At 40.5% G+C, this 230,653-nt stretch overlaps 39 protein-coding genes and 1 non-coding gene across 62 annotated transcripts; 22 read left to right on the top strand and 18 right to left on the bottom strand.

Annotated features, from left to right (window-relative positions):
- The first annotated feature begins 20,173 nt into the window (after positions 1-20,173).
- LOC108595175 (serine protease inhibitor 42Dd) lies at positions 20,174-22,055 on the top strand. The gene is made up of 5 exons (XM_017980352.1): positions 20,174-20,221; positions 20,287-20,951; positions 21,011-21,262; positions 21,342-21,486; positions 21,548-22,055. Exons 1-5 carry the CDS (start codon positions 20,206-20,208, stop codon positions 21,670-21,672), a joined length of 1,203 nt encoding a protein of 400 aa, XP_017835841.1. The 5' UTR covers positions 20,174-20,205; the 3' UTR covers positions 21,673-22,055.
- Positions 22,056-52,266: 30,211 nt separating this feature from the next.
- Positions 52,267-54,395, bottom strand: LOC108595557 (glutamate transporter polyphemus). 2 transcript variants are annotated; one of them, XM_017980816.1, is made up of 7 exons: positions 54,271-54,395; positions 54,128-54,193; positions 53,641-53,791; positions 53,078-53,560; positions 52,848-53,026; positions 52,627-52,799; positions 52,267-52,563 (listed from the first exon to the last, which is right to left on the bottom strand). In XM_017980816.1, exons 1-7 carry the CDS (start codon positions 54,318-54,320, stop codon positions 52,298-52,300), a joined length of 1,368 nt encoding a protein of 455 aa, XP_017836305.1. In that variant the 5' UTR covers positions 54,321-54,395; the 3' UTR covers positions 52,267-52,297. The 2 variants fall into 2 exon arrangements, with proteins under 2 accessions (XP_017836305.1, XP_017836306.1); XM_017980817.1 differs by lacking the exon at positions 54,271-54,395 and having other exon boundaries at positions 53,078-53,574.
- A 2,413-nt stretch (positions 54,396-56,808) lies between these two features.
- LOC108595725 (DNA-directed RNA polymerases I, II, and III subunit RPABC1) lies at positions 56,809-57,541 on the top strand. Its single transcript, XM_017981007.1, has one exon. The coding sequence runs from the start codon at positions 56,881-56,883 to the stop codon at positions 57,511-57,513; it is 633 nt and encodes a 210-aa protein (XP_017836496.1). The 5' UTR covers positions 56,809-56,880; the 3' UTR covers positions 57,514-57,541.
- Positions 57,542-57,655: 114 nt separating this feature from the next.
- On the top strand, positions 57,656-59,224 carry LOC108595398. Its single transcript, XM_017980624.2, has 3 exons — positions 57,656-58,662; positions 58,722-58,855; positions 58,916-59,224. Exons 1-3 carry the CDS (start codon positions 57,731-57,733, stop codon positions 59,110-59,112), a joined length of 1,263 nt encoding a protein of 420 aa, XP_017836113.1. The 5' UTR covers positions 57,656-57,730; the 3' UTR covers positions 59,113-59,224.
- A 644-nt stretch (positions 59,225-59,868) lies between these two features.
- Positions 59,869-62,178, top strand: LOC108596584 (achi). 3 transcript variants are annotated; one of them, XM_017982510.2, is made up of 8 exons: positions 59,870-60,122; positions 60,185-60,616; positions 60,692-60,711; positions 60,773-60,918; positions 60,972-61,355; positions 61,439-61,540; positions 61,600-61,823; positions 61,888-62,178. In XM_017982510.2, the coding sequence occupies exons 1-8, from the start codon at positions 60,008-60,010 to the stop codon at positions 62,016-62,018; spliced, it is 1,554 nt and encodes a 517-aa protein (XP_017837999.1). In that variant the 5' UTR covers positions 59,870-60,007; the 3' UTR covers positions 62,019-62,178. The 3 variants fall into 3 exon arrangements, with proteins under 3 accessions (XP_017838000.1, XP_017837999.1, XP_017837998.1); XM_017982509.2 differs by having other exon boundaries at positions 59,871-60,122; positions 60,185-60,711; positions 61,888-62,177; XM_017982511.2 differs by lacking the exon at positions 60,972-61,355 and having other exon boundaries at positions 59,869-60,122; positions 60,185-60,711.
- A 95-nt stretch (positions 62,179-62,273) lies between these two features.
- LOC108596583 (probable beta-hexosaminidase fdl) lies at positions 62,274-72,679 on the top strand. Of its 3 annotated transcripts, none has more exons than XM_017982508.2 (6): positions 62,274-62,457; positions 69,458-69,640; positions 69,699-70,258; positions 70,720-71,455; positions 71,512-71,830; positions 71,888-72,679. In XM_017982508.2, the coding sequence occupies exons 2-6, from the start codon at positions 69,468-69,470 to the stop codon at positions 72,140-72,142; spliced, it is 2,043 nt and encodes a 680-aa protein (XP_017837997.1). In that variant the 5' UTR covers positions 62,274-62,457; positions 69,458-69,467; the 3' UTR covers positions 72,143-72,679. The 3 variants fall into 3 exon arrangements, with proteins under 3 accessions (XP_017837997.1, XP_017837995.1, XP_017837994.1); XM_017982506.2 differs by having other exon boundaries at positions 62,274-62,588; XM_017982505.2 differs by lacking the exon at positions 62,274-62,457 and adding an exon at positions 68,814-68,910.
- Positions 63,286-67,139, bottom strand: LOC108596585 (dendritic arbor reduction protein 1). Its single transcript, XM_017982512.1, has 3 exons — positions 66,731-67,139; positions 65,988-66,159; positions 63,286-64,635 (listed from the first exon to the last, which is right to left on the bottom strand). The coding sequence occupies exons 1-3, from the start codon at positions 67,096-67,098 to the stop codon at positions 63,715-63,717; spliced, it is 1,461 nt and encodes a 486-aa protein (XP_017838001.1). The 5' UTR covers positions 67,099-67,139; the 3' UTR covers positions 63,286-63,714.
- A 288-nt stretch (positions 72,680-72,967) lies between the features above and the next one.
- On the bottom strand, positions 72,968-80,312 carry LOC108596586 (diuretic hormone receptor). Of its 6 annotated transcripts, none has more exons than XR_001915054.1 (13): positions 79,999-80,312; positions 75,980-76,456; positions 75,387-75,504; positions 75,114-75,315; positions 74,963-75,059; positions 74,814-74,907; positions 74,594-74,757; positions 74,421-74,531; positions 74,117-74,302; positions 73,922-74,046; positions 73,733-73,774; positions 73,499-73,604; positions 73,341-73,432 (listed from the first exon to the last, which is right to left on the bottom strand). XR_001915054.1 is itself a non-coding variant. In XM_017982513.1 (12 exons), the coding sequence occupies exons 2-12, from the start codon at positions 76,175-76,177 to the stop codon at positions 73,336-73,338; spliced, it is 1,434 nt and encodes a 477-aa protein (XP_017838002.1). In that variant the 5' UTR covers positions 76,178-76,456; positions 79,999-80,312; the 3' UTR covers positions 72,968-73,335. The 6 variants fall into 6 exon arrangements, 2 of the variants coding, with proteins under 2 accessions (XP_017838002.1, XP_017838003.1); XR_001915056.1 differs by having other exon boundaries at positions 73,345-73,432; positions 73,502-73,604; XR_001915055.1 differs by having other exon boundaries at positions 73,347-73,432; positions 73,494-73,604.
- Positions 80,313-81,001: 689 nt separating this feature from the next.
- LOC108595608 (neprilysin-4) lies at positions 81,002-83,127 on the bottom strand. Its single transcript, XM_017980874.1, has 3 exons — positions 83,121-83,127; positions 82,533-83,027; positions 81,002-82,479 (listed from the first exon to the last, which is right to left on the bottom strand). The coding sequence occupies exons 2-3, from the start codon at positions 83,010-83,012 to the stop codon at positions 81,160-81,162; spliced, it is 1,800 nt and encodes a 599-aa protein (XP_017836363.1). The 5' UTR covers positions 83,013-83,027; positions 83,121-83,127; the 3' UTR covers positions 81,002-81,159.
- Positions 83,128-83,294: 167 nt separating this feature from the next.
- On the bottom strand, positions 83,295-86,027 carry LOC108595045 (25S rRNA (cytosine-C(5))-methyltransferase nop2). The gene is made up of 3 exons (XM_017980186.2): positions 85,860-86,027; positions 84,948-85,798; positions 83,295-84,897 (listed from the first exon to the last, which is right to left on the bottom strand). Exons 1-3 carry the CDS (start codon positions 85,954-85,956, stop codon positions 83,335-83,337), a joined length of 2,511 nt encoding a protein of 836 aa, XP_017835675.1. The 5' UTR covers positions 85,957-86,027; the 3' UTR covers positions 83,295-83,334.
- A 306-nt stretch (positions 86,028-86,333) lies between these two features.
- On the top strand, positions 86,334-88,300 carry LOC108597571 (diacylglycerol kinase epsilon). Its single transcript, XM_017984182.1, has 4 exons — positions 86,334-86,587; positions 86,643-87,653; positions 87,715-88,032; positions 88,092-88,300. Exons 1-4 carry the CDS (start codon positions 86,423-86,425, stop codon positions 88,212-88,214), a joined length of 1,617 nt encoding a protein of 538 aa, XP_017839671.1. The 5' UTR covers positions 86,334-86,422; the 3' UTR covers positions 88,215-88,300.
- A 102-nt stretch (positions 88,301-88,402) lies between these two features.
- Positions 88,403-89,578, bottom strand: LOC108597572 (nascent polypeptide-associated complex subunit alpha). Its single transcript, XM_017984183.1, has 2 exons — positions 89,488-89,578; positions 88,403-89,255 (listed from the first exon to the last, which is right to left on the bottom strand). Exon 2 carries the CDS (start codon positions 89,246-89,248, stop codon positions 88,589-88,591), a length of 660 nt encoding a protein of 219 aa, XP_017839672.1. The 5' UTR covers positions 89,249-89,255; positions 89,488-89,578; the 3' UTR covers positions 88,403-88,588.
- A 354-nt stretch (positions 89,579-89,932) lies between these two features.
- Positions 89,933-90,564, top strand: LOC108595704 (gametocyte-specific factor 1 homolog). The gene is made up of 2 exons (XM_017980988.2): positions 89,933-90,155; positions 90,212-90,564. Exons 1-2 carry the CDS (start codon positions 89,997-89,999, stop codon positions 90,497-90,499), a joined length of 447 nt encoding a protein of 148 aa, XP_017836477.1. The 5' UTR covers positions 89,933-89,996; the 3' UTR covers positions 90,500-90,564.
- A 1,317-nt stretch (positions 90,565-91,881) lies between these two features.
- LOC108597268 (ion transport peptide) lies at positions 91,882-110,216 on the top strand. Of its 8 annotated transcripts, XM_033293345.1 has the most exons (4): positions 96,944-97,026; positions 98,871-99,163; positions 107,525-107,742; positions 108,227-108,393. In XM_033293345.1, the coding sequence occupies exons 2-4, from the start codon at positions 99,143-99,145 to the stop codon at positions 108,369-108,371; spliced, it is 384 nt and encodes a 127-aa protein (XP_033149236.1). In that variant the 5' UTR covers positions 96,944-97,026; positions 98,871-99,142; the 3' UTR covers positions 108,372-108,393. The 8 variants fall into 8 exon arrangements, 7 of the variants coding, with proteins under 7 accessions (XP_033149238.1, XP_017839215.1, XP_033149236.1 ...); XM_033293347.1 differs by lacking the exons at positions 96,944-97,026; positions 98,871-99,163 and adding an exon at positions 91,882-91,972 and having other exon boundaries at positions 108,227-108,394; XM_017983726.2 differs by lacking the exons at positions 96,944-97,026; positions 98,871-99,163 and adding an exon at positions 94,954-95,035 and having other exon boundaries at positions 108,227-108,395.
- Positions 110,160-113,024, bottom strand: LOC108597267 (inorganic pyrophosphatase). Its single transcript, XM_017983725.1, has 6 exons — positions 112,811-113,024; positions 112,327-112,445; positions 111,871-112,266; positions 111,661-111,815; positions 111,490-111,599; positions 110,160-111,229 (listed from the first exon to the last, which is right to left on the bottom strand). The coding sequence occupies exons 1-6, from the start codon at positions 113,013-113,015 to the stop codon at positions 111,198-111,200; spliced, it is 1,017 nt and encodes a 338-aa protein (XP_017839214.1). The 5' UTR covers positions 113,016-113,024; the 3' UTR covers positions 110,160-111,197.
- Positions 113,025-113,409: 385 nt separating this feature from the next.
- Positions 113,410-116,827, top strand: LOC108597681 (E3 ubiquitin-protein ligase ZNF598). The gene is made up of 7 exons (XM_017984355.2): positions 113,410-113,937; positions 114,003-114,142; positions 114,200-114,511; positions 114,566-114,817; positions 114,878-116,114; positions 116,173-116,370; positions 116,441-116,827. The coding sequence occupies exons 1-7, from the start codon at positions 113,653-113,655 to the stop codon at positions 116,648-116,650; spliced, it is 2,634 nt and encodes an 877-aa protein (XP_017839844.1). The 5' UTR covers positions 113,410-113,652; the 3' UTR covers positions 116,651-116,827.
- Positions 116,828-117,123: 296 nt separating this feature from the next.
- Positions 117,124-119,278, top strand: LOC108595387 (unconventional prefoldin RPB5 interactor-like protein). Its single transcript, XM_017980613.2, has 3 exons — positions 117,124-117,179; positions 117,236-117,534; positions 117,590-119,278. The coding sequence occupies exons 1-3, from the start codon at positions 117,147-117,149 to the stop codon at positions 119,268-119,270; spliced, it is 2,013 nt and encodes a 670-aa protein (XP_017836102.1). The 5' UTR covers positions 117,124-117,146; the 3' UTR covers positions 119,271-119,278.
- A 211-nt stretch (positions 119,279-119,489) lies between these two features.
- LOC108595084 (RNA polymerase II subunit A C-terminal domain phosphatase) lies at positions 119,490-122,860 on the bottom strand. Its single transcript, XM_017980235.2, has 7 exons — positions 122,451-122,860; positions 122,212-122,305; positions 121,716-122,152; positions 121,478-121,659; positions 120,291-121,418; positions 120,007-120,228; positions 119,490-119,946 (listed from the first exon to the last, which is right to left on the bottom strand). Exons 1-7 carry the CDS (start codon positions 122,786-122,788, stop codon positions 119,813-119,815), a joined length of 2,535 nt encoding a protein of 844 aa, XP_017835724.1. The 5' UTR covers positions 122,789-122,860; the 3' UTR covers positions 119,490-119,812.
- A 106-nt stretch (positions 122,861-122,966) lies between these two features.
- LOC108596273 (peptidylprolyl isomerase domain and WD repeat-containing protein 1) lies at positions 122,967-125,508 on the top strand. 2 transcript variants are annotated; one of them, XM_017981841.1, is made up of 9 exons: positions 122,967-123,167; positions 123,237-123,624; positions 123,681-123,913; positions 123,967-124,483; positions 124,536-124,654; positions 124,735-124,740; positions 124,800-124,920; positions 124,986-125,205; positions 125,263-125,508. In XM_017981841.1, exons 1-9 carry the CDS (start codon positions 123,011-123,013, stop codon positions 125,407-125,409), a joined length of 1,908 nt encoding a protein of 635 aa, XP_017837330.1. In that variant the 5' UTR covers positions 122,967-123,010; the 3' UTR covers positions 125,410-125,508. The 2 variants fall into 2 exon arrangements, with proteins under 2 accessions (XP_017837330.1, XP_017837331.1); XM_017981842.1 differs by lacking the exon at positions 124,735-124,740.
- Positions 125,509-125,616: 108 nt separating this feature from the next.
- On the top strand, positions 125,617-128,502 carry LOC108596274 (steroidogenic acute regulatory protein-like). 2 transcript variants are annotated; one of them, XM_017981844.2, is made up of 10 exons: positions 125,617-125,728; positions 126,091-126,269; positions 126,329-126,477; positions 126,539-126,697; positions 126,758-126,811; positions 126,865-126,997; positions 127,054-127,187; positions 127,360-127,617; positions 127,679-128,341; positions 128,399-128,502. In XM_017981844.2, exons 2-10 carry the CDS (start codon positions 126,158-126,160, stop codon positions 128,477-128,479), a joined length of 1,743 nt encoding a protein of 580 aa, XP_017837333.1. In that variant the 5' UTR covers positions 125,617-125,728; positions 126,091-126,157; the 3' UTR covers positions 128,480-128,502. The 2 variants fall into 2 exon arrangements, with proteins under 2 accessions (XP_017837333.1, XP_017837332.1); XM_017981843.2 differs by having other exon boundaries at positions 125,618-125,728; positions 127,051-127,187.
- Positions 128,503-128,838: 336 nt separating this feature from the next.
- Positions 128,839-129,237, bottom strand: LOC108596282 (neuropeptide SIFamide; the record flags this gene model as incomplete). The annotated part of the gene is made up of 2 exons (XM_017981854.2): positions 128,839-128,943; positions 129,006-129,237. Coding segments are annotated over 2 exons (321 nt in total), but the record flags the coding sequence as incomplete, so codon positions are not given.
- Positions 129,238-129,322: 85 nt separating this feature from the next.
- On the bottom strand, positions 129,323-130,688 carry LOC108596278 (testis-expressed protein 9). The gene has a single exon (XM_017981850.1). The coding sequence runs from the start codon at positions 130,561-130,563 to the stop codon at positions 129,409-129,411; it is 1,155 nt and encodes a 384-aa protein (XP_017837339.1). The 5' UTR covers positions 130,564-130,688; the 3' UTR covers positions 129,323-129,408.
- Positions 130,689-132,476: 1,788 nt separating this feature from the next.
- Positions 132,477-148,589, top strand: LOC108596277. Its single transcript, XM_017981849.1, has 9 exons — positions 132,477-132,580; positions 133,023-133,294; positions 139,953-140,012; positions 140,595-140,643; positions 143,531-143,744; positions 143,801-143,867; positions 146,740-147,212; positions 147,272-147,587; positions 147,644-148,589. The coding sequence occupies exons 3-9, from the start codon at positions 139,968-139,970 to the stop codon at positions 147,839-147,841; spliced, it is 1,362 nt and encodes a 453-aa protein (XP_017837338.1). The 5' UTR covers positions 132,477-132,580; positions 133,023-133,294; positions 139,953-139,967; the 3' UTR covers positions 147,842-148,589.
- Positions 140,665-142,604, bottom strand: LOC108596275. 2 transcript variants are annotated; one of them, XM_017981847.1, is made up of 5 exons: positions 142,172-142,604; positions 142,006-142,115; positions 141,252-141,894; positions 140,993-141,192; positions 140,665-140,941 (listed from the first exon to the last, which is right to left on the bottom strand). In XM_017981847.1, exons 1-5 carry the CDS (start codon positions 142,532-142,534, stop codon positions 140,680-140,682), a joined length of 1,578 nt encoding a protein of 525 aa, XP_017837336.1. In that variant the 5' UTR covers positions 142,535-142,604; the 3' UTR covers positions 140,665-140,679. The 2 variants fall into 2 exon arrangements, with proteins under 2 accessions (XP_017837336.1, XP_017837334.1); XM_017981845.1 differs by having other exon boundaries at positions 141,252-141,909; positions 142,172-142,603.
- Positions 148,590-148,661: 72 nt separating the features above from the next.
- Positions 148,662-149,851, top strand: LOC108596279. Its single transcript, XM_017981852.1, has 2 exons — positions 148,662-149,603; positions 149,660-149,851. Exons 1-2 carry the CDS (start codon positions 148,834-148,836, stop codon positions 149,829-149,831), a joined length of 942 nt encoding a protein of 313 aa, XP_017837341.1. The 5' UTR covers positions 148,662-148,833; the 3' UTR covers positions 149,832-149,851.
- Positions 149,841-150,560, bottom strand: LOC108596280 (putative ATP synthase subunit f, mitochondrial). Its single transcript, XM_017981853.1, has 3 exons — positions 150,482-150,560; positions 150,339-150,421; positions 149,841-150,230 (listed from the first exon to the last, which is right to left on the bottom strand). Exons 2-3 carry the CDS (start codon positions 150,415-150,417, stop codon positions 149,986-149,988), a joined length of 324 nt encoding a protein of 107 aa, XP_017837342.1. The 5' UTR covers positions 150,418-150,421; positions 150,482-150,560; the 3' UTR covers positions 149,841-149,985.
- A 118-nt stretch (positions 150,561-150,678) lies between these two features.
- On the top strand, positions 150,679-152,871 carry LOC108596276. Its single transcript, XM_017981848.1, has 3 exons — positions 150,679-151,223; positions 151,284-151,824; positions 151,885-152,871. Exons 1-3 carry the CDS (start codon positions 150,895-150,897, stop codon positions 152,395-152,397), a joined length of 1,383 nt encoding a protein of 460 aa, XP_017837337.1. The 5' UTR covers positions 150,679-150,894; the 3' UTR covers positions 152,398-152,871.
- A 488-nt stretch (positions 152,872-153,359) lies between these two features.
- On the top strand, positions 153,360-154,374 carry LOC108595656 (neurocalcin homolog). Of its 3 annotated transcripts, XM_017980933.1 has the most exons (4): positions 153,649-153,765; positions 153,834-153,865; positions 153,918-154,025; positions 154,083-154,374. In XM_017980933.1, exons 1-4 carry the CDS (start codon positions 153,741-153,743, stop codon positions 154,254-154,256), a joined length of 339 nt encoding a protein of 112 aa, XP_017836422.1. In that variant the 5' UTR covers positions 153,649-153,740; the 3' UTR covers positions 154,257-154,374. The 3 variants fall into 3 exon arrangements, with proteins under 3 accessions (XP_017836421.1, XP_017836420.1, XP_017836422.1); XM_017980932.2 differs by having other exon boundaries at positions 153,360-153,865; positions 153,910-154,025; positions 154,083-154,206; XM_017980931.2 differs by having other exon boundaries at positions 153,361-153,865.
- A 471-nt stretch (positions 154,375-154,845) lies between these two features.
- LOC108594671 (tyrosine-protein kinase receptor torso) lies at positions 154,846-158,378 on the top strand. The gene is made up of 11 exons (XM_017979812.1): positions 154,846-155,016; positions 155,076-155,315; positions 155,366-155,603; positions 155,664-155,746; positions 155,800-155,968; positions 156,027-156,864; positions 156,921-157,353; positions 157,409-157,503; positions 157,565-157,687; positions 157,741-157,878; positions 157,935-158,378. Exons 1-11 carry the CDS (start codon positions 154,846-154,848, stop codon positions 158,155-158,157), a joined length of 2,751 nt encoding a protein of 916 aa, XP_017835301.1. The 3' UTR covers positions 158,158-158,378.
- Positions 158,379-159,529: 1,151 nt separating this feature from the next.
- Positions 159,530-163,485, bottom strand: LOC108596942 (ubiquinone biosynthesis protein COQ9, mitochondrial). Its single transcript, XM_017983180.1, has 4 exons — positions 163,382-163,485; positions 159,975-160,663; positions 159,708-159,917; positions 159,530-159,654 (listed from the first exon to the last, which is right to left on the bottom strand). Exons 1-4 carry the CDS (start codon positions 163,440-163,442, stop codon positions 159,616-159,618), a joined length of 999 nt encoding a protein of 332 aa, XP_017838669.1. The 5' UTR covers positions 163,443-163,485; the 3' UTR covers positions 159,530-159,615.
- Positions 161,094-163,214, bottom strand: LOC108596940. The gene has a single exon (XM_017983178.1). The coding sequence runs from the start codon at positions 163,131-163,133 to the stop codon at positions 161,136-161,138; it is 1,998 nt and encodes a 665-aa protein (XP_017838667.1). The 5' UTR covers positions 163,134-163,214; the 3' UTR covers positions 161,094-161,135.
- Positions 163,486-163,727: 242 nt separating the features above from the next.
- Positions 163,728-166,277, top strand: LOC108596941 (peptide-N(4)-(N-acetyl-beta-glucosaminyl)asparagine amidase). The gene is made up of 7 exons (XM_017983179.2): positions 163,728-164,156; positions 164,212-164,339; positions 164,397-165,232; positions 165,290-165,374; positions 165,437-165,533; positions 165,602-165,712; positions 165,770-166,277. Exons 1-7 carry the CDS (start codon positions 163,808-163,810, stop codon positions 166,057-166,059), a joined length of 1,896 nt encoding a protein of 631 aa, XP_017838668.1. The 5' UTR covers positions 163,728-163,807; the 3' UTR covers positions 166,060-166,277.
- Positions 166,278-166,426: 149 nt separating this feature from the next.
- On the bottom strand, positions 166,427-183,539 carry LOC108597210 (midasin). The gene is made up of 12 exons (XM_017983648.1): positions 183,423-183,539; positions 183,141-183,358; positions 182,109-183,087; positions 176,726-182,053; positions 176,508-176,667; positions 174,641-176,448; positions 168,389-174,523; positions 168,203-168,329; positions 167,674-168,145; positions 167,514-167,619; positions 166,772-167,455; positions 166,427-166,710 (listed from the first exon to the last, which is right to left on the bottom strand). Exons 1-12 carry the CDS (start codon positions 183,537-183,539, stop codon positions 166,531-166,533), a joined length of 16,314 nt encoding a protein of 5,437 aa, XP_017839137.1. The 3' UTR covers positions 166,427-166,530.
- Positions 183,540-184,076: 537 nt separating this feature from the next.
- LOC108594670 (protein cutoff) lies at positions 184,077-185,283 on the top strand. The gene is made up of 4 exons (XM_017979811.1): positions 184,077-184,527; positions 184,580-184,718; positions 184,774-184,987; positions 185,047-185,283. Exons 1-4 carry the CDS (start codon positions 184,077-184,079, stop codon positions 185,269-185,271), a joined length of 1,029 nt encoding a protein of 342 aa, XP_017835300.1. The 3' UTR covers positions 185,272-185,283.
- A 1-nt stretch (position 185,284) lies between these two features.
- LOC108596065 (protein disulfide-isomerase A3) lies at positions 185,285-187,941 on the bottom strand. Its single transcript, XM_017981460.1, has 5 exons — positions 187,676-187,941; positions 187,011-187,098; positions 186,596-186,948; positions 186,344-186,457; positions 185,285-186,284 (listed from the first exon to the last, which is right to left on the bottom strand). Exons 1-5 carry the CDS (start codon positions 187,822-187,824, stop codon positions 185,519-185,521), a joined length of 1,470 nt encoding a protein of 489 aa, XP_017836949.1. The 5' UTR covers positions 187,825-187,941; the 3' UTR covers positions 185,285-185,518.
- A 627-nt stretch (positions 187,942-188,568) lies between these two features.
- On the top strand, positions 188,569-191,815 carry LOC108596066 (elongation factor 1-alpha 1). Its single transcript, XM_017981461.1, has 2 exons — positions 188,569-188,662; positions 190,237-191,815. Exon 2 carries the CDS (start codon positions 190,254-190,256, stop codon positions 191,643-191,645), a length of 1,392 nt encoding a protein of 463 aa, XP_017836950.1. The 5' UTR covers positions 188,569-188,662; positions 190,237-190,253; the 3' UTR covers positions 191,646-191,815.
- On the top strand, positions 189,601-189,675 carry LOC117134732. Its single transcript, XR_004458809.1, has one exon. It is a non-coding gene; the product is annotated as a small nucleolar RNA snR61/Z1/Z11 (small nucleolar RNA).
- A 203-nt stretch (positions 191,816-192,018) lies between the features above and the next one.
- LOC108596064 (microcephalin) lies at positions 192,019-199,671 on the bottom strand. Its single transcript, XM_017981459.1, has 9 exons — positions 199,476-199,671; positions 199,117-199,423; positions 198,831-199,052; positions 198,579-198,771; positions 195,182-195,301; positions 195,024-195,115; positions 193,612-194,959; positions 193,100-193,318; positions 192,019-193,035 (listed from the first exon to the last, which is right to left on the bottom strand). Exons 1-9 carry the CDS (start codon positions 199,501-199,503, stop codon positions 192,631-192,633), a joined length of 2,934 nt encoding a protein of 977 aa, XP_017836948.1. The 5' UTR covers positions 199,504-199,671; the 3' UTR covers positions 192,019-192,630.
- On the top strand, positions 195,837-197,773 carry LOC108596069 (zinc transporter ZIP11). The gene has a single exon (XM_017981463.2). It carries the CDS (start codon positions 196,238-196,240, stop codon positions 197,267-197,269), a length of 1,032 nt encoding a protein of 343 aa, XP_017836952.1. The 5' UTR covers positions 195,837-196,237; the 3' UTR covers positions 197,270-197,773.
- Positions 199,672-200,030: 359 nt separating the features above from the next.
- LOC108596068 lies at positions 200,031-207,562 on the bottom strand. Its single transcript, XM_017981462.1, has 6 exons — positions 207,244-207,562; positions 201,926-202,080; positions 201,706-201,863; positions 200,994-201,639; positions 200,555-200,936; positions 200,031-200,489 (listed from the first exon to the last, which is right to left on the bottom strand). The coding sequence occupies exons 2-6, from the start codon at positions 202,031-202,033 to the stop codon at positions 200,485-200,487; spliced, it is 1,299 nt and encodes a 432-aa protein (XP_017836951.1). The 5' UTR covers positions 202,034-202,080; positions 207,244-207,562; the 3' UTR covers positions 200,031-200,484.
- Between the last annotated feature and the right edge of the window lie 23,091 nt (positions 207,563-230,653).

Raw genomic sequence — 230,653 nt, 5'->3', positions numbered from 1 at the left:
TGTACGAATTTTTAAGCAACGCTGAATGTGAGTCTACTATACAGAAGAAGAAATCCCATACAAACATATACATACATACATACATACTTATTATTATTATTGTCTACAGAGCTAACAACAATTGCTTGAGAAAATTCGAAAATGAAAATGTCTAAGTTTGTTTTAAGTTTGCGTGAACTGCTTGCAAATTTAATTTGGTTAGTGATTTCGGTTTTTTGACATACAATGCTATATATATATGTATATGTATGTGTATACATGTGAAGTGAAGTGTAAACATTTTATATAGTTGAATAAGCGCATGTTTTGTTTATAAACATTTAGCTTAGTCAAATCAAATAGTTTAATGTTATATAAATTTAAAGCAAAGAAAAAACCCACAAAAAAAAAAAAACAAACACTAAACTAAATATAAATGTATGTGCGTGTGAAAGTTGTGTATTCAAATTAAATTTACAATGCAAAAATTAATAATAATTAATGCAACCGCATGCTAAGCAGCATTAGTTAAGGTACTACGTCTATGTTTAAGTGGAAAGCTAACGGGACGGGACGGGACGGGACGAATAGTCTTTGATTTTGCGCACAACAAGCGTTAAAACTGTAAACAAATGAGAAGTGAGATAAACAGATAGGAATAGGGCATAGGACGAGAGAATGTGCGAATGTTTTAGATCAGCAGCAAAGGGTGATTTACATAGAACTTTTTATAAATGTCTTTGTTTAATTTGTTGTAACAAGAAATATATATATAGATATATAAAGAAAGACTTGGCAAAAACACACATATATAAATTAATTAATGAACTAAATGCATAAACTAAACTTAAGCAGCGTTAGCAAACATATATCAAAATTCTCAAGTTTTGGCACAACTGAAACGAAAACAAAAATACATTTATGCAATGAATAATAATAGCAATTGTTAAGTAACTAATTGCTAGTTTTAAAGCTTCAAGTGTGGCAAACATAACAAACACAATAAACTAGCAATAAACCCGCGCAACCCAAACTCAAACCCAAAGTACTATATTTATCAGTGTTTCTTACAATTTCAAATACTCATGTGCATTTTTTGTATGGATGTGTAACTGTTTTGATTTCTCGCAAAACCAAACAAAGTGTATATACAAGTCGAGTAGGCATTACAGGCTAACAACAAAACGTGAATTGCTTTAAATTATTTATTTTGTGAAACGTGGTTTAATTTTAGGTGCATAACAACAATTTTTAGTAGAATTTAATTCAATTTAGTATACTTTTGCCTAAATGTTTGTTGTTGCATTTGCAAACACCAAACAACATGCACATAAAAAATAACAAAAAAAAAATCGAAAAAAAAATTATTAAATTTTATTAGCATCATTATGGCTTGTTTGTTGCGGCTTTTTGTGCATCATCAAAAATATTAAGAAAATACTAATATAAAATTTATATGGTAAATATCAAAGGCTAAGAACAATTTTAGAAAGCATTAGCAATTAACTGAGTTTACACGTACTAAATATTTGCATAAACCAAACCTTATGCTGCTTTTATGGCTTAATTAATTTCGATTCATAAAAAACGAATTTATGCATTTCTTTATATTTATCAGATATATCAGAACGATATTCATTGCTTTATATGCGGTACGTGTGAACTGAGCTTAGGAAAAAACGAACGTAAACATAATTATTAACAAAATTAATGGGTTAACCAAGGCTCATTGAAAATCGCAATCTCATATTTAGCATTAATTAATTATACAAAACGAAGAAAAGAAAAAAACACACAACATATAAATTAAATAAAAACAATTACAAACATGCAAAAGCAAAACGAAAAACACACACACACACAAAACATTATTAAACAAATTTTTATTTTTATTCTTATATAAGCATATAAAACAACAAAAAAAAAAATCAAAAAAACCAAACAAAAAAAACCAATGGCATTTTCAACGTATGACAATTATTATTGTACGTAATTAAATATTTTGATGAGAATTTCTGTAAAAAAAAACCAACATTGATTATATAAAATCGAAAATTGAAATGCATTTTATTTGTCTGGGCAAAAGAAATGGAAATGTTTGGGTCGGCAAAAGAAAACATACACATACTAATATTTACTTTGGAGCGGAAGAGCAAACACATGCACACACATATGTATGTGTATAGTATATGCTTTTATTTTGTGATTACAGGCTGCGTTGTATAAATTTTTCACAACATTTGGCCGGCAACGCTGCCAGTTGACCCCAAACAGTAAAAATGGAATGCAAACAACTAAAGGGCACATAAATCGCTTTATAATGGTTAAATGCTAACCAAGTATGCATAATTATGTAGCAGAAATATGATGGATGCATGCAAATTAAAGTTGAAGAGCCAACAGTTTAAATTTTACGATGAGAACAAAGTGCTGCGCTCAATTTGCATTTGGGCAGTTTCAGTAAAAATGTTGAAGAAAGCGCGCAATTGAACACGCTAAGCAGTCCACGCATCGAACGATTAGCACTGCTTAGAGCGTAGGTGAGAGCGAAAGCAGTTTAGCTTTAAATAAGAGCCGACAGTTTACAGTTAACGCTCGCTATGATGCTGAGAACAAAGCGCTGCGCTCAATATGCATTTGGGCAGCTTGAGTAAAGAGAGCGCGCAACAAGCGAAGCAGTAAACACATCGAACGATTATCACTGCTTAGAGCGTGAGTGCATAGGTGAGAGTGAAAGCAGTGCAGAGCAGTTAACGCATCGCACGATTAGCACTGCTTAGAGCGTGAGAGCGAAAGCAGTGCGGTTTTAAATAAGCGACAGCTTATTCATTATTCGTCAGTTGACGATCGGAGTTCGAGCAGTGCGTAGTGCTGTGGAAATTTTTGCTAATCAGCAATGCTTGCCAATTAACGCTTAATGTCGTTTGCTTTATTAAATTGCTTAACTTGCTGAAGCTAAATGCTTATGGAACTAATAACAAATTGTTTTGCTGTGTGTACATGCAGACTTAATCAAGCGCAAGCGAGACAGCTATATAAATCTTGTTAATGCAAAGCAATAAAGTGCTGTCAAATCAAGGCATGCACAAACATGTTAGCGAAATATGCAGAGTGTTGATTGTAGCAACTGCCAGAACACACACACAACACACACACGCACACACTAACTGTTATATAAGACAGCATACAAGGCAAACAACTAGGCAAGTGACAATGACATCCAAGTACAGTTACCGCTAGCTTTGCAACATTTTGGGGCGTGCGTACATATAAACACAACAAGCAGCGCTAAATTACACACACACACACACACATGCATGTATGTGTTAAATGCATTTAAGTTGCAGTTTAAGCCGCAGCTAAAGCAGCTTCAACAACTTTAGTGTTATCTGGCTTACATTTTTATATAAAACATACAATTTATGACTATAAAGGAGTCACTGCAACAAAGTTATGTGTCTGTGTGTGTGTGTGTGTGTGTCTGTGGGTTAGGCTTATTGTCGCCATTGCAGTTTGTCGAAGCGTAATTGATAACGCATTGCAATTGCTCGGAGTCAATTTGCTAATGTGTGCCTACCAAAGATGAATAGATATGGCAGCAACAGCAACAGCAGCAGCAGCAACAAAAAATGGCAACCAAAAACAAAACTGCAAGCTTGCCACACCAGAACAGTTATTGCGCATTGTCAGTGCAGGGATTTAAAACCAACAGACAAGCGACAGGCAATACCAACAACAACAACAGCAGCAACAACAACAGCAGCAACTCGCATAGTTAACAGGCAACAGACAAAACAACGTCTGGACCAGCGCACACTCATTTGCACTAAAAGCGGCATAAATATAAACAGGCCACTTAGCTAAAGGAAAGAAGCCAGCACTAACAGCGACACACAGCGAAAGAGACAGCAACATAGAGTGGGAGCGAGAGCGAGAGGTAAGTGAAACTGCATTTTGTTGTGGGCGGTTGTGGGTTGTGGTGGGTTACGTTACGTTACGTTACGTTACGTTGTATGCGTAACTGCGGCTACAAATGAATTGCATGCAGCCAAACGTGTGCCCAACTTAACGGTAATTTAAATGTTAATGCATTGCAGCAACTCACTCTATAACAACACTAATACTAACTACGATTGCAATTGATGCTGCTACTTGTTTGTCGCTGTTGTTGACAACAAGAGAAGCGAGCGAACGAACACAGACGGTTGCAATTTCAACACATCACTTGTTCATATTAACTGCTGATGGCTGTCGGGTAACTTTTTTTTTATTAAATTCAAACTAAAGTTAAAGCTTATGCATTGCATAATTTTTATTGCTTAAAATCTGCATAGTCTAACAATTAAATTTTGTTATCTAATAAGCATCAATTACTTACTACGTATACGCAAAAATTATTGCGGCATCTTTCAGTGGTTCAGTTTAATTTTCAATTTATTGCTTACAAATATTTGTGTTTAATTGTCGCGCTTGTTGCTTATTTTGCTACAAAATAAATAGAAATAAATTGCAGCGACATCTTTAACCTGCGCGGAGGCGTTGGCTACTATTTGATTTGACACCTGTAATTGGTTTTGGTGTCATTTTCTTAGAATTCGTTGTGCACGCTTCTTGTGAAAATCGAACCGTGCTTATTTATATTGCAAACAACAAATAATTCAAGTAATTTTGTTGTCGTTGTAATGGCTTAAATAAGCTCTTTTGCTTAAAATGATTGATTATTGGGATTATGTTCAATTATTTTGCATGCTCAAATACAATAATTTGTACTTATAATCATTTAATAAAGAATGCTTATGATTAGTAATAATTATTTAATAGTCAAGCTTGCATATTTTTCTATTAAGTCGAGTCTACACCTTTTGCTTATAACTTGTCTGATTGCAGCAAACAATGAACTCGTGGCTAATTGCCTTGTTTGTATGTGTGTGTCTGTGTGCTTTGTGTTAATTTAAGCGTTAGCCAAGTTAAGCCAGCAGGAGCAGCAACAATGGAAAGCTGAAGCAAGTTGAGCATAATATGTACTCTTTGCATTAGCTAAGCCACTGCTAAGCCTTTATCCTTATTTTCTCTCTCTCTCTCTCTGTCTCTTTGCCAAATCTACCTAGCCTAGCTACACTTTTCAAGTGTTTTATACACTATTACAGCTCTCGCATTTCTTTTGCCATAAAGCTTGCTACTTTGCTAGCTTATACGCTGCTCAGGCTGGGTCGCTCCTTTATTTTATTTTATATATATATATATAGTAGCTGCTATGTGTATTTTGTTGTTGCTGCTTTTAGGCTGCTGCATATTTTGTTTATTGCTTGTTTTGTGCCTTGTTTGAACTGGTTTAAAATTTCTTGGCAGCTGCAGCAGTAGCAACAGCCATAGCCTAGGCCAATGTCCAAACAAGAGGCCAGCGCTCGAGCCCTGGCAGTGGCGCCTTGGCAACTTGCAGCTCATAACTTTGTTACACACAATTAACAATTTGATGCCTTGCCAAGCTCACTCTTTGTCTCCTCTTTACGCTCTGTGGGTGTATGTGTGTGAGTGTCTGTGTGTGTGGCTGTGGCGTTTAAATTGTTATTGCGGTTGCCAACGACAACACATGAGCTTTTAAGTGGTTCGGCGCTTAATTGAAAAGCGCAGTGTAAAAATAAATTTCGACACGTGAACTTGCCGCACACATTAAATTAACATAATTGCCAGAGACAAAATCTTGTAACTAATACGGGCAACTGACCTTCATCACTCAGTCTCGGTCTCTCGCTGGCAACTGTTGGCCAAGCGCTGGTCTCATGACGCAGGACGAAGCAACACACACACACACACACGGACACACGGGCACAGATTACTATGTGCCAAAGGTATTTTGAGTGTTGTCTGCAAGCGATTTGAAAAATTTATTTGAAAATATTTGTGCCAAGCGTAGCAGCAGAGCGGCAGGCTCTTCACTTTGCAACGACGAGCGAGCAGTCGCCCCATTGGCATGGCATGAAAAATAGCTCTGTGTGGCTCTTTCAGTAACAGGATGTGCTGCTGCCAAAAACATTTTTAATAATTTAGCACACATATTTTCACATCTTTGGCAGCATTCTGTTTGAAGACCTTGCTGAAGGTATTTTAACCCTGCAACCAAGCTGTCGATGTGGCAGCTTCTCTCTCTCTCTACATCTCTCTCACTCTCTTGGGCTGTGATATCATGCTGACGTTGGCAGTGTTGAGTAATGCGAGCACGATTTTTGACAGCAGCATCGACATTATTTAAACAAAAAATGCCAACTTTCAATGCTTTGATGTGTAAAGTCGTTCGCTGCCTGCTGCCTTATGAAATATGAGCAACTTAGTCAACACTTCAGGCTCAATATTTCACCACACACACACGAACAGAGCACACACACGTATATAAATTCCCTGGGCACACAAATTAGTGGCATATAGTCTCGCTGAATGCCAACAGAGAAGCGCTTTAACTATGCCTTTGATGTTGTACTTATGTACACGCGTCCGTAACTGTAACTGTATGTGTGTGTGTATGTGTCTGTGTGCGTGCGTAACTGTAATTGTGTATAATTGCGTACATACAACTTTACGCTACAGGACAAACTCAACTCGTCAGGCTTTGTGGCAACATCAGCTTTTCCTACGCTTTAATTGAATTTTAATTCCAATTGTAAACTCAAGCGCTCGCTGCTCAGCTCTCAGCTGCTGCTGCTGCTGCCGTTCTAAACCCTTTTCGCTCAGGCGCACACACATCTGTTTAAAACATATTGTTAAATTGATTTCCCACAGCGCACATGCGGCAATTGTTATACTCTCTATACGCTTTGAGCGATATGAGTGAATAAATCAGCTCAAAATCAATATTCGATGACGAAATATTCGCAATTCCAAATACAAAATATTTAGGACTTAACACAATTTAGCTAAAAATTGGGTTTATATTTTGAAAATAAATAATTATGCATTGGAACTTATCTTAGAATTTTTTAATTAATCTTAAACTAAATTAAATTAATATTTTTAGAAAAATTCAGCATAACTTGTTTATGAATAACATCAAAATAAATATAAACATTTTGGTTACTAAAAAATTAAATAACTTTTCAATGTAGTAAACCAATTATAACAATTTACAATTATAAACTTGTCTAACCAACAATTGGCATTAAAATGTACAGCTTAAAAATATTTAGCTTGATTTTCTAACATTTTTTAAACTCACAACTTTTGCCTGCCACAATTCCAATAAGTCACAAATCAATATATTGCGACTTTATTAAAGTCTCAAGTGCCACTCAAAAGTTTCTGCTATGTCTGTGCGTCTATAAAATTTATAAAAAATATTTATTTAATTTAAAAAAGTAATTGCTCTGGCTATAATAAACAAATAGGCAGAGCAAAGCTAATAATTTCAGCTGCTGCTTTTGGCACTCAAAGCAGCAGCCTAAACTTTTATTTTATTAAAAATTTTCTTTTGGCAAATAAAATTCGTAAAAGTTCTGCACACGTTTGCTGTGTGTTTCAAGTTGTTTATTTATTTACAAAAAGAAATGCATTTAGCAGATAGATAGATGTTTGCTGCTGCTGCTGCTGCTGCATTTGGAAAAAAGAGAATTTGCTGTTGAAATTAAATTTTGTAGCAACTTTCACTTGAGCGCTGTGCAAACTAAATAATGTTGCAGCAACGAGGCATGCCGCATGCTAGTCAACTAGTCAATACAAATATAAAGCGCCAGGTGTGCGCATACATACATACATGTGTATGTGACTGTGTGTGTGTGTGCACACATTTAAATAAACAGCAGTCAGCGTCAGTTTGTATTTCCATTTTTTACTTGCACATAGTTTAACTTTTGCTCGAACTGTAATAGAAGTACATGACATGGCTAGGAAAGGGGGTGTAGGTGTGCGTGTATGTGTGTGTGTGTGTGCTGTTGGCCATATGATAACGTTACTGAAGAACCCTTTTTGCGGCAACTTTTGTCTGTACGCCTGTCTGTCTGTCTCTGCTCTGCTCTGCTCTATCGTCATGCCAAAATAGGCAAGTTCACTGAGGCAAAGCAATTGCACAAATGGCCAATTCTATTCGTAAGTAAAATTTTCGTTTCGTTTCGTTTCGTTCGTAACGTTAGCAGCAGCAGCAGCGAGTTGAGTTGAGAGTTGAGTTTGAGCGGGTTTACGTTTTGGGCTTTTGGCAGTTGCTCGAGTGCAGGATAACATGCCATGCATGAGGGTTAGAAACTAACTAAAAACACCTACACTAGTACAACAGCCCAACAGCTACTACTTCAAATATTGCTGCTCTGTATCTGTGTGTGTGTGTGTGTTTGTATTAGCTTGTGTGCGTGCCTTGTCTGCTGGTGTGTAACGAAGCACAGAATGAAATAAAATATGTATGTAACACACAATGTGCAGTGCCAAAAAGTTTAAAGTGCTAAGCAACACTGATAAATACAAAAAGATAACTCGCACAACAGAGAGTTCAGCAAATGCAATCTTTAGCCCCACCCCGCACCCCGCACCCTTCAAAAATACTAGTACACATGTAGAGTTTATATAAGATTAAACGCAAATGAATTATGTTGAAGCCACAACAACAAGTGTAAGAGGTCAAGATTACGAGAGCCTGCACTTTGACATGACATTTGCCAAGCGAATCAGCTCTGATTGTTCAGTAGGTGAGTTTGCCAAATAGAAATCAAGGCCCAAAGACACTACTTTGGATTCCAATAACTTGGACATGCCCATTGAAGCTGAGCTCAAGCTATGGCAGTAGCGCATATTTATTAAGCTATATTAACTTTTAAGTCTGTATGATATATTAAAAAAATTTCTTGAAGTTCTTGCGCTTACAAACAATTGAAAATTAATGTTATTAGTTTTCAAATACATAATGTTAAAATATTAGCATCAAACACAACTTTAGCTTAGTAATAAATTATTATTTAACAAATTTCTTATACCAATTGAAAAGTTAAGCAAATCTTTTAGCCTTTTTCAATGGAAATGGCGCATATTTACTGAGAAATATTAATTATTTTGTTTATACTATATTTTTGTAAAGAAATCGTAAATCAAATTAGCTTTGTTTAATATTTAATTCCATGTTATTTATTTATTTACAAGATTAATACAAACTAATATAATAACTAAAAGTGATGGCTAGCTACTAAGTCCATCGACTCGACAGTTAACTAGATGCTGCTTATTATTTTTTTATAGTCCAATGTATATAGTATAGTATATATATATAGTATGAACCAATTTCCAAGCCATATACCTAATATAACCAAAAGCAGCCTTGACCTTGCTTTAGGATCAGCACTGCTGCACTCTGTATTATAAAGTTTGATTTTAAAGCATATCCCCAGAGATTTCTATAACTCCCTTGATTTCGACAATAGACAGACAATCCTAAAATAAATTGCATGTGGCATATGCGTTTGAAAGTGAATCGATATGCTATTTAAATTGGCGTATAATTGCATGCAAAACTTATCGATCTGGATGCTATATGCTGGCGCTGGGTCGCATCGGATGTCAGAGTGCATAAATATAAAATCATTTGCCATTAGTTGGCCATAACGCTGATTGCATTTTTATGCAGTGTATAAATTTATTGCACTGCCCAGTGCCCAGTGTATGCCAGTTGCAATTAAAAGCTTGCTCAATGTGTAGTGATGTTGACTCATTCGATTAACTATAACCTGCTGGACATGGCTGCAAACTCCATATGGCAGCGGCGGCGACGGCGGCGGCCTACGAGGGACTTACTGCTGTTGTGGAGCTGGAGCTGGAGCTGGAGAAGTCAACGGCAATGACACTTAAACACATGCGTAGCAAACTGCTTTATGCTTAATTAAGTATTATCCTTGTTGCACACAATCGCCAGCGTTGGAGTCGCCAAGGTGCGGCGGGGGCAGTAGCTGGGTGCAGCGGCAGCAGCAGCAGCAGCAGCAGCAGTGTTTGCTTAATAGCATGGTCAGTAAATTTAATTAACTTCCCTTAAGGATACATGCAACATATAATAAAAAGCACTGCACAAGCGAGACTGAGCGAGAGTGAGAGCGAGAGAGAGAAAACAAAAATGTCACACAAAAAGTAACTTCAGATGGATGTCCCCAATGTTCTGGCTACAGTTCAGTTCAGACTGCTACTTTAGCTTCAATGCTGCTGCTGTGTGTCGCCTCCATCTTTAGCTTCAAGTTGCACAGGGATTACAAACACACGCACACACACACACACACATGCACGCCGACATGTCAGTGTGTGTTGTATCACATGGACAGAAGTTGACTGGCTTTCAGGTCTGGCTGGCTGGCTGGCTGGCTGCATGGCTCGCCTTTTCGTTGTCCTTTGAGATGTTGTGCAAACAAGCAGCTTAATGTCAGTAGACAAAAGACAAACATAAACACACGCCGTACACACACATACGTACGTAGGGCGCAAAAATTAACTTCATTTTGATGAGCATATGTTGCACAGACTGACCGAGGCCCCGTGCCGCCCCAAGCTGAAAGACAACAAACCCAAAGAATGACAAAAAAGATTCGCAAACAGATCTACCATAAAACTATTTCAAATCTTAAGCTCTCTCATTCTTTAGTTTGTGTGTGCCAGCTGCAGCATTCAAATGCACTTCGATCTGCATATTGTGTGTGTGTGTGTGAGCGCGTTTTATAATTCATGCCACATGCCACATGCCGCTGCTCTGTATGCAGCACACAACGAGCTGCAGAGCTGCTAGTCTCTAGCTCGGTTTAGTTTAGGGATTTGTCTGCCTGACCTGCGGCATTGCCATAACAAATGATGCTGCTGCTGCTGCTCTCGCTCGTGCTCCGTGATGTCAGCCAAACGTTTTCGCCCCGAAAAATTCATCTATTCGACTGCGGACAATACGCAAAATTATGCTCAGCTCATAAAGCTCATGAAGAGTGCGCAAAAATCAAACCAAATTCGCTGTGTGTGCAAGCGGGAGACACTAAAGTTGCCACTGGGTTGGGTTCGGTTGGGGGTGAAGTGAAACCTTGGGCAAGATTTGCGGCTGCATTGTTTATGGTTTGTGTCCACGCTAAGCGCAGTTTCATTTTTTTGATTAATGACATTTATTTGTGTTTGTTCTTGCAAACAACAGCAATTGTTTAATAAAATGTATTCAAAATTAATTATCGAATATTAAGCATATTGAGTGTTTTCCAAATAAAACTGCTGCATCTTTTTAATGTAGTATGCATGAATTATATTTAGCAATTTAATGCTATAAATAAATATAAATATCTTAATAATAAAGCAATTAGTTTCTGTAGCAAATGTTTTGCGAAAAAATATTCAAAATGATTTCAAAGTTTGTTGTTTTAAGAAAATATATTTAAAGGCACAATCTAGCGGCAATATTTACATTTAATTAGTTTATATACATGCATATGTTTAATATTATGATGCTTAAAAAATGTAATTAAAACTGCAATAGATATTAACATATAGATAATTATTAAATATATAAAGTGTTTCTAGCTTATGCTTAAAGTTTAATGTGAAACTCTAGCTTAAGAATTATAATAAATATTTTCATAATCATGTGTCTTTAAGCACAGTATTTAATATAAATTCTAAATATCTTGCTAGTAACATATTTGCAATATTTATTTTAAGTTCTATAGTATTTTAATTATATTAAATTATTGTGGGCCAAAACACAGCTTCAAATTATGTGAATAAATTTCCAATAATGTGATGTGAACAAATCTCACTTTTAGTTATAATTTCAGCTTAAAATTGAGCTTAACCTAGCAGCTTGAGCATAAATAATAAGCTAACTCTGTCTGTCTGTTCGTCTGTGGCAATTAAAGCAAACATATGGGCTTGCTAGCTATAATCATCTGTATAATAATCACAGCTTATGCGCTTATATATTTATATGCAGGCCAGCAGCAGCAGCAGCAGCATCAGCCTTTGTGTGCTATTATAGCAGCAGTCTTGTTAATATATGTATCAGTTAGTGTCTGCAGTTAACACTTAGTACGCTCATCAGACGCCTGCACACTTGCAACAACAACACCAACGAGAGCAGCAACAACAAGCAGCACACAAAGCTATGGCTAAGGTAACGTAAACTTTGAGTTGACTGCCAGTAAAAGCCATTTAAAACTACGTGCTTGGATTGTAACCGCCGTAGTGTCCGTCCTGGACAGTAGTCCGCAGCATTATTGAGCGCCAACGCCAACCAACGCTACGTGTGACTTAAAGTTGCCCAAACACATATATATATATATAGTTATATATATTTGGCCCGCTGGCGAAACTTAAAGCCAGCACTCGGGGCACTCGGGACACTATCTCAAAGCTTGTTTGTCACTTGGCGCAATCTGTTCTGGGGGCGCACAGGTAGCAAAGTGTATAGTCTGATAAGGCAGCACATAAATTGCTCATAAACGCAAAGCCTAATATAAAAATTTCAGCAAATCGTGACTGGCAAACATAAAACGCTTGCACTAAAACTAAAAATTGCATATGGCAAGTCTATTCTATTTTTTATATGTTTACACGCTTTGACACTTGAGGGAGCTGCTGGCATTAAAATTTCGTAATATAACTTGCACTTTTGTAAGCCGTTCGTTCGGCTCAGTCTTAGTTTGGAATTGACATTTTTACTGATTACCATTGATTTTTTTTTTTTTTTTGCCTAAGCCTTGAACTCTTCAACTTGTAGCACTGCGTTTTCTTTTTTCGTATTTTCTCTGCTCTCAAAAAACAATTTAATGTGACAGTCATCAAGCGAAGTATTTTCGCACGAAAAAGTTTGGCCCAAACTATGGAAAATATGTCAAATTAAAAGCTGCCTGCAATTTGTATTTAAATTAAAATTGTTGTTATTTAATTAAAATTGTTTGCTAAACTGGTTTAGTTATAGTTGCGCCTTAAAAATTAAATGCAGCAGCAGCAGCAGCAACAGACTGAAATCTGCTTTGTAACCAAAGAGACGATTGTTAATTAAGTCCTTTGCTCTGGCTTTGATGCATTTTGTCAAGGGTCGCGAACTGAGAGTGTCTTGGGCAAAAGCAAAATGCATTAAAATGATGTTGCTGCTGCTTTTGTTGTTACATAATTCAGCAGGACATGCACTGACAATAAAATTTAGTGCTGAGCGCGCATAATAAAGTCAGCTGTGTGGTATAATAAAGCGCAAGTTGCTGTTGCCTTTGACTTTGACTCGAACTCGGAGTCGGACTTGGCCACGTTAACGCTGCCGCCCTGCCATGCCAGCTGGCCATAAGCAAAAGGCTAAAAAGCAAAATCATGCGGCCGTGGCAGTAATGAAAAGCTTGCCAAGTGCTGAGAGCTCGTCCCGTAGAGCGAGAGGGCGAGTGTGTAAGAGCGAGAGCGCGTATCTCTGCTTTGCTAGATTGTAAAACTGTAAGTTGGCATTAAGTTGCAAGCATAATGAAATTATTTCTCGGGGCTCGGCGACGCATCGCTGCCACTTTGCCACTTTTGCCGTTGTTGTTGCCGCTGCTGCTGTTGCTGCTGTTGTTGCTGCTGCTCTTGCTAAGCAGCGCGTCGGCACATAAATACTTCAGGCTTAATTGTCCTTTTGGGTGTAATTTCAAACGCACAGCAGCAGCAGCAGCAACAGTGGCAACAACAATGACCATGGCAACGCATAGCATGAGAATGGAATGGAAATGACGATGACAGCTTAAGCTGAAGCTTTAGCTTTAAAAGCTTGGCTTGTACGCTCTTCTTCTTCTGCTGCTGCTGCTGCTGCCTCTGCTTACACGACTCTTTCCATTTGCGGACGCGGACGCAGTTGCTCGGACTACCCTTATCATGTTATCTATTGCTTGGGTGTCGCTTTTTCCTTGCCCCATTACTCTCCACTCCTACCCTACCTCCCTCCCGCTCACCCCTTCGCTGCCACAATGCCTGTCATCTTTGCGCTTGACGCAACTGTTGCAATTTAATCTTGCTTGAGTGACAACTTGGTTAACAAAAAGAAACAATCCACAAATTAACACAAGTTGCATAATTCAACTGCGCAATGTACAACTTTCAACTTTAAGCTCAGGCTACATTCCATGTATCCATTAAATTAGGCAACAGCCTATGTACTTAGGATATGTCTATAATAAATTCCATTCAGACATGACCCTCCTAAATATTAAAATGAATTTTAAGCTAAGGGTTTTTTTCTTAGAATCTGCAACAAATTTTGAAGCTGCTTCAACATTTTTAATATATCACAACTCCAGCTTTGCTTGCTTCTTAATAAGTTTAAAGTAAATTATAATTAAACACATTTTTTACATAAATATTATACATTTTTTTAAGCAACAAGTTAGTGGTTGGATCGAGTCCATGCATTGATTTTGAATTTATTATTCTTTTCGCAAAATATCAGGCCTACGCAAAATTATAATTTTAGTTTTAACTTCGGTGCAAATTATTAGACTTTTCTATACAATAATAAATAGTTTTATATAGAAAGAACAAAATCACAGGCTGAACACTTAGATATTTTTGCTTTACCATATTTTAAATTGTATTTCTTTATTATATTTCTCGTCGAGCATATTTAAATTATTAATTTTCTGCACTCTTTGCTCACTCTCTGTGTCTTGTTTGCTTTGTGAGTTCTTTTTGTTGGCGTTTACTTAATTATGACATCACTTAACATTGAGTCTGTAGGTTGCGTGCTGCTGCATGCAACTGAAAAATGTTGCAATATAAAATATAAATAAGTTAGGGGCGCCAAGCCGCTTAAAAGTTAGCAAACTAACAGCATGACTGCAACAAAGGCTCAACTTTTGCACTAAAGGATGCTGCTGAAGCAAAGTTGCTTATATATATATTTTTTTCTTATATTCAATGGTTAATTAAGCAGCAAGCGCAATAGTAGCTTGGTATGTTTTTCTTTTTTATAATATTGTTAAAAAATAATAAAGCAAATGTTGCAAAGTTCAAGTTGCTGGGCGCGCAACATTTTAAGAATTGGAATAATTATGAAACTTTGGTAATTATTGTTGACGGCAACAGTTAACACTTAGCAGTTAAAGTCAGTAATCTCAGTTGCCAACTGACGCTTGTGTGTGTGTGTGTGTTGGTGTGCAGTTAACAGTTAGCTAAGCAACACTTCCGTCTAAGCGGTTGGTCGTCGTCGAGCGGTTGGGCACTTGCCACATTTCCACGCTGCTTGCCACATGTTGTCGCCGTTGTCAATATTTACAGTTGAGCACATTTCCGGCTTTGTAGACCTGTACTTCCGTCAATGGCCACAGAGCTGGCATAAACTTGCAGCAAATTTCCTGGCTTTAATTTAAGGCCTGACAGTTGACGCCTGCTCCGAGGGCCAGCCCAGCTACAGCTTCAGCTCTGCTTTGCATATGAGCTGAGCTGAGCTGAGTCGAGTCGAGTCGAGTGGAGTGTGTGTGTTTAGTTTAGCCAACGTTTTGTGGCCATCGAAGCTTTTAAAATATTTAAGCCAAATATTGTGTACATGACTGCCAAATGGGAGAGAAGTTGAACAGAACACAACATTGTCCAATTACCAGAAACCAGTTTTGGGGCTGTTGCTGTTTTACTCTTTTCTTTTCTTTTCTTTGCTGCCCCTTTTTTCTCGCTCTTGCCCTCGGATGTTACTGCTGAGCAGAGAGGTTAGTCTGTTGGTCAAGTCGCCACACTAATGAATAAATCAACTACAAGCACACATACACACACACACACACGCATATGTGTGCTTGTGTATGTGTGTGTGTGTACATATGTAAAGCAGGCGAAAGGCAAAAGCGACTTAGCCAAGCTATACTAATGAACTGCTCTGCTGTTGCTGCTGCTGCTCGCACGTGCGTCCATGTTGCAAGCACTAGCTGTAGCTGTATTTGTATTTTGTAGCTTCATCAGTAGCAGCAGCAGCAGCAGCAAAAACTTCCCACAAATCAATTATGTGTTTAGCACAAGCGACAGCGTCGACACAGACTCTTTTAATTATGCCTCAAAATGTTGCCAGTTACCATGACAATCAAAGGTTATTTAATGCCCCCAACTAAAGCACACACACACACATACACGCATACAATTACAACAATTTACAGTTATAGTTGGCAAGCATGTGATGGCTCAACTCAACTCAATTTAACAACATTTTGAGTGGCAAAGTTGAGAGCCGCCCACGCCCAAAAACCCAATTAGCAGCCCCAACTTGGCGCCTACCTTTAGTTTTAGTTTAGTGCCATGCAAATTAAACTAGACACTCGTGCGTAGCTGACAAGATCGCAAAGGCCTAACATTTATATATAAACTGTATATATATATGTATGCGCCATATCTGTGCATATCTAAATTGTAAAAGGTTTTGACACAAAAGTGTGACTGCTGCTTAGTTCTCGTTACACTCACACTTACTTTGGATTAAGTCCTGTGACTGTCATGTTGATTTGCAAGCGTGTCCTCCATGCATATATGTGTGTGTGTGTGTGTGTGTTGTGGTAGGCAACGTCTGCGGTTGCAATGCTGTTGAAAGTTTGGTTAGTGCCAGGCACAAAGTTGACTGATGGCTTTAAATTTCTGCATGTCTCTGCCTCACACACACGCACACGCATACACCCACCCACTACATATGTGTATATGTATGCGTATGTGGCTGCTGTGTGTTTGCTTTTGACCGTTGTACAACCGAAAATATTGCCAGTGTCCCAATTGATTTGTGTTAATGATTTGTCATTGACACTGTTGACCAAACTGTTACGCATTCACTCCCTTCATGCTGCACCCTTCACCACCTTCACCCCCTCTTAAGCGCTTTTGTTTAAAAGTGTTGCCAACAGGCGTTTGCTTGCAAACTCAAGTTGACTCTCAAGCATGCTTCAAGGCTAAAGTGTCAGAGCGCTGTTGGTAGCTTCTGTTTGTCTTGCTCCTTCGTCTGCGCTGCTATATTGATATTTCTCAAGAAATCAACACACGATTCTCAAATAGCAGTCAATAATACATACACGCACACTAACACACACACGCACACACATATTGCCAAATCCATCTACTCTAACTTTTGTCAGCATTTGCAGCGGAAATGAAAAATCAAATCGAAGAAAGACACAGGAAATGTAGACCCGTTCCTATTGCAATTTGTATGTATGTGTGTGCCTTTGTGTATGTGTGTGTGCTGTTTAAATTTTTGAAGGTCTAAAGGTTTGCAAGCTCGCCTGCTGGCATGTTAATGACACTCACTTGTGGTCTCTTGTGGTCGCCACAGCGCTGTCATTAACAGATCTAAAATGATATATGCGTGTCCTTAAAGCTCCTTCAGTCAATTCGCCAGGGATGCACTCGCTAAAAGCTACAAATTTAACGAATTTCAATTGAAAATTTACAAGCAATTTGTCATTTTAGCTTTAAAAATGAAACAATTGTCAATTGGTTTGAAGTTAAAATTGAATTTTTATAATATTTTCAAGCTTTGATTTGTTATAATGAAAACTAAAAAATTATAATACTTTAATCTATGTACAAGAATGTGCATATATTCTAAAAGAAACTACTGAATTTTAATTTGATTAATTTTAGTATACACTGCAATATATTTATGTAAATATTTGCCAACATATAATACACAGTTTTAATGAACTTTAATTGCTTGTCTAGCTTTGAGGCTTGAGTTTTAATTTTAAAAATATAATTTATCTTGAAATCTATGTAAGGTTTCGTAGAAGTTGAAAATAAATATTAACTACACATTAATTAAAATGACTATAATTTCTAAAGAATCTATTTCGGTTAGCCTCAATTTTAGTTACGCTTAAGCTGGGCTTTGATGTTTAAGTTAAAAACCTTTCTTAACCGGAAATTTGAAATTAAATTCTAAGCACACACTTGCAGCCTTAGAAATTCAACTTGATTTGTCTGAGTTAAGTCCTTTCAAAGTTGAGCAACACAGAATGGGAGATAGAGAGACCTTCAATTGGGCTGAGTTAAAGCCCCACAAAGTTGGCAATTTCGAACAATATCTGCGCATTGTTCTCAGCTCAGAGAAGTGTTGTGTGGTCCTTGGGCAGCAAATTACCCTTCATATGTGAAGAAGCCTACAAATCAAGTGTCCGTGTTCGTGTTCGTGTGTGTGGAAATTCGTTTGCTGGCAGAGCATTCGAAGTTCCGGTTGCAATCACACGTCATTTTTCAGTGTCTTGGGCAACGAAAGTGCGCAACTGTTGCAATAATTTATTGAAATCATTTACCACAAATCAGACAATTCCCGTGCCATGTAGCTTAGTGTGTGTGTGTGTGTGTGTGTGTGGAGGTAGCTAATTAAATGATGAATGCGTCTGATAGCAGCTCTCAGGGTATTGGGCATGGTACTTAGTTGATTAGTTGACAGACACCTTTAGGTATTTGTTGCGTGTGTGGCAAGCAGTTGTGGCAATTCCCAGCAGCAGCTGCTTGGATTGAACACTGAATGATTTAATTAATAAATAAATAAGTGTGTTACATGCAATTGCAACCAAAACCAAATCAAGCCAAGCCATGCTTTGCTTGTTTAATTAATTAGTAAACTAACAGTTTGAGTTCAATTCATTCTCTCTGTTCACTTTAAGTGCAAACCAAACTTGCTTTAAGCCTGTTTGCTTATCCCTTTTGAGAGCATCCATTGGGCCATTATGCAAACGATTTATTCATAGTATTCACCCAATTTTGTCATAAAGATGTAACAGGCCATGATGCTCTAACCATATGATTGCTGGTTTAGAAATTTGCTCAATGAGCGTCGTTTATGTTTTCTCTCCAGCGGACGTGGACACAACACAAAATATGCTTTTGGGTCGCCGGCACACACACACAAAGGATATATATATCCTTTATTATAGCTTAGATAGCAAAGCAAAGCTTTAGTGATATTTTTTTTCATATGAATTTGGCACGCAACTTAAATATTTATTTTTATACTTTAATTTTGATGCACTTGTGACTTGATTAAGCAAATGCTCATTACAGCACAATTCTTTTGTATTTGTTGTTAAATCAATTAAAGTGCAACGCTGCTCGCTGTTCGTAACGTTTAACACTTAAATGGTGCAATCAATCGTAAAATTTCGTTCAATTCCGCAAAGCCAACTCAATGAGAAATTGCATAATTGAGCACATGTGTATGTGTGTGTGTGCTGGTGTGTGAGTGTGTGCTATGTGACGTCAAAGGTGTGCCAAATGAAATTGAAATATAAATACAAACGCACAAGCTGACTCAATCATGTGCAAAATTTTGTGCAAAACGACGCGTAAATGCAGATTCAGGATCCAGAACGACTCGACTGACTGTCAACTGCGCCCAGTCCGCACAGTCAGCCCAACAGCCCAGCAACCCAGCCGTAGCAAAGGTGAGTTGAGCTCCTCTGAGTTACACACACACACACACACACATAGACAAGGGCGCTGATTCTTGTGGGCGTGTGGGTAAAACAAAACGCTGCAGACTGGAAACAATAGACGTTTACACTCTCTACTCAGCGTTAAATTTTCAGTTAAACACACTTTGCATATAAACAGCAAAAAAAATCTAATGTTCGTACAATAATCGCGCATAATGTTGAGTAAACTTAGGCAAATATACGACAACGACTATTGCTATTACTCTTGACACTACTATAGCCAATACTATTGTCACTAATATTACAACTACATTTGCTATAAATATTGCTAGTACTATTGGAACTACTAACTTTGCAATAATTGGTCTATTACAAACACTGATTAATTTTACTTCATCATCTAAAAAATTGGGCGCGTCTGCTCCTATTTTAAGAGAGTCATGAGAGCTCCACTGTTTCTTTAAGATTAGCATTATGATATTCTAATAACTACTAAATTGAGCATACTCCTAATACTAATGCTACTATTAATTCTACTACTAACACTGCTGCTCTTGTTTGTTAGCAAGCTGTTGCTTAAACTTTGCATATGTTGTTTATAATTAAATAATTACTATAATCATCACATATGGAGATCTCATATCTATCAGCTTTTGTTTTGTTCTTGAACTTCATATTTTCTCACGCTTATGACGATTAGCTCATTTAAATTATTAAACGTGGCTATAAATAATTATTTTTCAGAATTTAGCTGCTTAGCTGGAACTACAAAACCGGTTGGCATACGCTACAGCTTCCACTCCCTCACTGGCGCTGCCTCTCCACTATAAATCAAAAGAATTTGCTGCCCACACTCATTACTCAAACGCTGATCGCAGCAGTCGCAAGCAAAATGCGGCGCCTGCTAAGTAAATAACTTTAGCTTCGACATTGACTGCCAATCAAAATCTTAATATATTTGTCTAATTTACAGTTACACTCTGTGCGTATGCGTGGCTTTTAAACATGGCTGCTGCTGGCACCGTACTACCGCCCTTGAGTGCCACGCCCATGGTGTTTGCGCGTAACTTCTTTCGCGCACTCAACGAAGCGGATGAGGCCCAGGTTACCAATCTAATCAACTCGCCAGCTGCAGCACGCAGCGGCTTGACGCTGATCTTTATGGCAGCTGGCGGCAAGAGTGCGGATGAGCTGCGTCAGGGTTTGCTGCTGGGCGCGGGCAAGAAGCTGGACATAGCCAAGCAGCACGCAGACTTCTGGAGCAAGGAGTGCACCTGCAGCGACAAGGGCGTGGCGCTGCGTTTGGCCAACGGACTCTATGTGCAGCATGATCAGCAGCTGCAGCCGCAGTTCAATGTGCAGTCCCAGGAGTTTTTCAATGCCACAGCGCAGGCTTTGAACTTTACCGATGCTGAGGCTGCAATGCGACAGGTGAACAATTGGCTGGAGCTGCAAACATTTCACACAGTGCGTGATCTGCTTAGTCCGGCAGTTTTTCATGCCGAGTCGAGCGTTATACTGGTCAACTCGCTGTACTTTCGCGCCAAGTGGGCCAACGGCTTCAGTCTGGAGCGCACTGCGCTGGGCGACTTTTGGATTAATGAAGCGCAACGCATGCAGCTGAACATGATGCGTCAGGTAAGCAAACTTTAAGCTCAACAAGCAGCAAATTGAATCTTATATTTTAATTGCGGCAGGTGGGGCAGTTTCGTTATGGCGAATCAAAGAAGCTGCAGGCGCAGATTTTACAGCTGCCCTTTGAGGAGTCGGACATGTATATGCTGTTCATAGTGCCGCAGTCTATTACGGGCCTGGCTGCGCTGGAGGAAAAGCTGGCGGGCTTTGATATGAATGAAGTGGCAGCCAGGTCAATTATGCAGGAAGTGGACATCACGGTGCCCAAGTTTAAGCTCGAAAGCGACATTGACTTGAAAGTGCCGCTGCAAAAGGTGAAACTACTACGGCCAATTGGCACTTAAATTGCAACTCCACGCTCTCTCACTCTCACTCTCCCTCTCTTTCTGGTAGTTGGGCATCAAGCGCATCTTTGAGCGTGGCAACGCGGACTTGAGTGCTCTATTTGCTCCAGGCTCATCACAATTGCTTACTGAAGCCCGCCAAAAGGTTTTTCTGTCTGTGAACGAAGCGGGCTGCGACGCAGATGCCAGCACACGTAAGTTTACCGACCGAGTGTTAGCATAACGATTATTAAGCATACGCACTGTGTCTTGCAGCATTAAAGGCAGCTGCTGCCAGCGTCAATCCGGAGCGCAAATACTTTAAGGCCGATCGTCCATTTGTGTTTGCCATACGTAGCAATAAGAACGTGTTTTTCGTGGGACACTTTGTCAAGCCATAATTAAGCAAAAAGGTCGCTGTAATTTACAGAGAAAGCAACAGACACACACAACAGCAAAACAAAAACAACAACAAGAGAAACAAAAACAAAAAATAAATCCATGCAACGCACATAAAAATAAAAAGCAATTGCAAGCCGAGCTATCAATGACAGCAGCCAGGGAAATTGCAAACAAATGGCAATAGCCATAGCCATAGCCCATGAACATCAAATTATTGCTGTACAAATGTATACAATGCACACAGCTGTATACACACACACCCACACACTCACACCCACACACTCACACAGAAGCATGGCGAGAAAGGCAGAAAGCTAGAGAGCGAGAGACAGTTGCAATTACAATAAAAACAACACGGCAGCTGAAAACATAAACACAAAAACAAGCAAATTGCTTTGTTCAGGCCACAGCAGTGACTATAAAAATACTCTGCATGCCATAAGCAACAAGTAGAGAGCGGCAGTAACTTAAGTTAATAACTTTATATATTATTTTGCATATGCAAACAAAATGGCAGCACTCGATCTGCATAAGCTGGGATGACAGTTGCAGCAGTGCTATCGATCAATAGCGTTGCCACTTAGTATGTGCACACACTTAATTACGTTTTATTAACATATGTTGAAATTTTTATGCATATTTGAAGTTTTCTATAATTTATTGCTCACTTTTAGCAGCGCAGGGTAGTGCGCTGCGTTTAAAGCAAAACAAACAAGGCACAACAACAGTTGTGGCTTCGATAGATCATTGCGCATGTAAAACAAGCAAACTGGCTGCACAACTGTGACAGTGATAGTGACAGTGCTCGTAACTGTGACTGCGAAGCTGTAAGCTGTGAACAATAAAGTGTGGGCGTGCGTTCTATGGGAGGGGTGGGGTGGTGACAGTCGGTCTGTTGGGGTGTCTGTTGCCTTTTGCAAAACTAAATGAAAAGTTAAAAGCTGCACTGGCTTGGGCGCTCCAATGCCATTTTACTGCTGCTGCCATACAACTTGTTGGCCAATTTTAAATATAACTGCTGCTACTGACAGTAATCAAGATTGCATAGACATAGCCAACAACAACAACAACAACAACAGCAGCAACCAACAAAACACAAAACGCCATTTGCTGCGCGCGTATAACAATTGAAAAAAATAAGTAATTTCTCAACTATAGCGCACAAGCTAAATACAAATACAAATATATCTATATATATATATATACAGTCAGCTGAAGTTCGCGTTCGGCAAACTTTTGCCGTCCAATTGATGATTGCCATTGCCATGGCCAGTGCTATTGCAATTGCTATTGCTTTTGCTATTCAGCAAGTCTCAGAAAGTCTCGGCATCTGCTATTGATGGCCACTGCCGACGCCGCCGCTGTTGAGTTTGCTAGAAAATGTGTTTATCTTACGGTTTGGCTCTCGCTGCTCTGTGTGTGTGTTTTTGGGGTTAAAAATCTTTTAGTTATGCCTGCTGGCAACAGAACGTCAAAACGGATGTGCAGCTGCACGAACTTTAGGCCATAGCACCGACCAGATCGACCGACCGACCACTCGCACTGCCATTAAGTTAGGACTAGAGGGCTAGGGCTATGGCTAGGGCTGGCTGTAAACAGTTTTTGTAATGAAATTACTTATTTCATTGACTGCAAATGCAAATTGTTACAAATTGCTAGTGCACAAAAAGTGCATTTAAATTTAAATAAAAACGTTGCAAATTAATGCAATTGCTTGCCCAAACATAAAAGGTGAATTTTAAATAGTTTCGTTTCATTTCATTCAGTTTAGTCTAGTTTGGCGTGTAATTGATTGTATCGAATAGCGTGCGATTGTGTGATATTATTTACAATTTACAATTGCAGTGGTTGTAGTTTAAATGCTATTAAACTAAATGACCCTAAGCGTTTTGCCGCCGCCAGCAAACATTACACACTGCGTATACATAATATTGCTTGTTAGTTAAATTACACATATTTTTTGCGTGCGCATTATGGCAATCAATTTACAGTTAATAAATTTACAAACAAAAACTAGCTGTTAATTTAAAAACCAATCACACACAGATGTTTCCAACAAAAAACAACTCATGGCAAACGCCCAAAGGCCACACACAACACACACACACAGTGCGTATGAACAATTTAATATTCATTGCTTTTCTACACATTTAATATCTCTACATGACTACAATTCCTATATGAGAATGTGCCTGCGCGCAGTTGATACACAAATTCTTGTGGTTACTTGGCCAAGAAATGTGGATAGAGTCGCATTATTCACAGCGGCTTAAAGCATAGCCAGACTGGAGTTGGGCTACTTATCGCTTGGCTGCAGCTTAACGACTGGTTAATCCATCACATGATGATGAGCATGCCGAGCATAGTTTGTCGGACTGTGGGCAACATTTTGCGGCTGCTGCTGCTGCTGCTGGTGCTGGCCCGATAATAAGCCGTCAGGCAAGTAAAAGGACAGGACAGGACAGGTTTTCATACGCCACGTTGCACGCCTGTAAAAACTGCAAGCTTAAGCACAAAAAAAAAAAGCACAAAAAGTAGAAAACAAAAGACGAGCAGACGCAGAAAATTTTTAACAAGCGCTGATTTAAAAACCATTTGTCAGCGGCCACGACAACAACAACAACAGGGTCAGTGATATTATTCAAATTATCTTTAAGATATACTTTTTCTTTCTTCCGCGTTTTCTTTTTTGTTATCAGGTGTCAGGCAGCAGCCACAAGAAGTGGCCTTGAGGCAATCAATGTGCTTGGGTTTTCATACTTTTAACGCGTCGCCCACAAAAATATATGCAAGCTGAAATTTTTCGTCTGTAGCAACTGCTGCTGCTGCTGCTGCTTCTATTTTGGTGCTTGTCTGGAAAGCTGCTGTTGTTGCCACTGCCACTGCCACTTGCCACTGCCTGATGACAATTGTAAATCCCATCTATTATAAGTGCTGCTTGCTACTTGCTGCCTTGCTGCTTGCCACTTGGCAGTCGAGCATTGACATTTGGCTAATGGCAAAAATGTCACCAAAATGCAGACAGATAGGACAGAGAGACAGACAAACAGCTGCTATGACAGCAGCTCACAGCTTTGCCAAACGACATTCGAGTAGCTCTAAGCAACATCTTGGACATAAGTATATACCTACGATAGTCTGTGGAAAACAAACGTTATTGTGCACACACACAGACAAAACAGAAAGACAAACACTTTTGTTTTTCTCAGCAATACGCTAGCGGCTTAGATGTGTACACCTGATAAATTACAAAATGTTGATATGAAATCTAATAGTTTGTTTATTTTAAATGCGCAACAAGGCGGCAATAAATAAATTCATTGCAATCGATAGACAGCTATCGATAACACACACTTGCTAACAGCAGCAGCAGTTCAATTTCAATTCAATTGCATGGCAAGTGCTTTTGGATTTATTTAAAATAAATATTTATACTAAGCCAGCTTTAGATAAGCACACAATTGACTTTAGTATCAGTAGGAATTTATACATAACTCATACATTAATAGACTTTATCTTTTGGCAGTTGAGTTCAACATAAATCAAACACATTTTGATGCATTGTGTATAATTTTTGGCAGCACAAACCAAACTCCGACTCACACTCACTCAATGTCGGCTGATTGTGGCAGCTGCTTTAAGCCAGGCTGCTTAATCAAAACCAACACTTGATTAATAACACGCACACACACGAGCTCAACAGCCACACAGTAAATTGGCTATTTCGCTATAAATGTTTATAGGCAAGCGCGCACAGGCTTAAACTAACAAATAGCATAAGAAACTTTAATACACAGCCAGTCTAGCTAGCTAACCTAGCTAATGCATTTTGTTATACTTATTTTAGCAAACATTTTATTTATGTGCTTGCTTAACAAAAATAATGTTGCCAACAACAAGCAAAGTTACTTTAGTTTCGTCGTATCTGTAGCTGTTACTCCAAGCTGTTTTAAGTTAGATAAGAGGGGCCAAACAAATGCTGTCTCAAAACTGCTGGCCATTTTTTATGACAGCCCACCCCCCAGCCCGAGCACCCCCTCTAAAGCACACCTTGCCCCAAAAGCTAGTCTGCCTTGCTTTATGCTAAATAATTCTGTTGACGAATGATTTCAAGTTTTAGCCACTTTTTGTTGCCTACCTATCCAGCTCAGCAGCCCTAGGGACATGTCTGACTTGCTTTTTTCTGCTTCTGTGTGTGTGTGTGTGTGGCATGTGGGGCTGTAGCTAATGAAGTGTCACTGCTTTAAAGCATGTAATACGTTTTTATGACTCGCTGAGATTTTTTGGCAAAACGATTTGTGACGTGTATTTTATTACGCATATTCCACTTTGAAGTGCGAGAGATTTTTTAGACAAATACCTTAAGCTGCGATAGCAACTGAGACAAATGTGCCTACGAGTGCGAGAGTTCGAGTTCTCTGTCTGTCTGTCTTGGCAGTTAAATTTCTTATGTTTGAAATTGTGCGCTGCAAAGTATGCTATAATATAATTTTAAAGTGCAAGAAATTCAACACTCGATTTTGTGTTGGCAAAATAAAACGGCAAAAAGCTACTTTTAACAAGGTGTTAACATTTTTTATTTTATCTCTCTTGCTCAATGGCTGGCCCCTTTTGTCTTTTGGCTTTTAGCCTGGGCATCATCATTAAACTCTTTGGTAATACTATGTGCATGTTAGCACTGTTGACCACTATGGCGCTAACTTTGCGGTTAAAGCACACACACACACACACACACAGAGAGACACAAACAAACGTATGTGTATGTGTGTAACCAATGCAAATTTTTAGTTCTGTTCGTTCGCTCGTTGGTTTTTTAGGAGCAGCGCAGAAGCTGAACAGTTTGTCTAATTGTAATCCGAGTTGTAAGTCGTTTAAAACAGACAACGACAACGAGAACGACAACGACGAAGAGTACTCAAATTAATTACCCTCGGAAGTTGCTTGGTTAACAACGCGCAGCGAAACGGAATAGCACACGGATATGCCAGAGACCCAGACCCGGACACGAACATTGGACATGGAATACGGACACAAAACCAAAGCCAAAGCCCAAACGCCGTTAGAGATCCACATGCAACTCGTACAACTCTCACTGCACGCGTTCTCTCTCTCTCTCTCTGTCTCTCTCTTTGCCTCTCTCTCTCTGTGTCGCTGTGTCGCTGTGTGTGAACTTTTGGTAGTGTCATCAGCAACGCGTTGGCGTTAACGTTGGCATCCAGCTCTCCTGGTGTGCACACAATGTAACATTGTGTTGGGCCAAGGCATAGATACGCAGTGCCCTCCACTCCACTCCACTCTACTCCAAGTCTCCAGTACTTGTGGCCGCAGTGCTATGAAATTTTGGACCGCAATGTCTTTTTGTTTGCCTGCAACTCTCTCTTTCTCTCTCTCTCTCTGTGTGTGTGTGTGTGTGTATGATGTGCAAATGAATGCAGCGGAAATGAAATGAATTCGTTAGAGGCCAAAATGAAAAAAGGAATTTAAACAAAAAAAAGAAGCGAAAAATCACAGTGTGCAACGTTCAACGAGCTTCCGAACAGTGCAAACTGTTTGCAATTAATGAGCGCCAGCCGCAATGAAATGAAAAACTGCATAAAGTTCTGCATATAAAACAGCAAAAAACAAACACAAAAAAAAAAGGAACGTACTGCAAACTCTGTTAAATAAGCTGCTAAATTGCTCATGCTGGCCTGTCGCTTGTGGGCAGCAGCGGTAGTTAAAGTAAATATCTATGCATGCGCTTTATTTGCATTTACCTCGGCTAGGCAATATCATGTGAAATATTTGGCAGCAATACTTCACAAATATTTGATACACACATACATATGATGCCAATCAAATTTACAAGTAGTCGAACCAGGGCAGGGGTTAATGGGTTGGCTGCTGCCATAGACAATATTAAGTCAGACTAGCTTTATTTACATATATATTTTATTAAATTGATTTGGATATTTTCGATTGCAATAGATATTTATTATTGAAATAGATTGACAAAAAAATGCTGTTGGACCAGCAGTGCTTAATAATCTTATTGATTCAATTTAAAAGAGTTGATTTATTTAGTATTCAGTTCTATGCACAAAATGTGCTTAAATTTGTGTCAAATATCTAAAGAATAGCAAAGCATATAGTGCGTCTATATTTAATATTTCTATTATGTTGTTTTTTATTTTCAATTTTAAGCATTTGCTTAACAATAAAGTTGCTTATATATTTTTACAACTAATTTAAACTACTACTAAGTAGCTTGTAGTAATAACTCTATGTCTTGCATCTAAGTAATGGCCTCCTACATGTTGCGACGCGTTGAAATTGCGTGCTACTTAGCCAAGTCAGTAAATCTTGGCAAGCAGCTTAAAAGTCAATGCAATAAAGCTAAACATAATAAAGCGCAAACTTAATAAGTGTATTTAAGTATGTGTGTGTGTGTGTGCAAGTTTTAAAGCTGCAAACACATTATACGCTAGAGTGTATCCATGAGCTGCTGATGATTTGCATTTTGAATGGCAAAGCGTATGCGTATACTTAATGTGTTAATGCAGCAGCAGGCAGGCAACAAATTCGGGAAATTCCTATTGCAGAGCAAGCAACACTAGAGTGGGTACTTGTAGTTTTAATGGTTGTCAAAATTTGTTGCCTACTCTGGCTTTTGACTTAAGCTGCTGTCAAATCTACACTTGCCCCCAAATACATATGCAATAGCTTACATTCAATTATGCAAAAGTTGCTTGTCTGAAGAACTTCATCTACAGCACACACACACACACATACTCAGTTGCATGTGCATTTTTTATGGCTTGAGTGTGTGTGTGTGTTTGTGCACACTCAAGCTGCAAAAGGAGCGTTCCGTTCGTTGTCATTACCTTGCTGCACATAGAAGAGCCGAGCCGAGAAAAGTTTGCTATTAGAGGAGGAAACATTATGAAAAGCAGCTAGACTGCGAAATGCGTTTTACGTTTTTGGAAATTTTGCCTGTAATATGCATGTTGCCTGCGAATGTCAAGTTCTTTATGCGCCTTCGTCTACTTTTTATTTGACAGCTGTACATGGGAAACGATAATTTCACACATATTTGCAAACAGCTCGCTCTATCGTTCGCTCACTCTATGCGCATAGTAATCATAATTTTATCACGCGCGTCTGCGTTGCGTTGACGTTGATTAAGTAGTGCTTAAAGTTTGCCCCTGGCAAACGCCAAAACGCATAATAAAGCTGCTAGTAGTCATAGTCATCGTCGTCGTCGTCGTCGTCGTAGTTGTGGTGCAAAAAGTTTTAGCAACAGACTTGAGTTAGCTCAGCTAAGAGGGTAGGACTTAAGACTCTAATAAGCAAGCGGGGGCAAGTGCTAATAAAGCGCGCATTAAAACAAATTTAATGGTCAATGACAGCGAATAGTGAGAAGCAGCAAATAGTTTGCACACACACACACACTGCCAAACATAAGTATTGCAACATACAAATTGGCAGTGAAGCGAAGCCATCGAAGGTGCCATGGATATTAGTCACTATCAATGGCTTTATCTTGCCAACGATGGTATAAAATTACTTTGCTGTAATACTAAACATTACTATTTTTATATATTTTGAATTTTTTCTTAGTCTTTGATATTTATTTATTAAACTAAAGTGCACTCAATTCACTTTACCCTTTTCACTTTACCTCACATTAAATCAATAATTATACATGCATTCAAATTAAAATAAAAACTGCAGCTCGGTTTGGTTATGCATAAAAAATTAATTAAAAATTTAAAAACCACATTTTTTATTTTCTGCATTCAAATTAAAAAAGTCATCATCTTTTCGTACTTATCAGGCACTCCGCTTTGACTAAAGTTGTGTGCGCGCTGCTGTTTTCATTTCATTTCAGGACGCAATACTTATGCCGTAGACTGTACATGCATTGGAGCTAGTCTGACTGTCTGTCGTCATGTACTTGAAGTCCGCGTCAACTGTTCCAACTTTTAATTGAACTTTAGTGAGTTTGAACTGGCAAAAAGCCGCGGCCCAGCATGTTTGTTAACTGGCTTAAAATGGAAATGAAAAGTCGAGTCGCGGAGCCGCGTAACAAAAGCTACCAGGTATATTACTTTAATGGAATAATTAAGCATGTTTGCAGCTGCTTTGGCAGCCAGTGTGTACATATCCAGCTTGGTCACAGCCCAACGGCCCGACCGCTCGATGAAGCCAAAAGTTCATTTTCTTAGCGGGCATTGTGTAAGTGCAAGAAGTTTTGTTGCCAAATGTGCGATATATATATATATATATAGAGGAGAGTATAGAAGCATTGGCATTCAATATGCATGGAGAGCGCTAACCGCAGCGTGTGTAAACTTGCCATCCTTAGCATCCTGAGCAGCGCAGCGCAACGCTCTGCTCATAATCTTATTGAATGACAAATAATTGAGGTTAGTTTAGGCATTGAACCTGTCTCACCCCGAAGTGCGAGAAAAATGTCAATCACGTGCCACGGCATCGAGCGTTGATGATGAGCTGCCCAACGGCAATTGTAAGTCAGCATATCTGCCAGGACTTCATCCCCACCAGCACCCCTCATCGCCACCCCGTAAGCCGCATGCCTTACGTGCTCTGCTGGCGTCGCTGGCGCTGGCGCTGCAGCTGCCAGTTTTTCAATACAAAAGGCGCACAATTTTCAAAAGAAAAACTTTTGTGACGGCAGCGCCAAAGTTTTGCCTTCGACACCGCAACGAGAATTGTGTTTAACCAGCAACGTACAAAACATAGGCAACCAAAGCACATTATGGAGCAAGCTGAGAGCTGAGAGCTGCGAGCTGAGAGCTGAGCTGATGCTGTAAGGGAGCTGAAAGGGAGACATAGCATGGCACTTCCTGCTGACTGTTAATCCATAGTCCATAGCAACACTTGACTAGTGATAGTTCTAGGCGTACGTGTGTAACGTTTCAATTTAGCTTCGTGCTCTCTCTTTCTCTCTCTGATGCATTTCTGCGCTCTGGTCTGCTCTTCCAATACGCGTGCACAGCAAAAATTGAATTTATTATCATTGTACTCTGATTGTGTGAGAGTGTGAGCAAGCACACACTGCAGCTGGCTAAGGATACAAACCAAGATCTTCGATTGTTGCAAATATATATTAGCCAAAGTATAAAGCTAATGCTGACAATAGTTTAAGATTGGCTGCAATTGCAAAAATTTACGACCCGGCACTTAATGATGTACGAAAGGGTCTTCAAATTTAGTCAAATGAGTTTAAAGCTTAAGTATATACAAATATATATTCTTCATCGATCTAACGAACTGAGTGGATGTAGCCAATCAGCAATTATAAGAACTACGTACATAGATAATTTTATTTATTTTTATAAGCAACGAAAAGTTGGAAGTTAATATGTGGTTATAAAAGTTTAAATTTGTCATCAAATGTTATACGAAGCTCTTAGCCTTGTTGCTTGATTGCTACTTATTTGCTTTGTCTTTTGTATGTTAAGCTAACGACTTTCTTTAAACTTACTCTACTACATTAGTGCTACCAGCATCTCCTGAGTTGCTTAAAATTATGTAAAATTGCCTGTAAAAATGCTAAATCAATTAATATGCAACCTTTTTTTGTTTTGGCTAATCACATGAGTTAATGTATATAGTTGGCTGGATTTAATTGGTGCGTATATTTCAATATCAATATCAAAGCCAGCAAGATAAAGATAGCAAGAGCAGTGTGTGATCAGCTGCTTATCTGCTTTTACACAAAAGCCAAAGAGGTCGCCAATGTAATTTAAACAGTGTCGCCATCTAGGTTGCGCTCTCAGTTGTCAAAGCGCTCTGAGTGGATAAACGTATGCATGAAAGCAGCTCAGCCGACTTTGGCAAGCAAGCAAGACAGAGACATAAATAGCTGAGTAAGTTCAGCTGCTTATCTGCTTTTACACATGCGCGCATACAAAAGTCAAAGAGGCCGCCAATCTAATTTAAGACAGCGCCGCCATCTTGGTTTTTACGCTCTCAGAAGTCAAAGCTCTGAGCGAATTAAAATATGCATGCAAGCAGCGCAGTCGACTTTGGCAAGCAAGGAAGACAGAGACAGCTGTATGTGATCAGCTGCTTATCTGCTTTTACACATGCGCACTTAAAAATGTCTAGCAGGCCGCCAATCAGTGCTCCCAGAATTTTCCAAGCAATTAAAACTGCTAAAAATGATGTAGAAGTTGTCAGAAAAATAGCTAAATCAATAAATATGGTTTATCAAATGAGTTATGAGATAAGTACATTTACCGATTTGAAGTCAAAAAAAAAAAATAGGTTGTCAAAAGTAAGCAACTGTCTTAAGTACAAGTTTAGCAACTTAATTGCTAAACTGGCAGCACTAAGCAACACACTTTACTAATACATACATATGTACCAGCCTTCATTTTGTCGACTACGCACAACTCTTCTCATTTTGAGTGCAACTTCAATTTATCTGCAGCCCGTCTACGAAACTCAATTACGAATTAATTAAATTTAAATGCGATTTAAAATGTCAGCAACCACACAGAAAAGTTCAAATGGAAAACTAATGATATAGTTAAAGCACTGTTGAACATTTAATACGTACACTAATTAAAATATATATATATATATATTCGTTCGCTTTTTTCTTTTGCATCCTTTTGTGTCATCAAAATCGAGCAAGTTTTCTGCTGATTTGCCATTGCCAGCAATTACAGCTGCAAAGTGTTGTCTACCAAACCGCCAACAGCCACAGCCCAGCAGCCGCACCACGCCCCCCGCTGGACAGAAACTTGGAAGCAAAAGTTGTGTGTGCACATTGGGGGCTTGGACTAAAAGTCGTTAAAGCTTCATTTCCGGCGCAGCCATGCATGTAAACCGAGCATTGACCAGCAGCAGCATCAGCAGCAGCAGCGTTAAGTCAGCCACCCAACCCACGCAACCAGCCAACCAACCCACCCACCCACAGCATCATGTGCCTGATGAGCGTTCATTGTCTAATGCGCTGCAACACTTTGGCGCTGCTTAAAGCGCATAATTTAAGTAATTTAAAAAATAATGCCAAGCCATAAATGAAAGCACACAGCGAAAGCTAAAAATAGATATATAGAAATTAATAAATATCTAAAACAGCTATAATAGCTTAAGGCCAGTGCTTATGCCGAAAAGTATTTAAGCTTGCGCAATTTCTTGCAGTGTATGGCGGCAGCTTTAAGGCAACTGTATGTGATTACGGCCAACACTTTCATTAAAATTATTATGCCAGCAAATGCTTTTTGCTGTTTTGCAATTGTTTACACTCTTTTGCACGGCAAACCTAAAGTTACACACATACAGACAGACCGAGAGACAGACAGAGAGACAGACGTACGCACATTTACAACAAGCATCAACTCTCATATGTAAGCATTAAGACTGCCAGCAATGCGTTTCCTCTGCCGACGCTGCTGCTGCCGCTGCTGGTGATGTTGTTGCTGTTTGCCAAAGGCGCACAATCTGTATGCAGTTGGAGGCTATAGAGGTGTGTTCCAGGGCTTGCTGGTTAACAACGCTGTTTGTGCTGCGGTGCAGCGTGTGCTGATTGCTTGGCAATGCCAACGGCAAAAGCAACAGCAACAGCAGCCGAAGCGACCGAAGGGGAAGCGACTGCGAAGAGCAATGTGCAATGTGCTCGAAATGAAAACATTAAAAATTTAATTGCGATAATACAAGCGCATAAAATGTTAATGGAGTGCATGTAATCTGACACACAGCGAGCGAGACAAACAGCGAGCGAGAGTTGAAGTACGCACAAAACTGTGGCAATGCAAAATAGCCAAAAGGAGCGACGACGGCAGCAGCAGCAGCAGCACCAGCAGCAGCTGTAATGAAGCATAAAAGAAATTAAAATGTGGCTCCCTAGGCGGCTGCTTCAACTCTAAAGCAAAGCAGAGCAGCGTACTGCTGCTGCCAAAATAAAAGCAAAACAACAGCAGCAGCAGCAGCTAAACAGTTAACTTGCTCAGGTACGTACTACTCTGCAGGTGACAAGCGCTAAAGTATGGCTAAATTCAACTTGACAATGTCTCTACCAGTCTCGCTCTCTCTCTCTCTCTCTCTTTCTATTTTGCTTTGTCTCACTCTCGCTGTTATTGGCAAAACAAAAACAGGAAGTGCTTTGCTTTGCTCTTAAGCACTTCCTTTTGCGCCACCCCCACTCCACCCACCCCCACCTCACACTCCATTCCGCATTGTTAGTCCAACGCCCATTGCAACCGAATGCCAAAGTTATTGATGCAAAGCCTTTGCTCTTACGTATTTCATTTTATTTTATTTTTTGCCTGTCATGTTGCTGCTTTTGCGGCGGCTGCTGCTCCTTCTGCCGCTGCTGCTGCTGCAATCAAGTGTGCCTTTTGGCAAGTAATCATATTGAAGTCTTGATATGCATAATGCGTAAAGTTTGCCAACATATTTAACTTGTATAATGAGTGTGCAAATAATTTATAATCATTTGTAGCGCTCAGTACACACTTCGGGGCAATACAGTTAAAAATTATGATAATGTATCAATAGCATTTTTGTAGCATACTTATCAGCGCACAGCTCTTTTTGTTCCACCAAATCAACAATTTGCTGTATCTAACAGCAAACAAAATGTTTTTGTGTTAGCTTAGCCATCAGTAGTTTAGCTTGTCAGCTATATACATAAATATATTTTACTATGTAAACTGCCAACTTAATTTGCCATATGCTGCATTTGTTGCTATTGCTGTTGCCTTTTACTGTTGTTGCCATTGCCGTTGCCGCTGCTGTTGTTGTTTCTAGCTGGGGCCACCTTTTTAAAATGCAAAACACAACTTTCGGTTAACAATACTAATCCGGCAATTTATGCAGGGGATTTCGACAGCTGGACCACAGCTGCTTAAACAAACTTAGTGGCTTGAGGCTGGAATGGCGGGCGAACGGACAACAACAACAACAATTTGTGTCTGAACGCAAGCGGAACAACAAAATGCGACACATACATATACAACTATGGTAAATATAGCGTTGGGTAGCGTTGAATGATGCTCAATTATAGCAAGAACAACAAAAGTAGCTACTTATAGAAGTTTTGCATGCAAGCATTTGCCAACAGATAAACGCTCTAGTATTATTATTTTTTTTTGTTAGAAACTTTTTGATGCCGCCTGCGCCTCGCTCTTTGGCATCTCGAAAACAATTCATTATAGCATTAGAAAGTAATTCGAACAGAAATTTTTACTCGTGGACCGTTGCACAGCACAAAGTTTGCTCAAGCAAACCAGCGCCAACGTTTGTAATGTGGCCCCAGCATTGTCTATAGCCTCATAAATATGTATGTGACTCGCTATATGTATGTGTGTGTGTGCGAATGGCTATGTCCAGCTGTATATGTGTGTGTGTGCGTTTTGGGCTGCTGTGCACCTCAACATAAAATTTAAGGCGATTAAAATGTCAAACACGACAAAGCGTGCGCTACTAAAAATGCCAAACAACAATCACAAACGCACACACACACACACACACACATATATATATAGACTGTAAGTACAGGGCTGCAATATACATAAGCCCTGACCTTACGCAAAAAAGTAAATGCTACGCTGACAGCTGTTGTGCCATATTTTCTAGCGAAATAATTTCAATTTGTTTACTTTAATGTAAATTTGCATTTCTTTAAATTTCTTGCTGCATAATTTATGCAACATTTGTGGTAATTTATGCTTCGTTTTGTTTATAAATCAATGCATACATTTAAGCGCAGCCCCCAGAGTTAGCTTAGCCCTTGCATGTAAATAATTATTTTTCGTAAATGGCTGCTGTTTGCTTCGAGTGTTAACTGCTCAGCTGCTAACAAATTCAACTTACAAACAGCTACACACACACGCACACACACACACACATGTACATGTATCTGTTCATCTATCAGTTAGCTGGTGCTATGTGGCACTGCGGTTTTGTCGCGGAAAATTGCGAGCGCAAAAAAAAAAAAAAGAGAAAGAAATTGCGCAAAATTGTGTGAAAGCGTATAAAGTTGCCACTTTCACACATAACTCATAACTTTGGTGGCGAAAACTTTCGCTCAGACTGTGGGGTGTGTGTTGTTTAGGATTCAAGAGTTGCAAGTGCTGGGAATATAAGCCTTACATTGGCGTCTATTTCAAACGCTTATGTAGACTATTTATATCTACAAGACTGCTCATGGAGCAGTCTAGGGTCTAGGGCCTGGGGTCTGAGGGTTGCAGGTTTTTTCCCCGAGTTTTGACAGCATATATAAAAGACCATAAAACAAAAGTTTTTGCTTTAACTTTCAGCAGCAGCAGCAGCAGCAGCAACTTTAACGCCTACACACACATGCATGCCTGCATTATACGTATGTGTGTGCACAGTGCCAACTATAAACTCTTTGCGGCATTAGAAACGTGTAACAAAACACAGATTTCACATTTTTATTTTTCTTGTTTTTTTTTTCTGCTAGCCAAGTATTTTTTTGCAGCGCTGAAAAAAGTTGGCTGCGGTTTTTTGTGTGTGCCAAACAAACGTCAGCAACAGCAGCAGCAGCGGCAAAGCTTAGGGGAGCAAACAGCAGGACGGCGACGGCGGCAGCGGCAGCAGCAGCGACTGGCAAGTGTAGAGACATTCTTGGGGAATGCCAAGCTCATGAATTATGAAAATTTTTGAAACGCGGCTGCGACAACAAAAACAGCAAAAACAACAGCGCACACAAAAAAAAGTTTGCAAACGCAACTTTGTGGCGACCCTACGTTTATATACATATTAGCTGAAGCTATACACTAGCCTACAAGGGTTAGAAACAAAAAAAAGTTCAAGCTAAACAATAATTGATTATATTATAGCAGCAAGCAAACATGTTTTTATAGCTGCTTTTACTTACTTTATATATTTTTATTTTAAAGTGTTTTTTGTTGCTGCGTGTAGTCGCGTTGCTGCTTTTTGTGCTGCTTTTATTATTGTTGGCATTTTAAATTAACTGGCAAATGACGAGTTTCAATTGCAAAAAAGGCAAATGTATGCCTACTCATAATTTGGAGCACACACACACACACACACACATACGCCTGCATGTTTATAGCAATCAGCTTTGTCGCTTGACATAAATCATTGCTTACTTATGGGCGTTGCTTTAAGACTGCTGCAAATTATTTGCAAGCCAATCAAGCTTTTGTGTCTGCGGCACTTGCCACACCTTTTAAGCTGCCTGTGCTGCAAGCAGCAAGCAAATGTTGTGCCACAACTCACAAAGAAAACGGAGGAAAACAAACATTCAATTATGCTGCGCTTAAAGCAGAAACTTGCAGCTTGTCTTCATCGTCGTGACGGCATTGCCATCATCATCAACTCGCCGTCAGCATTTGCAATTGCAGCTAATAATAATAACAGCTCATGAGCACTGACGTTTGACAAATGTCTAAAAGGCGCCGCACTGCATTCCCAACTGGCAGGCAGGCAACCAAACCAAACCGAGCCCCAACCCAACCCAACCCCACTCACGCCTCTAAACGTAGCTAACGTCGGTAGCCTTCACATTCAAAACCATTAGCATGCAAATGCACTTGCAACGAACTTAGAGCACAGACATTACTTCTTGTTAACGACGGACAGTCAGACAGACGGACAGATAGACAGCCAACAATACATACAAATAGGCTGCAGTTGGAGCTAAGCTTGCGTAAAGCTGTTTATGTGGCAGTTGCTATGCTTGAGAAGTCAAGGACACGATTAAAATGTGTGCAGCTCCCGCTCTCTCTCACTCTTGCTGCTTGAGTTATAGTTGCTTACCAACTATATATATATATATATTCTATATATACACACACTTGAGTAAAAAAGTTCACATGCATATAAATTTCATGCGGCTAAAAAAACCGCAAGCAAACACAAGCAACAGTAGCTAATTAATTTTAATAAATTGGCCGCAGACGAACACACACACACGCACACACACACACACACTTAAGATTTTGTAGCAACGCCTGCTTTTGTCTGCTGTCTAAACCGAAAGTTAAATAAATTCACTGCCGTCAAATTAACACACACACACACACATGCACGCAAAGCTGTTGTAATATGCCTTATGCCTGGTGCTGTGCTATAAAAACGCAAGCCACGCCCCTTTCTGTGCCGACTTCTCGAACCACTGCAACTGACAATACGTCGCATATGAATATTTATGTATGCGAAATTGATGCCGCTACAATTACCGCTAACGCTAACACACACACACACGCGCACACAGACAGACACACACACACATAGCAACAGCTACTACCAATAAAATACAGCTACTGCCAATTTACGGTACTTTTGCCGTAGAGTTTTCTGCCGGCGTATAAATTATTGACAGCTTGTAAATTTTTGCGGCTTGTCGCTGTGTGTGTGTGGTGTGTGTGACTGTGTGTGTCCCACTAAATCTGGCTGCCATTTTATATGCAAACAAATGCTTATAAATTGTTAAAGTAGCTACCGAAAATTTTCAGCCATAAACTTAACATAATTTAAAGCTAAAACTTCTATCTGCTGTGCAGAGTTAACAACAAGCTAAGTTTAAGCTCCCAAATGTAATAGACTCAACGCTAAGCGCTAAAGCGTGCATGTGACTAAGAGAGAAATGGAGAGAGAGCTGGAGAGAAAGCGTGAAAGTGCTCGTCACTAGTGGCGTTAATTTTTGTGCACTTTTACACAGAGCTGCTCAAAATTTGTTGTAACCTTTTTTCATTTTTTTCCGCTGCTGCTGCTGCTGCAGCTTCCGTTTTTAGCGCACTTAATTCCATTTGCTGCACACACACACACTAACACACACACACGTATGGCGAGTGCGAGCAGGCGGATGATAGTCGCTATTAAGGACACATTAGCCAGAACACTCATGGCATTATGTATGTATTTATGTGACCAAGGCGACAATGCTCTGGCTTGCATGCTAATGACACAGGAAGGGTGAACACACACACGCACACACACACACGCACACACAATTGCATTAGTTGGCAAATAAAAAGTATTCAATCTGCATATTTACACGCATGCATGCACATATATTTATACACTCTCGCTCGCTATCTCTCGCTCCCACTCACTCTCTCCCTCACTCTTTTACTCTTAGGCTGACCTCTTGCTTTGCCTGATTGTTATCTATCACTGTCCAAGCCGGCAGACACTTGTAACAGTTGTGGAAAACGCCTGCAGCTTTTTGCAATATCTGCTGCCACACACACACACTCATATATGTGTGCATTGCATGCAAACAAAAAGCATAGCATACTTTTCAGCTGGCAATATGACTACAACTTGCTGCTGCTTTATTACAAGCCACGTGTATTGCAGTTTATACACATTTTTTTCGCATTACTTATTTTGCCAGCCGGCACAAGTGCGTATAACAGTATAACAACGCTATAGTATACACAGACATGCTGATTATATTAATGAATTTGCCAACCGCAGCGCACATAACTTCTCAAGCTGCGCTCTTATTTTATGCGAATGAAGAGCACAGCAGTCGGCGCTTTGTTTTAAGAGCAATGTCTGCGCTTGCTCAATCTAAAAGTTGTAGCACACAAATTGCTCTTGTATAACAGTTCAAAACAAGACACAGCATCAAATGTTCTCTTAAAGGCCGACAAGCTATTTAATTAAGCAGGAAGTTCTGCAATTTTCTTTATAACTTTATTGAAAATTGTGTCTGTTTTGTTTACTATTTTGAGTTTATTAAAATTACAACAATTGACATTTAAAGTTTTGCATATTAGTATATTTTTGTTTGACGTCAAGCTTATGATTTCATTTTGCAATTAATTTCTAAAAATTTCAATTGATGCAAAAGTTAATAAAATGCAAAATTCATCGTTTAACTGAACGCTCACACATCCTTAAAATCAGAGTAGATCAATATATCTCAAATATAAAAGAAAAGTTTTGAAATTATCTAACTCCGCTAGCTGATTTAAAGATTTAACCACAACTTTATGCATATATATTAAAAGCAAACAAATATCTATTCGTTTCATCTTTCAACTTCTTACAGGCTTCTGTACTTCACTTGTCAAAGCTAAAAATCTTGCACAAATCTTTCAACTTTTATTCATTTGCTATTTTATTATTCTTTCTCTGCAGCAACTTATGCGAGTTCATTATGTGTTTCAACATTTCATAATTTAAAGATTTTTAAAGTAAGTCTGAGCGGTTTATATTGCAAACTTGAAGCAACCCATCAACTGCTCTTGAGCTGTCTTATGATTTACAAAAGTTAAAGAAGCAATAAACAAACCGGACGTAATAAACAACAAACACTCACACTCACACACACACACGCACAACACTTACACACTTAAGGCGAAAGGCAAAAGGAGGCTGAAGGCAGGCGGGACTTTTGGTTTGTCTATGAGCATGCAGAACAATGTTTTCATTATGTGGCCAAAGCCTGCGTGCGTATGAGTGTGTGAGTGCGAGTGCGTGCTTGTGTGTGTGTGTGCATGTCTGTATATGTGTGTGAGTGTTAACGACAGCTAAATAAAGGAATATACTTGATGAGCACTCGAGATCACGTACGCGTGAGAAATGTACGTGTTACCCAAAGTCGAACCCCCAGCAACCTTTTGCGAAAGCTAAAAAGCCAATGCTAGCAGTACAAAAGGAAAAACTCAAGAAAAAACTGTCAACTGAGCAGCGGTTGTTACCCAGGCAAAAAGAAAACAGCCAAGCAGACATTGCCGAGCCAACAGCAGCAACCAATATGAGATGCGCTGTCAAGAAGGTAAATTAATAAGCTCGCTACAGAAAAATGACATTTATGCTATTATTATGCAAATAGAAAAACGAAACCAAAAATAATGCTCCCTCTAGCGTCGAGGGATTTGTTAAGTTTAGCATTTGCCATAAGCTAAAATTAGTTGTCAAGTGCAGCAATTTATAATAAAGCGAGCAGCAGCAACTAATTAAAATATAAACATATTCATACTTTAAGCTTGCAATCTCTGTCTATAAATGTCTTGCAGCATTCAACTTGATGCCCCATTGCAGGAAATGCCCCAAAACTGTTATTGAGTCGCATGCTCTGCTAAAATGAACAATAACAATGTGAGCAAAGTCATTAGCAAAGCAAATATTTGCATAGTTAATTAGTTTTAATTGCAGCCAAGCCCCAGAGCAGCACAAATTATTAAATGCCGAGCCTGAGCGCAAAAAACTGCAATTTAAGACAGTGCGCAATGCATAGAAAAAAAAGCTCAACTAAATAATAAACAAACAAAAAGAAGCAAGCATAATATTAACTACATTTGCCATTGTAAATGAAGTTGTATGGCACACAAATGAAATAACTGCGGGACAAAAAAGTTGAAGCTGAAAATAGCAAATAATAGTGACATGACGAAATACAATCATAATCATTGCATAAGGCAAGACCCGCAACAGCAACAGCAATAGCAACAAGAATAAACTTTTGCCATAAACAATGGAGCGCAAGAAGGGCAAAAGCTGCAATACAAACAGCACGAAGACGCAGTGTATAAGCAACAGAGCAAGTAACAAGCAGCATAATAGAAGAAGACACACATACATGTTGCTGCTGTCGCTGCGAATGCTGCTGCTGCTGCTGCTGTAAGAAAGAAAAACTATGCAAGCCAAGTTGGAGGATAGAGTGAGCTGGCATGCGACAGCAACAGCAGAAATAATAACGGCATATAAATGAAGTAACAAACATTGTTTTCCTTTTGACATAACTCATTAACCAGCAGCAGCAGCAGCAGCAGCAACAGCAGAAAGAGCAACAGCAGCCACAAGACGAATTAGACTGCAAGGCAGACAAAAAAGTGGCCGAGATGAGGTCGCATGCCAATGCCTGACAGCAATGGAAATTAATAACTGCTAGCATGTCCAGCAGGCTGCAACTCTTTAAGCGTGAATTCCTCTGAAGCAGCCACTGCGACAACGACTAGCTAAAATTTCTTAATTAAAACAATAAGCAGCCAAAGGACTCACTCACACACACTTATGCGATAGAGCTAGAGCCTCGGCCACAAATGTTCGTAATTATTTTGCCAGTATATGCTGATGCAACTGCCGCTGCTGTCGCTGCTGCTGCTGCTGCTGCTCAGCTGGCGTGGCAAATCTATCCACAGCAACGCGAACCGAAACCACAATGCGTCAACCTCAACGGCGACGCCAGCGGCGACTGATGTTGCCAGCGTAGCGTTCTGCTGTCAGCAATGTTGCTCAACTGACAACAGCAACACCAACGACAACCCAACCGACAACAACAACAACAACAGCTGAGTCTACACTTGTAAATGAAGAAATTCCGCTGTCGCTGCTTGTCTTCAGACTCAGAGTGCGAGAGGGACGCTGTCAACTATGCGGCGACGGCGACGACGACGACGGCGACGGCAACGTCGACGGTGCTATGACTAATGATTGAAATTTCAAGCTCCATATGGAGCTTGGCAAGCGCTTTTGGCAGTTTAACAGTTGATTTGCCAGCAATGAAATGGCACAAAAACAAAATAACAACAAAAATAACGCACGCAGCCATAGCTAATTAAGCCACACACGCATACAAACACACCAAACCCACACACACACACACACAGAAACACACGCATGCATGTAAATTGACAATCGGCAATTGGCAATTGGTCGTCGCTACGTGATTTGGCGTAAAACGAGACACGGCACCACGCACGTTAGGCGTATGGGCGTGGCGTTACGTTCGTAATCGTTTTACAAGTGCGTATCAACATGCATACGCCCCGTACGCCCCCATTACCCAACTCCCTACTCCCTTTTTTTCTTCTGCGCTGCGTGAGCTGCTCAGCGTTATTTGCGGCCATTTTTTTGTCGTTTTTAATCTACACTTGAACGCCTGCTTGGCATGCGGCCGTATTTGCGCAACGTGATGAGATTTTGCGGTTGCCAACGCCAAAGCCAAAGCCAAAGCTAAAGCAAAAGCCAAATCCAATACTTTTCTATACATATTTACATTTGCCTCAGCCTTTACTTATCGATCTTAGGCTCTTGCGCTTGACTCTACAATCTGTTTGTATATGTGTGTGTGTGTATATTTGCCATGAATTGATTTTGTTTTTTTTTTTTATTTTTTCATTCACTTTTTTCTCTTTTTATTGCGTGTGTGTCACACGCAACAGCTGTTGAGCTCAACAAAATAAAAAAAAAGAGGTATTTGCCTTACGAGTCAAAGCAAAAATTTGTTTAGTTTACGCTGCTGCTACAAGATGCTTTAAGCTTGATTTTTCTCATTTGATGTCAGTTTGAAATACCTATGCAAGGCAAAGAGACTTTTTGTCACACAATTCAGCTTAAGCTTGTGTTCTAATACTTATTTAATACGTCTTAAGCATAAGCGCTTAACTGCCAATTCAGCTGATCCATGAAACAGAAAGTGTTTAACTTTAAAATTAAAATTGTTGCAGCATATGACTTTTTGTTAAAAGCCAAGCCACTGTGCTAATGATGCACTTATGCAATTCTTGGTTCAATTAAGAGCATTGTCCATTTAATGTTTTGTTAGACTCGTGAGAGTCGACACTCTTGACAGGAGTTACATCAATAGAAAGTTGTTGCGATGTTCAGACTTTGAAAGGCTCAAACTTAGCGCAAAAAAATTGGATGGTATTGCTTTACACGAATTTATGTAGGCGTAGCAATAAGAATTAAGATATGTTTAAGACATATGCTTCAAAAAAATTAATTGGCCATGTTATAAACAAAAAAGTAAAAAAAACAAGCCAAATTTCTTTGAAATATCACACTTTGATCAGCCGTAACTCAGCAAAATGGCGTCCGATTTCAAAGTTTTATGGCTCGTTAGACTTGTAAGATGCATCTAAGCAAAACTGCATTCAAATTTAGAAGTTTTAAATTTTTCGATATTTTGGCAAAAATCGTGATGTAACCCCTGTAAATATTTGCAAAATCAGCCCGTCTCATATCTACATTTCTAACTGAGAGGCTATTCTCAGCCAAAAAAAAATCGCACAGAATGTTTCAGGCTAATTTACTCAGAGATACTAAATAAAACATATCTTTGTTTCGAAAGTAAAAAATTGTTTTCAAATACTTTGGCAAGAACCCAATGCTGAAGAGTAACTTTTTGTTTAATTTCAACTGCGAAGCTATAAATCAGCTAAAAAAAATCCGATTCAAATGCTTTATACGTCTATATGTTGGCGTGAAAAGCACATAAAATGAGTATAAGATTGTATGATATAAAAAATATTTGGCGAAGTTATGAACAAAATGGTAAACTCGAGACAAATTCTTGTGAAATATCGCACTTTGATAAGCCGTAATTCTAGCGAAATGTCGTCCGAATTCGAGTTTTATTGCCTTGTTTAGTACCGTGATAATCATAAGAATAAAAACTGCATTCCAACCTGGAAAGTCTACATTTTCGATCATTTTGGCAAATAATCGGATGTTAACCCCTGTAAATTTTTGCCAAAAATGAAGCCGTCTTCATTTCTTTTCTAACTTTGACAACTTATATCTCAGCCAAAAAAAATCGCACAGAAGTTTTTTAAGCCTAATTTACTCATGAGATACTAAATAAACATGTGCTGTTGTGTTCAAAAAATTGTTTTTGAAATAGTTATGGCAATAAAACCAATTCTGAAGAGTTAATTTTAAGCTTTCCGAAGCTATAACTCACAAAAAACACATCCTATTGGCATGTTTTTTACCATTTTATGTGGGCGTGGCATTAACGATTACAATAAGCATAAATATGATTTAAAATTTATTCGGCGAAGTTAAGAACAAAATAGTAAACAAAATAGAAAAATTTTTCTGAAATATCGCATTTAGATAAGGCGCAACTCAGCGAAATGGTTGCATATTTGTACACCAATATCCAAGGTTTGTTTGTTTCGTACATCAACGACCAAAGGTTCTTTGTTTGTACATCAACAACCATTGGTTGCTTGTTTTGTACATCAACAATCAAAGGTTAATTGTTTTGTACATCAGCAACCATTGGTTGCTTGTTTTGTACAATCAGCAACACGTTAATAACAATACATTTATTTTAATATTTATGTACAACAAATCTTTGTTTGTTTAATGTACAACGCATAAATAATGTTAATAAGATCGTATTATGAAACGAGCTAAGTTGAAGTTGAATGTAACAGTTCAATTTGAATTGGGTAAAATTTATGTCTGTATAAAAATTGTACATCAAAAATGAAAAAAACAAAGAATACTATCTGTGTATCTCGGTTTTATCTCAATTCAAATCTAACGTTCAGAATTCAAAATGAATTTAGTTCTTAAATTAAACAATATTGGCATGTACATATTAATTAAATACACAATAGCTAAATGACAGCACTATTAAGAACCTTTTACTAAGCGATGCACAAACATAGGTGTGTTGCACATTGCAATTACAAGTGTTTCACATTGTCTGTACACAACCACCTAAAGGTTGTATCACGTTGATATGTACATAAACGTTATGTCACGTAACGTTGTAAGCACATAAAACAACAAAAGTGCTCTTTTGCCTTTTTAGCGTAAAGTTGTTTGTCTATTAGTCCAACTTTGTTACTTGTTTGTATATCACATCTTGTTTGCTTGTTTTGAATACATCATCAACCAAAGGTTGTTTGCTTTGTACATCAGCAACCAATGGTTGTTTTGTTTTGTACATCAACAACCATTGGTTGCTTGTTTTGTACACTCAACAAACCATTGTCTTTGTTTTACATCAACAACCATTGTTGCTGTTGTACATCAACAATCAAAGGTTAATTGTTTTGTACATCAGCAACCATTGGTTGCTTGTTTTGTACAATCAGCAACACGTTAATAACAATACATTTATTTTAATATTTATGTACAACAAATCTTTGTTTGTTTAATGTACAACGCATAAATAATGTTAATAAGATCGTATTATGAAACGAGCTAAGTTGAAGTTGAATGTAACAGTTCAATTTGAATTGGGTAAAATTTATGTCTGTATGATAGGTAAGTATAGAGGATAGACAGAGTAAGTAAGGTAAGTAAATACTTACTTATTTATTCTCATTGTCAAACAGCGGCGAACGCCGTTCTCAACTGGAGGAACAAATAGTTACATCAAAAACAAAAGATTGTTACATCAATATCAAACGGTTGCAGTGCTTAAGCTTTAAAACGCTGAAACTCAATGAAATTGTGTCCGATTTTAAAGCTTAATGGCTTATTAAACTCGTGATACACATCTTAATAAAAATGCATTGAAATTTAAGTTACTAAACACTAATTTGAGGAAGGTATGAACAAAATAGTAAACAAGCAAGACAAATTTTTGTGAAATATCGCTGCCGATTGCTGCTCTCGCCGCTTACAAGCTGCCAAACGATTTCGGCATTTTTATGCCTTGTTAGAACTATGAGATGCATCTAAGCAAAACTGCATTCAACTTGGAAAGTCTACGATTTTCGAAATTTTGGCAAAAAACATTTTTGCCAAAAATAATGCCGTCTTCATTTCTTATCTACTTCTAAGCTTGAAAAGCCTGTACTCAGTAGAAAAAAAAATCGGACTGTAATGGTTGGCTTCAATTTAATCATAAATTGTAAATAAACATATGTTGTTAAGTTTGATCAATAAAAAAATTGGTTTGGCAAAGTTAAAGCAATAAAACCAATGATGCAGAGTTACTTTTTATGTAATTTCAAGCTTTGCGAAGCTATAACTCAGCCATAAAAAATCGATTCTAAATGATTTATACGTCTTTATATTGACGTGGAAAGCACAATTAAAATAAGTATATAAATTATTTACCCATGTTATGAACAAAACAATATGAACAAGTTGACTAATTTCAAACTTTAAAAGTACTGGCGGTAGATCATCGCGAACAACATCTCTTTTAAATTCAGATTATCAAGCTTTAACTCGGCTGAATATTAATCAAACCAATTTTAATTCATACTCATTTTAATTGTGTGCCGCTGAGCAAAATAAATATATATAAAACAATGAAATCCAATATGATTAAGCTGACTTGCAACATTTCAAAGTTTGTGATATTGCGAAATTTGTCGCTGTTCCATAAAATTCTGTGCATAACTTTTTATTTTTCTGCTGCTTACAAACGAACAAATAACATTGGACTGCAATTTTACGTTACAGTTATAACTTTAAGAGATTGTATCGCTGGCAAATGAAGTTATGTAGCAACAATTGATGTAATAAAGTCGATTGAAATCAAATCAATTTGTTGCCCCGTTTGCTGCTGACTGTGGAAATTTAGCCACTTGGCTGACAGCCGCTGCTGCTGCTAGGTGCCTAACAATTGTAGTCATAGGTAGACTACGCTGCATATTGAAAATTACGCTAATAGTGTATTGAGCAAGAGGCAGCGCAGGTGTAAAAAAAAAAGCCGCAACCATTCTTATCAGCAAACTCCCACTTGTCTGACGTTTTTTCAAGTGCGTTTTTGCACGGCGGCAATTATTTTGCTCAATACTCGCACTTGACTTTAAATTGTCGACCACCTGCACTACACACAGTCGCGCTCGCTATCGCTCTCGCTCTCTCTTTCGCTTGCTTTCTCCCTCTCTTTCTGTGCTCTCTATGAGGCTGTTGCCCTTGCCTTTTTTAATTTGTCGCCCATGCCAATTGTTAAGTAAAAGTGGCTAATTTGAAATTCTTTTGAGCAAAGTGCGCACTTTTTTTTTACAAACAAGCGCCACGCCCACTGCCCGCTGCCCGCTAAGAAACTGTTAACTGGGAAATGTTTGTCGCTGTCGCGGCTGTCGCTGTTGCAGCCATCATTGAGCCTTTGTCTTTGTGACACGCGGCATGAAATTGAATTTTGGTTTGCACCAGCAGCAGCAGCCGTCGACTGGCAACAGAATCCTGCCAATTGGTTCAGGCCGCAGTGCCTGGCCTTTTGTTAACACCAGCGACAGTCTGCTAAGAGAGTGGGCGAGAGTGCGAGCGAAAGGGAGAGAGAGAGAGAGAGCAGCGCTCATAAGCATTTGCCTTCAATTATGGTTTACGGGCAAACGCCGACAATTTGACACTCATGCAGCGTAATTCGAAATGAATGAAAATTCTTTATAAATACTCCAACTACCCCGTTTTGCTGTTGTTGTTGCTGTTGTTGTAGTTGCTTTCGCCGCTTGAATTTCAATTTGCATAAGTCCTTGTCTTGCCGCGACTCCTTTGTCTAACTTTTATCTTAACTTTGCGACTGCTTTTTGTCTCTCCACATTTTTTTCTGTGTCGTCAGCATCGCTGGGGCTCGTAAAAAACTTGAGTTGTTTTTGTGGTTAAATGTAAATTTTATTGAATTTAACTACTTCATGTTTTTTCGCTCTTATTTTTTTTTGAGATATTGCATAATTATAGTCTAAGCTATGGAGCTAATGGAGCGCTAAGCCACTTTGACAAGAAACACATTTTTGGCATACACTTTGTTAAATTAAATATGCAGCTGGGTGGCCAAGAGCTGTGCCACAAGTGGCGTCTGTCACTCTGTTGTTTGCATAACAAAGCGTATGCTATAGTTGGCAGGCATTGCAGCCATTTATTGTAAAGTGCTATTGCGATAAGCAGTTCTCAGTCAGATTTCAATCATTAATAAATCAATTAAAATAAATTGGAATTTTGTGCGCTGATGTTGAACGTCCATTTCATGTGCTGCTTTTTATTTTTTGTGTATTCCTGAAGTAAACTCAATAATGAATCTGGTTCCATGCCATTTAATGCAATTAAGCAAAGCCTCTTTTTTTACGTACCTATTAAAAAAATGGCTACAGAGAGCATATTAATTCGATATACAAGCGCTGCTTTATACCTTCATTGCTGCCTTGTTGCCGGCTGCTGTTGTAATTATTGATTGCTGCTGATTTGAATCAAACAAATTAAAAAACACGCCAGCCGCCGAAAGATAACTGACAACTTCGTTATGCATTTTTTATTTATGGGCGGCAACACATGCTTGGGGCGGCGAAAGAGTTCAGAGCTTAAAGACGCGTATTTTATAAACAGCCAATGTAAAGAATTATTATGTTTTGTTGCACAAACAGCTGGCAGCAGGCAGCAGGCAGCGTGGTAGTAGTACACAGTACACTTGCCGCTCGAATTTTGCAACATGAAACTACTTTCAGTGCCTTACAAGACAGGCGTGTCAAAAGTTGTGCGCCGGCTGTCGAGTTGCCTGAAATATGGCAGGACTAAGAGCAGCGCACACAAACAAGCAAAGGCGACATAGGATATTTTGAGACGGCAGGCAAGACGTAGAACGAGCTGAACTGACATGTCCTGGCGCAGGATGCGTAGCACACACACACACACACATGTGCATTGCAGGCATTAAAAGCTTTGCTAATCGCATTGCTGTCGATTTTGTTTTATGATCGACATTAAGCCAAAAAGTAACTAAGTAGTTAAACACATATTTGGTTTTATTTAATGTGTTCATTAGCAAGCTAGAAATTTGTATATTTAGTTAGCGCAGGCGATCAAAACTACTCAAAATTTAGCATATTAAATATCGATAAAATAAACTTTTACCTCAGCTTCAACTTTTATGCACTAAGTACTGCGCCAAGTAAACTTGACAAAGTTCAAGTCCTGCAGCCAATATCAGATCAAAGCTAAAAACTAATATACTATTTAGTTTAAAATTTTTTACCATAACACACACACACTCACTCATACGTATACGTATACGTAATCTGCTTGTAGACTGTTTGCTTTTGGTCGGCATTAACTGCCGGCGCATAACTTTTCCAATTTGCTTTTGGCAATTATTGATATAAGCCCAGCGGCAAAGAGCACTTCAAAGTCCTGGCAGCAGCATTTCTCGCTCGCACTGCAGCGCTCATTAGCTGTCTCTTTCTAACGCTTATGCATTTAAGCAAGTGCCTCAATCGAAGCATATTTTCTTGCATTTTGCGCATATTTGTGCAACATTCTCAAAATTCTTGCAACAAAAGTTTTGTTATTATTGCCGTTGCGCTCAAAATCTCGAGACTCGAGTAGTATTCGACTATTCGTAAGTTTGAGTGTTGTTGTTGTTTTTGTGTTTGGGAGGGTTCAGTTCAGTGCCGACTGCTACTACTTTGATTACTTTTGCAGTTGCTGTTGCAATTAGTTTGTTGTTCATTAGAAGCAGTCAGCGTAAGAGATAGAGACAGAGCTGGAGAGAGAGTGTGCCTTCGCCTAGCCTTTGCCTTCCAAGTTGATTGGAATTCACACACTTAATTAGTTGCATGCCCAGTTAATTTGCTTTTTGTGTTTCAGCTGATGCTGCTGCTGTTGCTGCTTGCTTGCCTGCCTGCCAATTGGCATTTGTTTTTGGCTTGCTGATTGTGCTACAAAGTATCTTAAAGATACATGCTGGCCTGCGCTTAAGCTGTAGTTTTAGTTAAACGCTTTAGTTTAGTTTCTTGCGGCCTAAACTGCTGCATGGCTAAAGCCGCAAAACAAATGTTGCATATGTTATTGCCACAAACATTTGCATTTGTCTGCTCATATTTCTAGTGGTAGCTTTGGCATCCATTGCAAATCTGCGCATATTTGTTGCACAAATACCAGTTTACTCTTTTTTTTTTGCTTTTGCGGCACATGTTGTCCAGTTGGCTATACCCTATTAATGGCATTGTAAGCAAGAAGCAACAGCTAAGCTGCAAAAAGAGTTAAGCAATTGAAAAGCTGTTCAATTGCAACAGCAACAATTGCATAGCTTAATGCAATTTAAATATTCTAATTGAAATGCATTTATAAACATTTAGGCAGCCTTGCATTTAATAGTTTTCATAAATAAATTGATGGGTATGCCGGCGAGCTATAACTGCAGCATCAACGTTTAACTATTCACTATTTTTTGTTTGTCTTAGCTTTGCTTACAATGCGGCTTAGCCAAAGGCACTGAATGATTCGTTGACAGAGCGACAGCAACCAGAGAGCGATTGAGTGTGTGTGTGTGTGTGTGTGTGTGTGTGAGTGAGCGTACTATTGGCCTGCATACATTACAGCACGGCTCGTCAATCCTGGTCATGGCCTCCTTGGAGTCCTTAGTCCAATTCAAACGTATGTGACTTTGAGCTTGCTGGCTACGTAAATTCTCAAGTAAATTTCATTCAATCGCAAAATAAATAAATAAATAAATAGTTGACTTTATCTTTTGCAATCGTAGCTTGTGTGTCGTTACAATTTACTGCAATACTTTGCAATTTCATTTCTAAGACTTTACTCTTGCAGTTAAAAGTTATAAAATGAATCGAGCAAAAGAACACAAATCAAATTAATTTAATATAGGAAATGAATTTTAGATGAAAGCGAGCAAACTGCTGTAAGGAAATCGAGTCGAGAGTTAAAAAATGATTGCTAGCAAATAATTATGAAACATTTCATATGTGCACAATATAGTCTAGACGCTAAGCTCAAATCCACAGCTGTGCTATGTTTTGATAATGACACTGACATGATATTTTACTGACAAGCAATGTTTTCTTTTTTTTTTTTTGTTTGGGGGGTAGCAAAGTCCACCATATTATACTTATACCAAAAATTATTTGTAGCAGAGCCGGCCGTAAGCAAAATTTTCATTTCCTGACCACAGCCGATGTTATCCACGACCCCGTCTAGCCTCGCCAGCCACCTCCTTGGCACTCACTCTCCCTCGCTCAGTCTCTCCCTCTCCCTCCCTCTCTCTCTCTCTCTCCCACCCTTAACGACTCATATGTTGTGGCGCCCGTTTCGCTGATTTCAAGTGAACGTGGGCTCGACAAACGTTTTCTAAATTAAGTTTTAAGCAACATGTCTGGGAAAAATCATGCCTGAGGACAACAGCCCTGGACTTGGTTTGGTTTGGTTTGGTTTGCGCTGTCGTTGGCAGTTGCAGGCATTTTCTGCACTGTTTTCTTTTTCTTCTCTTCGTCGTTGTTGTTGTTGTTGTATTTTCTATTTGAAGAATGGAAATTGTGTTTTGTGTGTTTACTGCAGTTGCTTGAGGAGCTGGCGCTGCTGCTGCTGCTGCGAGTATTTTGCCCCAGCATGTTTTCTTTTTGTTTTCTTTACGTTTTCCTCTTACTCATTTTTATTTCATTTTATTTTATTTTATTTACTTTTTATTGTATTTTGCTTGCCGTGCTATTTGCACTGCCGCAGTCAACAGTCGGCGTCATTGTCGGCAGTTGCTTTTCCTGTGCCTATTTATATATACATATATATCTATATATATATACATATATATATATGTATATATTTGCAGTTCCTTGCAAGGACTAGGACAACAGTAGGCGTCCCGTGCATACGTATTTGTAGTCGTATTTGTATTTGTCTTTTAGTTTATTGTGCTGAGTTTCGGGGGGCTGCGGGGAGAGGCCACAAGCAGTAGCTAACAACTTTGCCAGCCAAGTTTTGTATTTGGTCGCTCTGTCTCAGTCGCTCGCTGCTCCATTGAGGCAAGGAATTCAATTTGAGAACCGCAAAAGGACTTTTGCGCAATTGTTGTGGCCGACTCCACAGACTGTCTGACTGATTTTACAATTTGATTACAGCCTCAATTCATTTCGAAAATGATTTGCCAAAATGGCGAGCGCGCGCGCGCCTCTCTCTAATTAATATTGGCAAACAAACGCGAGTCGGAGCTACAGCTTGTGTTACTTGCTTAATTTATTGCTTTATAGTTTTAATTGTGCCACGAAAGTCATCAACCATCTGTTGTATGGCCACAGTGCAGCCCACAACGCCCGACACGATGCCCACAATTATTAGCAAAATATCACGTATAAGTTTCCAACGCAAGCGGCCATAGCCCGACTCATAGTTGAGGAACATATCAATCAGAGCGGGGCACAACAGATTCAAATTGGCCAAAGAAAAGGCGCCCTCCAACTCAGTGAGCGCAGCCAAATTGGGCACCAAAACAGCCACAATGCCTGCAGAAAGTTAAATAGAAAATTAAGTGCGCCTGCAAGTAGGCAACAGAATTAAATTGTTACCAGTGCATAGTAAAAAAGTAATGCGCACTATGCACTCTATACAAAAATGACGCTTCTTCTGCAAAGCGCCCAGACCATAATCACTGAATATAACTGTAACAACCACAAAACCATTCAAAGGATAACTCAGAAATATGCCCAAGGCAATGGCGGCTTTGATTATCTGCGAAAGTCTAAAGCAGGCATATCATACTATAGTCGAGTTTAGAGCTGCAACTTACATTTCATCTTGCGGTATGTTCAAGGTAATGCTGGCCTCAACACGCTCGCCAAAGCGCCAATAGCCCATAATGCCAAAGAATAGATTTGAGATGAGTATAAAAATCACAGCCAAGTTCAAGACGCCAAAAAATCCAAGATAGTCCTGCGGATGCGCCATGTTCGCTTCCACAACAAGCATCTGGCATTAATATTTAGAATAATTATATTTTAAATATGCCGCTTAACTTACCGAGCCCACAGCTGTTAGCGAAAATGCTGCAATGCCAAAGAACATGATCCAGTCTGTGGGCGGCTTGAATAGATCACGATCCTGTGGATTTGGCAGCCCTCTAAACACATAGTACATAATGCTGGCAAAGCCCATATAAAGCAGAAAGTTGGATACAATATTCAACGGCACCAGGTACTTTAGACGCCTTATCATGAATATGGGCAACTGCAGCACGCAAACGCCGATCACATAGTAGCGTTCATTGTACTTTGGTGTTATATAGACGTCGCCAATTTCCTTCAGATTCTTGGAAACGAACACAATGTAAACGCAGCAGAGACCGAATTGGCCAATGATTAGCACACAGCTAGTGGAGAATCCGGCTGTGTAGGCAAAGCAGTGCAGGCACTTGGGTCCCAGTTCGTAGGCAATTTGCACAGCCTCCGGCATGGATACCTGGGGCACATGTATGCGTCGACAGCATTCGGTCATGCCCGTTATCTGTGCGGTGAAAGCTAAATGCAAATAATGCCAATTGGAACCGTGTACAGGGCACAGCACAGGGCTAAAGGACTACACACCAGTAAATGTATGCAATAGGTGAGCAGTATCATTAACAGCATAGAGAGCAATACGCCAGACACAATGCCCGAGTAGCGTATAGCCAGTGGCATGGCCAGTATACCAGTGCCAATCACGCATTTCAGCAGCGACACAAAGGCATCAAAGTTGCTGTGTGGCAATAAAGGCGGCACAAGAAATAACGATAAAGCGTTTGAAGAATGCGAGTCGCAAGTTAAATCGACTGCTAAATACACTTTGCCAAAGCGAGCAATAGCTTAAAATGAATTGTCTAATGTGATTGCTGACAACAAGTTTACGCTGCGTATACATAACATAAGTCGATGCAAACGCACAGCTGAACGGACAAACAGACCAACAACTAAATTTCAATAAATAGTGCAACTCAACGTTGTGCACAACTTGCAGTTAACTATTTTTACTTTCGCTCGTTGGCAAAGTGCATCAAAAGTACAAAAAGGCAACTCTTCTACGCTTTGTACTTACTTCAATGGAACCTCAACAGTGCGTTTCTCATAGGGATTGTAGTAATAGAACGATGAACGCGATGCACTGTTAGTTTGTAATTTTGAAAGCAACTGCAACTAGTTAAGGGCATGCTTATTATTAAGTGCATGGCATATACTCACACCTGAGCCAGCTCGACTTGTCGCGATTCTGATTCCTGTGGCTGTGCCATTAAATTTCGTCTTTTTAATAAAGGCAGCTGAATTTTTAGTCCAAATCTTACTGGCAATTTTGACAACAAACTCAAATTAGCTTGCTTATATTTTCAATACACTTTGTGCTTATAAGCAGCAGCAGCAGCAGCAGTCTAAATTCATTTACAAAATGGCTGCACATGCGCTGCGGCCATTTTCATAATAAGCTAAAATTATTGTTACGTTGCGCTGAGCAAAGCAATTGGCAAGTACAGTGGTAAAAGTACACAAGCGCTTTAATGACTTTGCATGATTAAAAATAATTAAATTTGCTAAATTGTAGCTGCATTGCTGTTTGCATTATTATCTTATATATATTTTATTTAGCTTCAATTGCTGCTGTCAAGTCGCCACTGTGCTCTGTGTCCCAAAGCTCTCGCTGCGAGCGGCAGCTGCTGAGTTCGCGTGGCGAAACGATTGTCAAGCCAGAATGTGCACTTCCGCGTCCGTTTTAGTTGTATGAACTTTACAGTAAATTGAATTAAAATTTATTGTGAAAGCTGCAGAAATTCCAAAACGCAGCAGCGCAGGCGGCAGCAGCAGCAGTAGCTACAAGAAGTTCTCTCCTAGGCAACATCAGTGCAAATCCAATACAAATAAAATTAAGTAAAAATGCACCCACACACACACACACACAGCGAGAGAGACAAACACTTACACTTACATATGTATTGTATATGCTTGGCATGTGCAAGCGGGTGGCAAGTTGATCGGGGGTTAGCACAGAAATATGCAAATGTGATATTGTCGCTGGCGACATTTACAACAATTACAATAACAACGAAAGAAAACGACGGCCGGCGCAGGCAGCGGCCATGAGCGTAAGTATGTGTGTGTGTATATGTGTGGGAACAGCAACTAACTGCGTGCGACATGTGACACGATATTCAAATAAAGGCTACTGCTACCCAGGAATATAAAAAAAAAGAGAGCTATAGTATATGCTGAGGGGCTGTGGTAGGTAGGTAGTTGGGTAGGCGTGGCATTTTATAGCATATATTTTGCATAAAAAGGGAAATATGCAGCAACGCGAGCAGCAGAGCAAGAAAACGAGCACAGAAATCAAATAAAACAAATTTGGAATTTTACAACAGAGACGAGCAGTTGAATTGCTTATACACACAAACATAAGTATGCACATGTGTACAATGTACAAATGTGTGACTGTATGTGTCTCTATGTGTGTGTGTGTGTGTAAGGAGTCATACCAAAAGACACACAGCTGACTGGGTAGTCTCTGTAGTAGTCTAAAAGCTGTTTCTTAAACTCCCCAAGCCTGGGTGTGCGTGATTCTGTTAGCAAGCATATGTATGTGTATGTGTATGTGTGTGTGTATGTCCGTGTGTGTGTGTGCGCTCCTTTTTTTTGCGTTGAAAACAAACAGACTGACATTCAATTTAAATTTCTATACAAATAATTTCATGGCAATGTCAAATTTGAATGGAATGGCATGGCATGAAGAAGAAGCAGAGAGCAGTAGTGTGTGCTGCTGCTGCTGCACATTGAAATAAATGTGTGTGATGAGATTCGTATAATGTTTGTTTTTGCGCGCTCGCTCAATTATCTAGCTATTGTATCTAATTCAATTTCAATAAGCGTTTCTCATTTAAACAGCTTTGCAAATTTTTATAAAGCACTTGTATAAATTTAAATTTTTTGATTAATTTTCACTGTTGTCTTATGGTTAGATAAATTCAGTGCACGCAATTCTCCGCCCCCAAGCTCATCCACGTTGCCAGCAAGCACTTTGGATTTTGTCCTTAGAATTGCAATTGGCTGGCATTTACCTGTTATGTTATCAAGAGCTTATCACGTTCCACCTTCCACGTTCCGCTGCTGCTGCTGCTGCTGCCGCTGCTGTTGCTGCAGCTGCAGCTGCTGGTGATGCTGCTTTGCGCATCAATGATTTTGATCAGATTTACGTCGCGTCGTAGCCCACGGTCGCGTTTTCCAGCGCTTTTCTTTCGTTCGCCACAATAATTTTTGCATTTATGTATAATGAAATTCATGGTCATTTTTCATACTTGCACAAAGCAGAGTTTTATTAGATTTGCATTTATTTTTTTATGCGTTGGCATATGGCAGCGCTGGCGGACAAATTTATTTTGCTGTCGCTCTCAACTGCCGTGGGGCATTTATTAAATGGAAAATGAATTCATATGGTTGACATTATTTAGTGCGGATGAGTGTGCAACAATTGTTCATTAAACAAGCTATTAATCTGAAATATAGCAGATGGAAATCGCAACATCTGTTAATCTATGCAAATAAGCTGAATTAACTAATTCTCACAATAACGAAATACTTTGTCGTTGAAATAAATCAAAAAAGATAACTATTTAGCTGATTAAACTACATTCTTAGCATTTAAAATTTAAATTTGCCCGCGCTACTCTTCAAATACGTATGCTTGGCAGCACTTTTTCGAAATATCGAGTACCATCTATCGGTAAGTTCTCATTGCTATCGAGTATCGACTATCAACAATCTGACTCGCCGCGTGCTGCTAGAAAATATTTCTAAAAATTAGTAAATAAAATGGATGACGAGGCGGAAACTTATAAACTATGGCGCATTCGCAAGACAATCATGCAGCTGAGCCATGACCGTGGATATCTCGTGACGCAAGACGAGTTGGATCAGACTTTAGAGCAGTTTAAGGAAATGTTTGGCGACAAACCCAGCGACAAGCGGCCGTCACGCTCTGATTTGATTGTGCTGGTGGCTCACAACGATGATCCAACTGACCAAATGTTCGTCTTCTTCCCCGAGGAGCCCAAGATTGGTATTAAGACCATCAAGACTTATTGCACGCGCATGCAGGAAGAAAATATACATCGCGCTATTGTTGTTGTGCAAGGCGGCATGACACCTTCGGCCAAGCAGTCGCTTATTGACATGGCGCCCAAGTATATTCTGGAACAGTTCTTGGAGTCGGAGCTGTTGATTAACATAACAGAGCACGAATTGGTGCCAGAGCATGTGGTTATGACGGCGGAGGAGAAGCAGGAGCTACTTAGTCGGTACAAACTAAAGGAAAACATGTTGATGCGCATCCAAGCCGGTGATCCGGTGGCACGCTACTTTGGTCTGAAGCGTGGACAAGTTGTGAAGATTATACGCTCTTCGGAAACGGCGGGACGCTATATATCATATCGATTGGTCTGCTAGCCTAAGCTCTTTTTACAATTTATAAAATAAGCAAAATAAAAAAAAAAAAATATTGAAACTCGTTTATGACTCGTTACTCGTTACAAAATAATTTGTGGCATACATAACTGTTTGTGTCACAGTTACATCTTACAAGAGTGATAACTCTCAGTTCGTTGTGAAAAAAAAACAGTTGTAAAATTATACAATCGGGCGGGCGTAAATAAGAGCTGTAGCCATGTTGACGCGCTTGACCAGCAGCGGCACAACAACAGTGGCACCTGGCTCGCCCAAGGGCCTGCAGCGTTTCCAGAACTATATCGCTGCTTTTCTATGGCCTGGAGTTTCACGACAACAACGCAAAGCGTCCACTCAGCTGGACGCGATGGATAGTTTCACCAATGAGCTGGTCAGCCGTAAGACACAACAGTGGGAGGATCTACATGGCACTTTGCTGAAACAGCCTAATGCTGAGGCAGGTACCACTACCAAAAATGGCAATAGCTTTGGTCAGAGTGTGGGCCTCATGTCCAAGGGCATGGTGAGTGATCTAAAGGCAATGCGTTCGCCTCAGCTGGGCTTGGATATACGCTCATTGTCGCAGCCACAGTTAGACAACCTGCTGTTGGCGACGCTGGAAATCAAGAACAAAGTGGATTTTCTATATTTGATACGGCAATGTGTGCGCTGGCGGCAATTGCCATCCAATGATGTATTCATCTCTTGCCTCAAGTATTTGAGCACTATGGGTCGCGTGCAGCAGTTGGAATCACTGGCGGAAGTTTGTCGACAAGTGGAGCACCCATTTGCCAGCACATACTCGGATTTGGCACCGTTTAAAGCAATTGCATTATGGCACAATGGTAACTCGGATGTGGCTTTAATGACGCTGCACCGTGGATACAACGTTAGTGTTAATACTGACGAAGGAAGACGCATGATACGTGCCGCATTTCGCACAATTATCGATGAGACACTGGAACAGAAAAGCGAAGCAGTACTAGTCTCGCTCATGGAAGTAGCGCGTGCCATACATATCGAGAGTAATGACATATTTGTTTTGGCTTGTGTATGGAAGCAATGCTTTGCCAGCGATTGGTTCTGCGACCAAAAGTCCGCTGGAGATCTATTCGAGCACTACAAGGAGTTGCAACAGCTGGTTGAGCGCAGGTAACTTAACTGTGAATAGATCATTGCAACATGTAAATAAACCACTTATCTTCCCTTAGAGCATCTCCATTGTGCTCCTCCTTTCTTAGCCATCACAATGTGGACGCTGTTCATCGGCTGATTGAAGTGTTCCTGCATCACAAGCAACGCGAGGCCTGCTCCAGTTGTCTGCGCTTGTTGTTCAATTACCAATGTGAGTTTTAAAATGTTTACTATCTAGTAGAGCAAAATAAATTGGTTTGCTTGCTTACAGATTTGCGCAAGGATCTGCGTGCTTGTGCTGAAATTGTCAAGTCCTGCAGTGAGCTGGATATGCCACTAAATGAGCTGCAAAACGAACAGTTCCTTAGTCTGTTCCTTGATCAAACAGATCCTTTGGAGCCTACCGCTGGAACTGGAAATAACAACACCTCGCAGTACAAGACCAAATCGTTCCAGTACAAATTTTAAGGAAGGTCTTTCGTCTAGTTCCATGTAGCCGTTGTCTTTATAGAAATAGATTCACAAAATTCTTAATCGTTACACTTTAATCAAACAAATAAATGTTGTAATTAAAACCGTTTGTAATAATAATAAATCTTTAAATCGGTTACAGCAAGTAACTTGCGCAATTTTGCGTAAATTAATCGTTTATCGAGTAAGAACACATTCTAATGCTTATCGAGTAAGTTTGTTTGTGTTTAACGCTGGCAGTGAATATAATAAGATATATAAAATAATAAAAATTTTCGTATTGTGCCGCGCTTTTAAAGTATATTTCATTATTAAAATGTCGCGCAACTAATCGTGAACATGCTGAAAGTTGTGATTTTAAATCAATTACAGTGGCAACAACAATTTACACTGGCACGCAATAACAACAAGAAAAGACATAAAATTGTAACAATATAAGCAATTGGCTGCTAAGAAGCACTTTATTGTCAAACTTGAAGCGGAGAATAAGTTGGCAGTTGGCGAGACGGTTTATGTGACTTAAATTCAAATATACTTATGTCAATTTGACATGTTTTACTGTCACGTCTGCCCATTGGAGGCTCCGATAGGCGGGCGATAGACAATCAAGTGTCTGTTTTCGATAGCATCGCTCAATGATAAATTGAAATTTGAAAAGTAATTACAAAGGCAGGCAGCAGGCTGTGCACGGATTTTTTGGAATAAGATAACGTCGTCTAGTCAAAGTTAGTCAAATCTCAAAGCTGTGCTGTGAACACAGATTCTCGAATACCAGAAAATAAAAATCTGATTTTTATTTCTAGTTTAATAAAGTTTTTTGCCAAGAGAAAAACAAATTTTTTCCATCGTAGTGTGCAAGTCATTGCCCCTGCTTTTAAATACTTCTTAAGCTATGATGTCCCCGGAGCAGCATGAAGTTAACCAGGTGCTGGATCGTCAGGTCCGGCAGAATATACAGGACATGATGCGCGAGGCTGATGTGCAGACAAGTCTGCTGGAAAGCGAAAGTAATGCATGCGAATTTAGAACATAAATGAACATACATATACTTAAATATTTGTATATACAGGTGCAACATCTCGTCAGCGATACAACTCGGACTCCAGCCTTGAACAGGATCAGCTACAACATGATATGACTGTGATGGGGAATCTATCCGCTGATGAGATTGTCGAGGAGGAAGACGACTCTGAGCAGGCGGTTCAAGAGATACAAAACTATCATGATATGTTAGTGGAATCGCATATTGATATTAACGGCTCAATGCGCAAGCGGCGTGGCAACTTACCCAAACATTCTGTGAAGATATTAAAGCGTTGGCTTTACGAGCATCGTTATAATGCATATCCCAGCGATGCTGAAAAGTTCACGCTCTCACAGGAGGCAAACCTGACAGTGCTCCAGGTCTGCAATTGGTTTATCAACGCGCGAAGGCGCATCTTACCCGAGATGATACGTCGGGAAGGAAATGATCCCTTACACTTTACTATATCTCGGCGTGGTAAGAAGATTAGTCCTAATTCTTCAACAAGCATGAATTTAAATGCCAGTGGCGGTACGCCGAATCCCATTACAGGAAGTCCAGTCTCTGAAGTGGTGCGTTGCTGTAGTTCCTTGCTGGTCGATTACATTTCTAATTGATTTCTGTAATTTGTAGATTGTGGGCGCTACGGAGGAGGTGCACACCGGCACCGAGATGCATGATGTTGCCAATGTACTGACGAATTTCGACCAATATGTGCGTGGGTCCAATGGACAAATTGTTAAAATGGAGCCAGAGTTCGATGAGAGTGTTATTTACAGGTAATACCAGTCTTATATTCTTGTAGCCAAGTCATTATGACCCCTTCCCAAAGTTGGCAACAAGCAATAGCAAACAATCCATTGGGTTTTCAAAGATTACACACCTCATTACAAGCTACCATTATTGATAAAATTCAAAGCTATCAAATGCGCAAATCCGTCGTGGAAGAAGGCAACAATAGTAGCAGCCCCAGTTCCATCTCAAATTCATTTATAAGCAGTAGCACGCTTGAGGAGCAGCTGGACGAAGCGGATAGCATCAAACCAAGAAAGCGTGGTCGCAAGCGTCATAGTGACGAAGCGGAAGCTGTGCTTATGTCAGACAAAATACCAAACTTGGAACAGCAAGAGCAGAATAAAGAAGATATTTATATATCTCAACAGGCAGCGGAGTTTTATAATCAAAATGAATGCAATGAATTTTATGCCCCTTTTAGGTAGCTTTGAATGCTATTACTTTAAGATCTGTTTAAACAACAAATATTCTTACACTTTTAACATTTTTATTTTTGTTCAACAGATCCGAAGAAGAGGAGAGTGGCAATGATTTCGAGTCCTGCGAGCAGGCTAGCGAGGAAGAAGTACGCTTCGATACCTCGGATGATTGGCAAAGTGTCATCAAGTAAGCAGCAGTCATATATTCATATAAAACATAATTTTCTTATTTTACTTTATTTGCAGAACTGTTTTTAGCACAGAGGAAGTTACTACGACAGCAAAGAAAGCCCTGGCCAGCTCAAGCAGTACAGCTGCCGCTGGAATTCTAGATAATAATCAATTATTAGATCAGATATTATGTTCTGATACATCAAATGTGGTTACAACTACTGGTCTTTCTGGTGATCAGGAAGTCTATACAATTAATGAGATTGACAACACCAACACGCAGTCGCCAACGCGTCCAGGTAATATGGTCTGAACGAAACTTTTCCAATTGCTGTCTAATCTAAAAGTATATATTTTTTATAGCTCTTAGTCGAGAGGAGCGTGATCAATACAAATGCCTTTATTATCTGGTGGAAACTGCAATGGCTGTGCGTCAAAATGATAGTCCACAGGATGATGATCTTGGCTATATGGGAAATTATCTAAATAATTAATGAATTGCAGGCTTATTATGTATCTGAGACATATCGTATAAGTCAATTGAAGCATTGTGAATGACGCACTCTAGCAGTGCACATATTATTATGTTAGGTAGCTTAATAAAACTTGTAATTTACATACAAAACATACAAACCAAAACAAAAACACTTGTTTTTTGCATAAAGTAACGGCTACAAATGTTATCGATAGCAGTTTTAAGACAAGTGGGGGACAAAATACCGCACTTGGCTGTGGTATTTTTTGTTTATCAAGTTACGGTCGCACTTGGTAAAAGTTGTCTCTCGGTTTTGCAAATGTGTAAATAATAGCAATAAAAATCAAAACACTAAAGGTGTAATTACCATGTAAAAGGCGTGAACGTAACTGAGGCCCAAACGCCACACAATAGTAACAACAAAAAACTGCCAAAGCTGCTGCTGCACAAAATTAGCTGTAAGTTGACAAAGAGAGAGGCCCCAACACCCCCTCACGCCACACGCCGAGATAGTTGTTTTAAGCCGCCGAGCTGGAAGAAGGGGATATTACACTGCTTGCCAAACATACATAATTGGGTAATGCTAAGGGTACGTACATAGACGACATATGACATCAACAACCAAGCCCAGGTGACGCTGGCGCTTATCCGAAGTTCAGCAAGCCAACTTCCGGCTTAATTTATAATAAATTGCATTTGTAGTTGTGTGCTCTATGCATATTTCGGCATAATTTTTGTTTGTTGTTTAAGTGCTTGTACTCAGTAGTACTGATAATTTCTTATGTTTCTTTTGCTGTGTTTATCTTGTTTCGCTGTTAAACATGCCGTTGCGTTGTTTTTGAAGCTATTTTCAATTTATAGGTCAGCCGCTTGCGCTTGATATTTATATTTTTCTCTGCTTGGTATCCCTGTCTATTTTAAGCACACGCTGCCTAAGACTCATCTATTGAAGAGTATTTATTATTAATAATATGGCACAACAGTTTATTTATTGCTATCACTTATTGCTTGGCATACTGTTTGCTGCTGTTTAGTTTTCTATTTCTTTCTCCTGCCCGTTACGCGCTTTTACTCTCCCGCTGTCGCTCTGCCTCTCTTCCGCTCTTCCGCTCTTGCTGCTTACACAAAAATAGGCATTGGCGCTGTCATGTAATTTTTAGTTGCACTTATAAGCCACTCGCGTTCCATTTGTAAAAAATTAAAAACATTTCGTTCAAGCACGTGCCGCGCTCTCTCAATTTGTACACATATATATATTATAAATTAATAACTTTATTAATGCGCATTGCTGCATAAATTGAACAAATATACAATGTTGCTTGCGCGTCGGTATGTGTGTCATACAAATGTTGTTAACTGTGTTAAGTAGACATTAGTTTAAATGACTAACTACACTGCCTAAGGTCGCTCTTCATTTTGTAGTGCCATTTACGCTATTGTGCTCTTCTGCTGTATATATTTAATTAAAAATCAATTGTTCTAACTTAGAGATAGCCTATTGTAGCTCAAGTGTTTTGAGGTGAAGGTTCAGCTGAACTACAGTAGTAGCTCGCTAATGTGTGCTGTATGTCAACATTGTTAATAAAAGATTGCAAGTTGATAACACTTTACTCTATATATTGTATTCTGTTTTATAAAATAAAGCACATTTGTGATATAGATACGTTTTGATTATGTTAACAATATGTACAGTACTTTGCTTTAAGCTCTTCTGCTCACACATAGCCGCTAGATTCCAATTTCAAGGCACCTTCATAGCTGGGCAAGCCCGACTTGTCTATAATTTTGCTCATGTCCATGCTAATGATGCCATTCTCATTAAGATTATCCTGCTGCTGTTGCTGTTGTTGTTGCTGTTGCATGTTGCTAGCTGCATCAGTTATAGCAGCAGCAGCAGCCGCAGCTGCTGTTGTAGTTGTTGCCACATTGTTGTTATCATTGATGTCGGCAAGTGTTTCAACGTCTATAACATTGCCATTTGCTGCATCGGCTGCTGTTAGCGCTTGCGTTGATGTTGTAGGCTCCGCAGCACTTGCCACATTGTCGTTCACTTCGTTGGGCTGCCAATTGCTTTCAACAGATGCTGTCAACGCTTCATCCTCAGCGTAGCGAAACTTGCCACAGAGCGGACAGCCGCGCTTGTAGTGATTGCTCAGCTTTAGCGCCAGATGCCGATGCGAGGCTCTGTATACATCCAGCTCCAAGCAATTGCTGCTGCGTGGCACGGCTGTTGATGTGGCAGCTGCCTGCCACATATTTTCTACTTCAGCGCGTTGCAACGAGCAACACGACTGCGCATTGTAGCTGCGTTGCAATTGTTTGTGCAGCGCTACTTCAGCGGCAGGCGGCACAGCGTCGATGCTGCCACTGCCACTGGCAACTGCTGTGGCTGCCACTTGCTGCAAGCTGCCCAAGTCTAGCGTGGAACGGTAACCAGGCGGCGGTGAGACGCGTTGCAGCAATTGCTGCTGTTGCTGTTGCAGCTGCAGCTGCAATTGCTGCTGTTGTTGCTGCTGCTGCTGTTGCTGCTCCTGCAACACAACATCATACGAAGGCGGTGGCTGATGATGCAGCGCAGGCAAAGCGGCCAAGCCTTCCATTGAATCGCCCAAGAACAGACCCGAAGATTCATAGCACTGCGGAATAAAAGAAAAGCAAAGATTTGTCAGCCTTATAATGGGGCAAAGCTTTATGCCTAACACTTACACTGACTGACTTTGTCTCAAGTTATGCGCCACAAACAACAATCAGCGCTTTATTAAGTGTCGCAGCAGACACAGCAATAAATTAATAAAGCGCGTAACACACTCATGTCCTTCCAATGGTCACATTTAAATAGCAGCAAGAGCTGCGCAAGGACAACAGCAACAACAACAGCAACACACTTGCCATTTGTGCTTTACGTCCTTTGACCTTTTTTTTATTTTATTTACTTTGCTTTGTTTTTTTATCGCACCTGCTATAGCGCACACATAAATTATCATTAACAGCTGCGTTTTTATTCTGCAGTTAAGCTAAAGCTTTAAACTTTTGTTAACCTTATTAAGCGAGCTGTGCGTTAGTTTACTAAATGAACTGCAAGTGTTTTAACATAATTAACGCATAAATTAAAACTTTAAATTGTTTTTCTATTGTTGGAGAATAATTGAAGTGTAACAGTGAACGACAATGTGAGACTCTATGGTCTACATAGTGAAATGAACTTTTTATACAATTGGCATTTTTGTAAAAAATGGAAAAGGGCAAGTAGGCGTGGCAGACCCAACGAAGTATATATATTCTTGATCAGCAAGACAAACTAAGTCAAATATTTGAGCTACTGTTTCGCAGCAACTATAAGATCTAGAGCTACCAAATTTTGTATGTGGGTTCTCCTATACCCAAACCCAAAAGCTTTTATTTATTTTTATTTCCTCTCCCTCCTCGCATTTCGAAAAAAAAAACTGATTACTGCCACAATAAAATGGGTTACACCGCAATTAAAAAATAATCACAAATACACTTAAAACATGAGTTTTGACAGATGTCAAAAATTTAAGAACGATCAGATAAAAAACAGGAATTATTTACATTTCAATTTTGAATATAATCGGCGGATGCGCGTGCTGAAGCGCCAAGCAAACGTCGCTGCCGACGCAGGCGAAAAAGTAGTAGTGCTAGATAAAAAGTAGTAGTTGATAAAGAGTAGTAGTGCTAGATAAAAAGTAGTAGTTGATAAAAAGTTGTACTACATGGTAATTATCGTTGTTTTTAAATCGATAGCGCTGTGACTTTTAAAATTGATTGATATTGTGTGTAGGCCTATGTATAATTATAATCTGCGCAGTTATTTGCTGCTTTTTTACTCAACTCTTGTTTATGCACTGGATCTTAAACTATCAGCTAAGCTTCAGTACATAAATTGTAATTCGATTACGTTGCGAATTGCATTTAGTTTGCAACTTAAGTGCAACGTAAAGAAATTTGCTTGACTTGAGCTTAGACTTACCTGCTCAACGCTATAGATTTCCAGATTGGGATCATTTTCCAGCCATTGATGCTGCTGTTGCTGCTGCTGCTGCTGCTGTTGCCTGTAGGCGGCTTCGGTGCGCTTTCTGATATTGCGATGGCAACAATAGCAAACCACACATAAGATGGTGGTCACCAGGCAGAGCATTGAGCTGCAAACAAAAGCAATGAATTGACAATGTTTAAGGCAAATGATAAGCTTATAAACTATTAGCTTGGCAGCTTGGCTTGCCCCTTTTCGGTGTGGCACACATGTGGCACATAAAGTGCGATTAGCTTGCCACAAAAATCTGAAACTCATTACATAAGTGAATGACGTCACTTGATACAGTTGCAAAATGCACTTGACTTGGATTGCTTACAGTGTGCTCTGCGCCCCCCCAATCCCGCCCACTCGCTCGCCCTCTAGTGTGCGCTTGGCAGGTCGAAGACACGCAATTTATTGCATGCTCGCTATTCATTAAAAACCAAAAATGTTATAAACACAATGTCTAAATACGGGCGTGGCGTGAACTATTAATGAAAATGTGAAATGTGCAGCATTTTAGGGTCATTGATGAGGCCTGCGAGTCAATCAATCGATAAACAGAAAAGCGAAAACGTTCAAATAGATTGTGTGTGTGTGTGTGTGTTTGAGTTTAGCTAAAGCGTTTTATGATTGTCAAGCTAATGACAAAAGCTATTACTTAAGATAAGCTGTAAATTATAGTTTCTGCAACTTACCCGCCAAGCAACAGATTAACGCTGCCATTGACAACATGCGCATAGTTTGTTGTACCCGCTCCCGCGCCCGCTGCTCCGCCTGCGCCCACGCCAGACGCAGCTAGACCACGCTGTTGATTATGCAGTCCCAGACCGCCATTGTAAAAGTTGCTTACGCTAGGACCGCCGCCGACGCCGCCTGCACTCAGCTGCTCCTGACTTTGCTCTGTTTGTGCTGAGACTGCTGCTTGCTCATCTTCTTGCTCTGCAGACTCCAAGTAGGAGGCATTGGTTAGCAGCGTTAGCGTTGGCATGTTCGATTTGCTGGCATTATGCATCATAGCCGCCAATATTGCATAACTTTTTAAAGACATCGAGCGCTTTAACATTTACATAACAAAACAATTAAAAAACTCACAACACACACGCGCGCGCGTTTTATTTCAAATTGGTGGCATGCGTTGCCTCAGGCAGCTAGCGCTAGACTAAACCCAAGGACACTGGACATGCTTAGTTCTAGCCAGCACACACTAACACACACTAACGCACACGCACACACGCCACACAGTTAATTTGGGCCAAGCACTGTGCGATCGATGGCCAAGGTAAACTAAAAGTTATACCTTATTTTAGCGCTGCTAAGTATGCTACGAAAAAAATGAATTTCTCTATTTCACTTTTCGTGTATTTTCAACTGCGCGCCACAGCCGGCTCGTCGCACTGACTGGCTGACTAGCTTTGCATTCGAGTTGCCACTAAGCTTTTGTTGTGCGTGCCCCACACGATGTGGCAAGTTGTTGGCCTGACAACGCACACGACGCAAACGCTTCGGCAACTGTTTTCCTTTTGCTTTCTCTGCCAACAGTTTGGTTTGCCTTGCGCTGACTTTGCTGCGCTCCTGTTACAATTAAAGCAGCCATTTAGACTGTTGCTTGCTTTCTCTTTTTACAGCAAAGTGTGACATCAACAATAAAGGCCAAGTACAGCAATTCGCATACAGTTACTATCTGCTTGTATGCGTTTGTTTTTGTATGTGTGTGTGGACCTTGGTTCCTGCACGTTTCACAGCAAATTGAGCGTTAAATGCTCTTGTTTTCCTCACTGTTGTTGTGGCAACCGTGTACGTCGCTCAAAACAACACTTGTCGTCAACAGACGCGACCAAAGAGACACTAGTTGCCCCACCAGGCTGAGCTTTAAATCAAAAGATTAGCCAAGTTAGCAGCTATTGCATTTGATGCATGCATTTTATTTAGAATGAAACTAAAGCAGCTAAAAATCTTTAATTAAGCTGAGTAAACGCCTTTAATTTATTGCTTTTAATCGAAGAAAACATAAAATTTATTTATTTATATTTTAATTTATTAATACTACTACAATACGTTTTAATAGTCAGAGCAGCGAAGGCCTTCAGGCTTTTTAAAATATATATTTTATTTGACTTTATTAGCCATAAACTTTAGTTTCCTACTTATTCAATAATTTATTATAGCTAGAGCAGCGAACGCCATCAGGCGTGAATTGAATGCCCACTTATTTAATATAATTTATACATTTTTATTTTTTTTAAATATTTACTCACCTAAAAATTACAATATAATACATATAATAATACATTTCAATAAAATCCAATACTTAAAAATTATTTTTTGTTTACAAACAAAATTCTTTGCTTTTTAATATTTTTAGCTACGCTTTAGTTTTAACAAAATCGAGCACAACCCAATTATTTGTGTGTGCCCATTGGCTTTTGTTTTTAGGCAAAAAGTATGTCACTATATTTAGGCGCCGCACTGTAGTGGCAAGAACATATGTAAATAGTTGCACGCCATTTGTGGCAAACAGTCAGCAAGTCAGGCGCAAGCTCTGTGCCCCCGCTACCCATTTATAAACAGTTATTTACGGTGCCAAGTACGTACTATATAGACGTATTTTGTTTGTCGTTTGTAGGCCGTGCGCATTGTAATATTTGTCAACACAAATTTTTTTTTTTTGTTTAATTAGATCGTGTTGTGTGGCATCAACATACGAACTAAAATCAACTTATTATAAAGAAAGTGCTGCTTACCAACAACAGTTGGTTGCCAGCGGTTAGTGAGTGAGTTAGTGAGCTGCTGTGTGACTAAAATATATAAAAAATAATATAGGGCAACAGCTGATGTGCCAATTGCTGCTGGACAGTTCGTTGCGCAGGCGCTGCGGGTAAGACTCAAAGACAAGCAGCCAGACAAGCAATTAAAAGTGTGCTAATGAGGCAGCTCCTGCGGCACAATAGGCACATGCAACATAGATGCTTATGCTGCTGTTGCAAGTGTTTAAGTGCAGTCGTTGCTGTCCGTCCCAGACATGGCCATAAACATTTGACATTGAATTGAATGCATTACTTGCAAAACGAACGCAGATTTGGGTCAAGCAATTATACCATCAACTTTAGTTGAGCAGCAAATAATTCTAAATAAATATTTGCTGCCTTACACTTGCTGTATTAATTACATAAATTTCATTAGCAGCTGCTTCGTATTTTGACTTCATCATGCGCTATTTACAAGTTTAGTTTGGTTTGCTTCAGTTTGCTTTGCTTTGCGTGTGAATTTGCTTTGCCACTATTTGGCTCTGGCGCTCGTGTTTATTTTATGCGTTCCCACATGTTATTAAAAACACAAAAAGCTAGAAAATCAATAATTTGGTGTGCCAGATTTAACTAACTAAAATTTCAGCAACTAACTATGCATTTATTTATATTTTACAGCCTGCGCTACATGTATAAAATGTCGTTGGCTGTGTCGCTGCGTCGAGCCTTGCTGGTGCTGCTCTCCGGCGCTATATTTATACTAACCGTATTATACTGGAACCAGGGCGTCATCAAGACGCAGGCATATAGCGAAACACAGCTGCGTCCCTATGCGCAACGAGAGCACAATCAGTTTCCCATGTAAGTATGCTACATTAATTTTCGAAAAAAATAATTACAAATGTTTTTGACTTTGCAGACCCGTGGAAAAGTCCTGGACATATAAATGCATGCACGATCGCTGTGTGCGCGTTAGCTTTAACTACAAGAACACAGCGGAGAGCGGCAAGCGTGTTTCATTCATCAGCTGCTCCATGACCTGTGGCGATATTAACATATGGCCACATCCCACCATCAAGTCGCTGGTCAGCGCCAAGACTTTGCGCTTCAGCGTAGAGGATGTGCAGCTGCGTCTGGATACACCGCATCGTGCAGTGCGCAAGCAGCTCAAACTGGCCTACGATTGGTTCATCAAAGACTTGCGGCAAATTCAGCGTTTGCAGTTTGCCACACAAACAGCTGAAGCGGCGGCGGCGGCGGCAGCAGCAGCAGCAGCGTCAGCGCCTTTAAGTAGCGAACATACGCCGCCGCCACCAGCACCACCAGCAGCAGCAGCGGAGTCGCTCTTCAGCAACACTTTTGGCGCCTCACAGCGAGCAGGCGACTTGGATGGTCTGAAGCTAAAGATAACAGTGCAGGAGTCCAGCGAAATGGAGTTCAATTTGGATAACAATGAGAGCTATCAGCTGACAACTACTTGTAAGGCCAGTTGTACTTCAAAAGTAGTGCGCATTTTGTTTATTAACCCAACGAATCTTATTTATAATCAAAGAATATTTACAAAATATTTTGGCAACTTGATAAGCCAATTAAGAATACTTTTAAAGCTTCAAAAAGCAATTTGTATATACAAAGAAGCTAATGTTGACTTGATTTTAACAAACAATTTATGAATTGTCTTGTAGCAAATCTCAGAAATTTTAAAATAAGTCAGTCAAGTTAGAATCATTTTTAATTTAATCATAAAATCAACAAGAGTGCTTTTAATCATTTAAAGCCTTTTCATGTGAGAAACATTTAAATTTATCAAATTCTAACATAACATCAAAGACATTGCTAAAAATAATAGTTTGGCTGCTTAATAGACGAATTACCAATACTTTTTGTACTGATTTTATTTGATTTAATTCTTATACTAATTCATTGTCTCTTATTTGCAGTTGAGAATCGTCGACTGCTGGCGCATATTACCGCACACAGTTACTTTGGAGCACGCCATGGCTTGTCCACGCTGCAGCAGCTCATCTGGTTCGACGACGAGGATCGACTGCTGCACACCTACGCCAGCGCCATGATAAGCGATGCGCCCAAGTTTCGTTACCGCGGCCTTATGCTGGACACATCACGGCATTATTTTTCCATAGAGTCTATTAAGCGCACAATTGCCAGCATGGGCTTGGCCAAGCTGAATCGCTTTCATTGGCATATAACAGATGCGCAGAGTTTTCCGTATATATCGCGGCATTATCCAGAGCTGGCGGAGCATGGCGCCTACTCGGAGCGCGAGACGTATACGGAGCAGGATGTGCATGAGGTGGTGGAGTTTGCCAAAGTGTATGGCGTGCAGGTCATAATGGAAATTGATGCACCTGCGCATGCAGGCAATGGCTGGGATTGGGGCCCGAAGCGCGGCCTGGGCGAACTGGCGCTGTGCATTAATCAGCAGCCCTGGAGCTTCTACTGCGGCGAGCCGCCATGCGGACAACTGAATCCGAAGAATAACCATACATACCTCATACTTCAGCGTCTATACGAGGAGTTCCTGCAGCTGACAGGACCCACGGACATGTTTCATCTGGGCGGCGATGAAGTCAATTTGGATTGCTGGGCGCAGTATTTCAACGATACGGATCTGCGTGGACTCTGGTGCGACTTTATGCGACAATCGCATGCCAGGTAAGCAGGCGAGCAATCAATTAATCGTATAGAATTTAATATTTGCTGCTTTGCAGACTTAAGCTGGCCAATGGCAACGTTTCGCCCAAGTATGTGGTGGTGTGGTCCAGTGCGCTGACCAACACCAAGTGTCTTCCAAACAATCAGTTTGTGGTGCAAGTGTGGGGCGGCAGCACTTGGCAGGAGAACTACGATCTGCTGGACAATGGCTTTAATATAATCTTCTCGCATGTGGATGCCTGGTATTTGGACTGTGGCTTTGGCAGCTGGCGCGCCACAGGCGAGGCCGCCTGCTCGCCCTACCGCACCTGGCAGAATGTCTACAAGCATCGACCGTGGGAGCGCATGCATCTGGACAAGCGGCGACGCAGTCAGGTGGGTGCAATAACTGTTTGCAGTCATTAGAGACGTTTATTAATTAATTCTGTGTAGGTGCTGGGCGGCGAGGCTTGCATGTGGACCGAGCAGGTGGACGAGAACCAATTAGACAATCGACTGTGGCCGCGTGTGGCGGCGCTGGCCGAACGCCTGTGGTCAGACCCCAATGACGAGCATGACTTTGACGTAGTGCCACCGGAGGTGTTCCGCCGCATTTCGCTGTTTCGCAATCGCTTGGTGGAGCTCGGCGTCAAGGCGGAGGCGCTGTTTCCCAAGTACTGTGCACAAAATCCCGGCGAGTGCATTTGATATTTTATGTAAATGCGTTTACGTTTAGCCCAGTATACTCCCCCCGCCACCACCAATCCCCGCAATCTCAGTGCGTTAGTTAGTTTCTAATGTAATAGTTATTATTTTCTACGCCTTAGCCTTAAGCGTCTCAGCAACAAGCAAACCGAAACCAAACTGCAGTTGAGAGGAATAAGAACTTTTAGCGACCAAATGGTTTCTCGTCTAACCGAATTTGTTATATGTTTAATATACTACTTATAATTTTTTATTATTAATCTCACTCTGACACACAAACACACACACGAACTCACACGCATAAACTAACTAAAAGGCAAAAACAACAGTGATTAATATTTAGCATACGTAGTAGCTTTTAGTTCATATAGACACATTCACATTTAAAAGTAAAAATAACTACGCGTACACTTTTTAGTAACTTAGTTGATAAAAAGTGATCTAAACTGATGAAGCCCACGTTTGATATTAATATTTTTGAAAAGCTTTATTTGCAATGTTTATTAGCAACATACACACACACACACACACAGAGACAGACAGACACACGCATACATGTATGTAGATTTGAATTACAGTTACAATTGTTTTTGGGTCTGCTTTGCTTTAAGTTAAGTTTTAATTACATTATCAGTGATACAAACAATGTGACCTTATGAGCAAATAAATTAATAGAATGAAAAACAAAATATATACCTATGTACATATGTATGTATGTTACATGCATATATATATATATATATATATTAAATTAAAAAACAAAAAAAAAACTAGCATTAAAAATTTTACACATATTGGCACGTACTTGACAAGAATAAAAAAGAAAAACTAGCAAATTTATAGATAATTTTTTTAAACATATTTAATCGTAAGGCTGTATACAGTGCAAGCTTTGATAAAAACAGCTTAAAATACTATATAGTTTAAAAATCTTTGTGTTTTCGGCTTTTTTGTTAGGCTCTCTATATATATATACTCTAATAATGTTTTCCAACTATTTGTTTGTTTATGTTTTAAACGCGTTTTGTACTTAAGCGACAAAAAGAAAATGAAAATCAAACTTGTAACTTTAACTTAACTCTAACTATAAACTGATATTATTTCAACTGTAATTTCAAATCTTCTACGTCGAAAAAGAGAAATAAACTTTATGACTTAGCACCAAAGCTAAATGTGAGTTATACCTTGGCTTAAAGCTAAACAAAATCAGTGAGATCAATGCTATGGTAGCGCTTCAATGAGCCCAAGCGCGTATGCAAAGCGGGTCGCAAACAGATGACGCACTCCTCAGTTCTGCAAAAGAGCGCAAAATGCTTTAGTTTACATAAATAACAATTAATTATTGTTTATATACAGTACTACATGCAATAACTTATAGAGGTGTGCAATGTGTATCGGTGGTAACATTAAACATTTAAAGGATCATTCATAGTGTCCGGTGGGCACGGGACTTGTTGAAGTCAATCTACAAAAAAATGTATAAAAATTATAAAACAAAACATAAATCAAAGTATAAATGTGTAGCACAAATAAAATTAGTTTGTAAATGAATGATTAACAGCTGCTAAAGATATATACATAGCGTATACGCACCGTAGACTTTCAGTACGCGAGCGATGCGAATAATCTTTTGATCTGAAATGTAAATTATTACAAGTTTTATAAATCACAACAGCGAAACACAAAAATTAACCTTATGAAATATGCAAACCAATGTGTAGGCCACAACAACAAAACATACAGCCGACCACAAATATTAGTTAAAACTCAAGCGTAGCTCACCTGCGGTTCTTCAGCGAATTGGTGCTATGAATATCGCGACTCTCACGCCAGCGTAAGAAGCGATGTCGCAACGTTTGACGCACTTCAGAGTTAAGAAAACAATAGAAAAGCGCCACAAAGAATCCCTGCAAAATGCAAAAGTTGCAAAACAAAAAAGTTTAGCAAAAGTTAAAAGTCTGCAACTTTACTTTTTACCTGTGTGCTCAGCAATATGGCGCGCATGCTTTCGAATAGATGTCGACTTATGCCCTGTTCGGGCCCAGTTAACACAAGTAAATATGTAATGCCAAATAACGGTATAAGCACAAGCAGTGCCTTCGAAGCTTTGTAATACTGACGGGTCTCCAATGTGTGAGCGGAGCGCAGCTTGGTTATGAGCACCTAAAAGAAAAACAGGCAGAGCTATAGTTAAACTTTCTATTCATTTAATAAAATTAACTTTGAAACAATCAAATAATTGCTTTGAATTATGTATTATATATATGTTAGTTATACTTACCCACATGATGCGCACTAGAAACACCAAATTGCTTAATATAGCCAATGAAGCGGGTCCTTTGAGTATCCAATCGACATGAGATTCACGCATCCAACTGCATTCGATTTCCAACTAAATCGACGCAACAAGTGTATACTATAGAATCACATTATAAATAAAATCAAAACGCTTACGCCATTAATGTGACCATCCATGTCCATAGACGACGCAAACGCTTTGGCAGTTGACCAGATTATAATGCATATAGCCGGGCAGCCCCAGCCAATTAAGGCGTAGGTAATAAAGCTAATGTTCTCAGCGGAAAATGTTTGCACTACCAGCGTATACAAATACAAACCTATAAACAATTAATTAGAAATTAAGTTTTGCTTGTTTTTTATTGATCAAACTTACCCTCAACAAACATCCAAAAGAATGTTGTCAAATAGAAATATTGATACATTATAACAAGCGTAATGCAGCCAGCCTCGCTGGACTCGCTGGTTATCTAATAAAACAATTGTATAATTACACAGCTATATGCACTAATTATTAATGCTTACCACTTGCAAAAAGTAGGTTAAAATCCAGAGTAATGCTGATGTTATATAGGTAAGAAATAGATTCGCATGTATGGTATTGCGTAGGCAGCGCAAGTCTCTATAAAAACATAAGTTTATTACTTAATAATTTTAATTCAAGTTTTGCACTTACTTGAAGCTAATGAATATAATTAGGCCCAATATCAAGGTGGCTAAACTTATAAAATAGCCACAGTTGTATATAATAGCGGGCAGATCCACGCTAGCTGAGAATTCTGGCACCATGGGCACATCTCCAGTTTGCTGATGACAGCTCGTATAATTGCTATAATTATCCCAAGAGCCATTTGCATGGCAGAAGCGACTTGCATTTTCTTAAAATAAACACACAGCAATAAATAAATAATGAAGTTCTTCACGCGAATTTACTTTGGGCTCAGCTTACCTGTTGTGTCGTAGTGTACGCCCTTAAACTCCTCGAAACAAGGCAGTATGGCCCAGTTGCCAGCCTTGGTGCGTGGCCAGCAGAGCACAGTGTCAAATGCTGTAGCACAGTGTAATCCCTATGGAAATTTGCATAAAATTTAAGTTCAAATGTTAAACTTAGTGCAAATTTAAAATCATATTAATTTATGTAGCCACAAATAGAAAGTTTTGTCAAGCTTTCTAATTAAATTAGTTTATTTGTATTCATTTACATAGCCAGAAATATAATTTATTTGTCCACTGTGTACTTAGCTTTTTTATTTTAATCTACCAAATTGCGCGCATAGAAACAAAAGCTAAATTTTAAGACATTTTTAATGAATGGCTGCAAATATTCAAGCGAAAAAAAAATTTCACTGCGCCTCCACCTTTTTTGGTGTGAGAGAATTCAGACTAAAATTTCGGTGGCATAAAAATTTGTAAAGAAATTTCTAAACAAATTTTGCGTTGTTTGTTTTAAACTGAACTTACTCAACAATGCATATATATAAATAGCTTTGAAATCAATTTGCTGCTAATGAGGCTGCTAATTATTTCTAGTCTATACTTTACCTCATTGTGTGTAACATTGGCCTCCAGCTCGGCCTGTTGCAGGCATTGTGTCTCATTGGTGTAGGGCACACCGCTGTGCCCTAGCTGCTGGACGCCAATTACGGCGCGTTGCAGATCGTCTGTCGAGATGCTGGATAGCTTTTCCTCTGGCAGACTATTCCAGTGCTCGACCAGTGCGCGATAATCATCTTCAGCCATTGCAAGTCGCGTGAGAGAGAGAGAGAGAGGAATGGGTGCAAGTTTTCAATTAGCCACGCTGTGGCATACACACACACACAGATACAGATGCAGATACAGATACAGATACAGAATTGTCAACAGGGTGTCAGCAGGGCAGCCTCCAAGTGTGGCTGGGGTGAAGGGCGTTAGTCAGTGAACTTGAGACACACTTTCGCTCTGTCGCTGTCGCTTTGACGCTGCGCAATTCTCAACGGTCTCACTTTAGATAACTTCAACGCAAATACATCTGTTGACAAGCTGAAAACGAAAAGTGAAAGAAGCGCTATAACAGAGATAAATCCAAATTATTTTTTTTTTTTGTTTTTTTTTTTTGTTTTTTTTTTATCAGCTAAACAAGGCATGGGGCACGCACTAACCCACAAAACGCAAAAAGCCACAAAATAAAATAGCTGAGCAACAAGTTAGCAAAGCTATGCGCATCCAACAAAGCGTAGACAAGGCCATTGGGCTGAGCATTGTAAATGCACTGAGAGAAATATTAAGCTAGGAATTAGCTGGGAATGAAGGTGAGATAGCCAACTTAAGCATACGCTTTTTTCTTTGCTTTAAATGTTAAGGAAAAATAATAATTTGAACTTGAACTTGAATAAGTTTTATGTTTCTTACTGAACCTATTCCAATTCATTTGGCTGAAAGTGTATTTCATAGTCGGCTGCATCAGCCTTGTTTGCTTCTTTTTTGCTTCCTTTCTCTCTATGCTTGTTTGCAAGAAAAATTATAAAATCTGTATAAATACTACATGCGGAATTCACGTGGCTTTTGTACATATATTTGTACGAACGTACTATATAGCATATTTATATGAAGAATAAATAAACAGTAATCTTTATGGCCCCCTTGACTTTTAGGGGTGGGCCTCTCATATCTGACTGTCAGAGCGGTACTATTTGCAGCGAAATCCCACGCCCCATTGCAAAAGCGTTTCCATATAATCTTGACAGCTCTAAAACCCATTAAATACCCTGACCAACATTACACACATGCTGATAATTAACTTGGGCTAACAGCTAACAATTGGCGAACTGGTTGCAGCAGTTGATAATAGTATAATTTACATCTGATTGCACACGGTGAGCTGCATTAGTCATTGGCATAGTATTTGCTAATAAATTTCGCTACCTTTGCCATCTGAAATTAAATGTTTACACTGCCTCACACTCGCTGCTTCTTAATCGCGTAAACACTTGATTGTGTCTGTGTGCAAACTACAATTGTCTATGCGTCGTTTGAAGTTCAGCGCTTAAGCCCCCAATCATGAGCCAGTTTATTGCTTTTATGGCAGCGAATTCAGCCGCGCCACCCACTGTGGCCAAAGGGCAAGCTGGAAATGCCAAACAAGTTAACATTGCAGCCTGTACTGTGATTAAAGCGCACAGAATGTCAAGTTATTTATTAATGAGCAAATTCGAGAGAAATAACAGACGCCCACACACAGACACAGACAGATACACACACACACACACAGGGTTTAATGCTGTACGTTTTGATGAAGATTGTTTTCGATACACTTTGTTAACTGGCAAATGAGTATGCCGAGATTGAGCACACATATGCAACAGTTGGCTAATAAATAAATAAGGTGGAGTACGTTAAATGTCTGTGTATTCTGTATAATATTATATAGCACAGTTTCGTTCAAAATATATTTATTTTAATTTGTTATTGAAGTTACAATTTATTAAATAAAAATGTAGCATACAAATATAAAGTATTGGCAGATTGTTTCATGTAAGTATTAAGGCTAAGAATTAAAATGTTTTTAATTAAAAAATCATGGAAATATAAATTCATGTGCTGATAGCATAATGCTTAGATCAATGTAAACTTTAGTGTGTTGAGCATTTATTTATCTCCTTTGCTTTGTAAGTCATATTATTAACAAAAGTGTATATTGTAGTTGCATGCTGCCCTTACAAAAGACAGTTTCATATTTCACAAGGCTAATGTTATTGTGCTTGACTTGCTGTGCAATGTTAAATCGAAAATAAAATAAATTATACAAGCGTCAAATGTATTGCCAAATGACCAACAAGAGAAAAAGTCACTTACTTACAAACACACACACACACACACACACTCACTCACATTGATAGAGCACATTCTTGGTATTTGGCTTCAACTAATTGTTAAAGATTTCTGGTTGGCGCAACATGCTGTGATCAAATATTTAGCCAACGGCGATTTATTTATGATGAGCGCGCCAAGCAAACAAACGCAATATTTGTGCGTAGAACTGTTAGATAGGCGCATGTATTAAATACATACTACATATAGTAGATATATTATTGTTGTTATCAATGCATGAGGGAGCAACGACTTGCATTTAAAGTCTTTGAATAAGCTAACAACTGCAGGCGCAGCTTAGTATGCAGGTATTATAACTAATGCTATCAATAATTGCATTTTTATGTCGCCGTTTTACGGCCCGAATAAAAACCATATGCTGGTTGTGATAAAATGTATAATGCATGGAAAGCCTCGGGCAATTAAAAAATTGTGCAGCTGTATTGCATCGTAACGATATTTATGATTGGGCGGTAAGCAAATAAATAAATAGCGCCATGCTATGCAATTGGCTTAGAACAAACTACAACAGCTAAAAACAAAAGAAAACAAATAAACAGGCAAACAGGAAAACAAGCGGAGAATACGATGCGTTGTTACAACAAGATGCGCTGCTAACAGCTTATATGTTGTGTGTGGTCCCCATGGCGTATGCTTGATTTAAGTTGAGCATACGCCGCGTTGCCAAAACGATTTAAGTTTTATTTTCTTTTTTCTCGTTATGATGCTTGGGATAATTTTATGGCTCTGCAAATCTGATTCCCAAAAAATGAAGAAAAAAAACAGCTCGCTGCTGCTGCTTTGAACTTGTAAGCAAAGAAGCAGCTAAAGCGCAAGTAAGCTGTAGGCATGGTTATGGCAAAGGAGCTGTTTTATTTTTGTATAAATTTTAGCATAAGTTATTAAAGCCGCCCGCAGGCCGAGCGCGCATGCATGTGGCATACGACATACGGCACTAACTTATTTATGTGCTTTTACTTTTATCTGCTAAAACAATTAACTAAATATAGTATATGGGCATGTAAGTAGCAGCAGCCAGCGCTGTTGTTTACAAGTGCACGCTTGCAACTTGAAGCGTCAAGTAGTCCAGGCTATTTGCTTAAGCAATTGCTTTTCAACTCAAGTTGCAGTTCCAGCACTCGGCTATAATTAAAGCGTATTCTATGAATGAGCCGATGCACTCACTACTTTAATAACAATTTGTTAAACAAATAACACGGTGTGGCGATGAATTAAAGAAAAAACAGTTTATTTATAATATTGCTGCCGTGTTGCCTTTATCTATATTTTATTCTATGTTTACTTTGCCAGAGGCGCTGGAGCCAGAGGCGCTGCTAAATGTTACATTGTTTATCATTGCCCAAGTGTGTGAGTGTGCAAGGCAAGGTGATCGCTCTAAATGGCTCGAGATCTATATAATTTAAACAAAATGCACGGGCAGCTGCAACGCATATATAGCATTTAATTGAAAAGTTTAACAAGACGCCCCGAAATAAAAGCTCAGCGCATAATTCTTCTCAAGTCAAAATGTTATTTTTTCCAACAATTTGTTTTGTTTGTTAATCAGCGCTTATTCTTCAATTTAAACAGCTTATTGTTGTGTGCTAATGGATGAAGCTGCTAAGTGAGCATTATGACTCTTCAAATTGCTAATATTTATACTAACAAGCACAACAGACTAAGCTTTGTATTAAATACAAACATTTTTCACTTACACGCTGTGTGTTTCCAGCAGTTTTAAATGCCAGCAGTTTTATGAGTTTTTCACACACGCAGCGCCATAAAACAAACTCTTTTATTAACGTATATTTTAATTGCAATTTTCATTTCTATATACATATAATTCACTTGCACTGCGCTTTAACTAGAACTTTAAGCAGTTTGGCCGCAGGGCTTAAGACACGGCCGTGTAGCATTTATAACGGTTGTTGCTTAAGCAACGGCACCACCAGCAGCAAGATAATCAAAATGAATAAATGAAAACGATGCCCACACGCCAAGCGACACACACACGTCTTATCACGAACAAGGGCAGCGCCAAACTGAACCAGAGCTACTTTGGCATTGGCATCGGCGCTCGTGTCTATGCTGGGCGCTCGCTAAAGCGAAGGATGCGCTCACCAACAACTTGTGGCGCTCTAACGCTCGTGCTCTCTCTCTCGCGTTGGGCCTACGTGGCGAATGAGTTTGAAGAGCGCATTAAACGTTGCGTTGCCGGCATTTTGTTGCTATTGCATTTGCATTCAAATTTTCATTTCCATTTCCCATTTCGCCTATAAATTAAATTGTTGCTGACGATATCACACACCACAAGTTGTCAATTGAAATTGACAATGACAATGTACTGGGCCGTTAAATACAGTGTGCATTCATAAATACAATTTACAACAACAAAATGAATAAATTTATTTATCTATCTATGAGTGTGTTATTTTCAACTAAAGGCATATAAGACTATTTAATTACGTGCAGTGTGCAAGCTTTATAGTTTATAGATAAATGCATTGAATGAAAGATAAAAAAAAAGTGCACAGCAATTGTAACAAATGTAAATATAAATATTTTTTATAAATTTAAGTTGTAAAAGCTGCTGTAAGTAATAAAAGTTTTCAGCTTAAGTGCCGTATTAATTGCTTTTTAAATGTTAATTGTAGGCATAGTAAAAATACATTTATTTTTAAGCTTTAGTAGTAATAAGTTTTAACTTACATGCAGCAGTTTAAATGTTTAATGTAACAATTGTTAAGTTACATTTTTTTTATAATTTTTTAAGCCTTAGCCGCTGCTAACTGTTAGCTTAAATTCAACTGTATTAATTGCTTTTTAAATATTGGTTTCGATTACGCTGCTCGCATTACATACAATAGTAATTACCGTTATGCACGCCAGAGTGAACAGTTAGTTGCTGACGTTGGCGCGCATTTGAAATCAATGGCAAACTGATGCAAATACTTTTGAGCAATATACACGCGCACATTGTCCATATCATGGCCCAGTGCAATGGGCAGACGGCCGCAGAAAAACTGTGCAAAGTTCAAGTGGAAAAGCTGTGGCGCCAGCAGCCGCTGCTCGAAGGCATATGGCAGATAAGCAAATTGCGAGGAATCATGATTCAGTCCAAAGAACGCGTCGTAGGCCAATTGCAGACCATTAACATCCGCCAGACGCTCCTTAAGCGCCGCTGTAGTTGACTCCTGCACTACACACTTAAGCGCCAGTTGGTAGGCAGGCTGCTGTCGTATAGACGCACCCAATGGGGATTCATTGCCAGCATAGTCGTAGAGTATGCCTTCATGTTCGAAGGCATGGTTGAGCTCATGCGCCAAAATGAAACCCATAAGACTGTGTCGGAAGACTGGATGCTGACTTTGATGGTAGAATGGCAACTGCATGAAGATGAGCGGCACTGTTAGCGTATTGCGTTCGGGCTCAAAGTAGGGCGCGTTGCGTGCCACAAACAAATCATCATTAACATAGTAAGTGTCAAGTTGCAACTGTGCGTGCGGCTGCATTAGTGGTGCATGTTGCAAACGCGTGCGCAGTTGCAAAGCGGCAAGCAGATTGTGTTCAAAATCATTAGCAAAGCTAATGCTGCCATAATGTGCATTATAGTAACTGCTAGTGGCATTCGGTGGCAAGTTGCCCAGCTGTAGTTGCATGTGTTGCAGCTTGTTGCGTAGATAAGCCAATTGCTGTTGGTTTAAGCTCAAACGATTTGCTGTTAAATATTTGGCAAACACTTGCTTCAGTGTGGCAAACAGTGCTTGCAACTGCTGCATATCCGTTGCGCGTGTTTTGTACACATAACGATTGTAGATATAGTTCATGCCCAGCGGCAACAGCGCGCGCATGTGTTGTATGCAGTCATAGTTGCTGCCACGCTTAGGCCGCGCTTGCTGCATAAACTTTGCCAGTTGCAGTTGCACATAGGCTGCAATGTTGCTCGGCTGGCTGCGCTGCAGCAGCTGCCCCACGGCACGTAGATATGCCACATCGCTCACTTCCACACGCACTGCGCTCAAATCAAATGTCAGCAATGCTTCAAAATACATTTGCCAATTAATTTGCGGTATTTGCTGCTGCAGCTCATCAAAGCTCCAGCTCTGTATTGTTGACTCCTCGCTGTCATAGCTTGCAGTCAAATCGCGCAGCTGCCACACAAACTGCTGCAGCTCAGCATCAACAGCAAGTTGCTCCTAAAATAAAGTGTGATTTAAATTGTTTGTTTTTAGTTCAACTTGTAGCTCACTAAATCTGCGCTCGCTGGCATCTTCAGCTGCAACACATAACGCTTGGAGTCATTGTAGGCCACATCCACTGTCTGCTCAAAGAATACGCCATTTAAGCCATACTGACGCAACTTGCCCAGCCACGCCCACAGCTGCAACTGCTGTTGTTTCAACTCTTTCAACTCTTGTGACTGCTGCTTCCCACAAGCCTTAAAATAATCTCGCATTGCTTGCAACAATTGCGGCGCCTGCTCTTGCTGCAATTCATCAGCTAATATTGCTGTCATCTCAACTGCATAGCGCTGCTCCGCCAGCTGAAAATTATCCACAAACGGCAGCGACCAATTGCCGCATGCATAGCTCCAAAAATCCACACACGGCGACACATGTGGCAACATGTTCTGACGTATGCGCCGCACAGTTGCCACATTGATATCCTGCTCAGCTGCCACACAAGCTTGCAGCAAAGCTAGCATTAAACTTGCTGCAGTCAAATTCATTTTGATACTGCACAGCTTAAAATTAAAAAACTTACATTAGCACAATCTTTTAAAGCAGCGGCGTAGTCTGAAATATCATTAAAAATATATTTATATAATAAATCTTACCCCCTTTAAGCAGTCCATTGTTGCTTTCAATAAATTAATCATGCAACATTCGCTTATCTGTCAATTTGACGCAAAGGCATTCTTAGTTTTTTTTTGCAAAATAAAATTATATATTTTATTTATCTTTTTTTGTGGCATTGCAAAAACTGCAATAAACTTTTTTCATATAGTACATACATCAGCTATAAACAAAATTCCAATATTCTATTTTAGCTTATTTCTTAAATTTTTGTTTCTTACCCTCTGGTTTTTTCGACTTGCTCAACTGTCCAACTTGCTTGGACTTTTGGTTGAATTTACTTTTATTTTTGATGGGTTTACCTTCTAGCAGAGGTACTTCATCCACGTCTACGCGCTTTGCCTTGGCCAATTTGGCATTAGCCTTCGGTTTGCTTGGCGCGACGTCTACTTTTGCTTTCTTCTGTGTATTTTGCTTGCCATTCTCTTGCGTCTTGGCCGCTGGCTTTTGTGGAGCTTCCTTGCTCTTCTGTTGTCCATTCTCTTGCTTTTTATCGTTCTGCGGTTTCGGCGTTCTCTTTTGTACAATCCCTTGTTTCTTATAGTTTTGTGTATTCTCTGGCTTTTTATCGTTCTGCATTTTCTTTTGCCCACTCTCTTGCTGTTTCTGCTCTGTAGCTGCGGGCTGCTCAGGCTTGGGCTTCTTGGGCACTTTCACGGGCTTCTCAAATACCCTGGCTACATATTTCGTTTTGCTTTGCTCCAGCTTCTTCTTTTTCAGATCCTGCTCCACATCGGTCAGGTTGGGTTTGCCTGCACGCTTGCCCAATAGCTTGCGTTCCTTTGTTTCCTCAGTTTCATCGCCAGCTGTTGGCGCCTCTTCCTCTGTGGCAGTTGCTTCAGCTGCTATGGCCTCATCCAGCTGCTTCTCGTCCGCTTCCTGCTGCTCCTTGGTTATGGGTATGGTGTTGGAGAACTTTTTCAGCTTGGCCACATAGAAGCCATCCATGTTGCTTGTATGTGGATAGAAGCGTTTGCTTAGATTCATGCTGGGATGATAGCGATGCTGACGGAACTTGGTAAAGCCAGGCTCACCAAAGTCTATGCCCAGCGGCACCAGCTTAACATTACGCTTCTTGAGCGCATAATCTATGACCCATTCGTTCTCCTCTGGCAGTATGGAGCATGTGGAGTAGACAATATAACCACCCGTCTTTGACTTGGCATCTACACAATCAATGGCTGTGAGTAAAAGTTTGCGCTGTAGATTATAACAACGCTGCACATCGATTTCCGACTTGGTAGTCTTCACACTAGGATCCTTAGAGACCACGCCTGTGCCCGTGCAAGGTGCATCCAGCAGCACGCGATCGAAGCCCGTCATTATATTGCGGAACTTGGTGGCATCCTCACAACTTATGACGGCATTTACAATGCCCAGACGATGGAAGTTCGCTACGACTGCCTTGATGCGATCACGATTAGCATCATTGGCAAACAGTGTGCCTGTGTTCTTCATAACTGCGGCTATGTGCGAGCCCTTGCCGCCCGGCGCTGAGCACATGTCCAATATACGCTCGTTCTCCTGCGGCGCCAGCGCAACCACAGGCAACATGGATGAGGCACCCTGTATCATATAATGACCAGCCAGATACTCTGGAGTCGCTCCCAAAGGCACTGTAGAGTTGAATACCACCAGACCCACATTTGTCCACTTGCCCAGCGGATCCAGATTAACGCCACGATTGATGAGTGCACCAGCCAAGTCACGACGACGTGTCTTCAGCGAATTTGTGCGTATGGTAAGTGGACGTGCTACCTAAAATTATAAGTTAAATAATAGTTCAAAATACAATAACTGTATCATACTTCTGAAGCCTCCAGATAGTCCATTAGATCGCTCAATTTGAATATATCCATTAGCTTTTCCATTAAAAACTCATTATAGCTGTAGTACAAGCATAAGTCATGACGCAGTAGCTCTGTGTATTCAGCACGTGAGCGTCCCTCCTCGCGATGTTTGTTAAAATCGGATAACACTTGCATTACATCCTTGATGCGCTGCTGGACATCCTGTAGTGTTAGCTCTTTTTCAGGCTCTTCACCTTCGACAGGAAAGCGGAAAATGTCTGCCTGATCCACAGTCATTTGCAGCTCCTCTTCGGCCAGTTCAGCATCCTTGGCCTGGCGACTCTTTAACTTTTTGCTTGCGCGCTCAATGGGCATATTTTCGTCATCGTCAGACTCATCGTCATCTTCCTCATCAGCTTCTTCCTCGCCCGATACGTCAAATTCATCGTCGCTATTACCCTCAAACAGATCCGTCAGTTTGCCCACCTGCGCCTCATCTTCGTCATCCTCCTCCTCCTCGTCCTCATTGTCTGTAGCTTCTTCCTCCATTTCCTCTATATCCTCCTCATCGCTTTCACTTTCAGCTGCAACAATCTCCTTCTTGTTTTTCACACCATTTGCCTTTAACTGTTTCTTAATTGGCACTAGCTGCGGCACTTCTTCATCTGTTGATACCTGCTCTTCCTGCTCGCTCATTTCCTCATCTTCCGGCTCGCTTTCGCTATTATACTTTTGCTGTTTCTTTTGCACCGGCTGCTTTTCGCGCTTTTCCTTTAGCTTTGCTTTTTGCACAACCTTCTTTTGCTCCCGCTTAGCCACACGTTGTTTCTGTCGATGGGACAAACGCTTGTCCTCATCATCCATTGGTGCTGTTTGAAAAAAGACAACACATTGCAATAGTTGTTTTTGATTTTACATGCTTCCACTTACCAAAAGACTTCTTTGGAAATGTGGGCGGTCCCTGCTTTCGGGTTTTGCGCCCAGGGCCTTTCTTCTCTTTTTCACTATAATCTGCCTTGCGTCCCATTTTAAAATTGTCTTAAACTCAATAAAATAATGGTTAAAAAATGTGTTGGCGGCTCCACGTGCGCCCTGGCTGCTTGCTAGAGATGGTCGCTAAGCAATGTTGGCAACTTAGCCATTTTCAAGTCAGAAATAGCTATTTTTGAAAAACCAATCGCGGGCAACCAATTAATCTAACTTGACTTGAATGATACATTTTGCTTGATAAACCAGCATTCTATTACACCATACAAAGTTACTGAGTAGGCACGACAAAGAGATTTAATTGTTTATTGTTGGTCTATTTAGCTAGATAGAGATGGAAATCGATATGACCAATGTGCGATGCTATCGATTAGTCGACACTGTAAGCTTACAAACAGCTGTTTGCGACGCCAAAAAAATATAAAAGCATAAACATGTTACAAATTATAATATAGAAATCCTCAGCAAATATTTGCATTAAAGGATTAGTTTTGAGTGTGCAAGTAATGGACATAGCCAGCATTGAGCTGAGCGTGGAGGCGCTTATTGGCTCGCTGCTGGCGTTGGGCGTTTTATTTGCCTTTTGTCGCAGCATACTTGCTGAAGATGTCGTCATTTGCATATCGGGCAAACAACGTCACAGCTGGAAATCAATAAAAGTACTTGAACAGGTGCGTAGTTTCATCTCGCTCGACTTGTTGCGTCATTGACTATATTGACTCTTAGGCCTGCTTTTGCAATGCATGCGAGATACTATTGACACCCTCGGCGGGCTTATTCTGCGATTGCTGTGGCCTTTGTACGCACGCTGAGCCGGCGTGTCAACGCAAGGCGGATTCGCTTTTTCGCTGCAAGGACAAATGGTTGCGCAATGCGCAAACAGTGCAACATTTATGGGTGCGCGGCAATTTGCCCATGATGTATACCTGCGCTGAGTGTGGCCAGGAGGCGGATCATCATATAAGCAGCTCAGGTCCGGGACTCTATGGCTGGCGTTGTGCTTGGTGTCAGCGTTGCTATCATGATCACTGCTACAAGCAAGTAGACACGAATTCTACTTGCGATTTGGGCGAGTTTCGTGACATGATTTATCCACCCTACTGTATTGTAGCGGCAAGAACCCGCGAGTCTGTGCGTCTGCATCTCACTGGCATTAACCCGCCCGATATAGAACACTGGGAGCCCTTAATAGTCATTGCTAATACCAAATCTGGTAGCAGCACAGGTGCCAATGTACTTTCACTGCTACGTGGTTACTTACATCCGTTGCAGGTGATGGAGATGGGCACGCGTGGCCCACAAGATGCGCTGCAGTGGGTCGCTAAGACTAGTCCACGTCCCTGTCGCATATTAGTAGCCGGCGGGGATGGCACCATTGGCTGGGTGCTAAACACCATCTACACGTTGAATATAAAGCCACAACCAGCAGTGGCGATAATGCCACTTGGCACGGGCAATGATCTTTCACGTGTACTTGGCTGGGGCGCTGAACCTCCGGCTGTGTTGGATCCTCTGCATATACTGCGGAGTATACGGCGAGCACGCTCCATTAATCTGGATCGTTACGATTTGCAAATCGAGAAGCTGCACTATCGGCTGCCCATCCAGAGACATCCCACAAAGACAGTGCATGTGTATAACTATTTCAGCGTAGGCGTGGATGCCTACATTACCTATAACTTTCACAAGACACGTGAATCTCGTTTCTATCTGCTCAGCAGCCGCATTTTTAACAAGGTAGGAGAAGCAGACGCTTAAAGAAAACTTTAAATAAACATATATGTTCTTTTTATTACAGCTGCTGTACTTTACCTTTGGCACTCAGCAGGTCATGCAGCCGGACTGTGAACGCATTGAGCAGAAGCTGATATTGCATTTGGACAACAAGCGCATTGAGCTGCCAGAGCTGCAGTCGTTGGTGTTTCTCAACATTGACTCTTGGGGGGCTGGCTGCAAGCTCTGCGAGCTGAGCAACTCCAATGGTGAGGAGCGCATCTATAATTCCATCTCCGATGGCAAAATGGAAGTCTTTGGCATTGTCTCCTCCTTCCACATTGCTCAGCTGCAGTGCAACATAAGCAAACCCGTACGCATTGGTCAGGCCAAACAGATAAGGGTGTGTTGAGTAAAAGACCTGCCGGCGAGCTCCTTCCACTAATTAAGTTTCAATTGCAGCTGCAAGTTAATGGCACAGTACCCATGCAGGCAGATGGTGAACCTTGGATGCAGGGACCCGCGGATTTGCGCTTGCAGGCACGCAGCCAAGCACGCGTACTTAAGCTGGAGCCAAGCAATTAAGACATACATTAATACTATACACATATATCGGTGCCACTGTACTTAACGTTTCCTAGGCTGAAATCTCGAGTTCGAATTTAAGTTATTAGTTGTAAAATTATGTGTCCAAATAATTTAGTTTTGAGTTGTTCTATAATCAATATAAAAATTGTGGCAATAAAAATGTTATGTACTCGAATTAACGTTCGTTTCTGATTCTGAATAGTCACTTTATTCTTTTCCTGTTAAATTGTTAAATTATCGACTGGTTTCTTTTTGTTCTTAAATTTGCATGCACGTGTGCATGCTTATAACATTTTTGGGGTATTGTGGTTCTGTTTTATTTTTATCGAAAGGCGGGTAATCAACGAAAGCAATGAAGTTCCCACGATGACTTAAAGCATTGTTAGCTCCATGATGGCATTTACAATGTCGTTGCTATTGTTCTTCAGCGCCTTTATAGCCTTCGCACGCGTTGTGTTCGCCTGCGCTATGACCAGCTCAATATCCTTTTCATCGACGCCAGTGTCGTCAACTTCCTCCTCATCCTCTTCGGCAATAGGCGCCACCATGGTAGCGGCACCCACACTATCAGCAGCACCAGCTGCTTCTGGGGCCTTGAACTTCTCAGCAGCAGCGACTTGCGCTTGCTGGGACAGATCCTCAATCTTGGCTTCGCCAAAGACAATGTATGTATCGCTATGGGGATTCTTGTACACATCGGGATTGTTGATGACAAACAGAATGTTCTTTGACTTGCGGATGGTCACACGGTTCACACCCTGAATCTGCTTCAGACCGAGTTTCAGCATGATTTTACGTGCCTTCTTCTCACCACGTGACTGTTTGGCCTTTGACACCATATCGATGGGCAGACCGGTGGCACCGCCACCCAGCTGAGTTGCGCCAGTGTCGGCCTCCTCCAGCTCTGGAATCATCTCAGAGTCGCTCTCGCTGCCATCATCATCCTCAACGCGAACCTCAGCATCCTCGGGCTTCTTCGCCTCAGCGGAGGTCGAAGGTGCTTCGTTCTTGATTTCAGTGAGTTCAGGCATGTTTTTGCTGTTAAAATGACAAAAATAAATTACATCAGAAATATTTTATGATTTGTCAATAATCTTCCGGCCGCTGCTAAAGGTCACTATGGTTTTTGCAATCAACATTTCACACTCATTTACGACCGTAAATTACACAATAATTATAAAAATCTATTGTTGCTAACCAAAATATCAATATTTTATATCAAGTTTGCAGATTTACGCCTTGATGTTGGCTTAAATTGTAAATTATTTACCTAAAAGGCGGCTAAAGCAGACCGGAAACGCAAAACGTTTTTGTGTGAAAAAGTAGTGTTAGACAATAGAGATGAAAGAAAACACGCAGGACCATCGATATTTTTTTGACGATGTTAAAAATTGCTCATATGGCAACACTGCAACAGTCACGGGGCTCTTACTCACCGTTGTGACTCTCAAACCTAATTCTTCTTCCCAGTTGTCACTCTAAAACTGGTGCGATTGATAATCGATTAAATACTAACTATGTAGCTAGAGTTGCCAGAAAACATCAAAATATGCAAAAAATTATAGTTAAATTTAAACTTGGTACTGTAATCCATGCCTACTGTTATGCATTACATATTATATTGTATTACATAAATTTAAAAAGTCAAACAGACAGCGGTAATTTTCACATAGTTGGCTATTGCTTTGAATCTTTGCAGGTTGAAAACATTTCATCATTTGTATGCGTTGTCTTACCGAATTTATATCTTAATTGAAATTGGCAGAATATTAATTTAAAATGTCTAAATTTGTGAAATGCCCGTTCGATCCAACTCATGTAATGTTGGCAAATCGACTGCCCATACATTTAATAAAATGCACGCGAAACAATACACAAGTGGAAATGCTTAGATGCGTATTCAACACAACGCATTTAATAAAAGCTCAAGAATTTCAGGTAAGAAAGTGTATTAGTTTCAATTTATATGTACTAATTTATTCTTTTTATATTAGTCGCATCTGCTAAGTTGCGAAAGCAGGCCGGACTTTGATAGATTTGTAATAGCAGACGCTTTGCCTGCAGAGCTTAGTGCAGCGGATCAAATTGATATCATCCAATGTAAAGAGGATTGGGACGCAGAGCCAGTAGTCGAGTCATATAAGCCTGAAAGTCATATTACCAACAAATTGATCATGCGCAGATTAACAGGAGGCTCAGCCTCCGTTCGCCGTGAATTTCGTGAATCCGAACGCAAGCGTTTTCAAAACATAACTGAAGTAAACCAAGATGAGTCGATGTAAAAACGCTCTTCATATATAGCACTTATAAAATATAGATTGCTTGAGAATATTAAGTTGTAATTTACATTATCTTATGCTTATGGAATGTCGTGTGTTGACTTCCGCAATCTGTTCTCGTTGTTTTTGCCGATCAAGAAAGCTGTAGACGTCAGTTATGATAACTATCTTTAGAGTCGCTGTCTGAATGCCTGATCGTTGACGCTAAGACTGAATAATTTTGCGCAGAATCAGTGACGTCCTATGATCATTATTAATTCTACTTACAGCTGTGGGAATTCTCAGACTATTACTTGCGTGCCTTCGAAGAGTTTTACGCTTCAACAATGAGAAAATCGGCGACAATTGTTGCATGCAAATGAAGTTGGGCTATTTGAGTAGAGCCCCAACATAAATAGAGCGACATCGGTATATCTGTATCACACAACAATGGAATCGCTCAAGTGCTGCCTGCTTCTCCTGGTAATTGCTCTGACGCTGGCGCTGGCCACGCCCACGCCCACATTTGATAAGACCAAAGGAACTCAGCTCTTGGCAGCACTGCCTGCGAAATTCATTAAATCGAAACCAACATTTATTAAGCCAATTGTGGTCAAGCCTATAATTGTTGTTAAGCCTGTTGTCGTTGGCGGACATCATCATGGACATCATGGAAAGAACAAATTTAGTAAATTTCAATTTTAGTTGAATTAATTTTATAAAAACATTTAATGCGATTGTAAATAAAAAATACTTTAAACAATAAATGCCAACTGCAAAAATGGAGCAATTCTTAAGCGTATTGTATGTAGAACCCATTGGCGAAAGTTAGTTCGCTACAAAAGTGAAAGGACAGAATGAAGCTAATGGGACACTCAACGTTTTGCGAATCGATGTGCATAATCAATTATCACTGTCGCTGTCATTAGAGACAGCGACAGCCTTTGTGGCCAATTAGACAGGCAGCTGGCTTTGTAGTTGTTGCAGTTGTTGCCATGCGTCAAATTGCAGTAAAAAGGGCTCTGGATGAGGGCGTAGCAAACGATGTGGCATAAGCGTTAATACACAGCGGCAACAAGTGATAAGAGCGCATTCTAATCAACGTTCTTGCCACATAATAATGCTAATAATCATAATCATATACAAAAGACAGCGAAAGCGCGATAGAGACAGACGGACAGACAAACGCACACACACAGATACAGATACAGATACAGATACATATAATTTATACAGTTGTTAGTTTTGTTGGGCGCGCTCTTTGTAATCAGCGGCAGCAGCAGCATCAGGCAACAGCAGGAGCAGAAGCATTATGCAAAATGTAGAGCACAAAAGAGACTCACACTCATGCAAGGAGGACTACAGCCAAAGGATACAGCGAGTATAAAAGTAGCTTGGTCAGTGCTAAGGCAAAACATTTTGGCATAGTCCACGCTACCCAAAGGAGTTTACAGCGCCAACCACAATCGCAACAACTACCACAACAACAACAAAATGGTGAGTACTAGAAAATATAAATAGCTAAGCATACTAGTATATGCTACATTAGTCATTAGTAAATTTTTGTGCACTTATATTTAAGCACAAGTCGCAGTTTATAGTACATGGAAAGGCACGTTAGTTAAAAAGTCTTGCTTTAAATGATGGCAGTTCTATCTGGTTTATTTTTGTTTGTTTCTTAAGTGCCCATCACGAGTCACAGTCACGAATTTAGCAACAAGATAATACATATATGCTTATATATATATATATTATCTACGGACATATATCTTTTGCTCAATGTTCGCAGATCAGTTTAGCTGTGACCTTTGGCGGGGCCTGTGTGCCCAAAGCTTCTACTATCTACAGTTACAGTTACTTAGTCTAGGCATTTCCTCATACAATGTTTGCTCTCCAAGTGTATTTTTAATTTGCGTGTGCGCCACTCATTAGCAAAAATGCGCAGCTAAATGCTCCAAGTACGCCTAACATCTTATCTATAGACTTGGTGCCAGGCGTTAATGCTGTAATCCATAAGCTACCGTTATGCATTACATACTATTGCCACATAAATTCAAAACTCAAATAGACAGCTGTCAATTTGGTTTGATTTACTCTCACTGCTGCAAGTTTGTTGACTCCGTGTATTGCATGGCGTATACGTAATTAGCAGTTTCAGGCCAAAAGCGCAAGCGCACATTGCACATAAATCTCTGTAACTGTAAGCAGGCATTTAATTTTATATATAGCCTCAATGTCTGGCTTGGTAATATATAGATTGTATTCAGTTACACACACACACACACACACACACACACTTAAGGTCGCCGCCCAACTGTCCGAAATAAAAAAAGAAAAAACGGAAATGAACAATAATTTGCGACGCAACTCAAACATTTTTACATTCTACACGCTTTACATGCCACACAGTGACTGTAGGTGCTGCAAGAAAAGACACTCAACATAATCACACACACACGCACAAACACACACACACAGGTATACACTACATTAAAGCAGACTCCATAGCTGCAAGCAAAAATCAACTAAAATGTTAAGAGTTTAAAAGCTAAAAATGCAGCTAAAAATTAACATTAAATTAAAATGCAGTTTTAAAAACGTTTTAATGCTGAAACAGCCAAAAAAATCACACACGCAAGTTTTCATAGCAAGTGCATACTTAAAGTCTAAATTTCTTGTAGCATACTTTCGAACAAATTAACATAACTATGAAGCATATGTGCTCTAAAATTTAATGCTGAGTGAGCCCTTTTGTAGGGCATATATAAGTCGCCTAATGCTGCAAATGCAAATTGGCTACACTCATTTATGCTCACTCGACGTTTCGTGTTATTTCGGTGAGTGCGAGCGAATTACTGTTACATGCCATAATTTCAATTTCAATTCGTTTGTGTGTATTAGTGCTCCAGCAGTGGCGTCGCTGCCAAAGGGGGCGCTGCGCAACTTTATGCGGGCAATCAAAATTATTATCAGAGCTACAAAAACGTTTGACTAGGGTTCTGTTTTAGTGACATTTATCACTAAAGCAGTGCACTGACCAGCGATCTATATATGTATGTATGTTTATATGTATGCTTGTCTATGTGAGCAGTTATCACAGCTTAAAGTGGCGCAGTCAGACTTTGCGCGTCACACCAATGCACACATACATATGTACATATGTCGTTTGTATGTGTAACTTGAACGATCGTCCATTTCCAGTGCTCAGTGGCCCACAGTCGGTTTTTTGCATTTAGTGTGCTTTCATTGCTCATACGGCCGTACGACCATTGTCAATTTTCGGGGCAGACCCAAAATGAAGTGATTTATTTAAACAGCAAAGAATTATTATGTTAAGTGCTAGCATATACACGTATGTGCATTAAAGATACGCAAATGCATATTTCCTTAAATATATGTATGCCAACTCCGAGTGCTTAGTGTTGACAAACAAACATATATGTATATGTATATATGTATATGTGTAATGCACAGTAAATTGTGAATTATCAGTGACAAACGTGAGAATTGTGCGGCCCTTGTCAGGGGCGACAGTCGTATATACATACAGCTGTGTGTGTGTGTGTGTGTATATATATATTCAACGCGTATCAATTATGTGAAAATATATTTACAAAGATACAAGCATACAGAGAGATACATAAGATCTTTAATATTGAAATGTATGCGTGGCTGTATGTGTGTGAGTGTGCATATGTAAAGCAATTTTGATGCCCTGGCACTGAATGTCACTAAACGCGCTACTCACATTGCGTGCAAAAAGAAAAACAACAACAACATAAGCTCCACTCTCGCCCCTCATTCAAACCATGCATTCGTTACACACTGGTACGAGAGCCAGAGAGAGCGAGAGAGCGTGAGCTTTGTATGCGCTCCAGCATAAGTGTGTGCGTGCGTGTGTGTGTGTGTGTCACACAATTTAAACAAACAAACAAATAGACAGACGGCCAGACTGGCAGACAAACAAACGCAATCCATTCATTGCGCGTAGGCTTCGGCTGCGGCTTCGTTTCAAGCTTCGGCTGTGACGACAACGCCACCCACGCATCAAATAGAGAGCGAGAGCGACGAAGAGAGAGAGAGAGAGAGAGAGCGCGCGAAAGCGAGAGTAACTGCTGCATTGCTAAGGAATTTTTGTGTCGATCGCGTGTGTAATTTCTTTTAGTTGAGAAGAAGGCGTGCAAGCGGCATTTGTTGTCTTGTCTTCAGTCTTCTGCGTTGTGTCAGTGTGTGTGTGAATTTTTTTGTGTGTTCATATTTGTTTGGGGCACGCCCACCTATGCCTACGCCTAGGCCATATCAGCGCAGCGCACATAAGGACCGCACTAAAATACACACAAAATGGCGATAAATTCAAGTGCCAGAGAAACAAATAACAATAACAAATAAACAAAACAAACACAACACAAAAGTTTATGCAAATCGCCAAGTTAAGCAAAAAAAAAAGTTTGCAAAGCGAACAAGTCAGAGAAAAAGGCAAAAGATCAACGCGGCCGTTTGGCGATAGGCGCCAGGCCCAACAACGAGATACGCTGCAAAAACTTGAAACAAGCGCCTAAGGTAAGCAGCGCCCCCACCCCGCCCCCTCACACTCACTGTCAGTTTTTAAGCAATCACTTTTATAAATAATATTTATGCAAACACACCCATTTATTTGAAAAGTCATTTGCATGCAAGTTCAAATTTTTGTTTGTCCTCTGGCACACTTTGAGGTTATTAACATTTGCCTCCAGTCTCTGTCCCTGTCCCTGTCCCTGCCCCTGCAATTTTGTCAGTCAATGTCAGGCGCAATTTACAAGGCTCAAACATTATATATATCTATATACTCTTTGAGGTTATTGTTACAAGGTCAACAATAAGTCGCGTGAGTTATTAACATTACTGACGCTGTTTTGACATATATTTAGGTTAGGTTAGGTTAGAATTCCGGTAGGCCATCATATGTACATATGTATCTATAACAAGCAGACAGCGCTGCAAACAGCAGCAGCAACACCAAAGTCCGTTGCTTAGTTTACTGTAATTTCCGGTTCCGTTTTGCCCATCTGAAACTGCTTGTGATTATATTTAATTTAAACAGTAAATAACTTAATGTTTCAGCGTGTGAAATCTCACAGAGCAAAACAAACTACGTCAGTTTACTTTCAACTGCAATTTCACACTATTATGCATATGGTCATGTTAATTGTTTTGAAACCTGTTGTTTATAGGGTCTACTCACTATCTATCTATCTATAGATAGATTATGTACTTTACTTAACAATCTCTTACGACACAACAACTGAATGCGTCACACATGCCATAAACTATGAATATTAATGTCCAACTTGTATCGCTTAATCATAATAACAATGCGGAATGAGTTAATTAGTTTAATGGTTATAATAATGAAACTTCGATGGGCACAATACGTCATGTGGAGTATTTTATGAATGCCATATAATTTATTATCTGTTATGAACGGCTTAATTGCTCTAGACACTGCTCCTGCCCCTCTATGTGGGTTTATCGATTCGTGATCTTCACATGCTATATAACTTAATTAGCTACAAATTAACAATGACTAGTCTGACATACAGCAGTAGTAGTTTCCAACTCACTAGTCATCTTAAATAATTCCATTTCATAAACTAACTCAAAAACAAAAAAATTCCCTTTGAATTATTCTCACAAGGTAAAAGTTTAAAGAACAATGCACCATAGGTTAATAATAATGTGATTTCAATAGTTATTAATTTCAAGCTGCAGCAATTAGTTGCATCAGCTTAAATGCTGGGAAACCCGAAACTATTCACGCAATATTCTGTTTAATTTGTCTGCACACACGGAGGTGCGATTTTGACCGTTGCTTTTTTTCTTGTGTACTTTAAAAATTTCCCTGCAACCTCAACCAACAGGGATGGACACACATGGTTTGTGTCCGAACTCCGACACGTTTGACCAAATCGAACGTGACACGAGCGTGTTTTTATCTCCCTGTTGTTCGAAGTTGCAGGGAAATTTTCAAAATTAACATACTGAAAATTCAATCTATAGAAGTTTTGAAAGCGTAAAATATTAAAAGTTTTATGTATTTAAATTTCAAAGCAGCTATTTACATATAAGCAAAGCTTTTAAATATTTTTAGCATTTCAAAATTATGAGGTAGTTAAAAATAATTTTCGAAAATATGTTGTACCAAAAGTTTAGTTTATAAACTAAGTATATTTAAATAGCTTGCCACGCCGCAAGCAAAAAATAAATAGCCAGCATTGTAGCAAACACGCCAAATGTGGCAACATTACTCAGCAGCAGCAGCAACAGCAGCAGCCACAGCAACACAAGCAGCAGCAGCAGCAGCAGCGACGGCGGCGGCAGCAACAAATGCTCCTTGCCATTGCTGAGAGGCAAGAGGGTCGCTCTCACAGTTCCAATACGTTGTTGGCGGTATAAAAAACAAAACCGGATCTCCGAGTGCAACAGTTTCAATTCGAACAGCGTGCTGGTCAGGTCGTTAACGAGGTATATACAGTTTTAAGAGCGAGCGAGCGAACGAGCGAAAGAGAGATATAGTGAGTGTGAGAGAGAGAAAGAGAGATCATGTAAGCGTACGTACGAGAGAAGAAGCAACAAGTTAATGAATTATACGAATAATACACAACAAGTGCAACCACAACAACAACACGAGAAAAGTGCCAATTGAATTTATTGATTAATATCATAAATATTGTTGCAATAAATTTAAACAAAATATGTAGAGAAAATCAAATAAAAGCCGAGGCGAAACTTAAGTAATATATATAACATATACGCGTAGTTCAAAGTTGTATTCAATTTGGAGTTGGTGCTGATGATGTTGCTGGTGCCGGTTGGTACCGAAAAAATACAATTAACAAATTTACACAGCGAACGCAGCGAGGAGATTGATATAAAAAATTAAAGACACGTCATAAAATAATAAAAACACAAATATTAAGTTAAATTGTGCATTTTGTGTGGAAAAGTACTGCGCTAAAAAATATATATAAAAAAAAACCCAAAAGTTGTTATATTATGATTATTAACAATGTTGTTGCTGTTGTGCTCGACTGAGATAAATTTTAAACTAAAGCAAACTGTTAACTTTCAAAAAGAAAGAAACGAACATGGGCGTGCGCTTGGCTAAATAAACCAAAGACTGTTGTTTGTGGCACTTTGTGGCTCTTATCGCAATGCAGCTACAAATACAGCTAAAGCAACAGCAACAACAGCAACAGCAACATATAGCGCTACCTGCGCTGTTGCTGCGCCTGCGCCTGTGACGCCAACAACCATTAACAAATCAATGCCGCAGCGACGGCGCAACACTTACTCTTTTTAGTTTTTAGTTGTTGCCCTTAACATTGCTGCTGCTGTTGTTGTTGCTGCTGGTGTTGTTGCTGCTTTTTGCAGCACAGCTGACAGGCAACGTCTTAACTCTGCCTGCCACACACGCTTCGACATCTTTTGGGCCGCTTTGCCCTTTTTTTTTTGTTGTTGGTTGCCAAGTCTGTTGTTGAGGGTGAGCGCAGCGACGGCGGCAGCAGCAGCAGCAGCAGCAACATGGCAACTTTCGTTGATATTTTTGTTTGGCGATGATGTCATAAATGGGTTCTGATTGGTATATGGCGTCCGTCCAAGGCAACAGGAGGGGCAGCAAAAACAAAAACCCTGGGCCACTAGACTTTTGATTTTCGAGTATGTTTCCTAGAAATAAAAATACACAGTATTTGTTTTTTGTTTTTTTGCTGCTGCTGTCGCTGCTGCTGTTGCTGTCGCTGCTGTTGCTGTTGTTGACGTGCTTTGGCAAAATATGCGTACATAGCTGTCGCTGCCACACACAGCAATGCGCTTGCAACAGGAAATATGCACACATACATGCATACATATGTGTGTGTGTGTGTGTGTGTGTGCTATGCTGTATGCGTGTGTTTATATGGCTGCATTTGTATTTATTTTATAAATTTTTTTTGCACGCAAACACTTCCGACATTTTAAATGCAGCGCGCAAAGCAATCGGACGGGTAAATAAATCAACATCAGCAATAACCAACAACAACAGCAACAGCAGCGGCAGCAACAGCAACTGCGGCAGCAACGGCAACAACAACAACAGCCGGCTGCAGTTTGGCCATTAATGCGCTCAATGCATTTAAATGATTTTAATCATAAGCACACATACATAAATACAATCATATACATGTGTGTGTGTGTGTTTGTGTGCGTGTGTGTCTGCCACATTAATAACAATCATAAATGCCGAAGCATTGCGTTTGATTTAGCGCTTAATAGGCCTTAATAGAATTTTAAATAGTTCCACTTGGTCAAGAAATTGTGCAACAACAAGAACAGCAACAACATATAATCATCATAATATTCAATAATATTTTATTTTTAGCCAAATTACAAAAAGCTAATAAAACTACAAGTGCAACTAGCAAAACAAAAAGCTGCAGCAAATTAAACTTAAGCGCCAAGCACTTAAATATTATAACCATAATTAAAAACAATATACCAGTTATAAATATAAAACAATAATTGAACAAACTGTGTTAAGCAAGTACTTAAGCAACAAACACACAAAGTACTTAAACAACAACTAATTATAACAAATCAAAAAAAACAAAACAAAAAATCAACAACCAATTATATAAAAACAAATTGAGCGCTATGAAGAAGCTGTCCTTAAATGTAAGTATCAAAGGAAATATAAAAAATAAGAAGTTCTTATGAATAATAAATCTAAAGCAAATAAGCTAAAGTTTAACAATTAAGTTTATACAAAATAAATAAATAGTTAAATCATAAATACATAAATATGTTTGCCAATTATTTTACTGTCACATAATTATTTCTATAACTTTTCTTAGCTCAGCAATCGAATATCTTGGGGTTCTTATAATTCATTTAGCGTGAAATTCAAAATTAAATGCTGCACTCTCTTAACATTTTAAAACAAAACCATTAAAGCTTAACAAATGCAATGCAAGCCTTCATTTTTTATTAATGTAAAGCACACTGCTTTCATTTTTAAATTATGCATGTAATAAAAGAAGAAGAAGAAGAAGCAGAAGACTGCAGTGCGCATTTGGTTTTTCAAGTTCAGCCGGCAGTTTAAAAATAAGCAAAAGTCTCATAATTGTCACTCGTAAAAAGCAAAAAAAAAAAAAAGGAAAGCAAAGAGTAAAGAGCAGCACTTGGCATTTTGCTTTTGAGGCGGCGGCTGCTACAATTTGTGGCATGTTGCATGTGGCATGTTAATGAACTTGAAAAAGGCCATGATAATACGCCGGGGCGCAAGGGAAAATTGAGCTTGATTGCTGATATATAGAAATGGCAAAAGCCAAATTGCAACTTGCAACTTAAACAAAAGTTGAAGCAACACGCTTTTATTTTTAAACAAATGTGGCTTACGTTTTTAGCTTTTGATTATTGGCTGCAGTTTTTAATTGAATTCGGCAATAAATCAGAAGTTTACACGATAAACGCATTTGGGCACGCGCTAATTGAACTGCAATTATAGTATGTGTGTGTATGCGTAACTGTGTGTGTGTGTGTGTGAATTTGCATCTGTTGGCAGCAAGCAGAACTGACAGCAATCAAGTGGCCGCCGCCGCCGCTCTCTCTCGCTCTTTTGATTGGTAACAGCAGCCGCCGGCACACGCACGCACTTGGAGGTTAATGTATGGCAAAAAAAAAAAAGAAAAGCAAAAAATCGAAAGATAAATGTAAAAACTTTGATGTTGGTAAAGCCAATTGAAAGGCCAAGTGCTTGCCAAATGCCATATATCAATAAAGAAAAAATAACACACAAAAGTCAGCAGCAGCAGCATCCAGCAGCAGCATCCAGCATCAGCATATTGCATATGTTTGCCATATTATAATAAACACACATACTTTTGATTGTGTGTGGCACAACAGTAAGTAACATATGCCAGCTGCAGGTTCAATGCCCCATAAAATTGTAAATCAACGTATTTGGGCAGCAGAGCGAAAGAGATAGCGCGCAAGAGCGCGTGTCCTTTAGCCTTTAGTTATGCTGCAAAAAATGTTTAAAAATTAATTGCTTAGCATATTGAAAAGCTAAGAAAAATAAAACTAACAGCTTATATAATGTTTTATAGAAAGCAGAAAATTCAACATAAATAACATGCGCATATTCTAAATAGCTTAAGCTCAAAACTGAATATTAATTGATTAACATATCGAAAAGCTAAGAAAAAAAATAAAAGTTCCAGTTAATAAAACGATTAATAGAAAGCTGAAAATCCAACATAAGTAACATGCGCATATTCTAAACAGTTTAAGCTTTAAAATGTATATCAAAGTAATTATAAATTCTAGTGTAAACTTGATTAAACAGCAGCAAATTCCCAACATAGCTGGTATTCATCTTTAGTTCTGCTTAATCGAGATTATATAGCGACAGCTAATAAATCAGCGCTGATATCTTAAACACCTTGTACTTGTCACTTTATCAGTCATAACTGAGCTTTTAGCCAGCGGCATGCGGCTTAGCTTTATCTTTGTGCACAGTGTGGCAAATGACGCATAAAATGGGGCGTGTCTGTGGCTGCTACAGTGTGTATGCGTGTGTGTGTGTGTGTGTGGCAAATTCCAAGTAATCATGGTCAGACCATTTTTAAATTGGCTGATGCAACAAGCAAATGCTCTTGGTCACACTGCTCGCTCTCGCTCTCTCTCTCTCTCTCTCTCTGTGTGTGTGTCTTTGTCTGTGGCCTTTAATGGCCATATAACAACTATATAACTATAACTACAAGTATATGCTGCCAAAAGCCACAATTAACTAATTGTTTATGGCATTTTATTATTATTATTGCTGCGGCTACTGTTGCTGCTGCTGCTGCTGCTGCTGCTGCTGAGAGTCGTAAATTGCTTAACAATCAATTGACAAAACAATCATTAAAAACGGGGGCCTGTCAGTCGTATAAAACATACATACATATAACTTTATACGCGTATAACACGCAGTCTACAACAATAAACCAATGCAACAACAACAACAACAATAAACAACTTACCAAATAAGTCGCTTAGACAATTAACAAATGTTAATGCTTTGATTTTGTGTCATGTAATCGCATGTTTTTTTGCAAAACTAGTTTGCAGTTGATTTTTTGCAGTCAACTTTAATTGACGTCAAGCAATTGTTGCTGCTGCTGCTGTTGTTATTGTTGTTAAGCGGGTCCACAAAACACCCCGAAAGCCTATTGGCCTTATATGGCGGCACTTGTTGTACTAGCTCATAACGTCATACATTTCTTCCGTCCTTGGCCATATGGCTTTAATAATAACTGGCTCAAGCTGAACACACAACTTGCAATTAAAACTCACGAGCTACAGATTATAGCATGAACTTATATATGTACATATAGTAGTGTATAATAGATCGGTTCTAAGTAAACGTTTCAATGCAAGCAGCTTGTTGTATTGAAATAAATCCTTTAGCTTATTAATTTTAAACAAAGCAAATATTCCTTGTTCCTTAAACATAACTCAGCATAAGTTAATTTTCTTAACTAATCTTCAGTTATCTAAGCAATACTAAATAAAACAACAAATTATAGACTCCAGCATTTTATTTTATTTTTTTATGCCGGAAATCCGTTTTAATATTTTTTGCAGAAAAGAAAGTAATTATAGTTTTCCACGCAAATATATATAACTGATTCATACTTGCCTGCATTTTTGGCATTCCTTATCGCAAAAATATACAAATGCTTAAATTTTTAAACAATAATATGATGAATCAAATATAGGTCGAAAATTTGTTTTGAGTCACTTGCTGCGGCTGCTTGTGTTTAATTTACTAATGATTATTAATTACAAATTCTTGCATGAGCTTGCAAGTGCGCTATAAATAAAAGCAAAGTATTTGTAGTGTAGTGTACTTTATGCAATTCAAATCGATTCGCATGCGCAGCGCTTAGTGTCAAACGCGTACAACGTTTTGCTTAATCAGCGCGTAAATATAATATCTGCTTAATAAAATATGTTTAAAAATAAGATAAGTGCAGTGGGAAGTACAGAGCGGAGCGCCTAATGAGCCTATATAGAGTGAGAGTGAGAGAAAGAGAGAGTGAGAGAGCTTAATGTCTTTGTGGTTTTGCTTAATCAAGTGATTTATAAACTTCTGAGAAAATTTGGCACAAACGGGCTAAAACCAAAAAAGCCTGTTTATAATTTCCTCAATGGACTTGTTTAATTTATGTGCTGTAAATGAATTTGTTAAGTGCACAAAAAGTTTATATATAACAAATATATAATACTATATATCTATTGCTTGCTAGTTGTATGCGGCATAAGCAAATTCAATCAAATCAAACAAGTTGAAACCAGTTTTTGCAGTTCGCCATGCTTATAAATTGTTTTGCTTTCAATTAAACTAATAAAATTTCAATTGTCGCCTGACACTGCCAACGAATGTGTGTGGCTGAAAAAATAACTATGACTTAACTAGCAAATGAAAGCAATTAGTTGTATTGTAGGCAAATTAATTTAGAGTGCAAGCGCTTAAAACTGGGTTAAAAATATGATTTATATTTAGTCTAAGTTATGAAGCTTATCAAGCTGAATTTCTAAAAGAATTTATCGCATGATAAGCTTTTGTGTTAATATACATATCAAATAAGTACTAACTATTTATAAAAGCACATCACGAATACGCCAGGTTGTGCCAACGTTCATTGCAGCTATAATGATCGCACACACACATACAGTGTGTGTGTGTGCGTGTGTGTGTGTTTGGCTGGCACGTAAGCATAATTGTAACTTGGCTGACGAGTTCGTTTCAGTCGGTTGGCTGACGTTGACGTTGGCTGCTGCCTCTGCCGCTGCTGCTGCTGCTGTTGCTGCTGCTTTGGCAACGCCAGACTCGCTGTCGTCTTTTGCCGCTCACAAATTGTCATCTGTGTATGTGTGTGTGTGTGTGATAAGACAGCGAGAGATTGCAACTGTTGACAATCTCAGCAGTTTGGCGATCTTTTAGTTTTAATTTTGTTGCCAACAAAAGTTGATTGCGCGCGCGGTTGTTTCTCTTTCTTTTCGTTTGTTTTTTAAACATATAGTCTATAAACTATTACGAAACGTGCAACGTCCATTTGACGCCATTATAATGCTAATTGTAGCGCAACAGCAGTTCAACAGTTCAATTGAGACTTGCGACATGAAGCGGCGCTGGGGAAGCCATAGAAAGGCTCAACGACAGCCGCAGGCGTTAGGCAAAGTGAGCGTAATTAATACACACACAAACACACACACACACACGCAAGAGAGAATGCTAGACACGCAGGCAACATTCACATTCATTGGCGCGCAGCAATCGGCGGCAGCACCTGGCGCCATTTTGTAAATGAAACGTTGCGCTGCAGCGGCTACTGCAACAATTAATTTGCTAGCAGAGAGCCAGAGCCACATTAATGCATATTAAATTGCATATATGTTGCCTTGTTTTATGCTAAAGTTGCAACAAAATGCAAATGCCGCATGTATAGTAAATTAACAACACCGTTTAACGCAGGCGCAACGGCCCCAAGCAACAGCAACAAGCAGCAGCAGCAACAACAACAACCACTGTGCCAGTTTACTTTTGGTACCAAGCAGTCTCGCCAAGTCAGCTCAGCTCTGCTCTGCTCAGCTTGTTGTAGTAGTTGTTATTATTTACTGATTGTTGGCCATGATAACACGAAGCGGCACAGAGTCGCCTTAACTACTTTAGTAGCTAGTTTGGCATACACTTTGGCAGCTCAAATTTGTGGCGGGGTAGCTGCAAAATAAATATGTTTAACATATTTAAATTTAAATTGAATTTGAATGCGTTTGCCTTTCATTTGTTGAAAGAAACAGAAGCATTTTGGCTGAATTAGAGATTTTAAAAAATAAAGCTAAAGGAACTAAGCGACAATTTTGACTTCTCCTAATTTTAAATGGAGTTAAATGCGCTTGCCGCTCACTTGTTGAAAGAAATTTCAGCAAACAGACGCATTTTGTGCTGCATTAAAGCTTTCTATAGCTAAAATTCTGTCTTTTATGTGGAACTTAACGCCAATCTTAACTTCTAGTGCAGCTAATTTATATTTTCTTAACATTTTGCATAGCTTATTGCAGCAAGCAGCTATTGCTAGTTATGCCAAGTGTATATCGTAGTCGTTTACTTGCAACTTTTTGGACTTGTCGCCTGTTTTCTGTCAGCAGCTGCAGTTTTGTGTTCGATTAATATGTAAAATAGTTAACAATTTTCACTGTCGTTTTGAATATAACGGTTAATGCGTTTTGTGCAGATTGCCATTTGTTTAAAAAGCAAAAACAACAACAACATAAAAACCAATTAATTAACATTTGGTGTCAAACTATTGCGCACCATAGAATCTCTATATGTATTCTATGGAATTTAATGTTAAACGATTTGTTGTATATTATTTTTGGCTTATGACTTCATTCAATGTCGCCTGGACAGGCCAATACGCACACACACACGCACACATATACATATTAATATGGAAACAGTCTTGCGCATAGCAATAAGAATCAAAGTTGAATAGTTTACAATCAGGCTGGCTGGCTGGCGGGCAGTCAGGCAAATATTGAGTTGGAGGCAAACAGGCAGGCTGCTTTAATTGCGTGGCATGCGCGACTCGACATCGATGACTAAACTTAAATATACACATAGCACTTTATATTTATGACAGACAGACAGACAGACAGACAGTCAGACAGGCAGTCAGACTGGCAGTCAGGCACTGTCATTTAAATTGATACAAAGCGGCATGCCGACAAATAAAATCAATTGGCAGCTAATCAAAGCACAATGCAAACAAATTGCCACCACATGCTGTTTATGACAATGACGATGATCTGAATCAATCAGCAAGCGATACTGATACAGCGAAAGCAACAACAACAACAACCAGATCGTCGTACATTAAACTCCTGACTGCATGACGCCATCGCCATCTATATATTAAACACTCGAGCAACAACAACAACAACAGCAAATGCTATTTGTTGGCTGCAGAGGATGCGTTTTCCAGCTGTAAAGCTATCAGTGGATTGCTATCTCTCGTCGCTCATAAATTTGTGCGTAATTGGAAGCCAATTAGGGTTTTGTCTAACGCCTTCTGCGCTATGCGTATGCGTAATGCGAGTTGCACATACGCCCCGTGCTGCGATTGTAAATCATAAAAAACTTATAAATACAATACACTTGAAGTCTGTGCAACAAAATTCCCTTTGCATTTAGTTATTGCCGCTCACGTGTCGCTTAGGCAGCTGCTAATTATAGCCACTATATATAGTTAGTTAGTGCTGCTGCTCTATTTGTTTTTTTTTTTTTTTGGCCAACTGTTGTGCACTTTTAAGCCATTTGGCAAACCATTTTGATAAACTGCTTTGGCTACAAATCAAAAAGAAAATAAAAACAAAAGCAACACAAACATAGCAACATGCGCTCAACTTAATTGAAGACATCAACAAGGCAATAAAAAATCAATTTGTATTTTATGAGCGCACACAAGCTGTAAAAGCTAAAAACCAACAAAAAAAAAATTGTTTCAACAAATTTTCTATTATATATACAAACGCTATTGTTGTTGCTGTTGTTGTTGCTTGAAATAGCGACGCTATGTCTGCTTTGAATTTTCATTCATTTTTCAACGCACATATAAATAAACCCAACACACGCCGCTTTCACACACACACACACAGACAGTGTATATGTATTGCATGTGTGTAAGCGCATGGAAAAATTTGCAATTTTAATCAAATTATTCAATAGTTTGGTATGTATGTCGACGCTGTTAATTGAAACTGTTGCTCGAAATTGTAATTGAAATTGAAATTGACCGACTGACGACGCAAATTGATAAAAATTATGCAAATTTAACAACAACAAGCAACTGCTCTGGGCTCTTTCATTCTTTATTATTTTTTTTTTTTTTTTTTTGGGGGGCTTGTCCGCATCAAAGCGCTTACACATACAGCTAAATATATAGCATGCATTATACGCTTGTATGCCAAATTATCAAATTGAAGATGCCAAGTGTTGCACATTTAAACGAGCTGAAATAATATGATAAAGGCTTTAAATCAAAACTGAGTGTTAGACAAGCAATCAAGTCTGATTGTAACTGCAAAATTTAAAACTCATACGTTGATTTATTACATATTCATTAGCCTAGTCGACAGCTTTTGCAATAAACATTGAAATTGTGCGCTATTTATAAATAGACGCGTCTATGTCTACGACGGCTGCCAATGTCTTAGTCCAAGCGTAGACGCAGACACCTTTGGCAGCATTGCACGCATGCAGATTGCAGACACAAGATCAACAGCAGCAACAGCAACAACAGCAGCAGCAGCAACCACAAGACTAAATCTGTGTGTGTGTGTTTATTTTTAGCTTAAAGATTGCAGCCTGTCAGACAGTCAGGCTATTTTTAGACTGTCTACAATTTAACAATACACAATTTACACACAAGTGTACTTGTTCTCACACACACACCAACACATGCAAACACTTAAATTTATACCTGTCTTTGATTGCAACTGTGATTGCCGACCACCCATTGTGAACTGTTTGTAAGCCGCCTCGCCTCAGCTTGTTCAACTTTTCTGTAATTTTTTTTCTTCTCATTTTTGCGGTCACAAGGTTTGTCTTGGCCCATATCCATTTACCCAGTTCTACGCTGGGCTGCATTGTTAACACTACTAAGCATAATATCGTAGCTTGTTTAACTGGTTCTGTGTCTATAAATAGCTTAAATTGCGCTATTTTTAAAAGCATTTCCGGTACACAGCAGTGTAATTACGAAAATGAGCAAATGAGACTCACTAAATAGCTGCAGTTGATAGATTACATACGAATCTGCACTCCCTTTCTTGATTTTAACATAAAGTGCTGCTCTACTATTTAATTAAAATAAGTACATTTATCGATTATCGATCATCAAGTGTTGCTTAACCCTTTGTACTGCCTAAAACCTTTTCTTGCATTGCATTTTATTTATTTTTTTTTTGTAACTCTCTTCTTTGCAGATGTGTTCCCGCAACATTAAGATCTCGGTGGTGCTGTTTCTTGTCATGATACCCATATTCACAGCTTTGCCCCACAATCACAATCTATCAAAGCGCAGTAATTTTTTTGATCTGGAATGCAAGGGCATCTTTAACAAGACCATGTTCTTTCGCCTGGATCGCATATGCGAGGACTGCTATCAGTTATTCCGTGAGACGAGTATACATCGACTATGCAAGTAAGTAAACCGCAGAGAAAAGCAAATCAACTAAAATCCCACTCAACACACTAACCCAACAACAACATCGAAAAATAAAACATAAAGCGAAACTCAAATCAAGGCAGACGTGCCTCTTTTATTTGAAACAAATTTGAACTCAACACAGGAAAGAAAACAGTTCAAGGCGTTTGCTTTGGCAAATTCTGCTTAAGCTAACCTTGACATGGTTATTGTTTTTAACACAACAGGCATAGTATACTATATACACTACTATACTCATTTATAAATATATACAAGCTGTTTTTTTTTTTTTTCATATTTCTGAAAAGAAAACTTTTTCAAATGTAATTCTAGCTGTTGTTTTTTTCGTTTCGAACTTGGCTCTACGTTTTGTTCTTTTCGTTTTCCTTACATATACATATCTCTATCTATCTATTATATCTGTCTATCTTTCTATCTATTGCCCAGCTGAAGATTTTACTATTCTATCTTTTTGCTGCAGGGCTAATTGTTTCGCCCACGAAACCTTTGGAGATTGCCTTAAAGTGTTGCTCATCGATGATGAGGAAATTGTTAAGCTGCAGCAATATCTAAAAGTCATCAATGGCTCACCCTATCCCTTTCACAAGCCAGTTGTATACAAATAGAGAGCTTTATGTATTCATTTTGAAGTCTTTAGAACATGTTTTTAATTTCATTTACTTTTACTTTCTTATTGTTTACTCTTTGATTTAACTTATGTTTTGATTTTTGCATGTTTTTATTTTTTATTTTGTGCTTGTTCACAATTTTAGGAAAGACTGCTTTGATTCGAAATGGTTTGGCGAATGCGTTAAAGTGCTATTAACACCCACTGAAGAAATAACAAACTTGCAACATTTTATAAAAGTTGTCAATGGTTCGCCCATATCATTCAACATGGCGCCGACTACATAACTCGCAGTGCTTGGGTTAAAACCACAGTGAAAACAGCACCAACTACTACTACTACTACTACTACTACTACAGATCCAGAGCAGCAGATATATATATACATATGCATATATACTATATAAAACGCAACAGCTCAGCAGCAGCAGCAGCAGCAGCAGCGGCAGCAGCAGCATTACATAAGCAAAAAAACAAAAACTAAAAGAAAACACCAGCAAATTTCAATATTTGACGCTCACATTTAATTCGTACTTATTTATTACTGTAGAATGCTTTACAGTTTTTACTATGTGTTTTTTAAAAAACAATTTATTTAATTTATTAAAACGTTATGCGTTCGTTGTAAGCGAGGCAACAGGGACAACGGAGTTAAGGGGGGTATCACACACATACATACACACACACACATACACATACAAACAGACAGATAGACAACTAAACACGTTACCCCAAAACCGAAGAAGTATTTATTTTAAGTAAAGTATTCCTAGCTTGTTTATTTTTTTGCGTTATGTATATAAAAAATAAAAATGCATACAATTGTTTTTAAATATACTACTTATTTAATGTATAATTATTATTTTTAATACTTACATGTATAGAGAAACACACACAAAACAAATTATTGCGTATTCCAAAAAAACAATCAGCATTTACATTTACGAACAAAATTTGAAATAAACACACACACACACACATACATACACATACGTACATAAACACCACTTTAAGACCGAAAGTATTTTTTGCAAATGTATTACGTTTTTTATGCTATTTTAATTTTTAACTAATTAGCGTAAAATTTGTTGGCAAAAAAAAAAAACAAGCAAAGCATATAAATATTTTAGTCCAAAACGCAATTTGTGCAAAACACAAACAAAAAGAACTTTTTTGCTAAAAAAAAAAAACACAAGCAGTTTGAACAAAAAAACAAAAAGAAATGCATTAAAAATGTAACAAAAAAAATATGAACAACATAAACAATTGTCAAAAGAATATTTATGTAAAATATTGTATGAAATTTGAATTTGAAAACGAAACAAATGCTGCTGGCTATTTTGAGGGGAAAATTGTGATAAAATGAAATTAGTATGGCAACACTGGCCAGCGCGCACAAGTTGGCCAAGCGAGAGTGAGAGCGAGAGAGCAACAGCTGCGGCAACACATTGACGCGACTAAAAACGCGCGCCTAACGTTTTTCTTTTTGTGGTACGTTTTTTGATTTAAATTTTTATTTCCTTTTTATTTTAAGTTTGTTTTTTGACATGTGCGCAAGCTAAGTGTTCATTTTTTGTAACTACACTGGCGCCTAAATACATGAAAATTTTTGAATTGCATTTTGGCTCAACTTTTTTGTAAATGAGCAATCTATTTGAATGTATCTATTGGTTTAAAGTAGCTAATGCATAGATTTTGGCTTATTTAAAAACAGGCAAGACTGCTTTGGTTCGCAATTTTTCAACGCGTGCGTTGAAGCGCTGCAGCTGCATGAGGATATGGATAAATATAACGAATGGCGCGACACCCTCGGACGCAAGTAAATCGACATAAAAGAAAATGGAATTAAACCACAACTACGAACTGGCGGAATCGAGCTAAACACACGAATATTACTTACTATACATACTACATACATATATGCATATTATAAACGAATGAAGAATTACAGAATTTAAATTAAACAACGCATACGCAAATACTTATATTATTAAGTTACGAAAAAAATAGTAAAAAAAAAAAATAATGAACAGACAAATGTTTATCATATATTATTAAAAATAAAACGTAAACAGAGTTACAGTTTCCTCTTTATACGTCTCGTATTATTCAAATATATATGGGCACACTTTTGTTGTACAATTTGTTTAATTATTCTTTTCTCTCGTCGAGCCCCGCTTTTAATTTTTAGTTTTATGTATTTGTATATTTATGTATAATGACAGCATTGTGTATGTTAATTTTTAGTTCAAAGCAACGGACAAAAAATATATAACGTTAAAACGAAAATGTCTGATGTAAATAAAACGAAAAAACTATTTTTTGTCTGCTTTCTTAAAATGAATAGTTTTCTAGCGATTATAGTATAAATCAACTACATATACATATATATATTTTGTAAATTTTTTGTATATCCTTTAAGTCTTAAGTTAAATTTTTGTTAACTTTACGTTCTAATTCTAATCATTCTGCTAGAAAACTGAAAACAAGCAAACTGAATCCAAGTTATATATCATATATAGTAAATGGAAAAACTTACGCGCATTACCCACAGCATATTTCGATATTACATTGTATTTTAACCCTAATTAATTTAAAAATTTGTTTGGATATCTAGTCGTAAAATAAAAAAATTAATAAAAAGAAACTGTATATTTCAAAAGAGGAGATAGGAGTTGTAAACACGTTTTTTATTCCAAGAACTCTTTTCTCTGGGGGTGACTGCAATAACTTTATTTTCAAATAGTATTTCAACATTTATTTGTGAGACTAAGCTCTGAACATTATATGTGTAATAATTGTTAATATCAAATTGATGTCTTTATTCACTTGAGATGTATGAAATGCCACGTATCGACTGCAAGACAAAGAGTTTATATAATTAAATTCAACATAATTGGTTTAATTTATATTTAAAATTTAATTGGAAAAGCAATGCGTGTAACAGTAATGTGCGTAGTTTATGTGTGTGCAATATTTACAGCAGATTTTTGGTTTAATTAGTATTAAAATTTTTAGTATCCAAGCGTATAGGGAAAGTTTTGTTGTTAGTTTGTTGTGTAAGCGAGGAGTAGTGGGGGTGGGGTTAAAGCTTGGCGCTAATGTAGTAAACCTTACCTGTGTCGACCAATTCTTCAACATCGCCACCTTCTGGAGCCTCATTAAGAAATTGAGCAGCCTCCTCCTTGCCTATAAGCGATTCCGTGTTTTTATTGGTAATGTTTTGACTGAAAGCAACAACGAATATTCATCAATTAATGCACCAATTAAGTAACAATTTAAACAAACCAGGCTATGCCCGCAGCTCCAGGGGTAGATTGATGTATCAAGGTTTGCCAAAACTTGTGCGTCTCGGCAATAATGGAAGAAGCAAACTCAGCATTCTTAGCATCGCCATTGAAAGCAAACTGATTCTCGGGTTTGCCATCGGGAATTTTGTAAATCTGCAATGCAGTTGTTTTAAAATTTGCAACAATTAGATTTATAAATAATGCGCACCTTGAACCACTCGACGGTAGCACGCAAAAGGCCTGGGAAATATTGATCCACATCGGAGACATCGTTGACCTTTGAGGCCAAGGGATCATTCACATTGATGGCAATTATTTTCCAATCGGTTTCGCCTTCATCAATCAGCGCAATAGTGCCCAGCACTTTCACTGGCACCACATCACCACGGTTGGCTACCCGATAGCCAATTTCAATAACATCAATGGGATCGTTGTCGCCCTTGCAGCCAGTCGATGGCTCAATGTGGTCGGGATTCTCCCAGGTTTGCGGCAAAGCGCCATAGTTCCAGATGTAGCCCTTGTGGGGGAAACAGTTGGCCACATAGCGCAGCTTGCCCTTCTTAATATCCTGCTTAATGGGGTTCATGGGCGTCTTCAGACTAATCTACAGACAGACACGCAAGTCATTAATTATAGCAAAACAAAACAAAATTTGTTTACTTACCTCCATTTTCGCGTTTGTCCAGCGTGGAACTTCCACAACCATATTGTAAATAGTCTTGTCCTCATTGGCGTACAATGGAATGTCGTGCATGGGTGAGATGACATTGCCGCACTTGTTTTCTGTGTGCATAGAAAAACACGCAATCATTTGATTAATTACAGTTTATCAAATAGACTTAAGTGTATTGCCTAATATATGCTAGTGATATATTCAAATCAAAGTGCACATACATAAGTATGTCGGCGTAAGCTGAATCACCTTGTTCAGTGTCATGGCAATATATTAACTGCCGGCCGCTGCTGATAAGCAATGAGTTTAATTAGTGGAACCGACGCCGACAACAAGATTCAACTTGTTGCATAACTTTATTGCTCAACATTCGTTAAAGTCGTTTTCAATACTTTAAGGATAATGGACATAATGCGTGTCAAATGCAAATGCCGCGTGTGCAAATGCCATTGTCTATCGCATTTTGCATACTTACTGAAATAGAGGCTGTAGCTTGGCGATTTGTCAGCGCCCTTCTGGACTGTTTCGTAAGCAGACATGTCTGATTTTTGACTTCTTACGCGATGTATTTGTATATATCTTTGAGTATACGCAACGGTCTTAACTGTGTTTAAGAAAACCGGTCGCACAAAGCTCCTACCAAAAATTACACGTGAAACAATTGAGAGTTGACTTTGCATTAGGGTTGCGGAACTATTTAGTATCTTATTAGCCAGTGTGACCAAAAATTTCAAACCAAGAATGTACTTTTTTTGGACAATTTAAAGCACCACCTATGGGTAAACAGAACGAAACATTGCGATAACACAAGAACTGCCGTTTAACTCGATGTGCTATCGAGCAATGTTAAGAACAGCAACAGGCACATCTGTAGTTGTACATTTGAATTCTTACATTTGGCGCGCTGCATAGCAGCGCTCTCTTCACCATTGCACATTCAAAATGTGATTGATTATGACGTTAAAGAACAAGTATACTTAATTAAATTAAATATTAAACAAACAAATATTTTTTACAGCTATAAATTCGTCAGATTTTTGGTTTGTACTTTTCAAAATAGCTAAATTACATACCTCTGCGTGACACGCGATAACGGTTCGATATGAACAATCGAGCTGGGGATAATCTATTGACATCTCTAGCTGAAGCAGACTCCACGCTGACAAAATTTTTAGAATTTCGTTTTTGGAATAAATCTGCTATTTTTTTTTGGAAATAATAACAAACGAGGTGTTTATACAGTTGCAGCGTTAATCTGCTGACACTCCTTCCCATATATACACAGAAACGGTGGTGAGCAACCTTATTTTTGTGAACATGCAAAACTCCAAGTCGCGAAACTGGACGGCAAGGCCACAGCGACGTACTGCATCGACAACGTTAACAGCTGCTAGTGAATCAAATACAAAGCTAGCCTCCACTACTGATACGGCCAACTCCACAGCTAGCAACGATGATAACGCGTGCGTTGTCTGCTTCCGAAATACTGAAATTTATGCTATAGGTGACTGCGATCATCCCGTTTGCTATGAGTGCGCCACACGTATGCGTGTTTTATGCAAGCAAAACGAGTGCCCAATCTGTCGGCATGTGCTCTCCAAGGTGATTTATAAACAAACAACATTGATTAGTATAAAAATAAACTTTTGTACGTTTTGCTTCATTAGGTACTTTTCACACGGGAAAAATTGCCTTATCTTGAGCTAGACGCCACTAGTCGCTTCTACAGCAAAAAATACCGTATTGGTTTTTGCACCGCTGATATCCAGCAGAAATTCTACCAGCTGCTTGATCATCCTTGCTCCAAGTAAGTTGTTGTTAATAACAATTAAATAACTATAAATATTATAACTAATTTGTTCAGGTGTGATGTACCGCCGTATCGCAATTTTGAAGATTTGCGTAATCATGTCCAGCGTGAGCACAATGTTTACTTTTGTGATCTTTGCGTAGACAATTTAAAAATATTTACATTCGAACGACGTTGCTATACCAAATCTGAGCTGGAGATACACAGAGTTAAGGGTGATAAAGAGGATACTTCACATCGTGGTCACCCGCTTTGTGAGCACTGCAATCGTCGCTATCCGGATCGTGATGAGCTCTTTAGGCATTTGCGACGTGATCACTACTTCTGTCACTTTTGTGATGCCGATGGACGCAATGATTGTTACAAGTAATTTTAAAATGAATTACTTGTTGAAAATTAAACTAAAAATTAATTTTGCAGTGTTTATGAGGACTTGGCCAAGCATTTTCGCGAGGAGCATTTTCTATGCGAGGAAGGTGACTGCGCCAATGAACAATTTACTTGGGCTTTTCGAAATGAGATTGAATACAAAGCGCATGTAGCCAGCGTACACGGCAAAATGTTGACCAAGCAACAAGCTAAGCAAACTCGCACATTGCAGCTAGAGATTACATTGGGACCACGCGATAGACGTGAACAAATGCAGCAACGATTAGCCAACATGAGATCACGGTAAAGCTCAAAGTTTATGCTTAAAGTTGCATACATTTCTAACCGCAATTTAATTGCCAGCAATGATAACCGTTTGGAGTACGTGGAGGAGTTGCCCTCGAGTAGTACCCAACGCCAGCAGCCTGTTACCATTGATGCTGGCAATGAGGAAGAATTTCCCACTTTAGCGGGCACTGGCACGGGACCAAATGTGTCTTTAATACGCGCTCCACCACCATCTATGCGTGTTCTTGGCAGCTCTTCTGGACTTAAGAAAACTAAAGAAAACTTTCCCGCTTTGGGTGGTTCTGGAGGCGCCAGTGTCGCTACGTCTAATAGCAATGTAGCAGCTGCTAAGAAACCTATAAAAACTGCTGCAGCTGCTCTTGCCGCGAGTGGCAGTGCTGGGAAAGTGACGCGTGCCCAGGCGCCAGCTAATGGCATGCTCTTACATGTTTCCAATCGACCCACTGCCGGTGCCAGTAAAAAACCAGCGGGTGAAATGGATTTCCCAGCTCTCAACGCAGGCAAGGGCAAGAAGAACTTCCGTAATCTGGAAGAAGACATGGTGCCTAGCCCCTCAACGACATCACGTGACAATGTGGCGGCTAAGCATCGCACTCTTGTCGATGATTATGTATCTGTAGCGCATCCGAGTACCCATCAAAAATTACAAATGGTTCAAAGGGAAGAACTAGAGGCTAAAGCACGCCAGGAAGCCATGAAGAAGACTGCGCCCAAGCTAACAGTTGATGATTTTCCCAGCTTGGGTCCAGCCAGTACCAAAGTAGCAGTAGCACCGCCCGTAGCAAAAGCTGCCAGCGGAAAACTAAACTGGACCAAGCCATCCACAGATAAAAAGCAGCGAGAGTTGGAAAATCGCAAGGCAAAAGTTGCGCCAGCGCCAGTGTTAACCACAACGAAGAGCACGACTAACAATCAGGAAAAGCAACAAAAGGATAAAAAAGATACGAAATTAGCTGAAAAGCAGAACAAGCAAGAGAAACAGCAAAAGCCCAACAAGCAAAAGGAAAAGAATAACATTAATAATAATAACAATAATCAAAAAAACAATAACAACAACAATAACAACGAGCAACAGCTAAGCACCAATATAGACATTTCTAATGAGAATTTACACCCAGGTGCCCCACCTGGTCTTAAACCACCGCCCGGCTTTATGTCCAATGTAACTGTTAACTCGGTAGCAAAGTTACCGAACAATTTAACATTTACTACTTCGTTGGGTGAAAACTATAGCATTGTGCCCAGTCCATATAGCTATACGGATCCACCAGATACGGCCGCACGAAATCAGGTAAGTTAAGTTTAGGTACAAACGTATGGCAAAATTAAATTACTTATAACTTTTACAGAACTTGGTGGACCAACTTACAGAGATACTTAAATTACCCGATGCTTTTAACGAATTTCGCGTTTTATCATCCAAATTTCGCGACGGATCGTGCTCTGGTCAAACCTATTATGATCATTGTAAATCTGCCATGCAGCATAAGTTTCACAGTTTGTTTCCGGAACTGTTAGTTATGCTGCCCGACATAAGCAAGCAACAGGTAAAGACCCTCAAATCTTGTAGATTACAGCAAAAGTTGTTTACTTATGATTGTTTATTTATCATTCTAGGAACTCTATCTGGTGCACAAACAATATCTAAACACATTGAGCAACTACGAAGCCAAGTCTTTGCCTAGCCTAGAAGTTTGTAGCACTTGCAAACAAATACTGCAGGCCAGTGACTTGGACAGTCATCAACAAGTCCATAAATTGACTAAAAATTTTCCAAAGCTTGCTACAAATAATGGGTTGAATAATAAGTGCAAGCAAGAGCAGTGAACGCAGATGAAAATGCAAACAGTTATCACAAAGTAAACAAAATAGGCAACAAATACGGAAGCTTTGCATGTATGTGTACATTTTGTATATTGTAATTAATTCAAAAACTGGACTGTCCATAGACCTACACGAAAATAACGCTATACTGCTATGTAATTTATACGCACATAGCTTAAATATTTGTATTCTGTTGTATTTAGTAGTACCCCTGCCACATCGAACGATAAATACGGTTGTATGTAACGTTCTAAACGTTTATCTTGCAGTGTTTAAATGAGTTTTATATAATATTTAAAGAGTGAGCTTGTATGTCGTAAAAAAAATACTGAATAAAGTGCAAAACAATCAAATTGCAAAAAACAATTATTTGAAGATTATTTACCAAATCGTTTTTGAAAGAGAGCCAAAGTAATCGTGATATGGTCACACTTTCAAATGAGTATTAAATTGGCTGGTCACTTTATACTTGTTGAGCTAAAGTTATCGATAATTCACAATGGAACGGCGCCGCAACGATGTATTAATTCAGGTATAAAGTTAAATTAATTATTTTTGGTAGTTTTTACACGTCTTTAAATATTTTAGGCACTCAATAAGAATGCTGATGAAACGGCGCGTTGGCAAGCGTATAAAGCAGACAATGAAGCGGCCATCAACAACTTGGATATGTTTGCCAAACAGCTCACTGTCGAGGTTATGGTGCCAATTGGTAAAAAGGCCCTTATGCCGGGTGAATTAATACACACAAACGAGCTACTTGTGGGTCACTATCAGGGTTATTTCTCTGCGTGTTCTAGTCACAAAGCTAAGCAGATATGTCAGCATCGGCTGCGCATAGCAGTGGAGCAACTGAAGAAGCTGGAGGTTGAGGAAAAGCTTTGGCAGTTAGTATGCTATTCAAGTTTATAAGCATTGTTTATATGTATTTATGCATTGCAGGGATAAGCTGGAGGCGCCGATGGCGCAGGGAGCTGTGCCAAATGCGGGCGAGGTGGAAATTGTGGAAGATTTTGATCAAACAACGCATGAGGAATGGCTGATAAGCCACAGAGAGAGCGTGCGCAAGCAGAAGCAAACAGAGCGCATGCAACGAGAGGCGGCAACGGCAGATGAAGATGTATTCGAAAAATTGGAGCTGCACGAAATGCTGGAGGAACTGGGCATAGATGAGGAGAATTTGAATGAACAAGCACTCAATGGAATGATAAGTACAGAAAGTAAAGCACCGCTTAGTGAGATTCGAAACACTCACAAGGCTATGTCTGATGAGGAGGTGTTAAATATGCTTGAGAAGCTTGAGCAAGAAGAACAGAATGAAGAGTCAGAAATAAATACAGAAATCGAGGAGAATCTAAAGGAAACAGCAGACATGGTGCGCAATTTAATGAGCAATCCAGACACAAACAAAAAAGGTAAAATGGAGCGTACAGTCGAAGAGCCAACAGTGGAACATGAAGATAACAACAGTGTTGATGATGAAGAACAATTGGAAGAAGTAAGGTTAATACGAAATCAGTTGGCATTGTTGCCCAGCGAAGAGCGCGAAGAGTTTTTAGTAACACAAATCCAAGTTATAAAAGCGAAAATGCGTAAAATGCAAAAAGTGAACTTCATCAGTGACGAATTGACACACTTGATGGATGTGGTTGTCTGCTTAGAAGATGATTGGCTGGAAATGCAATTTGAAATGCTAAATATGGACAAAGAAGAACTAGCAGAGGAAGAAGAAGATACAGTTGCAACTGATACTGAATCTGTTAGTAACAATAAGCGACGCATATCATTTGCCAAATCCGATGAGCAACTGGAATTCAATAAACATCAAAGTGTGGATAAATTGTTAAAGCAAAAGAAACGTGATGTTATTATACTGGATGAAAGCACAAAACAGACAGTAAAGACTAAAAATGATGAAGAAAAGCAGCAGCAAGTAAAGTCAACCAATCCTCAGATAATGGATAAAGTGCAACAAAATCTAGAATTTGTTAAAGAACATCAAAGTGTGCAGGACTTCGATTTGGTTAATCAAATACTTGAAGCAGCTACTGGTGTTAACAATACCCTGCATATAAGTTTTAAACATTCCGAAGCTCTTGCTGCGCCTTCAGAGCCAAATGATGAAGATATACCTGGTACTCCAGCAGATTTTTATAAACTTTATGAGAAAGCATTGGCTGCAAAGCAATCTGAGCATGCGTTTCCCATTTATGTGAATGGCTTTGAGGGAGAGCAAGAGCTGCGTGTGCCCATGATGAAGGAAGAGGAGCGTGCAGCAGCCTATGATGATCCACGTGCTGAATTCTCCAAGCCGCCAGCTGATTCGGACAATACAAAATCAATATTGCGCAATAAGTCCGCCGTTGAGCTTGAAACTCGTGCGCATGTTCAGGTCGCCAAGGAAAATAAAACTAAAAACAATAAAAAACAAAAGAAAACTCAACGTACGCTTGATGATGAGTTGCGTGATATGAGTGCCTATCAGAAGGTTATGCAGGAGGAGCTGCTAGAAAAGGAGCCCACAGCACCCGAACCTTTGCCTGCGGGCAAGTTTATAGACGCGCATGCGCCAAAGAAGCGCGTTAGTCGCTTTAAGCAGATGCGCGCAGAAAGTAAGACATAGCTATAGAAGATATGTATGTACATTTATTAAATTGTTTTAAAAAAGTAAATGTTTTTTATATACATAAATTTGTTACAGCTGTCTGTGAATTACAACACACACAATAATCTAGTTTTTGCATATAAGTTGTTATTAATTAAATCCGTGTCAACGGAGTTTATTTTTTAAAACATTTACTATTAGCGAGATTTTTTTTTTGATTTTTTTTTCTTTTTTCTGTTTTTTTTTTTTGATTTTACAAATAAATGTTTGTCGTAGGGACAGAGCTTTAGCTTTGCCACAGTAAAGTTTATAAGCGTAGCACACACTTAGTTTAAAATAGCACATAATATATTAACTATTAATACATACAGTGCATCTCTCCTTTTTGTTTATACATAATCTCTTACATAGTAGTTGCATTTGTCGACAAACGATTATTGCTTTACATGCTCAACTTTAGCCAAACCATATACATAAGTGTTACGGTTACTCTAGCTTTCGTAGGTACATGGCAATGTCCAAAGTGCATGCCTATATGTTCAGACTGGCATCGAGTTAAACTAATCTTCCAGGCCGAGAAATTCACGTTCCAAGGCAGCGCCCATCATATTCCATTCACCATCATCCTCATCTTCTTGATTATTTTCGCTATTTGAATCCGAGCCCATTTCCAAGTCCGAAGGCAGTTCTTCTCCTATAATTTTAAATTAATATAATAAGCTGAGAGATTTGCATTTGTTTTAATCGCGCTTACCACGCCTAAACTTGGCACTTGGCACATCATCGTCATCATCCTCGGGCTCATCCTCAACATCATTTTCATCGCCCTCATTGGAGCTTTTATCAAACTCCGCTTCGACTCTGTTGGGCGCGGCAAGCATCACATCATCGTTGCGCGTAAAAAAGTCATGTGCACGATTTGAATTGTCATCCTCGCGCTTGCGTTTGAGCAAATTCTTATCCATAGGTGGATTTTCTAAGGGTACAATAAATATATCAATCAAATGCAGGCTATACACAATTTGTTAAACGGCTTACCAAAGTTAACAGGACCCTCATCACTTGATGAATCTGACTCAAAGAAGTTTTCGTAATCCTTATTCATGGACTCAATGTCCGCATTAGTAAACACTAGCAGCGGATTAAGCGTCTCGCGGAAGTTGCCACTTTGCTCCTGCTGCTGCATGCTGCTTGATGGCGAGATCTCAGATCTTTCATTATAGTTTACCACATGTTCGGGACTATGGCAATGTGCTGGCGGCTGACGGCCTTTATTGCGCACCTTGCGATCCAAAGGAAAAAGCCGCTCATCTACATGCTCCCAGCGCTCGGCGCAAGTCCATAACCAATTAGCATTTACCACTGTAATATTAGGCTCCTTTTTGGCTGCATTTACTTTGTAAGTGCCCGCATTGACCGCAACCAAGTGCGTTATGTCCTTGCTAATGTTCGACTGCACCTCAGCGCCCAAGCTCTTGGCTATGAAGTAAGCACGCGACTGCTCCAGCTTCATTTGTGTGGGCACCAGACCACTAAAGACCAGTTGCTGTCCACGCAACACCTCGCAGCGTATTTTGGGTACAATTATTTTGAGATCTGGTATTTCAGTGGTCTCATCATAAATGGCGTAGAAACGCTTATGTATGTTGCGCAAAATGACCTCCAAGTACAACAAGTAGTCATCAGGATCTTCAATCTCAATTAGCTTTTGTCCGTCGGGGATGATTTTAATATTTGGGCATGGGATTTGTGAAGTGGAAGCTACATCATCACTAGCTTTTGTAGCATCGGCCTCAGACTTGTCCTCGCTACTCGTGGAAGATGCAATGGCTTCATCCTGCTCCTTTTGAAGCGTCAGTTTATCTACGCTGTTGCTCAGTTTTTCATTTTCTGTGGGAGCATCATCAACAACAATGTCTTCGCTCTCATTGCTCTTTGGCTCTGTTTCATTATCGCCAGCTACTCGACCATTCAATTTATCAGCGCTCTCCTTGTCCTGATTGCTTTCTGACGTTAGTGATTCACTTGGCAATTCCTCTGGCCCATCTTCTTTGCTAGTGCTAGAAACTGTATTGTCTTCTTTGTCCGCTGGCTCGGTTTCTGACTTTGCTGACTCCTTGGCAGGTGTGACGCTGTCTGTTTTCTTTTCAGCAATTTTATCAATTTCTTTAAAAAGCGCATAAAGTGATTATAAAGCAAATAACAAAGAGCTGAGTGCGACTTACCTTTAAAATCAACGCCTTCGCCATCTAGTTCATGCTTTGATAAGCCCGGCGGCGCATTGATGTCACCCGTGTGCTGGAAGAAGTGATACGGCTTCACTTGTATCAAATTGGATGCCATGTTCCAAACATCCTCGCGATCATCAATAATGCACACCATAGAGTCGCCATTGGGAAAAAGCGCCCTATAATAGAAAATAGCTATCAATTCATAGTTTTAACTGAAATTAAATATGCGTACTTTAGATTATCTGTCTTGCTGGTGGCATTGAAGCACTCATCACGTGAGAGAATGCGATGTGAAAAGAATTTGCCATCCGGATCAAGTAATTGTGCAATCATGTGCGCATAATTTCGAGCGCCAAATGTACATATATGCAGCTCATACAATTTTGACATGCGCTCCAGGAACTCTGCAGTGCCTGGACGCAGGCGTGTATGATACCAGGGTGATTGTGGCCCATACAACTGAAAATGATAGATGCCTTTGATGTTATCCGGCACACTATCGTTTGTTGTGTGTATGACAGTCTGATCGAGATCCACCAGCAGCACCAGCTTTCGATCTGCCAGCAAGCGACGTGTATCATCATGTCCTAGCTTTTGGGCTAGCTTCTGTGTCACCTTCAAATCGGGCATCGTATGCACCATGGGCACTGAAGCCTCTGATATTTGTCCCTGCAACATTAAGTGGCAAATAAGTTTGGCTCCAATTGGAATATAAACTTGAAACTTACGTTATCATTTTGTCTCAAGTCGGCACCGCAATCGGCGCACATATCCTTAATGACCGTGGTGTGTATGCATGCGGACAATTCCATAAGCGCATCTCTAGCAAAAACAAAACAAAAACAAAACTTAAATTTGTATGTATACACACGCATGTGTGTATGTGTGCGTGTGTTTGCCTTACACCCACCGTATACACGCAGCCACTTGGAGCCGCAGGGCAAGAAGAAGAAAACATAAAACTCACCCTTTCTGTACAAGTTCTCCCTCCTTGCGGAGCCGCTTTTTAACCACACCAGCTCGATTGGATTTATATTTATGTATAGTGGTGTCGCCCACTTTAATAGGTTTGCCATCGTCACCGATTTGTTGATACAGAAACACTATTTGCGTTGCCGAAACGTTTTGTCCTTCGCGTACGCGCCATTTATTGATTCGTATGCGTGTCTCTGTCGCTCCGAGCGCTGCATTTACAACAATACAATTGGCGCCAGCACTGCCGCCGCCAGCATCATCCGGACTAGTTTGCTGCTTAGCTGCCATCGGGCTAACTTGCGCCACATCCTCTTCGCTGGTCTTTTGCATGCTTTATTTACAATTCGTATGCATATACCAATTTATAGGTTCGTTTAAATCTCTGGCTTGTTATGTTTTTCCTAACGATTTGCCGATGTTGCGATATTTTTATGCGATGCTTCTGCGATATGTGGACACAGCTGTTTTCTCAAGCAATCGATAACTTGCGGCTATTTTTGCACGTTGTTTGTGTTTGGGTCTTGTTTGTTTACGCGTCTTAAAATAAAGAAAATGAGCGCAGATAATGATAAGGAGGATCTAAAACGTCCGGCTGAAGCAGCGGAAGATGAACGCGAAGCGGAGAGTGATGAAAAAGCTGATGATGATGAGTGGATAGGGCCAATGCCTTCGGAGCAAAGCGCAGCGGTGCCGGCTAAGAAAAAGAAAGGTTAGTCATTGTTGTATATATTATGTTAATACGTTTATACATCGTTAATAACTTGTTTTTGCTATCCAGTACTGCCCTATGAGCATATTTATCTGGAGAATCTGCCCAATGCTGAGAGCTATGAGCGCAGTTATATGCATCGCGATGTTATCACACATTTGGTTTGCACAAAAACTGAGTTTTTGATAACTGCTAGCTTGGATGGTCACATAAAGTTTTGGAAGAAAATGGATCAAGGCGTTGATTTCGTTAAGCATTTTCGTAGCCATCTGGTGCCCATCAAGTCGCTGACCACTAATGCGAGCGGCACGTTACTCTGCTCTGCCGCTACCGACCAAACAGCCAAAGTTTTTGACGTTGTTAACTTTGACATGATAAATATTATCAGTCTGGGATACACGCCGCTTTGTACTGAGTGGATTAGCACACCAGGCGATGCAGTGCAGGCGCTGGCCATGTAAGTTTGCGCACTACGACATTAAGCAGCCATTTTTATTTCTTTACTAATTGCAGCACTGACTCTGAGAGCAATTGTATTCGTATCTATGATGGCCAGAGCGGTGGTGAAGTTCTGCACACATTGGACAAGTTACATTCTGCGCCTGTCGTAGCAATGTGTTTTAATGTGGCCATGGAAACAGTCATTTCCATTGATCGCAATGGCATCTTGGAATATTGGCAAAATTCCAAGCGTGATTACAAGTTTCCACAACGCTTGGTTACCTTTGACTCAAAACTGGATACAAGTAAGTTGTTAAAGTTGCTGTTTAGAAATTGTATTTATTATTTATTGATTTAGGTCTGTTTGAGTTTGCCAAGAGCAAAACACAGGTTACTGGCTTGGCTGCCACGCCGGATGGCAAACGTTTCGCTGCCATTTCAACGGATCGCAAAGTGCGCATGTTTCAGTTTAATACGGGCAAACTGCTGCGTGTCTTTGACGAGGCACTTGCCACTTATACGCAACTCCAGCAGACGCCGCATGCGCTACCTAACATGGAGTTTGGTCGCAGAATGGCCGCTGAACGCGATTTAGAGAAAACTGCTCAGAATATAACACTTAATATATTATTCGATAGCACTGGACACTTTCTGCTGTATCCTACCATGTTGGGCATTAAGGTTATCAATGTGGCCACAAATCGTTGCGCAGCTATCTTAGGCAAGACAGATAACATTCGTCCACTGCATATAGCATTGTTTCAGGGAAGGATTAGGCGACAAAAGGCAGCTATAACACTGGAGCAAGAGGCCAGTGAGAACCCAGCTCTACAAAATTTACTCATTGATCCCACGGCCTTTTGCACAGCCTACAAGTAAGCTTTCTTATTAGTTTTATTGTACAAAACTAACGATTTTATCTTGCAGAAAGAATCGCTTCTATTTATATAGTAGGCGTCTGCCCTCGGATCTCCAGGACGTCGATCGTGACATATTTAATGAGAAACCCTCAAAGGAAGACATTATTGCAGTACCTGAAGCTCAAGGTACTACCTTATACTGCCACGTTCATAGTTTAATACTAACGACTTATTTTATTTTCTGTTACACGCTAACAATTATAAAGATGAAGGTCTATCTTTAATTAATCTGCTTGGCACTCTATTAATCAAATTTCTAAACATATTTTAGTTACCCAACGCATTTTTGAAAATGTTGTTCTGCATACCACTAAGGGTGATATTCACATGAAACTATTCTTCAAGGAAGTGCCTAAGACAGTGGAAAACTTTTGCGTGCATGCGAAAAATGGGTAAGATGTAACTCATCACGGCTTTAAATTCTTATTGTATACTTCTTAAAAATACTTTTATTTAGCTACTACAATGGACACATATTCCATCGGGTCATCAAGGGCTTTATGGTACAAACGGGTGATCCTACGGGGACAGGTACCGGTGGCAAGTCTATTTGGGGAAATGACTTTAAGGATGAGTTTGTGCCAAGTCTAAAGCACGATCGGCCGTATACAGTTAGCATGGCGAATGCAGGTCCTAACACAAACGGAAGTCAGTTCTTTATAACAGTATTGCCCACGGTATGTTTTAAGTTACTTTTAATTTATTGCTTAACTTAATAATTTTCTTTGCTATAGCCTTGGCTAGACAACAAACATACCGTCTTTGGTCGTGTATATCGTGGCATGGAAGTCGTTCTGAATATCTGCAATACTAAGGCAAATCCAAAAACCGACAAACCGTATGATGACATTAAAATAATCTCAATTCATTTGAGCAATTAGAAATAAGTTATTTCTAGAAACTAAACAGATTTTAAATTGCTAAATAAAGTGTTGCCAACTATCATTACAAACTGCAGCAAGCTATCGAGCAAGTGCAGCATCTATCGGTAGATTCCAATAATCGAGCGGCATTCTTCTGCGTTACTCTTGTTGGTCACACTGATCAGCTGTTTATGCATTTTCATTACAATTTCTTCCCTTTCCCCAACACATTTTAAAACATTTGGTAAAAACTACGAAGCGTCGTGAAAACTAAACTGCCAATAAGAATACGTAGTAATTAACAGTATATACAACTAGCGTGCATACAATCAATAAGGTAAATAAAGCATTCATTATAATTATCAAAGGTAAATAAGTTTATGCGGGTGTTATTTATCGAAAAAAATAAACAAAGGAAAATTATTTGAGATTATTGTAAGACTTCATTGAATGTTTTATATAGGCCAATAGTGCTGGTATATATATTTAATTACAGATTAAAAAGTCTTATCAGCTTGAATGTATGTGTGTAAATATGTGCATGTGTGTGAATTTAATAACAAAAGCCGAGGAAACCTCTTCGGCGCAGTATATTAGTCATACTAAACTGATTGGCTTGTTTTTTGGGAATGTTTATCAACGACAGTTGGTTGTTAATGCATTTGCTTTGTTTAATGATAAAAAATCATATTTTTGCAGTTTGAATACAATGAGCTAAGCAACTAAGCGCCGTGCAACATACACACACACATTCAAACAAGCAGCCATGTCGCAAAATGATGCCAATGATGTGGATGTTCGTAGCACTGCCCACCTACTGCTTAGCAATGCGCGCCCAGGCAGCAACTACACTCCATACCATATGCCTTATGACATGTGTAAGTATTAAAAGATTTGACTTATAAACAAATGTTAATTGTGGTACATCACATTGCAGCTCGCCCGCATTCCATAAATTTATTTACGGAGGAGTTTCTGGGCGGCTATATGCAGGATGGACGGATGTCTGTGGTGCGACGTTTCTTTTGTTTGTTTGTAACATTCGATTTATTGTTTGTATCGCTGCTGTGGATAATTTGCATAGTGGTATGTGTGCTTGTAATTGTCGTGCCTTCAAATCGACGCTAATTTGCATATTCTATTACAGATCGGTGGAGATAATATATTTCAGGCGTTTCAGAAGCAAGTTGTGCATTATACCATATACACATCTCTTTTCGATGTTGTTGCCACAGCACTGGTGCGCTTTATAGTGCTGACACTATTTTATGCCATGTTGTATATAAATCATTGGTCCATTATAGCGGTAAGCTTTAAAGCAAAGAGAAATAGTTTGTTAAACTAAATGACGTATGTTTATTTATAGCTATCTACAAGCGCTTCATGTTTATTTCTCATCTCTAAAGTGTTTTTGTATGATGTAAGTAAATGATAAAGCTATCATTTCAATTATTTATAAACTATTTTATGCAGTGGGTGCATTCTAAGCAGCAAGTATTTGAAGTCATACTTATCATAACGTCATTTATATTAAGCTGGGGTGAAGCTTGGTTTCTGGATTGTCGTGTTATACCGCAAGAGCGACATGCCCGTCGTTACTTTACATGTAAGCTTATACTTTAAAATATAATGGAATTTGTGTAATATTTTACAATTTAGCAGCTGTAAGCGCTAGTGATCGCACACCCTTGGTGCAACCCACGCTATTGACTGATCATCAGAGAGCACCACAAAGTGTTACAGACTTCTATTCACCCCTGGATACAGCGCATCACTCTGACGAGGAGGAGGAAGAGGTAATCTATTTTATGCATGCGCATACTTAAACTTTGAATTAAAGATGAGCTTAGCATGTAAGCTTATAAAAGAGCTGCGTAGACGCAATCGCTGTTAGCTTTAACAAAATGTGCTTGGTACTAAAGAAAGGGTGTGCTTTATACAAGTAATTTTTGTATTTATATTTTGCAGGATGAAGAGTATAATCAAATGGGACTGGATTGCCTGCGCAAAGCCTTTGAGCTTATCGAGTGCACAGATTGGAAGATGGAAAAAGTAACTGCGAAGGGTGATACAATACAAAGCATGCAGCGCGAGAAAATAGGAAAAATCTACAAGCTAACGGCACGTTTAAAATATGCGGCTAAGGCACTAATGGAAGAGCTCTTCTATCGCATTGAAGATGTGCCCAAATGGAATCCAGCGCTGCTGGAATCCAAAATAGTGCGCGTAAGTCTAGCTGGAGTGGCTTAACTGAGCATAAAACTCATGCTTTGTTTATATTTTATAGAAAATCAATTCATATACCGACATTACCTATCAAGTTTCCATTGGTGGTGGCGGCGGCATGGTGAAGAGTCGAGACTTTGTGAATTTGCGCTGCTGTCGTTTGTTGTACAATGGCAAAATCTGCGATGACGATGAAGCAGCTAAACTTGCAAGCGATGACGATGATGATAATAGCACACTTAACAGATCCTGCGAAGGCAGCGTCACCAGCGTTACCACCTTGTCCGATCCAGACACGCCACAAGGTGGCAGCGTAGGAAGTTGTCGTGCTCAGTTTCCACAGGCTGAAACAAATAAAGCTGCTACAGTGCCAGGCACACCTTATGAAACTTTGAGTAAAAGTCTTGGTGCCAAGGGCTTGGGCGTTGGTTTAAACTTTACTGACGAGCCACCGCCGCTGGAGGACGAGTTTGAGGATGCGCAGGACAAGGTGCCAGAGCTACCAGCGCCAACTAAAGGCCAGACTAAAAATAAAGTATGGATGAGTGCAGCTATAAGTGTGGAATATGCAGCCGTGCCGCCTACAACAAAATATACAAGAGGCCAGAATATTGTGTCGGGTTTTGCATTTCGTGAAATTGTGGGCAAGTCGGATAACTGCATTGTCGAATGGGTGCTTTGCCTGGACTTAAAAGGTTACATACCACGCTATGTGCTGGATGCAGTGAGTATACAAAAAAGAAATTGCAAACAGCTTAAAATAACTTGCTTTGTTTAATAGGCTTTGACTTCAACCATGGTGGATTACATGAGCTACCTGCGCAAGCATGTGAACGAGCTGCGTCAACGTCGGAGGCGTTGATGGTGCCTGGACTATTGTACAGTACGTCGTATTTAACACACAAAACATTGTATAGACGTAAGCTAATTAATTGTATCTCAAGCATGCTTATAGTTAGGCCTAAAGTATATATTATATATGTGAAGAAGAATCAATTCAAAATGCATGGCTTTAAATTTATTGAGTAAATGTCTATATATATATGTAGTAGTTAAGTTTTGTGTGCGTTTTTAAGCTAATTAATACATTTTATACAATGCTTTATATTTAGTTTGGTATGCTTGTTAGTTAGTAGCTAAAGTTAGTGAGGCAGCGGCAGCATTGAGTGCTAGTCGCCGACTTGATGCGCAAGTTTAAGCTCAGTCCGTTGGTGTGTAAGAAGATCAAGGCGTGCTCCTATTTGCTGTCGTTCTGTGGAAACCAGCCTTGACACGCCTCCATGGCAACCTCACAAACCGCATTCATAGCCTTGGCATTATCATAGTCTGCAGTAGAAGAAAGAAGCAAGTGTAAGATTCAGTGAGCGCGTCTCTCTCTTTCAACTTACCCTGGGCATTGCGCTTGCCAAAGATGCTGCCATTGAAGGGTGGCTTTCTGTAGGCGGCCTCGCTGCTGCGCAAGAGTATGGCAGCCACAATGATGGTCACCAGCAGCAGCGTGAGTGTAGTGCATCTCAGAAGGGCCATTTTGCAGTCTTGATTGAAAGTTGAGGACAGTGCGTGTGCTGTGATGAAGCCTGTGAACTGAAGTGTGCCTGTTGTCAGCCCCGGCAAGCGCTTTTATAGCCAGCTGCCAGCTACAGTTAATACAGCTGGCTAATTGAGTTAGTGGCAAGCTGATTGCAAATGAAATTGCTTGTGGGAATTCGTTCTAATATAAAAAATTTAATAGACTATATTACAAGCGCATATTAAAAGAAAAAGACAGCAATATTAATTTGGTCTTTGGCTTTACAATTTGCCATTTTTGCTGGGCGTATGCCACTCGAGCACCTTGTTGAACTCCTTCTCGCCAAAGCCTATGGCCACGGCCTGTTCCATGCAGCCCGTTTGACGCTTCAGATTGTCTATCATATAGAGCTGCTTTTTGTAGGCATTTAATAAATCGGCGCGTTGTCTTTTCAGCGCTTTAATGCGTTGATCGCGCACTTTGAGTTCCTTGTGCTGCGCCGTTTGCTGCTCACGCAGCGCCTCCTGCTGTTGACTCAGCGTTTGACGCACTGACTCCGTTTCGTCTTGTGCGCGTGCAACGCGATTCTCCAGATTGTTATTGGTTTGCTTCAGCAGTTTGTTTTCGCGACGCAGCAGCTCCACTTCGCGCTGTTGGCCGCTCTGCTCTTGCTGTCGCTGCTTCTGTTGGCACAACAGCTCCTCCGCCTGTTGCTCCAGACGCTGCAGCTGCTCAGACAACTTAGCATTGGAGCTGAGCGCCTGATCGCGACGTGTTTCCGCCTTGTGCAGCGCATCGATGGTCTCCTCCAGCCGCTCCTTCTGCTGGCTCATCTCAACGCTTAGCTGCTGATGATCCTCCTCTAGTATGCCCACCTTAGCCTTTAGAAATCTTATAAAATTATCCTGTGTGAGCTGCTTTTTGGATTGACCACTGACCACAGTGGTGCTCTCACGTGTCTGCGCCGGCAATGCAACTTCAACCGCTTGCATTGTTGTGGTCGTTGTTGTTTCCTCATTGCGCAGCAGCAAATCCAGCGATGGACTTTGCGTAAAATTTGGATTATGATACTTGACGTATGTCGCCGTCGCTGTCTTGTGACTAACGCCGCGGGTAAATGTGCTGCTCTTCTGCTTGCTGTGCGCCGCCTTGCCCTGCTTCCAGTCGTTGCCCAGACGCCAATCCGGCACCTTTGCCTTGCTCAGCAGCGTGGGCGTTGGCGGCGTCTGTGGCGTGGGCGTAGTGGCCGAGGATCTGAGTGGTCTCACCTTTGGACTGGCACTCGTTTGTTTGCTTTTCTTTAGCAGCGTGCTGGGGCCTTTTTGCTTGTGATAGGTGCCAAAGCGATTGTCCTCCTCGGCCGGCTGCAGCGCCAGCAGATTCAGTTCCTGATTCATTTTGCAGAGCTCCTTCTCGCGGCACAAGATGCTGGCCATATTGCGGCCACTTCAGCTATGTACGAATTAAATTTCTAACCTAATCAATTGCCTAATTGAAATGCCTTTCTAACAGCTAATTTTAAACATTGACAGAGATTTATGTTGAGCCCTTTCAGTTTTCCCAGCATTTGAGCAAAAACACCAGGAAAATGACAATTTATTTTTGTTTACAACCAAAGTACATAAACAAGTGTAACTAAGAGTTACCCCTAAGCAGTTGAGCCGGCGATTTCCTGGAATATTCTTGTCGCTTAGGGTTGTTTACCTTGCTTCGATTTGTTGCCACTCACATACGTGACTGAGTGTGTGTCTGTATGTGTGTGTGTGTGGGTATACGGCCAACGACTTGTAAATTTATGAACTTGTCAAAATACTATTTTATGAACTTGCCAGGCATTGAGCGTCAGTTGACTGGTTGTGTGTGGGTTTCTATGTCTGCGTCTGTGGCTGTTGCCAAAAAAGCAAATAGAGATTAACGCATTGCGTAGGCAATGCATAGCTATAAAAATGCTAATTATTTATTTTTTTTTTTGTTGCTTTTGCAGAATTTTGTGATGTAATTCCTTAGATATAAAGTTCATTTGCGGGCACATTTGATGAATCAACTTGGCTGGAAATTTCTTTCTTTGTTAGCAGCTGCGAGTATTAGACTTATACAAAATATATAATTAAATATATTGCATAATTTAAAATGCAAATTTAAAATTAAATTTAATGAGCTTTAGAAAGTTTAAGAACTCTACAGAATTCATCAAAATTTAAATGGGTAAATTTGATGTCAGCTTGTGACAAAAAGAGTTTGTTAAATCATTCCCTGTTATATTGGATTAAGTATCGAATTTTTGAATTGAGATGTAAACTTTTAAGAAATAGCAAAGATGAAAAAGTTCTTTAAATACAAGAGTTTAAATACCAAGAGCCCACAATAGTAAAGCAATTAGTAATAGATTTATTTTCAGAGCAGATGGCAATTATTTTGAAAAGTAGCGCAACGCTCAAAAAATTGTTTACTTTAATTTGCAAATGAGAATTGCAACTGTCGCTGAATTCATTTATATGCTCTGGACATAGTCTATATTTCATTTAAAACCAAATATTATTGATTAACATTTCAATTTTCTTATAGAATTGTTATTAAATATGATATATTGGTATCAAATTACAGCTGTAGCTCAGCTCTATTAACAGCTACTCCTATGCTACATACGAGCCCTAAGCATTCCTCCACGTAGTCTCTCTACCGAGTTGGATTTGGGTCCTCGCTGTTGTAGAACAACACGCATTATCAACATAAATATTGTTACAGATATAACAATAATTGCGTCAATTTTTATAAAAACCTTTGCTTTGAGTTATGGCAGCTACGTGAGCTGCTGTTAGCCAGCTACAGGTATATAAGCGCATATAAGTACACAATGCCTTAAGCATATATAGAAATTCTTGTGCTTTGTTTGCATTTGTCATCACTTGGCTGCTGAGCATTGAGCAAACACTTAACACTTTGGCTGAGCCAGGTAGCCCCAACGTTATTAACTGGAAGCGTCAGCAGGGCTTAGTTAGTTGCGTTGGCCAAGCATAACTTGCGCAGCATTTGCTGCTGGACACGGGCAAAACCTCAAATTAGACGCGTTCATTAGAAAGAAAGACAATCTCGACGGGCAGTAGTAGGGTTGCAAGCAACCGAGCGTGGCAGCAACAGACCAAGTGCAACATAACATAACGCTTGTTTGCCAAACAAACAGAGAGACTGACAGACAAACAGAGAGAGCAAGAGTGTGAGAGAGAGAGGCAGCGCATTGGCAATAAGAGCGTCTTGCCAATTACTCCGAACGCGACTCCGAAACTTGTGGCAGACCGGTTAGGTTGGCTGGCAGTCAGCCATTTGGCTTGCGTCTTGATCTTCCAGCCAAGCGTCAGTCTTGGCCAGAACGCTGTGCGAGACACACGCGCTCAAATTTTTCAACGTTAAAAAACGCGCGTTCCAACGCAAGTTGTCGTCATTGCTAGGCCCAAAGTACGTGCTAGAATTATTAAGTTGGTGTCTATATATATAGTAGTGTATATATGTGTTTAACCTTATGTACTTGAAGTAAACGTGCAAACGCATTTGCAACGCTTCAAACGCACAAATAAATCTCAAAATAATGTTGATTAGATTTGATTTGTTGTCTTGTGAATTCGGAAACGTTTGAATTTGTTGTTGCCCTTGGGGGGCAAGCTTGCCAAGTGGTAAAAGCACAGCGTGTGTTGCTTTTTTTTAAACGCAAAAGCTGCTGCTGACGCTGATGCTGTCGTGCTCATCCCGTATTATAAAAAAAATATAATTTCGTTGGCAAGTTTGCTGCCTAAGTCTTTTGTTTCGTTTGTCTGCAGCTGCAGCTTAAATCTATAGCTTTAGTTCACTCTCCTCTACGCTTGCTCGCTTGGTATTAATTCTATTTTATGTTTATCCTTAGCCTCAAATATGTAAGGCGTTTGTTTGCTCAAAAAAACAAACAAAGCGGAAGTAACAAAGGAAAATTGCAAAACGTGCGCGAAAAAAATTTAATAAAAGAAACGCCGTGTGAAAGAAAATGCAAAAAACAGCAAACTTGTTTGCAAAATTAACACATATTTAAATATTGGCTAAAAGTTTAAAGTTTTCCCGCTTGTGTTTATACAAAACGTTAAACAATAATACAACGCTACACATTTAATTGGATTACGTAGTTAACTCGCTTTGGCTCAGGTGAGTGTCTTTCATTTTTACCGATTGGTGTGTTGCAAACAAATCTTATGCTCAAACAGTTATGTAGATATTGTAAAAGTCTATGCATTTGTTTAAAAGTTTTGTGTGTGGAGAGAAAAAAAAATGGCAAGCGCTTAGCCGCAAAAGATGACTTCATAAATCGTCTGAGGCGGCGGTTCGCAACAACAAAACCGGTTCGCTGACTTGACTTGACTCTTAGCTGACAACATACATGCATATAGCTATAGCTATATACATATATAAGCTCCAGTATACACAGCGTGTAAAGTGGTCAGCGCAAATTTCAATGTAAACTTACTTACTTTTTGTTTCAAACAAATTTTGGCGTCTTTGCCACACAGCTTTCCTGTTTCCTTTGCGCATTGAACCTGCCTGTGCTCAAGGTTAGCTCCAAGCCATATACACATACGTGCGTAGTCACCAGTTGTCCAAACTTGGGTTACATCATCGCAGCATTCGCTTTTGTTTTTTGCCATTGGCCAACAAATATGGAGATGCGTTTAGGCTGCCTTATTAGCTGCCATGATGCAGCATATAATTGTGGCATGCCACAAATGCACGTCATGTATATAGTATCAAGTATATGGCCATGTCATGTACATCCGCTTTTGGTCACTGTTGCATGCGCGGCATGTTTAATTTCAAATGGTATTGTGTTAAACTCCTGGAAAAAACGGAAGCAAGACAAACATCAAAAATTCAGAAAGAAAAGAAGCTACGCTTATAACTAAAATAAAAGTTATTTAGACAAGTCGCTTGAGGTCAAGTTAAATTTATGTTTGAAGAACTTAGTTTTTAGTTTTTATGTGCTTGCCTTTTACTCAGTTTGCCTAACTATTTTTCAAGTCTCAGACTGCTCTTGGGTTTTCTTTATAAATGCTGCCCACACAGCATAGTACTTAGCATCTTTTTTTCTAATTGGCTGGCAAACAACTCAACATTAATCATTTCTCATACGCACAGACAGCCCCCAACAAAAATTATTGTTCAATTTGTATATTAGCCACACACACAGCGTTAAGCAGCGCAGCTTTTTCTTCAGCTTATTTAGCACTTTGCCTAGAAACAAGCTATGAAAACAACCTTAAAGCGTTTAAATCATAAGTTTCCCAAACCCCCACGTTAGCTGGCGTGGCGTCTAAAGAAGCAATTAGGCAACTTGATTGATAGACCGAAGAGAGTCTTAAAGAAAGGGCATTGTACATTGTCTAATAATTGTTTAATTTGTGGTTGTTAGCTATCACAATATTGTGTGCAGGCAGTCTTTACTGTAGCTAAGAGTGTTGGCTTTGCAACACTTTTATTCTAGCTTGTTGACGTGGGCTGCAAAAACGGCAACGGCAACGCCAACGCCAACGCATAAGGCGTACACTACAAAAAAATTGTTTAAAGACCAGTTTTTTACATACATATACATATGCGTAATATGCGCTGCTTCTTGGTCATAATCAACTTAACTTGTTTATATAACAAACACACACACACAAAAAGCAAACTTAAGTGACCTTGAAGCCAAGCAACCACAAAAATGTCTGGAAATACAATATAATGTAGTTATTATTATTATTGTTGTTGTTGCTGTTTTTTTGTTACTTATTAATGTAGTTGAAAGTTTACTTTAATTAAAATTTTTTATACTTGTTGCCACATTGTGCGCTACTTGAGCGTGCAGCTTTCCAATTTTAAATTAAACTTTTTATTGACATATTTTAATTAATAATATATATTTTTTTGTGACATTTTTGTGGCACGCGCAGCTTAAAAAAAGTTCGTTCAACCTTAAGAAGCTTTTGATTGATTTACAGTTAAGCTTAACTGGCCTGCAAAACGAAAGACTTAGGCAACGAACTTGCCAAACTCTTACTCATTTCTCATAAGCATATGCTCGCTCTCTTTCGCACTCGCTTAGTTAGTTATAATTATGCAAATCAGCACAACTGCAATTTTCGGTTTGTCTGTTGTTTATTTTTTTTCGCTCATATGAGTCAGAGTCTTAGTCGCCACAATTGCTGTCGTGTTTGCTTTTAATTGAAAAGTAGTTCGGCTAGATTCTGCAGCCACAATGCAAACTGACTTAAGTGCAGGCATTTAAGACACACAGAAAAAACTACAAGAAATATATGCAAGGCTTAGTCTGGTCTTTATGTAATTGCAACAGACACTTTCAAATACAAAGCGACTGGCCTGGGTGGGTGTGGTCTATTTTATTTTTTGCTAACTGACTGGCCAAAAGCTGAAACTAGCGCACTGTAGTAATGTTTGAACTACTTGCATTGTTTACTTTGGCCTCAGAGCGATTGTTTCAAATTTGTAGACTCTACACAAAAGTCAAAAGGGTCTTTTAGGCTAGCTTTCAGTCTCTACATTTTTTATTTACCCATTCGAACATTGCAAACCAGAATTTCTTGAAACTTTCGCTGAAATATTTGCTAGATTCCGCATACCAAATTTTCTTCACTCTCCGAGTTTCTTCTCTATTTCACCTATTCATTATAATCGTCATAGTTATAATAATCATCGCCTTTGTCACTCACCGACACATTTCTATAGAATTATCTTTAATTACCAAATTTAAGTACTTGCATTAAATTTCCAACAAGCCTAGCTATAAGATATAGGTTCAAAGGGGGGGAAACAAATACGCTGATCTTACTAGTGATAGCAAACGGAACTGCTAAGCAGGCGGTAAACTTGTTTTACGACTTAGCCCAACAGCAAAGGCAGACAATGGCGTAGCCAAAATAAAAATAAATACAAAAATAAACGAGAAAACAAGGCGCAAAGTAAATGGGCAACAACTGAAATATTGCTGTTAGCCGTTAGCTGATATAAATCGAAGCTTATGCTTAAGTCACGTTCATTGCGAATTTGTTGCGTGAAAAGAGAGAAAAAATATCAAAAAAATCAAATAGTGAATGTAACGGTAACCGCAGGCTAAGCTTTGGGTGAACACCCACCAATACGCAGCTATTAACTATTTATTTTTATCTTTTATTTTTGCCGAAGCTGTGTCAGTGCTAAGACAGCAAAACGACTTGACAAATCAACAACAAAAACAATTTGTAGAAATTTTACGTAACCGCAGACCGAATAAAATACACAAACAATAACAAAAAACAAAGAAATTTGGGCAGCGTTATGCTTTTATTTCGTTAATGTGTCTGTGTGAGTTTTTTTAACGGTCTTTTGTTGCTACCAAAAGCCAAAAGTGTGGCAACTTGTTAGCGTTGCAATTAAGGCCCAAATGCGAGCCTCTGATATTTTGCAATGAACTGCGGCAAAGTGGACCGTTGCACGCAATCCATGCCCAAATCTTAATTGAAAATAGTTATCAAAACTAGAGCTGACCAAAACTAAGAAGTTGCGTTGGCCAAAAGCAAACTTCTTTGCGCAAAAGTTAACAATTAAAAGTTGGCTGGCTGGCGCTGCTGTTGGGCACTCAAGTTGGCGTTGATGGCAATTGCGTTGGCGTTTAGCACTTTGATTGTTTCTCTTATTGTTGTCTGGCTAAATGTCAAATTAAAGCGACAACTGCTGGCAGCAGCAGCAATTGCAATGACCTTGACGCAATCGCCAGGCCATAAACAACAGTCGTTACGTTTCGTTGATTGCGTTTACTTTTGAAATCCACTCCCCCAACCCCAACACAGCTGCTTAACTACTTAACTTAAGCTGACAGAGGCACTGATAACTAAAAGTCTTAAGTATTTTTTAGCTGCTACCTGGCTATAAACACAACTTAAAGCACGATTTGTTGCTCACACATTTGAAATTCTAATTTTATTTAAAAAGGTTTTTGGCATACACAAACAGGTGAAAGTCTGATTCTTTCAATTGAAGCGCTAAGCTTAAACTCTAACATTTTTGATTAGCACACAGACACAACCTTACACACACACATAAACTCTTATAAGCATTTATACAAATTGTTGTTTTGTTGTGCGTGCTATAAAAGTAAAAGCTAAGACAAATGTAAAACAACAAGAGCTGACCTCAAATAAAATCTAAACAAAAATGCAGCGCTATTGGCCCTTAATTACCATTATTAAGAACACAATGCGGCCGCCTAACATAAATGCAGCTCCAAGATTGAGGTTATAAACAGCGTGCTGCTTGTTAGAGCCTCGAGACTCACAGCATGAGCGCCAACTTACTTTCAATGGCAACGTAAAATTGCGGTAAAATTAGCTATACGCAACGCTCTAACGATTGATCATCTCATCATCTCATGCACAAAACACAGAGAAATCACAATTTTTATGGCACTCGGCATTAACCACAAACGAAAGTTGTTAGAATCATGCAAGTGCGACAGAGACAGCAGAGACAGACGTTGAGCTTTAGTTTTAGCTTCGACTTAAGCTTGGCTTGCTGTCTTACGTTCTTTTCACTGTCTATGCTGTCTATTTTCAAATAGGTCAAATGGAGTTCTGTGTGTGTGCATATGTGTGCTTAACATAGTTTTTTTTTTCTATTTTGTATTTGCCTTTGGCAATATGCATGGCTTGAGTATTTGTAGATTGTAAGCGTGTGATATTCTTAACTTCCAGAGGCGCCCGTTTGTTCCAATCAAGTCCAACGTCCGTTGCTTAGGTGCTCACTGATTAATGCCAATCGATAACTAGAGCAAGATAGCTTCTGTAATTAAGTGTTGCTCTACATAGATAAGCTTATATTTTCAAATGCCTCAATTAACTGCTAAATTAAACATTCTTTTTAATTTTTATTATAAAATGCAATTTTTACGCACAATTTCATGGCACTAACCGTTTTTGCTTTCAGCTTTGCTCAAGCAGAAAGTTGTAAAACTAAAACCAACCATAAAGTTTACACTTCATGCATATCTTTAAAAACTTGAAGCGCTTAGCTATGACGTCATTGTGCTAAAAATGTGCTTAGGCTGCAATTGTTTTAAGTAAATATGCACATGCGGCAAAGTTTATTTTTAGTTTTGTTTATATTTGCTGCATTGCTTAATTTATTCAACTGCACGCTCCATATGTCGGCATTTTGTTGTTGGTGTTGTTGCCACTAACGCAATGTGTGTCAAACGCAAACGACACTTGAACACACACACACATAAATATTATACGTAACGCATGAATGCCTCACGTTGTCACGCTATTCAATAAAATTAGATTTGCCATTTCAAATGCTAAGAAACGATAGGCTGCCTATCGATTGCAAAGCCGCGATAAGAGCTTTTGCCAGAATTCAAAATTTCGTGCAATTCGTAGACATAATTTGAGGGTCAGTTGTTTGCCCTGCAGTATTTGTTAGTTTTAGCAAACTTTTTTCCAATGCTCTGGTTTTTGTTGTTGTGCGCACGTCAGAAACTGGGTAACTGGAGCAGATGCCAATCAGCGTGTTTGCCATTATTCATAATTTTCATTTGAATTTTGCTTTTTTTGGTTGCTACTTTTATTTTTTTTTTTTTTGCATGAGCTGCGCTTTTCAGTTGGCGTTACAAACTTGGGTTAGCTTTTGATTTGATTTTTATTGAGTTGTGTGTTTGTGACAAGCGCAGCTTACGTCATTTAGCTAATTTTAGCTAATTCATTGCAGCTAAGCGCAATATATGTATTGTTTGCTATTATTGCTGTTAGCTGTTAGCTATTTTGCATTGCTGCCGCTGTGTATCAGTTTATGGCGTCGACTTGAGCAATGCGCTTGCTGTAAATTGTAACAAAGTGTTTTGTTTTGTGTATTAAGAGTGGGCCTGCATTTCAAACTGTTCAAGTGTGTGTGTGTGTGTCAATTAATCAACTAACAATATCCGATGACCCAATTGTGTAGCAAGCCAACGCCAAGCGTTTTTCATAATAATCAAACTTAACAGCTTAAAGCCGAGATAATAGATCAGATACAAATGCAACTTCAACTGCAACTGGTAGCTGTGTGACATCATAAGCGCTTTGTGGCATGAAATGTGTTGGCAGCCAGCATAGTAAACAGACTTGAAGCCAAATAATGATGGATCGCTTGTTGTCTTTAAGAAAAAGCAGCTTATCATGCAACTGTGTTGCTTTATTGATACTACGTACACATAAATAGATTGCATGTGCTCCACAAGCGGAAGTCCCAGTCATGTTGCATGCCATGAGTTGCAAGTTGCAACTGTAAAGTTGTTTATGCAGCTTGACAATTGTTGTTTGACCAAATACCAGCCAACCAGCATCCAAAACAGCTTGTAGGGCTCTTCTTGTTGTCGCTTTGCCTTTACCGTTATGCCAACATATTTTATGGTTCGAAGCAAACTTTTTGGGTTTATGCTGATTTCAACCCCATTTTCAGCAGACACGCAGTACTCTTGGGCTACAAGCCAGGTCCAGCCATTTTTTTCTCCAGTTGACCCAATTCGCAAACGCGCTCTTTGTTGCTTTGCACAGTCTGTTGAAAGTTTGCCTTAAGGCAAACCACACATACCACATTAAAAATTAATTAAACATTTTGCTGGTGTGCATAAATTTCTCTCACCTCAGCTTAAGCTTATTTATTTGTTTAACGAGAGATTAAATCTATCGTATTTTAAAGCCAAGATTTATATTTTAGAAATTTAATGCCTTTTAAATTTAATTCTTTTAATTTTGCATGCTTTGTATTTAACATTTTATTAATTTATTTATTTATTTTGCAGCTCCCGCATTCAACAATGAAGTCAAGCACTCGAATTTTATGCACAGCACTGCATTTAATCGTAAGTATATATCGTAGTCTAAAAAAAATAGAATTTTTGGCTGGCGATTAACCCTATTTGAAGCCCATATAGCCTCTGTCCCAGCGTTCTCCCACATGGCTTAAGCGATAATGCCGCATGCTAAAATGCGATTCGTGTTGCATGTTCGTGCTGTGCCAAGTTGCCAAAAGTGGCACAACAGCAGGCAAGGCTGCTGGCTTTATTCTAAGCCACTTGGCCTCAAAGTCCGTTTTCAGTGCCAGCTTAGAGTTTCAACTCTAACCCAACGCGCATTGCTGGCGAAAGTTTTCTCTCCTGCTGACGCTGCTGCTGCTGCTGCTGCAGCTAAACGTATCTAGAAACGTGAGAATTATATTTGCTGCAACTAACTCACGAATGAAATCAAAACCTGGCATATTGCAGTTGGCATTCAATTGCAGGCGTTTCTCAACTTAAGTCCGGCATTAATGTCGTATATCCAGTGATTTATGTCAACAGCTTTGTGGCTTGTCTTAGCTTAAGCCTGGCTAAGCTCAAGTTGTTCGCATTGCTTGGCTAATTAAAGAATTTTCCATTTCTAATGCCTGTTTACTTTCTTTGCAGACAATTGCAGTGCTAACGACAAATGGCGCACAAATACCTTTGACGTCAAGTAAGTAATTATAAAATTCGTATGTTATCGATAAATTTATTTAGTGCCTGCTGAGGCAGTGCAGCAATGAATGCTTTCTTTTAAATATTTAAAAGACTGCCAACAGTTTATGCCACGCTTAGGCAACGACTGCAAATAGCTAAGAAATTGTTGATAGGTAAAAGTCTTATGCTGATCATGATGATGTGCACAACGCTTGTCAAAGATCCAACTGCGTGGCTCTGGCACCTCAAAGTCGGGCACATCAAAACCAAAAAATTGATCGGGACCAGAGTTGTACAACTCCGTGGAGGCGTAGCTAGATTATCAAATAGTAGTAGTTTATCAAATAGTAGTAGACTACACTTACATAAAAGCCTTTTCTATTTGCTCCAACACCAGCGGACATTGTGTGATGCAGTGCAGCACCTGCGTACTCTGTTTACTTTGCAGGGAGCGTAGAAAAAGCGGCGGCAGTAGACCAAAGCGTACGCAGGACATTAGCTGCGTGACATGCGCTTGCCGTGTGGGCCACTCATGGCTCAGCCAACGCAGCGCGGAATAAAAAATCTGCAAAGACAAGCAAACAATTAATATAGCACTTAGTTGTGTATTTTAGCTGCACGCACCTCCATTTCGCTATTGACACCCACGCTGGAGCTGTTGAGCAAACGACAAACATCCTGCAGGCTCAATTCCATAAACTGCTGCGCTGCAACCAGCACCAGAAAAAAGCGACTGATTCTAGCAAAGATGGCAACTTCAAAGTTCAGCAGCTCCAACGCTCTGACCGTAGCCAGCATAGCATAAGCTTCAGTCTCTGACATATCCATAATGCCTATAGCTTGCCATATATCGTCCAGCAGCGTTTTAATTTCTAAAAACTCTGCTGCTTTATAAAAATCCAGTAACAAGCGATTTTGCAGCTGCTTGGGCCTCACGTCTGCTGTATCCTGCAACATCCAGTTGTAGATCAATGGGAATATGCGCGGCTTTATCTGCTGCTCTGGCAAACGCAAGTTGCAATCAGCGGGTATTGAACAGCGTTGAAAGTAGGGTGAATATAACTGTAAAACGCACAGCTGGCAATAGAATTTATGTTCGCCTATAAGCACAATTAAATCGCAAGTATTTTTATCGCGCAAATAAAACTCTAGCTTGGGTATAATGCTAGGATATTCGGGATATGCCTGGCAGCATTCAATTTCTTTGCTGAGATCTATATGTTCAAATAGATTATGTTCCTCGTTGAAGTTTGGCTCCAAGGTAGCGCTATCGGGCAAGAGGCTGTATTATCAAAATTAAAATTGCCAATAAATTGGTGTTTATCTAGTACAAGCTAATTGCATATTATATTTTATAGCTATACTTATTAATACTCGCCTCTCTGATTGTGAATTATTGCTTCTGATATTTGTAGACTCTTCCAACTCTTCATTGCTTGTTAGCGAAGACGACGATGTGGACGCTTCGCTCAGCGCGAATTCTGATGACTATTAAATAAATAAACTGCAATTGCTATTAGAGATTATCATGTAGCATAAACTACCGTTAGATTAGTAGCCGACGCATTGTTCCACTCCACATACTCAGGCGATTTCATTATAGCAGTTTTAGAGCTCGTGCGTTCTTGACTCCATGCCTTGTTTAGCTCCGAGTGCGTCTCGTTGCCCTTAATGCAGGTGCTGCTAGTCGAAACTCTTTTAAATATATCGCTTAGTGTTTTTATTCCTGATTGTTGCGAATCTTGTATAGCTCTGGGAATTCTTGAATCATTGTGCATGCGACTGAAGCTTGTGGATTCTGCAGTTGGCAACGAAATATCCACAGCCGTTGGGCTCAGCACTAGGGAAGCTGCACTCGAATGCTCGCTTAGATGTTTATCACTAACTTTTGCTATTGGATTTTCCATTTTGCTACGTTAAACATAAAATTTGTCTTGCTAAAACTAAATGTAAGTTGTTTTTATGACTGCACAAGCGAAGCTTGCTATGGCTTTTAATTTTAACTGCTAGGCACAAAATTATACATAATAGAATGTCTATTAAAGATTTTATGTGCCAGCAGCAGCAGCAGCAGCTCAAGCAGCCAAGCAGCAATTTCTGCATGTTCTTGCAGCTCTGCGGAAAGAAGAACCGGCTCTAGCTTTGGCAATTACCAGCGCGCCTTTTGGCCCAGGCAATAGCAAGAGCAACTGCAGCGAGTTCGTTGAACTAAACTAAGGCACGTTAGGCCTGCGAGGCTCAAACTCAGACTCAATTTAAAGCAAACGCTGAAGAGCAACGTTGTTGCTATACATGAGCGGCAAAATATAGCCTATGGCCATATCTATGCGCACACTGCAAGAAAGTTTAGTAACTTTATTCAAAAGATTTGTATATAAAGTAAAAATAACAAAATTGCTAAGAACCTTTTATTAAATTGAGTTTTATTTGCACAACAAGCAATGTTTACACAATAAATTTAGCTTAAATTAAGTAATTAATTTTGCACAGTGTAGCACACAAATGAAAAGAAATCGTTGTAAAAAAAAGGCATGAAAATAGTAAAAGAATAGCAAATGGGCGCTTTGCGCAGTATTCTTTGTCTTTTCTCTCTCTCTCACTCACTCACGCTGCTTCTTCATCTTGGCTTTTTGCCTTGAATGCAGTTCTTTGTCAGTTCAATTACCTTTAGTTGTGGCTTGCAGTTCTTCTGCTGCTGCTCTCCATAGCTTGACTGCGCTTACAATTTGCTTTCAATGTCATTAACTGAACGTTGTTGTTGTTGTTGTCACAATGTTGCTTGCTTCCGTGGTTGGGCCCAGCTGCCATTGTCTTGCGCCTCTGCATTATTTTTCCAACTCTAACTGTAGTTTTATGCACAAATAGCTAAACATTTAATTTCATAACTATTTATTCGCTTGCAGGCGACGCAGACTCTTTAGACGATGCCATTGCAGCGGCCGAAGCGCAGGCCAAGCAAACTACAACAGTGGAGCCCACCGTGCGCATTAAATGTCTGTCCGGCTCCATGCTGATAACCATCAAAGATGCGCCACCAAATCATGAAACGGGTCTGTTCAGCGGCATGATATATCCCAAGGGTCTGTCCAAGAACTCGACTTGTCTGAGCGAATATAGGTAAGTAATAAAAATAAGTTGAGCAAGTATATTATTAATTAATATTTTATTTGTAGAGAGCACATTGGTCCCTTGCGCTACAAGTTGCCGCTGCGTAGCTGCAACACAATGCCCAAGGAAACGGTAAGTTGACAACAACTTGTACGCCCACATGTATATAAATATATACTATATATTTATTGCTTGAGCTGTTGCTGCAAGTGGTTCTGCCTTTTCGGCATGTTAATGTAGTCTTGACGCACAGCATTAATTGCTTATAAGGCCAGTAGCACAAATCAGCATCGATTGGTTACAAGGTAAAATCTATATGCCGAAAGCTGATTAGTTGACTTTTTGCTCGTATCAAAGTGACGTGGCTTAATGACCGCAACTTATGATGATGTTCGAAAGAATGCAAGCTATTGGCAACATTTGTTGCTTATATATTTTGAAATCTCAATTAGCACACGCAGTTATATTTATAGCTTAGCTTTTATTGAAGCAGAGCAGAGAGTTTTGCAATTTGCTGCCAAGTTGGCGTTGGCCTGACACAATTGTTGAAATTACAAATGTTAATTGCAGTTATGGCAAATGCCTGCCAGATGTTCCAGCCTGCCACATTTGGTGCAGACCACTAGCAAGTTTGTTGCCTGAGTCTTTTGTATTGCAACAATGCCGCTTTTATTGGCTGAAGCACTTGACGCTGCGCTAAGTGTTGTTCAAACAAAAAGTAAAATAAATAATTTACACTCGACTACACGGCACTCTTCGAAACTCTTCGACCTCTGGACAGGATGCTGCGCTTATGTCATGCATTAAGATGAGCTCAGTCTCTCGGTGTGCACATTAACATACAATAAATAAAAATGTCGCGTGTTTACTGCCACAACAAAATGCCACGCCATTGACGTTGACGTTGACGCTGACTTGAGTGCGACCTTGTTGCTTATTATTATTTTCTATGTTGTTGTTGTGGTTTTTGTTGCTGCTGTGCATGTTAAGCATAATTAAGCTAACTATTAATAGTTTGTTTTTAGTAGCTGTTTAAATAAACATGACTATTCAATTTTATTAATCAATTTTAAGTGCTGCATGCACATAAAAAATACATGCAACAAAGTTTCAATTTAGCGTTAGAAAGGCGCCAAATGTATTTTTTTTAATGGCATTATAATTACCAAGCGTATTTCCAATAGAAATTTGCTACGCTGTTAGTTTAGAACTGAAGACAGCGCCGCGCTGGCAAGTTTGTTGCCGCAGTCATTCGTTTGCCAGCCAGCCGCAACACAATTCGATTCAGAACTTTTGTATTTAATTCGAGTTCAAGCGCTGACTACGTTGGCGGTCAGCTTAGCAAAGTGCGTTCATTGGCCTGACCGTGAAAATGGCCAAAAAAAAAAAAATTAAGCAAGCACACATGTAACCAATAATATATTTATTGTTATTATTATTGCTATTATTTATAGCACATGTATTGAAGTGAAGGTCAACGACAAGCGTTTAAGGCAATACGCCCACATGCAGTCGACACAACTGCAGCTTCATTATCATGGTCGTTGACATTTATGTGTGCTAGCCCAAGATAAAAAATTTACATTTCAATTTGTATTTAAATTTTCTGATATTGAAGCCAGTGGCTGGGAGCTTAGCAGAGAACTCTCTTTTCAGAGTGTCATCATGACATAATACGTAGTAGCTTAACCGTTATGTGCCTTGAGCTGCCGCTGGTCTAATGCTAAGCTTCACTGTCGTTTTATTGTGGCTTTTATTAGTCATTGTCTCTTGATGCTGCAGCGACGGCGGCGGCGGTGTTGAATTGTTTAGCTTGCCACATGTGTGACTCTTCTCACACATAACTGTCGACTGTTGACAATAGCAGCGCAGCAGCTACGCTTGCCTGTTTTTTTCTTTTATAGCCATTTCTAACTAACCTTAGCCTTCAGGCGGAAACCACTTCAACTTGAAGAGGATGCCACAAATGCAATTAAGCATGGGCACTTATATTGAAGCACTTCCGTGCCCAAAAACTTATGATTGTGTGTGCAGACCCAATTAAGCGCGAGAGAGAAAAACTGCTGAGCCAAAGCAGAAAGTAGAAAATTCTGATTCTCTGTCATGGGCATGCTTGAGGCACGCAATTGAACGCGCATTACATGCACGTTCATGTGTATGTCCGCCGTTGATTGTTAAAGCTTGAAATTAGCACAAGCAGTCAGCACCGTTATAGACAACGTATGGTATATATATATATAGCTTATATATATGTGGGCAGCTTGAGCTGTTGTAATGCCAGCGGATATAGCCTTGCAACATTTTGTAGCTTTTTATCTTCTTAGAAGTTTAGTCTGCACTAATTAAAATTCATTACGCAAACATTGCTAATTTGTCTTGCCAAGAACGTTTGCTTCACACTTCGTTGCGTCAGCATTCTATACCAGCAATTGTTTCCACACAGGGAAGTGCTCGTGATCTAGAGACGAGACACTCAGACACCCAACGTGGCACATCAAATTTCTCACTGGCAATTTTCAGCTGCAGCCAAGCGTGTATTTTATGCATAATGAGCATACACTGACTCTATCTGTGTGTGAGTGTGTGTGTGTGTGTGTGTGTACTTTGCATACAAGTATTTGTAGCTTGAGTTCTTTGCTTTGTCCAAGTCACTAATACGGCTGCTTGGCCATTAGCATGAGCTGCTGTCTGCTGCTGATTTGATTTAGAACGCTGCCTGCAGCAAGTTTGTTGCCTAAGTCGTTTGTTTATAGACACGCAGTTGAGTTTGAAACCAAACGTAGTAACAAATACGCTCCCGAAATGAAAAATAAATATGATACATCATTTTTAATTTCGTATTTTATAATAAACTTTTAAACTTAATTCTAATAATAAAATCTAACAGTTTTTTGTTAATTTTTATATATAATTGCTGTTTATTTCTTAATTATTAATTCTTATTTAAATAATGAAATAAGAGTGATTATTTTATTGAATTTTTGTCTGTTGTTCTGCCTTTCAGGATGACGGTGGCATTGAGTTCTTCAACACAATTGTGCTGCAGCCGCATCTGAAGCTTATTACAGATTTGGGACGCGGCTATCATGTGCGTTGTGCTTACAAGAGTCGCGATGCGGCCATGAAGCCCAAGAAGCATCTGCGTAAGCATGCGCAGAAGCCGCAGGCGTATCGCAGCGATGAGCACGACAGACGCGACTATGGACGCTCGCTGGACAAGCAACGCATGGGTGATGATGAGCTGGATATGGAGGATGTGTACGATGCGGAAGTAAGCACTAACGATACACCTATGCCTGGCTGCCATATGAAAATCTACAACGAGGAGCACAAAATAGCTGATGATGTCAAAATAGGCGATCCGCTGACCATTGTCATCAGCATCGATGCACAACAGCTGTATGGACTGCATGTTACCGATTGCATAGTGCGTGATGGTTTGGGCTGGGGCGAGCAGCGTCTGGTGGGCGAGGATGGGTAAGTGTTGTTGCTGCCGTCTTGCAGACTCTTAATAAATTATTTGCTGCGCTTTGCAGCTGTCCCATGGACAATGAGATCATGGGTCAGTTCAACTATACGTCGGATCGTCTGGCGGCCAATGTCACCTTCCCAGCACACAAGTTTCCCTACACCACATCCGTGTACTATCAGTGCAATGTGCGCTTGTGTGCGCTAGAGGATCCCAGCTGCCAACAGGCGCCTGTTTGCAGCGGCAAGCGTCCCAAGCGTCAGGCTAGCGATGGCAAAGACGATGAAGCCATGCCCGCTACCATTGAGGTCTTCTCTGGCCTGTATGTCAATGAGAATGAGAATACAAACGATAGCGATGAGGATGCAGTCTACAAGGAAAAGGTAAGCTTACCATATATACTCAATGATTCATTCATTATTGAATTATCTATTTGCAGACGCTTGAGGATGCGCTGTGCGTTTCTCAGCGCACCTTTGCCATAGCCATTGCCATTGCGGGCTTGATACTCATGCTGGCCGTAGTTGCTGCCGTGCTCTGCATTATGGCGCGTCGCAGCACCAAGACAGTCTCCAACTCGGGCAGCTCCATCTACAGTGGACCCTATACCAACACCGCCTTCTCGCACAGCAGCTAAGCTAAGCCGCCGCCAAAATTATTTCCACACCATTCAAATTTCAAATTAAGCAATGGAACACTCAAAGTGTTTAAAAAAAAAATAAAACAAATGCTGTAGTCCTGGCCTAGTTAGTCCTTAAGTTGCAACAATGCAGCGCAGTTGAGCAACTGCCTTAGGCTAATGTCTAGTTTGTATAAGCAGTTTCCTTGCCCCCGCTTGGTGCAGAGATTACCGTGCAATTGACCGCGTGGCTATTGCACGCTAATGTCGCAGAGTTACCACCAAGTTGGCCACTCTGTTTCGCATGTTGGTGTTGGACTTGCAACCAATCTTATTAGTTCTTTTTCTACTTGTAGCATGCAGTCATTATATACTACTTACCTATAAACTTATTTATCATACACACACACACACACTCGAACTAACAACGAATGCAGCAGCCGATGCTCAGGTGATATTTGTATTTGTATCTCTAATAATTTATGACAAACACTTGAACAATTTTTATCCTGTACAATTATTTCTTGTCATTGTTTTATGTTTAAACACAAAACAAAACCTACTTACTCTCACTGCATTATTTAATTAATTAATATTGTATTAATTCTCAAAGTATTTAAGCTAAGCGACTTTGCACAGCTTCACATGAACATTGCGTAAAAATTCAAACAGATGCTCTTTTGGATCGGTGCAAAGTATGAGAAAAACAAAAACCATATAATAATTTTAATTTAATTAATCAATGTAATGGACAATAAACAGACAATATATCATATAGACAGCAAGTATTATTTTATATATATTTTGCCATTTAAGAAAGGGCAATTAAATTCTTGAACTGGATGATTTTTATTCGCGCTGAATAAAATAAAAGAAATATTTCTAGCAAGTGTATATGACATTCGGATGCATGTGAATAAAGCTTTTGTTGTTTAAATTTGACACATTAACTGCAGCTGTCAAAAATATTTGCATAAAACACGCCTGAAACGTTCAATGGACAGTTAAACATGTTGGAACTGTTGCTATTAATAGTTATATTACTGCCCAGCGCACAGCTTGGCAGCCTCAACTGTACGCTGGACAGACCACCGCTGCAATTTCATCTAGTGCGTGCATGTCAACGCGCTGCGACAAACGAAGCGCTAGCCCTGGAAAATACCTCAACGCTAGAGGATTGCATGGAACTGGCACGAGAGCTGCGTGGATTGGCGCTTAACTATGCACCTGGTGGCGAGCGTGGAGGGCGCAATCTATTGGAGCAGCAGCCACAGAATGCGGATGGCAAGGGTACAGCCCGCAGACGATACATGGATGCGCGACGAGTCTTGAGCGTATTCGAGCAGCCAGGCGAATACTTCAATTGTCATGTGCTGCAGTGTCCACAGAACGTAAGCTTTGCCGGCATGACTAACGACAGTCGCTTTGATTACTATAGCGTTTATGGCAGACCCACAGCACTACAGAATGTGAGCTGTGTAGCCGAAGTGGGTCTCTTTGTAATATTCAAACAGCCCAGCAATTATCTCAATGCTTCCACAGTCTGCAGCAATTCTAGTGAATTTTTCGGCAGCTTGGCACATGTTGTCTCTGAGTTGCGCACAGCTTCGCTAGCACGCTTGCTGCACTCCGAGCAGCTGTCGCCCTTATATCTAGCTTACATAGGCTTACAATACAATCGCAGCATCTCCTTGCAGCCGCTGGATTTTCGCAACGCAGAGCAAGAGAGTTTGCTTTGTTTTCTATACAGAGCTTGGCATGCGGGCTATCCACGTATTAGGTGAGTCTATGTTCATCTGTGCTATATACGCTGCTCAAATTCTCCGTTTGTCATAGCCTAGAAACTAACAGCAGCTGCGTGGCCTTGACGCCACTTGGCACTTGGCAAACTGTAAATTGCGAGCATGAGCTACCCTTCATATGCGAAATACTATTACCTGGCAACACAAGTCAGCACTCACAACTGGATGTGGGTATTAACTCCGCCGTTGAGTGTCTCCATAACTGAATTTAATCATTTGAAGTGCAACACTGTTATTCGCAGCAGTTTATTAGACTTGGCCAATATCGAAACAGAAATATTTTTGAGTTATGTTGTGTTCCAACTCTCTCTCTCTCTCCCCACTTAACACATGGCTTGTAATAAAGTGTAAACTAATGGATTAGTGATACTTGTAGTTCCTGTGCTGTTTCAACTTGCCGTAGTTGATTGCGTAGAAGAATGCCATGCTGGCCACGGTCAACTGGAAGAAGGGTGCAATGCCAGCACGCTTCGGGAACACATACTTGTGATTCCAGCGCCACCAGGCACGGCTGAAAGCACCAGCAATGGCGTTTGGAGTCTTGTTGCGGCGACCAAACCAGGCACCCAACTCGCTCAGTTTAACCTGACCGAAAGGCACATCGGCTGCAAACATAGAATCATATTTATATAAATTATATAAATCGTGCAAAAATCGGTAATACCGCACAAAATCGTGTAGCGAATATTACGTAATTTTCCAAATTTCCTCACCTTTGCCGTAGTAGCGTGCTGGATCGTAAGGTCCATGCACCTTGGGGTTGTACTCAGCTGGATAGTCTCCGAAAGCCATCTCGCTAAGTTAAAAGTAATAATATTTTATATTTTCAGTAAAATTATAAAAGCCTGATTCTTACTCTGCTCGATACTTCAGTATGACTTAGAGATGAACGATTGCTTTTATCGGTAAGGTGGTAGAGATGCCAGAGTTTTGAGTGAAAAACTTGAATGGAAATTTTGCCAATAAGATTTTTTTTATTTCAGAAGTATTTTATTTTAATTCACAAATTAATATACATACACGGCTTTAAACGTAGAAATGGCTAGATCCGACTAAAAATGTTACATTTATGTAAAAGCTGTTATGTTAAAAAGTGCGCACTGTAAATGTTAATTAACAGAAAAACTGAGCTACTTTGATATCAGCGGTGTGGCAACGCCGCTGCAAAGTATATACAGAAATCAAATAAGATTTTTTGCATGCTAAAATCGCGCTTAAATAACGATAATACCAATTAAAATAGCACAAAAAGCGCAATTTCAAGACACTATGAAACTGGAGGAGCTTTTGACAAAGGGCGCATCATCGCCGCAGGACGACGAGGATGATGATGAAAAGGCGGAGTCGAAAACAAAAGCCACAAATGATGGAGGGGGTGAGAATGTTTCTGATGCTGCGGAGGAGGAGTCTACTGAAAAAGAAAGCGCGACTGGTAAGAAAAAAGGCACACGCAAGAAACGCTCGCTCAATTGGGAGGAAGCTGAGCGAGGACTACTACTGGAGGTCATAAAGACCAAAGTCGCCTTTGTGGAAAATCGCAGTGTTGACGCCAAAAGCATAAAAGCCAAGCGTCTCGCCTGGTCGCAAATCACAAAGCAGTAAGTGTCAACCGCCCACTTGTAGCTGAAAAATAGCATTTAATTAGTTTTAAATTACAGATTCAACAATCTCAACTTTCGCCATCGACTGTTGGAGCAAATACAAGTGCAATGGCGCAGCATGAAGAATTCAGCCAAGCGTGAACATCAACAGAAGCACCCCAAGTCGGAGCACTTGGAAGGCATGCGCATGATTGAGTTTATGGAGGAGCTGCAAAAGGATCCAGTAACATCGCGCAGTCAAACACGCAGCGGCACGAATGGTGCAGCTAATCCCGGAAGTGTGCCCTTGAAAAAGGATCTGATCGAAATAGACGAAGATGAGGACATGCCATTGGCCGCTTTGCCCAATTCAACAAATGCCAGCGAGGATACACTCCAAACGTCCACCATTGCTATACCATCACCACCGCCTTCCACCGGTGGCGGCGACTCACAGCAAGAGAATGCACAATCATCAACCCACTCACAATCGGGTACCAGTCGACGTAGACGCACCAAAGCCAAACCGTCGCTTAGCAGTAAGGAAGATGCAGACACCATCGTAGCCACAGCTGACAATGACAAAAGCTCACCAGTGCGAAAAAGGCGACAACGAAATGTATGTATATAAAAATTAAAGCCAATCTGTAATCGACATAAATATATTCCTTATCCACAGCACTCTCAAGCACAGTCAGTGCTCTCGGATGATTTCAAAATTGATTCACCCGAGCATATAAGTACAATTACAACTGCTGCGGTGACTGAGCCTATAAGCCATGTAGAAATAGAGGAAAAGTATAAGCAGCAACTGTTTAAGCTGCTAAAGCAGGCGCGTCTGGCCGAAATGGATTATGCACGCCGTGAACATGAGCAGAAGTTGCGTTTCGAGCAAATGGAGCAAGAGCTTAAGATGTCGTATTACCGCCAGGAGCAGGACCTCAAGCTGCGACATATGCGCGAGGAGCATGATATGCGTCTACGTCAACAGCGACGCGAGCATGAGGCACGTATCAATGTTTACAATGGCGAAGCTCAGCAGCAACTGACACATTCGCAATTAACAATGGGTGGACGTTGTAATACAAAAATGGAATACAATAATGTGCAACAGCAACCGACGACGTCTGCAAGCAGCCACAGCATGGAATCGGCGCTGGCGCTCAATGCCAATTCCTTGGCCTACAACTAAATGTTGTAAAAATACGAATTGCCAGTATTTAGTGGAATCTGTAAAACTTTGAAAACACACACTTAGAATTAGCTTGAAATGCGTTAGCAAAATGTAGCCGAGTCTCTAAAGCTACAGACTAAACGAGATGATTACGAATCTGATTACGAATATGAATACGAAAACTCATGTTGCCACAGACAGGCTGCGGCGTTACTTTTACGCCCTGCCCGGAACTCAAGAAAATGGACTGTTATTTTATTCAACACTCAAGCAACACGGACGCAGACTAAGTGTACACAAGGCATTTTCAATATTAGTATTATAATTGTATCCTGGTAACTATTAAGTAAACTTGAATTTCGAACGCGGTTGTGTTGTTCCCCCTAAAAACCAATATATACTCCTAGCGCATACGTTCCCAACTGATCCCAAAAAAAATATGAACTATCCAGACAGTATTCTATTTATTTTGCCACTGTATTATTTTTACAACAAATTTCCAATACTCAGCTATGTTAAGTTTTCATTTTTATATAATTATATTTGATATATAATTTTTTTTTGTATTATTATACATACTTGCATTAATATATTAATAATAGTTAAACGTCTATGTAGTTGTATTTATATGTCTGTTTATACGCATATAAACTTTTACAATTGTCGTATATAAAATAAGTTTAAAATTTTTTGTAAACTGTACACGATTGTCTTTTAATTCGGATAAAGACAAAGCTCTCGACAATGTATCGAGTATTGTATGTATTCTGAACCTTTGTGTTGTACAGCGCTGTAATATCCTGTCACTATCCTTTAGCTTATTTTAATTATATAATTGTAATGATGGTAAATAAAACAATTAGATAAAGAAAATAACTGAAAAATGAAAAATCCATTTCAACATAGAAGTCTCTTACAGATCAGCGCTATAATCTAAATCATAGTTAACATAGTTCTAAACTAGAATCTATACATAAACATAAAAAAACAAAAATATTAAAAAAAAAAAACAAGCAAAAAAAACCCTATACGAGAAGAAAGACTTTTAGTTGGTCTTTTAACACGCACACACACGTACAAGAAACAAATTTGAGCAGTAAATATGAAGGACTTGGATCTTACCCTTGACTATATGGAAAATGCGAAATTTAATTATATTTACGGTCCTATATTAGCGCATCTGGAATCTCCCTTTACGGAAACTGAGCTGCTTTGCCTATCTATGATCTATCACAAATTTGTGCTGGAAAATGGACCACGAGCCAAGTACATGACTATGCTCCAGTTGAGCAGTATAATTGAACTCATGTTCAAAGTGACAGATCGGGAATTAAACTCTAGTATAGTGTCACGCATTAGCTATGATCCAGATTGTACAGATCCCAAGTACTCGCACGATCGACATTGTAGTCTTCCGCGATTTATTAAAATGTTTTCGATTTACTTTTCCACAGATCTGGAAAAGCGCATGCAATTTGTATTTAGCGTAAGTGTATAATATTCTTAATTAATATATACATTTAATAAAAGCCCAATAGATTTATGACGAAAGCGATCGCGGCTACTTGGATCGTGAGCAAGTTGTTAAATTTGTGGAAAAATTTTTTACTGGTGAAGACGAGGATGAGGTCTTTGAACTACGCACTGTAAGCGCTTGTGAATACTATTTATATGCAGCTATGCTTTAATTTAAACTACTGCAGGATATGCTGGACCTACTTTTTTCCAAATTCGATTTAGACAAGGATATGTTCATTTCAATTGAAGAATATTGTGAAATTGTACGTGCTGAACCAGCGCTGCTGGAATTTCTCGGCCGAGTATTCCCCACACAAACGGAATTGGAAGTTGTTTCAGTGTGTGTTAATCTCTTGTGATTGCAAATGCTCACGGTGAATTGCCAAATTCATTGCACCAACTCACTTCTGGTATTATTCCTATGTAATGACTTTTGTTTTTCACCATGGACATTTCAAAGAAATAAACTGTAAAAAATAAAAAAAAAAAAAGGTAAAGCTCGATATGTACGCGATCAATTGTATATTTTTGCATTTCAAATCATATATGGCGCCGCTCTCTCTCTCTCTCGCTCTCTCGCTACCTCTCCTTAACACACACACACCCACCGAAGGAAAGAAACTGAATTTAAAGCAAAATAACGAAATTTGTCTTCATTTCGTCAATGTCGCCTATTGCTTTTGAATTTCAGTACACTTAGTTACGTCGCAGACAGCGCGACATAGAATTTAAAGGCGCTTAAGTTAAAACTTAGAACTAAGAAGTGCGTGAGCAAGGGGAAGCGCGAAAGTACGAAAGTGTTAGTGTGCGTGCCTGTTTGTATGTATTTACAAATGCATGTGTGTATTTATGTAAAGGCAAAAAGTGCAATAACCGCAATAAGGCAACAAAATAAACTTTGCTTGAAATAAATTTACAATAGAACAAAACAAAGAGTGTGCATCCACAATGTTGTTGCTTTACATGAAATATTCGTTTCTGTTTTGGGTGCTAATTGATAGCAATCAAGGTGATCTTTTGCTGATGCGCAAAATTTCGGAGGACGAGACGCTGCTGCAAGTGGCAAGCTGCACACAGGACTGCCTGCAAGAGAATCGCGCAACATATCCAGTTAAATTGGTATGTTATAATTAATTTATTAACATTAACATACATATATAACTTTGCACTCTTAATAGGGCTTTAATGACTGTCTTGTCGACTGCCAGAATAACAGCAACATTTCTAATGGAACGCAAGTGCACAAGATACAGGAGAACTTTATGTTGAGCCCGGTTTGTCGCACAGAGTCGGAGATTAGCTTTCGCTTTGTCTGGGTGCAGCATAGCATAGCGTCAAAGCAACTAGCGCCAAATGTAATTTACATTATTAAGATTGCAAAAGACGTAAACTTTATAAAAGACACAACGGTTTACTTGGTAAGTTGCAAATAAATACAACTTAATACACTTAATGCATTTGCTTTTAGTCAGATGACAGTTTCTTTACGCTACCGAATTTGCAAAACAATACCAAGTATATGATTACGACGCTGGCAGTGCATGCAGATGGTGCCTACTCGCTCATAGGCATCCAGGAACAATTTGGTACATTACGTGGTGGCTATAAGCCCGACAAAATGGGCTATGTGCAGCTGCGCAGCTTTCAGCAGCAGTCGGACAATTGGCAGCGCCTAGAGGCACAAGTGGAGTGGCAGCCATCAGCAGGTATAGAAATAGAGTTTTGTATTAAAGTAACTCACTTGCTTAATCAATTCTTTTACTTAGATCGCAATTGCTATTTTGACATTTTGTACTACTCTACAAACAGCCAAAGCATGGGCGCTATGATTCCAGTCAATATACGTGATGTGAGTAAATTGCTTCCTCCAAATTGTTTCTCTACTTTTTCTTGCTCTTCCAGCCACGCCAACTCTACACTTACACCATCAGCAATATGAGTTTTGGCGAGCAGTTAAAAGTGGGAGTGCGCACTATTAACGAGAAGAATAATTTGGAGAGTCCAGTGGAATGGATTACAATACAAGCGCCCAATTGCCTTGATTGGTATAACTACAACTACACGCTATGCGGTGAGCCTCATTCTTGCTCCCTTAAACCCAAACTTGCTTACTTGCCTGCATTTTTTAGCGCCACTTAAGCCCAGCAATGTCAGCGTGCAGCAGCTGCACATGCAACAAAATATCTTGGCCTTGAACGTCAGCTGGGCTATGCCCAAATATCTGCCCGATTACTACACGCTGCACATATTCGATCTGCACAAGGACAGCGCTCAGTTCACTTACAGGCTGTCGGGTCAAGCAAACTCATTCTACATTGCCAATGTAACGGTTTTGGGCGCAATCTTTGAACTGCATCTCACAGCTCATTCAGAGGGTGGGCTTAATGCTACTTCTGTGCTAATCAGCAAGGATCCCATGGTGACCTGGCAACAAAAGTTAAGCATCTATATAGACGGCAGTCTGGGCAAGCTGCTACTCTTTCTCTTGATACCCATTTGCTGCATTGCTGTGCTCTGCTCGCTGACTCTGTGCAAGCAGAAGGAGCTCAAGGATTGCGAACAGTTGGAAACCAAGGATTTGAAGAGTGCGCCAAATCTAGCTGCGGACTTTCACTTGTCGCTACTTAACGAAAGCAGCTTATTGGCCACGCTCTCCGTGGACGAGCACTTTGACGATGAGCTGGAAGTGGAGCCACATGATGTTTTACTGCAGGACGTGCTAGGTGAGGGCGCCTTTGGTTTGGTGCGTCGTGGCATTTACCAGCAGCGCCAGGTGGCCGTCAAGCTGCTCAAGGTTGAGCGCAATGCGGAGGATGTGCAGGCTTTCAAGCGCGAAATACAAATGCTCAAGGCTTTGGGCAGGCATCCAAACATAGTTGGCATTGTGGGCTACTCCACCAGAAGCAGCGAGCACATGATGCTGCTGACCGAATACTGCGGTCTGGGTAGTCTGCAAAGCTTTCTACGGTGAGTCAGGTTAAAACTTAAGCAATAAGTTGTTTAATATATTTAAATAATTGCAGCAATGAATGGAAGTTTCGTCAGGAGTGCAAGAATCTTAATCAGCAGCTACCAGCAACAACTGTAAATGACTCACAGCAGTCTTTACCCACACAACCATTGAAGCATTTGGAATTTCATACACGCATTGAAGAGATAAATTGTTCCATGCTGTCCACGCTGCTGGAGGAAACCGAATCGGAAGCAGAAGCCGCCACAGACACTGGCGTTAAGATTTTTAATGCTGCAGCAAATAAGGGCTATGGATTGCACGATATAGAAAATGTTGATGGCAATTTAATGCAGCCTACTAATCCTGTCAAGAATCGCGCTGTTAGCTTCGAGAATCGCGAATATTTTTGTACACCGCAGCCTGAGAGTCAAAATAAGACGTTACGAGAGCCACTTACAGATGCAGATCTCTTGGATATAGCACAACAGGTGGCCGTTGGCATGGTGAGCATGATCTGCCTTTACTGCTTGAATTTATTTTCTATATTTACTGTTGCAGGATTTTCTGGCTCAGAACAAGATTGTGCATCGCGACCTGGCAGCACGTAATGTGCTCATTTCACTCGATCGCACCGCCAAGATTGCCGACTTTGGGTGAGCTTAAGTTTAAACTTATTACAATATCATGAGTGTTATGTTCTTTTTTTGATTGCAGCCTAAGCCGTGATGTTTACCATGAGAATGTCTATCGCAAGTCTGGGGGCAGTGGCAAGCTGCCCATCAAGTGGCTGGCCCTGGAATCGCTCACCCATCAGGTGTACACCAGCCAGAGCGATGTGTAAGTAATTTTGGTTGCAGAATTTACTCAGCTCATCTTATTTTACTTTATAGTTGGTCCTTTGGCGTGCTGCTGTATGAGATTAGCACGTTGGGTGGGATTCCGTATCCCTCCATCTCACCTGGAGATCTGCTGCAGCTGCTGCGTCAGGGCCAACGCATGAAGCAGCCCGAGAACTGCTCAGATGAAATGTGAGTAGCTTTGCTACCATTTATTTTTATGCAACTGATGTATTTGCCTTTTGCAGGTTTGCCTTGATGAACAACTGCTGGTGCTCCATACCAGCGAACAGACCCACATTTGGCGAACTCAAGCAACAACTGGACATCATGCTGCTTGCCACCAAGCAGCTGCCACAGCGTCTGCATCAGCAGAGTATCAGTACTGCTCCAGATGCATTAAATAATATGCACAGCCGAGTGGAGCAACTGCCGCCAGATGATAGACACTATTTGCAACCCTTGCACTAGCATTGACCCTAAATTTAAAACTGTAAAGTGTGTTTATTTGTAATTACAGTGCAATACCTTCTAAGTAGTTGTTAATGTAAAATTGAACAAAGCCAAGTAGCTGCAAAACATTTATAAATATTAGACTAGCAACACTAAATAGTTAAATTTATTTGGAAACAATTTTATAGTAAAGAAAGCTTATACAAGATACAAGCTGGACACCAAGGAGCGACAGTTGGACACAATGCTCATCGAATTTAAATTGTTGAAGCGGCTAAAGAAAATACTTGTACAATTAGTTTTCGAAGAGACTCTCGGCACTTTTTCGTTTAATCCAATTCAAATTGATCTTTTACATACTTTTTTAAATCAATTTATAAAGTTTTATACTTTGATTAAAGTAGCCTTTTAGTTCTCAACTTTTTTTAATTTAAATAACATCAAATTTGGTTGTGAAAATTCCTAAAAAAAATTTTTAATAACACAACTTAAAGATGTGCCAGCAGTGCCGCCGTATGTATTCGACGAATCGCCGGACAGTGCCGTATACCCATCCGCCGTTCCAGCTGCCAGAGAAATCCGGTGACTGCCACTTACCGCATATGCGAGAGTTCGACTTGCCAAAGCCAGAGAAGCCAGTTGAACGTAACAATGACAGCGAGAAGCAGCTCTGCAAGTATATATCAGATCTATATTGTGATGTGGTAACCGCCAGCAAGCGGCAAGCGAAGAAGCCGGAAGAGGAGGCCAAGCAGCTGCTTAAATTAGCAGCGGCTAAGCAAGCCAAGGAGAAGGCGCTTGCTAGAAAATTACGAAAACAACGCGCAGTTTGTGAGCAGTTGTCAATGCAGTTTGGCGGAGCCGCTGCAATGCGCCGGCCAAAGTCAAGTAGAGAAACAATTGTTGTTAGCGAACAGCAGCGAAAGTTAAGTGTTGATCTAGCTGCGCCCAGCTGTGAAACTCTTGACAACAAACTAGCCTGGACATGGACAGCCAAGGTGCAAAGTGAATTCAGAGCTTAAGTCAATTGCACTTTCGATAGTTGTGTTATCAATAATGAAATTGCTTAATTAAATAGTTGTTTGCCTAGCTAAGTGAATACAATTGTTTTTGTCTGACTGTGGAATTTGTGGAAACATTTTAATATGGTGCATTAAACAGCGCCACAAAACATTAAACATTAAGAATTAGTGTTGAATTATAATAACATTGTCAGGTTCGATGTATTTTAGTAAGAACTAAATTTGCTGGTGTCTTAGGCAAGCATAAAACTGAAACTAAATCACAATTTATCAAAACAATGTTTATACTTTAAAGTATTTTCTTTACAATGGGAGTTTTGTGCACAGGTTTCTCAACTAATTATTAAACAACTTATGAAAATATACATATTTCTATATATATAAGTGAATAGCTTTGCATTATATGTAATATATTTTACATAGACTCTTTGGACTGCTAGCGCCAGCTGCTGCCTCAGTTACGACTATAGCCCAGGCCGAGTATGTTGCGTGCCTGTAAAAAAACAAATAAATCTACAGTTGTTAACAATTGTTTAAAGGGCAGACCGTTATAAACGCCGAGTTGAATGAGCGTTGAAATGTATGCGTCATGCCCTCAGTTTGTGCCAAAGCCATTTGCAGCTGCACTGCCTCATCCATGCGATTCTTTAAGAACTCCCAAGTCTGCGCATGTCCTGGCGATGTATCCTGCAGCATATAAAGCTCCGTCATTTTCATTATGGTAGCCAGACCAATGCGACGTGTGTACCAGCCAAACTGCAAGAGTTAAACATTCAAGTAACAAGCCTGACTCTCTATTATCATTAAACTTACATCCACAGAGCGATCTCCAGAGTAATAGCAGATGTCATCGACCAGCGTTAGCACCTGCGCCAGCGCCGTTGAAGCATGTTGTGGTTGCGCTATCAGCGCCATTGCCTGTGGCCACTGCGTCTTGTACGGCACTAGCATCTCCAGTCGCTGACGCACAGCCTCCACTAGAAACTCCAACGGATTGCTAATCTCACTTTGTCCATTATTTGTCTGTTGCTGCAGTGACTTCACCAGCTGCGCATTGCACTGGCCATTAAAGTGGGACACAAGCGCAAAGCCACCTTCAGGAAACATGCCATGCACCACGCTGGGATAGCCACACTGCTCGGCGCCCAACACTATGGCCTGCTTGGACCAGCCATGCTGTGGCACATGCTGCAGTGCAGCATCGAGTATTTTGTTGCGTACTTCAGCCACTTTGGCGTGCTTAGCCGCTTCCTCGGCATCATGTGTGTGTTGCTGCTGCTGCTGTTGATCCCCGCCAGCGCCAGCAGCGCCGCCTGCATCAGCTTGTGTAGTTTGTGATAACAGCGCCTGCTCTGCAGCATCACGTTCACGCTCGCGCTCCTCCTCGCGTGCACGAAAATCCTCTAGCTTGGATTTGTCTGTATCTTTGGCATAACTGCGACTCCAGGTGGACGTTAACGGCAATTGCGGTGGGCCATGCAAACGCGAACAAATCTGTGTGTCTGTAAAAAAAAAATTGAGAGGGTGAGAAATATGTGAGCAATTGCCATTCATTGCTTCAAATGCAATTAATAATTTAATTACAATCTTATAAAGATAACAATAGGTAATTGTTATTATTGCTTCAAAAATATTTCCTCATTAAATGCTTCACTGCGTTTTAGTGCTAGTTAAGTTTTAGCCTTTGTTGTGTTAGCTTCTTCCTCCTTGACTTCGTTTGGTCTAATTGCTTCTACAAAAGCTTGAAGGTCAACTTAAAGCACAACAGTGCTGCACTCTCTGCCCGCCGAGCTGCGCAATTAATTAGCATGAGTTAGGCTCCAAGAGCAATTAGCACCTGCAAACAGAAACTAAGCCAAGTCAAAAGTGAATCCCAAAAAACCAACCCACAAAGTTTTGTTTACACTTTGATGTTTTTTTTCATTTTACTTTCGTTTTAAACATAAAAATATATTTATAAGTGTTGGGATCTATTTATGCTTCTATGTCCATGGGCTGCTGCATGGGTTGCACTTTGCGTTTGGCTGCGCTGTGCTCCAAACTGTCGCTGGCCAGCAAATAGAGCACGCGCAGTGATTCCAAGCCAGTTATAGAGCCGGCCAGTACCTCCAGCTTCTCCTCGCGTCCCAGGTCGGGCAGATTGCCAGCAGCATCGCCTTCGCCAGCCATGCCGCTGTTGTTAATGTTGACAGCCAGCATATTAAGCTGCTGCTGCATGAGCTCATCATCCGATGCGCTTTGGCCATTCTTGACGCGCTCCTTGTAAGCCTTGTAGTGCGCCAGGCTAAAGTCAAGCGCCTTAGCCAGTGGCTGCAGCAAACGCTGCTCAATCTCCGGCAGGGCATGCCAAAAGCCCGTGCGATTTGTCATATCCGCACGCGCAAAGTAACGCAGCAGGTTCAATGCATTGGACAGACTGACTGCATGCGTAAGCAGATCCGATTTGACATCCTTGGGCAGCACGCAGATGCACTGCAGCAGTAAGGCGCGGAATTGCGCACCACAGTAAACCTCAGGCAAGGGCTCGTCATGCTGCAGCGCAGCAGCAACTAGATCCTTATAAATGCCCGCCAGATAGCCCCGGATGCCATCATGTTGCAGCGTCTTCAGCAGATTTTTGAGTATGAAATACTTGGCGCTATGCTCAAAAGCGAGTATATAATGCTGCAGCAGCTGCAGGCCCAGCTGGCGTATGGACTCCTGTGGCGAGTAGCCTGTAATCTTGCAAAGCGCCTCGCAGTAACGCTTGTGCACCTCCAGATCCAGTGAGCTCTGTGGCACGGGCTGTGAGAGTTGGCTCAGCATATAGGCATTCAAGCGTAGACCACAGTGCTGCAATGGCGGCTCTGGCTGCTCGAGCAGCACTGTTACCAAATACAGACTGGACTCGAAGAGATAAAGTGGCGCATAGATCTTGGGCGCAGTGGACGGCATAAGTTGGGCAACAAACAGCGCATGATAGTACATGGCTAAAGCAGTCAAAGGCAGCTTCTCATCTATAAGAAACATGTTCTGGCAGCTCATCTCGTAGACACCTTTGGCTGCGTCCAGGCGTCGTTGCCAGCGCACGCGCTGTTCCACCAGACCGAGCAGTGCATACGGATCACCCAGCAGTTGTGCCACATCCTTGGTTATGCTTGCCACCAGCTGTTGCACATAACTTTGTGACTTGCCTGCCCTTGAACGCGCTGCCAAGTAATGTTGTTGCGTCTGCTCCGGGCGCAAGCGATACGAATTCCGTTGACACTTGTGTGCTTGTCCAGGCTGCAGTTGTCGCCGTGGCGCATTGTCCAATTCCAGCAACGCCAGCGGTTTGTCCATTAGCTGCAGCAGAAAGCAGCAAAACACATTGCGGCGGCTCTGCCCGCACTGACGGAAAATATGCGTGCTTTTGTCCTGCTGCAGTATGTCCTTGATGAGCGGCTCATAACATAAGCCTACGGTGATATAGTGCGCCAGCATGTCCTCCACTTGTGCATCCTGCTCCAGCAGCAGCGCCTGCTGCTCGTCATAGCCCTCGCTTAGATATGCGGGGAGCGGCAGCTCACGCAGTCGCGTCGTCACCGAGGCTAGACACCATTCCAACGCCTGGGGCTTATTGCTGCCATGTCGTTTCAACACTACTTGCAATGCACGCAGATAAGCTGAGAATATGGCTATGCTGCTGCTTTCCTCAATCTTCTCCATTAACTCGAGCATCAGCGGCTCCAGGGGCGCATACTCTGCCAGCAGCTTGAGCAGCTCATTGACGCAGTCAAACTTAGACGCATCCAGGATATTAACATCATCCGTTAAATTGGGCGCGCACACTTCGTTATACAAGTCCAATGCAATTGCAGGCATATGCGGTAGATTCTTGGCCGCCTCCGCAGGGCTTTGAAATAACACTTTGATGCCATCGTAGGCACGCTCAAGCAGCAACCTTTTTATAAGACGCAGTAAGTTATCCGCTGCTTCCGTTTCTATTTCCATTTTTATATTATGTTTAATTTATGCACACTTTATTTAAAACGATTTTAACTGAAAAATTCTAGCTCAACTCTACCGGCAGCGGCGGCATCATCGTCAAACACACATTCCTTGACGCACAAATCAGAGTAAAAACAGCTGTTTGACTTTGAATATTTCGTAATGTGTGTGTGCATAAGGCGGCCGCGACATTGCGAAATAAATATGCACGTGGGTCCTAATTGATTATTAGGTAGCAAAAATTTACTTACTTAGTGGCAGTACAAATTTCTGCAGCCGTAACAACTTTTGCAAACAGCGCACATTTGCCATTTTTCGCGGAATAAAAACTAAAAATATTACTATTTTTAACAACCCTATATAACAGTGTTGCTCAAAGCTCAATAAGTAACGTGCTAATTTAGCGTATTAAATACTGCAATAAAATACTATTTTGCAGCAATGGCAAAAATCTTTTTTAATTCGAGTCTTCACGACAAGATATTATTTGGCAATCTTTCTGGCTAATTTTGTATGGAGCTTAACTTTTTTTCGCTTATAATTTAGCTTGTTAGTATTTCTAAGCGTGAAAAGCTTGCTCGTCAGCTGTTCAGACGCTCACGCGCGCATCTCTAAAAACCACCCACTTCTCCGCACATAAACAGACGGCTTTTATTGTTAGCGGCGCATTTATAAAGATGGTGGATATTAACCAAGAAGTGGCATTAATTGAGCCTAAGATAACGCAGCAGCAGCTGGAACAGTATCTAGAGGCTGCACGCATACTCTTGGTGCTCTTGGAGAATATAATCAGCCAGCCCAACAACCTTAAGTTTCGCAACATTCACTTGGATAACAAAGCGATTAAAGAAAAGCTCTTGTCATTGCCAGACAGTGATCGGCTGTTGAATGCCATTGGCTTCAAGCGAATGTCCAACTCGGGGGTTTACACGCTGCCCGTGGAGGTGCCACTGCAGACGGTGCAAAAGTATCGTGATGCTTTATTTCAGCGAAGAAAAGCCTGGTTAGAAGGTGCAATGCCGAAAGGTACGTTTTAAATGGCTTATTGTTATGCGCATTATATTGATTTTCTTTTGTTCAGCTATGCCTAAAACAGAGGACAAGCTGGAGAAGAGCACTACCAGCAGCAAGAACATTACCACCACCGCACCACGCTATGTAACACCCTCAAAGCCGTATAAGCAACGCGTCAGCTTTCCACGCATGTTGGTGAGTGTGCAGCGCAATTAAACTAAAAAAATAATTAATTTGTTCATGTCCCGACAGCGCACAAAGAATCGCTTTTTAATAACGCTGGAGCTGTTTAGCGATGAGGTCATGCAGTATGAGGATGAGGCGCTGCTGGCCCACGGCCGCAGTATCATACCTGTGGAAGAGTTAACTCAAAATGCCAGTTGTAAGCTTTTAGAGGTTCACGAACTGATGGCTGCGGGCGAGTATGATCAGCCGGAGCCTTGCATACGCGATCTGCTGCTGGTGGAGCTGGTCAATTGGTTCAATACACAGTTCTTCACGTGGGTCAACAATATACCTTGCACTGTCTGCGGCAGCGAGGACTCCAAGCTGCGTCGCAAGCAAACCGAAAACGATGTGCGTGTCGAGGTTACGTTATGCTGCGGCCAGGAGACCAAATTCTATCGCTACAACGACATCGCACAGCTGCTGGTATCGCGTCAAGGACGCTGCGGCGAATTTGCCAATTGCTTTACATTCTTCTGCCGCTGCTTGGACTACGATGCGCGCATGGTCTACTCGCATTTTGATCATGTGTGGACTGAGGTATACTCCGAGGCACAAAACCGCTGGCTGCATGTGGATCCCTCTGATAATGTGGTGGATTCGCCGCTCATGTACCAACATGGCTGGAAACGTGGCATAGACTATGTGCTTGCCTACTCACGTGACGATGTGCAGGATGTCACCTGGCGCTATACGAACAATCATAAGCACGTACGGGAGACCCGTTTGCTATGCAGCGAACAGGAGCTCGTTGAGACGCTCAATGAAATAAGAGCAAAGCGTCAAATCAACTGCAGCGCCGAGCGCAAAAAGTATCTAAGTCAACGCAATCTGTTCGAGGTCATTGCCATGACACTGGAACGGTAAGCAATGTGCATAATGTAAGTTTGCAATACTAAATAAATTTTCTAATTGCGCAGCACGCCAACGGAGAACGAGTTGAAGGGCAGAAGCTCGGGCAGCTTGTCATGGCGACAATCTCGTGGCGAGCATACGTTCACCAATGTAAGCTGCTACTACTGACGCTGTTAATTGGCTTTGTTTTAAATTTTTTTGTTTATGCGTAGATATTTGTATTTAAACCCAATGCCAGCGAGTTGGAGCGTCGTGAATTTAATCTACGCTACAGCTGTGCGAATGACACATACGAACGTTATAGCAAAGGTACAAAATTTTTTATCATTTCATGCTAGATAATGAGCACTTATAATTAATGTGAATTTGATTTGCAGATGGCGCTGTGCTAGAAACTCACAAGACTTGGCAGAGCGCACAATTTGCTTCGAACAATATCTTTCGCAAAGTGGAGCGGGATTGGAAGGTTGTCTACTTGGCGCGCTTGGGTAGTTGTTAATCCAAAATTTATAATTGCTTGTATTAATTACTGTCTTTGTTTTCAGAGGATACGCAAAGTGCTGAGATTAGCTGGAAATTCGACTTTAGTGCAACAAATTTAAAAGTTAAATCACACAAATTAACATTTGATACGAAAACCTTTGGTGAAGGCAAAATTGATTGGAGCATAGAGACGAGCGCTGGCAATTCATGCATAGAGAATGCGCAGGAATTCCAAATTGTGGCCAAATTAAGCGGCGGCAAAGGTGATGTAGCCTGGCAGCATGCGCAGCTTTTCAGGCAGAGCCTCAACTCGAAGGAATATCCATTTGATTTGCAGCTTGAGCTACACTAAATGATTCCAAAAACTAACATTTAAATTCTATTTAAAACAAACGTATACAAAATTATATATTGATTCCAGTGGGAAATCCATAAAATTTTAGCTCACACTAAATTAGTTTATACACTTTACATAAGACGAGCAAACGATTGTTTGAAAAATTTACCTACTACCTGCATTAATGCCAATTCAGTTTTTATATTTTTTAATTTTTATTTGTAACACTGATTCAAAATCAAATGCAAACGATGTAGATTAAAAATATGCAAATTAATAAAAACAAAATCTATCTTTTTTACTTTTATAAAGCAAAAAATAAAATATCTGATCGAAAAAAAAAAGAAACAGTTGGATTTTTGTAAGATATATACAGCTGATATATTTATATATACATATCAAAAATATACATAGTTGCATTGTAACACTTTGTGCTTAAAACTAATGCTATTTAAAGCGATTGTCTATAGTTATAAACAAACTAGACTACTGTTCACTATTAACCAATTCAAACCACTGACGCATAGCCTCGCTTAGCACCAGCGGCAATTGATTCAAGTCGCGTACTATAACGTAGTAGGGAAAAGGAAAACTATCCAAGTAGTTGTTGATTTTGACGGAACCGTCTGCGTTCACTTCAACATGTTGTACGTCAAGTATGGAATTCTGCAAAAAGTACACAATTAAATTAAAAATTGTACTCATTAAATTAAAAAGCCGTGCGTACCTTATTCTCTGGATTATCTATGATGATATAAACAAGGAATATGCGTTGTAGTCTCGCCAGCTTAATGGCATTCTTCACCTTTTGATTGCCCTCGCTGAATATATTGCGTCCATCGCTCAAAATGAGCAGCAAATTCTCAAAGAGACTGTTGTCGCCAGCGAGGCCGCTTTCCTCGGTGTTGACAGTGCGTATAAAGTCAAGTAGACCCGCAATTTTGGTTTTATCCTGCGCGAAATTCAAGCCGCTAACCAAACGCGGTCCATCGAACTGCTCTGTGTGATTGAGTATAAGCTGTGGCGCTTCGCCAAAGGACACAATGCTCAGGCGTCCGCTTTCCAGCAGCGTTAGCGCTTGCGAAACCAGCGAAATGGCCTCCAGCGTGAGTGTCTTGGAGTTGTTATGATGCATGGACTTGGAGTCATCAATGGCAATGGTAATTTTGTAGTCACGCTGTGCGGGCTTTGTGCGTCGCAGCCAAATCTTATCCTTGCGGAACTGCGAAGCGATGTAGGGTATGATTTTTTTCATATTGATGCGACGCCCAGTGCGATAGTCGCCCTTCAGCCGAGTGCATTTGGTAGGCTCCAAAATGAGACGCAGCTGCTCGCAAAGCTCACGCGCATTTTGTGTCATGCGATGTGAAATGCTGGCCCAGCTTTCGTAGTCTTCATGCTGCGGTAATGACTGCAAAGTGTATAAAGTTTAGCTTAAGTTGTACTAATTGTTTATGCAAATAACTTACGCCCTTGGCGCCGCTTAGCTGTTGTTGATACAGCTGACGCAGCTGCAGTTCCTCCGCTGTGCTGAGCTCCTGAGCTTGCGTGCTTTGATCCAGCAACAACTCCGTGCTTTGTAAATTAAAAATTAATATATATTTAAATGCTTTATGCAGCGTAACTTACTTGCTATGCGCTGTAGTCTCCGCACTGCGTGGCACAGTCATTGTGGTAATCAATTCACCCTCGATTTCCATTTCCTGCGGCGTTTCCAAACGCTCTGTCTTGGCTTGTTCTGTTTTCGAGGGTTTGTCGCTCTTTTGTTCTGTCTTTTCAGCACTCATTTGCTCCAGTTCTGTTTGCTCCTGTGCTGGCGCCTCTTCGTTGTCTTGCAGCTCTTCAGCAGCATCCGCTTCAGCATTCTGCTCATCCTTAGCTTGCTCCTCCTCTTGATGCTGTATTTGCTTAGACTGCTCCTCGGTGGCATTATCCAGCGTAGTTTTGTCGCTGTTCTTGGGCTCCTTGACATGCTGATATTCTTCTGCTTCCGCATCTGGTGTTGGCTGCTCTTGTTGTTGCTCTTCCTTATCATTGTCTGCCTGCTGCTTCAACTGCTCAATGGTCTTCAGCTGCTTTAGTTTATGCTGCTCCGCTTCGCCTGCATTAAGTCCCAAATGTTAGCCATGTTTAAAACTGAATTATATGAGTAACTTACCCAGCGTGCGCTCTTCATTGGTGCGTCCTTGTTTGCGTTTTTCCTGCGTTTGCTTTTCATTCTTGCGCTCCTCTTGCGTCACGGTTTCCTTGGTCTCTGCTATGCCCTGATGGCCACCATCGTTGGTCTGTTATAAAAAAAATAAATTAATATACAAATCTACATTTGCTTCTCAAGTGTTTCTACATCATTTTCAGCCTGTCCAACGCCATCCTTTTCCTCGCCTGTCTCTTGCTCATCCAGCTTTTGTTCCTGTTTGACATCCTCTTCCTGCTCTTGCTGCACTTGATCTGCTGAGCTGTTCTGCTCGGTGTTGGGCACAGATTGCACATTCTCTTCCTTGCTGGACTTATCTTTGGACTGCGCATGTTGCTCTGGCTTTTCCTCGCGTGGCTCAGCGGCAGTTTCTTCGCTTTCAGGCTCTGCCTCTTTATCCAAATCACCGCGCCTTTGTGTGTCCGCTTCTTCCTCATCCTCTGGCTTTGTTTCTTCTTCTTCAGCTTCACCATTCTCTTTGAGATTTTGCTCTGTGCCAGCGTCCTCGGCCTCGGATTCACTGTCAGCCGAATCATCGCCTTTGTCCTTATCTTTGTCCTCTTCGCCTGGCTGCTCATCAGTTTCATCCTCTTGCTCCTCAGCTGGCTGCATTTGCTCTTTCATGGCATCAATGTCAAATGGATTTTCTTCATTGCCCTCCTCTCGCTCATTGTCGTGTCCCTCATCCATGTTCATCTCACCCAAATCCATTTCCTCGGGCTCTGGCGGCTCCTCCAGCTCATTGTGCATGGCATTGGTTTGCTCCTCATCCTGCTCTTGGTCTTTCATATCATCTATATCTTGCGCTTGCTCCTTGCGCTTGTCCTTGTCGTTGCTCTGCTCATTGGTGGCATCGAGTCCATCCTTTTCATGCTCATCTTTGCCATCTTCTTTGGCTGCATCGTTTTTGGTGTCCAAGTCATTGTGATCATCCTTTTCATCCTTGCTGCCTTTGCCCTGATCCTCTTCATTGAGCTCTGGCTCCTCTTGCTCCTCTGGCTGCTCCTCATCATCGCCCCAAATCTGTTCATCCAGCTTATCGGCGCCCTCCTCTGTTTCACCCATTTCCTTATTCAGCTCCTCGTCCTCTTCTTCGGATTCAGCGCTGTCATCATCCTCGGGCTTATCCAAATCCTGCATTTTGCCTTCAAAATCTTCACTCAGCTCTATGCCCTTTTCTTCTTTGCAGTCGGGCTGCTCTTTCTCGCCCTCATCTTGTCGATCCTCCGGACGCTTGGCATCATCTAGCTGATCCTCTGACTCGATTTTATCCGATGCATCTTGATCACCAGTGCCGTCCTCCAGCCCAAAGCCTTCACCCTGCTTGGAGTCCTGCTTCTCCTGCTGCTCATCTTGCATTAAATCCGGTGGCACACAGAAGCCTTTGCTGCCTATCTCCACAAAGGCGGTGAGCATGATGCACAGCATTTTGGAGCACATGCTATGCGTGCCCAGCTGCTGCAGCAGCAAATAATCCGAAAGCAAACGATATTGTTGCAGTATGGGCAACAAGGCGGCGGCACGACGCAGGCAAAGCGAATGTTGCACGCTCGGCTCAGCATGTTGCAGCAATAGCAACACGTGCGTAAGCTTGTGCAACAGCTGTGGCAGCTGCAACTGCTGCCAGTCGCTGCTAAGCTGTTGACTTAGATGTTGCTTCAAGTGCTGCTCCTTTATGTCGTCCGCATCTTCATCCTCTTGTGGCGCAGTGGCTGCGTCTGTGGCAGCTGTGGCAGAATGTTGCTTGTAGATCTTTTGCAACGCCAGCAGCGTTAAGTGTGCAATGTTGCCCAGTTCCAGCTCCACTTGTTGCAAGTCCACAGGCTCCGCTAAGCTGTTGCTGCTTGGCGCCGACACTTGCAGCGCTTGCAACAGCTGCAGCAGCGGCTGCGCTAGCGGCATGTACTCGCCTTGTGGCAAGCTAAGCAGCTGCAACAATTGCTGCAACTGTTGCACGTGCGTTGCAAAGCGTTGTTCATATTGTTGCAACTGTTTGTGGCTTAAGAAGGCAACTTGACGCTGTTGCTGCAGCTGCAGCAGCAATTGTTGCACGCTTGCCAAAAGCTGCGAGCTTGTTGACTGCAGCTGTGGCAGCGGCAGTGTTATGGCATGCAACAGCGCATTGTCAGCGGTAATTGTAGCCGCTGTGGCAGGCGCACAATTCAGCAGCAGTTGCCATTGTTGCAACACGTACTGCAGCTGACTTAGTTGTTGTTGCAGCTGCTGCAGTCGCTCGCTGTGGCAAGCGTAGCTGCGCGGCGATTGCTCATCAGCATGCAATACAGCAACTTGTTGCAGCTGCTGCAGCGCGCCACGCAGCTCGTAGCTTTGCTTGCTTGCCTCGCATAGTTCCTGGCGCTGCTGTTGCACTTGCAGAAATAGATCGACGGCATTGCCCTTCAAGCGTTCAATGTTGGGCGGTCCCAGTTCGCTGAGCGGCGTCAGCATTATTTGCTGCAGCAGCTGCAGCTTGAACACGCACTTCATGTAGTAAAGCTCGCTGGACGCTGCTGTGGTGGCAGCTGCAGCATGTGGCAGCGGCGGCTGTAGACTGGCCAAGCAGCAAGGCGTTTGTTGCAAGTGCGCCAAGTCGCTGCGCAGCGACAACTCGAGCAGTCCAGATCTATAGCTTACGCCCAGTTTGGCGAGTAACTTAAACAAATCCGTTAGAGCTTTGCGCTTTTGTTGCAATATTTGTTTGGCCTGCAACAGCTGCTGTGGGCGTGGCTTGCTGCGTTCCACTTGCAAGCTGCGCAGCGTGTGGCAGCGTTCCAGCTGCGCATGCAGCAGCTGCTGCAGCGCTTCAATCAGCTGATTGTAGTTGCAGCTTGCAAGCGTTTGCTGCACCAACTGACGCGCAGTATGAAAATGTTTGCCCAGACGCTGCAGCAGCGGCAGCGTTTGTGGCACCTGCAGCAGCGGCAAGTAGCCTTGTGGCGCCAGCATAAACAGCGCGTCAGCTAAGCTATAAGCGCGCTTGGCAGGCTGCAACATGCTGTAGTCCTTAACGGTGGCATCTTTGGGTTGCAGCAGTTCGGTTATGGGCAGCTCCAGTTGCAAGCGATATTCTTTGAGAAACTTGTGCAGCTGTCGATGCACACTTGCAACATTGTGACGCATGCTAAAGTAGCTTAAATCCTTGTTGTAACTTTGTATTTTAACAAACTCGCGCAGTTTCTTTTCCAGTGGCGCGCGGCGTGTTTTTGTCAGCGCCTGCAGCTCCAGTCTGAATTGTGCAAAATAAGCTTGCAAATTATGCAGCGCTGCTATGAGTGCTGCAGACTGCGCTGCTGCTGCGCTGTCGAGACGCTGCTTGTTGTGCAAATACAGCTCAAAGGCGTGCAGCAGCTGCAGACGCAGCTCAAAGTCACCAAAGTTGGCAGTTTCAACAAATTGACGCAAGCTTTTGACTGTTTGTGGCACATCCAGCGCAGGCGCTTGCAGCAGCTCGTAGATGTAGAACCAATAGCGATAGGCGTGCTGCTGACACTGCTTGGCAACTTGCTGCAAGCAGCTGCGCCAATGCTGCAGCTCCAGTTTGGTCCAGCGCTGCACAAAGCTCGCCAGCTCCAGCTCCTCTGCCTGCAGATTGTTCTGACTGTGCGCCAGCTCATTCCACAGCGACACCTTTTGCCGCAGCAACTGGCAGCCTGTGTTATAACGCACCAGACTTGCATTGGCGGGCAGCTTGCGTATGCGTTGTATGATCACACGTATGTCGGCAAGTCCTGCATGCTCCGGATAAAGCGCCAGTTGCTCCAACACGCGCTGCTCAATGCGCTGCAGCACGCCCAAACAGCCGCTTGCCTCAGCTATGTTGGCGTCTTTATAATAATCGTAAACTGCACACGTAGCTGCATCTAGTTGCAGCTGCTGTTGCTGCATATTCAAGCTTAGCGCTAGCGCATTGTATAGCTGCTCATCCAGCTGCTCGCCCAGCGCTTGCTTATAATGCTGCTGCAGTTGCACAAACAGCTGCAGTCGCGTTGCGTACGGCGACAGCCATTCTAGTTGCTGCTGCTGCTGCTGCGCTGACTGCTCATAATATACCTCACTATGTTGCAGCATTAGCTGCAGGAAGTTGCGCACTAGCTCCGCATATTGCACTTCATTCATTAGATCAGCTGTTTTGGCATTTTGTAGCTGCTGTCGTCGCTCTCGCAGCTGCTGCAACAGTTGCTCATCCAGAAACTCTGCAAAGTCACCTTCGAGCTGTGTTGGAAAATATTGTTGCAACTCACGCAGCTCCATTTGCTCCTCGCTTTCCACTCCACCTAAAGTTTTAGTTTTGTACAGCGATTCTTCCTCTGCTTGCTGCTGCTGCTTGCGTTGCTGCTGCTGCTGCCAGCTTTGCTGACACAGCGACAATGCCTCATCATAGGCGCTGAAGTTTGCTTCATTCAGCTGCGTGCCACTGCTGGCTATAAACAAATGCAGTTCGTTTAGCTTGCTTAGCAGCAGTTCATAGTACGCTGCATCGGCATGTGGCAGCGGCATTAGCAATTGCTGCAGCTGCTGCTTCTGCAGCTTAAATTCCTGCAACGTTGGATATGCAAGCAGCTGCACCAGTTCGCTTTGCACTGCTTGTGCTTGCTGCACGCTGCCTGCTTGCAACACGCGCGTAAACACAGTCTTGAGTTGCTCCAGACCAAAGCGCAGCTGCTGCAGCGCGCATTTGACAGGCTGCAGCAAGTCCTGGAAATAAGCCTCATATGTTGCAAGTGTGTGTTGCTGAAAGCGTTGCGCATTTGCTAGCCAAAGTTGCAGCTTCTGCAGCAGCTCCAGGCAGCTGACGCGTTGTGCTTCAGTTGCTGCCTCAGTTGCTGTAAAGTGTTGCCAATGCTGTTGCACTGCCACACAAAGTTGCCACAGCTGCGCGCTTTGGCAGTTGCTTAGCAAAAAGTGTCGCAGCTGTGTGGCAAGCTGATTATAAGTGTGTGCCTCAGCTGGTCGCAACGCCAGTTGTTGTTGCTGCTGCTGTTGTTGTTGCAACAGCGCGCTGCGTTGCTGCTGCAGCTGCGCATATATATCATGTCCATAATGTTTATAGTGCAACATTAGCTGCATAAACTCGTATACGCTCAGCAAATGTTGCAAATTTGTTATGTCCTCGCTCAAATAAAGTTGCCGCAGTCGTTGCTTCTCCACGGGGTCAATAAGCGGCGCTTGGCACAGCAGCTGCAACTCCAGGCAGCCAAGCAGCATGTGCCCCAAAGCAGCATCAAAGCATTGTTGCAACTCCTGCGCGCTTTCTGCTTGCAACACTTGCTCCAGCGCCTGCACCATTGTTTGCTGTGTTTGTGGCACGCCTATTAGCTGCAACTCACGCAGCAGCTGCTTGCCACTGCGTTGCAAGCATTCCTTAGCATTGTGCTGCAGACTATGCTTGCCACACAGCAGCGCTGCATTCTGCCACAGCAGCTGACGCGACTGCTGCAAGCTTTGTGTCCATTCCTGCAGCTCGCCAAGTGGCACGCGTCGCAGCTGTCCATTGCCTTGACACAGCAGCGACAGCAGCGTATTTGTTAGCGCTGCGCCTTGATAACTGTAAACACAGCTCAGCTCCAGTGCCGCCGTTTGTGGCAGCTGCGCGCAGTCCAAACGCACCGCCAAGTTGTCCAATTGATAAGCTTGCCATGCGGCACGATATTGCCGCTCGTAGCTGCGCAACGTTTTGTAGCAGCTGCTGCCACTTAGCTGCTGCAGTTCTGGCTCTGCCTGCAACATGTGGCAAGCTGTCATTATGCGCTCATGGCCGCTGTGCTGCAGCGTATTCAAGCATTGCCACAGCGGCGCATTGAGCGTCAACAGCTGCTCGCTATAAAGCTCATTTACTTGCTGCTGCGGCTGTTGCAAGCTTGCGCTTACCACACGCTGCATAAAGTATTCACGCAACGCTGGCAGCAACAATTGATAGCTACGCAGCTCGGGCTGCTGCTGCTGCTCTGCATCCTCCGCCTTGGGCTCAGCTAACTTTTCCTTGATTTCATTCAAATCCAATTTCAATTGCATTTCCATTTCCATAGGCTGCTCTGCCTGCTTAAGCTGCAGCTGCAGTTGTTGCAACAACTCGAGCAACTCTTTGCTGCTCACTGCTGTGGGCAGCTCGAACTTGCCCAGCTTAAGCGCCGCGCTGTTTTGACGCTGATACGCGCGCCACTTGTGCGCCGCATCGCTGTGCAACGCCAGCCACTTTTGCTGCCACAGCTGCCGCTCCATGTTGCCATACTGCGGCACCAACTGCAGCAGCTTCTCTAACTGCGCCAGCTGCTCATGCAGCGTTATCTGTAAGCAACAAAATCAAATTAATACAAGCAGCAAGCAGCACAAAAGATTAAAGTAAAATTAAGCGAGTCAAGTTTAAATTAAATTATTAACTCTATTTTTTGTTTAATAACTCACCTGCTCCTCCAAGTAGTTGGGTTGGAACAGCGTAAAGTTCTTGGCGTACAACTTGCTGCTTTGATTTGTAGGCGGCTTAGAGTGTTGCACATAGACTTGCATTTGTTGCAAGCACTCACTGAGCTGTGGATGCGTCTGCAGCAGCTGCGGCCAGTGCGGCTGCAAGGCTTTAAGCAAATGTTTTTGCAGCCAGCGGAAGTGCAACAGCAGCGTGTGTTGCAACTGCACGTTGAACTCATTGTGCAGCAGCAGCGGCTGTTGCGCCACCAACAGCAGCCGATTGAACCAAAGCAGTTGCGTAAAAAGTTGCGCATATGCTTCAAGTGTCAAGTGGCAAGCAGCCAAATCATGCTGCAGCAAGTGCAACAGTTGTTGCAACAGTTCAGCTAAGTGCAACAAGAAAACGTTGCTATGTTTGTCTGACACTTTGCCGAGTGGCAGCGCTTGCGAATAATCCAGCAGCGACATGGTGGCAAGTTTTTGATTGGCCAGCGGTTGTGGCAAGTTGCCGAGCAGCAAGCGTGTCCATAAGCTAGCGCTTAAGCTTAAGCAGCGCTGCTGAGCTGCAGCTGTGGCAGGTTGCAGCGCATAGTCACGCAAACGCGGCAGCAACAAACGTTGCCAGGGCAAGTCGCTTAAGTCATCGGACTGCAGTTGCTGCTGTAGATACGTATAAAGTTGCTGCGACAGCGACAGCAGCTCAGGCTGCGCGTGCAGCAGTTGTTGCATATAAAGCTGACGCAGTTGCAAGTCCTGCTGGCTGCACGATTCATACAGCATGTAAACAAAATAACGCAGCAGCTGCGGCAAGTTGAGCTCAGCTAATTGCAGCTCGGCCATGCCTTGACATAGCTGCGTCAACAGTTGCTGCGGCACTTCATGCACAGCTTGCAACAGCGCAGTTAGTGGCGCTGCTTGCAGCTTTATCAGCGTCAGCTCATTCAGTTCATTTGTTCTAAGCACAACTGCGCTTAGATCCAGCTGCTGTTGCTGCTCCTCAAAGTTTTGTGTATGTTGCAACACCAGTTCACGCAGTTTATTTTGATAGTAGGCGAGTCCAAATCCTAGCAAATCCACGCTTGCTGCATACACATAAACCTCCATAGCTGCCACATAGATAGCGCGTTGCCACTCATAGCCAATGCGTCTGTAGCCCACGCTCAATGCCGCACATTGCAGCAGCTGCGATATGGAATGCGCATGCAACTCGCTCAAGCCGCGTATGTGCTCATGTATTTGCAACAAACAGTCGATGGCGCTTAGCTGCAACACGCCCTGTTCATGCAACAGCGCGCGCATATCATCCACGCTGTACTCCGCATCGCTTAGACTCAACTCTACGCAACGATTGCGCATAGCGCGCGACAGTTCGCCATGCTTGGGATCAATGGTAAGAAAGGCGCGAAATCCTGGCGCTTGCCGCACCAGCTCCACGCCCTGCGCCTGCGTGCCCATGCCCTTCTCCGCTATAAGCAAACTGCCATTGGGCTCAAACACTGGATTCAGTCTGTCCAGCACTGCTGCCGAGCAAAGATTCACATGCTCCAGCAGCACATATTGTCCGCTCTTCAGTGCGCTTACAATATTCGAATCCACCCATTCAAAGCTGCCGCCTGTGTTCAATGAATCCGCCGACTTGATGTACGCTTGCAACAGCAGCAGCTTTGCCTCCAGTTGTGGCAGCTGCGCGCAAGCGTCAGTGCAGCATTCTTCCGGCAACTGTTGCAGCTGCGTTATAATGTTGGCCAAAGCGCTTAAGCGCTGCTCAAACAGCTTCAGCTCCTGTGCCACTGTATGTTGCTGCAAGTCTGCAAGAAATAGGTAAATGTTAATTATATGCAATTAAATTGTATTATAATTTATATACTTGTGCTTAAGCGCGCCAGCTGATTGTACTTGCTCCAAGCATGCCACAATTGTTGCACAAACTGCGGCGCATGTTGCGTTAAAAAAGTTTGCTGCGCTACACCAAAGATCAACAACTCCGCCTGCTTGTAAATTTGCTCCAAATGGCGATTCAAATCAATCTGTGTAACAAACAAAAATAAGTAGAGATTAAACCATAAAAGAAGCTGGGCAACTCACCTGCTGAAAACTGCCTGTGACTGAGTCATCAATGGTGTCCGTATTGCAAACTTGATTCGACAGCACGCAGAGCGCATCGATGAGCTTGGTCTTGCCGCTGTCTGTGGCGCCGCAGAGCAGCAAAGGTTTCTCCATGTGCACTGTTTCCACAATATGCTTGAGTTGCTGCCGCTGCGTCGCAAGCAACAGTGGTGAGGATTGCTGCTGTTGCAACTGTTGCTGTTGCAAGCTAACGCGTGGCAGCACAACATCGTTTAAGTAAACATTGTCCGCTGTCCAATAGAGTGACACATCCTCAGCCAGCTGCTGCAGCTGCTCCGCCTGGCAGCTGAAAACTTGTGCAAAGGCTTGACGTATGTACAACTTGTCCGAAGTGCAACGCATGCGTTGATAGTAAACCAGCTGCATGCGCTCGTAAAGCGTTAGCAGGAAATTGTTAAAGGCCACATGAAAGTTTAAGCTAGTTGGTCCTGGTATAAAGCCTGTGGCTTCATGCTGCAGCAGCTCACACCAGCGCAGTATGTCACGCAAATTAAACTCAAAGGGTCCACCCTTGTAGCCAAATTGCATGCTGGCCACGCCTTGCTCCAGCTGCTGGCTGAAGCGCACTAAACGCGCAGCCAAGTCAAAGCTTTCAAACTCCGCGCTGAGCTCTGGTCGCTTGGCATGCAGCTCAAACAGATTCACTGTGCTGCAGCTCTCAGGCAGCTGCACAAAGTACTGCTGCAGCTGCTCAAAGTATGCGCCAAACTTGCTGTTGACCACATGCAGCAAATCCTCGGTGCTCAGACTACGCAAATAAACTTTGTTGAAGCGATTGAGAAACGATTGCGGCAATCCTTTGCGTCCGCCGCCTTGCTTGAGCGGATTCTGGCATGCAAAGATGCGCGTGCTGCGCGTTAGCTGAAAGCTGCGATTTAGCTCGGGTATATACACTTCACCACGATGATCCAGCACAGCATTCAAGCCTTCAAGCACAGACTGTGGCGCCAGATTCAATTCATCCAACAAAATCCATGTGTGCTCCGATTTGAGCGCCGCCAGCAACGGACCATCGCGCCAAACAAAGCTGCCCAGCTGTGACTGCGACTGCACGCGCTCCAGCAGATTATCCTCTGCAGGCAAATCCGTGCCAAACAAATCCGCTAGATCTGTATGCTCGCACAGATTAATGCGCACCAGCTTATAGCCTATGGCCTGCGCCATGCTCTCCACTATGCTGGTCTTGCCCACGCCTGGCGGTCCTTCCAGCAGCACAGGCTTCTGCAGCGTCAGCGCCGACAGCAGTCTAAACAGATTTTGCTTTGAAGTGGGCGCATCAAATAGAAATTGGCTGCGCTCAACGCTTAAGCCGGCGGCATTAACTTCTATGAAGAAAGGCGCCAAGCCAAAGTGTTGTGAATCCAACCGCAGCTGCTGTCCACGTTGCTGCTGAACTTGCGCCGCATCGAACTGCTCGTTTAGCTGCAGCGCCGCTTGCTTAATTGCATAGTCTATAATACGCGCTCTAAGCTGCGCCAGCTGCTGTTCCGTTTCATGTGGCAGCATCTCAAGCGCATCCAAGAATATAGTCTCCAATCCAAATATAGCCTGAGCAGCAAAACTTAGCTGCGCATTGTTCAGCATATAGTTGGCCCATGCCAAAATGTCACGCACGCTGAACTTGAACTTGTCCAGGCACTGTCTGATGTACAACACTATATCCACCATATAAGCAGCTATCGCTTGCGTGTCCTTGCTGTAGCTTAGCTGCGCACGTGACATGCAGTTGTGCGCAATGGCTATCAAATCCTCACGCTCATCCGAGGGCAAACACCAAATCTCTGTAAAGCGATTGCGCAACGCTGGCGACAACTCCTTCTTGCCAAAGTCACCACCTGGATTCATAGTAGCCAAGAATTGAAAACCCGCTTGCGCCTGCACAACAAAGTCCTCATCCGAGTGCAGACCGCCCTTCTCCGCCAGCAGCACGCTGCGTTCCGGCTCCAGTATGCAATTGAGTCGCTCCAGCACAGAGTCCTCCGCCAGCGAGATTTCATCAGCCATAAAGTACGAGCCCTCCAGCATGGCATACACCAATGGACCATCTGCCCATTCGAACAGACGCTGCTGCTGCTGCTCGCCGCGACATGGACGCAGTCCGCCCAAAAAGTCCGCACCCTCGGTGTGCATATGACAGTTGAGTATGCGCAGCTGTTTGCTCGCAATCTGCGCCAGCAACTGGCAAACGCTAGTCTTGCCACAGCCCGTGGGTCCCACCAGCAGCACAGGCTCATCAAACTGCAGCGCCTTGGCCGTCAGCACAGCCATGCGCGTCATATTGCGTGTCCACACCAAATCCCCACCTGGCGCATACTCACGTATTGCCTTCAAAATGCTGCTGCTAACAGCGGAGCTCTGCTGCTCGCTGTGCACATCGAAGAGCAGCTGCAAGTCCAAGCGTTTGCGAAAGTTTTTGTACAGCGTTTGCTCTATGAGTTGCAGCTCCTCCGGCGTGCGCACCTTGGCGCTCAGCACTAGATAGCCCTCTTCGACTAAATGCTGATTCCAGTCGTACTGCTCGATCTGCTGCAGTGCAGCATCTGCATACGTATAGCGATTGCCCCAGCGGAACAGATCACGCAACGTAAACAGCTGCTTGGCGCTGTGTTTGCGCTGCTGTTGCAACTGCCCCATGCATTGCACCATTTTGCGCGCATAGCTTGCGGGTATGCGGCAACGCTGCTCCAGTATAACCTCCAGCTCCGCGCGTGGTATGTCCGCAAAGTGCAGCTCAATGAAGCGATTCTTAAACGCACGCGACAGCGTCTTGCGTCCACCATAAAGACCTGGCGGATTTTGTGTGGCAAACAGCATAAAGTTGGCATGTGCCTTGACTAAGGTTTGCGTCTCGGCTATATACAGCTCACGATTGTCGTCCAGCACACGATTGAGCGCTTCTAAAATGTCCGTGGAAGCCAAATTCAGTTCGTCCAGTATAATCCAGTGGCCTTGCCGCATCGCCTGCACCAGCACGCCCTCGCGGAACGTTAACTTGCCCGTCGCATCCGCTGCATAGCTGCCTATGTACTCCTGCAGATCCGTATGCTCATGATTGTTTATGCGCAGGCAGCGATTTCCACTGCGACGTGCCACATAGTCGATGAGACTTGTCTTACCCGCGCTTGTAGGTCCTTGCAGCAGTATGGGCAGCTGTCCTATGGATATAATACGCGCCAGATCCTGCAGATTGTTGCGCACACTTGCAGTTAATATATAATGCTCACATGCTTGTGGCTCTAGCTCGCCCTGCTGTATCCAGTAGCCTTCAAACTGTAAATACTTCTCGCCCAGCTGTGGCAACGCTTGATTCAACACCGCTTTGGGATTGCTTAGCAGCGCATCGCGTATAAGCAGCAGCACCAGCTGATGCGACTCCGTGTCCAGCTGCGTCAGAAAACTGAGACAAAAGCTCTCGTACAGATTACGCTCAATGGAGCCGCAGAGATTACGCGCGCATATGCGCAAACTGCGGCAGAGTGTGCGCAGCGAGTAAACCGGACGATTGCCCAGACCATCGTTCAGCTGCAGCTCGGCCAGACGACGCAGATTCTTGTACAGTTGCACTATGTTGTGCACCGCTTTGCGCTGTATGCCCGTGTTGGCCAAATAATCGCCCACCAGCAGACTTAGATCCGCATCGGTTGTAAGCTCATCCACAAAGAATTCGCTGAAGCGATTGCGTATGCCCACGGGTAAATCCTTTTTGCCTATGTCTGTGTTGGGATTCATGCAGGCAAAGATGCGAAAGTCGGGATGACGCTTCACCGGCATAAAGTCGCCACGTTCCAGCAGCACCACCGAGCCAGCGGGCTCGAGAATGGTGCACAAACATTCCAGCGTCTCTGCTGTAGCCAAATTGATCTCGTCCAGCAGCACCCAGTCGCCATTGCTAATGCACTGCACCAGCGATCCGGGTATGAAGGCAAAGCTTATGTTGATGCTCTTCTCCAGCTGTGACTGCAAACGCTGCAGTTTCTCGCGCAACGTTTGCCAGCGTGGCAGCACCGGGCTGCACTGATGTTCCGGCTTCTGCAACAGGCCGGCGCATACATGCAACATGCTGCGTATGATAACCATGTGGCGTCCATTGTTAAAGTGTGTTGCAAAGTTTTGCAAGAACTGCGCATTCTTGGCTGCATTGAATGTTTCATTAAACAGATGCTCGAATTCATAGCGCAGCGGCGCCAGCACATAGTTCAACTCCACAGGCTTAAAGCCGCCCACAAGATCCGACACATCCGACTGATTGTTCATATTGATGGCCACCAGTTTGTGTTCAGTGCGTGCGGCTAGATACTGCACGGCAGAGGTCTTGCCCACACCAGTCTCGCCCACTAGCAGCACGGGCTCGGCATGATGCACACAGACTGCAATGCGCTCCAGAATGCAGCTGGCCAGACGCGTAAAGGAGAAGGTAACCCGCTTGGCGTTAGCCTGTGACATACTCTTGCGTGTTAGCTTGCTTAGCTTTTGTCGCTTGGCAGCGCTCTGCTCCAGCTGCAGCTCCTGCTGCGGCTCCTCCTCCTCCTCCGGCTTCGTTGGCAATGTAGCGCGTCCAATTCTAAAATGTTGCGCACCGAATTCCGACTCTGGCTTGTAGTCATTAGCGTAATGCTCGCAGCGTGAGCGTATAATGCCCAACTTGGCGCCTATGCTGGTAATCAATGCCGTCTGCTCCTTGGTCTTGGGCATATACGCACAAAAAACATCCACAGCATGTTGGAATACAAAGTAAGCGCACTCGGCGCTGGTGACAGAGAACTGTGCACTGGCGCGCTGACAAAGCTTGATGAGATCACGCGTAGACACCAGTCTGCCCGAATGCGGCAGGCTACCCGGCGCCAGCTGCTCAAACGGCAACGCCACATACTTCTCGGTATTGTCTGCCTTGTCGTTGCTTTCCTGCTGCCGCAAATTATCCGCCGCCGCATGATCACCACTGGAGAAAGTCAAAAATACGTCCACAATGCGATTGGCTACCGTCGCTAGCTTGGGATAATTGCTGCTTACGACCTTGCAGAGCTCATTGCGTGATAGCGGCAGTATATTAATGGTATAAAGATATTTTTCCAGCAGTGCATACAAGGATTTGCGATTGGAATTGCTTGCCGACTTGTTGGTGCGCACTGTGACAAACAGCTGAAAGCCTGGCTCGATTTTAACGCAATCCCTGAATCCGGGCACGCTTAGATAATTGCGCTCCAGCAAACTGCTTAGTATGGTATATGTATCCTGTGTGGCCGCATCCAAATCCTCAAGCAACAGCCAATAGCCATGCATAACAGCCTAAAAGTCACATATATATCAATTTATTAAATTATATAAATTGCATGTGGCTTACCTGTGTCAGCACACCTGGCAGCCAAATAAACTCGCCCGGCACATCTGTGCAGCGATATTGGCCTAGCAGCATTTTGCTGTCCGTCTGATCTCCAAGCTGTATGCGTAGGAAGCCATTTTGACGACTCAGTTGACTTTCACTCTCCAAATCCAACAGCTGCTCCAAGGGTACATCATTTAACTTTCGCTTATTTGCAGTTGCTTTAGCTATCTTTGATTTCTTTTTAGGTTTTAACAGCTGTTCCTCCTCTGCTGCTTTCTGCAGCGCAGCTGCATGTGCTTCGCGTTCTTTGGGCTTAGGACAAATGCGTCCAGTCTTGCGCGCCAAATACTCTATAAGCGTAGTCTTTCCACAACCCACCGGACCGGAGAGGCATATTGGCTTGGCTGCTGCAACGCCCAGGGCAATGCTACGCAAGTTCACCATAGTAGAGTCCACTTTAACAATGCGATCGTAGCAGCCATCGCTATGCGCATAAAACTCTTGATTCTCCTGATTGTAAACTGGCAGCAGCACACCTTCCATATTGGTTACCGCTTGCTTGCTTTGCGTCAGCTGCACAGTCAGCATTTGCTCCTTCAAATCCGGCAAGTAAGTGCAGCTAGTTTGTTGCAACAGCAGTAGCTGCTGTTGCTCTGCCTCAAATTGTAGCCTCACCGACACAGATATTTCCCTATTGAATGTATGCAGCTGGGTGGCGCTCATGTCACTCAGCAAGGCCATCACCTCATTGCAGTAAAGCTGCGTTAGTTGACATGCCTGTGTCTGTTGTGGCGCATAGCGTTCCAGAAAAGACGACCAGTCCCACAACTCCCGATAGTAAGCCACATCGCATTTTAAAAGCTGATAACAGCACTTAATCAGCGGCAAATTTGTCCCAACATTTTTAGTCTTTTTGCTTTTCTTTACAGGAACTTGAGCGGCGCTTTGTTGCTGCGCAAACGGCGCGGGCTTTTGACGAAAATAACATTTGGCAAATCTGCATAGAAAATACGCAATGAGAATCATTAACATTTTAGTGATTTAGCTTACCTTTGTGCATCCACAGACAGCTGCAACAGTTTTGCTAATGCCACACACTCCAATTCATATTGGTGCGCCTGCTCTGCCACATTGCAGCGCAGCGACATGCTTAGCAACAACAACAGCTGCTCCCTAAAGCTTATGGCCAGCGGCAGCGTATATGCTGGAACTGTTAGCTGCTGGCTAAGAGTTTCAAACAAGCATTCAACATCCTTTGCCACATAGTGCTTAAAAAAAATAACGCATGGGTATTTTTTAAACATGTTTCACATGAGGGGTGCTCCAACTCACCTGCTTCTTAATAAATTTCTGCACGTGCAACAGAAAATTATCATCCTGTGGCTCACTGGCAGTCAGCTGCAATAGTTGTTGTGCACTGCGTCGCAGTTTGTTAATATTTACGTCCATTGCTTTAATTTCTGTAGCATTCCTTGAGCACCGCCACTAAAAACAAATGCGAATTTTAAAAACACGTGCAGCGCAAATGGTCGTGCTTAAATGTGACCGCATCGCAAGTAATGAAAAATACCAAGCACATTGCGGCTAATAAACCGTTTGTTTACATTTTCGTTGTGAATGTATCGCAGCAGAGCGTTTGTTTTGGTCTCTTAAATAAGCTAACTATATTGCAAATATGTAAGTATTGCAGTGTGTGAGCATTAGAAACGCATAATAATAGGTTTCATATGCAATTGAAATTGTTTCAACTACTTTTAGTTGCTCACACAAATTAGCAAATTCACGTGAGTCGATCGTGAGGTTGCGCACACTGCTGAATGGCAAAAGTAACGGCTTTTGCCATTTTGCCGGAAAGGAAGAAACACTGCATTTTCTATAATGAATATTAACTCAAATTACAAAATTTTAAATATTAAAGTGCGGGATTTTGCGAAGAATATCGCATTTCCTCCTGTAACACCGCCCAATTTTGTCGGCGAGTACAGCATGTCGCCCGAAGGCTTCTTTGAAAACTCAGGCTCACGCATACGTTATTTGACACCGCTGCCACCAAGCGCTTTTCCAATTGACTTAAATAATGGTAATATTACAACAACAACAGATATCGCTGACGAACCGCGTTACTTGGACAACATGCTTAGATTTATAAAAGCGTCCAAGGAAAAATTTCTCAAATACACTGAACACCAGCCAAAAGTACTGTATGTAAATATGGAATTTATATGCACACGTGAGGTGATGCGCCTAATCGCGTGTGCGCCCTATGATACCAAAACCAACTGGACGTTGGCCATAAGCAAATACCGTCAAAATATTTATATAGCTAAGGTGCCAAATGAAGCAAGACCTTTCTGTGGCTTTGATCAGGATGCTGCTAAACAATTGATCAAGGCCAACTGGCTTAAGAAGCTGCGTAAGCATTGCCTCATGTCACTGGGTAAGTGCAGATACATTCTTATAAAGAATAAATTATGAATATCACTTTACAGCTAATAACATTGTGCTGCCCGATTCCTATGAACAAAAGGAGGAATGTGGACAATATTACGCAGTATATTCAATATTATTCGACGGAATGAGTATACTTTTCGATGCACCCGTACTGGCCGAGCAGTGTCCAAATTCTTTGTAAGGATTGCGCATACACTGAAGCGCACTTTTAATAAGACTTCATATTTTTTAGCATCTCGGAACCAAAGAAGTTTTTGGAGTTGCAACTGCGTCCAGGTAGTATGAATCGTGCCGAGTGGGCAGTACATAACCGCGACGAGTCTATTCAATGGTGGGTGGAGAGCTTTTTTATTGGCGCTCAAGGGATTTATATAGCTGACCATGATGAGCGTGGTTTCGTCCATCGAATTAGAAATCATGAGATGCGTGCTTTTAGGAAAGAATGTGTAAGTCTCACACACTCACTTTAAGTAATATTTTGCTTTATTTTATTATTTAACTCTAGGAACGGGATTGGGCGCCCCATTTCTGCGCAAATTTTCTTGCGCGCTTTCTACGCAAAATTAAAGAAATAATGTTACCCGTGGACTCCGCCAGCACTGTTTACCTGTTTGATTTTGATGCTAAGAACGGTATAATTACCTATAGACCTGAAACAGCAGGCAATGAGCATACATTCATACCGGACTGGTATCGGTTGCTGATGGAAGAGAGCTTATGTTTCAATTAAGTTTTTCGTCAGATTTAGTGTTGAGAAGTAATTTCAATTTATTGACAGCATTAATAGAGTTTATGTTTTTCAAGAAATATTCATCACACACACTATCATTAAATACAATACAATTTGTTGTTTGTAGCCATTGTTGTCACTTGAGAATGCATACGATTTACAAAAATATGGAAAATGCTACAGTGTTTACACGCTAATTTAGATTAGATGTAGTTGCAATTGTGAGTTTGTTGTTCTTGATTTAAACTTAGAGCTCCGTTTTCTTGGGCTTGCCACTGCGATCATAGCCCTTCAGTTCTGTTGTGGCCTCCTTGGCAATGTACTTGATGAAGTCATCCAGCTCGCGGCCAGCGTTATAGCTAACTGGCTTGTGCTTGGCATCCTTGGGCAGCCAGAAGAGTGTGGGGAAACCGCGCACATTGAACTCTGGTGGCACATCATTAGCAGTGGCATCCATTTTGACAATGGCCACTTCTTCGCTTTGCAGTTTCTCAGCCAGCTCATCGTAGATGGGAGTTAGCTTCTTGCAGTGGCCGCACCAAGGTGCATAGAATTCGACCAGCGTATCCTTGCCATTGTTGATGACCACATCATCAAAGTTCTTGGCGACAGCAATCTTAACGGGCGCATCATTTGACTCTGGCACGGGCTCGCTCTTAATATAAGGCTCCAATTCACCAGCCAATAGTTTCTCAACAAATTCCTTAAGATTCTCCACGGAGAATTCTTCCTTCAGCGCAAACTTCAAGTTCTTGGCATCGCGAGCCAATATGACGGGCTTGTCACCAACGAAATCATAGCCATACTCGTTCAGCTCATGCTGGAAATCATCCTTGGAGCTAATAGCAAAGCTGATTTGGCCAGCAAACTCCTTGGCAACCTTGAGCACGCGATTGCGCCAGTAGTTGGTGCCCTTGGCGTTCTTAGTATAATCAACACCGTAGTAGGCTGTGATCAGAGGATTTTGGAAATCGCGAGAAGTGTCCTGGGTGCGATGACCAACGAGACCATGACTATAAGGTCATATATGTTAAAAAAAAACTTGACTTTATGTATAGTGATAATAACTTACTAATTCTCCTTGATGAAGGTGGTTAGATCGGACTCGGAGCTGCCCTCAAACTTAACAGTTGACGACTCGAATTTGTTGCTCAAATGTGGCGCGCGGATTAGCACAATCTTATCGCTGTATAGAAGATAATTGCAATTAACATTAAGCTCAACAATTAAGCTATTTATTAACATTAGGAAATATATATAATAGGCAAAGAGTGCATTTTTTTTTTGTTTGCTTGAAGACTTGCAACTTGCCACATCGACTTACGTTTCGCCCTGTTTCTCTAACACAGAGTTGTCATCGCTGTGGCCAAAGCGATATTTCTCACGGTTCTTGTCAGCAAACTTCAAGAAAGTCTTGGCCAGCTTGGAGTCCAGATCACTGAAGTAACCAAAGATGGTGGTGTCCTTGGTGTCCAGGAACTTGGTAAGCTCAGCAACGGTACGCACATGCTTGGAGGCTGGTCCAACTTGAGCGCGCATATACTTGGCAATGCCAATGGCCTCACGTGGACCATTGTAGTCCTGAGAGACTTCGTCGTGACGGAAGATCTTAAGCGTAGGATAGCCGCTAACGGAGTACTTGCTGCAAGTATCCTTGCCAGCCTCTGTGCAGTCAACCTACAAAGAATACACAATTTATTGATTTTTTATTTATAACTTAACATAATCATTGTGCGTACCTTGGCCAATTTGATTGGCGGATCATCATCCTTGATTATCTCAGCAGCCTTTGCATATTCAGGCTTCAAGCGCTTGCAATGGCCGCACCTAAAAATATCAACAATTAAAATGACACGTCACATGAATTGTACACTACATTAATTATTTTGCTGTTTTTATCGTAACATGTTGAACGTTTGAAATTCTTAATAATAGTTTTTGACGCGCTCTTATCAGCGCCCATCCTTCCTCATAACAAGTGCCACAGCCTTATCGTGAAGACTCAATTAAACGGGTTGTTATGTGCTTATGTTGCCTGCTGATAACGCATAAAAAAATCTCTCAAGACTAAGATGAAACTATTATTAAAACTCATAGCCGGCCGGCATAAAACTTGTCTGCGTGTATGTGTATTTAGTATTTTCTGCTGTTATTCTTTGTCTACTAGTACACACACACACTAATTTACAGCATTCTCGCTTTATCAGCCCCCCACTACATATGTACGTATACTGACTCCCAAGCTCCACCAAAATGGCTGACTGTCATTCCTGTAATTTTTTTCACCGTTGCGCTGACGTGTACCATTTGCGAGAAAAAATGGCATAAACAATAAAACCATGACGCGGCAATTGGTTTGCCAATTGCAAGTGCTTAGTATCCCCAGCCACACCCCTATACTTACCAAGGCGCATAGAACATAACCAATGTGGTCTCATGCTGCTTTAAAGTCGACTCGAAATCAGCATCACCAAGTTCCAATACATCTTGCTCCGCGCCGGTAGCAAAAGCTATTAAACCGAAAATAAGTAACGCAGCTACTGGACGCCACATCTTTACGTTTGTTTTATTCACTTTGTACTAAATTCCAAATATGTATATATTAACTAGTCTCTAGTACAACCGCCTGCTTAACACAAATTTACGTCCAGGCCGGTTCGAAAGCTTTACAAGAATGAAGCTGAAAACGGAGACGAAAAAAAAAGAAAGAAAAGAGAATGGATAAGCCACGTCATTGATAACGATATTTCTCGATTGCATGTCTGTTGCTGCGCTGGTCCCACTTAAATTTTGACAAAGAGACTTTGGATTACCGGGCAGTCCCCAGTCAAATTTTTAAAAGCCCGACATGGTTCTATATAACCATACAATAAGTTTTTTAAATTGTTACATTTGAAACCTATTTGTACCTAATGATAGTCTGGCATCACTGACCGTTCAAAATAGTGCTGTGTAAGCATCATATAAAATTGACTAAGTTCGCTCATTCTCCTTTAATCACTGAATTAGTTCGTTAATTTTGTTCGTTTGATTTGGTTCCCTCTATAATATTTGTCGTTTTATACCACTTTAAAATATAAACATTTATTTATATTTGTGTTTCATACATAAATGAATTTAAGGCATATTTGTGATGAAAACCCAAATAAAGAAAGTAAAGCAGCAACAACTGAAGAAAATAACTCGATAATGGGTGCACAATGCAGTTCGTTCTTTTCAGTGAACGTTCGTGAACGAACCAGCGCTGTTACAAAAGCAACCCTGCAGACCACGCTTCCACCTCGGCAGATAGGCTACTTGCTTCCTTTCTTGTTGAACACTCGTTCACTTTGTTCAAGTCTGTCGCCGGATTCGCATAGACTTTTTGATTTCTCATTCAATTTATTCGAGAGTAAGTTCTGTTGCTAAGTGAAATTAATTACATACATATATATGTAAATGTGCAATGAACCAGCAAAGTGCAATAAAAAAACAATTTTATAAACAAATATGCAATTGGAGCTAGAACAATCTCTGCATTTATGCAAATGTTTAAGTGTGTGTGTCAAGTGTTTAAAGATAACCTATAAGAGCAAAGTGAAAGGTGGTGACGAAGACTAACACGTGGCAAGCAGCAGTAGCAAAAGAAAATTGCACTAAAATGATTAATTTAAATCATTTAATAGATAGTATGAGTCACATACGATTTTTTTGCGCAATATGGTGTAATAATTCCTATTGCTAATCGCACTTCTCCACGCCCATAACGCGTGGCATAGGCGCAACGTGATTCACATGGATTTCATGCGCAAGATTAAGTCATTCAACTGCATATAATTTGCAGAAATTTAAAGCATGTGCTTAGAAACGTGGCAATTCGCAATCTTGCAAATTTTGAAGTCTTCTGGCTCTTTCACTCTGCACGCTTAGGCATAGAATTTCAAGATGGCGGCTAACGCTGCAGATTATTAACTAAGTATGGCCAAGCAGTCATTGACTTGTAGGAGTTTTAATACATACATACATATTACTTTTTATTGCGAAATCGAAAGACTGACTTTCACACAAGGTGAAATTTGCTATCTCTATGCATATTGGTCACCGCCTCTCCCAAAATGGCTGGCCTGCATTTCAGTTCTTGATCGTTGGTTCTCTCTCGTGCTGATCGTTGCTTTCATATGCCTTTGTCCAGTCGCCATTTTTCAATTTACTCTTGTGCTTGCCATCTCGCTCTAGCACAAAAAACGTCACACACACTAACACATTGTTATACACTTGACTAGATTAAATTTGCTGGAATTTTCTTTGCGCAATGTATTGACCGATTTTTAGCATAAAATGAAACTCAATTTTGCATGATGATTATTAATTCAGTTCTGCTACTGAAGAAATTTGACGACAAAAAAAATACCAAATCACTGAAAGAAATTGAGTTGAATTTTAAATAGATTTTTGATTTGCATACACATAAATAAATATATTTTTCTATACTTTGCTCTTTGCACGTAAATTTTTGCCAGTTTAATTATTACCTTTGTGAAACATGCAATTCCACCACCGAGACATGCGGCCGCGTTTCAACCTAACCTCAATGTTCGTGTGGGGCTGCACGCGTAGCCCAAGTACTGTGTAAAATGCGGACGACGACACAAACACGTTTTGCTTTGAGGTTAGGTTGATTTGCTGGCATCGTATAACAAAGAAAAAAAAATTAAAACAAATTTTGAACAACGTATGCATATAAAAATGAATTTTAGGTCACTTGAAAATTTTCCCAGTACTGTATTACACTAATATTGTCGCATTGTTAATTTAATTTTTGTTTGCTAACAAATTTGTTTACCCATCTGTTTCTACCCTAAAAAAAAATTGGCAATTGTACCCACTGTGTGAACCCAACTCTACATTTTTACCCACCACACACAAACACACACTTGCTGCACGCTTGGAAACCTACAACCACAACCTGAAACCAAATACAAACAGCTATCCAATAAACCAACATGGGCAAGGAAAAGATTCATATCAACATTGTCGTCATTGGACACGTCGACTCCGGCAAGTCCACCACCACCGGTCATTTGATCTACAAGTGCGGTGGTATTGACAAGCGTACCATTGAGAAGTTCGAGAAGGAAGCTCAGGAGATGGGCAAGGGCTCGTTCAAGTACGCATGGGTTTTGGATAAATTGAAGGCCGAGCGTGAGCGTGGTATCACCATCGATATTGCTCTGTGGAAGTTTGAGACTGCCAAGTACTACGTGACCATCATCGATGCCCCTGGCCACAGAGATTTCATCAAGAACATGATCACTGGTACATCCCAGGCTGATTGTGCCGTCTTGATCGTTGCTGCCGGTACTGGTGAATTCGAGGCCGGTATCTCCAAGAACGGTCAGACCCGTGAGCACGCCCTGCTCGCTTTCACCTTGGGTGTCAAGCAGCTGATTGTTGGTGTGAACAAGATGGATTCGTCCGAGCCCCCATACAGCGAGGCCCGTTATGAGGAAATCAAGAAGGAAGTGTCTTCTTACATCAAGAAGATCGGCTACAACCCAGCCGCTGTTGCCTTCGTGCCCATTTCCGGCTGGCACGGCGACAACATGTTGGAACCATCTACCAACATGCCCTGGTTCAAGGGATGGAAGGTTGAGCGCAAGGATGGCAACGCTGATGGCAAGACCCTCATCGAAGCCCTCGATGCTATCCTGCCCCCAGCCCGTCCCACCGACAAGGCCCTGCGTCTGCCCCTGCAGGATGTGTACAAAATTGGCGGTATCGGAACAGTACCCGTTGGCCGTGTGGAGACTGGTGTCCTGAAGCCCGGCTGCGTTGTTGTCTTCGCCCCAGCTAACATCACCACTGAGGTTAAGTCCGTGGAGATGCACCACGAAGCCCTCACCGAGGCTGTTCCCGGCGATAACGTTGGCTTCAACGTTAAGAACGTGTCCGTCAAGGAACTGCGTCGTGGCTATGTTGCCGGTGACTCCAAGGCCAACCCACCCAAGGGTGCCGCCGACTTCACCGCTCAGGTCATCGTGCTGAACCACCCTGGCCAGATCGCCAACGGCTACACTCCCGTGTTGGATTGCCACACCGCTCACATTGCTTGCAAGTTCGCTGAGATCAAGGAGAAGGTCGATCGTCGTTCCGGCAAGACCACCGAGGAGAACCCCAAGTTCATCAAGTCTGGTGATGCCGCCATCGTCAACTTGGTGCCATCCAAGCCTCTGTGCGTTGAGGCCTTCCAGGAGTTCCCTCCTCTAGGTCGTTTCGCTGTCCGTGACATGAGACAGACTGTCGCTGTCGGTGTCATCAAGGCCGTCAACTTCAAGGATGCTTCCGGTGGCAAGGTCACCAAGGCCGCTGAGAAGGCCACCAAGGGCAAGAAGTAGCTGGCTTTCTTCCACATCAACATCAACCATAACAACAACAACAACATGCAGCAGCCACAACTCAACAACTATAGCAACAACAATAGCAGCAGCAGCCACAATAATAATATGCACAACAGTAGTAGAACAGAAACACCAGCCCTGGGCAAGATGAACGATAAGATGTTCCAGCAAAAGCAAAAGTTTAATTTTTTCCATCGTAAAGAGTTTCGTCGGATACGAATGCTAAACATCGCCGCCGCCTAATACGATTGAGCGAGCAACAAGATGCAGAAGACTTTATAATCCTCAATCTTTAGTTTACCTACGTATAAAATATGATATTGTAATAAATAGACTTTATTACGGTATTATATTTAGTTTGTCTAATTTCGATTAGTAAGTAGAGCGCAGGCGTGTTTTAACAAATAGCATTTATCCACTCTATGTATGCCCATATATATTCATTCGGTTTAAAAGTTAATTTTTTGATTTTATTATCTTATCCTCTTTTGCACGCACTACTTTGTACACTAAAAAATATATTATTAAAAAAGAGAAATACACAAGATTTGAGATGAGATAACTTTATTTACAAATAAAAGTACTACTTTTGTATTTATTTATGTTGGATTTAATTTTAGCTTGGATTGAATTTTCAGTTTTTTTTTTTTAATTGCATTGCACGTATGCTTCCTCCCTCAGCCAAAAGTAAAACTGTCGAAAGTACAAAAAGCAAGTACAACTGAAAAACAACAACTAAAAGATAGTAACAATGTTTACCTCAAATGCATTTAAATTGCAGTTAAAGAATAAATAAATAGTTACAATAAATGGTTTAGATTGCAACACAAATTGAATTCTGTTTAATTTGTTTCAATTACTGTTCTAGCATCAATCATTTTAAAACAAAATTTGTTTTGAATTTAAAACAAAACGCCAAAAGATAAATTATGACGAGCCGGAAAGGAATATATAATGCATAAATCTATAAAGTAATTTGAATTTAACGGTCCAACACCAACGCCGGATCTCTGTAGACTACAGTTGACTTGCGTAGAGGACTTGTTTCCCTCTCTGGCGGATTCTCATATCGTATGCCGTGTGGCGTTACAATGGCGCTCTTCATAAAATATTTTCCAAACTTTTGCACTTGCATGGCCGTAATGCTGTCCAGCACCCAAACGGGCGATAAATAAATGCGATCATCCTCCGCACGTCGCTTGTCGCCTATTATAAATTTGGCCTTATAGCGATTCTCTGTTAACTTGGCGCTGCCCAGTAGCAGCAACTCCTTAACATTGTTAAAAGTAATGGGACGACATAGCGAAGATACATAAAAGGTTTCCATATAACGAAAGAGTTCACATCGATAGGATATACCAAAGGCCTGACGCTCTGCGCGACAAATCTGCAAAGCAATCGAGATTATTATATGGCTTTGTACAATATACGATTTGGTTTATGTGCCTTACCTCTACAGCTCTTGAGAACACTGTCAGTTCGTAGGGCTCTTCATTGAGCCACTTGCCCGCCTTCAGAGAATCCAGTACCCACTTGTAGCTCAAGATCCACACGCCGCGCATAAGTCCGCGCAGCAGATTTAGAGTACGACGTGGTTCGAGGCTCACCAAGTGTGTGGTGGACTTGGTAACTGCCGGATCCAAGCGCACACCGCGCAGTTTGCGTATGGTCTAAGGACAAAGGTTAAGTTTGTAAATTTTATGTGCGAGCAATAAATCACAAATTGGGCGCATTTGTTTATTAATGTTTGAATTTATTCGTGTATTACTAATTACTAAAAGATTTACAACTACTATGCGTGTTAATTAAAGTTTTATCAATAAATGACAAACTACATAATGTTGGAGAGTATATAGTTCAATTGGCAATAAATCTATCGATATATAAAAGACATAACTAACTAATTAAATTATTATACTAGTGTCAAGGTCAGCGCTCAACGTTGCAAGGGTGTATTACGCACCTTGTGTATAACCTGCACTTGATCCCGATGCATGTTGGTGTGCACCATGGCTATTAAAGACCGCCGCTTGGCTGTGGGCGTGCTGACTTCTGCTCTTTTTGTTGCTTTAGGCGTTTGTGGCTTATTAGGCTGCTCTCCCTCTGAGGTTTCAGGTGTAATGAACTGTTCCTTCTGCGCATCCTGCTGGTTTGGATCTACAGCTGCCAAGGGCTTGAGCGTTTGCACCGGCGCTGCCAATGTGCGACGACGCTTTACAGAGCTTCCTGTACCGCTGGAATTGCTGCTTTGGCTTATGCTTTTGCGTGACTTTTTGCTGGACTGTGGCGGCGATACTATCACCTCCTCATTGGGTGTAAAAAGTCGCCGCATTTTGGGTTTGTCCGGATTGGGTGCCTGCTGCTGATTGTCACCACCAGCTACTGCCTGCAGTGGCGCCAAGACATGACATTGACCCAACTCGGCGTCATTTGCCAATTCCAATTTACGCTTCTCTGCCGTATTATTCAATTTGTGGATACGTTCATTTATCAAATCCATATCGACATTGAATAATGAGCGACGTGAGGCGCTTCTGCTCGCCGATAAGCCGCCTGGCAAACGTGTTGAGCTGAACAACGGCGTCGTATTTACAAAGCTCTCATCTGAAGTCTGCGTGGTGACATTTGCCAATAGACCTTTCAGTTTGCGCAGAGTTTGATCTGGATTAGTATTCTCATCGTTTTCTTTGCTTATATCCATATGATGTGTGCTATAAATGGTGCGTCTTCCAGGTGGTTGACTTATAGTCTGCGCTGCAGATTGCATAATATCCATGGGTTCGTGCGCATAGTTTGTTTGATTCGTTTGCGTTGGTGGTGTCTCCACAATAGGCTGCTCTTCACATATAGATTGAAATTTGGGCTTACGACTAAGCTTGGGTGTGCTGTCTACAGATAGCTGTAGCTGTGAGCAGCTGCGTCGTCGTGTAAGTCTGGGTTCCGGCTCTGCCGGCGGCTGACTTGGTTGCTCCTCCACACTGCTCATCTTATTCATATTTAATAGGCTGCGTCTACGCGTTAAACACAACTCTGATTGCACTTTATGCACAGACAGCTCCAAGGAAGTACTGCTGCTGACTTGCAGTGAGCTGCGACGACGAGTGCTGCTGCGCACTGGTGGCGTAGACACTGCGGGCTGTTCCACAGTGCTGCGACGAGTCTTACGCCTGGGCGACTCGCTACGAGCTGTGGCTGGACTGAAATTCAAGCACTGCGGAGCAAGCGAGCTATTGCGTTTATCATCGCCGCTGGCAAGTGTATCTGTCGCGGTCTGTGGAGCAGCAGCTGGCGTAAAACAGCCACTACTGATTCTGCAATGCATTAAAACAAAATATTATAACTTAGAGCTTATAGTTTAATGCCACACACACTTACCTGTTGAGCAGCAGCGTAGCTGGCGACTCTATTGCGGGCTCATTAGCCAGTTTACTTTGACTTAGAGGCTTAAAGAAGCGCGTTATAGCGTTCTAGATAAAATAAAAATAAGCGTTTAAAATTCAACAGTTGCCCATAAGTTTGCTTGTAAAGCTTACCTTTGGTGTAGTTGGCGTTAGCTGCTTCGCAGACTCATTATCCTTTGCACCAGTAGGCGTGGCTGGACGTTTGCGTGGCCTTCTATTGAGCTCAGAGTCTGGTTGTATGCAGCGCACACGCTGCAAAATAAACAAACCAGAGTTTCATTGATAAATCGCAGTCAGCTGCTTATGGTTTTTGTTCTTAGCTGCTGTCGCAACTATTATTACTACTACTGCTGCTGCTGTTGTCTGTCAGTTAAGGCTAAAGAACACTGTTTTATTTGCTTACTAAGTACGTGAGATCAGCATCGTCGTTGTTAGGTTCATGTTTGATATTCAACGCCTACGCTTATCTCTGGCAGCAGCTACTGCTACTGCTTACTTTAAACGCAAGCTGAACAAATACATAGTTACGCTCTCATAAAAGCTGCGCTCTCTTTTGTTATTTGTAATAACTTACAATTTACAATAATTGTCACTTTTTAATTTAAAGCGCAAGTTAAATTGCGCACTTGGCTTCCAAGTAAACTTTTAGTCTGGCCACACTTTTAGTATGCAGCCCTGGTTATTATTGCTATTTCGCTCTTGCTTCCTCTCTCACTGATCGTGCGCAGTTTCAAGCAAGCCAGAATATAGATAGCGTTTGTCATATAAAAATTGATACAACGCAGCCGTTAGCCTCAGTAGGCGGCCAATTCATTCACTTGTCGCGTTCTAAATTCAGTATTACGCGCTAAATATTATGTCTAGAAACTATTACTAAGATAAGCAATTGGTGTTATACAAAATAACAATTCAAATTGTTTGATTGAAACAGCGGCGGCCAAGTGAAGCAAAGTGAGCAAGAGAGCGAACCAAAGAGAGCCAAACATTTGATTTGTTTGCTTTATGGTATATGTCAACAAAAAGTAGCATCCAAAATCAGTGCAATAACAAAATAAGAACGTGGCACAAATTTGTATCAGCTGCTGGGAAAACAATTAAAAAAACTTGTTTTCCCCCCACCACCAACTCGAAACAATTGCAAGTTAGTAACTGCGCAACAAGCGGTGGCAAGCAGTAACAGCCACAAAGATGATACCCGGCTATGGACCCGTAACACAAGCGCTGCTTGGCACGCTACTCACTTGGGGTTTGACGGCAGCGGGCGCTGCCTTGGTAATATTTGTGCGCGGCAATCAACGACGCTCGCTGGATGCTGCGCTGGGCTTTGCAGCTGGCGTCATGATAGCTGCTTCGTTCTGGTCACTGCTCAATCCGGCCATTGAAATGGCCGAGACCTCTCATCTGTATGGTGCCTATTCATTTATGCCCGTAGCTGGCGGCTTTCTGCTGGGCTCAATCTTTGTCTATGGCTGCGATAAGCTCATGTCGTACTTGGGGCTAAACAGCACCAACATGATGATACAGATGACACAGAGCAACAAGGACAAGGCAGACATTGCCATTGATGAGTTGAACAAACGCAATGGCTCCAAGACTAAATCAACCAAGAGCTTGGACAGCTTTTCCGACTGCCTAAGCGTGCAGCATAGCGGTGAGTCGCGACGCCGCAAGAAGAGCAGCATTGGCGAAGTGGAGCAATGTACATACACCAACGAAATGACCGCCGAGGAGTTGCAAAAACAACAGGATGCGGTCTCACAGTGGAAACGCATCATGCTGCTGGTGGTGGCCATTACAGTGCACAACATACCCGAAGGCTTAGCTGTCGGTGTAAGCTTTGGCGCCATTGGCACCACCAACTCCTCAACATTCGAAAGCGCACGCAACTTGGCCATAGGCATTGGCATACAGAATTTCCCAGAGGGCTTGGCTGTCAGCTTGCCGTTGCATGCCGCTGGATTCAGTGTGATGCGTGCGCTGTGGTATGGCCAGCTTTCAGGCATGGTGGAGCCCATCTTTGGCGTGCTGGGTGCTGTGGCAGTTACCTTTGCTAATCTGATACTGCCTTATGCGCTGTCCTTTGCTGCTGGCGCTATGATTTATATTGTGGCTGATGATATATTGCCGGAGGCGCATGCTAGCGGCAATGGCACTATTGCCACATGGGGCACAGTAGCTGGTTTTCTTATTATGATGTGCTTAGAAGTGGCGCTCTCGTGATCTAACCAAACAACAACCGCCGACAGACAGAGGTTCCTAGCAAACACAAGAAGCTAACATTCCTATAGCACAGTTGGAACTTTTTAAATTTTTAGTTATGTTTACAAAATCTTCATGTTGCACGTACTTAAGTCATGTCACACAATCTCTTGTACATATGTCTCTATGTACAATCTCATTTATAATTGTTGCCTACAAGCCCTGAGCTTCAAAAAAGCAGAGAAATATAAGCGTAAAGTACAATAAGTATTTTTTATATGTATATAAGACAACTAGACAACATTGTTTAAGCATTGTAGCAACTACTTATGTAAATGTCTGTGGTAGACAAGTTAAAACTGTATTTCCAGATAAAAAGAGCATCAAGAAAAACCACCACGTGTTTGTAAATTAGCATCTAAGTTGTCAGCACAGATGACTACTGCATTTATGCCTTTTTTATAAACCTGTCTTAATATTTAAGCAATAAAACATTATGTATATAACACAAGTAAACATATGTATGTATGTATATTACCTATGCAAAGTAAAAAGTGCATGCTGTTACGCAGTCTCTCTTTCTCTGTTGTCAACTTCCTTTCATACACTACGCTGATAAGCAAAAGACACAACAAATTTACACGCTAATTGAATTAGATAAGTCACAAGAAACACAAAAAATATAAAATAAAAAGCACGCTTGACATTTTGTTGATAAGCATCTGCCAAGGCACTAAGCACAACAGAAAACAAAAACCTTTTAACAACAAAATGCTCGCCAAATTGCAGACGGCACTTTGACAATGCCAATGTTATTTTTGGTGCCTTTGCAGCCATTTTTAACATGCGCTTTATTTTATTTATAGCAAAAGTAGGGTATACTTGAAGTCAACTGTAGATTTAGAACAGAATAGAGCGCTTAGCTAACTGATTCGATTGTTTTTTATGGGAAAAGAACATTTGGTTTTGAGAATACGAGAAGAGAATTGTCACTGACCGCGGAGTCATCTCCATTTAAGTAGGTGTGTAATATTCCCTCAGCGGTTCAAGTTTATTTTGAAATACGTTCCTTTTTGTAGTAAAAATTCTCAGCTTATTTTCATTAAGTTTCTGTTTTGATAAAGTACACGCTCACTCGGCTGCGCTGCTTTGGTCTTATCACAACGGCTGTCAACTTAACAACTGATAAAACTATTTGCCTACTGCCCAAATTTATAACGCCTAATAAACCAAGGGAATTGAAGTGATTTTTAGAGCTCTTTTGTAGCACTTATAAACGACTAATTCAAGTTATAGCAATACGATAAATCAAATTGTTCACAACACTTACCGTTAGCTTGCCGTATAGCTCGGGATATTCGTATTTGTGCATATTGCTAATAGGAAATTTTTCGGGCTCACAGAGCCGTCGTTGCACTTTGCAGGCCTCAATCCATAATATAGATACAATTGGTATACTCCAGCTCTGAGCACGCTTATATGTGGACAATAATCCATCCTTAAACACAACATGTGTGGTATTACTATAACCATAAATATGAACATAAATTGCTTGAATCAAGAGCTAATCTCAAGTAATTACCGCAACAGACGATCGTTGACCTGTGCGCCCAGCTTGGCTATAATTGACTTGACGCCTTCGGAGCGATTATCGTTGCCAGTGCGCACCTCTACATAAACAATGACATCTTTTAGTATATCCGACAACGTTGGTGCTGGGGCAACATTACGCTCCTCGGCTGTGATGATGCTTTGCTCAGCATGTGGCACATCGAAATTGCAATAAACATTCTTCATGGGACTTCTGTGTTTGCAACAGTTTGTTTGTAAGTAAAATTCAAAAATCGTCAATCCAATTTAATGCTTACTTTAGCGCATGCAACGCTCGCATGCGCACTGATGCGCTGGGACTGTTGATATCACGCTGCAAACGCATAATAAGCGGATCATGTTTTGCTGTTGACGTCGGCTCCACCGTGGGCAAACATTGATTGGACGTCTGCGTGGAAACTTCAACTTGCTCTGTTGTTGTTGTTGACTGCAACAGAGTCACAACATTACGCTTTGGCGTCATTACAATTCTTCTTTTTGTCACTGGAGTTGTCGTCCCAACAGTTGAGGAGCCAAGAGTCTCTTGCAAAGCACACAAAATCACTGTTTTACCATTTAACATTGCTAAAATTGTGACAAGTTGTGAGTTTCGTCAATGCTATGCATATCTACTTACCGTCACCCATGTCTGCAGTTTTCCACATTGCACGATCAAAAGAATTTTTTTGTTTTTTTTTTAGATTTATTTAACTTGTACAAATTTCGGGCGCTCCAAACATAAAATCCAAAGGGATAAGGCTTATACTAGCACAAAGCACACTGGAATGTGCCTTTGCTGCCAAACCAGAAAATGTTTTGTATTTTTTTAAACAATTGCAGAAAATTAACGACAAATAAAAATTAAAATATAAAACGCGCGTGAACAAGCGACGCCTGTATTATTCGATACAACTTTATATCGATTATAATCATCGTATGGAATCAAGTATCGTGCGAGCGGTGCAACACGGTAGTTTAAATAAGTGCGAGAGAGATGTCTATACGGGCATGGAGTAACTGGATAATATCTGTCGAGCAGGGAGAAGCGGAGTCTGGTCACACCGCATAGTAAGTTGCCGCCCTAGCGTATTTTTAAACAATTTAAGTCAAACAAAGAAACGATTTCTTTTAATGCATATATGTGTGTATTTGTATAATATTCGAACTTATTTACATATGAAATGTATTTACAGGATATACATATATATATAACAATAAATGTAACCTGCCTAATATAGCAAACAATTTGCTTATGACAATCCTTATACTTCACTGCTATCAAAATGCGCTCACTTAATTGCATTAATCTGTTTATCTTGTTTGCTTTTTTATTTGCTTATAATTGTGCACAAGTTGACTCTAGGACGTTCTCAGTCTTAAACGATTTAAAAACTATGGCAAAATTTTAATTAATTATTACAAATTGCATAATTATTAAATCTCATCTCCAGTAACTTTGATTAATTAGTAATTAATTAGTATTATTGTATGTATGCTGCTACGCATGGCTGCATTTCGCATAATTTATCACAAAACTGGGCGAAATGCACTCCAAATGACAAAACAAATTTTAAAACGAAGCCTTTGACTAAATAATTGTAAGCTAATGCTAAGGCAATGAATAAATTAGTTCCACAGGCTGCAACTCATTCTGCAAGAGAGAAAGAAACTGATTAGTATTAAGATACAAGTCTATTATCTTTTAGATGTACCCACCATGTGCGCTGATTAGACTGCGCGCATCCCAGAGCGACATCTGCGATTGGGAGAGTCGATGCTGTGGAGGATAGAGCTTGTAGGGAAAGTACGAATGATGAAAGGTGGCAATAGGTATGGGTGTCGCCATATGCTGTTGTTGCTGCTGCTGCTGTGCGGCCAAAAGGAATTGATTATGATGCTGCGCGGATATTTTGCGCGAGATCTTGGGCTCCTTTTTGGGCTTACTGGCGCATGGTTGCTTGGATGACTTGATAAAGTTGGGTATGCGTGCCAGCAGACCGCAGTAGTAGGGATCATCTTGCTTTTTGCGCTCCTGTGTGCTCTTCTGACGCTTCTTTTCCGCATAGACAGGCGGCATGGATGCAACTTCATAGTCCGGCTGTAGAAGAGCATAAATTAAACAGTGCTAGAAGCTTTAAGGGATGAGCTGACATACCTTGGGCATATAGGGGGTTTCGTTGATGAAACCAGCGCTAAATATGCTGCGTCGTCCCTTGCTGCTGGAGCTGCTTGAGTTTTGCGAATCATCTGAGGCAGCTGGCGTGGGATAAATCAAACCCACTTGACTCTCAATAGTGGAGTAAGGATCCTCAGTGGCCTGTGTAAGCGGCACACGCATACCCAACGCATCCATCGACTTGGGCAATGACTGCATGTGATTCTTCAGCATATCCATGGCCACCACATTGACAACCATAATCCAGACTGGCGTGCTAATTAGACTATTGCTTGACTTGACCAGCGACACTGCCGACAAGCACTGGCGCTCCAAGCGACTGCGCTCTGGATAACTGCGTGCGAATTCGCGATTGATATTAGTCTGGAACTTCTTCATATCAAAGAGCTTGGCAGAGGTGCCTGCGCTGAGTCCCATCTGTGGCATTTGCATAATGTCGGCACCTATGACAGTCTCCTCATTGGCCAGCGAGGTGTTGTTTACAAAAATGCTGCTCTTGCCATAACGCTTGATATAGATGTTGCCAGTATCGTCCATTTTGATCTTGAAGCCATCGCCTATGGACTTTTTAATGACCTTGGTTTCGGCATCACGCATGGGATTCTCAAAGCCATTGAGGCCAATGCTGCAAAGTAAAGAGAAAAGCGTGAGTCTGCAGCTTGAGCTGGAGTTGAAGCCTGCGGCTACTTACCGCACACCATCGAAGCCATGCTTGGAGCCATTTATAGTTATCACAGAGGAGCGTGCATAGGCCTTGGCCACGCGCCGATTCTTTTCAAAAACAATAATCTTGGCCCAGATCTCATCATCGATTTGCTCCCACTTGGCCAACACTTCATTAATGTGATCCTGCATGCAAATTGTTATAGCTCTAATTATGTTTTTAATTTATAGCATATTTAAGTACTTACGCGAAATAGTTTTTCGCGATCATGCCAGACATCCTCTTCCTGCTCATCTTGCCCAATGGCATCCAAATTGTCCAAAGAACGCGATATAATCTTGCGGCGCGAAATCATTTTTCAATTCTGTTTTGTGTGGGTGCTTAGAAGATTTGTGGCTGTGGCTGCAAAGCGCGTTAAAGAAATTAAAATTATTGTTATTATTATTATTATAAAATAATTACAGCAGCTGTGCTATGAATTGGATTTGTTGATTGGGATCTGTAGTTAGACAAAGCTACAGCAGAGACAGACTAAATTGCTTTCGGCGTGTGGTGACATTAGAATGAGGATTATTAAGCAATCAGTCAATCAATCAGCAAGCCAATGAACTTCATTAAAAACACACACACACACACATGTGTGTGTCTACGCGTGTGTGTGTATGTATAACAGATTTTTTTTGGCGCGTCAGTTTGTCGCCTAAGTCATTTGATTTTGAAACGCTTTTGTGTATGGCTTAAATAAACAATGTCACTGCGCGTAATTGTCAGCGCCTTGACAATTTAGTTTAAGCAGTTTTTTATTATTTTGCATTTCGTTTGTAAGCACTGCTTGCATTGCATTTCAATTAAAAGCAGTTTGGGTTTTCTTGTTCGAATTGTGTTGAAAACCGTTTCAAAGTCAAACTGATGCGCACTGCTGATGGTCACACGCACACGTGAGCCGCATGCAATGCGTTTCAACTACTGTATATATATATATATAGCAGGCTAGTTAAGTATGTCGCACGATTTGAAAGTGAGTCTGAGCATTAGCAGCGCGTTTCCTTTTGGGCGACCACCCATGCCAGAAGTTCTAGCGCTGCTTAGTGACAAATTAAGGGCACTATGCGTCTAGCACTTTAATTTCAATTTGAACTACTTTGTGTTTCTTAGATTATAGCAGCTGATATTGAAGTTCAGTGTCTGCTTTGGCTTTCTATTTGCTTGGCGTGGGTGTTTTGTTTAATTAGCAAGCAGCATTGGCCATAAAATTGATATATGTCAAATGTTGCTGTTGAAATTTCTAAAGCTGTGTTGTGTTGTTCTAGCCCACGTCAGTCTCAGTCCTGTAAGCGTCCAAAATTTCGCACATGACTCAACTTGGTCTGCCTGGTAATGATGCTGTTGTTCTATATATATCTACATATATTCATTCACAAGCTGTAAACTCCCTCCTTGACTTTAGCTGCTGTTCTTTGTTGCTTGTTTAAACAATTAGTAAGCGCTACAAATTATCAAAACTTCTCAGTCGTACCCATCTGCTTTTTTTTTGCTGAGTGTGTTTAAGAATGCCGCAGTTTATTTTGTGTTGCTTTTGCGCTGTTGCTTTTGACTTTTTATAAACGCCTAACATTTCATGCTGCTGCGCGTGCTTTTTTTGATTTTTATTTTTCAGCGATGATCACATGGCACATAAATACATGTATGTATGTGTGTGTATACTTATAATTTAATTAAGCGACTGGTCTTTTGCTTAAGTTTTTAACATTGCATTTAAATTGTGTACAAATAAATCGAAAGCATACATTAAATATTTAAACAAGTCTTGTTTGCATTAACACTTGATTTTTCAATAAGTGGCGGCTTGAGCCTTTTTTGTAGCTGTTAAAAGTGCATTAAGTGCTAATTGGCGACGGCTTTTGATTGATGTGCGTCACATGTTGCACATTGCACGCACACACACACACAAAAGCAGCGTCAAGTTCGTGTCTTAAGTCATTCGTTTTTGTGCAAAGATTTTCCGCATGCCAAGCCAGCAATCAAGCGTGCGCCAAACTCACACACACACACACACGCAGCTGGCTTGCAATTAATTATGTAAGTTGGACTTGCGCACGCGCTCAAGGTCGTTTGCCAAAAATAAAAAAACTAAACTCAACGCAACGGTTTACGTTTTATTTTTAGCAGCAGCATTCTACGCAATTTTAGCTCCAAGCAGTCCAAGGTTACTGCCTCGCATATTCCTGCGCAGAAGGAAGTCTAGTTTGCCTTTGTTTGAGTAAAACGTAAGCTGCTTAGACCAAGACCAGCAGCCACTTGGCTTTGTTTCATTTCATTTAATTGGTTTATTTATGAATCATAGCTGCAAATTGCGCAACTTGGCTTGTGCCAAACACACACACACACACATAGCTATAGTTTGGTTTTGCTTTGCACGCCTTTCAAAATGTTTTGGTTTACATCTTGTCAACCTTAAGTGGACAAAGTGGGGCGGCCTGGCTTACCCACACCCAACTATGTCTTGCTGGCTTGCCTTTCGGTTTGCTCTGTTCATATTTTGCGCAAGTTCTTGACATGCACAACAACCTTGAAAGTGGCAACCCATACAACTTGAACTGAACTGCAAGCGCATTTATATAATGCGTTCGCTCTACATGTCTCTGTGTGTGTATGTGTGCCTTACATGTCCGGCTTAAAACAAGTTTAAATTTTTTTAATAAATTACTTTGTTCTCAGTCAAAAAATAAACAAAAGCCAAATTCTATGCGCTTGCTTTTTATTTATTTTTTTGGGCGCGTTGTTTTTTATGTGCCCATCAATTGTCTCAACAATAAGCGGTTGGCTTTTAATTAAAATTTAAACAATTAACTGAAGCAATGAGTTAAAAAGATGCAAAACAAAAAATAACAACTTTTAGTGCATAGTTTAACATTTTATTATGTTGCGCTGTGCAAAAATTAATTAAATTAACTGCAGAAAAAGAAACGGCACACGCAATTGTTGCTTGTAAAATTTAGTAACTGGCACAGCAATGGGTGCTAAACATTTTTTAAGTATTCGCACGTGCACATACATACAAACATGCACACATACATAGACACATACTTAAAAGAAGTTAAGACAATAATTGTAGTTTAAATATGAATTTCAAGCTCTTTGTGGCATTTTTAATATTGAAAAGAGCTATAAATATTATAATATGCCTCTGTATCTTATAAATCCAATATATTTATTATTTAATAATTCCTTCTTCTTCTACTATTAATAATATTAAACTAATTTCTTACATTTTTTATTCCTATATTTTCTTAGATGTAGCATCTTTGCTTGTGTCTTGTAATATTTTTTGATAGACTCTGTGCTCTTTGATGCTTTGCATGCTTGTGAGTTTTTTGTTTAATGCAATGCGAGCACAATGCGGCGTATGCGCAATATTTGCGCTGTCACTTGCATGTGCATGTCGCGTCATTACATCATCATTAAACCAGCAACTGCAACAACAACAACAACTGTGGCAGCTGCAGTGACAAGTGACAGAGCACATAGATTGAAATGCAACTGAGTGCAGGGTGGGGTGGGGTAGAGTGGGCTGGGTTTTTGGTATTGTGGTGTGGCTGTATAGCGGCCCATTTTCATGTTTTTTTTTCTGCTGTGGTTGACTGCATGCTGCTGAGCAAATTATAAATTCCAATTTTCACTCTTTGTGATTTTTCATAATATTGAGTGCTGTTGCAATTTACCTTTGCAGAATTCTCACAAAACTATGCGCATGGCCAAAAAAAAATAGTTATTCGTAATTCAAGTCAGGAAGGCGCAGAAAGCAAGAAAATGCAAAAAAAATATATTACACAGCGCTTTCGTGTGGACTTGGACTTCCGCTTTTGTTATTTATGATTATTATTACTATTATTTCTTTTTTTTTTTTGGTTTTGTTATTGTTATTGAGTGATTATTATTATACAGCCGCCATGGCATTGTTTCTCTGTGTGTTAACAAACAAAATTACTTGCAAAAAATAAAAACTAAAAAAAATGAAATGAACGCGCACGTTTATTGTCGATCTATAACTGCTTAAATATATTTTTTGACAAGTGTGCGCAAATAATGGAAATATCTTAGACTTGCTATTAGTCACAACTACAAGCAAATTGTTTATGTTAATTTTGGCTAGACGCGTGATTCAGCTAGCAATGCATTTAATTAACAAAATTACAAATCGACAAAAAGTTACATCATAAGCTGTTGACAACTGTCTGTTTGACCATCAAAAGCAAACATAACAAAGCAATAAGTGCGAGTTATTTTTTCAAATTTATTAGTTGCTGATTGAAGTCTTAATTGAAGTTCATTAATTTTCAATTGAATTGAATTCAACACAGACACAATTGTGTGTCTAATATATGAAATGGATGGCAATTTATATAAAGTTATATCATTAGCAAATATTTAAGCGCCTAATTGGCTGTAAAATTCTAACAAATGAGCATTAATAAAGACAAAATGAATGCTGTTGGGCTTAGGGTTCGCAACTACAACAACTGGGTCACATGCAAATGAGTCTAGCTGGGATTATAGATTGTTGCAACTTTCAATATATAGCACAACAGAACTTTGCTGCTGCTGCTGCTTGTGACATCAGCGGCAAGGCTTAACGCAACGTTAAGGCCAAAGACCCCAGCAGCGCGATACGCATCTGTCGCTATGAGAAAAACCACAAAAAACAAAATTTACATTTCGTATGTATAACGCAGCTGATTTATACACTTGTATATAAACAATTTTATTTCTTTCGGTTGTCGCTTGCTTCTCTTTTTTTTTTTTTTGGCAGGCAGGCATTCAACTGCAGAAGATTACATCGGTCGTCAAGGCAAACTGTTTACAGTATATATAAAATAATTTTTCAGCTGCACAGCAGTTGACACTTGTTTAATAAAAATGTGAAATAATATTTATGTAAATGCTAATCTTGGGTGTAAATTAAGCGCACGCAGCTACAGCTTCGGCTTAATGTTGAACGGGTTTTTCTTTCGAAGGTTGTGCAGCAGCAGCAACAACAACAACAACAATAATTATATATACTTATATTATAAAGCATTTTGCATTCTGCTGTGTTTGTTGTGTGGCTTAGTTTCTATTTCTTTTACATGCTCAAGAACACGCAGTGCTAAACAAAAGACTTAGGCAACGAACTTGACTTGCTGTTGTTGTAATTTACATGCCAACAATAAGCTTAAGCGGCGTTGCTATATTATTTTATTTCACACTCATGGACAGTATGCCTTAGTGGCCTCACACACACGCACACACACACACACACACACACACATATGCGCGCTATATAAACTAAGCCAAGCTGTGTGTTTATTTTGAAGCCTTGCTAATTAAACGCTAAGCTCATAAAAAAAAAATACATATAAAATCCAAATCCAAATTGTTCTTTTTTTTAATGCACAATTTAGCTGTCAATCAGGCGTCGGACCACTGTACGTGCAGTGTTTATTTTTAAATTGGCATGACAAATATGAAATTAGCTGCTAAATGTCAAGGTTGAGCTGTTTGAAAGTTCTACACACAGACACTTACCCGTAGGTTATTTCGCTGTGCAATGCGGCGTATGCGCAATATTTAAAGCAATGCAATGCAGGCAACACAATCAATTATTGTTTAACAATTTATTTTAAGAATTTTATGGCGTTGCTTATACACACGCTGTTTTTTTGTTGTTTATTTGTTAATTAATTTTTGTAATTTTTTTTTTTTATTTGCACAACACTCTCTCTGTAGAACGCGACAGTTGACAACGGCTGCTGTGGCTTTTGTTTTGTTAGTATTGCTTAGTAACTTTCTGTTGCAGTTGCGCGCACTAGTACCGCTCGCCCCAAGCTGCGTATTTGAACTGGCGAAGTAACGGTGTGCCAGGCCACAAAGACACCACAAGCGCCAAGCGCCAAGCACCAAGCAGTTCAGAAAACAAAAACCAAAAGTTGTCTGCACGAGCGCCAAGCCGAAGCTCGCAGCTTAGCCGAAGCGCTTTTTAGTCACAAAGCTTGTCTACTTGGCAGACGCTTGCCAGCAGCTTAAGCTTAAGGTTGCTGGGGCGCTCTCTTTCTAGTTGAATATTTTATATATTTGATTTTTGTTATGCGCATGACGCATAAGCATAAATTTTGTGTATATTTATGCTAATGTCTAGAACATTAACAAATCCCCAGCCCCAAATATAAAAAATTGCATAAAGTAGCAACAATTACTTTACTTTTAGCTCTTTGGCGTGTGAATTTGATTTACTTTGATTTTTGCGGATGTTTCTACGGCTACGGGTATTTCCCGTCTTGTATATTCTACTTTAACAGTGACGGCTGCTTTATTTGGCAGCAATTTTTTGCTGTAGCTTTTTTGTTGCTGATTTCTTTTGATTAACTCAACAAGCGACATAATTCAGTTTTCAGTTTACGTACGTTTAAGGCATTTGTCTTTATATGGCGCACACTCAAATGCAATTTACGCTTAAGCCCCCAAGTCTATATCGATATAATAAGCAAGACTTGTATTGTATAATTGTGCGACTCATGCAACAGCTGGGCGTGGCAAATACCATAGTGTCCTCTTTTAAACATTAACTATTTATTTCTATATGTATTAAATTAAATGTTAGCTAAACAAGTTCATAAATATGCAAAATCTTTTCATTTTTGGTCACATTTTTTGTTGATTAACGTCATAAACAAACTGGATGAATATAAATTAATATTAGCAGTGAAATAATATGCAAAAAAAATAACAAAGAATTCTTATTCAATCGTTAATTTAATATAATTTGCTTAGCCGATCAGAGCTCTTTAAATTTCTAAAGCAAATTTAATTACTTTTGAGTTAAGTTCTGCGGGTAATTTTTATTTAAGCTAACAACAGGAATTTAAAGCTTTCATTTTTTAAATTAAAAATCTTTTAAATATTATAATATAACTGTTGTCAAATGTTTTTATTGCAGCAAATCAAGCACATTGTTATTTTATATCCCAAATTGAAATTCAGCTAAAAATAAAAAGCAAGCAACTTAATTTCAATGTTTCTAATAACTTGACTTGATCAACAAATAGTTATGTTTATGTTTCTGTCACGTTTCGAAGTAAGAAACATTTTGGATAAACTTAAAGAATTTATTTCTTAGCTTATTTCTATTTATAACAATTTTAGCTTAGAGTTTAGAGATAAAGAAATCAAATAAGAAATTACTTGGATCTGCGTTTATTTATCTAAGTTCGGCTCAGCTATAGGAATATTTGTATATTTGCTACAGTGTTCTGAATTTTCTTAGTTTTATTTGGTTAGTTGCTAATTATCTTAATTCAATTAAATAATACTTTTAGCGTTGTGCCACAATTTTAACGCTACGCGTGAGCGCATGCTAATGGAATTTGTGTACCTGTTGCTTTAAATAGAATAGAATAGAATATGAGATTGAAGTGACCGGTTGGGCTGTTGTCATAATCAATGTTCATAGACAAAAACCAACAAAATAATTGCGGTAATAATTGCTTAAGAATAGGAGGGATGACGGCTTTGTCTCTCTGTCTAGCTGTTTATGTTGTAATCCATAATAATTTGAGTAACTGCTTTGCTATTATTAGCGCTTGGCTTAGTGTTTATTATTTTTATATGTATAACTTTTTAGGTTTTTACAATTAAACAGCGAACAGTTTAGCGCTTGGTGAATGGCTTTAGCACTGAAAACATAAAATGTACAAATTTTCGTACTAAAATAATAACTGTGCAGGTGTGTGTGTGCTTTGCATGGATATCATGTCGCGCAGCATTGCCAAGTGGGCCGTTGTTTTAATAATCATTACAAATTGCTTTGGCGTCGCTCAGCAACAATAACAGTAACAATAACAACAAACTGCAGACCAACGAACGACCTTGCTACACTAAAAACAATAACAATAACAAAAAACAAAAACAAAAAACTTGTTGGACACCAAACAGGTGAAGCACAAGCGAGAGTGAGAGAGCGCGCGAAACTTAAACAAAACCAAATTGTTTTTGCGACTAGAAAAACCTTAAAACAAAAGTACAACTAAAATGATTTCGTAAAATTACAAGACAAGACGCTGCTGGGCTTTTCGGCTTGGGAAATAGGCAAAGTGTAAAAATAAAATGTTAAAGACACACCAACAATAACAACAACAACAAGCCAAACTAAACAAAGACATGAAGTGTCAGGTTAGAGCTCTGACGAGCTTATGAGCTGCAAATGATAGCAGAAAGATAAGGGGGAGCTAAAGGTCAAAGGCTTTGGAGGTATGAAAAGTTAACCATATTCATGCGAAGAACTTTGACTTAACTTTTACTTGCTGTTTATTAATTGATTTCTTTTCAACAAATATCAAAGTTTAGCCTTTCTATATTCTATATACATAAATTTACAACTATTATGCCACTGGCCTATATATTATATAATTTTATACTATCTTCTAACTGTATGTGTCTTATTTAATAACAAATGTTGGGTCTGATCAAATAAAATGCTTAAACTTATTTCAAATATGTCTAAAATGTTGAATTTTTCTTTTACCTTCGACTGTGCATAGTCGACATTAAATAATTAAATATATTGATTTAATTTTTAAGTCAAATTTAGCACTCGCATTTATTTTTAATTTTGTCTTTTTATTTGCAGCAATTTAAGCTTTATGCAAATGAAAAGACCTCGACTCCGGCTAATTTAGTTATTTTATTTTTGTTTGTCGTTGATCTGTGGCATTTGTAGCTACAAGCTGTACAACATTTGTAAATTCTCTGTTCGTCTGTCGTGTACGCAGCGCAATGCATAATTCAATCAGCTCAGTCAGCTCTTAAGTTAAACTTTAAGCTGGGCTTGTTGTGCTTGTTGTTGTTGCTGTTGACTGACTGAACAAGCGTAGTTTGAGACAACGATTTATGTTTAATTATTTGATGTTACGCGCCACCATAACAATAAAAATAAAATAATAAATTGTTATTGTGATTCAGTCTGTTCTTTTTTCAGTTTCTTTTTTGCACTACAATTAGTTTCCGCATGGCACAAAAGTTTTGCCTGCGCATCTTTGTTTGCTCTTTAGCTTTATTGTTTGCAATTTAAAGTTTATAAATTCGTGCGGCGCTGACATACAAAAAATATATATGAACAAGTGCGGCGCGTGGGTGGTTGCGGCAAAGCAAGCAGACAACAGGTCGTATGATTGATAAAAGTTATGCAGCGGGCATGGGCGTTTTAAGAACAAATTGCGCATACGACAGCTATGCAGCTGATCTTAAGCACGCCGCGCCTCTGCAGCGATCGATCAAAGCGCTGCCTATGCGTATCGTCCTTCAGCAAATTAAAAACGGAAATAGTCAAAAGCTCGACAGATGATTCAGAGCAGAGCAGCTGACAACAATGACGTAACAGTATTTATAACTGAAGCAGCAAGAAGTCAATGACTTTAGCAAGCTGGGCCACAAGATACCAAAGTAAAGGTCAAGCAGCTTGTCACCATACACAGCAAGAGAGCGAAAGAGAGAGCGCGAGCGAGAGCGCAATACATTGCCAAGACCTTGATTTTAGGCAATTTCACAAGTTTGACTTGCAAGACGCAGTGCAGTTCGAATTGTTAACGCGCTTTACGTCAGGTAGACTAAACAAGTTACAATAAAAGTTCAACAGCTACACTATGCTACAATTTTGTGGAATTTACTTAGCTCAGCTACGTTAATCATTCTGCTACATAAAGAGTTAACTTTAAGCAAATTATGTTCAGTAGCTTTTGCTATGGTTTGCTGCCTTTGATGGTAAACAAATTGTTTTCGGGGCGTTAATTGAAACAAACTGTAGCACTTTTGTTTAATAAACACTTTTAGCAATTTCCGCATATGGAAATCCACTTAACCTTGACGCTTGGGAAACTTTCAAAAGCAACCAGAGCGAGTGAGAGCGCCGCCAACTGCTTTTGGCTTGTTATAATTTATAAAAATTCAATTTGTCTGGCACATTAACTAAACGTGTTAAGTTAAACAATTGTCCGTTTGCGGGCATGACGTGGCAAATGGCTGCAAACTTTAGATCTGTGCCGCAAGCTAATTGAAGAAATTGTGCTGTTGGCCAGGCTTATTAAATTGGCTAACAAGTGTGTGTTCTAGCCATTTGGCCTTGAGTACACAAAACTTAACGCTGACTCAGCAGCAACATTTCACCATGCCACATGCATCCGATAATGCAGCAGCTGTGACGCGCGATGGCTTATCGCAGGTTCAACAAAGGTGCAACATGCTCACTTGCAACATCAAGTGTGAGGCGCCATTAGAAAGCAAAACGCTAGGCGTGTGTGGCATAGTTAACGCAACCACTTGCACTTTTACTTGCAACATTAGAGCAGTCTGTGCTACTTTGCTGCTGCTGCTGTTGCAAGACTCAAGCAGCAGCAGCAGCAGCCTGACAACCTACAGAGTAATTGCGCACATTATTCATGCTCAAGGCCGACTCTAGTGGCAAGCCAAAAGTGAATTTCATTTTCAGCACCTCTGCCTCTGGCTTGAAAAGAACTTCTTTGCAACACGTACACTACTCCACTCCGTCGTCTGTGTTGCCTCGAAGATGTATGGCAACAAGTTAGCTGGCTGCTGTTGCGCTGATAGCAACTTATGGCTGCAGATTAATCAAGTGGCAAGCAAATTAGCACACAAGTCCAAAAGACTGAGCCAGCTAACATGCTGCTTGTAACTTTTAATTATAATAAATGTCAGCTTTAAATATATAATTAAGCTAAAATACAAAAGCTGCAGCAGCTTAAACTCTATATACTACTACTATATGCTGTTGAGTGCATGGAATTAATTATTTAGGCTGTTGCACAGAATTTAAATAAATGAGTTCTAAGACAGCAGCATTAATTTGAGCACAGTTAACATTTTAAAACTTATTTAACTATTGAACTTTAGCCCAACATTGCTTCAAGACAAACAGACATTTTTTTATTCATCATACTTTTTTTTCTTTTTCTACACACGCTTTAGTTTTAGTTACATTTTTACAGCATTCTTGCATTTGCATAGTTCAAATCCAAGTTGACTTGCAAATAACTTAAACTAGTTTCAATGCAAGTATTAGTTTAACAGCTAACTGCGTTTAATGCATAATTATGGCAATTAAGTTGTTCTCACAGCGTCCGTCCATAAGCTGCTGCTTCAATAAACTAACTAATGTTCTAAGATTAAGCAGACAGATTGCGCTAATTGCAATTTCAACGCGCTGCCACGATTGCGATCTATGCAGCAGCCACAAAAGCTAATACAGCATGATTTATGCGCTACAATATATCTGCAACATTAGGAGGCGCATCCCTCCAGTTGTGCTCCCAACTGTGTGCTGCAAGTGTGGGCGCTTCCCTCAGAGTTAGCATTGCCTGATTAATGCGTTCACTTCTTGGCTGTGTTGCGGCTACTGGGCAAGTTGGCAGAAAGCGAAAACGATAAGCCACCATAAGTTGTTGGCAACGTGCTGCCTGCCACAGCATGTGGCTACTGCACACTTACATAAGCCAGAGTGAACAAAAAATTTATAGCCAGAGTGTGGCAAATACATAAACAGCATGTAAATCAATTATTCAACTCAACTCTATAGCCAAGGCAAATGGCATAAAAATGTCATACAATTTGTGACAATTACAAGCAGTAGGCAATAAATAAATATATACTACACTGCACAAAATATAAGTAAAAGCATAGATTGTGGCTCAGAATTTTTAAAAATATTCCTAAAGCTGCGCTAAATATTCAAATTGTCTGCACGACTGAGCAGTTTAAACTGCTACCGTTTATAAATTATTATTAAATACCTATGGCTTTAGCAAAAAACTGGTATTTAGATAGTTGTCATTAAATAAAAACAAGCTTTCATCTAAGCGTAAAATCAAGGCGCTAGATTTTATAGTTTGCCACTTACGCGCTGGAGAAAATAGTGTTGGTTGTTAGCTAAATATAAACAAACGAGTTTTTGCTTTAAATTTTTTAAAAATATTTAAGCTTTTTACAACATTTAAATTTAATTGTTATTTTAAGTAAATAAAGCAAGCTTTCAGTTCGAATTTAAATTAGTTCTTTAGCTTGTTTAGTTTGGCAGCTATGCGCTAGAGTATAAAGGATTGCGTATAGTTTGATGAGCTTTTAGTTTTACATTTTTATAAAATACTTCAGCTTACTTTTGAAATATAATTTTAACTTTATTTTAAGTAAAAAGAACAAGCCTTCATTTAATATTAAATTTAATGCTGTACTCCTTTTATTTCAGTCGCTGTGCCCTATAGAAAACAAAGCCTAATGCAGCTTTTGCTTATTTTCAATTCAAGCTGCTAGCAAATTTTTCTCAGTGTCCTTGCAAATCTGTGCTGGCGTTAGCTTAGCGCTATGCTGAGTAGAAATTATGAGCAGGGACATTTTGAACCTGCAAGTAATATATTTATGCTATAAATAGCGAATTGTGAGTGATTATGGCGCGTTATCAGCCTGGACTTTGCCATTAACTTTGACTTATTTATAGTTGTTTGATTTATGATGCCACGGCAATTGCAACTAAAGCTATAGCATAGCATAGTTCAAGCCACTAACATGTTCTGACTCGGCCTCATCTGCATACTGGTAGACTAATCAGACTATATATACGATATGTAAGCTTAGCATTGAGTATGCTAATAACACTTGGTGTGCTACCAAAAACAGGCTGGCCTTGAATAACCAACGTATATCGTAAGAGATCACGGCACAAAAGTCACTGTATCCAGCGACAAAAGTTGAGAAGTTTTTATGACACAGCATTGTCCAAAAATAAGCAGCCAAAATCAGTATTAGCATCTTACAATTAGAATCTTTGGCTATGGCTTTAGCTTTGGTTAACATTTGTAACCAGTTTCGCTGCCTGGCTGGCTGGCTGTTGACGTCAAGAGCACAACAGACGCTCCTAGTTTGTGGCAAGCTCTATACTTGCCGACTAGCTGGTGATATCAATCTTTATAGTTCACACACACACAGAACATTCAGAAGTTGAAGAAACTGAAAGCTGAGCTGTGCTTTTAAGCAGAACTCCTGTTGCCAACTTTTGGTTTCACATGAGCCAAGCACTTAAAAATAAACCAAACTCAAGTCAGTGACAACAGCTAGAAGAACTCAGGGGTCTTATAATTATTATAAAACATAATCATAATTATTGTTTTTTTTTTTATTGTTGTTGTTAGCCACTGAAAATAAAAGTGATTTGTTTTCGCTTTAAACTCGTAATACATCTGCTGCTGCTGCTGCTTCTTCTTGCCTCAGCTAATGGCAGCAACATTAACTTGTTTGGATTATTTGATGTATATGCCAGTGTTGCTTGCTTTAATTGCTATTAATTTGTTACTATATAATGGCATTATTATAAAACGCACTTGACGTAATAAAAATTTAGAGTAATAGCCACGCTGAACTAAAACTAAAGCTACACATATGAATGTTTATGGCATAATCTTCGCTTCGCGCTGCATACTTTATGGTTATTTATTCAAGTTTATGCATATTAAGCTTAATTTATATAAATTTTATACAGCTTGCTTATAGACACGAAGCTTAAGCATGTTTAAACTACATACAATGATCAATCAGTTCTTTGAGGCTAAGGCGTGGGCTTTAATTGTATTTTTTGCTGCTTTATTTATAAACAAAAAAACAAGCAACTCGCAGCAATTAGCGCTATTTCCTATTTGATTAATATGCAGAAAATTAAAACGGGTGTGCTTTTGACTTTTTTTGGACTATTGTTATTAATAAATTGCAATAAAAAATATATTTAGCTCAACCAAATTAAGCAGCAACAGGCAGGTTGAGACTATGATACACTTAAGCTTGCGCTTATCTTGACATAATGCTGGCATCTTGACCACTCTCAGCCAAACTTTAAGCTACCCATTTGCCAATTTCTATAACACGCAAAGTGTATCAACAATAGCCACATGACAACAAACATAACGGAAGATTAATGAAACTCGAGTACATATCTGTACCATCAGTTAAAGTTTAAGTCCAATGTTAATGACTTGCAACCCGCCCGGGCGTCAAACATGGTCCGCTTTAGTCTGCTGTCTCTTTCTAGCTGCAGTTTAACTCTTTACTTCCGCCAGTGTCTATTGATTTTATAAATTGTTTAATTGTTTTTCAAAGCTGTCGCAGTCAAGCAGCGACATTAATTGTGCTCGTAGGCCTGATCAAGTAGCATGAGCGCAAATAAAAATAGTTATATTTTTAGCAAACATTTTGTGTAAAATAAAATTAAGCTGAAATAATTATTGATGCCGCAGGGCTTGCAGATTTATTGTTATATAATTGAATTAAACGCCAACAATTTATGCTGCATTTAGCAATAAATTTTGCATAAACAATTAATCAATCATTATTAAGCACTCAAGTGTTGGCTAGCAGGCTAGCAAATTTCACTTTTTCCTAAGAACGCACATAGAAGCGGTTTCACTTTTAAATATACATGTGTTTGCTGATAATAAATGAACACGTTTTGTTTCGTCTGATCGTATGACATAATGCTACTATAGCTTTTAGCACTATATCCGGTTCTAAAGTGAAACTGAGCTGGGGCTAGGGGGTAGCTTTGGCTGCTTTGTCTAGTGAAACATTCGAAATGTTTATTTAAACACACATAAATTAACAACATTAACCACAAAAGCTAACAGCCAAAAAAATTAATTATTATATTTTATGCTGCCTGCTAAAAACATTTTTAATATCTTAATGCTGAAAGTCTTAACGCAGTTGATAAATGTCAAATGCTAAATGCCGAAAGATTTAAACAAGTGATATGTATATACTATATAGATTTATATATATCGAGCAATGTATTGACAAAGCAGCAAATGAGTTCAATGCTCGTTTACTGGTTTTTGGTTTTTTATTTTTAGCAGCACGTATAATAATTTTTTTGTCTTTGACTAAACATATAAGTAATTTCTGACTTTTTTTAACTAAATCTTTTTTTAATTAATACAAGCACTTAAATTGGCAACCTTGGCAGCAAAATTCAAATTTCAATTTCTACAAAAATTTCTTTTCATTATGCAAATGTCTTGGCTATTTATAAAGTCATAATTATTGCTGCTAAGTTATGAAACTCGCTGTCAATTGAAGCAACTTGTCATATGGTTGGCCAAATACACAATACGTGATAATTTAAATAATATAATTATTTAAGAGCCCCCAATGGTCGTTCATTAGCATGGCAGCAAGTATTTACAATGTACCGTTAGAACCAGTCAAAAGTCCCCACGAAATGCTGCGGAACAAGTTGAACCAGATTAGAAATTTTATATAGCAATAATGCCATTTGCGGCAAATCCAAAAAAAAAAAGAAATAATAATAATAATAAAATAATCAAGACTTTAATAAACAAAACTAAGCTGGCTGAGATACATTCTTGTGTTAATCAAAAGAGGTGGAATACTATTGATAATTGATTAAAGTCATAAAGAAGTATTAGCGATAGTAATCTTTTAAGAATAGCTATTAAACAACTAAGTAAATATTTTGATACGAAAATATAATTATGCAGTATCACATAATATATACTAAGCTGTGTTCATATAAGTAAAGACTAACAACTATTAAAACAAATTAATCAAAGTCTTAATCTATAGCTGAACAATTGACTTACTATAACTTACATTTGTGTGTCTGTGCATTGCTGCTGGGTTACTTGGCGTATACTTTACATGGCCTGCTGTTTGCCGACCTTCAACTTGGTTGGCCGCCTTGTTAGTTAGTTGAATGTTGCTGTGATTTTGAACGCAATCGCGATCAGCCAGTGGTAAACACAGCTGCAGCAACAGCAACAAAAGCCTCAAGCGGCACGCAACTGACAACGGCAACAATTGCAACAACAAGAGCAACACCCGCAACAATTGCACGACAGCGCTGTTGGACTGTCACACAAAATGCTGACGGACAAACGATGCTTGCAACGCCGCGTACTTGCAGCGTTATTCGTTTTCATTTTCGTTTGCCACAAAATGTAGCCCAATCAGACGTGGCAGAGACCGTAGCCAGCCAGACCATCATTAAATTGAAAATAAAATAATGCGCCTGCCTTTGGCCCCGGCTGCCTGTCACGCCTGCTTTAATAACTTTGTCCAGCGCGACGGCCAGCGCGCTATCATTGTCCACGCATCGCGCACGCCCCAACTGCCCCGGAGGAGGACGGTGTGGCAAACTTATTGCTCTATTTTCGCCTGCGCAAACAGTTTTCGATTTCAGTTTCACTTTCAGCGCTCATTGTTTTGGGGGGCTGTGCCACAATTTGCTGCCAACAGCATGTTAACAAGCAACAAGCAGCAACAACAACTAGAACTTTAGTTGCTGCAGTTACAATAAACAACTTAAACGACAATGTCTTGGCGTGGGCAGCGGCGCACACACATTCTATTAATAAGAGCGCTGAGCCCTGAGTGGGAAAAAATCCTTCAGAAATTCTGAAATTTGCGTCATCAACCACAAGCGCAAAAAAATCACAACTTGAAATGAAATTAAAGTTGTAGCTGCCCCCATGACTAATCAACAGATGGATATGCTGCTGATGCTGCAGAAGAACACGCAGCGCATTTATGAAATATAACCTAGAGCTATGACGTCACAAGGTCGTTTCGAAAGAGCAACTGGCTCGGAAATTCCAGTGCAATAAAAGCAATCAAGTTATATTGGCTGCTGCTACAATAAATGTGAGTTTATATTCAAATATACATACGTGCTATAATAACAATAAGATAATTTAGCAAATTTTTTTGGATATATGTATTAATCTTTGCGTGCTGCTAACTCAGCGAAAGGAAGTCGTATTTAAAATTCTGCGTCAGTTCTTGTTGACAGCCTTCAGTTCAACTAGTTACTTTACTAACTACCACTCACCAGCATTGTTTAGCCGAGCAGTTACTATGAGGATGTCATCGACATTAACAATAACCTGGATAACCTGAATATTTGAATGAACTGGCTTAAGCTACAATGTAGAGTTGCTAAAAAATCAATTTTATTTTGAGCTGACGCCTTGCAAAAATTTATAAAATATTACAAATTGAGAAAGGACTTTTTTTTAATTAAGTAAGTTAGTTCAATTATCAGTTTTTGTACTGTATTAAACTATGAACTATTAAACTAATGAATTATATTGAAGAACTTAAGATGCAATATATAAAGCAATATAGTAAAAGTCAACAAAGTTTGCCTTATTTAATCGCCAGAGATTTTGCCAACTATAGAGCTGCGGCTTGGGCTTGACAAAATAAATTCAATATCGATAAAGCACGCAGTTGTAGTTGCATGTAGCAAGTAACAAAGGCCACAAGACGTAGCACAAACTGCAAGAGCGTCGAGCGGGAGCGGGAGAGACGTAAGTAGGCTAAGGTAGAGGGCGTTAGGGCCGGCCCGGTCATAGTCTAGTTCAGTGCGTTGCACGTTGCTGCGGCTTATCGCCATAATTGAAGTAGTTGCATTGTCAATAAATTCTTGCAACAGTTGCAGCAGCAGCAGCCGCAGCAGCAGCTACGTGGGCTGGCGGCATATGCTTTGACTTTGACTTTGAGTTGTTTGGCTGTCTACGCAGAACTATGCAAATGTAATTAAACGAAAGTCTTGCCACGCTGTGCGGCAGGAAGCGTTGCACGAACACAAATCACAGCACAGCGACAACAATTGACAAGCGCCTAATGAACACATGTGGCATGCCCCATACCCTCAAGCCAAGCTAAACAAATGTGCTTCTAATGCGAGCTTCCGGCACAGCTGCAAAATCAACTTGCACTTAAGTGAAAACGTTAAAGAGACAAAGAGACGCAGACAAAGGATAACAGTTGCAAGTGGAGCACGTGTGTGTATGTATGTGTGTGTGTGTGTGTTGCACACTTTTGACTTTCAGTGTGTGGCAGCTCGTTAGAACAGGCAGAAGCTCTATCGCTGCTAATTTATATGTCAATCAGGCTAAAACTATGGACTCGACAGGCGCATAAACAACACATAATTGCATTTACTTTAAGCCCAAAAGGGATTAGACCAGGCTGATAAGCCACGCAGTCAACTTCAACCTTGCAATAAATTGCATGCAACTCGCATGTCCGTTTGTGTTTGCGCCAAAGTGCAAGCGGCCATAACAAGCCCTCTAAGACCCACACACAGGCAACTCTTGGCTTGTTACAATTGGCCATTGGCATAAATATCACTTGGCCCTATGTGCTGTGCCCTTTGCTGTTTGCTGTTCGCGTTTGCTGGCTGCTGCTCCAAAGTAGCCTTTGATAAATTTGCAACAAGCAATTCTAACATTTGTACAGCTTCCAGCTTGTTGTTTTGGGGCCTAACATGATTGAGTTAACTTCATTTGCTGTGAGGCGCGGCGACACGTGCGCTTGTTCTTTGTGCCAGAATTTATTTTATGCTCGCCTTGGCCACAGCCAACATGTCAGTTGTTTTTGCCTATCAAGCGACATGCGTGTGTAGGTTTCGCCTGCTCCAAGCAACAACAAGCAAGGGCACACACAGGCCTAACACACCACAGGCCAGAGAGACACACAAATTTATGGCAAATTTTTATAGTAAAATCTTGAAAGTGTCGAAATTGCAGCAACAGCAACCGAGAGAAAGAGAGTGAGAGAGCCACAACGAGGCGGCAGCTTGTTGTGAGGTCAGCATCAGCAACAGCAACAGCAACTGCAACTTCAACTTCGATTGCTGCTGGCTGTAGCCTCGCCTTTGTCTTTGGCAGTGCCTTTGCCTCTGGCTCTGGCTTTGGTCTTTTGAGCTGTTTCAACTACTGTGATTGCGACTACTTTTGCCCATTGCTTGGCTTGTTCTGGCTAATGTGTTTCTATTTAATTTAAGACTTCAATGCAGGCGATGCACTTTCAATGTACTACACATGTGTTTATGTCTGCGTGTGTGTGTGTGTAAGCGAACGCCCTTAGACCCTTTGGCTTGTTTTGCATTGCAGACTTAGATAGCTTAATAGATAAATTTGGTTCCATTGCCTTGATAAGCCTTAACAGCAACTTTGATTGCCAAAGCGCATACTTAATATTTACGCTTAGATTAAGTATATATTAATTAAAAACTGTAGATGTATAAGCGTGACATAAGCAGCATGCATATAAATTTAATTTTAAACAGCCAAACTTTCATTCAAACTCATTTAGAGTTAAAGTTGCATATGAGCAATTTATGTTCTTTTAGAATCGTAAATGACAAGCGTCCACGATTGAAAACAATAGTTTTTGAAAAACAATAGATTTTTCGTATTGTTAAACTTTTTAAATGCTTAAGCTTTGACTGCCAAAGAAACATAAATTGCTAATCTAAATCAAAATCAGCTGATTTGTAGTCAAGCTATGAGCAAAATTTGATAGTAGTCGACTTTGACAGCGTTTATAGCTTTCAAAGACTACAACTTCACCAAAGTTTTATATTTGCTTAAGCAGAAGCATGCAATTAAATGTCTATAAATTTGTTTAAATTTATTAGGTTAACAGCGAATTAAAAAATTGCTTGGCTTTTAGTGTTTTGAATATCTTTCACGCTCACATTGCCAAAGATAGTCGAACTTCAAAGTTTTATGAGTAATTTATTTCTATGCCATTCATTTGTTAAGCAAATCGCTTAGAAGTTAGAAATAATTCAGCGCATGTATCAAAGTTGAACTCGCATCAATGCCAATTGTGAATCTAACTGGCAAACAAAGACACAGCATGCAATAAGCAAGTTTTCAATGCCGCATGAGTTGGAGCAGCTCTCAAGTTGTAAATTTTGCAAGCTGTGGGCATTTCACTGCTTGCCACGTGTGGCAGAGCTGTCAGAGCATGTCAAGCACTTGATTAAGCGCCACAGCTGAGTGCATCACCCACACATGCGCACACAAAGGTGCTAAAGAATGCACGGCCAACGAGTGTTGACCCAGTTTGCTGTTTGGCATGACAAGGCGTTAAGTAGTTTGACCAAGTTAAGGACATAGAAGTCGGTATTGAACTTTAATGCAAAGTATAAAATGCTAATTGCTCTAATTGTTAGCAACAGTTGCAGCTGTCTACAGTGGGCGTGTGCCTGGGCGTGCAGCAAGCTCTGCATTTTAAACTCATTTCATAATTCGTTGGGCAGCAGTTAAAATGCGGATGTTTGCCAGCGCTTGAGTTCTTATCGCGCATAATATTTTTATTTCTATTTTATGTTACGTGCCAAGTCAAGTTTACACGTGTTCTTGTACTGCGGGCCATACCGCCAGTCGCCAGCCGCCATGTAGTTGCAGCTACATCAGGCAACAATCGATGAGGCATGTACCTGTTGCACAGACAGTCTCGCACTTGCTAGAGAAATGTAGATTCGCGAGAAGCGATGCGCAACTTGAGTAGCTGCAGACAAAAGTCTCTTAATTGATTTATTTACAGCTGCCACAGGCTGTGCAACATTATTTATGTTGCCTCTGGCCACCAGACTCTAAAGTTACCTGGACCTTTGGCGCATAAGGCACACGCTGATTGCGCTGGGCACCAACAAAAATTAGACCAAGTGGCACTTGCCACTTGCTGCAAATCAACAAGACAAACATTGTGGCAGGCCCCACGTCAGCAAATAAATTAAACGGCAATTTTAGTCAAATAAAATGTTAACGGTGCCACGTTGGCAACGTTGGCGGCTCTGCAACGTGCTCGCTGCCCTTTTGGCTGATGGACAATGCCTTGTTGCTGCCGCTGCCAAAGCCGCTGCTGCTGCTGCTGCTGCACAAACATTGAACGTGGCCGCTGCAGTTGTCTACTCCTGGCTATTTTGTCACGTTCCACCATTTTCAGCGTCTTCGCGTACATGTTGCCGCATTGTTAATAACTTTATTTGTCCGCGTGTCCTACTTGTGCGCCTGCTGGCCGCCCCCAACATTTGACAATGACAACTGTGCACCGTTATTTATGAGCCACAGCCACCAGGTTCAATTATTGTACATTGACATTGAACTCGCTGGGCGCCCGCATCATGCTATGCCCATGCCACAGACACGACAACTGTGTCCCAGTCTGCCTCGCTGCTGCCCATTACTTAATCAACCATCAAGCCGAGAGACTCCCCCAAATTTGTACAATTGTGTCAAGCGCAGCAATTAAGCGCACCATAGCCATTGCCGTTATGCAAACCAGCAATCCAGCAAGGTCAGTAACAGAACAGCTTCAACCATATAAGTGTCCAAAGCGGACACACCAAGCTGCTGCTGCTGCTGCTGCTGGCATGGAATGTGCTGCATCATTGCTGTGCTGAAATTATGAAATTGCCATGGCCAAGCAGGCGTTAGCCATAATAGTTGCCATATTAGCTCAAGCCCTTGCTGCGGGCCAGAAATTAGAACAAATCGAGCATGAACTTGCTGAGCAGGCCTTTTCATTTATGACCCTCTTTTGATAAAGAAAAAGTGTGACTTGGGTCAGTTTGCTAGTCAATGAAACTAAAGCAGTTAGAATCATTAATTTAAGATATTTATATTTGCTTATTATTCTAAAAAATATTATGATTACTAATATAAATTGCACTTAACAAAGAACAGCAATAGAGTATAGGAGGATAAATTGAAAATTATGAAATATATATAAAGATTCTTAATAATTGCAAGTTACAGAATCATAGATAAAGAATATTTTTAAAAGTGGGTTATGCGCCTTCTGACTTATAAGATATTAAATTCAGCTTATCATTAGCTTATTTAGTTTATTTTTATTTAAGCTACTCTCATCAGTAGTTGGAAATCTTTTTGTGCTATGGCTCTATTCATAAACATTCATAAGCTTATACAGTTTATTTATCTTCAAGTTTTCGCAATCTTATAAACATCTTTATCAATCCTTATAGTGCATCAACTATTCGTTGTGCTCTTTTTAACAAAAAATGTCCAATCTTGTTGTGTAATGTAAATGATTTCATTGGGCATTTGTTCTGTTCTTAACTTGACCTGCTTTCGATTGGTAAACAATGCTGCAGCCTCCAGCTGGGAAACACAGTTCTAGCCACAATTGTGGTTTTGGCTTTTATTTTTGGGTTTTTTTTGTAATTTTTATTCCCTCAATTTACATGCAAATTATGATGGCAAATGAATCATCAGCAAGCTTTGGTGAAAGTTCTGTGTTCTTCAAGTCTGTGTTCTATATATAAATATATATATCGAGTTAAGTCATCGCTGATATGATTGCACACGTTGTAATTGCAGGTTACTTGTTATTTTTTTATGCAATCTCCTTGACACAGACACAAATCTCTGGCATATCTAAAGTGACGCATGTACGTGCGTCCTTGGCTGCTTGTTTTTTGCGGAAAAACAATGGAAATTAAAGCGTTATTAATGGCAACAACAACAACAGCACCTTAGGCACTTACTCAGAGCGTGGCAAAATCAAAAGAAAAAATTGCAAGCTACAACAATTGCTGGCAAGTGTAACAGCCAACAGCTACAGCAATTGTCTTTGGTCTTTTGGTCAGCTTACAATTATTATTATTTTATATGTATACACCTAAGCAATAGAGTTAGACAAAGAGCTGCATAGTTGACTACAGTCTATACGCTTATTTTAATATCATTGTCCGCATGACTAACCAAATGCAATTCGCTGGCATTCTTGGCGATTGTTTTCATTTTCAATACACAAAAATATTTGCTCATGAGTTCGCTTTTTTTTTTTTGTTGTCTTGTGCCAGTTGTGGGCCATAAAAACTGCAAACAGCAAATTAAATGTAAGCGCATAAACGTAAATTTGTAGCAACTTTGCCAGAACACATGTTTCGCCCTCACAGCTGATTTCATTTTTGTATGTTCCACTTGGCTTGCAGTCTGTGTTGCTGCCGCAAATCGTTGTTGTTGTTTTGTTTTTGTTGCTAAATGCGGCGCCTTTAAAATTAAGCTGACACACTTGTTATTTGCTTTTAACAGAATCTGCACTGTTTTTATTTTGTGAGCTTAACGGCTTTTAGAAAGCGACAGCTTGACTTGAGTAGAACGAAAGGGAATTACGTAGCAAGGAAGCTTTGAGAACTTTTTAGTGCCTGTTCAATAAAAACGATTGTAAATATTAATAAAAATATTATAAACCAGTCAAGAGAGCCTTTTGTTATCTGTTGCAATTCGAAAAGTCAAAATAATAAATCGCTTAACATCTTTATTTATAGAAAATTAGTGACAAAATCTGTAAGTTTTGCAACTCTATTTAGTACATTGTCTACCTGAAAATAACAGTTCAGATGCATATTTATGTAATTCATATATTGAATATAATGAAATCTAAGCCGGATCGCAAATATACTTAAGGCCAACAGTCTGCTCTTAGTCCAAGCCACAATTTCGAGCAGCCTAAAACTATGCAATGAGCTATTGGCAGTTTGGTCAGCTTGGCGCGATCACTGTTAATTTTGAATGCAAACAATTAAAAATTAGAGCCGGCATCAAAGAAAATAAAAGTTCAATGCAAGCGCAAGCGCCAGCGGCTAAGAGCGCAAGTTAAGAGCACGATCAAAGCTTTGAGTAAAGCTTTTAATTCACAATGCTCGCTCTTAAATTCACTCTCACTTTTAAGCTGCAGTTGCAGTGGGGCTTGTATGTGTGTGTGTGTGTGTTAGCTTTAGTTACCGTTGGCCACACCGCTTTCATAGCAGCAAGTTTGAGCTTGTTTTACCTGTTTGCCAATGTTTTTCCATGCGCTCTTGTCTTGGCCTTATGCACACTTTAACATTATCGATTTGTTATTAATTTTTGTTGTTGTTTTATATTTGTACAAATTTTGCGCAATTTTAACATAAATATTTTGGCATTTGTGCCAAGCAAGATAAACTTTGCTTTATTGCTATAATTACGGCATTATCAGTGCTATAATTATAATAATTAAGCGCTAAGAATGTTCGACACATGTGTATGTAATTAATTCAATTAAATTAATCTATGCTAACTTGCAAAAAATTAATTATAAATTAAGAATTAGTTGCGCTTTAAATTTGTTGACTGTATATTGATTAGTTTATAAGCAACGATTTTAATATATTTGTTAACTAATTGAACTAACTAAGCGTTAAGTAACTAATTGCAATTTTGGTAAATTTATTTAGAATATTAGCAAGCAGCTAAAAATTAATTTTTGTATTAACCTTTGTTAAACCACAAGTTCTTTGGATGAAATGGAATAAATGCCAAATAATAAGGCTATATATATTTTATGACGTCATACTCAAGCACTTATTGAGCTTAAGACGCTGACGACTTGATTAGTCTGGCATTAAACGTATAACTCAATTGAACTGCCTGCATAAAGACATGTTTACACTTACAATTTGATTTCGAATTTGAATTTCATTTCATTTTATTGATAACATGACGCGGTGCAGTGTAAGCTTTTCCTCAGCTTTTGCCTGCGTTGACATGTGACAAGTGACAGCGTAACATGCAACATGGCTGGTTGACTCTTGTTGCTGCTGTTGGTCAGCGGCTAACTGTTGTGACATGCCTGACATGCTGGCGAGTTTAATTGACAGACCCGAGCACTGAGGTTGCGGCTCAGCGTCTTAGATTGCAACAGATTTGATAATCCACACGGTTCGCGTATTAGTCAGACACAACCCACGTAGCGGGCAAACAAAACAAAATTTTCTTTTGACATTTAGCTGTAATTAATCACAGCCGAGCACAATATAAAAATCAACCTTTGAAGCGCGCAAACAAATTCTGTAGAAAAGACTTCTCTCTTTTTTTTAGTCAGGACCTGCGGCAAACTGCAAAGGCTTGCGGCATATGTGTGTATAAGTGCGTTAGTGTGTGTGTGTTACGACTTCAAGGCCATTTGCGTAGCTTGCGCACAACAAGATTTATGAGTTAAGTGACACCCGCATTCACCTGGCCCGCAAACTGGTTTCGGTTTCAATTTCTGTTTCAGTTTTCAAAAAACAAAAATAAAAACACCGCGTTGATTGTCGCTGGCAAGTTCTTCATAATAAAAATAAAAACTTGCTGCGGTAGTTTAGTTGCTTGGCCCGCTTATCTGCATTAATTATCAATCAAGCATAAACTTGATTAATTTTAAATAACTGCGGCACAACAATGCAAGTCAAATATAAAAATTAACTTTAAATAAAAACAAATATACAAGCGGCAAAGCAATCCGTCTTCATTAGCTCTAGGGGGGCTGGCAGTAGGTGGGCTGCGGCGCAAGTGTGGCAAAGTGCGCTCTAATTCGTTTCAAACGTTTGCTTTTTGGTAGTGACAAACGCAATGGTCAACAAACAAAGTTTGAGCTGCATATCATTAACAAAAGACTTAGGCAACGAACTTGAAATGTTTCTTTTAGCTGCACGGGAACTATCACACGCATACAATCAAGCTCACTGAATGAACACATCAATGCCCATTTAAAGTCAGATTGCTGGGCCTGCCAGCCTCAGCGGCCGCAGCCGTACCAACCCGCCCATATTAAACCTTGACGCATAAATTAGTCACAGCTACTAAGGCGAGCGGGCGGGCGGTGCTGAGACTAATGTCCACGCGTACTCTGCTGCTGCTGCTGCTGCTGCTTTATGGCCAACGCATTTGCTGGCCATTTTCACATGAAACTTACAAACAAGAAACAAGAAAAAATTATCGTCGCAGTCGCCGTCGTCGTCGCCGTCGCGGTTACGCAATGTGAAATAAATTAGAGCGTCTGTTTTAGCTGACGACGAGCCGCCAATTGCTAGAGCCTCTAATCGCAAGCTTAAATCAAGCATGGCAAATTGGAGCAGACACAAGTGCGAGCGCGCTGCTAACCACTAACCAGCCCGCAAACACCAGTAACCACAACAAATGGCAACGAAAAGAAAAAAAAAACAAAAATCGAAGAAAAAAAAACTTCAACTAAAAGTGCTGGCAAATCAACAACAAATCAACAATTTGCGCGCGCTAGAAGCGAAAGCAAAAGTAACTAAGGCTTAACTGGACAACATTGGCAAATAATAACAACAACACTAACAACAAGAGCAACTGTAACTAGAGCTGCTGCTGCAGCTGTAACTGGTATGGCAGCTTAAAGTCTAAAAAACTGGACTTGAACTATGTATAATTGCGCAAAGTTGTTCGGGAATCTATACTATATACTCAGCATATACTAATAATATATAATATACTTTATATGTATATTACAGAATTAAGCACGAGCTCATATCATTGCTTGGCATAACGATAAGCGAAATGTTTAGTCTGTGCCGCTCACTTATGGCCCAGGCCAATTGGCAGCAGCAAAGGCCTAAAGCATTCGTGCCGTTTGCCAAGACACTGCAACAATTTGCACAATATCTTATTGAAATTAATTAGCAAGCAATTTGGAAATTTAAAAATTCCAGCATAATTCCAGCATACTATATATTTGCTTAAACTGTGTTAACTAGTTGTTGTTATTTAATATACAAAAATTTTAATTATTCTAAGCTATTAATTCTATGTAAATTTGTATTTGTGTCTGCTTATGAATTAATATTACTATATAATTATTTTAATAAATATGCAAACATAACAAGCTGAAAATTATAATTTATAATCAGCACACAATGTCTCATTTTAAGCTAAGTAATTTATAATTTGTAGACACTGTGCATTGGTCAGCAAAAAGTTGTTTAAGCCCAAATTGTTTGCATACAGTTTTTTCGCTATGTTTTTGTGCTTTGGGGAGTAGACTGTTAGCTGAACTGTGGTTCAAAGGCGATGCAGGTTAAATTTGATATAAATTGATTGAGGGGCATTTTAGCCTTTTTTTTTGGCTAAAAGACCGGAAAAGTACACGTAATACTTACAATAAGGCCTCGCACTCTCTAATCTAGTGTGAGGCCATAGAGTGGCTTAAATAATTTGCAGGCATACCAAAAATATGCCTGGGCTTTAAGGTCGTTTGCATTGGCTTGTTACACTTTCCAATTAGCCGACTGCTCACTGATCGTGTCTATATCTGTGTCTGTCTGTCTGTCTGTGTGTGTGTGTGTGTGTGTGTGTTTGTCTGCAGCTAATTTGCAGCACGTTCAAGTGGCAACAAAACAGCTGCCTAAAATGCGCGGCAACGGCAGCCGTTAACCAATTTCAAATTAAATTTGTATTCAAATAGTAGACCACAAAAGCAAGTCAAACCTAAACCTGGCCAACTGGGCAATGACAAGCAAATTAACCGCAACTATGGGCACAGCGCTTGCACCACCAACAGCAGCAGCAGCAGCAGCAACAATAAGCAGCGCCTGTCTGGACAGTTGCAGTTGCAGTTGTTGCTGTTGCTGCTGCTGCTGCTGTTAACTTCAACTGTCGCTTTGTCTTGGCGTCAGTCACAAAGACAGCCCCACCTTTGCTGCTACTCGCATAGACGCTTATAATTTTCCACGTGTTAACCTTGAGCAAAATTAATTTCTTGGCTTGATTTGAATTTGTTTTTCTCTCCCTCTCTCTTGCCCACATATGTTGAAAGCGTTGAAAATGCTTTATAATTAGTTTAGCGCTCCAAAAGGGCTGTAGACATGGCCCACACCAGCCCCACCTGTTGAGCTGCTTTTAGCCAGCCTTCTAATGTGTTTGGAGCGGCCAACGTTTTGGCATTCAATTGCTGCACACTCCGTAATTAAAAGCACATATTTTGGTCAATTATGGCCTGCTAAATTGCCAACAAAAAATGTATAAAAGCAACAAAAGCCAACAAAAGTGAAATACCAAAAGACTTTATAAGCCACAAGGCGCGGAGCAAATACTCTATGAGCTATGAACAACTGGCGTTCGCTATGATTAGTATGCATTTATTATTAGAGTTAGTTCAACTACAGCTACAGTCACCTTAAGCTAAATACATACATACATAGATGTAGGCTTAGCATTTTTGTAGTGATGTATACTTGATGTAAGCGGCGCTCGCCAATGAGAAAATACTTACCTTACTTATCCTGTCTGTACAGTCTTACCCAATTCAAATTGAACTGTTATATTCAACTGAAGTTAGTTCTTTTTGTTTCTAATCAATATTATTAGTTTATTTTTATAATGATACTATTATATAGAGTCTTGAATTACAACAACAGAGCAATGGGGGCATTGATTTTGTTTTGTTGCCATAACTTCATAAAAATCATCCGATTATGAATGTATGATGGTTTTGCTCGTATTATGCTATAAACAAGTGAATTACATTTTGGATCTGGCAACTTGCAATTTTTACATTTTTACAAAAATCGTGATGTTAGCCAGTGCGATGATTTTGTGCCGAAAATGCGAAAGAGTGTGTGAGGCTTTTCCAATTTAAATGCATGTGTGAGAGTGTGGGATGGTGCTGCGGACGAGTTGAAGGTGCGAGTGAACTCTAAAATGGGGCGGAGCATTCGCTAGGTTAAGGCGTGGATCAAAGGTGTGAGATATGGCACAGAGAGTTGGTCTGTTGATTGCGAGTGTTGTTAAAAGGAAGAAAGTGTGGGTGAACGTATAAGCAGGAGGGTGGGGGGGGGTAGTTGGAGCGTGCAGTATAATTTTAATGCCGTCGCCCACATTAATAATGGTATGGAACATTCCTAATCGGATGTGTTTTAGCCGAGTTATAGCTTCGCAAAGTTCGAAACAAAAGCAAATTGACTGCATTGGTTTTTATGCCATAACTTTGTCAAAACAATTGTTTTATTGATTAAACACAACAGCATATATTTATTAACATCTCATGAGTAAATTAAGCTTAAAAACTCTTTAGCCGATCATTTTTGGCTTAGATATAGCTTCTCAAAGTTAGAAACTGATAGGAAATGAAGAAGACGGCCTCATTTTTGGCAAAAATTTACAGGGGTAACATCACGTTTTTTGCCAAAAAATCGAAAATTTTAAAATTTTCAAATTTAAATGCAGTTTTATTCTCTTGTATCTCACGAGTATAACAAGGCATAAAACTCTGAAATCGGACGCCATTTTACTGACTTACAGCT

The sequence above is a fragment of the Drosophila busckii genome, chromosome 2R, assembly GCF_011750605.1.
Source record: "Drosophila busckii strain San Diego stock center, stock number 13000-0081.31 chromosome 2R, ASM1175060v1, whole genome shotgun sequence".
Classification (NCBI taxonomy): Eukaryota; Metazoa; Arthropoda; class Insecta; order Diptera; family Drosophilidae; genus Drosophila; species Drosophila busckii.
This window is presented reverse-complemented; position numbering and strand designations above follow the sequence as displayed.

Excerpts from the sequence above, each read along its gene's own strand:
- LOC108595175 (XM_017980352.1), top strand. Across the intron at positions 20,952-21,010 it reads AGCTGAACATGATGCGTCAG|GTGGGGCAGTTTCGTTATGG; the intron begins GTAAGCAAACTT and ends TAATTGCGGCAG. Across the intron at positions 21,487-21,547 it reads CGACGCAGATGCCAGCACAC|CATTAAAGGCAGCTGCTGCC; the intron begins GTAAGTTTACCG and ends TGTGTCTTGCAG.
- LOC108595557 (XM_017980816.1), bottom strand. The coding sequence starts at position 54,320 with ATGGCACAGCCACAGGAATCAGAATCGCGACAAGTCGAGCTGGCTCAG. Across the intron at positions 53,561-53,640 it reads CCTATTGCATACATTTACTG|ATAACGGGCATGACCGAATG; the intron begins GTGTGTAGTCCT and ends TTCACCGCACAG. Across the intron at positions 53,027-53,077 it reads CGCTAACAGCTGTGGGCTCG|ATGCTTGTTGTGGAAGCGAA; the intron begins GTAAGTTAAGCG and ends TATTAATGCCAG.
- LOC108595725 (XM_017981007.1), top strand. The coding sequence starts at position 56,881 with ATGGATGACGAGGCGGAAACTTATAAACTATGGCGCATTCGCAAGACA.
- LOC108595398 (XM_017980624.2), top strand. The coding sequence starts at position 57,731 with ATGTTGACGCGCTTGACCAGCAGCGGCACAACAACAGTGGCACCTGGC. Across the intron at positions 58,663-58,721 it reads CAACAGCTGGTTGAGCGCAG|AGCATCTCCATTGTGCTCCT; the intron begins GTAACTTAACTG and ends ATCTTCCCTTAG. Across the intron at positions 58,856-58,915 it reads CTTGTTGTTCAATTACCAAT|ATTTGCGCAAGGATCTGCGT; the intron begins GTGAGTTTTAAA and ends GCTTGCTTACAG.
- LOC108596584 (XM_017982509.2), top strand. The coding sequence starts at position 60,008 with ATGATGTCCCCGGAGCAGCATGAAGTTAACCAGGTGCTGGATCGTCAG. Across the intron at positions 60,123-60,184 it reads AAGTCTGCTGGAAAGCGAAA|GTGCAACATCTCGTCAGCGA; the intron begins GTAATGCATGCG and ends TTGTATATACAG. Across the intron at positions 61,541-61,599 it reads GATTGGCAAAGTGTCATCAA|AACTGTTTTTAGCACAGAGG; the intron begins GTAAGCAGCAGT and ends CTTTATTTGCAG.
- LOC108596585 (XM_017982512.1), bottom strand. The coding sequence starts at position 67,098 with ATGTTAAAGCGCTCGATGTCTTTAAAAAGTTATGCAATATTGGCGGCT. Across the intron at positions 66,160-66,730 it reads GTTAATCTGTTGCTTGGCGG|CTCAATGCTCTGCCTGGTGA; the intron begins GTAAGTTGCAGA and ends TTTTGTTTGCAG. Across the intron at positions 64,636-65,987 it reads AAATCTATAGCGTTGAGCAG|TGCTATGAATCTTCGGGTCT; the intron begins GTAAGTCTAAGC and ends TTTATTCCGCAG.
- LOC108596583 (XM_017982505.2), top strand. The coding sequence starts at position 68,867 with ATGTGCCAATTGCTGCTGGACAGTTCGTTGCGCAGGCGCTGCGG. Across the intron at positions 70,259-70,719 it reads CTATCAGCTGACAACTACTT|TTGAGAATCGTCGACTGCTG; the intron begins GTAAGGCCAGTT and ends TCTTATTTGCAG. Across the intron at positions 71,456-71,511 it reads ATGCGACAATCGCATGCCAG|ACTTAAGCTGGCCAATGGCA; the intron begins GTAAGCAGGCGA and ends GCTGCTTTGCAG.
- LOC108596586 (XM_017982513.1), bottom strand. The coding sequence starts at position 76,177 with ATGGCTGAAGATGATTATCGCGCACTGGTCGAGCACTGGAATAGTCTG. Across the intron at positions 75,505-75,979 it reads CCAATGTTACACACAATGAG|GGATTACACTGTGCTACAGC; the intron begins GTAAAGTATAGA and ends AAATTTCCATAG. Across the intron at positions 73,775-73,921 it reads AATTCGCTGAAGAACCGCAG|ATCAAAAGATTATTCGCATC; the intron begins GTGAGCTACGCT and ends TTTACATTTCAG.
- LOC108595608 (XM_017980874.1), bottom strand. The coding sequence starts at position 83,012 with ATGAATTTGACTGCAGCAAGTTTAATGCTAGCTTTGCTGCAAGCTTGT. Across the intron at positions 82,480-82,532 it reads TGCCAGCGAGCGCAGATTTA|GAGCAACTTGCTGTTGATGC; the intron begins GTGAGCTACAAG and ends ACTTTATTTTAG.
- LOC108595045 (XM_017980186.2), bottom strand. The coding sequence starts at position 85,956 with ATGGGACGCAAGGCAGATTATAGTGAAAAAGAGAAGAAAGGCCCTGGG. Across the intron at positions 85,799-85,859 it reads ATTTCCAAAGAAGTCTTTTG|CACCAATGGATGATGAGGAC; the intron begins GTAAGTGGAAGC and ends TTTTTCAAACAG. Across the intron at positions 84,898-84,947 it reads ACTATCTGGAGGCTTCAGAA|GTAGCACGTCCACTTACCAT; the intron begins GTATGATACAGT and ends TTATAATTTTAG.
- LOC108597571 (XM_017984182.1), top strand. The coding sequence starts at position 86,423 with ATGGACATAGCCAGCATTGAGCTGAGCGTGGAGGCGCTTATTGGCTCG. Across the intron at positions 86,588-86,642 it reads CAATAAAAGTACTTGAACAG|GCCTGCTTTTGCAATGCATG; the intron begins GTGCGTAGTTTC and ends ATTGACTCTTAG. Across the intron at positions 87,654-87,714 it reads GCAGCCGCATTTTTAACAAG|CTGCTGTACTTTACCTTTGG; the intron begins GTAGGAGAAGCA and ends TTTTTATTACAG.
- LOC108597572 (XM_017984183.1), bottom strand. The coding sequence starts at position 89,248 with ATGCCTGAACTCACTGAAATCAAGAACGAAGCACCTTCGACCTCCGCT.
- LOC108595704 (XM_017980988.2), top strand. The coding sequence starts at position 89,997 with ATGTCTAAATTTGTGAAATGCCCGTTCGATCCAACTCATGTAATGTTG. Across the intron at positions 90,156-90,211 it reads TAAAAGCTCAAGAATTTCAG|TCGCATCTGCTAAGTTGCGA; the intron begins GTAAGAAAGTGT and ends TTTTTATATTAG.
- LOC108597268 (XM_033293344.1), top strand. The coding sequence starts at position 103,608 with ATGCTAATTGTAGCGCAACAGCAGTTCAACAGTTCAATTGAGACTTGC. Across the intron at positions 103,719-107,524 it reads AGCCGCAGGCGTTAGGCAAA|ATGTGTTCCCGCAACATTAA; the intron begins GTGAGCGTAATT and ends TCTTCTTTGCAG. Across the intron at positions 107,743-108,226 it reads AGTATACATCGACTATGCAA|GGCTAATTGTTTCGCCCACG; the intron begins GTAAGTAAACCG and ends TTTTTGCTGCAG.
- LOC108597267 (XM_017983725.1), bottom strand. The coding sequence starts at position 113,015 with ATGCAAAGTCAACTCTCAATTGTTTCACGTGTAATTTTTGGTAGGAGC. Across the intron at positions 112,267-112,326 it reads GGACAAACGCGAAAATGGAG|ATTAGTCTGAAGACGCCCAT; the intron begins GTAAGTAAACAA and ends GTCTGTCTGTAG. Across the intron at positions 111,230-111,489 it reads TGAAGAATTGGTCGACACAG|TCGATACGTGGCATTTCATA; the intron begins GTAAGGTTTACT and ends TTTGTCTTGCAG.
- LOC108597681 (XM_017984355.2), top strand. The coding sequence starts at position 113,653 with ATGCAAAACTCCAAGTCGCGAAACTGGACGGCAAGGCCACAGCGACGT. Across the intron at positions 113,938-114,002 it reads GTCGGCATGTGCTCTCCAAG|GTACTTTTCACACGGGAAAA; the intron begins GTGATTTATAAA and ends TTGCTTCATTAG. Across the intron at positions 114,143-114,199 it reads CTTGATCATCCTTGCTCCAA|GTGTGATGTACCGCCGTATC; the intron begins GTAAGTTGTTGT and ends TAATTTGTTCAG.
- LOC108595387 (XM_017980613.2), top strand. The coding sequence starts at position 117,147 with ATGGAACGGCGCCGCAACGATGTATTAATTCAG. Across the intron at positions 117,180-117,235 it reads GCAACGATGTATTAATTCAG|GCACTCAATAAGAATGCTGA; the intron begins GTATAAAGTTAA and ends TAAATATTTTAG. Across the intron at positions 117,535-117,589 it reads GTTGAGGAAAAGCTTTGGCA|GGATAAGCTGGAGGCGCCGA; the intron begins GTTAGTATGCTA and ends TATGCATTGCAG.
- LOC108595084 (XM_017980235.2), bottom strand. The coding sequence starts at position 122,788 with ATGCAAAAGACCAGCGAAGAGGATGTGGCGCAAGTTAGCCCGATGGCA. Across the intron at positions 122,306-122,450 it reads GGAGAACTTGTACAGAAAGG|AGATGCGCTTATGGAATTGT; the intron begins GTGAGTTTTATG and ends TGTTTTTGCTAG. Across the intron at positions 120,229-120,290 it reads TGAGGGTCCTGTTAACTTTG|AAAATCCACCTATGGATAAG; the intron begins GTAAGCCGTTTA and ends TTGTACCCTTAG.
- LOC108596273 (XM_017981841.1), top strand. The coding sequence starts at position 123,011 with ATGAGCGCAGATAATGATAAGGAGGATCTAAAACGTCCGGCTGAAGCA. Across the intron at positions 124,484-124,535 it reads GCCTTTTGCACAGCCTACAA|AAAGAATCGCTTCTATTTAT; the intron begins GTAAGCTTTCTT and ends TTTATCTTGCAG. Across the intron at positions 124,921-124,985 it reads TGCGTGCATGCGAAAAATGG|CTACTACAATGGACACATAT; the intron begins GTAAGATGTAAC and ends ACTTTTATTTAG.
- LOC108596274 (XM_017981843.2), top strand. The coding sequence starts at position 126,158 with ATGTCGCAAAATGATGCCAATGATGTGGATGTTCGTAGCACTGCCCAC. Across the intron at positions 126,478-126,538 it reads TGTGGATAATTTGCATAGTG|ATCGGTGGAGATAATATATT; the intron begins GTATGTGTGCTT and ends ATTCTATTACAG. Across the intron at positions 126,998-127,050 it reads TGCCCGTCGTTACTTTACAT|CAGCTGTAAGCGCTAGTGAT; the intron begins GTAAGCTTATAC and ends TTTACAATTTAG.
- LOC108596278 (XM_017981850.1), bottom strand. The coding sequence starts at position 130,563 with ATGGCCAGCATCTTGTGCCGCGAGAAGGAGCTCTGCAAAATGAATCAG.
- LOC108596277 (XM_017981849.1), top strand. The coding sequence starts at position 139,968 with ATGAAGTCAAGCACTCGAATTTTATGCACAGCACTGCATTTAATC. Across the intron at positions 143,745-143,800 it reads ACTTGTCTGAGCGAATATAG|AGAGCACATTGGTCCCTTGC; the intron begins GTAAGTAATAAA and ends TTTTATTTGTAG. Across the intron at positions 143,868-146,739 it reads ACACAATGCCCAAGGAAACG|GATGACGGTGGCATTGAGTT; the intron begins GTAAGTTGACAA and ends TCTGCCTTTCAG.
- LOC108596275 (XM_017981845.1), bottom strand. The coding sequence starts at position 142,534 with ATGGAAAATCCAATAGCAAAAGTTAGTGATAAACATCTAAGCGAGCAT. Across the intron at positions 141,910-142,005 it reads AATAATTCACAATCAGAGAG|CCTCTTGCCCGATAGCGCTA; the intron begins GCGAGTATTAAT and ends TTGATAATACAG. Across the intron at positions 140,942-140,992 it reads CAAATAGAAAAGGCTTTTAT|CTACGCCTCCACGGAGTTGT; the intron begins GTAAGTGTAGTC and ends TTGATAATCTAG.
- LOC108596279 (XM_017981852.1), top strand. The coding sequence starts at position 148,834 with ATGTTGGAACTGTTGCTATTAATAGTTATATTACTGCCCAGCGCACAG. Across the intron at positions 149,604-149,659 it reads GCGGGCTATCCACGTATTAG|CCTAGAAACTAACAGCAGCT; the intron begins GTGAGTCTATGT and ends CGTTTGTCATAG.
- LOC108596280 (XM_017981853.1), bottom strand. The coding sequence starts at position 150,417 with ATGGCTTTCGGAGACTATCCAGCTGAGTACAACCCCAAGGTGCATGGA. Across the intron at positions 150,231-150,338 it reads AGCACGCTACTACGGCAAAG|CCGATGTGCCTTTCGGTCAG; the intron begins GTGAGGAAATTT and ends CTATGTTTGCAG.
- LOC108596276 (XM_017981848.1), top strand. The coding sequence starts at position 150,895 with ATGAAACTGGAGGAGCTTTTGACAAAGGGCGCATCATCGCCGCAGGAC. Across the intron at positions 151,224-151,283 it reads TGGTCGCAAATCACAAAGCA|ATTCAACAATCTCAACTTTC; the intron begins GTAAGTGTCAAC and ends TTTAAATTACAG. Across the intron at positions 151,825-151,884 it reads GAAAAAGGCGACAACGAAAT|CACTCTCAAGCACAGTCAGT; the intron begins GTATGTATATAA and ends CCTTATCCACAG.
- LOC108595656 (XM_017980931.2), top strand. The coding sequence starts at position 153,482 with ATGAAGGACTTGGATCTTACCCTTGACTATATGGAAAATGCGAAATTT. Across the intron at positions 153,866-153,917 it reads GCATGCAATTTGTATTTAGC|ATTTATGACGAAAGCGATCG; the intron begins GTAAGTGTATAA and ends AAAGCCCAATAG. Across the intron at positions 154,026-154,082 it reads AGGTCTTTGAACTACGCACT|GATATGCTGGACCTACTTTT; the intron begins GTAAGCGCTTGT and ends AAACTACTGCAG.
- LOC108594671 (XM_017979812.1), top strand. The coding sequence starts at position 154,846 with ATGTTGTTGCTTTACATGAAATATTCGTTTCTGTTTTGGGTGCTAATT. Across the intron at positions 155,747-155,799 it reads TTCCAGTCAATATACGTGAT|CCACGCCAACTCTACACTTA; the intron begins GTGAGTAAATTG and ends TTGCTCTTCCAG. Across the intron at positions 157,354-157,408 it reads AACAGGTGGCCGTTGGCATG|GATTTTCTGGCTCAGAACAA; the intron begins GTGAGCATGATC and ends TTACTGTTGCAG.
- LOC108596940 (XM_017983178.1), bottom strand. The coding sequence starts at position 163,133 with ATGGAAATAGAAACGGAAGCAGCGGATAACTTACTGCGTCTTATAAAA.
- LOC108596942 (XM_017983180.1), bottom strand. The coding sequence starts at position 163,442 with ATGGCAAATGTGCGCTGTTTGCAAAAGTTGTTACGGCTGCAGAAATTT. Across the intron at positions 159,918-159,974 it reads CTGGAGATCGCTCTGTGGAT|TTTGGCTGGTACACACGTCG; the intron begins GTAAGTTTAATG and ends TAACTCTTGCAG. Across the intron at positions 159,655-159,707 it reads TCAACTCGGCGTTTATAACG|GCACGCAACATACTCGGCCT; the intron begins GTCTGCCCTTTA and ends GTTTTTTTACAG.
- LOC108596941 (XM_017983179.2), top strand. The coding sequence starts at position 163,808 with ATGGTGGATATTAACCAAGAAGTGGCATTAATTGAGCCTAAGATAACG. Across the intron at positions 164,340-164,396 it reads TCAGCTTTCCACGCATGTTG|CGCACAAAGAATCGCTTTTT; the intron begins GTGAGTGTGCAG and ends ATGTCCCGACAG. Across the intron at positions 165,233-165,289 it reads ATTGCCATGACACTGGAACG|CACGCCAACGGAGAACGAGT; the intron begins GTAAGCAATGTG and ends CTAATTGCGCAG.
- LOC108597210 (XM_017983648.1), bottom strand. The coding sequence starts at position 183,539 with ATGGACGTAAATATTAACAAACTGCGACGCAGTGCACAACAACTATTG. Across the intron at positions 182,054-182,108 it reads TGCCAGGTGTGCTGACACAG|GCTGTTATGCATGGCTATTG; the intron begins GTAAGCCACATG and ends TGTGACTTTTAG. Across the intron at positions 167,620-167,673 it reads GAGACTACAGCGCATAGCAA|CACGGAGTTGTTGCTGGATC; the intron begins GTAAGTTACGCT and ends TAATTTACAAAG.
- LOC108594670 (XM_017979811.1), top strand. The coding sequence starts at position 184,077 with ATGTCGCCCGAAGGCTTCTTTGAAAACTCAGGCTCACGCATACGTTAT. Across the intron at positions 184,719-184,773 it reads GAGCAGTGTCCAAATTCTTT|CATCTCGGAACCAAAGAAGT; the intron begins GTAAGGATTGCG and ends CATATTTTTTAG. Across the intron at positions 184,988-185,046 it reads GTGCTTTTAGGAAAGAATGT|GAACGGGATTGGGCGCCCCA; the intron begins GTAAGTCTCACA and ends ATTTAACTCTAG.
- LOC108596065 (XM_017981460.1), bottom strand. The coding sequence starts at position 187,824 with ATGTGGCGTCCAGTAGCTGCGTTACTTATTTTCGGTTTAATAGCTTTT. Across the intron at positions 186,458-186,595 it reads TTAGAGAAACAGGGCGAAAC|CGATAAGATTGTGCTAATCC; the intron begins GTAAGTCGATGT and ends TCTTCTATACAG. Across the intron at positions 186,285-186,343 it reads ACCTTCATCAAGGAGAATTA|TCATGGTCTCGTTGGTCATC; the intron begins GTAAGTTATTAT and ends ATGACCTTATAG.
- LOC108596066 (XM_017981461.1), top strand. The coding sequence starts at position 190,254 with ATGGGCAAGGAAAAGATTCATATCAACATTGTCGTCATTGGACACGTC.
- LOC108596069 (XM_017981463.2), top strand. The coding sequence starts at position 196,238 with ATGATACCCGGCTATGGACCCGTAACACAAGCGCTGCTTGGCACGCTA.
- LOC108596064 (XM_017981459.1), bottom strand. The coding sequence starts at position 199,503 with ATGTGGAAAACTGCAGACATGGGTGACG. Across the intron at positions 198,772-198,830 it reads GTCAACGATCGTCTGTTGCG|TAATACCACACATGTTGTGT; the intron begins GTAATTACTTGA and ends TTATGGTTATAG. Across the intron at positions 195,116-195,181 it reads TAACGCCAACTACACCAAAG|AACGCTATAACGCGCTTCTT; the intron begins GTAAGCTTTACA and ends TATTTTATCTAG.
- LOC108596068 (XM_017981462.1), bottom strand. The coding sequence starts at position 202,033 with ATGATTTCGCGCCGCAAGATTATATCGCGTTCTTTGGACAATTTGGAT. Across the intron at positions 201,864-201,925 it reads ATCGCGAAAAACTATTTCGC|GATCACATTAATGAAGTGTT; the intron begins GTAAGTACTTAA and ends ATTTGCATGCAG. Across the intron at positions 200,937-200,993 it reads AAACCCCCTATATGCCCAAG|CCGGACTATGAAGTTGCATC; the intron begins GTATGTCAGCTC and ends GCTCTTCTACAG.